Source organism: Astatotilapia calliptera, chromosome 2 (genome assembly GCF_900246225.1).
Source record: "Astatotilapia calliptera chromosome 2, fAstCal1.2, whole genome shotgun sequence".
NCBI classification, from domain to species: Eukaryota; Metazoa; Chordata; class Actinopteri; order Cichliformes; family Cichlidae; genus Astatotilapia; species Astatotilapia calliptera.
This window is the reverse complement of record NC_039303.1, coordinates 26419534-26691242: the sequence shown is the minus strand read 5'-3', so window position 1 is coordinate 26691242 and position 271709 is coordinate 26419534. Positions and strand designations below refer to the sequence as shown.

Below are 271709 nucleotides of genomic sequence, written 5' to 3'. Positions count from 1 at the left end.
CTACCACTGTTGCTAGTCCATCCTTATGCTTACTTGAACAGAGGATTAGTTATGGACTAACTGTGATTAGCACCGAAGCCCACGATTAAACAAATCCACGCATACCGAGGTTTTGCACCTGTTACCTACACGAGTCCCCCAGCACTACAACAATGTTGCCAGATGAGGAGCCTTCCAGCACCCCTCCCAAGGACTCCAAGAAGGCCACATATATTTACTGCTTTTATTTACAACCTAATCACAAACTACAATTAGAGCTGGCACCTGACCTGAAGCTGCAGGGAACGGTTCAGGGAGGAGGATATTATTATTACTTGTAATTAAATGCTTGTGTGATATATTAGTTAAAAAAAAATATTACCCGGACCTTCCCATGTGAATATAATACCCCATATCTCTCTAACAGTAGCTACTCCTCTACTATGGCCAAATTTTATTCAATCAGAAAAAATTATTATGGCTTCACATCGAGGCTTATGTTTAGGAATAATCCCCAACACATAAATAATATTGTTTATGGCCATATTTGAAATGTTTTGTCTCACTACTTACTCATTTTCAATGCAATCGATATCCATTTCTCGTGTAAAATGCTAGTTAGAACTCATTGCTAAAGTCTGTCTAAGCCCTATATGTATTTATATGGGGAAGCATAGAGTTTTGAGGTCCTGGGTTCCTGTGAAACACAGACCCTCTCCTGAAAGCCTTGTGAGTGGGGAGGCAGAATGAAGGTGGTAACAACCTCCTGCTCCTGCTGCCTGGCAACGCCTCTTCACTGGAGGACGAAAAGTGCTTCATTGTTTTTCTGCCATTCACAGCAGCTGTCTCAAGGTCCCTGTGTCTACAGGAGAAGAGGACTCCTTACTTTTTTCTGTTTTTCTATTTGTGCATCTGTGTTTGTGTCAATCTGTGTCTGAGGACGAGTCCAAGAAGCCATGTGCTGAATAAAACAAAGACAGCGGACCCCAGTGGGTAAAGGGTGATGTAAGGTCTCAATTAAAGCGTGCCACAGTTCCTCTGCTCACTTTGGTCTTCTGCCTCTCTGGGAATTTTTTTTTTTTTAGAGTTTGAGACATATGTTTCAATCATTAAGACAGAGAAAGGCAGGGAAAAGTAGAAAAAATATAGAAAGGCACAATGGAGGAGGGGATGAAGACCCAGCCCAGTGAGGACAGAAAAAGCCCGTCGCTGTCACAATTTCAATATCCAGTCACGTAATGCTACCTCGCTCACGCTGCTGCTTAGCTCCAACTTGGCTGCAGATCAATAAAATGTCACCTATCACCAGAAGCGTGGTTTCTCATACTAACCTCGAGGACAACATGCCGCATCTTTAGCTCAACCACCCGCCATATTTACACACACATTCTGTCAAACCTCCTTTCCCTCCCAAAGGCATTAAAGGTTTTAAACCAATGTTCTCCTACTCTTCTCCTTTTCTCACACAGCAAGGCCTTCGCTGAGGAAAGCTTCCCTTTCCTCACAATAATGAATGTTCTATGAAATCAGAGGGAGGGTTATTCTGTTTGATAATAAATACCAAGCATACACACCAAGGAATAAAGATGCATAGTGGCGAGTTTGCACACAATCCGACAGAGGCAAAGCAGTGAAGTGAGGGCAGACTCTTCTGTACTTTAAACCAATTGCACCAACAGCTTCAGAGCAGATAAAATGAGGTCTGGGGAAAAGAAATAAAAACACAACTCCATTTTTAAACCTTTAATATAAGTGCCCGAGTCTTCCTTTGACTCTCAAGGCCTGTAAATTGGGGAGCCTTATCTTCTTTCAGCGCCCTGTCACTCTTTTGTGCTCGTTTTGGTTGGCCTCAGAAAAACTCTTGTCTCTGATAATGGCACTCAGTGTCAGAGTCTTTCACCTCCATTTAAAAGGAGCATTATTACTCATTCATGGTGGCTGGAAGAACTGGGAGCTGTACAGCATATGCCATAGGTACCGTTCTGTGCAAGTGTAGTTAGCAGCAAACAATAAAGCTTGATGTATGCTCAAAATATTGCAAGACAACAAACTTGGGTTAGCGTGTTTATGATGAATTTTGGCTCAATAAAGCAAGGGTGCAATAGCCAAATGAATTTTTTTTTTTACTTGCTAGTTAAATAGCCACTTATAGCTCATGCTGTAAACACCGTTAGGCTGATTTATGTGGAGCTGCTTTATCAGAGCACAACAGGCCAACCAAGCACAATGGCAAAGATGGTGGGAATTAATATTTCCACGCCCCGTGCAAGTTGCTCTGAACTGGACTACTTGTAACACCGTAAAGATATGTCTACTTTTATTGCACTTCTCCTCAGATTTGATTTTTTTTTTTTTTTTAATGAAAAGTAGTTAATTGCAATACATTGTTACACCCCGGCCTAGGCAACCGGCGTGCAACGTATGAAAATAAAAATAAGGCAAAAACACACGACAAAAAAAAACCCACTAAGGCTCTCCACCAAATTCCCAAAACGGAAGTGTCTCAAAACGAAAGTATTGACCAACCCATTCACCACTATTTACAACAGACTATTTATTTACAACAAGACGTCAAACTATTTACAACGGGGGGAAGATCGCGACCATGACACACTGAAACACAAGGCTTAAATACATAGAAGGGGCAATCAGGAAAATGGACAACAAGAGGGAAACACAGCTGGGGCAAATTAGAACTGACGAGACAGGGAAAATGTAAACTAAACACACTAAGATAACAACAGACCTTCAAAGTAAAACAGGAAACACATGACAGTCACGCAAAAACAAAACACTGACAACACCGAAACGTAACATTTCCCCCCACCCAAAAATCAAACATGTAACCCCAAGTGAAATGTTTGATCAAAACCGGATGAAGGCTGGTGGAGGCTGGAGCGGTCCCACTGACCCTCCAGCAGAAGACGGATGAAGTCTGGAGCGGTCCCACGGACCCTCCAGCGAAGGCAGACGAAGGCTGGAGCGGTGCCCGGACCCTCCAGCGAAGACAAACGAAGCTGATGAAGGCTGGAGCGGTCCCACTGACCCTCCAGCGAAGGCAGATGAAGACTGGAGCGGTCCCTCGGACCCTCCAGCGAAGGCGAATGAAGGCTGGAGCGGTCCCTCGGACCCTCCAGCGAAGGCAGACGAAGGCTGGAGCGGTGCCTCGGACCCTCCAGCGAAGACAAACGAAGGCTGAAGCGGTCCCTCCAACGGACCCTCCAGCGAAGACGGACGAAGCTGATGAAGGCTGGAGCGGTCCCACCGACCCTCCAGCAGACGACGAAGGCTGGAGCGGTCCCACGGACCCTCCAGCGAAGGCGGATGAAGGCTGGAGCGGTCCCACGGACCCTCCAGCGAAGGCGGATGAAGGCTGGAGCGGTCCCACGGACCCTCCAGCGACGACAAAGGCTGGGGCGGTCCCACGGACCCTCCCCTCAGCGAAGGCAGACGAAGCTGATGAAGGCTGGAGCGGTCCCACTGACCCTCCAGCAGACGACGAAGGCTGGAGCGGTCCCTTGGACCCTCCAGCGAAGGCGGATGAAGGCTGGAGCGGTCCCACGGACCCTCCAGCGACGACAGACGGCTGAAGCGGTCCCTCCCTCGGACCCTCCAGCGACGGCGGACGGAGGCTGAAGCGGCCCTCGGACCCTCCAGCGATCCCGGACGAGCCCCCATATGTTACACCCCGGCCTAGGCAACCGGCGTGCAACGTATGAAAATAAAAATAAGGCAAAAACACACGACAAAAAAACCCCACTAAGGCTCTCCACCAAATTCCCAAAACAGAAGTGTCTCAAAACGAAAGTATTGACCAACCCATTCACCACTATTTACAACAGACTATTTATTTACAACAAGACGTCAAACTATTTACAACGGGGGGAAGATCGCGACCATGACACACTGAAACACAAGGCTTAAATACATAGAAGGGGCAATCAGGAAAATGGACAACAAGAGGGAAACACAGCTGGGGCAAATTAGAACTGACGAGACAGGGAAAATGTAAACTAAACACACTAAGATAACAACAGACCTTCAAAGTAAAACAGGAAACACATGACAGTCACGCAAAAACAAAACACTGACAACACCGAAACGTAACAACATCTAAGCTAATTTTTCAAACAAACATAAACTCAGATCTAGAAATAAGGCTCTCGTCTGTAATCCAAACAAAACTGCAGGATCTGTAAATAGTTTCGGCACATTGTGTAATGATTAAAGGTCACTGTTTTCGCTCTTGCAATCTCAGTTAATTGACTGCAGCTTTCCACCAGAATGGTTTAATTTGTGCTAATTACAATATGGAGGGAAAAAATAGAAGAAAGAAAAACAAATACCCTAAAAGTGGTTGATAAAATGTATAGCCTTTCTTCCCTTATACTGATAGTATTTTTTTTTTTAAAAATAATGCCTTGTAGTGATCATTTGCCTTGGTTGACTAAAGTGTATCACATAATTAAATCATGGCAAGGGCTTGTTAAATCTATAATATCAGTGAAATTGAGGGGTGATGTTAGCCTTAATCGACTTGCAGACTCGGACGATAAACAGTTTTAACAAATGACTGATGGCATGTCCTCGCTGCATTGGATATCTTAAATAAGAGGCACTTCTGCAGGAATCTCTTTATGGAGGAGAATCTATCCCACACACACTCTTTTGTACCTGGGGAGATGAAGATTAAACCCAAATGAATCTCTTGGCAAAGAGTCAGAGGACCATTAAAACCTCCAGCAAAGTTCAAGTTCTTATAATGAACTAAACACTTTTTTTTGACCTGCTTTATAATCACAGTTTATAAATGTGCCACAGGAAGCAATTACTCTGTGCAGCTAAAGCCTGATTTAGATGAGGAGATCACAGTGGGAAGTCTACTTTAGTTTGAAGCACTACAGCAACGATCTACTGGCATACTGTACACACCGAGGGAATATCTGGTCTTCTGTTTCGACTAAGTAACATGCTGCTGTTTGTATGTCGTCAGGCAATTCAATTAAACGAACCACAGAAAAATGTTGTAAATATTTGAAGGGGAAAAATGTAGTGAGCTCAAAGAATTGTTTAAAAAAGTTAAAATGTTTCATTATTCCTACTTATTACCTCTGAAGAGAGAAAGCACTTTAAAGCCTTCATAGTTTTGACAAAACCGCCATCTAACCTTTTTAAATATTCCCTTTTTAGTCTGCAGACCAGACAGCAAACCTGAAAACAGACAAATGATGGATAATGCCTCCATCCCATAATGAAACATAAAAGCTTTTCACTGATTTATGGGTGCAGTTAAAGGGAAAGCAACTTTTTAGGCTGCCATCAGAAAGTAATGTTCTGAATAATGATATATGCTGCTGGCTTTAAGCACACGTTCTGCTACATCTGAATCAGATAAATTGAGAATGAAATTACAAAAGACCATCACGGAGTTGGTGCCTCGGGCATGCAAGTTAATCATCACAAACTGCTCATCAAACAATGTGTTGTTGCTGTGTGGGTCATCGCTGCAGCTGGGATCATAGAAAAAGAAGCCGGAGCAGAAATGTTGTTGGTTTTAGCTGACCAAAAGAAATTATGAATCAAATGCTTGCATCATGAATTCTTTGTAAAAGAAGGGGCTACATGCAACTACTCTATATAGACACAAGTATTGGGCCACACCTCTTTATCTTTGAGGTCACAGGTGTATAAAATCAAGCAGCTACCATGCAGTTCACAAACATTTGTGAAAGAATGTGTCAATCTAAAGAGCTACTGTAATAGGACGCAACTTCCTGTGACACGTCTTCACTCCTACACTACATTGCCAAAAGTATTCACGCACCCTTCCAAATCATCGGATACAGGCGTTCCAATCACTCCCACGGCCACAGGTGTATAAAATCAAGCACCTAAGCATTCAGACTGCTTCCACAAACATTTGTGAAAGAATGGGTCGCTCTCAGGAGCTCAGTGAACTTCAGTGTGGTACCATGACAAGATGTCACCTGTGCAACAAGTTCAGTCATGATATCACTACTAAATATTCAAAAGTCAGTTGTTAGTGGAATTATGACAAAGTGCAAGTGAATGGGAATGACAGCAACTCAGCCACAAAGTGGTAGGCCATGTGAAATCATAGAGCTGGGTTAGTGGCGTCATGGTCCAGGTTGACTGCCCGTTTCCACCTCTGGGCGGAGCCATTCCATTCAGCGTTCTGTCCACACCTGTCAGCAATTAGGCTGCCTGTATTTAAGACCAGTGATCTCATCACCAGATCTATAGCTAACCTGTTTTAGTGTTGGCCGCCAAAGCTCTCACAGTTACTAGTCCCACTTACCTTGTTTGTTTTTTTCTTTTTCCAGTAATCTTGTTCACCTACTAACAATACTCATCTTTATTTGGACGCTGGTCTTCTCAGGAGCTTCACTGTAACAGTCCATGCTCTACTCCTCTCTTCATTCCATCTGCCTGCCTCCCTGCCATGGCTACTGGGATTCATGCAATCACGACATCTGACAGGAAACTCACCCGGACCTCTCTGACTGCTTTCCCCACCACGTTGTTCTCCACCTGCGAACGAGTAAGAGACTGAAAGTCACCTGACTTACTTACCTGACACCTCTTTGGAACTCTCCTGACATTTCTCTCCTCTCGTTGCAGTGACTCTGAGCACCTTCTCCAAACCACGACCCATTTCACCTTTAGCCCCCGTTCGTGGACTCTTTAATCTGTATAGTTTCATCGCTCTACGTCTGGCTCACAGTTCATGTTTGAATTATAGTGCCTCCGTCCGTGTCCGCGTTTGGGTTCATTCTCCTGGCCCTGACAAGCAGATGCTGAAGCACATAGTGTGCAGAGGTTACCAACTTTCTACAGAGTTAATCGCTGCAGCCCTCCAAACTTCATGTGGTCTTCAGCTCAAGAACAGTGCATAGAGAGCTTCATTAAATGGGTTTCCAAGGGGTAGTAGCTGTTGTAGGTTTTAGCAATATTGGCTTATCTCAACTGGCACCCTGTTACAGCCATAATCTAATAATCAGGCCCCATCTTATCTTAAAAACCTTCTAATAACATATCACCCCAATAGAGTACTTTATTCTATTCAGACTTACAAAGTCAAGAATTGTAAGATGAGGTTGACTGACATATTGTTTGTATATCAAACAATGCCTAGCTTTAAAGCAGCTGGCTTGACTTGGGTGTGGATACAAAAATAAAAGTAACAGTAAGTTAAAAAAAAATAAATAAAAAAAATAAAAAAATAAAAAATTAGATCAAGGTTCACAAACACAGCACAAAACAGCTGAACAAAAGACCACGGAAGTTGAATAAAACATAAGACAACGCAATAGCGGTGGAAAAAAAAATTGTCACAAAACACAAATGAAATATGCTTAAAAGAAGCAGAGGTTTCATTAGTGTTGTGAGGGAGAAAAATATGCAGTAATGTGTGTTCTTATTGCATGATTCATATAATACTGTAGATACAGCTAATAGCTGCGGTTACTTCCGCAGCTGTTCCTACATTACTGTCTGCCCAAAAACACTTTCATTTTATTTTGTTCAACCTTTGTGTTGTGTTGTATTATGATTTGTGTACTTTTGCAGCATTTTTCTATCTGCTGGAAGCTTAAGTTGCAGTGCAGTTGACTGCAAAGAGCCACCACAGTATGTCCTGGTTAAATAAATAAACGTGAAGGAAAAAAAAAAAAAAAAATCATGACAGCCAGATAATTGAGCGTGCGCACATATATATATTTTATCCTTACTGTAAACATGCAAATGTTTAGTAACAAGATTTGCTGGTCTTTGAGGGATCTGTGGAATAAGTTTTTCAAAAAAACAAATACAAAAAAAAAAACAGACGCAACATTACAATAAGCTACCAGAAAAAACAGTAATACTGAAATCTGTGGAGAACACGCGCGCGCACTTGCACAAACACCGATTACACAAGGACGACAAGGACAAGCAATAAAAACCAGCTCCTAAAAGCCTAGGAAAAGCCCATACACACATACAGTACAGGGATATGCATGCACCTGGCAATAGCAACATTTATCCTTCCATTTTTATACCTGTTTATCCATTCAGGGTCACAGAAGTAGCATCATAAAGTCTGATCGCACCCATTAAGTCTCCATTAAAAATATGCCCAATAAATCATGTTGCTGATTTTCTTTCCTTTTTGCTTTTATTTGACTGCATCAAAATTGATTTGATTAATATTTTATTATGATCTAATAAAATTAGTCGATTTTCCTTCAGTTAACCTGAACTGTTTATCACCAGTGCCCCCACTGATGTCCTGATGCCAGTTTATATCAGACTGACAGCAAAGAAGAGTCTTTTCACAGCACAGCTTGTCACAGGTGAGGTGATGAGTGCCTTAGGTGACCATTCATCTTGGAAACTCTCTCATTGGGGCAGGTGTCAAGTGGTTCAACAAGTGATGGAAAGCTTCTCTTTGCAACCTCTCTTTTAAACTGCTGTACAAACAATGTCCTCCACGGTGGTGCTTGCTGACTGTATTAGGTCTGAATTAGCAGCTAGAGGGAAAATAGTTCAAGGGCTGGCATTTTTAAAACTGTTGGCTAAACTTGAACTTTCTTTATCCTAGTGTGCCTGGTGTTTTGTTTTTTTTTTCTTTTTTCTTCTCACATTACATAACCAGTTGCATGTGAGGTAGGTGGTTTCTCATACTATTCTTACTTAAAATCAAAATTCCAGGGTCACAGACATATAATTTAAAACGTTTGGTCATTAAAAACAATGCAAACAGTAGTGGTAAAAATAAGCAGCAAGTGTCAAATATTTTTGTGTCTTTCACAATGTAGTGCAGCCCAAGAATTCATTGATGGGGTGCAAGTGAAAACACAAGGACATTAAACTATCTTTAGCCTGCCAGCTCCTGAGTACAGGACTTTACAAGTCTCTGTAAAGTGCATCTGTGCCCACACAGATAATGGTTTGAGCAATTCAATGCACCTTAATGTCACGTTTGCTGCCTCGGCAACCTCATCCCAGACAGCTACCCTGCTTAAAAACAAATAGTACTACCAATAGTGACAGCTGGTTTTAAAAAATATTAACCACTGTTGTGTGGTACATGTAAAAACGAGCAACAAACCAACAATATCTAGACCTGATTACAGGTTTTACAAGTCATACAGTCCAAAACAAATTTAAAAATTGCACATTACAGCTTACAGTCATATGAAGAAGAAAGTTTTTATAGTACAAGTAGTATCTTTACTGCTTCCATAGGATTTAAGAGGGTCCTTTCAGGCAATGCCAATCATATCCCAGGAGTCTCTCTCTCTCTCAGTCAACTTCCTGAAGGCCTGAGTCATGGAGTGCACACATGATTATGGCCTAATGATGTTCACCTGAAAGGAGTTCTCCAATCACCCACTGATAGTGGGTTGAACCATCTGATGAGAGCTGAGGGGTGTAGTGGGCTGAATTTTCAGTTTGATTTGTGAGGTGTGTCAAAATAACCACAGTATTTCACTGTATAGGTTTTTGTAGCTGGGCTGTGTCGGAGGGGGGGACTTTTTACATTTTATTGGTGATGGTATGACCAGCATCTATTTAAGGAGGAGTTTGTGAGGCTCGAGCGGGTATTTCTAGATGTGTTGCTGGTGAGCATGACAAAACCTCTGTACCAGAAAAAAGAGAGAATATATTCAAATCTTTGAAAAACTGTTGAAGGCTCGTGTGGTGTCCCCCCCCCCCCCCATTTGATCCCCTTCACATTGCCTTGCTACCGCTACACAGTCCAATTAGAAAAAGGTTAAACAAGTATGACTTGTATGGAACTGTTGCCAGATTTGCATCAAAACAAAATCACAAGACTTTAGGAACAATGGACAGATGAGTTCAAAGCAGTAAAAACCAAATCAGCACAAACATCTCATACATCTGTCAAGCACTTGTTTTGCAGCCACAGGACACGGGCACTGACTTAAGAGAACTGTGCATGAACTAATTCCCCCAAATCTCAATGAACAGAAGAAACATTTGTTGCGAAATCAGTTTTACCCCGGTTCTTTTCATTCCTCGAGCGTCCAGAGATGGCACCGGACTCCGTAGTCATTTTCACAAAATCTTTATTCATCTTTACTCATCTTCATTTATCTTCATTTAAGCACTTCTAGAAGGGAAGACGAGGCCGGTGTCCCTCTGCAAAAAGTCTTCACCCCTTTGTTAGTTACAGCCAGCTTTATAGAAGTGACCCCATCATAAAACCCCCTACGGTGTGCTGCAAACTCTGTCTGTGTCTATGTGCACGAGCACATGAATGCCTACATGTGCGCGTTCCCTTGTGTCTATGTGAGTGCTTGTGTGTGCCTGTGTATGCATACCTGCGTGTAGGCGTGAGTGCACATGAGTGAGTGTGCGTGTGGATGTGTGTGCGTGACAGTTAAAACACTGTGGATGTAGGTAACTCCCAAGTCATAAAACCCCTCTCCCTTCCAAACCACAGTTATCCAGTTATCCATCAGGCCATCAGACTGCTGAACACTTCATAGACACCTCAGCTTCACTACTGGAACTTTAACATTATGCACTACACACTGTATATAAATGCCACTTGTTTTGCACATATTCAACTCTGTATATTTTATATATTTTATTATTACTATTATTATTATTATTATTTTTTTTTTACTATTTAATTTGTAAAAATGTGTATACACACACACACACACACACACACACACACACACACACACACACACACACACACACACACACACACGTAGGAAAATATTTAGTATACACATCCAGAAATGCATACACTATTATATATTGTACATATATTTATTAGTTTCAGGTTGGCCATTCTTGTATTTTGCTCGTTTGTGTTGTTGTGTTTGCACATCTCTGTTGCTTGTGGGGCTCGCACACAAGAATTTCACTCGCATGTGCTGTGCCAGTGTGCCTGCACATGTGATGTGACAATAAAAAGTGATTTGATTTGATTTGATTTGACATTACTTTTTGTGAGTAATGAGCCAACACTGATCAAAACAAGGAGGGAAAACACCTCCAATATCCAAAAACATTTGACGTCACAGCATGAAATTCATGCACAAATGTAATGTCTTTGATATGCTGCTTAGTGATGGTGATTACTCTCAAAGCAGAGCTAGCAAGGACCCAATGAGAATCAATAAGAGAACTGATAACAAATCAAACCTATAAGTGACATTGATAATGGAATCAGAATCACTAGATACTTATCAATTCTCACCAGTTCCTATAAACATAACTCACTCAGTGTGCATGAGGTTCCAGATAAACTCATATCTCATCTCTTCTTGATATCTACGTGTAATAAAATTAAACTCACAGTTTGCTCATTTCACTCTAAAAGTGATTTTATGCCCACTGAGGAACAGTTTCAGGACTGAGTTGGGCTTGAACACCATAATGCTTTAAAATATCTGCGTGTTTGCTATGTTTTTTTTTTTTCCACTGTCCAATCCAGTGAACACTGTGCGTTATATACACAGACATTTCAGCTTTTCTTTTTTGTATTTCTTGCTAAGAAGGTACATTTAAGAATCGATTTGTACAACATAATTCAATCGAATGAAATCTATTGGCCACAAAAACAATGTCCCTTCATAGAGCACATGTTTTTTTCATTTAATTTGATACTGTTTCAGAGAGCTGTTAACAACTTACTATAGTTCCTAAACTGATTTTGTGTCATGCAGAGATTTCTTGCTCCACTGACAATTGTACTATTGCAAAACAGTCATTGGTATGCTACTCACCACTGATTTTTAAACTCCCGATGCTTGTATCCTCATGAAGTCACCCACCAACTGCCATCATTTTGATATATAAGCTACAGTCACTGAGCCGCACTTACACTGAAGAAACGAGAAAACACCAAAATAGCTGCAGGGTTCGCCATCTACGTTATTGTGTATATAAAAAGAGACATTTTTATTGTGCATCAATGCAGTACTGTATTTTGTTTCCACATTACCGAACAGATATTCTGTAGGGATTATAGATTGAATGTAGATTCATTATGTAAGTTCAAAAGAGTGAATCCGAGTTAAAATGTATGTGTTGTGTTGCTGTGTCTGCATACGGAATGTTGTATGCTGTGTTCCAGAAATTGCTTGGGGCTTCTGGTAAAGAGATGACAGATGCTGAGAGTCCAGGAGTGAAGATAGACTGAGTCTCTCAAATGCTAAGTAATAAGACATGAGTTTGAATGTCTTTTTTATATATATTTTTTTTCCTGTCACTGAGTCACTCTACATGTGGGAGATATAGTCTCTGTGTTGGAGCTGTCCTCTACATTACCAAACACACCAGACTGAAGTTTGACTAAAATGCAAGAAGAAGTGGTGGTGTCGTGCATGGGGTTTTAGACAGTACTCCTGTTACATAGCAATTTGAGTGAATATCTCAGGCAGCAGAAACCCAAGAAAGAGGAGGGAGACGAGGAACCATCATGGAAGGACAGGCCCCTGCACGGTATGTACCACCGGCAGATAGAGGAGGTGGCTGATATCCAGAAATCCTACCAGTGGCTGGACAAAGCTGGACTGAAAGACAGCACAGAGGCACTAATCATGGCAGCACAAGAACAAGCTCTGAGCACAAGATCCATAGAGGCTGGGGTCTATCACACCAGGCAAGACCCCAGGTGCAGGCTGTGTAAAGATGCCCCAGAGACAATCCAGCACATAACAGCAGGGTGCAAGATGCTAGCAGGCAAGGCATACATGGAACGCCATAACCAAGTGGCCGGCATAGTGTACAGGAACATCTGTGCCGAGTATAACCTGGAAGTCCCGAGGTCAAAATGGGAGATGCCCCCAAGGGTGGTGGAGAATGACAGAGCTAAGATCCTGTGGGACTTCCAGATACAGACGGACAAAATGGTGGTGGCTAACCAACCGGACATAGTGGTGGTAGACAAACAGAAGAAGACGGCCGTAGTGATCGATGTAGCGGTTCCGAATGACAGCAATATCAGGAAGAAGGAACAAGAGAAGCTGGAGAAATACCAAGGGCTCAGAGAAGAGCTCGAGAGGATGTGGAGGGTGAAGGTAACGGTGGTCCCCGTGGTAATCGGAGCACTAGGTGCGGTGACTCCCAAGCTAGGCGAGTGGCTCCAGCAGATCCCGGGAACAACATCGGAGATCTCTGTCCAGAAGAGCGCAGTCCTGGGAACAGCTAAGATACTGCGCAGGACCCTCAAGCTCCCAGGCCTCTGGTAGAGGACCCGAGCTTGAAGGATAAACCGCCCGCAGGGGCGTGCTGGGTGTTTTTTTTGTTGTTTTTTTTTATGTGTGTGTGTGTGTGTGTGTGTGTGTGTGTGTGTGTGTGTGTGTGTACACACACACACACATATATAAAATACAATAAGTTATTTGATAACAATCTGTTATTTGATCTGATAATCAACAACCTCCACAGTTTCCCAGACTCCCCCAGTCAGGAGAACAGTTTGAAGAGTTGTGAAAAGTCTGCCCCATTAGGTTTAGTTGATTTAAAAAATATATCGGAGGTTTGCGAGTTTGTAGATGGGCATGAGTTCAGTAAAGAAGATCTATAATCACTAATCTGCCTAGTTTCCTGGGTATTTTTTTTACATCACTTACCCTTTCCCAAGCTGTCAACCTGAGCGGTGACATTACTGCCCTAATCCAATCATCTTCTTTCCAGCGTTCTTCAAGCTAATCAGCCTCCACTCAGCATGCTTTCAATCTCACTGCTCTTCTGCCTTTTAGACCCTCATTGGTGCAAAACAGCTCCTCTTTGCCTCACCCTGGTTACTCAGAGCTCCATCTAATCCTCCATCTTCATCTTCACCAGCGTCGAAATTCCACGGGGTCCTGTCCTAATCCCCATCACTGGCACCTGTAAAATCCCACAAACCCCAATGAAGCTCCTCATAATTACATTTTTGAAAACGGTCCAAAAGTTGGGATTGAAGATGAACTGAAGTTGAGACAAGCCAACACTTTGGGGTCCCAGTATTAGCATTAGTGAAATTACTTGATATTTTCCTGCTACTGTATATCTTCACAGGCTTCACAATGAAAAGTCAGGCTCCAGTCCCCGTGACCAAAGATGAATAGTGAACTAATGGTCTTACTTTTTCACTGTCAATCAAGCTAACTGGATCAATTTCCTATCCCTCCCATACCTCACACAATACGGTTAAATTTCAGCTAAATGTGTATTTTGCTCAAATTTAATCAAATACTGTGACCATATGTCTCAGCTGCAGGCATGTCAATTATGCTGATCTACAGATGCAAAAACAAAAATATCAAGGTACATTTCGACTGACACCGTTTAAAATCTGCGATGTCCCCTGCAGTTTTGTCACATCAGCCTCTGTACTGCTCCTTTATACTCTGTGTTCATGTACTGTATTTCCTCTATCACTGGAGAAGACTGATGAAATACAGTTCACTTTAATAGACAATGTGGAGACCTTGCTCTGATATAATGGAATCTAACTAAACAGATCTTGGTGATGGACACAGAAGCTGTCTCCTTTTATACACACAAATAGAGCTGCCATTTCTTGCTGAGAACCACATTTTAGTTTATCCACCCACAAGACTTCTTTTAAGGCAACCTGACATACAACAAGTGGTATGTGGCATTTTCTTCCTGACTGTCAGAGAGAGGTGGCAGGTTGAAGTGCACAATTAAAGCAGATCTGTTAGAAGAAAGGTACAACATTTGGAATCAAAGTGAATTGTATTAAAATGTCAGAGAGAGAGAACGAGAGAGAGAGGTAGCCCACTCACTGGCAGAGCTGGGAGAGGAGACCATCAATTTTCTGCATTCCATTAAGCAGGGCTTTAAATCCATCAGCACACTTGAATAAGCCGAGGTGCCTCTGAACACTTAATTGCTCCTTTTAGGCACTAAAGGAAATCCAATCATAAAAATTACACATACAGGTACAGTATATGTGCAGAAATGTACTGTACAGCTGTCATATATTCAGCTGTTCTCCCCGAAATCCTGTGCACTGCGATCTGTAACGCCATCTCGCTAAGTGAATTCTATAAGAGATTCACATTTAGACTGTTTATCTATGCATATGAAACACCAGGAGTCAGCATATTAGCATAATGAACCACTTTGCATTTCAAATTCTATTTGAAATCTAAACATTTCATTTAAGCAAGACAGCCTAAGGCTATTGATCATAAGAATATAAAGAAAGCAATTTGTGCCTTTGACAATGTTTCTGTGTTCTGTTTTCAAGGTCGTTTAGCACTATTCATAATGTTGTAAAACAATTAAAAGAAAAGCCTTACAATTTTATCACTGTGAATTCATGCAGCGCCACAGTGCTTGTGTGTTGTTTTTTATTCTTGTTTTTCTTTTTTCATGCACACTTACAGTTAGGCCTGAGCTAAGCAGAGCTTTCAGACCTTTCCAAGAGCATCCCATAGCCGCTGCCACCGGCTACCACCTGTAATCTCCTCTATCCTCCATTATATGTGTAGAGACAGCATAGAATGCACACGAAATACATGTATATATGTTGGACAGTCAAACAGCACACAATTTGCCACCGATATTTAGTTCTGACCAATGAATAATATTCTATTATTAGGACCTTGCAGTATCCCCAACAGGAACAGAGCCTTTGACACAGTGCACGCGGTGGTTTAAAGCAACAAGCTACAATCCTTTTAGCAGCTGTAAAAACAGCTGCCAACAAGCACTGATCAATTACAGGGAGCTTCAAAGAGAAGGTATTGAGTTATAGCAAACGCTTAGACAATAACGTCAGGGCTAAAACAATTTAGTCCTTGCAAGAGCTGCAAGGACTAAAACATGTTGGTTAATTCATCTTCAATTCATTCAATATAATTCCATGTAATTATCGAAAATATTTGGATCCATACATATATGCATAATGCAATAGATGCATTCATATCTATACGAATCTGGATGGCTATTTCATATCCTTGTGGAAAGCCTTGTATGGTTCAAAAGGCCTATCTGGGCATATGGTCTGTTTACTCTAAGAAGAGAAAAAGGTGTAAATTGCCTGTGCATAGTGATGTAATGCAATTACTCTGCTGGAGTACTTGATTCCTCTTGGGACAGATAAAACAAGACAAGTTTTTTTTGTCCACCAGCCTGCTTGGTTAAATATTGATGCCTTCAGGGCCATCTCAGTCTATAGTCAGGTTACACAGTTGCATCTCGAGGTTTGTAAACAGGCTACCCCTGTTGTGCCAGCTAACGTGTCAGCGGTGTCAGTCAGACTAATCACCAGCTGCAGCCTTTTTGTTCCCCATAATGCAGTGCCAACAGCTGATGAAGCCTGTTGTTTGATTGCTAAGCGTTTAATGTACTTGTCAATCACAAAAACTGTAGGTGTGGAAAAGTGAAAGCGAGGCTTTCTACTTTGTCCAATTTAATCAGCCTTTAACCTACAGTCATAGTCAAAAGAAAGTACACCCTCTTTCAAGTCTAAGGTTTCATGTATCAGGACATGAAAATAATCTGATCCTTAACAGCCCCCAAAGGTTGCTGGTCTGGAGCATTCAGGTGTCCGTTGGCACAATGTTAAAGAGAAAAAGCGCCAACAGTGATCTTACAGAAGCAATTGTTGCTGGCCATCAGTGAGAAGGATTATTCACAAGTGATAAAGATTCAAGACAATCTTCTAGCAAATTTGCACTTAGGTCAGACCATTTCTACCAAGCCAAATTTCAAATGGGCTCTGGGTCTACTCCTCCCACTTAGGGATGACCGGAAAACCCCCAAAAGGAGGTGCCCAGGAGGCATCCTGACCAGATGCCCAAAACCACCTCAGCTAACTCCTTTTGACATGCAGGAGCAGCAGTTCTGCTCCATGAGAACGCCATGGCAGCATGGATTAGGTTCACAAAACTACATTTGGAAAAACCATGAGACTTCTGCTACAATATCCTTTGGACCAAAGAGATCACTGTAGCACTATACTTGGTTATAATGCACAGCAACATATCTGGTGAGAACCAAACACATCATATCTGCAAAACATCTTATACCAACTATTAAGCACCAATGGACCGGCGATGATTTGGGTTTGTTTTGATGCAACAGGACCTGAACTCCTTGCTCTCATTGACTTGTGCATAAACGCCTCTATACACCAAAATATTCTTCAGTCAAATGTGAGACCATCTGTCTGACAACCTTGACTGTAATTGGGTCTAATCCCAAGCTCAGCAGAAAATCAATAACTTAGTGTAAGAAAATGAAAAGAACAAAGGTGCTGCAATGGTCCAAAGTCACGGCCTCAACCCCATTTGAATAGTGCTCTCAAGGTCTTCTCACAGTATGCATAAACAAATCTAAAATACCGCCAAACCTCAACATACCGAAGCAACTTATTAAAAAGGGAGTGTGCCAAAATTCCACCACAGCTATGTGAGACACAGATAAAGCTGTACAAAAAGAGTATTTCAAGTTACTGCTCCTTAAGTTGAAACCGAAACATGCGATGTACTTTGTTTCTGACACTTTATATTTTGGCTACACTCCAGTTTGGTGTTGGTCTCAGCCTGTATTTCAAGACAAGATGATTTTTTATTTTATACCAATATGTAAAATCTTACAACTGAAAGGTGGCATACTTAAGATTGGCTATACAGTCATTCTGAAATTTATTTATTTATATATTTTTTCATATTTCTTAGCTCTGCACCGTTTCCCGGATACAAAGAATCATTTTTTTGTGATTCAAGCCTCAGCTTAAAGGAAACCAGCTGCTCCAACACCAATACCCATCTGATAAACTATCCAGGGAATTGGCTTCATTCAGACAGGATGTCCTTGCTCACAGCACCAGAAATGAAGGCCTCCACACTGATTGGCATTTTTACATCTTACTTCCTCAGTTTGATGTTTCCCCAGAGGATATGTTGATCTGGAGGCAGATTTCCTAAAATGTCTATTTTCTTAAGTTTCACTTGACAAAACATGTTTTCAAATCCATCATCCAGCTGAGGGAAGCTGAAAAGGGGCTGATTTTACAACTGTGTGGTGAACTTCAACTTCAACCTTCCACTCTGTAGCACTCAAGATGTAGCAGTGAGCAGTGATTTCATGTGAGCTTGCCGAACAAAAAAAAAATAAAAAAAAAGATACACAAAAAGTCTGCTCTCTTATACTGAAAATCACAAGGGGAGTGAATAAAGCTTGTTCACTTTGAATGATGAGGTCATTAGCAGAGATAATAGGACTTTGCTGTAACGATCTTAAAACTGGGATAACACATCACATTTTAAAAAGCTGAACCGCGCAACCATAAGTCACAAGTCTCATTTTCCCGGTCAGATCTCCGCCAAATCTCCCCACTGTCATTTTCATACAGGGCCTAAATTTAACACCATTCCCTCAACGCCCATCTGAATTTCAGAATCTTTGACAGGGTGAATAATCACCACCCCCTGACGAAACATCTGACACTCAAATTATTTCTAAGTTGAGATAATGGCAAGGTAGGTCATGCATACTGGAAGCTGTAATGTGTCAGTGGAAATGGTGTTCTACTCTTTCATACTCTTTTTGTGTGTGTGTGTGTGTGTGTGTGTGTGTGTGTGTGTGTGTGTGTGTGTGTGTGTGTGTGTGTGTTAGGGGTTAGAAAGGGCCCAGAGTGAACAGCGCAATTGTTCATCTGTGTGCATATGTGAAAGGTGTGATGGCAGATATCATCATGAAAACAGACAGATATGAAAGCCAGAGAGTCGCTCTCTGAGAGAAACAGAGCTTAAATGAATAAATAAACAGCCAAGAGAGCTGTTCAGTCATATGTAAAGGTGTGTGTAGACAGGCTTCCACATGTTTGGAATATAAGACATAGTTGTGCACACAGCTGAGATCAGAAATGTATGACTCACAAGTCCTAAATGATTTGATCCACAAATATCCAAATACACATTTTTGTTGGTTTTCTCCACATATCTAATGGCTTGCCAGGAGTATTGTTGAAACTCTTATTAAAATGGACCCTACAGGGTTTCATGTTTGCTTGGCAACCGCACAGTGAGAACATGACTACAGGAAAAAAAACGAGACCTTTTTAATACTTTGTTCTTCATGTTCAGACTAAGAGCCTTGGAAGCATAAAACTGACAAGCTCAATTCGAGATTTCAAATTCCAGAGGACAGGAGAACACAATCAGTTTGTAATTGGAACAACATTTTTGCCAGCCACCGTAGCTGGACTGATTGCAACACATGTATACCTGTTGTGACAAATGATCTGAAGTGAAAGGTCCGCTGATGGGCTCTTTTAGAGGGAAAATGGCTTTTTGTTTCTTTCAGCTGCCGACTGTGAGAACACAGCTCCCTTTACTTTAATGTTGTAAGGCTTTCAGTGAATATTCTAAATTTTAAATTGTTTTCCGAGCTGCACAGAATGCAAAGCTAGATTTCTTCTAGAAATGTTGTTAGACCCTGCTCTGCAGACGGGCGGGTTAATGAAACAGTATCCACCTGCTATAAGGCATACTGTGTGTTAAAGTCGGAACAGCAGTGCAATGCACCCTGGTGCAGTTTTCTCTGCTTCAGACTTCAGATGTAGCCTATGAGACATGTAGAGATTGGCCACTCCGAGCTAAGAGACATGGCAGGGAAACGTAACATTCATAGAAAATTGATCAATGGATTGAACTATGAAGCAAATTTTTTACTGCAAAACAAATCTACCTAAGGGTATCAATAAAGGAACCTGAACCTGACTACATATCTCAGACTGTTAGGGTTTGAGCAAGTTTGGGGTTTACTCAGTTTTCTTTCTCCTTGTTCTCTTAGAGCTGGGCTGGTTTGTGTTCTGCCCATGGGCCGAGCTGTGCTTCCCAAGCTTGCACCGTCACACCTGTTGTGCCTCTACTGACTGTAGCTGTGTAGGACCGGCTGTGCGCTTGGCTCTCTTAGTCTTGCGTTTGTGTTAATGTGCTTTGTCCTGTAACCCAGCATCTTTGTTTCCTTCCTGCTGGAAGATGGCGCCAGCAGTATGCACGGCGACACGTCTGTCAACTCTGCTAGCTTTGCTTTGGCTTTCGCTAGCCTTATCCTTTTCTATTTTATCCCAAAATGCCCTCGCGCTGCGTGTGTACAATCGCCAGTTACTCTTAGAAATCAAAGCATCGTATGACCCGGCTCTTAAATAGGGGTGCAACGATACACAAAATTCACGGTTCGGTTCGGTTCGATACTTTGGTGTCACAGTTCGATATTTTTTCGATACAAAAAAATGTTCATGCATTTTTAATTTGTCATTTATTAAAATTATAAATATATATTTTAACTCAAAAGTACAGTTTTTAAATTTAACCCTAACCCTTGTGCGTGTTTTTTATTTTGACAGCGAATGCGCACCTGCGGACCACTTATGTGCAGCCCTGGTTATTTAGCTCGTCATATTGCAGCCACAGAAATTCTTTTGTCCATGAAACCATAAAGCTGCACTTTCTTTTTGCCTTATAGTCTGATTTGTCATAACTTCTCCGTTTTGTGGTAAGCTTTTCTTTGGCTGTCACTTCTTCACCCTGACCTGTCTTATTTGGCTCAGCAGAACTGAAATGCTTTTACACGCTCACTCACATAAGCTCAGCGATTCTCTGCGCGATGAACCTCTCACATGTTTAAGCTTGCTGCGGGAGATTTCACTTGTCATGTTTGCATAGTAAGCTAACGATTAATAAGACGATGTCAGAGGAATTGGTGCACAAATTATCATCACTCACAGATCAGTGCTGTCGCTCTCTATACACACAGTTCGCACGATTGTAAAGTGAAAGCAAAAAAACAAGCGCAAATTCAAACGCGACTTCAATATGTCACATATTGACAGTGGCTCACCGATGCCAATGACATAATTACCCAGCTACATTTCTGAAAGAATGCAAAAGCATTGACATATATTTTTCCTACAATAGCCCGACGGGCAGGGAAGAGATAGATTTTGGTAGCCCGACTGAAAAAATCGCTAGCTCCGGGACGTCGGGCTAGCGATATTGCGAGCCCTGTATCTGATTGAGGAATCACTCATCTTTGGAAAAGAGAGTTTATTACAGAGAAATGGCTCTTTCCAAAATAAAAGCTATACTATCCGCTTCTTCTGGGCTATATTCTCAGCAGCATAAGGAGAATCATGTGCTAACAGCTGTCTAAATGACTCGGCTAAAGTTAGTAGCATGCTTGCTTTTTTTTGTCTGCTTCCACTTGTCTTTGCACTAGAATGATGTCGGCGTAAATGTGCAGTCATATTCGTTGTGTTCCCACTAGTGCTTTCAGGTTAATCTCGTTGAAATGACCTTAACGCCACAACACGGCAAATCTCCGTTAACGAGCTACCGCCGATCGCTCCGTGCATGGGGCTAGACGGCCAACACGTTAACGAGCTAACTGCGCTAGCACACTAGTTCACACCAATGTAATTGAGCATTGCATGGCACATCCAACATACTGTTTTACTTTAGTCCATGACTCGCTTACCTTCAGGGTCATACGTCACATGAAAACCAAAATAATTCCAAACGCCAGAACTGAATGAGGGTGGGGGAGGTGCCCTGCGCTCTTCCTTCTGACTATGCTGTCTGTGTTGAGCGATCAGTGGATCTGCGCTGGACAGTGCAGCCTAGGCGGAGTAGTCGAACACAGATTCACTGAGCGCTCAACACAGACAGCATCGTCAGAAGGAAAATTGATAAAATAAATTACAAATGTTGTATTGTTCGATACATATGCGTACCGAACCGAAAGCACTGTATCGAACGGTTCAATATCGATACGAATATCGTTGCACCCCTACTCTTAAACAAACGGAGACAGTAGATGATTATGGGCCTCCTCCACCACTTTTTGAGCCCTGTATTCCGGTTTATCTGTGCCAACACTCCTACACCACTTCCTGGAAGAAGCGCCCGAGGAAACGAGGAAAGCGGGCTGGTACACTCATCAAAGTCCGAGCTCTTCTCCGTGCTTCTAGTGGAACTACTGGACCAGCAGAGTGCATCTTTAGATGGATCCTGCCTGTTGTCCCTGGAGCTCCCACGACACTTGATCCCCCGCTCTCAGCATTTTATTTCCCTAAGCGGCCTCGGACCCGTGGATGCGGTGTGGACCACAGAAATCTTCGCACACTTAACCGAGCTGGAACGTCTGATGTTAGGATCTACACACTCCAAATGGCTTTACTAAATGTAAGATCATTAGCAAACAAGACGTTTGTATTAAACGACTTCCTAAAGTCACAACAGTTGGACTTTCTATTTCTGACAGAAACATGGCTTCAACCCAGTGAGTATGTAGCTTTTTCGGAACTGGTTCCTCCTAATTTCTCATTCTTCAGTCTCCCTCGGCCCTCTGGCGGGGGGGAGGCTTAGCCACCATGTTCAACACTCGATTTCATTGCCATCAAACATTACAGCACGACTCATTTTCTAGTTTTGAACTCAAGCTGTTTGAGTTACACCTAAACTCTGCTGCGCCTTTGCTGTGTGCCCTCATATATCGTCCTCCCAAGTTTAATAAAGATTTTATCAAAGAGTTTTCAGGTTTTGTGGCTGGAATTGTTCTTAAATTCGACAATTTTTTAATCCTTGGTGATTTTAACATCCATGTCTGCTGTGACTCTAAACTTTTGGTCAAGGACTTTTTGAATATTATTGACTCTTAACTTGACCCAGTGGGTTACCGGTCCCACGCATGAAAAAGGTCACACACTGGACTTGGTGCTCTCCCACGGGCTGGATGTCTGCATCACGGAAATATCCGAGTTGCGCATCTCCGATCATCTTCCTGTGTTGTTCACTCTAACGCTGCGCAGCTCGGTAGATAAGCCATACGTCCCAGCGCGCAAAAAGCGAGCGCTTAATGCTCTAACAGCGCCGCTTTTTCTGCTGCCTTTATGGATTCTGGAAAATGAATTCCAACTGTAAAATTGTGACATTCTTCATTCTACCTGCACTGATATCTTGGACTCTATTGCTCCGCTCAGGACTGTGTGCACTAAATATTTATCAGAGCCATTGCTGAATGAACATACGCGCTGCCTCAGACGTGACTACAGACGCACCGAAAGGAGATGGAAAAAGGACAGATTGTATGTTTCCCTACAGATTTTAAGGACTCGTCTTTCTGCTCACCAAGAAGCTGTAAAAACTGCAAAGACTAAGTTTGTCTCAAACTTAGTGTCAGTAAACAGTCACAGGCCTCAGGTACTTTTTAATGTCCTTAATCGCTTTCTTAGTTCATGTGATAATGCTGAAGTCATTTCTTCACCAAACATTTAGCATTTTTTAATTTAAAGATTCTCTCAATTAGGGCCCTTGTCTCGTCGTCTGCTGCTTCAGATCAGAGTCTTTCTCCTGTGTGCTCAGCTGTCTTAGAGCAGTTTGATCCCGTCTCCCTTAATGACTTGACCGCAGTAGCTAGTAACCTAAGATCATCACACTGCCCCTCTGATTGTCTTCAATACTGTCGGGCCTTTTATCCTGAGATTAATTAATACGTCCCTTGCAACAGGCTGCGTCCCATCATGCTTTAAACAAGCTATAGTTCAGCCTCTTCTTAAAAAACAAAACCTGGACCCAACTGCTCTGTCCAATTACAGGCCAATCTCAAAGCTTCCTTTTCTATCTAAAGTCTTGGAGAAAGTGGTCTACCTACAGTTGTAGGCCCACCTTGATTTTAATATGATCTCTGAAAAATTTCAATCTGGTTTTAAATCACTACATAGCACTGAGACGGCTCTTTTAACTCTGGACTCTGGCAGCCCTGCTGCCCTTTTATTGTTGGACCGGTCGGCCATGACATCCTGTTATCACGGCTAGAATTTCATGCTGGCCTAAAAGGATCTGGCCTACAGTGGTTTCGGTCCTATTTGTCAGAAAGGTCTTTTCATGTCAATATGGGCCCCCACAACTCCAAAATAGCCCCTCTTAAATACGGTGTACCTCAAGGCTCTATTTTGGGTCCTGCCCTGTTCGCACTCTATTTGTTGCCATTGTGCTCCATCTTCTCTTGGTTTCATTTCACTGTTTTGCTGATGATTTGCAGATTTATCTACCTTTAAAAGCAGGGTCAGACCATCCCCAGCTCTTATTGCGCTGCCTTGACGATGTCAAACAGTGGTTGTCATTAAATTTTTTAAAGCTAAATGAAAATAAAACTGAGGTTGTCATTTTTGGCAACTTTAATCATATCGACAGCACTCTGGGCGCCCTTTCCTCGTATTGTAAAACACATCTAAAAAACCTCGGTGTCTACATTGATGGTTCTTTTAAATTGAATAAGCAGGTGGGTGCAGTAGTTCAGTCCTGCTTTTTTCAGTTAAGATAGCTAGCCAAGGTAAAGCCATACCTCCCGGCTAATGTCTTTGAGCGTGTTATTCACCCTTTCCTTACTTGCAGATTAGACTACTGCAATTCATTGTATTATGGTCTAGATCAGGCCACCATTCATCGTCTTCAGATGGTTCAAAATTCAGCTGCTTGCCTGCTAACTGGTACCAAACGGAGAGAGCATATAACCCCAGTTTTAGCTTCCTTACACTGGCTTCCTGTCTCCTACAGGATCCAATTTAAACTTTTACTAATTGTTTTTAAGTGACTTAATGCCCGAGCCCCTCCTTACCTGTCTGAGCTCATCTCTGCCTATGCTCCAGGAAAAACCATGAGGTCTAGCTCAAAACTAATGCTGTCCATCCCACGGACTTATCTCAAATCCCGTGGTGATAGATCCTTCTCTGTGGCAGGTCCCAGACTTTGGAATAGTCTCCCCTTAAATATTAGATCTGCACAAACACTTGAGCAATTTAAAGCATTACTAAAGACACATTTCTATGCCCTGGCTTTTAACACACTATGACCCAAGCATTTTGGTCTTATTTGAATTAGTTTTAGTTATTGTTTTTGTCACGGTTTGCCGGGGCAAGCCGTGTGGAGTTGTAGAAAGGACCAAAAAGGCGGCAGCTCTGGTGCAGGCGAGTGTTTATTTACAGGGGTGGGTAAGTACAAACAGCAATGGTGGCAAAACATGAAACTGGAAACCTAAACTGGGTAAACTAACAAGACAAACCAGAAACGAGGATGCAGGGAGGTCCGGGGAAATACATACGGAGAGACGCAGGGAGACCGAGGGGAAACAACACAGACGAACCAGCAACTACCATGACAGAAGAGACAACTTAAATACACTCAGAGAACACAGGGAGATTACACACAGGTGGGGAACACAGCTGGGAGTGATTACGTGACGAGACTAGGGAGGCAAACTGAAACACTCGCATAAGACGCAGACCTTCACAATAAAACAGGAAACACATACACGCAATGACATAACACACCAACTTAACACAGACTGGGGGACACAGAACATAGGAACATGAACCATGAAACAGAAGAGTACAAACACCCAAGGCAACCAAAACCACAGAATACTAATAAACTAAACATAAACACGGAGTCGCAGACTCCAGACCATGACAGTTTTAATTCTTTTATTGTCCTATTATTGTTTTTTATTGTTATTATTGTATTACATTGTTGCTTTTTAATGCCATTTTTATATTGTTAAGCACTTTGTGCAGCATCAGCTGTTTGAAATGTGCTATATAAATAAATTTGACCTTGACCTTTGTCTGTTTCCTTGTTTCTTGCCTGAAGTCTGCCTCCTGTCCTTTGAAAAAACATCAGCCCGTGTTCCCTCAAGGAGTTGAGAGTGCAGGGCCTTCTTTGCTCTCACAGCCAAAAACACAGCTCAGATCTCCTACAGTAACAAGTAAGACCACAACCTGTCGACCCTCTCTTCGTTTTAGAAATTGTCTGGATCAGACTGGCCTTATCTAATAGTCTTTCTCCTTTTCTAAAGACGCTGTCCAAATACTCGAGCAGTAATTAAAATTTGTCCCGTCTCCCTACCGGCGGTCACTGAACTCTTCTCATTTCCAAATAAGCCTTTAAAAGTTTTAGTTGTGATTCATCCGTTGCTGTGACTGCAGAACCTTCTTTTGTGGAGTTTGGTCCAACATCCTTCCTCAGTCCAAACAAATGCACAATAGGTTAAGTGGTGATATATGTTAGCCCTGCAACGGGCTTTGTTTTTGTGTCCCAAGTGTTGCCCAGTGACAGCTGGGATAAGCTCCAGTCCCTTAAGACCTGAGTTTGATTAAAAAAGATTGATGAATGGATGATATCTTGAGTTTGAACAGTGTATGTGTATCATTTTCAATAATTGCACAATGTTAATTGTGATATGAAAACTTTACTTTTATAAAAGAATGCACCAGCAACAAACACTACAGCCATCATGTCAGATTCTAGTTTCTACATAATCATCAAATGTGTGTTTATAGCCACACTAGGGGCTAATGACTATAATGTCAGTTGGTTAGTGCTGGTCAGCACTAGTCCAAGTCACGAGATTCATGATATCTTGGTCATCTGAGGAGCAGCTGTACTCTAGGCTGTACATTTATATTAATGCATAAGCTATTATGCTATTATACTAATGTTCGAAATAGTAACAGAACTGTTATGAAAGAAAATGAGATGCTATCAAAGTACAGTGAATTCAAAACGAAAAAGCTGAGTTTCATTAGCTTTAATCACACGATTCTTCCTCAGAAAGAGAAAATGCAAGATGGAGACGAGACCTTCGTTCTGCCTCTCTCCTTTTCTCTCCGCATGAAGTCCAATGACACCATGTGCTGGTGTTCTGAAGAGTATATGGACAAGATGTTATTTTTATGCTGAGCACAGACCCATCCCTTTGTAGATGAGAGGTGAGATTTTAGACTGCCAATTACTTTAGGCTGCAGAGAGGTCAAGCATAGCGGCCAGAATCCACCAGCTCAACCGGCTTTGTGTGGACGGCTCCTGGGAACGTCAGCGCAGTTAGCTGAACTCCCAAAACAAGTGGAGGAAGTGAATTGTTGCAGAACGGCCTTGTTCACACCGGACGAATTACCTGGGACCTCTTGTGAATCTGAATTTAAGTCAAATATCCTGTCTTATTGAACATTTTAGTTGTTGTGTTTGATGTTTATGCTTTATGTTTAGGTGTGAAGATCATCAGTTATAGCAAACCAACAGCAATAACAGTGGAAGATCATCACTTCAGCTATCAGTGCAATTCAGGACATTACATTTTTCCATGCATTATGCAACAGAAAGGCCCTCCTATGCTGATTAACATTATGTGATTTATGAGGAATAAAAGCTAAGGCTGTACGGCATTTATGGTACATTGCTCATGAATCTTATCTTTTCTATGGGTATGCCTCAGAGAATGACCTTCTCAATGATATTCTGATTCAGTGCCTGTAAACCAACATCACAACCACCCAGTACAAATGAATGAAAGGGTAACTAGGCGCAGAATAAACAAGTGAAAGTTAATATTAAAGAATCAGTGTGTCTACCAATAGTTAGGAGTCATCTACTACTAATTAAATACATTATAAGAACACAAAAGGAACGCAAAATGAAAAAGGCTACCTGTTAGCTAGCAAAGGTGCTCACTGTGGTGCATTACCTTTGACTCTTCAGTGCGGAATCAAGGGAAGGGTGTGATTTCTCTTTCAATGAGTGAGAAGGTCAGCACACCACTGGGGACCAGGAAGGTCTCCTGGCCTGCGAAGGTGAGAGCCAACGGCCCCTTTGTGGCAAAAAAGCAACGGATAGCATTTCAGAAAGGGCAGGGTATGCCCTTGAGGTATGCAGATTCAGCTCCAGATGTAATATGTTGGCTCTCTGATTGCACTGTGCTTCCTTGTAGTGCCCTGTGGGCATGCTCACACTAGTTATGCAACAGTTTATTCACACACACAGGAGCATATATTTTACTAGTTTGGATTATTTTGAGAGGGCAATGCCACACCGAATCTGAACAGGGCTATACCAAGATTATATGCATTATAAATAGAAGAACTAATGTATTTTTTTAACTCCTGTGGAGTCTGGGCTGACAAGCTGAATCAATTATTTGTGTTTAAGATTCATGCTGACTTTTTTTTTTTAAGCTAAATTGTGTGGTAATCAGTGTCCAGGTGAAATGCTTTAAAAGTAATAAAAAATTAAACAGTGATGGCCAGCTTAGTAACAGGCCAGCAAACCCAGTTTATCAGATCCATTCATCTTGTCAGTGCTATTGGTGATCCTAGACTGTATGATAGATGATGTGACAAAGACACAACAGGACTTACATCCTACCATTAATCACCAGACTGGTATTTACACACTAGGAGAGCTGTTAACAAAGACAGACGAGGGGAAGGGTGGATTAGCTAACAAGAGCATTTCAGAATACTATTCTGTCACTAAACGCACTGTAAATTTCATGTGTATGTTGCGTAATTATTGAACGTTGCAGTGCACGGAGAGGCACACCTGTTTTTATTCTGTTTCAACACAGCACCATGCACATGTTCACGATGGCACGTACACACCATCTGGCTCTGGCACTTGTGAAATCCCACTAACAGACCGCTGGGCTGCAGGGAAATAAAGATCTAAAAAGTCTCGCTATCAGCACCAAAAAGTACGTCAATATGAACCGTAGAACTCTTTGTGGATGATTTGTCATTTACTGATACTGTTTATTATATTTGTAGCAAAAGCACATAGATCTTCTTTGTCTTTTCAGAGCTGTTTGACAGTTTTACGTCAGTGCTAACGACTGTAAGTAAATGACAGCTGTCATTTGATGTTTTCTTTATGGATTCAAATATTCTCTGTGACCCTGAGGCCAAATTTATTTAAATGTCAATGAATAAATGTCATTGTGTGTGTGTGCATCTGTCTATCTGTGTGAGGCCTGTCCAGATAAAGATTAGGGTGACAACACGCCCATATGAATGCCAACGCTCTTGGTCTCATTTCACAGATCTATCTGCTTTGTAGTCACCAGCCAACGCCTTTAATCTCTCGTTAGGTTAGATTCTATTACTAAAGAAGTGACAAAACCTTTTACAGACAAGTTGCTTTAAAAGTTACTGTATGTGAAATGCAGAAGCCCAGTGCATAAATGCAAAAGGCAGACACTCGTGGAGGAGTAGATTACATCCATGGGGAAGAAAAGGGGCGATTGCTAACCAGAGTTAGCCACGCAGACATGTTGGTGGTAAATATCTGATCAAAACATGTCCTGTCAAAACAGGATCCTTCACCTAAACAAACAACAATGAATGATTGATTTACATCATTCAGTATAATCAGGTAGGCATTTAATTCTCAGTTATTTAGACAGTATGACACTGACCCCACATAGCGCTATCTTAAAAGAATAAAGAATGGATAGTTTCTCTCCACTAAGAGTCACATATGCCATAAACAGAAAATGCAGGGAGCTTAAATCCAAAAAACTGTGTCCTTTTCTTAAAACCTACCCACCAATAGGGTTTTGGTATATAATATCTAATATGTATAATATATAATATATAATAATACTGGAACAGATTTCTACATGGAAAAAGTGTCATCATAGTGCCATATCATTACTATAGCAACTCCATGTATTTAGGTTTGCTAATGCGCACAACAAGGAGACAAACTCAGAAATGTCTGATAGATAGAGCAGTGTGTCTGCATTCGATGAAGATTTCATACATTTCATACGTTTTGCTACTTCAGACAAAAACATATCAGGGAATACAATTAGAGTGCAAAGGCACACAAATGGCTCAACCAAGCTTTTTTAGAGCACTTGCTAGTTAGACTCTGTATGACAGATAGAGAGACGGTGGATGGAAATTACTGATGCAGTTACATATTGTTGGGCCAAGTATGTGATGCCATTTCAAATGGTGGATAAACACAAACGCTTGAAAATTCGGCTCAAGTTACAACATCCCAGGTAGAAACTTTTTTATTTTAAATTTTGTAGTTTTATTTTATGACAATATTGTGTAGGGTCCAGAAGAACTGCAAAGTCAAGTTGCTTATTTTTAGATTAAAATGTTAAGCAGTTCCCTTTTACTTCTACTTAAAATCTCCAGGGAAAACAGTACCCAGGCTACTTTTGTCCTTACAGTTGACTTACGTTGTGCCCCTGTATATACTGCTGTCTCACTATTGCACTATAAAGCTGCTGCTGACACTTTGCGGCAATATATTCACACTTCAAATCAGGTAGTCTGTCATCAGTGACAGTAGCTCATTAAAAAAGAAGGATGAAAAATGTCCTTCATTTTATTCGCGCTAATAAATGCTTCTTTCTGCAAGCTGCAATCATCAATAAAACTTTCAGTTTATTTTCATCTATATCATGAGAAATATGAACACAAATTTAGTTAAAATACTGTGATATAATTTTGAGAAAATATCGCCCACCTTTTCCCTCCAAGTGCCTTATTAGAAATGTGCATAAAGCGATCGTGGCTCAAGAGCTGGGAGTTCGCCTTGTAATCGGAAGATTGCCGGTTCGAGCCCCGGCTTGGACAGTCTCAGTCGTTGTGCCCTTGGGCAAGACACTTCACCCGTTGCCTACTGGTGGTGGTCAGAGGGTGGTCACCAGTGGCGCCAGTGTCCGGCAGCCTCGCCTCTGTCAGTGCGCCCCAGGGTGGCTGTGGCTACAATGTAGCTTGCCATCACCATGAATGTGTGTGTGAATGGGTGGATGACTGGATGTGTAAAGCGCTTTGGGGTCCTTAGGGACTAGAAAAGCGCTATATAAATTAGAGATGGACCGATCCGATATCACGTATCGGTATCGGTCCGATACTGACCTAAATTACTGGATCGGATATCGGAGAAAAATAAAAAATGTAATCCGATCCATTAAATATCACGAAAGCACCTCACAAAACTTGCAACACGCCGTAACTCACCTCAGAACGTTAGCACGTCGGAGCAGTATGCATCACGTGATAGAGCGGCTGTGGCATGCGGGACCTGTCGGTGGTCTGGATAGCATGTGGAGCTTCGCTAGCAACCCGGCATTTCATCTCCGACAAAGTTATCCCGAGAGAAGTAAAGCAAGTGTGTAAGTCCATCTCTGAATGTTTGTAAAGCATTCCTGCGTTAAGCTTAACAAGCGACTGCCTCTCCTGCTGCTACTTCAATCATGAAACTGCTTAACGATCAGCTGATCGGCTTTTCTGTCGCGAGTCCGTCTCTTTTGTTTGTTTTTGGCCCACTTTGCACCAGAAAGAGGAAACCAGTGGCTGAACAACAGCAGCACGTTTAAGCTTGATCAGCTATTGTTAGAATGTATTTAATATTACTTTCTACTCGAGGATCTTTTTCTACGTAGCTGACGCTGGTAACTGTGCAGGGGCGGATCTAGCAAAGTTTAGCCAGGGGGGCCGATAGGGCATTAACAGGGAAAAGGGGGCACAAAGACATACTTTTCTTTCTTATTCTCATTTAAAATGTCTAGCTTTTAATAAATAATTATCTTACACCCAAAGTTTTAATTTGATGTAAAATGAATAGAAGTCAATTACTGTATATAGTGACTATTAAGTCTAATATATATACCCTAGTAAGCTATAGTACTTTTTCCTTTGGGAAGGTACCATCTGTGCAGTCTGCAATTTTGTTGAAGAAAGATGTTGAATCTATTTAATATTTCTTGAAAAATAATTGATTTCTGTGCATTTTTTTTCACACTGCATCAAATTAAGGTTGATTACGTCAATTAAGCATCATGAGGTGGAGCGTGAGGGGTGGTTCCCTATTTTTTATTTATTTATTTTTGTTGCTGGGAGTTGGAACCCTATTAGTTAGGTTGCTCAATATTTACGCTAAGTACTCTTTAAAATACCAGAATAGGGAGGATGGTGTAGGCTTAAGTTTATTAGATTGATCAGTATTGCTGAACTATGAAACATTTTTTTTTGCATACAGGTATAACAGAATAGCTTTAGTGTAGTTGTTGTTTTAAACTTGAGTATGAACTTATACAAAATGCAGCAAGATATTTAAAAAAACAGTTTTGTTGATTAAAAAACACTATATCGGATTCATATCGGTATCGGCAGATATCCAAATTTATGATATCGGTATCGGTATCGGACATAAAAAAGTGGTATCGTGCCATCTCTAATATAAATACAGGCCATTTACCATATATTAATGGAAATGATGTTTTGTAGTATCAATACCAGCTAAAATGAAGCAGAACACAGTCGGGTCCTTTCAGTGTTGACCACCTCTGCCAGCTACTGTTGCAGCGCAGAGCTCTGTAATGTGCAGAGGTGTGGACTCGAGTCACATGACTTGGACTCGAGTCAGACTCGAGTCATTAATTTAATGACTTTAGACTTGACTTGAAAAAATGTTCTAAGACTTGTGACTTGACTTGGACTTTTACACCAATGACTTGGGACTTGAATTGGACTTGAACCGGTTTACTTGAAAAGACTTGATATTTTACCCCAAATACAAAATTTAACATGCATATTATATAGAGATTGAAAATGTGACGTCATTCACGGGTAGAACCGCAAAGGATTCTGGGAACTCGTGGCAAGCGGTACTAGCGCACGCAGGCTTTCAATTAAAATCAGTTATACAGCGATAAAAAGAAACACAAGAAGCCGTTGTATTATTAACTGCAATAGCCGGTCGCATGACAGCCATGGGAAGCCGACGGGTAAAGAGATCGGTTGTTATCGGATTACCTCGTTGAAGAGAAATTGTTCGAGCCATGTTTCCGAAGTAACAAAGACGCGACTGGATTGCAGCCATTCAAAGGTCAAATATAACGTCCCAGAACACTCCAGCTCACAGGTTAGTCTGCTCCAAGCATTTACACAAAGGTCAGTCTGCTGCTGTAGTTAATGCGTCACTTTCATAACATAACTGGTGATATAGGTTACAAGCAAGTCTGGCGCTGAACAGAAATTGTCGCGCTATGCTCCTTTATTTATTGTGCATAAATAGTGAATTGTCCTGACACAATATTGCGTTTCGCTTCTGTTATTATGGTACATTGACAAAAACACATACTTTTATTCACAGGATAAAACAGTTGTTTTGTATCACTAATTGCCCAGTACGATTACAGCATACAGTATTATTGTCACTGCTACATTTCTGTGATGCTACCAGAAATTATTTCCACTACTAATTAATTACCGTTGAGCTCAAAGGTCCTATTAATAAACGGTTAAGGAATGTGTATTTATGATGACGATTTGTGAGACTGGTAAACTTATGATACGTACGATGGTCTTTCGTTCTACACGGTGCATTTCAAGGTCCTGCACCCATCCGTCGGTAAACTGTACCTGGGCTTGTTGCAGTGACCTGAAGTTACTAAACTTCATGAGTGTATGCACTCACTCCAAGAACCGTATGATTATAAATATGCATATAAATATGCTACGATGAGATAGCTGACTTCATCTAACTAGCAAATGTTGTCCAGGCTACGTTGGTGATGCAGTTTTTTTTAATATGTATGATATTTTTGTCATGCGATTTTAAAGCTGGTCCTATAACCGCATCCAAGAATAACATGCAGCTTATCTCAGAACTGTTGGTGAAAATTATTCTTGGAGCTAGGTTTAATTGAGCTGCATTTTAAAGAGGTGCAATTTCACAATTTGTGTATATTTTCTAAGTTCACTATTTTGTCATGTGTTGAGAAAAACACAGATTTTAAAATTACATGGTCTAATATTTACATTTAGCATAACTGCAACATTATTTTTTCGTTGTTTTTTTTTTTTTTAAAGACTCGAAAGGACTTGAAATTCAAAGTTTCAGACTTGTGACTTGACTCTGACTTTTACACCAGTGACTTGAGACTCGACTCTGACTTGCCTGACATTACTTGAGACTTGACTTGAGACTTGAGGATAAAGACTTGAGACTTACTTGAGACTTGCAAAACAATGACTTGGTCCCACCTCTGGTAATGTGAGCATCACTCAGTGAAAATTACATGTGCAAATGAGAAAACCGTTTGGTTGCTCTGCTGATTGTGTCTGTTCTGAGTCAGTCGCTCACAAAATATGCAAAGCTGTTATTCTTCGGTCTTATTGATAAATGCGTACAGTTGTGATCATAAGTTCAAACACAATCATTATGGGTATGAATGTTATGATAATTTTAGAGCTTTTACTGATTTCTTTGAATTGTTCTTTCTCCAGGGCGGATTGATTATACAGCAAACATCTTTAATGACTTCAAGAAAACAAGAATTCGGTGCAACAATTTGAAATTCTATTTGATGTTCTCCAATCCACACAGGGTCAAACGTAAACACGCCCCACAATAAAATTAAATGTCCCTCCTGTGGTCAAATATTCAGCCAGAATTGTTCCACAAGCTTAGTGAAGGTTACCAAAAGCATCTGGACAAGTAACTGTGTTTTATTGGGAGTGTATATATACTTTGAGCCTGTGTGGATTAGAGAAAATCAAACTTGTGCACCCAATTCTTATTTTTTTAAAGCCATTAAAGATTAAAGAACAGTTCAAAGAAATTATTAAAAGCTCCAATGAGCGGATATCAAACGTTTGACCACAACTGTATACAAAATGCTCCATCTACTCAGTAAGGAATTTTATATACTTAACAGGAAGTGACTGCCACTTTGAAAAAACTGACTCAAAATTAGTGCAGGCAGCAGGTTTATTAATCATAAGCGTACCACCTGCAGCAGATGCATAAGAAAGAAAATAACTCAGACAAACAGCAGGTGCTGAAGTTATGTGAGATATGCCTTAAGTGTATGGTGACACAGGCGCCTCGCCAAAGATCGTTTACGAGGTAAATCATCACACTCATCATCAGCTGAAATTAGTGTTTATGCAGTCTCGTTTTTGACGCCAAGAATCTTTCTTTCCTTCTTTCTCTCTGCTAAACTCTCATTCATAAAACATAAATAACCTTTTATTATCAACTTCAGTGTTTGGCTCCAGAGGCTTGTGAAAAATATGGTGGCAGGACTTATCAGCAGCATGAGCAGACATGATATATTAAAGGGATCTGAATCGAGATAAAAAAATAAAATAAAATAAAAATTGAGCATGACATCCCAACCTATTTTTAATGTATTTGCTTCAGAAGGTTTGCAGCGATTTTAAAAGAGCTGCTGATTCAGAGGCAGACCACACTAAACACTGGGATGTGTGTTATGTTGATATAACAGGCAAATGTGAGCATCCTTCAGTGCATAAGGATTACGTCTAATGAAATGATGACACTAAAATTTCCTAGCTTACTTAAACTCAGTGACAAAAAGTGAATTTGCAGCTGCTTTTCTAGACAAAAGATCAAGAGAGTATTAAGGAGAATCAATATAAGCAAGATTGCTGAGTCATTTGTACACAGAATGACCACCTTCTGTCCAAACGGGCCTTAAAATCAGTAAGCAGTGGGATCGGTGAATCAATGGTCAACCACCTTGTGAGTAGATGTCCCCAAATTACACTCTTGGTATAATTAAAGATTAAGTTCACATTACTCTTTTTGCTTCCAACTTAAATGTACTTGAGAGCATTAGCAGGGCAAGTGTGTGAACATCAGATCTTTGCAGGACTTTTACAAACAAGGGAAAAGTGTCTTTATCTCCTGTTAGAAAGCGCAGAGAAAAGAAAACAAAAACTCAAGGAGCATTGCATCTGCTCTTTCACAAAACCAGTCCAGTCTCATGAGTTAATCATGCTGTGAGAAGCATCTGGTCCCCCTTCCTGGACAGCAGGTTAGGAGGCAAGTCTGGTCACAAATCAGATAGCTGATTCCCAACCTGGAGGCTAATTAAAGAATGTGACATTTAACCAACAATTCAGAGGATGAATTATGGCAGTCGTGTTAATAACAATCTTTAAAAAAACAGCCACATCAAGGGCAAAATGAATCCAATAGAGTAAAGAAGAAACCAGTCCACACCATTATTTCTCCATTATCTGCTATCATGGTGAACGACAGAGTTAATAAGGACTCATCATCTGTGCAAAACTGTTTTGACAGATGGCTGTCTTATTCCGTTTCACGTTTCCATTGTTATCCAGAAGGCTTGGATAAACATGCCAGAAACTTACCGATGATAAATATTAAAATGCACCCTACACTGGTCACCCCACAATCTGAGCACTACTGCTCAGTCATACAAGCTGTGAATACATTAAATTAAATATAAAACAGGATCATTTACTATTTAGTTTGCCTTTAGGTTAATGTAGCAGCACTGTATTTAGTGACAATTTGACATGCTGGAGGCAGAGGAGGCGTTTGAAACCGTGGAAGATTTAATCACCATAGCACGGAGTGTAGGTCTATGAGGGGAACTTTTTGTGTCAGCCTTCTATGTGCGCCTCGCTCCCTTTGTGTGTGCCACAGGGCTCAGTTAGCCCCCTCCTTTCTCTTTATATTCTTCCTTTGGTTTGTACTGAGAAAGCACGGCATTGCTTTCCACTTTTATGCTGATGACTGTCAGATCTATGTCCCTCTAAAGAAAAAAGGCAGATACCTTACACAGCCATTACTTCAGTGTCTCGATGACATTAAGGCTTGGATGTCTGTTAACTTTTTAAAATTCAATGATAAAAAGACAGAGGTGATGGTTTTTGGTAGCCCCACTGAGACCCCCAATGTATATGTAGATTCCCTGGCACAGTATGTTAAGCCAACTGTCACAAACCTGGGGGTCAAAGTGGACTGTGATCTAAAGTTTGATAATCAAATTAAGGCCGTGGTAAAATCTAGCTTCTTTCACCTCAGGCAGCTGGCAAAAATAAAGCCAATTCTTTCACGGCAGCACTTTGAGACAGTGATCCACGCCTTTGTTAGCACTCGGCTGGATTACTGTAATGCACTTTATATAGGGGTCAGTGCATTATATATTAGTCATCTACAGAGGGTGCAAAATGCCGCAGCTCGTCTTTTAACTGGCACTCGAAAGTTTGAGCACATTTCCCCTGTTTTAGTTTCACTTCACTGGCTGCCCATTTCTTTTAGGATTCATTTTTAAATTCTTTTATTTACTTTTAAAGCTCTCCATGGCCTAGCTCCATCTTATCTCTCTGAGCTGCTACAGCCTTATACACCCACCCGCTCTCTCAGGTCAGCTGATCAGCTGCTCCTGAAGATACCCAGGACTGGGCGTAAACTTAGAGGAGATCGTGCTTTTGCTGTAGCAGCTCCCAAACGGTGGAACGAGCTTCCTTTAGAGATTAGACAGGCCACTTCTTTATCTGTTTTTAAGTCACTCTTGAAAACCCACCTCTTTACCTTGGCCTTTGACACCACGTGAGATGTTGGTTTTTTATTTTTATTTTAGTTGTTTTTAGGTGATTCGATGCTGTTTTATCTTGTTTTTGCTTTAACATAGGGCTGTTTTAATTTTATGTCTTATGTGTTTTATTTATTTAATTTGCTGTTTTTTGTTATTCTATTGTTTTAACTTATTTTCTGTACAGCGCTTTGTTCCTGTGCTGGGTATTTTAAAGTGCTTTATAAATAAAATTGGATTGGATTGGATTGGATTTAGGTTAATGTAGCAGCACAGTATCATAAGTGACAGCTTTGACATGAGAGGCCAGAGGAGAGCATGTTGAAGCCAGTGAAAGAGTTAATCACCAATAGCCCGGCAGTGATAAATGAAAGGTCAATGGGCCTCATCTCAGCGGCTTTCCAACCTTTTTTTTCTTTTCTTTTTTTAAATCCTGCTGGCCTCTTTCCCAATCCCCCCTTTGACTTTCTTTCCTGGCATTTTGTCTGCCTGTTACCAGCCTATGCCTTCCCGCTGATTTCCTCCCTTTTCTAAAAGACTGTACATAAAACTGAATATAAAACACTGATGTAGACTTTAGGTGAGAAAAATGAAGTCAGTGCACTCAGTGCTTCTTCTACTTTCCAAAAGAAGTCAGATTATATAAAAGTCCATGGGAAAAATCACCTTATTCCTCACTTGATTTATAACTTTAATAAATACTTTCCAGACAGTTTTATGATCCCAATAGGCGATCTCAATTCTTCTTCAATACAGCATGATGTCCATTTTGTAAAGTGCGGACCCCTTTAGAGTAAAAAGAGACAATAAAGCAGGGTCACGTCCTGTTTAAAAAAGAGAACAGAAAGGGAAAATAAAAAAGAAAGCTCAGCTCGAGGCTTCAATAGAGCAGTATCCACTCCATTCATTTTCTCTTTTTTTTATACAAAACCTATAGTCTAATCTATTTCACTGCTCTTGAATTGATTTTGGAGATATGGGTCTGCAAAATCTGACCCATGCTGGACCGGTCAGGAAGTCCACATCCCATCTATAAAGGTCTGCATGTTCAATATCAATCTTTCCAGCTGGTGATATTTTTCAGTCTGGACCATCCACTGCCTGCTTCATGCTCATCATGACAGCTCATCCCATTCAATGCCATGGAGTGCCAGATCTCTTTACAGAAACCTTTTTGTGGATTACTTATTACCGAGGACTGACTAATGTATCTGCAGCTAACAGGTAAGATGGGGACAGATGGTGGCCAGTGAGAGAGCACGTCTGCTGTCATCAACTCACTGCATCAGGCTCAGACAGCCTCAGCTCACCATGAAATACCAGACCTGTCTTTAGGAATTAAAATCAAACATTCATCCTAAGACTCAATCTATAAACACACATAAAGACACACTTCTACCCACTTCACCTATGGTCAGTGTGTGTGTGCATGGGTGTCTGTGTGTATTTTTTTTAATATGTTAGATATTAAAATTCAAGAGAAGACCTGCCAGTCTCCGAGCACTCTGAATTCCTGCCCATTCTTCAATTGTTGGACTCAGTGAACAGCTTTGCATTGAAACTGCTTTCACCGCTTCGTTCTTGTCTCTCCACATCAGTCACTGCCAGAGCAGAGAGGACGTAGTCGACACCAAAGATAAAGGGTCACATCAGAGACGCCGTGCTCCTGAGGCCAGCGCTGTGTGTGAACTACACCGCACTCCTCAAACTTCTGCCAAACTTGTCAGCGCATTTAACAACTGTTATGAAAAAAGTTAGGCGTGCCCGCTCGGATGGCATTTTCCAATTACTGATGGGAGACGACAACTTTATTGCTGCACTCTTTGTCTCTCGTTGTTTGTCTTCATCTTGATGCCGTCTCCATGTCTCAACTTTTCTTTCTTTCCTTCTCTTTCTATGGCGCTCTCTCTGTCTTTCCTAGAAAATCAATAATTTCTAATAGATTCAAGACATGATTGAGTGGAGGCGTCAGTTCTCCCTAGGCTGGAGGAGAAGCATATTAATCACAGAAAATGTCTTTTTATTATTTTGCATCATAAAATCCTGTTGCGAGCCTCAGGCGAACTGTATGCGTGTGTGTGTGTGTGTGTGTGTGTGTGTGTGTGTGTTTGAATTTTGAAATAAAATCATGTCATAAGAAAGATGAGACACACAAAACACAAATTGAAGCTATTGTCACATTAAATACTTATTGTTATTTGGTATAGATGAATACTGTTTGTGTATGTATATATATGTATATCAATAAGCAGCCTTTAAATAATGGTTCAAGATAACTACAGAGAGCAAACCTTCTTCTGCTTTTTCATTTGCCACCTGTGTTTCTCTTTCTCAGTCTCTCTCTCTCTCACACACACACACACACACACACACACACACACACACACACACACACACACACACACACACACACACACACACACAAAAAAAAAACCTAAAGGAAACTCTCTATCATGAGCGTAAAAGCTTTTAGTCTAAAATATCCAGGAGGTGTCAGGGAGAGAAAGAATATCTGTGGCTCTCCAACCTTTCCACTGCATGAACCACATTTACCAGAACAGAACAGCCCAACTCTGTACAACATTGAAATCAAGATCAGAAGAAATATACGATCTACCTACACAGAGAGTAAAAAAAGAACTTGAATGGGTGAATAGAAAAAAACCCCAACAAATTCAGATGCTTTAAGCTAGTGGTGCAGACCACTAGCTCAAATAGGATCTAAATCTATGAAGGAAACTTAGTTTAGTTAGTTTTGTTTACAGCATCGCACATCAGCAGAAATGCAAAAGGAGAATTAGCATTGCATTCAATACACCAAAAAGTTAACTGTGATTGATGAGCAAACAAACACTGATCTGGAGAGTCGACAAACATGGAAAAACAGGGTTGTGGTTATATTTAATTTTGCTGAACTTGCTTTACCATTTATTAGTATTTTTGTTTTATATAGCAAAGTAACATAGCAAGTATAGTTTGGCTAGGTTTTTTTTCTTTATTTTTAATTTTTTGGTGCCAATGCAAATACATGGGACAATACGTTGCTTTTTATTCACAAATACCATGACATAATTTTGATCAAATGTGTTATCCTGAAATATTTGTTCATTTAGAGGCTTCAAGGTGTCCTTTGTCTGATTGCTTATTTACGTTTCCTTCTTCGGAAAATTTGTCTGGATTAAAAAAAGATGTTCTTGTTTGCTTTACCGGCTTCTGGACTGATGTTAATGTTTTCAGATTAACAGCACCTGTGCATGACAATGAGCTCACACTGTGAAGCGTGGATGAAGAGAAGAAAGAAACTAGTGCTGTAAAGTACCGTAAATTACACCAATATGCAGTACGGACTCTCATGCTGCGGTAGAATAAGCTAAAATAAATTAGCCAAATAAATACGCTCTTCCTTTGTTTTATTGCTCCCACATTAGGTTATGTTTACTTAAGTTATTTAGCAATTGCATCTAATCACAGTTTGGTGTTGGTGATGCTCAAAAGCCAGATATTTGGACAGAAACCCCACATATTACAGCCTAGGTAAGACAATATGCCATTTCACCACTATGCAATCCAGCTGAGAGCTGATAAATCCTTTAGTTATTGGCCAGCCCGGTTCCAGTGTTGTGTTATATTAATTCACCATTGCTTTACAATGCTTCTCAAGGCAGATGTTCCTGCCTCTTAAGAAACCCATGGGACGATAGAACAGAAATTGTAATTTTGAAGGCAGATTTTGTCAACAGTGGTAGCAGGAATCTCATTTTCAAACCAGTCAGACACAGAAACCAAGAAGCCAGCCAGAAGCTTTCCCTTCAGGATTAGCGACACAGCGTCTCACTCAAGGACCCGGCGACAGCTTGAGCTCAAGCCCTTTGATTAAACAACTGTGTATCGCTGCCCATGCTGCTGGCCTGCTGCAGCTCTGAAAGGTGCACGGGCTGTCAGGTGCAACACAACAACAACACAGCACATGCATGCCGACTTGCAGTGTGTGTTAAGAAACGATGCAGAAGTGAGAATTAAAATCAGTCAGAAGGTACAGCAGCCTTCCTCAACAGAAAATGGCCTCACACTTGGCCAGACCACATGGCAGATGCGAAATCAGTGGATACTAACTAGCTCCTGCCAACAGTGCCCATTATCTGCTGGGCACGCAAGCAGGGCACAAGGTTAAACTAACAGGCCTGCTTGTCCCAGATTGAGCCTTGCTGACTAAACACACACATGAAGGCATAAACAGCAAGTTCAGCACACTATTCTGAATATACAGGAAGAAATCTTGGTTTTGATTAATTTCAGTGTGTGCGTGTAGAGATTGGTGCAGTCTGTAGCAAAGGGAAAAACAGGAACGCATATAAATGGCATGCATGCATGCTCTATAGACCCGCATGCGTCAGAAAGAGAGAGGGGGTTGCTGTTTGCATGTAAACAGTTCTATTAGCAAGCTGTCCTTGAATGATTGAGAGCACCATGGCCTCCACAGGATGTCTTTCTCCGGTGTTCTGACTAACAACCCCTCTTTCTTCCCTCTTCATTCTGGCATCACAAGATGGCACATAATGGAATACTTAACAGACTGTGGGAGCCTTTATCGTTTTCCTTGTCATCTCTGATGCATCCACCTCTCACTGCATGGCGCAGGAACGACCGCTAGCTCTGACAAACTGTTGCTAGCCTTCTGTTCAGACGTCACTTTACATTTCCCCCTTCTTTAATATTCAACCACCGCCTCATAATTACATTACGGTCAAAAGCCTACTTTGTGTCCCATGTGTCTCATGATCTCGTTTTTCTCTCTGACAGTGAGCTGGCAGTAAAATGAGCCTCGTTCTGTTCTCAGGAGAAACGGCTGAAGATGAAGAAGAGCGAGGGACACAAAAGGCAAGGCAGGAAAATGGGGAGGGCAAAAAAGAAAAAGGAGACATGGACAGAGCAGGAAGGAGAGCCAAATGCAAAGGTTTAGGGATCCATTTTTATGCCAAGGCGTCAAAGTGCTCAAAGATAATTGTCAGATCGAGCTCCACCTTCAGGTACTCTGCAGTCTATTAGTTCACATAAGACCTCTTCTAATCTCTTACTCCCCTGCTGCTTGCACATGTTCGGCACCACTTCATCATCATCCAAAGGGCTCCACCGGAAAAAAAAGATAAGAGAGTGGGAAATCTTTTTTCATCAATGCAACTCTGATGGGGCAGAGCACACAGGAATGCAAACATTTAACCTTGGAGCTGTCTTTGGTTAACATATTGCACCATTACCTCCTCACACTGCAGTACAATAAAAGACAGACGATAAGACCTGATGTTTGTGCGTTCATGTCTGTTTTTGGCTTAAATTTCAAACTACCTGACAGCCCACTATTAGCCTGTTTGCAGGTGAAAACATATTTTACATGGGAAATCTGTCTTTCTTATACACACGCACACACACACACACACCAGTTGCTGATGTGGTATCTCAAGCACTGTCACCGAGACACCCCTTCTATAACATACATCCAAGCGGCGTAGGCCAAACACATCCATACAAGCACACACAGGTGTTCAGATGCACAGCCCAGGGGGAAGAGGCGGGAAAACAGACAGAAGCATGCTCTCATGAGAAACGAGCTATGTTATCTCTGTTATCTCTCTCCCCAGCTGGGCTGGCCGAGACACAATAACGTTGTCGCAGCGATCGATGCATTTCCACAATTCATAGAGCTGATGGAGTAGGTGTCAAACTCTGTAACTTACTTTTTACATCCCATTCCCCAATGCACGCGCACGCAAACACCTGCCTACGCACTCCCCAGAAGTACTCAATCAAAAGTCCTTATCTGAGTTATGTAGAAGGTTAAAAACATCAAAGGTCACGGAAGATTGTGGATGTGTTGGGAAGAAGCTTTATTATGTTATTATGTTGCTTGGCAGCTTTTATATGCCAGTGATGAAGGTTGTGTTGTGCCACAAAAACGTATTTCACCCGGGAAGAAGGAGTGATTGCTCAACTGCTTAAAGCATACCTTGCATACTGAATATCTCAAGCTGTATAGATGCAAAGTGCTGATTGATGAGTCATTTCACAGAAAAGCTATTTTAACAATCTGTTAACCACCAGTCATGTTTTAAAGCTTCAAGTTTTAGATGTTCAGTTGTGCAGGTTTGCCGTTTTTCTTTAACATATGTGAATGCCAGAGGTGGCAAAAGTAAAAAACATCATTCTTATTTTAAGTAGAAGTTAAAAATCCTTGCTTAAAGAAATACTACAGTAAAAGTTGTACAGGCTCTGAACACACTCAAAGTCGGAAAGTAAATAAAAAAGCTCCTTAAAGGACAATTCTACCAACTCTTTTTAAGAAAAGGTATCTGAACCTTATGCCATATTAATATAATATTAAAATATTACTAGAACACGAGAATACAAAACGTTACTCCCATTTAATTTCTAATTCTAATGAATGTACTTAGCTTGAATGTGTTATGTGTGACACAAGCAGTGAAGGAGAGTTAAAGAAAAATAGCAATTTTATTTTCTGATGCACTGTCTGGGGTTAATTTAAGGTTCGAAAAGTGGGGAAATGTTGACATCTGCATGTACAGAAATTCACATTAATTTTCAATGAAAGTCCAGTCAAAACCTCACAGATTCAAAACAGAAATTCGGAAATTTCAGAATGGCAACTTAACTGCATAATGACATAGAGACGTTGTTTTGAATATAACCCATCCCAGCTAATCAAGTCAGATCCCCAACTGCAGAAGAGTTGGACTCTGACTCAGCCAGACAGTTGCAGTCAGGATTTCTAAATTAGATGGCAATTTTTTCTGAACCTCCAATTTCAGCCCAAGTCAGACCAGAGTTAGTTGGACACGAGTGTCCTTCCACCAGGTAACCTGTCCAATTGCCTTGTGACCAAAAGTGGTTTCCATAACTACTTACAATTGGTTGCTGAATATGAAAAAACTCAATGTAATCACTGTGCAACCACTGAGTTTTTTCCTAGTTTGAATCCTTGCTGTCCTGTTTTTACTCTAGTGTGATATTATCAAATATCCTTCACAACAGTGGAGCAGTGAAAACTATTGTAATTTCAAGAATGATTTATTTATTTGCCTCAGTGTATTGAAACGGCCCAGGCCACATGGGAGTACATGACTTTCCTCCTGTGTGATTTTACATCTTAGAACCTCGGCAGAGACAAACAGGGTCTTGTAATGAAAAAGAGAAAAAACCTCAGGGACTCGCTGTGGCAGGTGGTGTCAGGTTTAGTTTGTAGGTTTCACCGTGCAAGAGGACACACACTTACACACATTTGATTTTTGTGTGTGTGGGTAGAGAGTGTTTTATGCTGTCAACATGTGTTTGAACATACATTGTCTGTGAGTGAGAGAAAAAGAGGAGGGGGGGGGTTCCTGGATTCTAACACACTGGTTACAGCATTCGGGCACGTGACATTTCTTGATCTTGATCTGGGCTTCAAAAATTAAAACACTTTAACTTGCTGTCTCCTTCTGTTTTGGCTCTTGAGGATTTTCCTATGCCTTCCTCTCTCCCTCATTCAACATCAACCTGAAAAAAAAATCCACTTTCAGCTACACAAATTTTGCATCCTGCTTCATCCCAAAAGGCCACATAATTTTAACTCCTATTTGCAAGAAAATATTATTTTTAGTGTTCATTAATTAATATTATAATATTAGGACTTAGAGGTTATTTATAGTAAATATTATACTAGGACTAAAAGGATGGAAGCACTGGGGAAAACGGAGAGCTCCCTCACTGCAGAGTAAAAGAGAAAATAAATTGAATCAGGGACCGTCGCATGTGTAGTCAAAGAACAGTATCTTCCACTTAGATAATTGAATTTCCCAGAAACTCTCTTTATTCCCAGTAGACAATAAAAAAGAAACCTGTGATTAAGTTGAAGGTGAGTGTGGAGGAATGGAAAATAAGTTCTGTAATTAGCTGGCACATTAGATTTAATTTGAATGGCGTTATACAGTATTCCCACGTTTCCTAAAGCGGAGCTGTGGGTTAACTGAGACAAATGCCGGCAATCATTTCGTGGAAGCATCTGTCTTGTAAAACGAGTACAAATCCTGTAGCGTTTAACAGATTCTAAAAAGGCATGAACATTTAAACTGCTAGAGACAGATAAAGAGCAATATTATAATATTAGGTTATACGAGTGCAAGAGTCATATTACCAGTATTGCAGTTGGCCTCTTATTTACTCCATTTAAAAAGTGTGGTTTAGCTGAGCAAAAAAAAATAAATGGCTAAAAGGAAAAATGAAGAACCTTGTGTGTTGAATAGGAAATGAATGGTGCTAGATTACGTTGGGCATGTGTAATGGCAGCATCTGGATGTTTGAAAAGTCAGCATTGTTGCAAAGATGTAGACATTTGGAAAGATGCATCCATGATTCAGACAAAGAATTATAATCCAGCAAACGCCTTATACATACTCATACTCAGGGTTTTACCAGTTGTTGAGATGAAATACAGTGTCATTAATTACAATAATCATCTTAACCTTAGGCTAAAGCCCCACACACTGGCACAAATCCTTGTCTTATTAAAGAGTACATGCAATAAAGTTTTCCTTTAGCGTTTAAATACAAACACAAATCCAACAGCAAAGTTGATGGAAACGAGCTTAAAGAGTGCTTCAGAGAAAGAAACTTTTGTGTGGTAAAAATTGAAGCCGTGTTTATATTTTCACTCTGCAAAAGATGTTGATTGTTCTATTAGTTTTTTCTCACTTTACAGGAAATTGCAAGTCCCCCCGAGTACATTTGATCTATCACTTAAGGATATATATTAAGGACTTATGTAACACAAGTAATGGTATAACTATTTGCCAAGTAAATGTCATGATTACTCATTTAAGTACAGTAATGCACTAAATTACAGCAATACTGAAAAATGCAATGAGATTATGAGAATGCAACTACCGTATTACCCACTAATTTGCACATGATTTGTTTTATGATCTCTTAAATAATAAGAATACAAAAAAATAAGAATAAGAAGAATAAGAATAAGAACTTTTAATTTAAAAAAAGCATTTAATAAAAAAAGACTTCAGATATGTGAGGGAGGTGCTAGTTTAGCTCATAAGGTTGAGCAGGCAGCCATGCATACGGTGAATGTAAAGGCACTACTACCTACTAAGACAACAAGCAGTAGTATAATCACCACCTGTATGTGTAACTTCATCTATATTAGGTTGAATTAAGATTATATTTTGGTTAAAGTTTGGCATTGACCAGCTAGAATATCAGGCCAATTACTGACTCAAAGCCATTTTCACACATGAACTGCAGCCCTGATCTTTTCTCGATCTGCTGGAGCTGCATGTCAGAACACAAACTCACTCACATCAGACATAAAAGTCTTTTTCTTGCCAATTCTAGTACAAAGTCTGTGTAATGAGCCCATAGATGTCATGTGTCTTGCCTCCTGTGTGCTCTGCTCAGGTGCCAAACCCAAAAGAAGTATTTATAGCAGAAGGCATCTGATATGTACGATCCCCTGCTGCGTAGTACATGTAAGAAGAGCCACCATGAAAAAATATCAGGACACGATTCTACAAAAAATTTCTGAAGTTCACATGTGAAAATGCCCGCGGATCCTTGGAAGGAGAAAGAATGCTAACAAACATTCTCAGAATTAAAATCTCATGCATTATTAATTCAGTCACACACTCACTCACCCCAACATCCTCAGACACGGGATTCTCAGCACGCTAACATACCCGCACAGGCTTAAGATGTTTCTTATGTGAAAATAGGTATTTTATTTTGAAAAATCGATAATGTCTTCATTGCTTCCCCTGCAGCAGCTGAGTAAACATTAAAATAGGTCTGTTTCTTTTGAGTTACAAATTTAAGGTTATTTTTATTGCTTAAGACAGAAAGAACAGGTAAGGAGAATCCTGTGCTGTCTGTTCCCGCCTGCACATTTCTAAACCCACTGTGGACTTTCTGTCTTTGATTAAGCTGCCAAGACGCTGAAAGCAAAGCTATTGGGTACTGCCTGCAGGGAGAGACGAGAGATAATGTGAAAGATAACGGGCTCTGAGGTGTTCAGACTTCTTAATGCTGCTTTTTTTTAGTGTCTCAGAAATGAGAGAATTTCTCTCTTCACCTTATTACACTATGATCAATGCTTTGAAATGCAGCCGCTTCCTCTGATTATAAACTAAACATTATGTGTATAGATATATAAAACACAGCAAACTAGACCAGCACAAAGACCTAAAGACTAATTTGGTTCAGACTTGCCAACTGAACCAGTTACAGGTGTAAGACATCCTCTGGCTGTATGGGCCAGTATGCACCAAAGAGCCGAAACTCAGTCCAAATCAAACTAAGAATGTGTGACAAGGATTTTGGATAGGTTACTTCCAAGAAGTGGCAGGCAGAACTCAAAGGAAAACATGAGCCACAGAAGCATGTGGTAAGAGGATATTAACTGTTTAATCTGAGGATAATCCAGTGATGGTATAAAAAGTAGTGATTGGAAGTCTAGCAGCAGCAGTATTAGTGGGAATCAGTAGAGAACTGATTCCCACTAGTTCAATTCCTTGGAATTCCTTGGGAGTCTGCTTGCCTATCGATTCAGCTTATCTGTGTTGCTTGCACTTTTTCTATAGTCAGCGGATTTCAGTTCATGTGCCAGAGTTGAAAGCATGGTTATGGACATTACTTTTATATTTATTACACAAAAAGGAGAATTGCAAATTGCATCCAGAACTGAAACAGCTGCTTTATGCTGCTAACACAACTTCAGCTCTTTGCAAGTATCTGCACAGACAGCATGCTAACACTAACTAGCCAAGAACTCAAGAGTGATGTTAGCGCAGAGTGAATGCCGATCCCAGCCCAGCAGTCTGGCTTTTTTTGGTCTCCGATTTCATCTGTTCATGTTTCTACGGTAGAATCACAATGGGGATTGCAGGGTATCCTCATCAGGATAGGGATTTGTGTTGGTGTTTGGGACTGCAACTCATAGGTTTAAATTGTTAAATTGTAATTATACGCCAATGCATTTAAGGTCATTTTACAGAAACACATAAGATGTAGTGTAACTAATTACTTTCTCCTGGAAGGGATTAAGTAAAATACTGCATTATTTTTACTAAAATGTGTTCTGTTTGCAACATGCACAAACATGTGACTGCACAGCATGTAATTAATTTTTACAAATGTAATATCTTTCATATGCTGCTAGTGATTATGGAGTCTCTCAAAGCGGAGTGAATGAGAACCCAATGAAAATCAATGAGAGAATCAATAAAGGATCTAATCAATAAGCAATATCAATAATGGAATCAGAGCTGTTAAATTCTTATCAATTCCTATCCCTAATAAAACCTAAATGAAAAAAAAAATATATATATTTCTACTGTGGGTGGTATGAGAAAGAGAGGGCACTGCACTGTGAACTAATAAGCCGAAGCAATCATGCGAGAATCTCAGTGGGATCAGATGCATTACTGGTAATAGTTCAATGTAGTAAACCTTTGCAATGATCAGGATGGATTAGATTGCATTCACTGTGAAAAGTTTTGAGTTTGATTACCTGTGTGAATATGTCACTGACCTTTTAAGACACTATTTATTTTAGGCCTGCAACTGTTTTTAATCAGCACTTAGTCTAACAGGTAAAAGAGAGCCTCACCAGACTCCCTGCAGTCAGTGAAAAAAACACACCTAGTGACTCGGTAGCTTGTAGAACCACCTTTAGCAGCAATGACTTGAAGTAATCGTTTTCTGTATGATTTTTTCAGCGTCTCACATTGTTGTGGAGGAATTTTGGCGTACTCTTCTTTACTACATTGCTTCAGTTTGTTGAGGGTTTGTGGGCAGGTCAGTTTGAGGTCTGGACTTTGATACTGGGGCATTGCGATGCCTTGATTGTTTTCTTTTTCAGACATTCTGGTATAGATTTGCTGTTATGTTTGGGATCACTGTCCTACTGTATGATCCAATTTCTGTGAAAACGTATTTTTTCACATGACTGTATAGTCACTAATCATATACACGTCTAATATACAGTAATGAACGTGACAAAAGAGCACATGATGACTTATTCAGTGTTTATTTTGTTTAACCAGCATTGTAAACTTCCCTCTTAGCTATAATATGACAACCGAGCAATTAGCCTCATTTAAGAGGCGGTAGCCAATAAAGGCTTAACATTTGCTTAGTAATTGCTAAAACAGTTGACTCCTCATAAAAATAATTTAAATTAGCTATTCAAATTACTGAATATTCAATGCTGTTTGTTTTAAAATAACCTTCAGACAGCATTACATATCCGATAAATATTATAATAAAGTAGGTAATATAATAATTTTTGCACTGACAGTGATTTCAAATAAGTCTTTTGGTTTAAGAATTTTTATGTTCATAAACTAGTGTGACTTTGTTATAACATATGAATTTTAAAGACCGTGTCTCTACAGCTGGAGGGTTGGCAAAGCTTGCCGAGTCATTCTAGGGCTTTTCCTTTCTTCTCTTTTCATCTTTCTCTAATGTCATTAAGGTTCAGGCATACCTAAGGCGCTTACAAGTTCTCACTAAGGGGTCTAGAGTGTCTGAAAACACAGCATAAAAGCTGTTACAGGCTCCTTGGACAATAGGCACCAACATCATCTCTGTAAGATAAAGGAAAGTGGCGCTAAAGGGGAGATGGTCTAAATCCTTATTAGAGCAGGCCATTTGTGAGCTGGGAATGAGTAGCTTTGCCTTTCCTGAATAACGAATAAACTCCAAAAGGGACATCTTTTGGAGAGTTCTCATAAAATTCTTCTTAGTAAGCAAAAAATGTTTGCCTCGCTTTGCAGAGGACAGGGAAAGGCAGCTGACTATGTTAACAGATGAGCCTTAGCTTAACTGTTATTTTGTCTTTTTTGCTATGCTTCATTCAAATAAATGAGCTTGCAGCTGGCACCTCTGCCGGCTGCCAAGGATGAGTATGTATAAGGTGTTTGCTGGATTATAATTCTTTGTCTGAATCATGGATGCATCTTTCCAAATGTCTACAGCTTTGCAACAATGCTGACTTTCCAAACATCTAGATGCTGCCATTAGACATGCCCAACATAATCTAGCACCATTCATTTCCCATTCAACACACAAGGTTCTTCATTTTTCTTATAGCCATTTTTTTTGGGGTCAGCTAAAATGCTTGGGTGGATGAACCACTCCAGAATTGCCAAAAAGCAACTATGACTTATTCAGACTGTTTAACGAGCATTAGTTCGAGTCATTTCATGCTATACCAGCGAGTAATTAGCAACTGCATGTCTAACCTAGACTAATAATAGACAAAAGGAAAGGCTGCTAAAGTGGAATGAAAAACATATGTTCAGAAAAACAATCACACTGGGTTCATAATTTGCATGCACTTAGACAAAAGCATATGTTGAGGTGCCGTTGAGGATAACTACTGAGGAGCATCAGTGAGGAGCGATTCATAAATGAATGAATAAACATTTTGACACTGTTGACTTATTCATGCTGAGCTTTCAGGCGCAGACATATATTTTCACATTTGGCTTTCAACGATTCTCAGCTGGTATGAGAAAACTCAAATGGCTCCATGAAAAATGAATCCCCTTCTCTTCCTTTCACTCCAAGAATAACACGAAGTGCAACAAACAGACTAACCTTGAGTTTATAAAGATGGCTGACCAAGGAGTGGTGCTCCTCTGAACTCTAATGTCATTTTACAGTCACGCAGACATCAGCAAAGAAACATTTGTAGGGGGTGGAGGCACAATTCTGTGCTTTACTTTTAGCATGTCGCCGTAACCAGCAGTTATCTACAGCAGTGATATCACTGATCATTGATTGAATCGCAATGCCAGTGTCAGGAAGAGACAACCTTGGTACAAGGTGGTCCCTCTTGTTTTCATTTAGTGGAGCAGACTGAAGAAGAACACCATGATGATTTAAATATTGGTCGAAAGTGATTTACACTTCAACTTCCAAGCATGGAAACAGCATCGCTCTCCACACACAGCAACTCTCTTTTGTTCTTGGGATGTGCAGCTCTAAAAAATAAACAAACTAAACTCACACTCACACACTAAAGGCAACTGAACACTTGAAGGTGATCACCAAGTTAGGCTAGTACCAGGGTCTAAGACAGACTATAGAGCCTTCTGGAAATTGCTATGAGAAACAAAACAAAAAAGCACCAGCTGCCAATCAGAAACTAACAAACTCCTGAAAACTTTTTTTTTTTTAAATCCTGCAATCATCAAGTAGAAGATGTCGAACCTGTTTTAAACTCTCAGTCAGAATACTCTTTCTTGAGAAAAGCCCAAGGGATTACTTCAAAGGCACATTAACATTTGCAGTGTCACTATAAGATGGAAACAAATTTAATGTCTTAGCACTGATTCGAATTTGGATTTGACCTGGCTACATAAAACTCTCCAAATGCAGTATTAAGCATCTCCGGCTAAAACATTTATAGAGGGACAGACCTGAAGGAAGAGATTAGAGGTTAAAGTTTTATGTCACAGATAATATCAATTGCTTTCAAATTCAGTGGTGAAGTGATAATGGACTTGTGTAATGGACCTGAAATTACATTGTCCACAACTGCTGTTCAACCCTGTTGGTTTCTAGGCTATCCTCTTGCAAAATTGATTTTGAACAATAAAACATATATTTAGGTCATTTTGAAGAAGAATATCATAAATAAGGAAGATAACAGAAAAACATAATTATAGCATTACCTGATTATTACTTTCACTGTATCCAGAAAACTGTCCAAGAAGCACTCCAGTCCATGTAACTTCTAAAGTCCATGCAGGTCAGATTTCCAAAGGGAACCATAATGCTTAAAAAAAAAAAAAAATGAAAGTAGTAGTCTGCGTTATTTTGATGTTAACCTTGATGGCTTGGTTTTCTTGCTTAATGCAAACCAAACTAGCCTGCAGACAGAAGATAGATTCACTAGTTAAATGCCAAGTGTTTCTCTTTTAGCTGTGTGGCCTGTGACTGATGCAGATCCAGAGTTGGGAATAATGAGAAACTCTTCTGTGTATAAAGCAGTGGTGTCTTTTACGGACCAACAAGTGGATAAAATGAGACAATATCTACAGGGGATGAAAAATATTAATAAAAACTTTGTTAGGTAAACAACTATGCTGCAGGTCTCTCAGCTTTCCCTGCTCCAGAATTTGATAACTGGACACCAAGATGAGAACAAGAAATGCTATAGATTACACTTCAAACACAGCCAATCGAAATGTAGCCACAGAATAGCAATAATTTAGTGGATGGATATTAACTGGCAGTGGGAGATCTTATATGGGACAGGATGCTGTTTGAGATTTAAGCAGAGATTGATTTTGCATTGGTAGGTTTCAATTGATGTCTGTTATAAATTTTATAGATTTCAAAGGACAAGCACTGTTTACCTTTCTTGTCCTGACAGAATACCACGATGTCAACTTTACTGGTTACTTAAAACAATATTTAGTGATTCTCACTATATAAAATGAGAGCATCACTCTTATTTTGACAGTTCAGCCATTCCTAACCAACAAGCCTCAGCCTTACCCATCATGCTCACAAGAAGAGTTTGCAGTCTTGCAACCAGAAGGCCTCCAACTCTACCAACATGGACTTCAGCACTACAAGTCCACTGTGACTATTTTAGCAGGCGGAGTGCTGCTTCACAGGCCATGATGCCAAATTCACTGAGACTCCAGAGCAGCTGATTATTGTGCTACTGTCACAAAATATATAAGTATTATTTAAGAACTTGATTAAGGAAGCCTGCAAGTCCTTTGTATGCCCTCCACTTGTGATTAACACAATGAATTAAATTTGTTTCCTAATTGCAGGAAACAGGGATATCGATATTATGATTATTTAACTCACTGGCATCAAAGTATAACAAAAAATGTCTAACAGTATGCATCTTAAAAACAAGTCCAAAAAAAATAAAAATAAAAATAAAACAAAATCTTTCTGTTGAGTTAAGGCTTTCCTCTTTCCATGTTCTGGCACTAAAGGGAAAGCTGTGAGGTTAAATCATGTTAGAACAAGGCTCAAGAGACTTTCGGTCTTCTTGTACAGCACGGGAAAATGAAGTACAGCAATACAGGCTGACACATGTAAAATTCACCCCAGACTGTAAAGGTCATTCCAAAACGTGATGTATTTATCCTCATTTGTACAGATCTAGAAACCCCTATAGAATTTAAGACTTTCTTCAATTCGGGGGAAGGAATGCTAACCTGCAAAATATTTTTTTCTCTAAACTTCAACTTGAATTAAGAGAAGTTGAGTGTGAGCGATGATTGTGTTGGTATCGCTCTACTGGCAGACAATGAATGTACGCTCAGAATCCAATCCAGGTGAAAGAATTCAGGGTGCACGGTGCATATCCCACAGATGTTGGAAATAAACAACAACCATTTACCAGCTCGGATTACCTTGACATCAAGGCTGGATCAGTTTGATACAGATGTTAACCTTGGGCTTGAAAGCAAAACTTATTAGGTAAGCAACAAACATCATCATTAGCATCATTGTTCTAAACACCATGAGTGTTTAGAACAATATAATCTATTTTATAGTAATTAAAATGCTGTGGTTTGTTTTTTAAGGATCACAAAAGTGAGTAAAAGCAACAGTCTTGTTTTTTGGCGATATTCTGTATTGCATTTGCAACACATGTAATGTCAATATATCGCATAAGTTTAGCCCTAAAGGTCTGAAATATGACAGCTTTGGATATGAGGATGCAGAATTGTTGCTGAGATTTCCTTGATAATGACAAAGATATGGCCTATAAAACTCAAGGCTCCAAAAAACATTTTGAGTGTGATGTTTGAGCTCATTTAGCTGAGGCTTTGCTTTAACCACAAGCTAAACAAGCAGTTTTTCAGAAACAAGAAAAAGTTACGTTTGAAATGAATTATTTTATATGATTTAAGGCTCTACAGTTATTATAGAGCTTTTTTTCAGCTGGGTGAAAATTTAATCAAAACCAGGTGGAAGGCAATTTATTTTTTCCATCTGACAAATAAACATGTATTTTTTTGCTCAAGTTACAGTTTTTGCTTTTTTTTTCAGTGCAACACCTACGAGAACTGGCTAAAAACAAAGAGCTTTCACCAGGTATAATCCAGCCTTCATAACTTATTAAGATAATTAATTAATTATTAATAACACTAATTATTATTCATTTTTTCATGTTAAATACAGGTAAAATCACTCTGCCAGAGGGACTAGTTAGAATTTAGCCAATTAGCTTTACTGGCACATTTTAAATGTACGATATGAATAACAAGTCTGTTATGTGATTAAACAACATATACATACACCACAACCGACTTTCAAATGGGTCATCATCTTTTCGTTTTTCTCTCAAGTGAGAGCAGGTCATTAAAACTAGTTTTCAGCTTCCTCCAAAGTATTCCATAATTATGGTTTAAGTGTGCCCAGACGGCCCAATCGTATCTGTTTACTGCAGGCAAGGCCCAGCTAATTCAATGTTCCCATAATGAACTAGACTTTTCAGAATTAATATGCTCTTGCAACAAATAGCATAAACCGACATTGTTTATAATGTCATGCATTCCACTTCAGTGACTAATGAAAAATAAAAACAGGCAAATCATCATTAGCTTTGGGAGGCACTCTCAATTTACTCATGTTTAAAGGAGGGTTTAATCACAGCCAAGTTCTCAAAACACCTTTCAGTAAGCCCAAGGAGAAATTCCTTCAGGAACTTTTTGGAGAAAAAAAATACCATCAGGGTAAGCTTGCAGCTTAGTTTCTCCTAGTGAGAGAAAAGGTGTGCCTGTTTTATAAATATAGATCTGTTTGTTGAACAGTATAGGTACAGTTGTGCTACAGGCCCCCTGAGCCCAAGTATAACTTAACCTCATGTAGGACATTTATATTGTTTTCTTACTCCAATTGTAACAGTTGCTGCACTTTATGGACCCATAAAAACTGGAAGAAGACACTGAGGTTCATCACAGAAAAGGTCAAATGTGCAATTCCATGGGAAGGTAGGTAAAGAATGAGCTCTTATAACAGAATGACAAAAAACAACAACAACATAATAAAGTAAATAAACTGAAGTCAAGAATGCAAACACTGTAAACATAAATTTGTGAGAGCAGCTGCTGTATCAGCTGAGACAAGGACCGCCACATAGGATGGTACCAAAGGTACTTTTACCTTTATAGGTAGAAGCACCTTTAGGTCATCTGTGACAGGAACTGGGAGACCAAGCACGACATAAAGCAGGGGTGTCAAACTCAAATACACAGTGGGTCGAAATTCAAAACTGGAACAAAGTCGTGGGCTAACATTAATATTTATTGAAATATATTTATTCCTCCAGATATAAGAATGAATCTTTTCTTATGGACTCAAACACGTTTTGCTGAAAAACTGAATATGGAACAAGCAAAGCTTAATACTAAACAATATATATATTAGCTGTATAATACCAGTAGGCCAGCTCTGATAGTATTTTTGGTATGGCTTCGTGGGCCAAATGTAATTAGGCTGCGGGCCAAATTTGGCCCGCGGGCCAGAGTTTGACACCTATGACATAAAGAAACGGAACTTTTTATTAGCAGCATATTGTGAAGGCTGGGTGACGTAGCTAAAAATCATGTGCCTCAATAAGTTCAGGGGATACATTGAGATAAAATCTATTTTAGGATTTTCATTGCAAAGTTAAAAATATCAGAGTTTATTTGTAACACAAATTTGACAGTTCTGTATTTAAAAGTAGTTCCTGTAAATAAAATTGTGAAATATAAGTCAATAGAACTAATGTGTTATTATATGAAGCAAATGTTAAGAGTCACACTTGTGGGAAAGGAACAACTCTCAGTGTGTCATTGTGTGAGAAGTAATGCTGCCCCAGAAAGCCCCAGCCTCTGTAAAGTGCATGTCGACAAGGGAGAATTACTACAATCAGCCATGAAAAGTGCAGAAAGGCTGCAGTTCCCGTATAAAAGTTGTCCAAATGTTGTGCACCATGTGCAGCAGCAGAAAAGGAAATAAAGGCCCAGTTCATGCAAATTTATCACAGCGTCTCTCTGAATCTGCCTTATCACTGCAGAGTGGAAAAGCTAGTTACCATCTGCATACTAGAGGAAAGACAGTTAAGCCATCTAGCATGGCTGTGCAGTCTGGAACTTGAAAAGTCAGTGTACAATGTCAGCGTCTGCATTTCACCTGTGTGAGCCTATAGTGCAGGTAACTGAAGCGCAAATATGCAGAAGGTGGTCATTTTGTGACCAACCTCATGCTCCATCTATCAATTTCTGGTACTGAGACTGTATATATGCAGATTTCTTTCTCCTGTTGTGTATTAGACATAAAGTTGTTTTTTTTTTTTTTTTGTGATTCTACCAACCCTTAAGTTCATGTACGAAAATGATATCAGCCTAAAATTAAAGGTTTTCCTTCTATACTCAGGAGTTACGGATCTGGGTATTGTGTGTGCATGCCAAGATAAACTTAACTTAATTGATAAATCAATAATTTTCTTTAAAAAATGTTTTCACCTATTTTGAATCGGTTCATAATGTATTCTTATCTTTGATATTTTACCTAGCCTTCATTTAAGCTTGGGATTTTTGACGACAACATTACACTGTTGCAACAGTTCATATGCAAAAACTCTTTAGAGCATGCGTTTCACAAATCCTCTGAAAGTAATTTGCGCTGCAGTTTATCTCCTGTAGGAATTTAAAATCAAGTAGAAACCTGTCGTATACAGTGGTCAGTGGTCATTTCATACAATGTGTGGACCGTCACAGTGTCAACCCGAGGAAATCACAGCATCTTACTAACCCAGAGCACTAGTTAAAAAGTACATCGTAAAGTCCAGCAATCAGCATATCCTGATTATCAGAAGAGTGTGTTGCCACTAATGTAAATGCTAAAGAAAGACTTACAGAGCTGCTACTGCAAGAATATAACACTGTGCTTTAAGTTGGTTGGAAAATGATAATTAATAGGGGAGCAAACACAAGCAGCTCAGTGCTGCCCCTCTCGTTCTGCTCCATTAGAGGGAGAGAGCATCATTGCCCTAATGTGCCCAGAACCAGCTGTAAAAGAAGAAAGAGATGTCTGGAGTCCAAGTGGATGCACTAATGAGCTGCTTTTAAAGACACAGCTCTGCTACTGGCCAACAGACTGAGGCTCCAGAGGATAACAGACACACACATGCACACACATTCGAGCATGTACACATAGAAAATGGTCAACTGGATACCCAACACTAGGCCTGTCTCCTCAGCTAATGAGAGGAGAAGAGGGAACAGGATGTAAGGAGACAGCAGGGTAATTGTGTGAGTGGAGTGAAAATACTTTGGGAAAAAAAGGGCAGAAAAAGTAAAAGGAGTGTAATGGCTACCGGATTGGAACCTTCCTCCTCGCTGCCGCCGAACCCTCCCCCCCAAAAATTAAAAAAATTATATAGCACAGAGCGATGGCTCAGCAAACCACAGGACTATTTCATGCTGCACATTCGTCTTAACCTCCCTGAAGAATAACATTTTTTTATTCTGCTGAGAGCTGCTGCTGATGAGACTGTTCAAAAATCAAGGACACACACAGAACAGCACAAACAAACAAACATGCCCTCGAACATGCACTGAGATATACATCCACCCACACATCCAAGAGCAAAGTGATCCATAACAGTGACATTGCTGTGTAAGGCATGACCTCCACGGTCCCAGCAATCCCTTTAAGCTGCTCTCTTGGTGGAAAACCAGAATTTCCTGCAGTGTTACAGTAGGGGTCATTTCCCTTTTTTTTTTTTTTCTTTTTTTGCGCTCCTGCCCGACAAACTTTCTGTTCCCGGTATTATTCTGTATTTTGAAAAAGGCCACATTTATCCAAAGGTTTGCCAAATTTTGCAGCACCTCATAAGTAACAGCCATCTATAACACTGGTGTCGTCTTGCTTGTCTAACATTAGTATTTTAAAACATTTTAGGTAAACATCAGGTATATTATTCACAGGGTTACTGAAAGAATGTGGTTATTTTCTCAGCAAATTTTAACATTTTAGTCTGAATTTATTTTTTTCATGATATATGGTTACATAAGAACTGTGACTATTACTATGTTAAATATTTCCCTTGCTTTTAATTAAACAGTATGTTGTTTTTAGACAACTGCATCAGAACAGTAGCAATATTGAAATGTATTGACTTTTGTATAGTATTTTTTTCTCTCTTACTTTTTTTTCTAAATGTACTTGTATATTGTTTACATGTTTGAAATAAATTAACAAATAAATAAATAAATATGAAGTCAAGCTAATACTTAGCAAATGTGTCAACAGAGAATATAAGCGGTTAAAATTACATCAGATCAATACAGCAACAGTTACTCACCACACATCTGTAACAAACTCATTAACTTATGCTGGGCAAAGCAATGATAATGCAGCAATATGCAGCATTTTAGAGTGAACTGTCTTACCTTCATCCAAGCGTTTGTTCTTTTGCCTCTGTTGGTGCCAAAGCATTTTCCCCTAATTATAATGGGCACAAACTTAATTCATTCTTTAGACAACATATTACAACTCCAAAAACTTGACTGGTCAGCCTGTTCTCCTTAAGCTAGATGACTGAGTGCTGAATTTTTAATTAAGAGCAGCTGGCACCAGCAATGCTAAATAACACCAGCTAGTTTCACTGGCTCCAGCTTTTATCCCTCTAGCTTGTTCTGCTTAGTTTACTTCCACTTTTAATTCACTTCTTCTTTACAGTAAATGAGCAAATTAACAAATTAAGTATATTTCCACCAACTATAGTTGGGCCCATCTGTTGTTCCACTTCATGAAGCTAAGCTTCTTAAGAGAGCCATTCAAAAAAGCTTTTCTCATAACAGGATCATCGATCTTTAACTTGGGTGAGATCAACAGTGACACCCAGTGGCACAGTAGCGAACAATGAAATGTATTATGGCTAATTTATCAGCTATTAGCGCAATCGTTCCTCTTAACTGTTGTTGAGCTAAGCTTGATCATGTGCATCATACACTGAGAATGTAACTTCCCCCCAATTTTGTTTTTTGGTGAAAGCGCTGGCTTTAAAACAAATATTTTGTATGCTAATTTCACAAATATGAACAAAAGAACTGAGCCACGTACACATTACGCATAGACAAGCTGCTAATCAATGGAAACCCACACCATGCAGCTCCGAGTGCACATTTTTTGTGCTGATGTTAATGCCAGAGGATGATTGGAGCTCTAAAGTTGCAAGATTTGAAATGAATATATCAGAGGGCCAGCCCAGATCGAGTAGTTTTCAGACAGATGGTTTTGACACGTGTAGAGGAGGGATAGTGGATGGAAGTATATTGGAGAAAGGATGCTGAAGATGGAGATGCCTGGCAGGAGGAAAAGCGAAAGATCACATATTCAAAGATTAATGGATGTAGTGAAGAAGAATGTCCAGAGGTTTGTTGTGACAGAAGAGGATGAGATAGGGTGAGATGGAGACAGATGATTAGCTGTCTAAGGAGAGCAGCTGTAAGAAGAAGAAGAATTTAACAAGCGTGTATAGGCATTTGACTGATTTTAATTAGCTTGGTTTTGAGCTCATCTGGAAACATCAGACAGAAACAAACTCTGAATGTAAGGTATCAATATTACATCATGCATCCTTGTGTGAAAGAAATGTCCAACTTTTTATTCATGCCAAAACAAAAATCATTCTCTATAAATCACAATCTTATTATTTTTGAGAACCAAAAAAAAAAATCTGATATTTTTGCCAAATTTGTGTAAAAATTGATGTAAAATGAGCGAAATATATGATGATCTAAACACTTATCTTTCTATCTGCCAGCCTCACTTATGTACAGGAGATGAACCGCACAATACCACACATTCATTATATCTTAAACTTGAAAAATGTTTTATATTGGAAGCATCCTGCCTGAATTATAGAAAACCTCCGCACTTCTTTATCATCTCACAGCACCTCTGCACTACTTTCACTCATCCTAACTATGACAGACCGCCCCTTGTCTTGTCGGAGTGATTTATTCTTGGATGACTAGAGTCATACCTTAGGACAGTTCAGTGACCTCAGATTTATGTCGTTTTAGTTAGTGCAACATCAGCCTGAGGGTAAATTCCACCAGAGTACTAGCTATTCAAGGACTGAAATGCAATAATAATGGTCAAGTGACACCCCTGTTTTGATGTCAGAGGAACAAAGAGCCAAGCCCCGAGGTAAACAGTAACAGCCCCAATAGCGGTCCCAGACAAATGGCTGAAGTCAGAGGAGTTTAGAGAGACTGAAGGTCTGTGACAGACCACTGAGTCTGCCGGTTGGTATCGTAGCATAAGCATGTCATGTTAGCTGAAATACATGAACACTGGGAGTTTAGCTGCCAGTTTAAACTGAGGTGCAAAAGAAACATAAGTATACCAGTGTCAGGCATAATGGCTGAAATGACGCCAAAGACAATCTGGGCTGACTGCTGGGTGACTGACAAATGTTTCTTGCAATACTTAAACACTTTGCTCTATGTCTGTTTTTTTTTTTTTAATTAAGCCTGCTCTTGGCCTTTTGAATTATCCCTAATTGCAGAATAATTTAGCATCGATCAGATCATTAGCTTCGATGTCAGGCAGCAAATAAATGTCAGAAAATCGCTGCCTTTTCAGAAAAAGCAGCTCCTACAGTGAGAAAAGCATTAGTTGAAAACAAAACAATTATTAAACAATACAGACCTCACCACTTGTCATATATTATTTTAACATTAAGGTGAAACTAAATAAACTAAATGTAGTTATAGCTATATTAGTTTTACCCTTAATATCTTTATGTCACAACGTAGAGACAACCGCTGGAGTTTCATACAGTAACAAATTGAAATCCCACACTGTCATATGATTATCCTTGAGGCCAAACAAAAGTATATTTCCTAACACAGCAGCTCCCCCCCTTTTTTCACACATGGCTGACTTAGTAACTAATTGTGATCGCAATCTAGGTGTTTAAAGCTGACTGATGTAAAATTAAATGTGAAAAGCAGGTGTGATCTTTTTCTGTCTGGCTTGTCTGTCATTTCCATTTTAATCCATCTGCAGTGTTACGCCACTATCTGGTCTACTACACTTGCCTTTTATGAAGGTAAAAGCAATTACACTGTTAGAACAAGTGACCTTGAAAAAAAAAACATTTCACTTTTTTTTTTTTATCCCGAGATAACAAGATAATTAATTTAGGATCTTGAGATTAGAGGAGTTGAAAAGCATGTGAAACAATGAACTGCTGAGGTCCCAGATCTGTGGCAGAACAAAACGTGACTGCTAATGTAATGTGTTTAATGGTTAACTTTAAATGGCCGAGAAACATGGGGGGGGCTTTGTCTTCACTTTCTTATCTCATTTACACCTGATGTATGCAGCAGTCTTCAGAAAACGAATTAATGGGTTCTTTGTAATGAGACACCCTAATTATCACAGCTAAAACAAACAAACAGAGTCTTCCCATATACAATGAGATACATTTTTTTACGCAGTACAATAAAACAAATGGCAAGAAAGCAATCTGTCTTTGTTAGCACATTGTGGCTGACGGATCATTCTCTTTTAGGGTTCAGACTGTGCTGATAAACAGGCTTCTGAATCAGACTAGTGCAGAGTCATTCACAGGTAGTGCAGCCAGTATTTGCCCAGCTAACTCGGTCCCAGGGTGTGTGTGTGTGTGTGTGTGTTCCTCAATGCAAATTATCTTTGATAATCAGTAGTTGTGTTCAGAAGTTTACATACACTCCAGCAATTTCCAGTTCATGGCCGATTTGAGCCTTTGGAGGTTCCTAGGTTGTTTTTAGACATCAAGACCACTTTCCTCTGAGGGTGACAAGTGGGTCTTCTTCCAGACCTTGGCAAAGTTGTGACATATCCAACTCGCCACGGTTGGCCACGGTTTTAGTTTTAATGGTACCAGGTACTAAAATAGTACCTCCCCACCCGGGGTTCCAAGCAATCCAAGCAGGTACTAAAATGTGACTTTGTCAGACTGCATTTCACTGATTGGCTCGTCAGTAGCATAACTCAATGAGTCATGAGAGCGTCTTCTATATGAAAACCAAAATGACTAGTTTTGAAACCCAGCAACGGGGCAAAAGCTACAAAAACAACGTCCTGGTCCCTGAATCTGATGAAAAGCCACCGACCGAGCAGCAGTATAGTCTTGCCTCGACGTCCACTTTTTGTTGTAGCGTTCTTGTCGCATATTAGTTACCCTGTAGGAAACTCACATGCATTGCTATGACAGCAACAGCGCACATTAGGAAGTACTCAACTGTAATGGAAAACCAGTCAATCTGAGTCGAGTTGTGGCGCGTAGGTACTAATGGAAAATGGGCTTAGTACTTTGGTACAATTGTTTGAACTGATCATCTTTAGAGTTATTTAGGCTCCAAAGTACCTTCCCAAGTTGTACAAATCTAAAATTCTCTTTCTTAGATATGTCAAAGAATTTTAACTATCTGTGACCATAAACCATAAACATATTTTTCATGACTGTGTGACACGAAGTAGGCCCAAGAAATTCTTAAACCCCAGTTGTCACATACTACAGCTTGATTACAATCTTTTCGAATCACAGATGAATCCACCTAACAAGGTAGTATCCTGTCAGACAAGGTAGTGCAGTAGGATGCAGGTGTGGTGGCCTGGACCACAGAACTTTGAAAGGGTAAGAGTTTTGCATCCCTTTTGGACTTGTCATTTTCAGTGGTTAGATTTAGGCACCATGGGAAAAAATCATATTTCTGATTAAAATACACGCTAACATCTGCATCATCTCATGGATGATGAAAGGTGGTTCTGCAACAGGAAACAAAGAACATTTGTAGATATCACAGACAGACATCAAGGGACTTCTATTGGACACTATCAGACTCATCTGCATCCTGGATAATTATGCATTAGTGAGTTCAAATGCGATGGCTGCCTAACCAAGTGTCAGTGCGTGATGACTTGGGAGTTGGACCGCAGTATTTGGCAGGCTGCAGTGTGCAAGATTGAATTCAGCTCTGCAAGAGTGCCAGTTGTAATCAGTAATAAACAGACCTCCTGTTGTTCTCAGAAAAGGAAAGAGGTGTAAAATTGTTTTGTGTAGGTTAAAAAAGAACCACAAATTGATCTGGGACCCAGGATCCCAGGAGCCCAAGGTTATGTACTAACAAGCCTGTTTTGTGTCTCTCTGTCTAATATGCTGGCGGAAGTCCCTGAGGCTATTTTTAGACTCACTCCCATGACAGTAACAGTCAAGACCTTGATATGTCTGGGCAAAGACCTATTCAAAGAACTACCCTGTACAGTCTTTTAACTTGGACAACAAGGACTGACTTCTTCCTTTTAAAGGACAGAGGCCCTCGGTGGCATGCTTTTATCGCTTTAGTGCAGCACAATTGGCTTAACCTAAAACAAAAACACACAAGCGCACAAAACATAGCATCATTGTTCTTTTTGACAGTTGGGATTTGGTAGGGAAAGCTTTGGACAAAACTCAATGGGGACAACCAGGCTTTGAAACAACACAAATTATTTCTTCTTTTAAGGTTCTTTATATGCCTTTGCACAAATTATAGAGGATAAAGTTGGTAACAAATACCAAGTGAGATGACGGCCAAAATCTCATAGAGGCCTGTTGTGAGAAAGCCCAGTTTAGAGCTTTTGGTTATTGAACTAAACTGCCCAGTTGCCATGTGCAAATGAAAGCATTGTGTGTTCAGGTGGTAAATTCAAGGTAAAAACAACATAATGTAACTTGCAACACTTGCCACATAAGAACAAGATTATCATCAGTGGGAAGAAAATACAGAAATTAAATATGTGTCTTTTTTTTGCATTTGGGACATGAAATAAAAATGTACACGTTTTAACCTTCCATCCAAGATGAAAATAGACATGTTTTAAGACCTGAATTGAATTGAATTCAGTATGCAGCAATTACATTAACCGACTTTTGTCATAAAAAATAAAAATAGACTTTTAGATTAAATACTTAAAAAGTCCTGGAGAATGAAAGCACCAGCCTATTATTTATCATTAGTGGAAAATGTAAGAGTCTGAATATTATAGCTATAAATCATATAGCTCCAAGTCACAACAACAGTCCCCTCAATGTGGTTTGCATTTTATGGTAAAGACCCTACAATAATAGAGACAGCTGTATAGGAAGTGAGAAGAATTCTTCATGTTTAACATTTACTTTACAAATCCCTACTTAACAACTCTATTAGAAAATCTGAGTGTTTGCTTTTTCTTTGTCTTTTTCCCTCTCGAGTCTGTATGTTTTTTCATCAGGCCTCAAATTACACAGTAAACAGTCAATATGTCATTAGACTGTACAGCTGGCCATCATGTCAGGTCAACCTAAGGTCAATGTGGATATTAACAGTCTTACTTCTCATTCTGTTTTGATTGCTCAGCCACTCATAAATCCAATAGATGCAATGAACACCAGGCTGTGTAACACATGACCCCTGAAAATGATGGGGCAGATCGACATCTGTGTTCACAAACCTGAAGTGCAAATTTGACCGATGATCGAGATGATGGAGCCATTATCTTGCAGCGGGGCATGTGTGTGCAGCATCTACTGCATGTGTGGGCTATACAGCTTTGTAGATCACATGGATCAGATGAGATCAAAGGGTTAATGAACTGTTAAGCCTTCATTTTGTTGAGATCAAAGACTTGCAAGCGTTACGATCGCAATCAGCACCTTCGCCGATGCCGAAGTCTTTCCAGCAAGGTCACCGCTAACAGAACTTGGGATACGTTATTCTGGGTTTTTGTGAATCCGTGTTGATGTGTGCGTGTGTCATTCTGTATTCCTGCCATACCACAAGCAATGACTTTTTTTTTTCCAGCATCTGTTTACATGGTGAAATAGTGTGAAAATATTACACATTTCGTCTGTTGGGAGACAATCAAATCAAATCAAATGGTTCATTTCTTGTATGCTTGCTTCATTAAAAATAAAATTATGTAGCCAGGCAATCATAAAGTAAATAGATATGTATGGAAACAGACAGGCCCTGATTTAAATTACTATTATTATTATTTTTCATTACTATTATTTTTAAATGGCGTCATTACCTCAAGATTGGGAGTTAATTATTTTGTTATCTCAAGATAAAAAAAAAAAGGTTGTTTTCTCATCGGTTAAATTATGTCATTATCTCAAGAAAACAAAAGGCAGATGTCTTGAGATAATGGGATCATTTATCATGAGAAACTGACTTTTGTTTTTTTAAGATCACGCCATAATTACAGAGAACTTGGTAGCCCTGAAGACAGCTCGGTCCCCTTATCTTTTTACTGAGAGTTATCAAGCAGGATCACTAAAGTGGCTGTGAAGTTGTGGTGGGACTAGTGTTCTTTTTAAAGGATGAGGATTGAACTTTATGTTATCTCCAATAGAAAAACACAATCCAAATCCTCCCATTTAGACTTTGACTGATCTGCAGTTTGTCCATCCATCCATCCATCATTTGGTATTATATTTATTATAGATATTGATTAATTAAATCAGTTGCTTCAGTTGTCATCTGTCAAAGCAAGCAAGCGAGACTACACTTCACCTTTAGACAACCTGACTATGTGCCAAAATGGACAGATACATGATTTCTAAACCACTCTATTCACTCAGTTCAGTTCATATTTATCATTGCTCCCATTAATAGGAATAGAAGTAACACTGATAAGGAAAGAGATCAGATTAGCTCATGCTTCAGTTTCAAAATAAGTACCACTCTGTTTTCTCTGCTTTAGATGAGAAAGAAAAAACAATAGAGCTCATGTTGGTACCTTTATTTAAGTAAGATGAAAATCATTCTCATGCATGAATCACACACCAATAACAGCCTAATTATATGCATGACCGAGAGGAATTAAGGCATAAAGAAATGCATGTTGTCAGTCATTCGAAAGACCACAAAAGACCCCATAAGAAGGAGAGCTCATGTCTTATTAAGAGGACAGGAGCTTTCCTTTGGCTCCCCTGCAGTTCACACCCTGCTGTCTTGGCACTTCAGATCTCTTATAAATGAAGTGGAAACAACCTTTTGTCTCCTTGTGATAACTAAATAATGAACCCATTACCACAAGAAGCATGCCATGTTATCTCAGCATAATTAGATAACTTAAACAGTTTAAACTAAATTAAACAATTATACGTACACACGGTGAACAGATACATTTAAAAAAAAAGGTGTATATTTATTTATCTATTTGAAGTGACTGCAACATCTAATTATAGTTGAAAATAATAATATATTAATATAACTTTTTTGTGCAAAGTGGTAACTGTATAGCAGTGGTTGTTTAAAGGACCATACACCAATATTATTTGTTTGTTGTATTATGTGTGATAATCATTACCACTGCCAGAAATCACTGGCTCCTTATATACTGAAGGAAGCAGTGCAAACATTTGTTTTGATTAAGGCATGCACATGGGAAAGCAAAGCAGTAGTGCTACTTTGTGCCCTCGGTGTTGCAACAGTTTTTTAAAGTAGATAGAGTTGAACTGTCAAACTGATGTGCCAATCAGAAACATAAAAGAAAAAGCATCTAATTTATTTGGAGTGGTGCTGAAGGGTCATGGACATACTCTCTATTACAGCTAAACACTGCAAAAGTGTATAACCATAATATGATTGTTGTGCTGTTTTTCCAAAGCCAAGAGCAGTATAGAGCAAAATAAATATAAAAAAATAAAATTTTTAGAGGTAACATAAAAACTCTCAGAGAAATGTTTCATGGTAGTACTTCACTGTCACAGGAATTTAACCTCGGTTGCAATTATGCATAAATTTAAATCAAATTTAAAGTGATTATTTTTATACATGCCTTAAATCGCTTTTGATCTGATAATAATTCTCTCTCTAGAGAAATTATAATTAGCTATAATTTAGCAATACACAGGAAATATTTCTAGGTTTTTATACTAGCCTCTAATTATTACACTAAGATTGTAATTAACTTATTTTAACGTTGCACTTAAACACCATAATTCTGTATATATAACAGTGGGGTGGGGTAACAGAAAGGCAAGAAGAAACAAATCATCCTCAATTGTTAAACAAGACAAACTGGAACAGAGGAAAACAGGCCGTTTTATTATTTTCATTATTTATGTATTCATTGTCTCGTTTAAATGCCTTTTCTGCACTGATTCATGGATCGTGGAACTGTAAAATATAATTATTTCTGCATTTAATCAACTAAGAGATTGTTTGCAGACAGTAATCTGAAAATGTTGGTTGGACTTGCAACTGTTGAACTTACATTTTTTATTAAACAGGAAATGGCAGGTTGATCAAGGAACTCCTTACCAATGGAGGGGATAAACTACCAAGCTAAATAAGTTATTAAAAATTTCACACTATACTGTAACTTATCTGTATACATGTTAACCAAAATGGTTAGCAAGAGAAAACTTATCTGTTAAGATGATAAATCACAGGAGCTTTTTTTTTTTTTTTTTTTTAAATTATTGCTAATGCCAGCTCTTTATCCAGAAATGGATAGGTCGGCCTATCAAATCAACAGATGATTCCATTGGTTAGTAGTCATGTGTTTTTAAGCCTGCTTCCAAAGAGAATAGCCAACTGTGGCAACAGGGTAACAATAAATTAAAGAATGGATGCAAACATGAGAAACATTCTGACAGAATACTGTTGTAGATGCAAAGAAAAAAATATTTTTTTTCTTCTCTTTTAACTGATGTCTATGTATTTAGATTTTACTGGACATGCAGTACTTGCTTTGCTTGCCCTGACTGAATGCATCTGATGTGTGACATGAAAACAAACAACTAATTTGTAATCCGCAGCCTGGAACCTGTGAGAAATAATATGAAAGATTACTTCACATTTTCTCTACAAACAGCCCTTTTTTCTTTTCATATTTGAGCAAGTTACAAGAATTAAAAGGAAGACGTATGCAGAAGGGCTTTTGCCCTGCTGGAAACCATCAAACCAAAACAGAACAAATTCAACGCAAGAAGTGGAACGAGGAAATGTGAAAAAATGAGAAAATATTACTGCAATTGTCAAATATGTGTCATTCCTGAGCCACACTGTGGCAGACATTAGGAAAAATAACTGAAGAATGAAATGAAAGAAAAATCTGGACGTGTGTGTGCTTTCATGCAAACTGTAATTGGAAAGTCACACTGGACAGCAATTTACAAAAAAAAGAGAAAGAAAATCTAAATAGCCCCTGCTGATAACAGAATAAATAAATACAAAGTGGTTTCTGGGATTTTAGATGCAGAAGCTATGCTCCTCTCCATATGATTGATAACAGTAATCCTAAGAGACACTGTGAGAGAGGTAGAAAGTTGGTCAACATGGTCTTACAACCAAATATTAAGAATGACCATCTTACATTGTGATTAGTTTGTATACTAAACAAATAATCAGCCAAATTTGCAGAATTGCATTGATGCCCATATTTCACTTTCATCCTAGAGTGTGTATTAATTTATGTCAGTGCTGTAACTGAATTTTCCTACATCCATTTCTCACAGTATAGCTGGCAATTAACTAACGAAATTTCACTGCACACTCAGATGCTGACCTGCACTGTTTGGGTTCAGAATTGCTGGAATGGATAAGATATCTACAGCCCCGAGGTCTTCCTCTGATGCGCTGACTGTTAAAACAAACTTCCTTCTAACTTTGTGAAAAAAGCTCAAAATTATCCAAAAAAAGGTTTCTGGGAACTCTGGAGCTTCTCTCTTTGAACTTGTAGTCAATGTCTGTTTTTTTCTGTCTACTGCTGGTGCTCCAGACAGAAAGTTGGAGCTTCTAAAAGTCAGACTGCACTTCTATGATCTCTTTACTGTGGCAAGCCCTCGCCCAGAAGCTTCAATTCCTGCTTTAAAGGCGGCCTTTGCTTTGAAAAGCTTTTCTTAAAAGTAGACGTTCAGGTGTTCGTCTCCTACTCCATCAGCTCATCAGACAATCTTCGCAGACGCTGTGACTACATGACAGAAGAACAAGGCTGTCAGAGGTTTCACAGCAGTCAGGATAGTCGAGGTTCTCCCCTGTCAAGAAGGACGTTTTCTTACTTCGTTTAAGCTGGAAATTCAGCCGATGAAAGAGTGAGTGATGGCTCCATCCCCTCCTCCAGTCTTTTCACAGACATGTAATTTTACTTTGACTGTTTTTAAACTCAAATTGTTCTTTAGAGTTAGCTGCACTCAGAGTCTGTCCCAAATTATCATACCTTAGTGCACTGATGAACCTTCAGATAGTTACAGAGACCATCACTAGTCATAGAAAAGGAGAAGATAGATTTCACTTTCACATTTCATTTTATCAGGAAAACAAAAAGGTGATGGACAATTGTGTCTTCAACTCATTGAATTAATTGAGATTTTGCAAGAGCAGATGGCATGTATGTTGTTAACAATCCATTTTCATTTATAGATAATTGCTGCCTAATTTATTGCTCTTTGTGTTTAAACTATAATAAATATAAACTGCTCTGAATGATTACCAAAATACAGACACGTCTTTGTCAGACATTTATTCTCTGTGCAAAGAACCCAAAGAGTTTAATATCTAACTTCTCCAGAACATTGTAATGTGTGTGCTGTGCAAGAAGGCAGGTTTAACACCCCAATGTTCAGAAACAAGTAGGTAATCTCAAAAAATCTGCTTTATTGCTGGGACTCACAATACGTAGAACATAAACTGTGCAGGAAGCCGTGACCACAAAACCAGGAAACTATAAGAGATGACACAACAAAGAACAAGGGGAGACTCAAGATGTATACACAGCAGGATAACGAGAGGAGAGACATTAGCTGGGACACGCAGCTGGGAGTAAAACTAGACACGAAATCACAGAGGGACGATGACCACAAGAAATAACAGATGGCAGACCCATAAACGAACTAAACGGGGAAAACAAACGTGGACTACATACCAACGGGTAAACCAACACAAGACTGACTTTACACATGAGACTAAAGGACTAAACATAGAGAAAACGCGAGGCAAGGACAGACATGGGAACATAACAGAGGCAAGAATACAAAGTGACACAAGAAATAAACTGAAATCATGAACAGATTAAATAAGAAACTAGACCTGGGAAATATAATGAAACAAATGCACATAAAAGATACAAAACTCGAAGGACTCAGGAACCATGACAGTCATACCTTTTAGCTGCTTCATGTGTGTGGTGGTATGCAGCAAAGATACCACAAGATTTTGGCAAATTTTACTGCTGAGAAAAACAAAGCATTAAAAAAAAAAATTCTCCACGGTGTTTTCATAGCAAGGGTTTCAAAAATAAATCGGTTGCAAAGTGGGCTCAGGGGCTCTGTAAGGTTCATTAGACACGTTATAATTGCATCTGACATCAGCTGACTCCTCATGACTAGTTAGAAAGTGAGAAATCCGTCGGCCTTTATTAATGACTCTCCATAACCACAGTACAGATGCCTTATTAGAAAGTAAGGCCTATTACCCTATATTAATGACTGACTTTGCTAACTGCAGACTTCAGGGTTTATTAGAGACTTTAGAGACTTTTCACAGTGTAATGCTGAAGGATAACCAATGTATAAGAGTTTTCTTCACAACTTAGAATCAAGTTTGTAATCTTATATAATCCTACTCTGCACCACCGGATTATTCTGTTTCGCTTCCAACTGCTCCTTAAATGTAGCATTAATGCAAAATGGATATTTAAGCTAAACTCGTGGGACTGTCGTAGCACATCTGGATATGTGTCAGAGACACAGACACAGCGAGGAAATGTATAGATATAAGCTCAGCTGTAATCCAGAGGTCTGCCAGGAGTGCAGGTGTGACAGGGATTTAGCATCTGTTAGTCCTCTGCCAACATCCAAAGCAGTACTAACCGTTATCCTCATGCATAATTACCCCTGCACACACTCCATGTGGCTGATTCTTCTCCACAAGATTGCCCCAGTTGCTGTCTCAGCTCACTTTTAGAGCCTGATTTAGCAGCAGATTACAAAGTTAGATTAACACCAGCAAGCGTTGGGAATTACTTTCAAAAGCAGACCCCAGATCAGCGCAGAACTGTTTCTGCTGCAGGATCAGGTCTGGATTTTCTGAAGGCTACCTAAGCTTTGCTTTGAAATTAATGGGGAGATTGTAAAGGAATATTTAACTGTTGTTATTCAGTTTCTTCCCATTGTTATAAAATGAACCTTTAGGAATTGTTATTGGTCAGGTTTTCTAATTGGATTATATATCTATCTGGCACATGGGGTTAGACGGAGGTCAGGTAAAGAGAACTGATCGTATTACCTTTATTATCTGTATAATTTGTAAATAGACAAAGAAAAAAATTAATCTCTCTTTTCATGAGTGCCAGAGCATCAATTGCCTGGCCTCAATTTGTGTAGGAAATAGAACAAATGTGGAAGCGTGGTCTACAAATTCAACTGTTGGAGCCACATTACTATATCAAGCACAAAGTCAGTAACATGAACCTAAAGTGCAAAGACTTTTGTATTTCCTTCGTGATGGGAATTTCTACGGCTATCCAATTACTTTTTCTGGGAAATAAATAAATAAATAATGTAATACTTTTGTGAAAAGTAACAAGTAATGTACAATATAATGATTTTTTATATTGTAAAGTTTTTTGATGTATCCATAGGCTTTAAGGGGGGAAGGTAGCAGTGGGATGCTGATTATCAAAAGCACTTGATTAATTGATCATCAGTAAGTGTGAGCAAGCTCTGTAAAAGCGGAAGTTTTGGCCACTGTGTGTTATCAAAGAACTAAAGAGGAAAGATTTCAACTTTAAACATTAGAACTGAAAGACAGAGTACTTTGTTTTTATCATGACAAAATGCGAATCACCCAGATTTCCTTTCCTAATCTGGTTGATTCATGTATAATCCTCATCACTAAAGCATGTGTCATATTTAAAGTGTCTTGATTGTCTCATAATGTAGGAAGATATTCCTGCTGCGGAGTCGGGGCGGTCTGCCTCCCCCCACCGCAGGGAAAAGGGTAACACCACCTGGGTCTGGGTGCAGTTCCCCCCTCCAGGGGCAAGGGTACCTAGACCCGGTTCGTAGAGTACGCTTGGGGAGTGTGATCGTGTGTACAGCGTCTCTTTATGTCTGTCTCCACGTTGGTTGAGTGTGGAGTAAGTGCATATGAGAGCATGAGGGTGGGGATGGATGTTTGTGTCTGTGTGTGCCTGTATTTCTGTGTCTATATGTCAGGTTGGGTATCAGACGCCACCTCTCTGGGGACATCTCAGGCCCTCCAAGGTTTGGAGGCCTATCTCCACCCACCACCACTTCCCCTGCCAGTGGCGGACTCCCTCAGGTGTCGGTGCGTTGGTGGTTCTTTGTGTCTGGGGGTGGGCGTCCGGGTACACACCGCCTCACTCCTTGGCGGCCGCTTATCGGGGCCTGGAGCCTGGGGCTCGCTCGGGCCAATTCGGAGGTGGGGTGCCCCCGGCCTCTCGACCTGGGGCTCGGTCACTCAGGCACGGCTGGCTGCCGGCGGAGCTCACGGGCGCGTCACTGCAACTCCCCCTGGCTTCTGCTCCGCGGCTGCTGAATGAGCCCTCATCTGGGACTCTCCTCAGCTCTTACTGGGACAGTGGCGCGGCTGCCCCTCTGTTGGTCTTCCTTGGTCTCTTGTGTTCTGGGGACCTCTGGATGTCTGGAGTTTTGATCTCCTCCATACCTGCTTCATACCCTGGAGGACGGGGCTGTGGCTCCCCACACTCCCTAGCAGATCGTTACATGGAGAAACCTTTGGAATGCAAGCATGCTGATCCACACAGGTATGCACACAGGTGTACACACGGGTATTCACAGACGTGGACTACAGCTTTCTTGGCTGCTGCCTCAAAGCACATTGTGCGCTGTCTATCTTGCGTGCTGCACAATATCGTTTATTATTTAGTAATTATTGATATCTATTGCTAGCTAGTTTATTGTGATGGTGCCGCTTTTTTTATTATGTTGTTCTTTGTTGTTTGCTTTCTCTTCCGTTTTTTTTCTCCATACAGGTGACCCAGGTGTTTTGTTTTTTTTGTTTGTTTTTTTTTCTTTCTTCTCCCCCTTCTCACCGTCTCTTCTCCCCTTTGGTTTTCTTTCTCTCCCTCTCTTTCTTTCATTCTCTCTCCCTGTCCTATCCCCCAGTCATGTCTGTCCCGTTTGTAGCAACTGAAAATAAAATAAATTCATAATTATAATAAAGGTCAATCAAATGGACCAATATGGCAAGGCCATGATGATCCACTTGGTAAAATAAATCCGCTTGGCATCTTTCTTGGCCTTAAGACAACAATTCTGATGGCTAAAGATCCAAACGGGACACAAAAAAAAAAAAAAAAAAAGGAAGATATTCCTTAATTAAATGCCATTTGCTGTCTATCTATATTAACTAATAAATACTTCCTTTCTTACAAAAAGCTAGACAGATGTTAACATATTTACAACTTTGCAGGTCTTCTGTCTTATACAAATACAAAATACTGGACTCTAGAGCAGAGAGACATGTTCTCCAACGTGTTTCCTTCTGGCAATTCAATGGTGGTTTCCAGGAGAACGGTACTTGTGTGACTGCATTGTGCCAGGTGTTCTGTTCAGTTTGGGGCAGGGGGGATTATGGTGTGGAGGGGTTTTTTTTCTTAGGAGTTGGGCTCAGCACCTTAGTTCAAGTGAAAAGAACTCTTAAATCTTCAGTATGGACGTGCACAAAGCAAGGTCCATAAATCTATGGGTGAGTGAGTTTGGTGTGGAAAAGCTTGATGGTCCTGCCCAGAATGCTGACTTCAACCCAATAAAACACTTTTGGGATGAATTAAAGCACAGACTGTGAGCCAGGACTTCTCGTCCAACATCAGTGTCTGACCTCACAAATCTGCTTCTTGAAGAACGGTCAAAAATTCCCATAATCACACTCCTAAACTTTGTGAAAATCCCCCCCAGAAGAGTTGAATTATAGCTGCAAAGGGTGGGCTGACATCATTTTAAACCCTATTGATTAAGAATGTGATGTCAATCAGATTCATATATGTGTGTGTGTGTGTGTGTGTGTGTGTGTGTGTGTGTGTGTGTGTGTGTGTGTGTGTGTGTGTGTGTGTGTGTGCAGGCAGATGAGTGAATAATTCTCAGGTATTAATAATATTCTCAGTTATCATTAATTAAAATCTGATTAAGTGCACATGATTGGACTCAAGAAGGTGTAAGCTGTTTTATTTAATCTTTACTTTGCCACAGATGTGTGTGGAATTAACGTGCCACAGTCTTAAAGGTTTTCTAAGGCTTTCGGAGTACCGCTGTGGAAGCTTGAGGCAAATTGATTTAAACCAACCTCCAAATGATTTGAAATCAAACATTTCACTGTAAGGAAAACTCTTTTCAAGAATGTATTTGAAAATCTTCCCAGGACTGGCTTTTCTAGCAAATTCACCACAAGAGCAGATCATTTTACTCAAAAACAAACAAACAAACAAACAAACAAACAAACAAATAAATAAATAAATACATAAATCACCAATAAGCCTCACATTTATTCTCCAGGTAACTCTTGCCACTGTTAAAGCGTACGTGGCTGCAATCATTAACAGACTGCAAAAATTCGACCTGCAATGGAGAAATGCCAGCAAAAGGCTTTGCTGTCCAAAAAGAACATTAGTACAAAACTACAATTTGCCAATGAACATGTAGGCCAAGACCACATCTATTGGTATAATGTGGTCTGCAGAGATGAATCGATGTTAAGAGCTGCACGGCCACAGTAACAGCAGTCACTTTGGCCCAGATGTTAGGGAATAGTGAACAATTAGTCAAAAAGGCCTGGGAAGTTTTTTTCTTACAAAAAGGGGCTTTTGAAGCCTGTAAGTCACTTCCAAAGTTTACTTGTCTGCAAATATGTGGGGAACAAAATAAAGATTAAAGGAAAGAGCTCTATCTTTGTCCCCCTGCAGTAAGGGGATTTGGTGCCTCTGTTTAGTTGCCAGGGGATTTTTCTGGCATTGTTTGGGTAAACGTCTCCCTTTAGAGCAAAGAGTCCCTGCAAATCAATACAAAGTTAGACAGACTGATCACCCTTATCCTGTGATGAAACAGTTCTTTTATGATGGGAGTGATCTCCTCCTGCATCACAATGCTTTCATCCATAGGGCACAAAGAGTCACTGAATTGATGTGATAAGGTCTTTACAGTCAACAGATCTCATCACCAAAACAAGCGAAATGATGGCTTAGTTAATGAGGGCAGACAAAAAGAGAGGAAGTGTGGGAGTCTTCCACAGACAAAAGCATAACTACAGAGGAAATAAGCGCATGCATGACTTATATAAGACCATGCATGCGCCACTCACCAGTGGCGGTCCTAGCCTGTTTGGCGCCCCGGGCGAACACTCCCTCTGCCCCCCCCCCACACACACACACACACATTATACATTAACATAAAACTGTTGTCGAAACCATACTGAATTTCGCCAGAGACACACACACACATATGAAGAGAGAGACAGTATGCATTGTATGCAAATGGCTACCAAACAGCCATCATAATTTGTCATACACTGAACAGGACAAATCAAAAATTGACAATGACTAATTAATATTAAAATCTGTAACATAATGTATTGTTTGGAGTTTAGTCTGTTACTGTTACTATTTTTACCATTTCTTTTTGGAGCAACTGTAATCCACATTATTTCCTTAGGGATTAATAAAGTATTTTGATTCTGATTCTGATTGTTTCAGGATGACCTGCCATTATCCAATGACACATCTGCTTTCCTGTATCTTTTGCTCGTTTCTCTTCCTCTTCTTTTCTCTTTTTTCTAAACTGAGCACCTGATGGCTTTGAACTTTTCTTGTCCATCTTGGTTTTAATTTTACACTCCAGTATGAACACAAATCCCCCAACTCGAGGATCGCCACAACATGACCTAACAAACCTACACCTTAGTTCACAGATTCACTTTGTCTAAGGTTTATTTCTGGGATTTTGCACAACCCAGGATTCAAATCATGAATAGATAATGGGCTTGGATTTACACCATTATGAATGAAATGTGCTCTATTTGGAAGCAGCGGGTCTCCCTCCCCTTTTGATGGGTTGTGTGTGAGACTTTAAATCAGCAAACTGTAAATTATAAAATTTAAATTGTTATTGATCCCTTTACTCCTGGTCCTAAAGTGTATATTTATTTTCTTACTTATCTTATATTTATTGTTTGTTTACTTGCACTGCTATAACTGGAGCCTCGTCATCTCGTCTCTCTATATTAAACTGGACTGTATGTAGCGGAGATGACAATACAGACAATACAGTTTACTTTGACTTCAGCACCGAGCAGGCCGCCCGTGTCGCCCGTATCAAAAACCGCTACTGTCTCTCACTGTCAATTTCAAAGGCCCTTCATCCTATCGCCAGATCTTCATTCTTCTTCATTTTATCTCCTACTGCCTCACTCTTTAATTCTTTAGGCAGTCAAAGCATAGCAGACAGCATGCTCAGAGAACAAAACACTGTGGGTGAAATTGAGCCTCAACATTTCACCTCTTGTCTGTCTTATTTTCGTTCCACTTCCTTCCCTTTCCTCTCTCTAATCAAACGGCCCACCTGCCTTTTAGTTCTTTTCGGAGGGGTGTCTCACTGCAGGGGATTTTATTTTTATTCCTCCCCTCTCTTCACCTCTCCTCTTCTCTCCAGAGTGTTGAGCTGTGATATATCATTCCCCTGGGCATTGGGGAGGCAGGTAGCCTTTTAAGGCTGTAGGTTCTTAGGGCTTGTTGATATAGTGATAGCCTGAAGAGATACTGAGCTTCTATTTATGTGTACCCTTTTTTTATGTGCATTTATTTTAATATATATGTGCATTTACTCTGTACCTTTGTGTGTGTAGATGCCTGGTTGTAAACTTCTCAGGAAGCAATTTTATGCACACTAAAAACACACGAAAGCTACACAGAACACAAACAGGTAACCTCCTAATTTCATGTAAATATATTTGCAAGAGGACCTTTCAAATAGTCTCCTTTGCCATTGTCCCTCCCCTGTTCCCACATGCACCTCTTCCTTCTCTCTCTCTCTCTCTTCCTCTCTCACACTGCCTCAGCATCTCATCTCGGTGCCACCAGCAGCATTAACAGTGAGGCAGTAGGCAGACTCTTTTTTTCCCCCCACACACAGCACAGACAGGAGCCGGCACTGATGCGCAAATGCACAGAAACGCACACACTCACATGCACTGGAAGCAAACAGGAACCGGACAGAGACTCCAGCTGCAGCATATCCACTGGCTGCAGTCAGACATGTAGGAGGAGGAGGTGCTCTGCTCGCTGTTCCATGTCCGTTTCAGTCCTCTAAGCACCTCCCATCCCCCCGCGTTCGCTCCCTGGCTCTGCGGTTGCTGAGGGGCTGGCTGGAATGACCCGGGAGAGCGGGAGACACAAGGAGATGCGCTAGATGGGGCTGCCGGCTGGGAGGACTCTCTGATCCTTGCTCCCTCCTCCTCTCCATGCCGACAGAGACAGCAGAGCTCTGATCTGTCCCACAGATGTATGCCCATATAGGAGGGCATGGCTGTGTAACGCGAGGGTCTTCAACAAGCACAGCTTGAGAGGAGGACCACCACAGAGACACCAGGTAAGAGGTGCACAGCTGGGGCTACTCTGTTGGATTTCCATCTATATTGATCTACGCAGATGTGAAGGAATCGGCAATGTGTCTGAGATATAGAATATGTCATTGTTTTTTTTTTCATCCTCATCAGTGCTCAACTGTTGGTTTGGTTATTTACTAAAGGTTTGTATCTGTTTTGTTTGTGTGTGCCTGCTGTGCTGCATGGCCATTGATTAGAAGGGAGATGGGTCTGTGGATGAGCACTGTGGCAGCATAATAATGGAATATGTCTCCTGGAGGACATGGTCTGATATCCATCTGAGGAATGTCAGTGGGAATGAAGAGGAAACAACAGAGAGGTAGCAGGAACGGGGAAGAAAAAGCAAAACAGAACAAGTGATTGAAAGTCCATGACATTTCGTATAATTTATATGACTGTCATATACTGTGGGCTTGTGCTGCTTTGGGGCTGGGAGGGGGGACCATTTTGCTTTGTTTGTTTTTTTTCTCCTACTGCTTCATTTGTAATTCATATATTCATCCCACACTCCACATTTGGACAGTTTTTCAATTACAGTCTAAACTAAAGGCTGTAATTCACAGTGTGGCAGGGTAGCTGAAAGTGCTCATGTTGAAGAAATGACGCAAAAATGCCACATAGGACTTTGAAGAAATGATGCCGACTTGCAGAGCGGGACTGGCCCCTGGGTACGAGTATGGCACAGATGAGGGTAGAAGTTTGGGTATGAACACAGGAAGAGCGATGAAACTGCAACAAACACATGTTGAAGCCGTGTGAGGTTAACACAGAGGATGCAAGTGAAACTGAACAATCACAACTATTAATACGAAAGATGAAATGGTGGTGGCATCCCCTGCAGACCAGGGAAAAGGTCAGTTTACAACCTCTGCTAATGAAGGATCTTTCCCCTGAACTCACCTCTAACACTCATTACAGGACTTTAAAATGGTTACAATGCCTTTATTTTTGTGTGTATATCAAAGACCAGGGGGCAGCAACAGCCTCAAAGTGCATTTCAAAGATTGGCTCTGGGTGAATGTGCTTATGCAGAGGTGCCTGTGGCTGACAGAGATGAGCTGTCCGGTACCGTTGCATGGAGCATACATCACTGAACGCAGGGCCATGGACCCAGGAGGAATCAACAGAAAGAAATCCATTACTTAGATGACCAGGCATCTCTGATCTCATCATTTGACTAGGCAGGCTATAGAGACAGTGGGAAGGAGCAAATAGAGAGAATGAGAGCATTGAGGGAAGCCAGTCAGATGTGGAGAGAACACTTGCTTCAACGCCATGATTAATTCTAGAGGCAGTACATTCAACATATGCCAAGAAATATCAATATTTTCCATTATGCGGCGTGTTTAAGAATGGACGGTGGCTGATTTAAAGGTTGTTTTTAAAAGCCATACTGCAACATCCATCTAAATGCCACTCAGCTCACTCAGTCTGGTTAGACTGGGGTTTGATAGAGTGGATGTCTGAGGTTGATTAGGTGTGCTTTTGCGGAAAATATATGCGTAGGTTGATTGTACGGCAGTAAACAAGAAACACTGGTGTAGACCACAGTTTATCAGGTAAATTTTACTTCAGAAAAAACATGTTTTATGAATTTATAAAACATGATTTAAAGCCACATTAAAGCCCAGTAATATTTTATATGATCTTGTTGTACATTGCGCTTTCAGATGCAGCTGCTATGTCATCTTATCTGCCAAGTTCTGCTTAGTCATTAGAGGAAGCAATACAGCCCCAAGGTTATCGACTACAGCAAATTAACAAAACTTGCGATGCAGCCATTGCCCAAGTGCACAAACTTATCAACCTCTCATAATATGGCTCATTGAGAGATCCCCAGTAAGAGGCCCACCACTGACAAATACACAGCCTGGACATGCTTTCAAAATCCAATCAGCTTCATGTAAGGAGAACTAGCTGGCACAGGCTGGCAGTTCTGAAGAGGCACATAAAAGCACAGTTAACAGACTTGGCACTAGATAAAACCTACCGATTACACCAATTACAGTAGAGGGCATTTAAATGAGTGGAAACAACATGCATTATTTCAGTCTCATGAACATTTTACCCTGATAGTTGAGCACAAGTGGATAGCTCTGTTGCAAGACACGTGGGCACTCCAGAGATGCACATGAATAGGCACACTTGCACCAGCTGCTTTGATTTTAAATCTAAGCAGTGATGCCTATCTACAGTCTTGTCAGGCACAATGATTTCTGTCCAGTTTTCAAAGCTCTGCAGGACTTCAAAGCAACAATGTAGAGTGGAATTAAAGGATAAGGGTAGGGATGTTTTATATTTTTATTGCAATCAAATGTGGTTTAAAAAATGAATGACATGGTACAGCGGGTATTCCAGAGATCAAAAATATGGAGCTATTACAGTCTTGTTGAGATAAACTATCCCTGTCTTTCCTGTTATGTTGGGATGTGCCGATCACTACCACTGAATTGATTTTATTGACATCCAGCTGCAATATCAACCATCAGGGCAAGTTTAGGTCTCTAAACTCACCAAAATAGCTCTGACCAGTTGAGACATCATCGACCGAGATGCTGAGGGTATGCCATCTGTGGGTAACTTGTGGGGTCTCTGTGGACTGGACTTGTTCCAGCCTGTATCCTGCTGATGCTTCATCAGATTGGAAGTGGGGAGTCTGCAGACTAGGTGAAGGCCTTAGGCTGTTTATCATGTACAAGCCATTTCTGAGCAGTTTTTGTGCATTGCCCTGCTGGGGGTGGCTGATGCCATTGGGAATACTGTTGCCACGGGTGGTGTGCTTGATCCGCAACAATGTTGCAGGTGGGTGGTATCTATCTATCTATCTATCTATCTATCTATCTATCTATCTATCTATCTATCTATCTATCTATCTATCTATCTATCTATCTATCTATCTATCTATCTATCTATCTATCTATCTATCTATCTATCTATCTATCTATCTATCTATCTATCTATCTATCTATCTATCTATCTACAATGTTCTGTTACTGTCACCCCTGACAACCAGCTGTTCTGTTCTGGTGCTGTATCTCAGGGCCAGTTTGGCCAAGCTGGAGGCCTCAGATGCACACACGACAGAAAAACGTTAATAAACTGGCAATGTTACTGTGGTAATAAATATCTGAGTAACAACATGCATATTAATTGGTCTTTTGTGCCAGCAGATTTCTGAGAATCATGCTATTGCTTTGCAGAAGAGCAGTGCAGTGTGAAGTCATTGCTTAACTTGGCCAGGATCCCAAACTATCAATTGGGAAAAGGAAGCATGTGCAGCATACATAAAAATAAAGCAGACTTTGAACGCTGGATTATAATATGTCTGTGTCCTTACGGTCAGCCATCCACCTCAGAACCATGCTTCTCTTAACCTGTGGACTCACTATTAACCTGCTTTCAAACCACCACAGTTTTTTATTGGTTGGGATACATTACTTCGAGTACCCGTCTAATGAGATATGAAGATTATCCAGCAAGTCCAGTTTGAGAAAAACATCCCTGGGTGTGAAGGCCTATTAGATGCCAAAACACAGAATTTTTACACCTCTGGAAAGTTGTCACAGTGATGGTGATAAAAATGTCTTCCATCAAAACACTTGGTAACTAAAGCGTAAAGCAAAATGTTGCTTTAGAAAGTCAATCATAGCCCAACAGGCAATTTGCACAAAAGTGAAAACTCTTTTGGGAGGTCTATGCTGCACAAACACTGAAGCTCCATCCACACTGGCACTGGTGATCAGAGGACCTAGAAAGTCAGTGACACTGGGTGACTTCAAGTAACTACAGGTGAAATAACCAAGACAGATACAAAGTGGGCAGATCCTTAACCTTTCCCAACTTTAGAGTGAGGACTTGAAGTGCCTATAAACAAGAATGCAGGCTATTGTTGATTGACACATTACCTGGTAGTAAATATATTAGAGGGCTATCTACAGTAGGCGTACCAGAGCTTGCAATGCCTGGAAAAGTGACCAGCTGTCAGCTTCAAAGCCATATGTGTGGAAGCAGCTTAAGAAAAAACTTTCTGTGGTAGAAGACATACTGTATTCTGTAAATAAGCTTGAGTATATCTTTGTTAAATGCATATTCATCAATGTGGGAGGAAGAAGGGCAATTTTAACCATTTGTCAGTAAAAAAAAATACACAGATTCAATGTATGCAAGTTAGAATTTATGCATTTAAACAACGCCTCCTTGTGCAAGCTGTAGTTGCAACCTACAAAACCCACTCTTGTTTTTGTTTACAATTAAGCAACATAAGTGGGCATGCAAACTGATGAGTGCATGTTTGATATGTGAAAGGTTTGAGTGGAATTTAACTCTTAACCCTGTGGTTCAACTTAACTAAGGAGGGAGTGAAAATAAACGATAGCAAGTAAAAACATTTTTAAAAAGTCTCGTACTCCAAGCTCCGAGTCACCTCTCCCGCACCCTAATGTATCCTTTAATGGGGTCATTTCAGATAGCAGAAATAAATGACGCCATTTAGTCGGAGAACTTGTTGGGTCTATAACAATAAGAAGCTTTTAGATCCCTTTTGCTGACTGTGTGAAACAGGAAATGAGCAGTTGTATATCTTGTTAAAATTGTGTTTTTTGCTGAGTCACCCATCCACCTCAACCCTCCATCCCCATACTCTGGCTTTGCAGCTGTACAACAATGGCACCTTATTTCCTCCTTTGCTCCCGTCATAATTACCACAACCATCTCTGGGCTCAGTCACTTGAACATGACCATATGTCATTTTGTGGCACTTCTGAAATGACTAATTTCATTTTGTCGTTGTAATTCACTCTGACCTCGCCCTTCATTTTGTACATTTTGAAGCCAAACATACCGCATCACTTTTACCGTTAGCATACGGTGTGGAAAATAACATATAAAAAAATTAACATATAAACTGAAGGAATTAACTCTAACTCTGAATGCAAGAGCTTTCAAGCCAGAAATGGAGGATTCAAATCTGTAGCACTGTACCAGCAGTATGCTGAATATGCTCAGGGTCATGAATCATCATTGGAGATATGTGCAGCCTTTGAGAACATTTGCATTCTCTCAAACATAATATAATTTTGCATCCTTTACACACACATATACACATTCGCACAAGTCAAAATATAATCATCATTGGTAGGATCGTGTTGAAGATTTTTTCTTGTTGTTGCAGTTGTTGTTTTGCAGGGTACAAACATAGCCAGGGGCCATAAAGTTAATTACTTTTTTAACTGTGGCGTCACGTTCCTTTTTCTGTCACCATAGCGTGCCAAAGGCAGCATTAAAGTATCCATAGCATTTCATGGTTGGGCGTCACAAATTTCCCATCTAGTCCACTCTCTGTGTCTCTGTGTCTTCCTGCAGGTTTTACAAAGAAAACAGATGACTGCAGTGTTTCTTGCAGGTTTGCTTTTTCAGAGGTTTTCATTTTTTAGCGGGCAGAAAAACAAGGATTTTAAGTTTGCTACATTTGTTTACTATAAAAAACTCGATTCTGCAAGTGAGGTCACTTTTAGAAAATTAGCCATGTTGTGAGCAGAGGGAAGGTGGCGATATGGCCACTGAGGAACAGAGATGGGCAGTTACTGAAATCCGATTACTTTTTTCAAGTAAGGGATTACTATTGCAAAAACGGTAATTAGATTACTGTTACTTTCCTGTAGGAACGCTGTGTTACTGCGATTTTTTTGCGAGAATGTCTCATGACAGTGACGTAAGCGAGTGCGACGTTCGTGACAACAGCTGTGTGCAGATCAACAATGGATAATATATCGAGTGCAGGAGAGAGTATGAGCGTGCAGCGTTTAAAGCGTGGAAGTACTGACCTTACTTTGAGTTTGATTCCATAAAAAGTGACAAAAACATTAGTGTCTGTTGTGCGTGGGAAGAAAACTTCTTTTTACAGCGAAAAAAACCCCCTAAACTTCCAAGCTACAACGTAATGGGAAATTCACAGAGAAACTCGTGGATTCTTCAACTGACCGCTGCGGCACACCTGCACCAGGGCAAACCCCCGCCTACCCTACTCCTGCTTTAAAGGTGAAAATAGACAAACAGGACCGCTAGTCTTTGATGTTATTTATTTTCTGCTGTGTTTTACTTGCATCTATTTGAAAGACTGAGTGTAAACACAAAAAAATATTTTATTTTATGTGCTGGAATGTGCAGAAAATTTAAATGTTAAACAAATTTCTTCCAGTCAGAAAATGTTGCATATAATTACATTTTTGCTTGATGCATAAAGTTAAAAGATTAAAACTAATAAAACAAGTTTTAAAAAGAGACTTTTCCATTTGATTACATTTTGTATGATGGATTATGTAGAAAAAGTAGAATTGGGCTGAAAGATCTATCGCTTTATCACCTATTCAGGTTGTAAATCGTGTTTTTAAAAAGTAACTAAGTAACTAAGTAATTAATTACTTTTGAAAATAAGTAATCAGTAAAGTAATGGGATTACTTTTTGGCGAAGTAATCAGTAATTAGTTGCTGATTACTTTTTTCAATTAACTTGACCAACACTGCTGAGGAATGAGCGGATCATTGAGGGAGCCTAAACTGAAGAGCCATCAGGGCCTTTTTTTATCATCATCTACAGTCCATGCCACATGTGTAGAAAACAGAAGTATTTACTCAATATTTCAAAAGGATTTAATGGATTTTACTGATGCTGTCCCTGCGTCTCTCTTTCAACCCCATCTCCCACCTCTCCCACTTCTCAGGTCCTGTTGTGTTGTTCCTTTCTATTCATGAAATCTTGTTTATACTTGCGTCTACACTGTCGAAATACTAGAAAACACGTGGAACAACAATGTTGATTATGCAAGCTTCAAATGGCTGCAGTTTTACATTTTTTAATTTGTAAAAGAGCTGATCTGCACAAGCAAAGGTTGAAACATTTTCATGAATATTCTTAAGTAAGTAAAACAAAAAATCTAACTATTATCTAAACCTTTACTGTAAGCACTAAAACTGTCATAATGCATGTTTTCACAGTCACTGAAATGTGTATTATACACAGTGCTGTGCAAAAAGTCTTCAACCACCCCTCATTTCTTTACATCTTGCTCAGTAGGAGCCATGCTTTTTTCTCATTTTTATACTAGTCTTGCATAATACCTTCCTGGCATTTGGACGTTTTTTTTTCCTTTTTTAAAAATGTTTTTCTTTAGTCTTTGTTTTTTCAATTTATTTCATGTTTTCTTTTGTTCGTATATGACGCAGTGTCATATCTGCCCATACAGTAACAGACAACTTGGCAAATCATCAACTATAAATTGTATCTTTAGACACTAGCAGCATGACACTAAAGCACATCTTTTGTTCCCATTTCATGAGTGGAATCTAAAATGATATTCTTAAGAAACAGGAAAGAATTCAGCAAAAGACCTGACAGAGTTACATCTGGCCATTGTACTCCTTACTAACAATGAGAAAAGGGCTCAGTGGCTGTCAAGAAGTCCTTCTTAAAGAAGGGAAACACCGAGCAGGTGAACAGGTGTTAGTGGCAACAGGTCTTACGGACTGATAAATCCAGCTTTGAACTTTCTGGTTTAAATCATTGTCACAGCAGAGGTCAGGAGAGCAGTACAACAGCAGCTGTTGTAAAACACGGTGGAGGCTCTGTCATGGTTTGGGACCATATTTCAGCCAGTGGTGTTGGAGATCTTGTCAAAATTAGTGGAATTAGAAAGCAGAAAAGTACCTTTAGATTTTGACCCACCATGCAATACCATCTGAAAGCATCTGATTGGAAACAAAGCCATTTTTCAGCATGGCAATGAACCCATACACACCACCAATGATGTAAAACAACAGAAAAGCACACAGAGGAATGCCTCTCCTCTTCTCTCCTCCCAAAGTGTGCGATCATCATCTTGTCAGAGGACAAAACAAAAGCAAACATCTAACATACAAAAAAAGAGGTTTGAATGTCCTTGAAGAAGCCCAGAGAACTTTGTTTGAACACTACTTACAGAAATTATAAGTTTTCCTAAGAGTGTTGCTATGTTGAAGAGTAAAGGTGGTCATACCAAATATTGACGTTGAAGCTTGGAATTGTATAAACTCTGCTTTTCCCTTCTATACTGTATTTCCACGTAGGAGTGCACGTGTTTGAATAAATTGGAAATGACCATTTTCCCAACAAAATATCAAGAAATGAGTGAAGTTTTTTTGTATTATTTGAATAGAGGAATTACTCTTTTTTTCATATAATTTGAGTAAGTGACAGAAGTTGGATCAATATATTTTATTTAAATGAAAAAAAGTATGTGGCGTCACAGATGATGGATGGTGCTCGTTTTTCACTGCTGAGATCTAAAACTGCTAGAAAGTACATTTTGACAGCACATTTCCAGCATTCTTAGATGAGGTTTTAAATAAATACTACAAATGCATGAACAGCTTTTCACTTCCACAGACAGCAACTTGAGCCCTGCCCCACTTTATGCATAGTTCAAGCCTCGAGAAGCCTCTTCTGGTATTTTAATTGTCCCACAGGTAGAAACACTGGGTTGCTAATCATGATCGTCTCCAAATGTGGGGCATTTCCTAACAAGCTGCCTGAAAAGAACTGCGTCACTCTTAAACCAGATATAGCTCTGTGAAGTGGAACCTTCACATCAGCAGAGAGTGCAGCTCTCCAAGATTTTTCTAAATCACAGCCTGCAGTGGACCTGCTGCCTCTTTCACAAAGCACCACTTTTAATAAATCTCTAGAAGTCTTGAGAAAAGCGCAAGATTTCCACGTCTGCTGCCATTGCTGCAAATTGGAAGCCTTACAGTTGCTCGTAAGATGGAGATTTGAGATCAGGAGATCGCACAGACACAGGATCCGTTATATAAACAACAAAAAGATGATCAGGGGGGTCTCACAGCTCATAGTTGTTTTATTTTTAACACTGCAACCACTTGTTTATTGACAAAATTGAACCATTTATGTAAAAGAGTACAACAGATCATCAAATCACTGATTTAGTGCAGAACTAGAAATTGCATGTTGCTGTTCTCTGGCTGGACTGCACGCCAATAAAAAAAAAATCCACCTCATAACAGTCACAAAATGGAGGCCAGTATGCTAGCGTGTGAGCAAAGGATTTTTTATAATTCTCCCCAACCATCCAGAAATGATTTGTTTCTCATTCTACACAGTGATGCAGGATTTCCCACCGTGATTACAGACAAGCTTGAAGTAATCAGTCAAGTCAAGAAGCAGAAAGAAAAGAAAGAAAGGAGAACCAAACATAACACCGGAGTATTCAGCTGCATACAAAACTGCATTTTGTTAGAGGAAGCCTGTGCTAACTGTACTGCTGCTCCATTTGAGATCACAGAAGATTACTTTTCACATTTGCTTTTTTTTTTTCTTGCATCTGCTGTTTCACAGTCGTTTGTAGCGAAAACTGTGTTTGACCCCAACCTCACCACTGTGTTCTGACAATATTGTGCCGCTGAGCTAGCTTCTTCTTCTTTTGGCAGTGCAGTAATGCTTACAAACCACACAGAGTAAGCCTGGCGTTACCAACAGGTGTGTGATCTGTGGCGCAAAGTCAAACGTCATTTTTAACCCGTGTTGGACTATCGGGGTTGCCCATCGTCTCGCTGTCTGTTTAGGGAGCCTCAGAATTGTGCCTCTGCTTTTTTGTAGTTGACATGGTTCCATTGGTTTCATCATAACATGACCTTCAGCACACGCTGGGGCACTTTGCAGCAGAGTGTGAAGCAGATGGTATGAAGCCTCCATTGCGGAATTGGGCACCGACAGCTGGAGACAGCGTGGCCGAGTACTCATTCCTGACTGCTCTTGATGTCTTGTTCTCTTGAAGTCCGCATGCAAAGTTGATGCGTTGTAATGTAACGTCTCTGCGGATGAATCTGTGGAAACACAAATAACACCCACTCTTGCTCACTGCTGGATTAATTGATTGATTCAATTTATGTCTCTCCGACTCGAGCGGACTCGGAGACTTGGAAACTTTGTTAATCAGCAGCATCTCGATCTGAGGTCATCGTATCTCAGGATTTTGTTCACAAGTAAAGATAAGATGAAGCGAGGCGGACCAGCAGGTGGTTTGTCAGTACAGCTGAGCAAATAAGGAAGTGGAGATGGAAGATGAAGCAGTTGGTTTAGATTTCTTATGAGCATGAGTAGTGAAAGAAACAGTGAGAGGTTAGAGGAGCCAGCTGCATTTGAGGTTATATAATCTCATCTGAGCTGTGAACACCTCTGGAGCCCACAGATGGAACTAGAAGGACACCTGAAATATTACTTAACCTGCTGCAACCACAACCTAACTTTGGTTAGATGTAAAATGGATGGATGGATGTTATCTGTTTTGATTGTAGTGGTACAGATAAAATGCTGAAAAGCTCCTCTTACTGTTCCAATCACATTACACCTACTGCAAACAAAACACTGTTCCCTATCAAGAAAATATCTAATGAGAGGTTAAAACTAAGAGAATCTCTCCTGATACTTGCGATTTGTTGGAGTAAACATTTCTGAGGATTCATCTCAATCTTCTGTTATTGTCTTTCTGTGGAGATTTGCGAGGTTCTTTGAAGTGTGTTCTGCTCCCTCCCTGAAGCGGTGCAAGCCAAAGATAAAACCTTTCCTCATAATACAGGGATTCACTTCAAAGGTCTGAAAATGAAACACTTTGACATACTATCAGTGCTCACAGGTGTGTGTGTGTGCATACATGTGTATGTGTGTGTGTGTGTGTGTGTGTAGGTAAGTTTGCATGTGTACATTACCAAGATTTCAAATTGTTCCTTAAAAGTTCACACTGGAAAAAAAATCAATTTTTTTATTTTACAGGAACTAATTTTATGGAAGCCTTATCTGAAATATTGCAAACTGCTAGAGTGTGCAGTGTAACAGATAAAGTATAGATAAAGTCAAGATAGAAAGGCTATTCTTAATGTGCCTATTATTTCCAATGCATGCATGCTAGGTTAATTGGCAATTCTTAATTGGTCATAGGTGTGGATGTTAGTGTAGCTTTTTGTCAGTCCCTGTGATAGACTAGCAACCTTTCCACGCACTTCACAGCTCGTTAAATACAATAATTAGCAACATTTCTTCAGATAAGTTAGCAGAAAATCTGATCCAGTTCCAAATTTTTGATAACCACAGTTTGACAGGATTGTAATTTAACTGCCTTTTTCCATGTTTATAATTCTTTAAATCAGTTGTAGAAAAAGATAACGTGCCTCTCCTTCTCAGATATTACATTGCACCTAATAATGCCATATTCGTTCTCTGCAAACATGTATGTATTCGTAGGTAATCCATTAACGTGCAGAGAAAGCAACAATGTGCATTTAATATTCTGCTAACGTAGTCACGGCAGGCAGGCGGTGTAATTCCCCTGTAGATCATGATGCTTTCTTGCATAAAGCCCTGCTAGATTCTGCTGTCAACACAGCATGTCTATGTACAAACATGAGCTACGGCTCCAACAAAAAGCTCAGATTTGTACTTGGACGCTACTATGTCAGATTCTGTTTGAATCAGACTGATTGCTTGTGTAACTGAATAGTTCTGAAAAGCACACAGACAGGGTTTATTTTCATCTGCAGACTGTTTCGGGGGTTGTAGCTTTCAGCCCACAGGGCTGTTAGCATGCACACTACATCCTGCGTGTGTGCATGATCGAATGTGTGCACTCATGCGTGAGTATGCACAGCTACAGCAGCCCACGAGGAGTTATTACTGTAAGAGAGTCTCTTCCAAACACCCCACACCGCTTCTGCACATACAGATGTGCAGACACGCACACACAAACATAAAGACTTCCACAAAAGCTGCAGTGACAACAAGGTTGTGCGAGGGTACATTCATTCTCTTCAGAAAAGACTAATTTAAAATTTTAATGGGTTCAGACTCTTTAAGGAAAATAGAGAAGTGGCTTTACTGAATAAGCAGCCATCCTTCCAACATCTAAATTTCTACAACCCTGAGGGAGAGATGCAGCCCAATATGAACTTTTAATGTAATTTGGCATACTAAATGTGTTATTATGCAGAACATGTTCTCACATAAATATCAGCCTGCCAAGAATTAATGACTCAGTAACGAACGTCAGCGTTGAATTTATTTGTCTTCACAGAACATATTTAAACAAGTCAGTCAATGGTATCACACAAAAGTCTTAAGACACCTCCACATTTCTTTATAGTTTGCTGGAAAATGGGAAATATGCGCAGAAACTGTTCCATCGTGTGTTTTTCTATCCAGATTTGCTTTTACTGCGCTGGCAGTGTGTTTCGGGGTCATTGTCATGCTGGAAAACAAAGTTGTTGCCAATCAAACACTTTGCAGATGGTATTGCATGAGGGATCCAAATCCGATGGTAGTTATTTATGTTCATAATTCCATCAATTTTGACAAAATCCCCAATGCCACCATCAAAGCACCTCCATAAACCATCACAGAACCTCCACCATGTCTTAAAAACGGCCTGTTTCTTAAGAACATGGCTTTCAGATACTGTTCATCTGCCCTATATATCTACTGTAGGCCTTCTTTGTCTTTCCTTTTTTGTCTTCCACGTGTCAAGGATAACGTTTTTGAGTATAGCTAATAGTTTTTGTTAACTTGCTACTATTTTATGCCTTTCAAACTGTGTTATCTTTGACATTTTTCATAGATTTGACTAAAGAACACATTTTGTGTTTTATAATAGCTTGTTAGTAACAAGGTGCCTAAAGATGCAATTTAAATTTGTTCTTGGTAAGTTGTCTCTTATGTGTAGATGCAACATTGATTGATCCCTTGAGTTAGATGTCTTTCTTATGTTTAAATATGCTTAAACTTTATAAGACCTGCTTCCACTGATTTTCAGTCCAGTTCTTTTGATTTTTTTTTTTTTTGCCATACCTCAGTCCTTTCTTCCTGTTTCCCTTCCTTGTGAACAGTTTCTTGACAGCCATCCTTCCACTGAGACCATTTCTATTGAGGCTTCACTGAACAGAAGAATCAACTGAAGGGCCAGATGTGCCTCTCAGGTCCTGTGTCAGGTCTTTGCTTTGTTTTCCCCCCCATTTCTTAAGGACATGACTTTCAGATACTGTTTGTCTGCTGTAGATTTTATTAGGCCTGCCATTTTTTCCTCAGTATAGTATTCAGAACATATTTTGAGCTAATAGCCCTTTGGGAATCATATTGTTGACTGCCAAGCTGTGTTCAACTGAGGAAATGTGAACAAATGATGTGTTTTTGTGACAAAAATACCATTTAAAATTGATTCTTTGCTAAATTTTCTGTTATGTGTAGATGAAATGCTAACTAATCCCTTGAGTTAGGTGCTCGTTTTAGCCTTGAATGAGTTAAGTGATTTAGCAGACACACACACAAACAAACAAACAAACAAACAAACAAACAAACAAACAAACAAACAAAAAATTATCTGAAGATGCTCAAATATAAGGGCTGGACTGAAAATAATTGAAAAAGCAGCCAATGTTCAAAGAAACCTTTGAAAGGCCTTGGCAGAGGAATTGATCGAGATCACGTACATTACAAAATTACAAGAATGTCTGTCTCCTTTGAAACAAAATAAAGATAAAGTAATTAGGGTGGTTCAAGAATTTTTCACTGGACAATATACAATATACATATGCAGTACAGTTGGATGATGGTGCAGATTGTGGTAAAGATAAAAATGCTAACATATATTCAAATGATTATAGTTTTAGTTGACAAGATTTACAGGATTTCTTTCCCCAATTAAAGTCCATATAATAATAATAAAGTAAGGATATCACTTAAATCTATCTAACTATCTATCTGTTAATAATTAAATAATATTAAGTAATATTTTAGATGATGTGATTATTAAGTCATGAAGCAGAGGAAACTGTAGAAATATAAAAATATGAACCATAAATCACAACACAGATATTTGAACACATTTGTGAGCAATGCGATATCAGAACAGAGTAATACCGTGGTCGGTGAAGCGTAAACCTAATTATTGATACTAGTAACAGCAGAAATGCTGACATTTACCTTTATATAATGAACTATTAATAATTCATCCTGGAAAAGTACATTCACTGTATGTATGAATCTCCTGGACAGTTCAAATGGGCCATAAAACAGGCTCCTGAAGCTTTTTATCAAGACCTTTATTGCTCTTATGTACTGAGATTTGTTTTTCTGTGAGGAGAGAAAAAAAGTCTACAGAATCCAGTATTTGTAATCCCAGAGAGCTTAAATATATCCCAAGTTATTTTATTGTATTCAAATAAGGTCATGAGGTCTTTACCAGAAATTCTATGTTTATCCTTAATGACTGTAAAATGGAGCAAAGCCTGGAAGTTAGCTAAGACACTTAGTTAGCATCAGATTTCCTATCTCCCCCACTGGCTTGTCAATACCACGGGAGCCTGGCATTGCTGCCTGCTGTTTCGACCTCTGCACCCCTCCCAGCATCCAAATGTAAGCCCCAGTAGGATATTGACTATGAGCTCGAGGTCTAGTTAAACGAACGCAGTTTTTGCTTGCTGTAATCATTTTTGTACTTTATACAGGCCAGTAAGAAATCCCTTCCTGATGTCCTTTCAACACAGTGATGATGGATAATAAATCTGGTGTGAATATAGAGATGAAAATATAAAGTCAATCTAATATAATGATTAATGAATGAAGAGGAAATCTTCCGAAGATACTATGAAATTCTCTTTAAGCATCTCCCCCTTGCAGCAAAAGAATAGGAACACAAAGAAGAAGTTTTGTTCTCAAAAGTTAAGAACACAACTGTGTGGATTTTGTCCTCAATTAGGAAGGAGTATCTTAACAGTGTTAAAAGGAAGTAAAATTATAGAAATGGGCCTATGGGAATCTGACGTCAAGAGAAAGCAGAAAATTGTGAATTCATTATTTTATCTACTCATTTAACCCTCTTTTACACATGCTAACAGTCCTTTGTTATTAGTGCATTGCTTCGTAGTGGCATCAGCTGTGAAAATGAATCTGTAATCCTATGACCACTTAAGACATAAAAAGAAATTCATTATTGTAACATGTAACATTAACATGGGCAGGGATAGCTCAGTAGGTAGAGTGGTTGCCCCATGATCCGTCCCCAGGTACCGTCCCTACACACTGCTCCCCGGGCGCCCAATGGCTGCCCACTGCTTCACTGAGTGAATGGGTTAAATGCAGAGAGCAATTTCCCCACGGGGCTCAATAAAGTACAATAATGTAATAATAATTAACATATTCAGTCTGATCCCCTCAAAAGTGACTCACTTGGGAAAAGTGTGAAAAAATATCTCAAATTTATATTCTTGTCCTTTCTTGAAGTGAACCTAATATTATAATTTCCAGATCCACATTTTAATAGCTTAACTTTACCGATTCACAGTTCAAAATGCATGGTTTTTTTTATGTACATGGATGGAGCTTCTGTGGTCATACAGAACAGGAAATAGAACATCGGGTCTGAAACACTGATGTTTATAGCACCGAGCCCAAGCTGCTCAAAGGTGCTTTGGCTCAGAATTACCTGAACTTTACCTTTTGATGACCTCTTTATTTATTCTGGCATGTCTAACATAAAACTCAGTTTAATTCATTTCGATGTTTCATCTGCCATTGTGACAATATACACTTACTTTATTAGGAACACCTGGCTTGTACTGGGCTGGAGCCTTTAGAACATGACAGCATCACACAGTTGCTGCAGATTTGTAAGTTGCACATCAATGATGCCACCACATCTCAAAGGTGCTCCACTGGACTGAGATCTAGAGACTGTGCAAGCTGTTTGAATACAGTGAACTCACATACAGTGTTCAAGAAACCAGTTTAAGTTGAGTTGAGCTTTGTGACATGGCATGATATCGTGCTCAGCTGGTACTAGAGGGCTGAGAGTGTAACATGAAACCACCACCATCATTACACCATCACTATCAGCCTGAACTTTTGATACAAGGAAGAATAGATCCATTATTTCATATAGTTTATGCCAAATTCTGACCCTACCATGTGAATGTTGCAGAAGACATCGACACTTATCAGACCAGGCAAGATTTTTCCAATCTTTTGTTGTCCAATTTTAGTGAGCCCGTGTGAACTGAAACCTTTGTTTTCTGTTCTTAGCTGATAGGAATGGCACCCGGTGTGGTCTTCTGCGTCTGTTGCCAATCTGCTTCGAGGCTGGACATGTTGTACATTCAGAGATGCTCTCCTGCATATCTTGGCTGTAACCAGTGGTTATTTCCTTCCTATTAGCTCAAAGCAGTCTAGCCATTCTCATCAGACCTTTGACATAAATAAGGCAGATTCAGCCAGAGTATTGCTGCTCACTGAATATTTCCTCTTTAGTCAGTCCACTCTGTAAACTCTGAAGATAGATGTGTGGGAAAATCCCAGTAGATCACCAGTTTCTGATCAAATACACAGCAAACAGAGAGCCTCTGGCACCAGCAACAATCTCACATTCAAAGTCACTGAAATCACCTTCAACTTCAACAGGGCGCCTTGACCATGTCTACATGTCTAAATGCACTGTGTTGCCACCATGCGATTGGCTGTTTAGATATCTGTGTTTAAGCGTAGTTGAACCTAGGTGTATCTAACAAAGTGGCCAGTGAGTGTACATTAACACACATACACAGGTCTGCTTTAGCTATTGTTTTGCCTCACATTAAACAGAGCTACAAATCACACACAACCCTTGATACAGAAATTAGGGTCATCCCCTTCCGATGTCTTCTCCCTTTCGACATTAGCTGATGGTTACAACCCGGCTGGGTGTCTTATCGTCTGATTTATGAAATCAGAGCCACCATTGATCTTGTCTAGAAATTTTACAGTCTCTAAGTGATCGTGGTTTGTTGAGCTGAGGGCCACTGCTGAGATGAAGCTCTCATCTTGTTAATTAATGGTCTGCAGGTAATGTGGGAGGCCCGGTCTTCAGCAGGCAGTGGAGTACATTCTCTGGAGAAGGATCGGCCTGTAATGAAGGGCACTTAGACCACCTGCCAGGAGACCACAGCCAAGATTAAAAGTCACCAAGAGCTTCTTCAGACTAAGACAGATTCATCGCAGATGTGTTAGTGAAATATTGTGCTGCAGTAAACCCAGTGTCAGGAGCATACGCTTCCTCTATCGCTACACAGCATTTCTGTGTATTCTTATTCAAAATACAAACAGAAGAAACCACAGAAATACAGTTAATGGCGTGTGTGCCTATTATCTCAGTGTTGATGAAAAAGTATATTTCTGTGAGGAGTGCAGCGGTGATAAATTGTGCACCAACACCGAGGTGAAAAGCCTTGATTCAGAAAACTCCTATCCTAATGGTCTGTCATTCCTCTGGGGAATTCAGTAAAAACTGGCTCTGAAATCATTTTTCAGAGTGCATGTGTTCTCAATAAATGTGCTGACAACACAGAGTGCGAGAAACATAGAAGATGAATAATAAATAAGACAATATTCATGCTAAAGCCTGTTGGGATATGTGCTTATCAAGCATTGGTTGGAATGACTAAACTGTAATCAGTTTTTAGAGTTTGCTGTGGGAATACACAGAAGGATGTTACATCTAATTTTGGCTAAAGAAGCAATGATGCACAATCACAGCTGCAGGTTTTTGTCCTTTTTCCAGGAAACACAATCAGATTAATTGTACATTTTAAAGGAAATTAAGTAAAAGAAAGAGCAGCAGCCGGCTGTCATATGAATATGCCTTCAATCCAGCATTTATCTCAAGGTGAAAATTGCGTTAACTGCAGGCTCCTCTTCGCTGCAGAGTGGCGATCACGGTTTAGTTCAATGTTTTTGTCACGCCCTTTGCTTCAGTTTGCATGATCCTATTTCACATATGTTTTCCCATAAGTTTCAATTCAGTTTTCCTCAGACTCTCTGTTGGCTCTTTTCCCATAAATCAGCCGATCAGATATTGATGAATCATTTTATTCGCTCCTTTCCAGATTGCGTTTTCCTCCCTTGAGAAACAGGGCTGCTTTCAGCCCTCTGTGTTCAGATGGGAAGCTAGAAATATTAGGTGGGCATCGAGGGCTAATAAAGCAGCCGACCAGTTTGTTGTTTGCGAAACCATCTGGATGCTGATATCTCTGAGATCACTGGGGTTGTATATGATCCATGAAAAAAAAATTATTATAATAAACAACTTGAACAAACTAATCTTTAGAACACTTATTTGTTCCACCCCATATGTAGCAGCTACAGGGGCTCAGGAAAAGCACTCACTGCAGTCAATCATTCCGCACATTCATTCTCTAAAACAGCGGTACAGTGAACACACACAGGGAGGCAGACTCTTTTCTTTTGTGTATGTGTGTCTGCCATAATACTTTCTTTTTTAAAACAAATACTGCTGTGATCAATGGCGTTATGGCAACTACAGTCAGTGCATGATGAAAATGATCAGGGAGTTAAGTAATACGAGTAATGTAATGTATTCATTAAGTAAATCAGCCCTCCAGTTCACATGTAAATATAAGCAGAGGAAAAAAATACAAGAGCTCATTAGATAAGGATTTCACATTGTTAAGCTGCTCTTTCGATGCAATCCTACCATTAAAAAGTGCATGAGAGTCTTATAAATAATAATTCATCATCATAATGCAGATTTAATTGAAAAGTTAATACAGATACAGAGTAGCAGGATCTCTCCCAGCTCAGCTAGAAAGGATGCAAATAAGGGAAAGTCTCTAATGGATTTATTACCATAACAATGCAGTATTGCTCTATCAATACATTAAAGATGTTAGAGAGGTAAACTGGAATTGCATAAAGTTAAAGGTACAGTGTGTAAAATCTCACCACTAGATGTCAGTAGATTGCAGATTGCACTCCACTGAATTGCACTGAAAGTGTATAATTTTAGAGTGTAAGCAGCAAGTCTGTTTACCTTAGCTGTCAATATGCTGGGTGTTCACATTTATTTATTCTGATATAGGCTGTAAAGCTTTGTGAAAGGAGTCCAGTACGAGTCAATGAGTGAGTGATGCTCACTCATGTTCAGTGACGGCAATACTGAGGTGAGGTGTGCAGTATATCGAGAACTTTTCTGTCACTAAGCGCTGCTGTGTTTGTCTCTGTTAGCCAAAACAATGTTGGTCAAACTTTCTCAGATGTAGATCTAACAATGTTGGACTCAAACATTTAGCCAATAAAGTCTCATATAATGTGAGAATCTAATCAAATTGTTTATCAGAGCGAAAGTGTGGACTGAAGGCTGATATAAGCTCGTATAATGTTAGCCTCTAACCAGCCATTGTTGTTCTTCAGTTTATTCTAAGCTGGAGATGGGAAGGTCGCATGTCTAATCTGCTGACAATAAGTAATTGTGAGGATATTAGGAATAAATGAATGCTTTTATGAACTTTTTCAAGTTTTAGAGCCCTGACTTTAGTTTAGGAGATGAGGCTTGAGATGAGGAGGAAGAAGATGATATTTCTTTCAGATGCCAAGTGTTCTGTCTCAGACAATAAAACACAGATATGATCTTTCATGTGTGAAGAGTGAAGGTGCAGACACAAATTAAAATTTTCATTATTCAAGATGGCGAGGCAACATGGCAACTTCCACAGACCGGCGCCGCTGCTGTGCACTGTTTTTCTAATGGAGCCATTCTGAAAATGCATCATTTTGGTAGAAGATGTGGTTACACACTCATCAATGTACAATATTTTTCACATTAAATGTGTTAGAGAGAATATTGTGACGTACCTGCTGGTAAAAAGTAAACTGTAATGACAGAATCATGTGCACAGGTCAAGTTTTTCATTTTTGTGTAATATTGTGATCTGCTTCCTCTGACCTCCTCTGTGAATGCAGAGTTTATGACACACCTGCCATACATCAGCAATAGTGATAATTAGCAAAAATCATTTTTTGTGTTTCTGTAATGGTTAATCGACAAGTATGCCCAAGCTCTTGAATTCCAATGGTATTTTTTCCCCACTAAATTATAATAATTGTTGTCATCCACAAATTTTCAAATTTACTCTTTTACTGTTGTTTTGTATTAAAATGCCAAACTTCAGATATTAACTTGCATTCTTGAACAGCACTTATCTTTTCTGTGATGCTTCTTCCATTTATCAGAAATATAAGAACTATGCAGATTTGCATCTTTGCTTTGTGTCGAAAATCACATCTTTGGTTTTGTTTTCACCCATTCCAAAAAATCCAAAAACCAGAAGAAAGAAGCAATGCAAGTGGGGGGGGGGAAATGAAAGGAAAAAAAGAGAAAATAACAGGAGTGCTGCTGGTGTCTTAAATCACCGGTGCTCACTGAAGGGAATAATGGTAAAAAAGAATAGTGGGGCAGAACAAAAGCCAAAAAAAATGGCATAAAGAAACCAAGTCCAGGCACTCAGAGTAGGTTTGAAATAGTAATGAAACTCCTTATTTTAATGGCCAAAGAGATTTAAATTACACTAATGCTTACAGATTGACACCAACTGAGCAATTAGTTTTCATCATTTTCTTTAGCCTCGAGGGGGCAATAGTGAGTATAACATTTCTCTAGATTTCAAGGACTTCTTCCAGGAAGTGCAGAGACGGACGTACAAAGATCTTCCAAAAGCTGTTAAAACATTACCAAACAAAAATAGAGCAGACACAAGACATTAAAGAATTAATTGTCATGTATACAGCACAGTCCGGTACAAAAGTCAACATTGTAACTCAACTGTAGTCAGTCACAAAAACAGTGATCCTAAATTAGGACCCAGCTGCTGATTATAAGAAACATCAAAGGTCTAACCCCTAAATTAGGCCAAGGTAGTCAGTGGCCGTTAGGCTACAAATCCAGTATGCCTTTTATCCCCGCCCTTGGCATCAAACTAAGATTTTCAGTACCTGACAGTCTTTATGACATTTTTATTTACAAAAACAATCTTTTGCACAGAGGCAGCATCGAGGTGCTCTAGAAAGATTCCGTTTATAGCCCTTTCCCACTCGTACCTACTCGGCTCGACTTTGGTCTTTTTCCATTACAATCAAGTACGTGGGGTCGTTATAGCAACACAGCTGAAAGTCCAGTGACATCATTTGTATGCAAAATGAACGCCACAACAATGGAGGACGTTGAGATGATGGCATACCTGCTGCTCGGTGTATTTTTTTTGTCAGAGTCGGGGACCACGGTGTTTATTATTGCGTAGCCACTTCGCTCGCTGAGGCAGGTTTCAAAAAAATGTCGGTTTCGATTTTCATGAACGAGATGCTGTCATGAGTCATTAGGTGGCATCACTGAGTAGTCAATCGGTGGCATGCAATCCACTGAGCTCGCATTTTTAGGTCTCCTCAGATCACTTGGAACCGCAGCCAAGTAAATACTGAAGGACCTGGTACCAGGTATTACTATCCAATGGAAAATCTAAAAACAGAGTCAAGTCAATTTGAGCCAACCTGAGTAGGTATTAGTGGAAAAGGGCTATTAGTGTCTGTCCTGGGTCTGGAGCACCAGATGCCTGCTGCTATGCCTATATTTGGTGTAGTTAATTTAAAAGCTGAATTTTACATCCAGTTTAAAAATTGGCTTAAAGCTGACTTCAGTTCAATAAGGAGAAATCATCTCGAAGAATTGAAGGTGATTTATTGACATTCATAATTTAATTAAGCTACTTAGCGATTAAGTCTCCAACAACCCATCACAGAAAAACAGAACCCAGCAGTGACAGAAATTAGAGTAGGACCTCCCAGAGACTACAGGCTGGTGAGGATGAAGGTGGAGGCTCGAAGCTTGAAGCAAGAAGATGATTGGACTAGAGCAAAGATGTCAGCATGGAGTTTGACCCTGTGGCAAAGAGGAAGTGATGTAAAGAATAGACTAGCAGCCAACAACCCAGGAACGCAGGCAGATGAGTCATTACAGATCTTCCTTATTGAACTTGTGTATAAGCTTCATTTAAGTTGCTATTGGAATAGAACATTTCTGTTTAAGATGTCATGATGGAGTCTGATAAATACACAATAGTAAAAGCAGGGTTTGTCATGACGGTATCTTCTCAAATAATCATGAACATAGCAGAAAGCAATCATTGTTTTTGAGATATGTTACCCACTGGTTTCGATTTCTATGACATTTACCAGGTTTCATGTTAAAGTCTATGTTTGTTTGGCACGGCAACAACACACAGTTGTCGCTTGGGAACAATAAACATCATGCTGAAGTTGAAAATAACACAATAAGACATCATATGATCTATGACATTACAGAAATCTGGGAGCTGAAAAGATGATTTGCAATTTCGAGAAACTTGACAGTCGATAGAGAACACTTTGCAATGCTGGGAGGGCAGCTCTAAATATAGGCTATCTCTGACTTCCCATCTGGTGTTGCGATATTTGCAAAAGACTGGATGGCTACAATTTTAACAGTCTCGGTTAGTGCAACAAGTAAATGAGTGAAACAAGCTGATAATGGAGCAGCAAAAGAATCAACTGATTTCTCATCCAACTGGCACATCCTATTAATTGCATAGCGCTGTCATTTTTTTGTCTCCCATCTCAAATACATCACATACTATGCTGTAAAAACACACCTCACAATCCCAATCCATAATGTCTGTAGGCAGTTGAGAGCTTCATACATCTCTGGTAATTCGAGGCTGCAAAAGAACACATGCCCAGTCTATCTTCTGCCAAAACTCTCACTGGGCAAAGGTGCTGCTCCCAGCTAAAAGCTGTAATTTCTCTTGCACCTGGCTAGTGTGGTCGGGGCCAATAACTGTGTGCCTCTCAGGCTCATCAGTCTGGCAGACACTAAATCAGTCTGGTCCCCTGCAGGAACCCCGAAGCTGTGCTACTTGTCACATGCAGCACTTTAATATGTTCCTGCAGGCTTACCGCTCTGACAGAAATTTGCTTGCTTTGTGAACATATGGCTGTGGATGAAAACTTTTATATATCTAGCTGCATATAAATTCCCCAGCACTTTGCAAAAAGTCCAGGACGTAATTTTGATCATTTACGATGCAAGTACAGATAACAGGGATACCTTCCATCCAGAGGGTAAGCTTCAGCTTCTTTGAAAAGGCTGTGCGATTACTTTGTGCTCGTCTTCTGTCAGAGCATCGGGGAGAAAACGGCACAGATTCCTTGTGTTTCTACTTGTGCTGGATTCTGATGTGTATTTGTTATCAGTTTGTGCCCATGCTTGTGCGTGTGTGCGCGTGTGTTAAGTGGATTTCTTACTGAGCCGGATGCTAGAGCCTGGTATGACAAAAGCTTATGGCTTCAGACAGACAGATGTTCCTCTTCAGATAACGATCTCAGCATAGAACATGGCTGTGAGAACAAAGCTGTCTCCTGTGATTATGTTCCCTCTGCAGCTCCAACCTGGGGAATACTTTGTGCCGGGTACAGTCGAGATCCAGCTGATTGGCGTCATACAGAGTTAAATGATTAATGCTTTTATGACAGTTTCTATTTTTACATCTGCCACAGTGGCTGTTTTGAAGCTGATGAAAAAGAAGATTCTGTGCAGACTCAACAACTTATTTGCCTTGTTTTCGCTGCGAGTTTCAAAGCCCACCGAGATAAGAGAGTGGGGGATCTGGCAGCTGGCGGAGTGGAGGGTGTTTTTGAAAGGGAAAAACTTCAGAGCTGCATTTAATCTCCACCTTCATACCTAAACCGTCCCCAGCAGCTGGGAGAGGAGGACCCGAGCAGGTGATTACCAAAGTCAGGGGCAAGGATGTGACTGAACCACACATAAGATACTGAAAAAGATGCGGCCCCAATACGTAACCACTGAACTTGCTTTAAAATGACGTAATCACATTCACAGACGTAGAAAACGCACACAGCGCGTTTAGCATTCATCACTGTTTGACTGTCAGCTTCAGGGCCTCTTTGAGTGACAGCTCCTTTTCTGATATCTCCAGGGCAAAAAAAGGTGAGAGTTTCAAAAATCTTTTCTGGCTTTACTTGACAACCCAGACACCACAGGATGGTGGATACAGCCCTAATGTGACTAACTGCCTTAGGTGTAGGCTCTCAGAGAAGGTTGCCAGGCTAAACAAATGCAGTGAGAAGAGAAAATCTCATTTTGGAGGGAAAATCTATTTATGTGAGAATGTACTGTATACACAGAAACTAAGCATTTTTTTTAACATATACAATACATATAGAGCAGTCACACAGTGGTATTTTGTACAGAACAAAATAATACCTCAAATTATTTGCCTTACAGTACTGTGCAAAAGTCTTGAGCCACCCATCATTCCTTTATGTTTTGCTTGCAAGGAGCCAGATGATCCTGTATTTTTAAAAAGTGGTCTAATCTATTATGAATGTCTGATTTTTCACTCATTTTCAGTCCAGAGGGTTGCCAGTTTTATTTGTTTGTTTGTTTGTTTACATGTAACTCTGACCTATGAATCATTCAAGCCTGAAAAAGGCAACTACCTCAAAGGACAAAGCAGTGTAGTGTCAACACATTACAGAAACTTAACAAAGGATCAGCTTTAAATACATTTTGCATCTTTTTTACTAGCAGCCTGTCACAAAAATGCATAATTTGTTCTTCAGTTGAATCTGCAAACATACCAAAGCTAACACAGTTTAACAGGCATAAAATAGCATTTCTTCACCAACAAGGTAATTCCAAACGAATCACCAAAAGCTATTAGCTGGAAAATTGGCATATCTGAGAGTGGTGTGTAGTGTGTCCTTAAAAATTTGTAGAAACTGGAGAAGTGGTGGACAAAAGAAGAAATAACAGCCCTGAAAAGTCTGGAGCGGATGAACAGTATCTGAAAATTATGTCCTTGAGAATTAGGAAAGAAATCCAGCAAAGGCCTGACACAGGAGCTGAGAGATTTATCTGACCTTTAAGCTGATCCATCTCGTGTTCACAGAAGCCTCATCAAAAATGGTCTCACTGGAAGAGTGGCTGTCAAGAAGCCATTCTTAAGGAAGGTAAGCAGGGAGAAAAGGCTGCGGGATAACAAGTTACACAACACTGAAAATCAGTGGAAATGGGTCTTATGGAGTGATGACACCAAATCTTTTTGCACAAAATGATCATGTATGAATTATAAATGCAGAAAAGTTCCATCACATTTTGAACCACTATCACTATCAGTCATGCATTGGCCTCCCCGGAGCTCAGACCTCAATGTTAATGAAGCAGACAGACAGAGAACAGAACAAAAGGCAGCCAACATCCAAAGTGTTGAAGAATAAAGGTGTTCATACTAAATATTGACTTTCAAGCTCATTAGAAATGGATTTCTTTGAAGGACTTCCACCCGTGTCCACAAAAAGACAAAAAAGACAAAAAGATGTGTTTTGGAAGTGTTCAGCAAATATTGTGCTTGAATATATTATCATAGCTCAATATGTGTGTGATACCTTTCTGTTTTGGGCAAAACTAAACGAAATACTCTGTTAAGGTACTTGAACTTGAGTAAAATCTAATTATAATTCACTTTATATAAAGTGTTCAAAATGTTTGAAAAAGAGCAAATAAACTGAAAACAGATCAACGTTGTTCTTTTCACTGATTCCAACCATCTGATGGCCTCACAGCTTTATCCCTGATACTTTTGAGAGAACCAAAACACAGTTTGGGCAGGTTAGAGTCAGCTGAACAGAATGTACTTTAAAATTTCTCCTCATGCTTATAAACAGCCACAAAAGTATTAATGATTTATCAGCCCCAGTACTTCTGTACTTTCATAGGTTCAAATAAAAAATTCTGTTGACTTCTTTCACTGCAGGTTTTATCTTAATTGTGGGGGTTTAGGCCATAAAACACAAGTTCTTCTGTTTATTTCAAATAGTCAAATAAGAACTGGTTGATCTGGTCACATGAAACTAAACATAATGTCATACAAAGGTGATCAAGGAGGCTGTTGGTTGTAGTCAATTACAGATGATGACACACTATGGAAAGCATTTTTATTTGTAATACTAATATTATTTCACATGTTGTGAAATTACAGTGTGACTCATATCACAGGTTTTTTTCTCTGCACTAGTGAGAGGAATGGCTTCATGATCTAATGGTCTACGGCATGGTCTCGTATTTTAAAGTCAAATATTTCAACCCAGAAATCATACACCGATTTGACAGCCAGAGATTTGCAGTCACATCTGGGACTCTGCAAAGGAAAGGGCAACCTTGACATATTGATGCAGAGAGGGGGCATGACCTGAACTGCCGCCACTAATCAATGTTCACCTCAACCTTCAACATTTCCAGCAAAGCAGTCCCATGGGTGCCAGTTCGGTCTGACTGCTTTTCCACTGCGTAGATGCCAAGATAGCAGAAAAATTTGTGTCTGCACTTTTTTTTGTTCAAAGCAGAAACTTCAGTGGTTCAGTGCAGGTGCTTTTAATAATCTTGGTTTTATGGCGCCTCATAAAGAATGATGTTAAAGATGCACGACAAGAATGCTGAGGAAGCAAAAGGATGTGTTGCACAGCTTTACCCCAATACGATCCCATTTCCTAATCACGGACCTACTGAGCTCCTCCCAGGTCTTCATTGCAAATTTATGTTTTCTGCTGAATGCAGACTGAGGTGTTTTGCATATTACCTATCAGCCCCTGGGAACAGCACAATAGATCATTGATTGGTTCAGTGGTTTGCTTCTGGATGAGCTATGCAGGTAAAAACAAGAGACGACAGAGCTGTCGCAACCTTTATTTTAAAGTTCCTCTGAGTGACTGAGGAACCAAAACAGTCCTTAGGTGCACTCGAGGGGCCAGATGTGTACCTTGTCTGCGCAACAATGCATATGTCTTTCCACACAGGTAGACTGGCATTTATAACATATATAATATAAGAAGAATTTGCAATAAAAAGTGTTTCTTAGTGCAAATCAAGCCTGATTTGATATATAATTTTCTCCACTAATTTAACTAAATAATTTAGGGCAGTGGTTCTCAAAGTGTGGACTGAGGCCCCATGGTGGATCACGAAGGTACTGCAAATGGGCTACAGTAAAAACAGTTTGAAATCTGTTTGAAATTACTAACAAGTATGTACACTTACATATTTGTATAAATTTATTTATTTATATAAAAACTGAATTAAAAGCTTTAGCATTAGCAATTTATAGCATCCTGTGTTGTTGATGATTTTACATCATTTTTTCTTGTGTTTTGATTAGAGTGAAAATTTAGGATTGGATGGGCCTCATGGGATTTTCTGGTTTTTAAGTGGGCTGCAGCGTTCTTGACTTTGGGAATGGCTGATTTAAAGCATGTTCACTAAATGTGCCAAATTGGTGTGAGGCCACTTTTGCAAAAGTAGGAGTGGGAATTCCTGCAGGGCGTTTGTTAACAGGGCACACGGATGGACCTGGTCATTTCACCTCAGTCCACCTCAGCCTACATCACCAATGCAAATTACAATTCAAAAACTAGCAGCCCTGGTGATGAAGCGAGTAATCTGTGAACTACAATAACAGTGTAATAGAAGGTTTTAGGTATGTGGTTTCTCCCGAAACAGCAATTTAGATCAATGGGAGGCAGCTGAAGGTGAACCAGACAAACCGAAGGAGACTGTATAAAGACCACACAGGGGCACATGTTAGCACCTTCTGTGTGGAGTTCGCATGTTCTCTCTGTGTTTGAACATGCACTTAGTGAGGTCGCTTAGGTTAATTGGTGATTCTAAGTTGGTTTAAATGGTTGTCTGTCTCTCTGTGTTAACCCTGCGACACACCTTCTTGTCCTATGGCAGCTGACACTGAAACGGAAGTAAATGGATGAATGGACTGTGAAATTGTGACCAAAAACCTGAAACACTACTCTTTCTAAAAAGTAACTTTACCGCCTGTGCTCATATGGAACTTTTCTCTCCCTTTGACCTGGTTCATCAAAGTAGTACTACGGCTTAACAACCAGAACCATGCAGGGCTCGGCTGTAAACATGCAGCGTAAGAACACAGAAAGGAGCCACAGGACAAAGCCAACACTTTGGCATGATGCTCAGATCACTGAGCCAAACACTCGTGCTCGTTCTGATAACATCTCCCTTCAGCCTTCGCATTACATTAACACTCTTAGGCTACGTTCACACTGCAGGTCTTGATGCTCAATTCCGATTTTTTGATCAAATCCGATTTTTTTGTCTGCTTGTTCACACTACAAATAAAATGCAACAGCAAACGCGCTCTAGTGTGAACGCTCAAAGCGGCCCCGCATGCGCAAAAGAAGACGTCACACAAAACGAGCTCTGTTTAGACCCAGAGCAAACAATATTGTTTGACTGATGGCCCTTAATATAAAGAGTTCGGACTTCACGTTTCCCAATTTTTTTTTTTTTTGCTTTAAGTTATTTTGTTATTTACATAATAATGTAGATAACCTAATAATTATCGTTATTGCTGTTTTAGAGGAGCGGTGCTTCAAAGGATAGTTGCAGATTTCTGTCAGAATCTGCAGATTATACAGTACAAATAAAATGTTCACGTTGTCTTCCCAACAGTTTGACTAACATCTACACTGGATGGCCAGGAAGTGTTCGCGATGTCTTCCCCGGCGCTGATAATTGGTCTTGTGTCAGTGACGTAAAAGACGGATTTAATGCGACATGACCATTCAAACAGCAGTCGCTTTCTAAAACATCAGATATGTATCGGATTCAGTACCACATTCGAAAGTGACCTAGATCAGATTTGAAAATATTGGATTTGTGCCGTTCACACTGTCATACCATGATCGGATATGCGTCGCATAGGGTCAGAAAAATTGGATTTGATGCGCTTTCGCCTGCAGCGTGAACGTAGCCTAAGAGCCAACTATGGCTACGTTATCTTGGTAAGTTAACCCAGGGTTTCCCCTCCATGTCCTCCACGTACTTTAACATGGGAAAAATATGAAGAGGTTAAACACGCAATACAGGCTGAAACTGCTACAGAGTGGGAGTGTATGTGAGAGGAAGACCTCTGTGCAGTGGTTTATTATTAAATGCATTGTATGGATTTGGTCAGTAAGACTGGACAAGACCTGCTGTATTGATAGTGTTTAGGCTATTTCAAGCCACTAGAGAAAGCCTGCTGAAAAATACTGTGTAAATTCATCACAACTCACTAAAACATGGGAGAATCTGACAGATTGTAATCAAGCATTTCATTAAATGAATGTTTAATAGATAGTTTTAGTTTTGATTCTTTCAGCTGTTGCCCCGATTAAGTTCGACAGTAAGAATAAAGAGAAAAACAGGATCATATATTATCACTTATAGAGCAATAAAAATGTAAAAATTGTTAGTAGCCAAAAAAGAAAATAAATTTGTGTCTAAGAATCTATATTTATTACTGATGCTCTTTCTCCTTTTGCCCCTGCCATTATCCACATATGTGGATGCGAGGGACCCTCTGGGAATGATGTTGATTTTTTTTCCCACAGAACTGACTGAGTAGGCGTTGATTTCATACCTGATGATCTCTGATCTGTAACATAACCTGCTCCAGAGTGGGTCAGGTTACCATGGCGATATAGTCCTGTAAGAAGTGATCTACCTTCATGGTAAAGAAAATCTGTATTTCCACATTTGCACAGTAGAGTGAAATTCTTTCAGTGGTGCAAACAGTGATCTTATACACAAGTGATCAGTAAAGGAGTGTCTACACGCGGGCATTATTATGGGATTGGAGTGTAAATCAGGCATGAGTATGTGCAAATATGCACACCTTTATAAATCTGATTAAAAGAATGATTATGCAAATGTCTCCCTTTGTGAATACGTACGGTTTTTGTCCCATATTTGAGCAGATATGGGACAGAGCTTTTCCTCCACGTCATTAGAACGACTTGTTTTTGTGTTCACAAACTTTATTCCAGCTTTCTGACTAAATATTTTTTCTGCCGCCATTGACACAGAGACACTGTGTATCACCAGCTAATGAGGAGAAACGTCTGCATGGTAACAGCCAGTCATTAAACACACACAAAAAACCCCAACAAACAACAGCAACCCGAGCCAATCTTGTAATTAAACTAGAGCTACGTGGCCTGGCTCTCTAACCTCGATGCCGTCGTCACAGAAGAAGACAGTCATAGCAAAGCGAGGATTACAAGTTGTCGTGTAGCTTTAAAGACAGACTTGTTCCTTCGCTAACGGTTATCCTCTCTCTTTGCACAGTTTCGTTTTAGACAGAGAGCAGCACTCTTTGAGTCATTAAGTCCTCTCACTGCGTCAGCATATGAAGATCTCTTCAGCGTTATCAAAGAGGATACATCATCTTGTTGAACTGAGAACAATTTCCTGACATGGAAAGCAAAAGCTTCTCATTACACTGATGTGACAGTTCGCACGTTAAACGTCATTCACGCACATCTCTTTAAATCGACCTATTGTGCTGTTTTCTGTCTTATTTGCTTCAAATGTATATATGAGGAAATATTATTTAGTGTTATAAAGATTCAGTGGAATCTTTATCTCCACACACACACACACACACACACGCACACATGCACCTCTCTGTGTAATGGCTTTTTGTGGATGAGTAGTAAACTGGATGGTCTTAACTTCTCCAGTGGGCCAGACCTGTTATGATGCAATGCTTTTAACACTTTCCCTTGAGACTTGACTTTTAAAGAGTTCATGGCGGTGGCCTTTGAAGTATTAAGCTCTAGTTTATGTCACAGAGTTATAATTGGCTGCTCAAGATCACACTGTAGTGCTGGACAGTATGTCAGTGGACTCGTGTTCCCCGTGGGAAGTGGGCCAACCAAAGGTTTCTAGTTTTCAAATACATAATTTAGTTTATTTAGAGGTGCATTCAGGTGCAATGGAGTCGAAAGGGCCGAATAACCGTAAAATGGAGCTTTGTACTTGTGCGTTTACAGCAAACACGCTTTAGCCGATCTGTGACAGACAAAAATCTAATCAGATGCAGAGAAAAACACCCGTTGTAAATAAATACACTCTGTACACACAGCGTGAAGTTTAGCCTTTGAATTCTCTCATGTTTGTCAGTGGCGTGCCATGCACTGACTTCTTTCTGCAGTTAAAGCTGCGAAATACCAGCGCTAGATGACATTATTGATCTGTGACTTACATGACTTGTACAACATAACTAACAATGGCACTGCATTAAATGTTAATGTTACTAAATATTTTATGATCAGCGGTCAACGGCAAGCGTATCGTTTTGGATGTTTTTATGAGTTTTTCAAACTAAATAAATTGCACAATACCTTTTTTTAAGCAATAAATTTAAAATAATGCCAAACTCATATATGCAAATTAATACTTATTTTCTTCTTTTACTTGTCAGAAGATTCAATAAATAAATTTTAAAAAATGTGAATTTTCTGAAAATTATTTCATGGTGAGGGCTTTAAAAAGTGAAGTTAGTCAAATTTTCAACTTTATAATCTTATTCAGAATCCATATTGTGCAGAAGACATTGTGCAAGACTTTTTTAGGCTCATATTCATGCTTTTTAAGCTCTTTAGCCCTTTGCTGTAAGATATGTAATGCATCAGCATTACAGCATCACAAAAGCTTGGAACTTGAATTATTTTTTAACGAACATGTGTGCTGATATTGGTATTGCGAACTTCATTAAAAGCCTACTTTAAGTGTGGTATCAAAATATGCTTAAATTACCTAAAGTTAAAAAGGTTAAAGCACCTCTCTGCCTGAGTTATATACTATTAAAAGAAGCAGCTACAGTCAGCTCTTCCCATGTCACAAGAGGTCGCCACAGCTGATAGCTCCACATGTTTGATTTGGCAGAGTTTTATGCCTTTCCCCGAAGGGAATTTGTGCCTCCGGCTGGAATTTAACCAGCAATCTTTCGCTTGCCAAGTGAAGGTGTTCATTTTGCAGGAGGAGATAATTTTTAATTACGTACATACTGCTGGGTATTTTTATCTGTAAAAACACAGCATATCTCAGTATATTGATATTTTAAAGTGCACAAAACAGTAAGTTACTATAACTTTTAGATAAATAGTATGGAGTAAAAAGCACAATATTTGTATCCCAAATATAGCAGAAGTAGAAAAAAAAGATAATAAAGAATGTTCCTGGGTCCTTATGCATTTTCACATTTCATTAATGTTTGCATTTTTCTTTATTTGGATGGGTTAGCTGTATAAAGATTGCTTGTTAATAACGGGTGAAACAAATAAGCTTTTGACTGTAATGTGGACTGTGTCCATAGTGCAGCTCAGTATCAATCAAATTAAACTGAACTTCATTGTTGGAAACACTGAATCCAGAAAATGAGTGAAAAACTGTTTTGAAAATGAGGCAAAAGTTAAGCTGGCTGTTTGCAATCAAAAGTGTTTTTTTTATCCTTTCAAATTATAATTGCAAATCGCCAGCAGCCGAATGTTCCTGCCTTCTGTATTGCGTTGCTTTGTTGTGCACAGTGGTAAAGTACAGCATGAATAATAGTCATTTTTCTCAGCACAGAGCATCTAAGTGGTGGTGCTGTGTGGGTGTATTTTGGGCACTGTTTAACATTAAAAGAGAAAAGGGGAGAGTGCAGTGAAAGACATGATTAGTCACAGGTGTTCTAGCTGCTGACGTAAAACTCCTTATGCTGGGCACAGGGCGCGTTCATGTGGAAAAAAGGACAGATTCCAGAGCTGTGATGAGTGGGCAGCGCAAGACACTATGATATATGTGTACACTTAGGTAACAGTGATTTTAAAAAAGACTATAGTACACAACACTTACACTATGTTTGCATTTGATTTATTACAGAGAGTGCTTATGTGTATTATTTCTGTTTAAATGATGACCATTACTGAGAAAGATAACTAAACTCTGCCAGCTGGATATAAACTCATTTTAACCCATATATATTTAAAATAAAATCAATAAAAGCAATGTATTTAATTGGACCATGATTGATAATGATGATGCAATTTTTACCCTAAAAGTACTCATAGTGATCAAACACAACAACAGTGCTGGGATTCCAGATATTAGCCCATTGTAATCAAAAATCCCAACTGATTAAAATTTGATGCTGATCTGACCGTAGCAGCCATTCTGGTTTGGAGATGCACGGGAAGTTGACCTTGAAGGGCAAATCTGGCTCTATTTGCACGACTGACTCCAGTATGAGAGCGAAGTGCCGAGGTGATACAATACTATGAGGTCTTTAAGATAGGATGGGCCTGATTATTCTGTGAGGAAGTGTGGCTTGTATTTAAAGCCACTGTGACCTCACATGAAGGGACTAGCAGCGATCAGAAACCATGGACCATCAAACTCTCCATTATGTGGCAAGGACAGATAAAATAACTACTCATGACTCAAAGTGGGTGGGTGCAGAGTTAAACTAACCTTATCTTTGAGGCCGCTGATTGAAGGGACTACCAGAGGAGCTGGAGGATGCTTACTGACATACAGGGTTTAAAATATCCAAGAGGGTTATACAGACAACCAGAGCACAGATAATGTCCACTACAGTTAAACTGTCAGCTACAAAGTGATGGGCGGAAAGAGAATTGCTTTATATGTGGGTAATGTCTTTGATGAGATTCAGTCAGACATTTATCCCAAGGATGGATAAAGGCTTTGTAAAAAATACATATATGAACCTTAGTGGGCTGAATGCCCCTTTGTAAAGATTGAAAGGTACTCTGTGTAATTTAATATGCCACTTTCCTTCAAGTAGAGGCCTCACAAGAGACCGATTTAAAAAGAATTGAAGAAGCAGAGGCCAGGCTATCGTGACTTTTAGACAAACTCCAAAAACCATTCAGCGTGCTTTTTATTAGCCTTATCCTGTCCTCTAAATTGGTGTCTTTCTTTATAACGCAAGCTTTGATTAAAAATTGATTTGAGCTTATCTTTTGTACCTAAATTCTCATTTTTTTAAAGCAGCACGGAACTATAGCAGTCAAATAAATGCGCTGTGAAACGATACAATATTTCCCAGTGAACTGCGGTGGAGATAAAGTGTGAAGTATAGTGCTCCCAAATGGTAAAGCACAAACATTAAAAGTAATGCTCTCTGAATCCAGTAACACAACAAACACAACAACATAAAGCCATCTCTCAGGACGCTAAAAGTGGATATGGGATCTGATATTTGTCTTCCAGCTCCTGCAGTTTGAACATCCACAGCTTCAACCTCAAGGTTTCTTGCTGCGTTCTGTTTAGACGGAAACAAACACAGCAGAAAACGCTGAATTCAGAGGGCCTTCTGGGGGTGTCGCTAAATAAATTATTAATTCACCCGACTCCAGCTGAGGCTTATTTTCACTTCTTAAAACCCTTATTTTGTGCTTGGCTAGAAACCATCGTCTTTTCCGTTCTAGGTGAAGATCCCACTGATCACAAAGTCAAACAACATGCTGATTTTTAAAAGGTCTTATTTAATTTTCGCTGGAAAATCAGTTACTCTGATGCACATTTTTTTCTAACTGGACAGAAACGACTCGTCTTTGGTTCCGCGGTACAGTTTCACAGATTCTCTGTGTGCCAGAAAAAAAAAGAGTCCAACTGAGCAAAAAGTAAAATGATGTTGACAAAGACTAATCACATAATATTATCATGAAGGCAGGTGTACCGTTGGCCCAACCTAGGGAGAAAATTATCTCAGTAATTTGGATAGTTCCAAATACAAGCAAGTATCAGGTGTCCAAAGACTGCAGCCAATTTTGCCTTATCTGTGAGGTGTGCAGGGAATTAGAAATCAGCAATCATCCAAGAGAGCAACCCATCAGTATCAGACACACACAGACACACAGACACACACAAAGATGAAAAAAAAACTGTGAAAAAACACTATTAATTAGTTGCACACCTTCCCATTCTTTGTTCTTCTCTAGGCCCTTATTTTCCTTCTGTATGTATTAGGTAATCGGGTCTAATTGTCCTGAGGTGTAAACATGAAAGTGCAAACTAAATCATTATAATAAGCCTTGTAAGGTTTATTAAGGGGAAAGCAGTAGAACAACGCATTCAAAAGGCTAATGAAGTACACAGTAAGAAGAAATAATATCCAAGTGGCTGAGATCATCAGAACGGATTATAAAAGGGGGGCTGCTCTTGGCAACGTCTGGTGGAATACGATGTATATAAAATGCTATCAAGTTAAATTGCTAGCTGAAGAAGTCTGACATTTCTTTTCTATCAGTATTTTAGATTACCTTCCAGAAGGGGTGGTGGTGGGTTATAATGAGTTTCTGATGTTGCTTTGAGATTGTTGGAAGCTTGTTTAAAGCACTAGTGGGGGCCACTAGAGTAGCTTTTTGCACAACAGCTGCAAAAGTGGGAGGGGATCTGGAAAACAATGGTAATGTCTGGAATCATGCACTGGTTAATGTTAAACAGTGCAAAAGTCTTAAGCTACCCCTCATTTCTTTCTTTTTGTTAGGAAAATGGGAAATAGTTATCGTTGTTCATAAAAACATATGTAATGGATATACAGTACATACGGCAGAGTTTGTGCAGTTCTAAAGCACAATATTTGGTATGACCACTTTTATTCTTCCACACAGTCTGAACTCTCTTAGGCAGTTTTCTTGTTATTTCTTTGAGTCATCTTCAGGAAAGGTTCTTCGGGCTTCTTGAAGGACGTTCAAAACTCTTCTTTGGATGTTTCTGCCTTTTGTTCTGCACTCTGTAAAGATGATCCTGCTTCAGTAATGCTGATGTCCGGGCTCTGGGGAGGCCAATCCATGACTGATGGTGTTCAGCTGTGTGTTTTTTCTATTCAGGCATGCTTTGAGTGTATTGGCAGTGTGTTCGGGATATTGCATGGTGGATCAAAAGCTGATGGTAACTGTTAAGTATTTATAATTCCATCAGTTTGACAAGATCTCTGACACCACTGGCTGAACTGCAACTGCAAACACTGACAGAGCCCCTGTGTGTTCTATAGATAGCTGTAGAAACTAACTGTTGCTCCATCTCGTGACCTCCTACGTACATATTTTAATGACAATTTGAACCAAAAACAGCACTGCATAAATGCTGTTGTCATAGATTTTCAGTCCAGTCCTTGTGTAATTTGGAATAGCTCAGACTTTTCTCCCCGTTTCCCTTCCTTAAAAATGGATTCTTGAAAGCCACCCTTCCACTGAGACCCGTACATTTTTTAATTGACATATATCGGAGAAAACGTTGCAGATAGATTTTTGTTGATGCTTGTGCCACTTTTGCACATGCTCTGTGACGCCTCTCCCCTGACCGCCCTCACCCCCTATATCTTTTATGCAGCATGAGCAGGTTTGGAGAATTTCTTTGATTATGGTGTGGGTAGGAAGTAAAAAAATACTTCAAAATAATAGCATGCAATATATATATATATAACCGTGTAAAAAACTATACTATAAAACCAAATGAATAAAATACAGAATATAGCATTAGGTCTACTTCTACCCCACAGCAGTACACCAGCTTGTGCCTGAATCTTAACTAAAATTACATTAGAGGAATCAGGGGGGTCAGGGGGTGAAGGAACTTCTGTTATTCTGCTAGTTTAGCCTCTGAGAGATTTCTTTTGGTGTAGCCATCAGATATCTAATATTTCTGTGCTGTTGATTGTTTACAAATGCAGATTTTTGCTCTTAAAAAAAAAAAAGAATGCATGAGGAAAATGCAGTCCTTTTTTTCTTATTTAAAAGAACTGTTTGCATGCATGCAACCAAAGCCTCCTCAAATATAATTAGAAAGGCAGGCAATAGTGTCTTGATGCTGCTTCTCTAGCCTTACAGATCACTCCTGGCTTCATAGTGAGTGGTCAGTGAAACAAAAATCTTATCCTTTGCCTACAGGCTTTACATTTCTTTCAATTTTAAACTCAGTTCAGCAGCATTCTCCTGACAAATATCACTATAGCAACGTGATACGTCTGAAATTGCAACACGGCTTGGGTTATAAGCCAGTGTCACAGCTCAGTAACACAGTAAGAATTCAAATCCACGTCTCGGAGACACATAAAAGCTTTGCAGGCAGAAACAAGAAGAAAATAAATGTCTGAAAGGCTGGAGCTGGCAATACATAAGCAGGAGCACAAACGACCAGATTAAAAGGGGAATCTAGACATTGTTTTGCTCGTTGCGACCTAAAATTTGTATATATGCTACATTGTCACATCACTTTAAGTGATACGAGCTGATTTTTATTCTATTATTTTTCGTAGGTACACTGTTTACACTGGCTGCCTTAACTGCATGCATATGCACAAACACAGTTCACTCTCACAGGCTGTAATTACAATGAACACTTGTTGTGTTTGCAGACCTGCCAGCGCTTCCCACTCCCACAGTGCAAAGAAGTTGGCCAAAGAGAACAACCCCTGGACTAAGCATCTTAATTAGCAAGTATTCTTTCTTTTTTCTTTTTTTTTTTTAAAATAAAGCGTGCAACGGCAGAGGACACAGTGAGTAAAGGGCAACCCACAGTTTTCTATTACAAGCTTAACTGGTTAGGAGCTAGCAAGAACATCTACCAGCAGAGCAGATGTTCTTGCACAAAGACACACAAATCAGTAAGTACTGTATGTCCGTGAGCACACATACTGACCAAATGCGTGCGCTGATCTACACGGTCGCACACACACACACAGCACAAACTCGCAGCCTTGCATTAAATTGAAACCATTTATGCTTGAAAAACAGCTGAACCACTGCGATATCAGCAAGTCTTGACACTTCAGCAGGTTTATTATGGATATTCCAAAAATTCCTACCCACATGCATCCAGTGGCTACATTGGCCACAGCCATGTGTTATCTCACAAAAAAAAAAAGGGAAAAAACCCCAAAGCACTTCCTCTTATAAGGAGAGGGCCTTTGAAGGTATTAGGATGCATATTGACATTACAGGACCTTGAGCAATTACAGGTCTTATCTTCCTGCCTGACAAACAGTCCGCTTCATTATGGGCTTTTAGCTGACACCTTACCTCAGCCTTTCCCACTGAGCCATCGCTGCTAATGCAGAAAACGAAATGCCTAAGAGGTTTGTTAAATATACAGTATCTGAATTGTTTAACTATAATTTTCTTCTTTAATGGTCCTTTTAAAGATTCCATTAGTGAGTGGATGCAGCGAATGGCAATTGAAGAAAGAGCACTGAGGGATGCAGAGGAGGAGGAATAAGTAATGCACTAACTTCTGAAGGAAAGCACTGTCCACAGAAGTTCTTTTAAGTACAGTATTTGGCAATTACTAGAAATAAAGGAGATTCTCTTTTTTTTTCTCAAGGCTAATTGTGTGGAGAAATCGTCGAAGGAGATTGCATTTCTGATCATCGATAGATTTGTGTGCTCGTTCTTTTGTGTTGGCAGAAGTTTTGCGTATTTAAAGTGCATTGCAGCAAATTACACACGGGTTCGCTTCATTCAGATCGAACTGAGAAGCAGTGAATGAACAGCAGTTCTTGGCTGAGTTATTTTTAAAGTTATGGCTACAAGTGTTGAGCCACAAACCAGAATTCATAAAACTAAAATAAAAAAGCCAAATAGTTGCTGGTTTAGGATGCTCTCATGAGCATATGTGGCCAGTATCACTCAGGACCAGAAAACTTTGATTGTTCGCTCATTCAGATCAGTGATGTTTGTCTTTATTTTTCCTTTTTTTCAGTGAAAAATGAACATTTAGACCCATGGACTAATCAGCTCTAATTGCTGATGATGACTAATTGTACCTGCCATGAGATAGCTCGTGATGTTACCATAGTAACACAGCAGGAACCATCCTAGTGGGTGTATTGTTTATAAAAGGATGCTGTGTACAATATGTTACCCATTAATTAAAATGTGAAAGCATCTCAAATTTTCAATGATAACTGCACAGAGTTTATTTATTTTTTCCACATCTTTACCAACTAATCAAACCTTAACGAACCTAAGCCTAAAATAGACAGCAATAGTATTTTTTTAGCCTTAGATCAGGTCAGGATGATGTGGTCAAGCTTTGAAAAGAGCACTGAGTCAAGGATGAGTTTGCCCTGGCTGCAGAAATAACCCCAGCAGGGAGTTGTGAAGGAAAAGGATAAGAAAAGAAGGTGTAGAAAGACACTGTTTGTACATGACAAATAAGAAGCGTTATAGTGTGTGCCCTGGGAGAAGAGAGGAGCAGAAAGGGTGAAGATGTGCGCTGAAAAAAGGGCTGGGCTCTGTTTATGGAATATACGAATCAGATGATGGATGTACGACGGAAGGAGAGAAGGTTAAAATGAGGAGGAGACGAGGGAGGAGAAAAGCAGTGGGAGTAATTATGGTGATGGGAGGATTAAATGAAGGAGCAGGAAGGTCTTTCTAAACATTATGGTATTGACTAATCCATGAATAGCAGGTGGTGAAAATGTCTGACCGCTCCTTCAGCATTCATCAAAGCAAAACACCAACTCACCTGGCAGTGCGTTCAACAATCAGCTGACTGAACCTGAAATAAATTACATTTCACTTGATTTACGGTAACCAAATGTCAGCTTCGAAGGCAAAATCCACACACAATCCAAGAAATCTGTCAGGCAGTGGAATAACGAAGCAGAAATATCGGTGGCTTTGGAGACAGTGGGGAGTATGAAAACAGTTACATCAAATCACTCAATTAAAGTGGACCCTCTGTAGAGGTCATTTACTTCACCATGCTGAGGCCTAACAGCAAAAAGTCTTTAAATCTTTGAGCATGTGGAGTAAGCAGACAAATACATACGGCAATGCTGACAAGACCATCTATGCAGTGTAATCTTCAATCTGCATTAAATATGAAACCAAATGAAGAAACAAATAGATTTTTGTGGTTATGGGTTTAAAACCATAATTAATGGAACAGCCAGTTCTTTCATAATGGACATTTGTGCCACTGTTTCCTCTGGCAAATTCAAATCCATGTCTTTTCACAGCTCAACACCATCCGTGATGCCGATGCCAAGACGTGACACATTAGTGTGAGGGAGGAGGCAAACTCATAGCTATGATTTCATAATGAAGAATGATGAACTAAAACAAAGACCTTTAAAAATGTGCATCCCATTTTTTTTAAACGGTGATCCTGATTCAAGGCTCGGTATGTAGTGAAAAAAATCAAACTAAATTAAAGCCGTTAAAAGGCAATAATCAAAATCTTCGACATAGCAGTGTGACTGTGTGAGAGGCGAACACTGGTGAACACTCTGGGCCATGTAGCAGCAGGAGATTTCCCCTGAGACTGGATAGACTCCAAAGCCAGAGCAAAAAGAGTATTAGTATTAGAATTAAATCTATTATTGTGCCCAGAAGTACAGTATCTGCTGAATGTGAAAATAAGCTACTGTTTATCACATTCACCTAAAAGGTGATAATGGCAGCTGTAACTGGATTTGCATATCCCTAAGCCTCACTCTGTTTGCTCCGCTCCACCATAATCAGTATCTGTAGATTACTTAATCTATTATAGTGAAAACACTTAATATGATGATTTTTTTTAATCAAAAAGACCCCTCTGGTCTCCAGTATTAAGAAAATCACAACTACTTTAGCATCCGTGGAGGTTTGAAGCTCTAATATAGTGCCACGGTTGGAGCCAGCCTTGTGAAACGTTTACCCTTACTAACACACGAACCACCAGTGGGGGCTTGCTGGTGCTAATTAAAATCTTCCTACTTTTATGTCAGATCTGATTCTTATTTTTGCATTCTGCACTGGGCATGTAAAGAATCCTCCTCGGTCGGTTGTAAGAAGTATTGCGAGAGAGTTTGTAGCGGTCTCTACGGCTCCGGCGAGTCTTCATTTCTTCTTTGCATCCTGCAATCAAAGCGACATGCAGCTTGTCTTTGAAACATATAATTTATGAAGTGAATTATGAAATACATGCAGATGTTCTCGAGTCCATTAAAAACCAGAACGCTGTGCTCAACAAGAGAAAAGCGTCTCAGTCCGTGTCTTTAGAAAAGTGTGATGAAATATTGAATCAGAGCATGTTTGAGTGATTATGATGTCAGTTCAATGGCATGTTCTGAAACCTATAAACCAATCTAATCTAAAGAGGGCTTTCTGAATCATGAAATTAGTGCAGAGTGTGGGTGAGAAAATACAGGGAAATCAGTAAACTAAAAACACGAGGCGAATGCTTAAAATACCTGGATGTGTTATAATGCCAGTCATCCATTAGTCTAAATCAATTTGTCAGCAGGATTTAGCACCAATGCTAGAGCATTATGTTTCAGTCGCCATGGAGTCCAGCTATCACCTGAGGCATTAGGAAACATAATGCTTCAACCTGTTAAGGATCAACAGCAGCCACAGCCTGAAAGGAAATAGGAAGAGGGCCCTTATACTGTTCAACATATTCCTAAATCAAAGAAGACACGCAAGAGTGCAATACTCTAAAAATGAAACTGTTCTAAAGAAACTCTGAATTCAGTTCTGGCACTATTTGGAGTGAAAGAAGTCCCCCTGGAACTAATCTGTACACATTGGTCTGTGTTATTACTAGCACAAAGACTTGTGTTGTTGATCTGGAAACAAGAGAAACCACCAACCCACCTAACCTTGCTGAAAGTTGTTAATGAAAACAGCGGAAAATGATCAATGATCACAATGAAAAAATGTGAATTAACTAATAATATGACAACTATGCTGTCCTCGCCCTGAGTCTCTTAGTTTCACCAGCTAGACAGCGAGATAACGATGCTCCAATAACCAGACTTATTTTCCTTTTTGCGCTGATTTATTGAAGAATGGCCTCTGACCATTGCCTTCTCTTTGACCATCGTAAAACTGAAAGTACAAAATACTGTATTAGCTAACTAACATTGTAAACTAGCTTGTTACCCTCTTACTGCAAGCTAACAAGATAAACTTTCAAATGTACAAATTATCGTACCATTTTTACACCAAAACAAAGAATAATTATTTTATCGACACTCCATACTTACGACAATCTTGGTCCAAGGCAACACATTTAAGGTCCGGTATCAGCCTTAGAACGATAACCAATTCGGTATCACTTTCCGCCATCTTTTATTCTTCTTCACGTTCCTATTTTTTCCTTTCCCAAAGTAACCGAACCCATATTACAAAGCAGCCACTAGAGGGAGCTCTAGGGCAGCTTACAACTATAATATCCGATTTAAGTTATAAAAGGCAGAACAACAACCCTTTTTTATTATTTTAACAAATCAAACTCATGAAAGACAATTTTTCAATAATATTGCCTGTGACATCTCTTTTTAAGGCTCTTCTGTGACGATTTCTGAAAGATAAAATATTGCACCAAAAAAAGAAAAAGAAAGTCTGGCTCCTTGGCCTGAAGATTTTTGCATGGTACTATAGACATACAGTGGGGCAAAAAAAGTATTTAGTCAGCCACCGATTGTGCAAGTTCCCCCACTTAAAATGATGACAGAGGTCAGTAATTTGCACCAGAGGTACACTTCAACTGTGAGAGACAGAATGTGAAAAAAAAATCCATGAATCCACATGGTAGGATTTGTAAAGAATTTATTCGTAAATTAGGGTGGAAAATAAGTATTTGGTCACCTCAAACAAGGAAAATCTCTGGCTCTCACAGACCTGTAACGTCTTCTGTAAGAAGCTTTTCTGTCCCCCACTCGTTACCTGTATGAATGGCACCTGTTTGAACTCATCATCTGTATAAAAGACACCTGTCCACAGCCTCAAACAGTCAGACTCCAAACTCCACCATGGCCAAGACCAAAGAGCTTTCGAAGGACACCAGGAAAAGTATTGTAGACCTGCACCAGACTGGGAAGAGTGAATCTACAATAGGCAAGCAGCTTGGTGTGAAAAAATCAACTGTGGGAGCAATCATCAGAAAATGGAAGACATACAAGACCACTGATAATCTCCCTCGATCTGGGGCTCCACGCAAGATCTCATCCCGTGGGGTCAAAATGATCATGAGAACGGTGAGCAAAGATCCCAGAACCACACGGGGGGACCTGGTGAATGACCTGCAGAGAGCTGGGACCAAAGTAACAAAGGTCACCATCAGTAACACACTGGTACTGATGGTGTGTTCTGCAATCTGGTAGAAGGTTCCGCATCTTCCGGGCAAGGACAGAGAGACTCAAGAGGAGCTTCTATCCCCAAGCCATCCGTGCCCTAAACACACACACCCGCCCGCTCACATCATCTATAATTGACTGAGACAGGACTCTCTTCCAAACACTCTAAACCAAGGCACAATGTACATTTCAAATTCCTTTAATTTTAAATATGTTTATATTGTCTATCCTGTAAAATAGTCAGATGTCTATTCATATTAATGTACAGAATTCACCTGCTTGCTGCTACTACTGCACATTCACCCAGTGTATATACTATATGTGTATATATATAATGTTCTTCCTCTACACCCCCCCCCAATTTTTGCACATGTCGAGGAGCATGTCAGGCTACATTTCACTGTGTGTTATACTTGTATAACTATGCATGTGACAAATAAAGAACCTTGAACCTTGAACCTTGAACTACAACGGCAGGGAATCAAATCCCGCAGTGCCAGACGTGTTCTGCTGCTGAAGCCAGTGCATGTCCAGGCCCGTCTGAAGTTTGCCAGAGAGCACATGGATGATACAGCAGAGGATTGGGAGAATGTCATGTGGTCAGATGAAACCAAAGTAGAACTTTTTGGTATAAACTCAACTCGTCGTGTTTGGAGGAAGAAGAATACTGAGTTGCATCCCAAGAACACCATACCTACTGTGAAGCATGGGGGTGGAAACATCATGGGGCTGTTTTTCTGCCAAGGGGACAGGACGACTGATCTGTGTTAAGCACAGAATGAATGGGGCCATGTATCGTGAGATTTTGAGCCAAAACCTCCTTCCATCAGTGAGAACTTTGAAGATGAAACGAGGCTGGGTCTTCCAACATGACAATGATCCAAAACACACCGCCCAGGCAACAAAGGAGTGGCTCCGTAAGAAGCATTTGAAAGTCCTGGAGTGGCCTAGCCAATCTCCAGACCTCAACCCCATAGAAAGTCCGTGTTGCTCGGCGACATCCCCAAAACATCACTGCTCTCGAGAAGATCTGCATGGAGGAATGGGCCAAAATACCAGCTACTGTGTGTGCAAACCTGGTAAAGACCTATAGTAAACGTTTGACCTCTGTTATTGCCAACAAAGGTTATGTTACAAAGTATTGAGTTGTATTTTTGTTATTGACCAAATATTTATTTTCCACCCTGATTTACGAATAAATTCTTTACAAATCCTACCATGTGGATTCATGGATTTTTTTTTTCACATTCTGTCTCTCACAGTTGAAGTGTACCTCTGGTGCAAATTACTGACCTCTGTCATCATTTTAGGTGGGGGAACTTGCACAATCGGTGGCTGACTAAATACTTTTTTGCCCCACTTTATGTGCATAACTTCTACTCAGTGTTAAACTGGATAAAATTAGTGAGTTTGTAATTAGAACTACCACAGGTAGAAACAAATAGTGGTATTTCATTGATGTCCTGTCCCTAAACTGTGCCTATAGTGTAAAAATCATGGGGTCAAGTAGAGCACAGGCTCAGGGCTGTATGTGAAGTCCTGAATGACTGCTACACATGCTGAAGGCTGTATGCTCATAAATTTTTATCATTCATCTGTTTTTGCTTTCAGTTTGACAGATAGTCCACCAGAAGGAGATGGTCTAAAGACTAGCCTAGTCTAGCCTGTGCAGACCATAGCTTTCATTCCATATGGCACCAAGTCTATTTTCATTTTTATTTAAAATCTGAAGAACCAGAACATCACACCAGCCATTATCACTGCCTTATAAAAAATCCAGCACACTTTCCTGCTCTGAGGTATATCATTATGCTTCTGCCGTTAACCGACTTCCATAAATGTGTTCTTTCCACTGTCATTTACTGGCTGCATCAGCCTGCCGTGCATTATTGCTGCAGGGACATGCAGAAATCTGCAATTATGCCTCTTAAAAACCAGTGTAGACATTATGTAAGCAAGAAAATGTGTAGTATTTTACTCACCCACATACGTAAACATGTTTGATTGTATTACTTACCATGTAATACTTTTTGTTTTTTTTATGTTAGAGCTTGTCTCAAAACTCTGCTTATTTAAGCGTCTGCACAATATGACAAGCATTAAGGCTTTCTTTGCTTTTGTGTCTCTCAACAGGTACAGTACACACACAAAACAGCCCCAGCATTCGTGTGTGCGTGTGTGTGTTTGTGGCAGATCCCTGCTTAAAAAAAGAAACTCCTACCCATCAGTAAGCATTCAGAGATCGTAAGTACACCTTCTACCCTACCTTCAATTTTCTCTGACTTAATGTGCCAAAGCTGTATATGTATATACGGCTCCCAAGTTAATATCACACTGTGCGACTGTTGATATAGTACAAAAAGATAAAAGTAATTCAAACTAAAAGGCCTATTAGACAGAGCATGAATCTTGTGGAAAAAAAGAAGATTTCTAACTCCTTCCCTTTGAGTTTGACCCAACAAAAGCGTATAAATCCTAGTCTTACAAAAATGAATCTCTAAATCCTTTATCAATGAGCCACAGGCAAAAGCTATTGAGTTAAATTTTGCTTAAATACATCTGCGTCTTCCTCACTGAATGATTGCGCTGTAACAAGCCATTTAAAACGAGTCATGCATAATCGTTCTCAATTCTTTAGCCTCTAACCTTCTCAGTCTCTGTGTCTTTCTTCAGAAACATAACCTATATATATTCTGTCAGGAGGTTGCGAACCCTGTCTTGGCGGGACTCCTGTGTTGCTATGATATTGCAGTAATGCTGTGCTCGCACGTACAGAGGCGTTTTGTGTGTGTGTCTGTGTGTCCTCTGCAGCTTTTGCTCACATCTGCAATTCTGCATTGATTCCATGCCAGTGAGCAGAGAGCTGATGCAGAGTGGGAAGGGGGGGTGTCTGTGTTATAGCCAGGTACATCAGCTAGCGGCTATTGCCATGGTCGAATGTGCTTGAGGGAGTTTAATAATGCTGCAGTGTGAAAAGTCTGCAGGCAATACAGTAATGAAATTTGCTGCAGTCATAAGACATTGTGTTGAAATGTACTGTATATGTTACATACACATGTCACAAAATTTATTTATTTTTCATCGTTTATCACTTTGAGACTGAAATATCTCAGACTAGGATTTTTAGGCATTACAGAATAGTGTAACAAACATGATTATTTTTCATAAAGGAAACACTCACCCCCAGTTGGACATTTTCCCTAATTAGCATATGAAATATTCAAAACATGTTGTTTATCCTCAGAGCGCTTTAGGATATAAAAAAACAACAACTCATAGGCCACTTATTGTCTTCGAAAGGTGGCCTTTTATGCTTGTCAGACCTCCTCTGTGCCGAAACCCTGCCGTGTATTTTATCACCTCTTTTTGTTACGGGTTGGTGGTCAGAGACAACTTAAACGAAAAAAGTTTGCAGAGTGTCTCACGAATCAGCTGATAGTGGTCCGCGTGAGTCTGTGAGAGATGTTAGGGATGTAAACTTGCAACCCCCCTCCAAATCGAGCATTTTCATTCCAAATGCAACGTGACGGATTTATGTGTAAAATGTCGTTTCGACCCCGCTACAGAATTTCATCTTTGTTCCTGTGTGTCCTGCCAGTTTTCATCCAGTCTCGGTGTACAATGCAGAGCTTTGCTAAGCCAATAACTGCGAGTCTGCAGCCATGTTTGCAGCTCAGTGAGGCTGCACTTACGCACAGTGGTGCTTTCACAATGCTAATGTCACCATGCTAACTTGCTCATAATGATGATGCTGAAATGGCGGGTATAAATCATGGTGTTCAGCAGCCCATTTAGCATGTCAGCCAGCTAACGTTGCAAGCAAAAGCACTTAACATAAGGGTCATGGCAATTTGGTTTATAAAACGTATTAGACAAATTTAAAATTTAAGCTAGTGATGCCGTTAGCTGATCATCCAATGTACTGTAATGACATCTATTAAATGGGAAGCACAAAAATTAAACCTATCTCATGGTTGTGGTCAGGTATTAGTCTGCACCAAACTACTAGACTGAACAGCACACAGACTGACCAATCGACATGCTGCTAGCGTGACCAAAAAGTTTCATTTCATCAAATCTGTAAACACATTTGACACTTTTGTTCAGTTTGACAGCTGCATGTAGTTGTACCCCACAAATAAAGTGGTGCTCCTGAATGGTGTTACTCCCAGCAAAGAGAGGCCAGTGTCCTTTTCCACTTCACAGAGATTTGAACAAACTGTGATGAGTGGAGAAGGCCACAGTGGACCTGACTTGCCGGGGACAGAAAACATAAAATCATCCTCTGTGAGGGTGGATACAAACTACAACTCAACCATATGGAAGGTATAACTATCAAAGGCAGGAGGGAAAGGAGTCTGTTTTTCTGCATCCGTGCATTATATACATGGTGATGTTTTTCCCTAGGAGACTCCAGTGTAAGCTTTTAAGATAGGGCAAGGGCATTCGAAACCATATAGTGGAAAAAAAAACTAGTTCAGACTGACAGATCAGATAGCGATTAAGTCTGAGATGCAGTTAAGCCACAGTCACATCACCAGAAATGCTTCATAGACACTTAATATAGCAGTGTAGCTTAGCTGGATTTTATTGGACTCTCTCCTCACACTTTCTGCATCAAATTTCTCCTTACATGATTTTTAGGCCGATACTGATTGTGGGATAAATGAAGGATTTATCTCCAAACCCTCCTGAAATATAGTGACAGTAGAAGGTAATAGGCACTAAATAGGACACCACAGAGACATCAAACCATTTGAACCATCCAGAGGCAGGTTAGAGACCTGTGCTTGTAGCCTGTATCAAATCTTTTCCAAAGGTTTTCATCAAAGACAGATGTACTTTAATACAGTGAAGCTGCCGTTTGAATCCTAGTTTCAAACACCAGTCCGCTTCGGTTAAGAGGTCTCTTTTACTCTTTTGGTACATTGCTACTGACACGGGAGCTGGCCCAATTCAATGGCTGTATTGATAAAATTGATTAAATGACAGTCTGCCATGTGAGCTTACTGCAGGGTTCTCTCTATCTGACAACCCATGCACTGCTCAAGGACCCCGCTCAAATTTCTCTCCAGTGTCTTTGTTCACATGTCATCAGGGGGCAACATTAGCAGGTAAACTCATCAAAGGCCAGACTGGATTTCCTAGGGGTGCAGCACTTACCGGTTGAAAACCAGCACACAGATCTTCGGCCAATTCGGTTTTTGATGCTGTGACCCTAAAGTCACTCCATCTCTGCCCTCTCTCCTGCGTCTCCCACACTCGACTTCTCCATCATTTCTGGCTACAACTCTCTCTTTCTTCTTTCGTTTGTGTATACTCTGGATTCAACTTGTTTTCGCAGTTGAATGCTCTAAGATGTTGAGCTCAGAGCAGCCATCAAACACTGCAAATTTCCTTATGTCTGGTCCCTCGAGCTGGGAGGCTCTGAGAGTCCTCAGATGTCTCTTCTCCTTCTGTTTAGACAAACAGATGCCAACATCTTTGGGAAGCTAACAAGGCTAGGCTTGTGCTAACATGTTGATAGAAAAAGAAAAGAACTGCGGTAAAGCAGAGACTGCTGCTTCTAATTGAAGCTCAAATTCAAATTCAAATTTTATTTGTCACGTACACAGTCATACGCAGTACGATATGTAGTGAAATGCTTGGACAACTGCTCGTGACCTAAAGAAAACAAAAAAAGGAAAGGCTATGAATAAGATAGGAAATAAATATGAAAAATTAAAAAGGGTAAATTTAACTAGGAAGGAATAAAATATAAATTAAGGTTAAAAATGAAATAACTGTACAACACAAATTAGAAGCTAAACTATTGTAATCGGCCAATCACAGGCAGACTGTCTTTTCTTTTTGCAAAGTTCACTATTTAAACCAAGTTTTATCTCTTCTAAATAATAGCGGAACTTTTAGAAGCAGGGTGTACTTCTTAGTGTGTGTGTGTGTGTGTGTGTGTGTGTGTGTGTGTGTGTGTGTGTGTGTGTGTGTGTGTGTGTGTGTGTGTGTGTGTCCTACACGTGTACACGGCTAGGCGTGATCATCTCTATGCTCGTCTACATGGTCCTCATGTTCTGTCACAACACTATCTGACAATGAGCAGCTCTGTCACACTGTGTGACACAGCGCTCCAATTAATCACGGAGAAGGACCACTAATGAAGTCATTATGTATTCTGAGAGTTTCATCTTGACATCTACTTTTCCCAGTGAAGAAACGACTGCTGCAGAATTACACATTAAAAAGCTTAAAGGCACGGCGATAATGGATTAGGAAAAATGGAGTTTGACAAGTGAAATGTAACTGAACAGAACAAAACAGGGTATGATTTAGTCCGTCTCTGAAAGTGTTTATGTGGGCTATCTCCTTTTTTTCTACCGGTGCTGTTATTTTGTTTTCTTGTCTCCAGATTTTTCTAATGCCTTTATAAATATTTTAATGAGTCCAGGAACACAGACCCGATGCCCCTCTGATCTCAGAAAGGGACATCACATTCATCGTAAAAAATCTATTCATCAGTACAGTTACAATCAAAGAATACAGTCTGCCCAGGGTGTGAGTAAGACTTGTTTTAGCGCTGTATGTGTTGTAAAATAATAACATCCTTAAAAACAGAGAATAACAAGAGCATTCAGAGAGCGCAACTCCCCCTGAAGGGCGAGGACTAAATTGAAACTTTGATGTTTTATGACATTTTTATTACAACATGCTGACGTCAGACTGTTTTTTTTGGAACTCCCCAATAGTGACGTCTGCATTGTTATCATAGATCATTTATGCTGATGTTAGCATTGTTAATAAGGAAATCTAGTGTGGTATATTGTTCTTTTTGTGTCATTGTTAAATTACATCTTGATGTATCTGTAGCTCAAACAATAAAAATGTCCCCCAATAACTAATATATTGCTATAACGTTTAGAGATGATCCAATGGAAACTAATTTTTCGAATTCGTGTGACCCTGATCTTTGACCTTTGACCTTGAAGAATTACAGTATACACTGATGTTTTTTATTATCTTAAATGTATGATTGGAGCAGTATGAGGATTTTATAAGCTGTAAACACTTGAAATCTTAAGAAATATTCATTGAGTGAGAAAACTTGATGACATCACTATGGCTACGTTCACACTGCAGGTCTTGATGCTCAATTCCGATTTTTTTGATCAAATCCGATTTTTTTTGTCTGCTCATTCACACTACAAATAAAATGCGACAGCAAACGCGCTCTAGTGTGAACGCTCAAAGCGGCCCGCATGCGCAAAAGAAGACTTCACACACAACGCGCTCTGTTTAGACCCAGAGCAAACAGTATTGTTTGACTGATGACCCTTAATATAAAGAGTTCGGACTTTACATTTCCCAATTTTTTCTTTAAGTTATTTTGTTATTTACATAATAATGTAAATAACCTAATAATGATCCTTATTGCTGTTTTAGAGAGGAGCGGTGCTTCAAAGGATAGTTGCAGATTTCTGTCAGAATCTGCAGATTATACAGTACAAATAAAATGTTCACGTTTCTCCAACATTGTCTTCCCAACAGTTTCACTGATATCTACACGGGATGGCCAGAGAAGCGTTCGCGATGTCTTCTCTGGCGCTGATAATTGGCGTCTGTCTTGTGTCGGTGACGTAAAAGACGGATTTAATGCGACCTGACCGTTCACACAGCAGTCGCTTTCTGAAACATCGGATATGTATCGGATTCAGTACCACATACGAAAGTGACCCAGATCGGATTTGAAAATATCGGATTTGTGCCGTTCACACTGTCACACCATGATCGGATATGGGTCGCATAGGGTCAAAAAAATCGGATTTGATGCGCTTTCGCCTGCAGTGTGAACGTAGCCTTTGACATTGCAGGGCTTTGTATCAAAAAAAGAAAAACAGTGCTGTATAAAGCTCTCTCTGTGGCCTTTCACATGACATATTACTTGAGATGGTTTCTTGATTTTTTTTTTCAGAATCAGAATACTTTATTAATCCCGAAGGAAATTAGGGTTACAGCGGGCAGCACGCTAATGGCGCATGCGCACTTACAAAGGAACCTTCTGACCAACTTTACACAAACATCACATTGGGGAGACATGTCAGAAAGGTAGGCTGATAGGAAAAAAAATCAACGAAAATACATAGCATGAGGTAAGAGGAGGAGAAAAAAAACTCCACTCAGACTGAGCTCCTAGTGGGAGAACAGTTTGATAACAGAAAAAAAACCCACCTCAGCACAAAAAGCACATGACTATCAATACACCATAGAAACACAAGACAAGCAACAGGGGCGGGTAAAGGGTAAGAGAGAGCCGGTGTTGACAGCGCATCCGGGCCTGCAGCATGTCTGCGCTGGTCCAGTCGACTGCACAAGCGTTGAAGGCGTTTCGAAAGGGAGGGGGGATCAGTGTGTGCATATCAGTGTGTATGTGTGTGTCCAGAGTTCAGCTGAGACAGTATCCTTTGCCCTGCCAGGCTAAGTAAACAGTCTTCCAGCCAACCCAGGTGGCCTTGCATGGAATGGGGGGAACAGTCTAAACACAGTCGTTATCAGGGTGTTTTGTTCAGCTCCAGCCTTGAGGCTGCAGCTGACGCCGAAGGGGACTCCGCATGAAGTGATGATGGTTTTTACTTTAGTGCGAACAACTCATATGAATTTCAAAACTGTACTAACAGTCCAACATTGGTCTCTCAATCTCCCGTTGGAGAGCCGTGAGCTTTCTATGATGTTATCCAAACTTACTTTCCGTGATGTTGTCGTTCTTTTTGCTCAAAGAGCAGGTTCTGAGAACTCACGACCGCAGTGCACTTCCCCAAGATGTGATCGAATTTGCGCTCAAAGATGTTATTCGAGCGAGCCCCTCCAGATGTAATCCAGTTTTTCACTCAGAGGTCTTGTTCTGAGTATTCACGGCAGTCGTGCGTTCTCCAAGATCTTCTCCGTGCTGCACTCAATGAGCCCATTTTGAGAAACTCACGCCTCGTCCCATCATTTCAATCCCAGCGGGCAGCCTTGTGGGGGTTTGAACAGAAGTAAAAAGTAAGTAAAAACACAAGACAAGGACATAAGAAGCTAAGCAGGGAAGATAAGGGCAGGAGAGGAGAAAAGTGCGACCGCCTTCGCTGAGAGCCAAAAGGGTTTCAAGGTCAGCTTTGACTTTGGGTGCTAACAATAAAGGTCAAGGTCAAATGCTTAGTCAACCAAGGTACTCTTGTCACTCAAGGCCTACTATATTGTTGTGAAATTGAAGAGGATCCGCAAAAAATTGTGGGTGATATAAAGGTTGTACTGATTTTCCCATTTGCTGTGAGTTTGACCCGATTGTCATCAAAATGTCCAGGAATCTAGCCCCATTGCTCAATATTTTTTGACACTAAGCAGAATAATCTCTATCAGATGAATCACTTTGTTTACAGTGGTGTCCCAACACACATCACAATGACACTCAAGCAGTTTTGATACAAGACCTGACCTGTGTACTAGCATGACAAAGGCTCCAGTGTCAGCAAAGTCTGGCGAACAGCTCATAGTTGCTTGTCGCTCTGTGATCGTTTTTTTCTTTGTGTGCAGATGTGTGTGTTTTTTAGTGACAGTAATATATTTTCATTTGTGTAAATGTCTAAAGTCTGAAAGCAATTATCAAAAAAAAAGGAGAGTTCAGTTCCTCAATGTGTCTTTTAAATTACATTAATGTACAACTAGTTTATATGATAAAAGGATGTGGAAGTGAAATGTAACTCTAAAAAAGAACAAAACAGGATGTGATTTAGTTCATCTCTGAAAGCGCTGCTGTTATTTTGTGTTTTCTTGTCTCCAGATTTTTCTAATGCCTTATAAATATTTTAATGAGTCCAGGAACAAAGACCCGATGCCCCTTAGATCTCAGAAAGAGACATCACAGTCATCCTAAAAATCTATTCATCAGTACAGTTACAATCAAAAAATTCAGACTGCCCAGGGTGTAGCTGAAACTAGTCTGCTTGCACCAGCAATGGAACGCTTCAAGAGACCTATTTGTAAAAATGCGGCGTCCTCAACAGAAGCCACATGAAAATCTTCTTTATGAGATCATCCGTAAATGGCAGCGATCAGCAAACTCATTCTCAACAGGTCCTGAATGCAGCCGTGCATTTCAAATCACCATAAAATGTGACACTTCAATGGCATGCCCCTGACTAAATTGAAATATAAATAAATATTATATGTATATGAACAGTGAGGGAGAAAAATGATTGTTAAAAAAGAATCCCAGCAAGATCTGAATCTGAAAACAAAGAAGCGAAACATGAGCAACAGAGATGCATTTACACAGACACGCGTGCACCCGGCCAATCAAAAACAGCGAGTGACAAAATGTGAAAGGTAATTCTAAAGAGATGAGTAACAGCCTTCACATTGTACCATCGGCTTGTTAATGGATGCAGTGAAAACAGTAAATAAATCTGATTTTTTTTTCAGCTTTGTACAAATCCTAAATCAGTGCAATAAATGGTACTCTGCTTTTGTTGATGTCCTGCGTGCGAACAGTGTGTGTGTGTGTGTGTGTGTGTGTGTGTGTGTGTGTGTGTGTGTGTGTGTGAGAGAGAGAGAGGCGCTGTTAAAGACCAGCATTTGTAAGAGGATGATGAGGTAGTCTCAGCGGGTTGTACAGTGTATCATCTTACTTATAACATCTCTTTATACCTCATCCTTGAGGCTTACAGCTGCTGCACTGTGAGGATGATACTATGGGTCCCTGATCCTCAGCTTCCACAGTGATCCCTGTCCTATGGAGTATTTAATTACAACCTACTGAGTTACAGTCAGACTGCTGAATACACGCATTCATTTTTGCACTTCAGGGTTACTGTTTTTGGACAATTATTTGAACTAACTTTTTTTTAAAAGTGCTAAAACTACCGTATGTTGGCTTGTTATATACTACCATATACTGGTCAGATTTACTACTGAAATAGCAGTAGTGTGCTATCTCCGTGAGCTTTTTAGGGCCCTTGCAGGGAGGAAATTCTCACTTTCTGACACACCTTCAAAGGGCTATTTGTCAGCTAAGGCCCGGTTTCAGGTCAGTGATGGAGGCTGGGGACTGCAATATGCCACGGAGTATCCTCACACAGACAGAAGTACAAATGTGTGTCTATCTAATAACAGAAATGAGAGTAAAAGAAATGAAGCAATTTCCAGTTTGAGTGCAATATCCTGAGAATAGCAGCGCAATATCCGCAAATACCCAACAGCATAAAGGTGTTTAAAGCTGTACACACTACTTTTCATGCAAGGCAGAGAATGTGAGTTTGTGCTTGCATATATCGTATCTCCATGCTTAAAGACTTTTTGTCGGGGACTCATTATTTGACTACCCTGCGCACCTCCTCCTTACAGACACAAAGACACACACAAATGGTGCACATGTGCACTGTGAAGGCTTTCTGAAGCATGAAATAAGCTTTCCTACGGGAACAATGAAGAAGAGAGTGGTTTGTGTCCCTTGCTATTTCTTAATTAAGTACGCACAGCTCTTATCTTAAAATCGTAAATGTCACCTTCGGGCTCCTGGCTACCTCTCTGGTCCTCTCTTTTTCTCACGGCTTTTTAGTAAAAATGCTCAAATGTAGTCAGTGTAATGAAGCGGGTGGCCATGCTCCTAATAAAAAGGGGTACAGCGAATAAAGGGTTGTGTTGCCACAGCAGCGGGTCATTCATTATTTTGAAATCCCAAAGATAAACATTACCACTGCAAATTTTAATGAAGCATAATCCTCTCATCAGCAAATAAGTTGTAAAGTGAACGCAAAACACAATGAATGCATTTGCGAGGTTCAAAATAAGGACCTTTACCGGATATAATAATTTTGTCATTCAAACCTCATCCAGCAATCAGGTTCGGTGGCATCTGAGCGCTCATTTTGTTGATGTTCACAGAAAAATTCATCCCATGCTTCCTGAAGTGCCTCCTACAAGTTAGATTGCATTGTGTGCACTCATTATGTCCTGTACAATCAAGGTGTTCTCACAAAAGCTCACAAGGGTTGAAATCCTATTACTGTGCTGGTCACTCCATTCAGACAAAATACCTGCTGATGGTTTCTTCTCTAAAAATTTCTGCATAGTTTGGAGCTTCGTTTTGGGTCATTTATTTGTTAAGGGAGAAAATTGCCTCCAATCAAGCAGCATCCACAGGGTGCGGCATGATGTGGCAAACACAGTGAAGATCCTTTCTATTCTGTTTGAGGAAGTCATCTCATTCCCCTTCACTGTGTTTGACAGATGATGTCCAGCCCTCCTCGCGTTCACTTTTTCTTCTTCTCCAGCATCGCACAAGTTTCCTACTTTCTAACGCAAACCCCTTGAACTTGGCTCCATCTGTTCATAACAGGTGTTTCATACCTTCTCCTGTCCTGTGTCTGTGTTCTTTTGCCCATCTTAATCTTTTCCCTTTAGTGCCAGATGTGGCTTTTTCTTTCCACTTCTGCCGTGAAGCCAGGATAGTTGAGTTTCCACTTTACTGTCGATGTTGAGACTGGGGTTTTGTAGATACTGTTTAATGAAGCTGCCAGCTTAGAACCTGTGAGGTGTCTGTTTCTCACACTATAGGCTCTGTTGGACTCATCTTCTTGGCCTCTCTCTTCTCTTTCTATTCTGGGCAGCGCCGCTCTGTGAACGGAGTAGTACACACTGTTGTTTCCCACATGGAATAGCTTTCATTTCTTGAAACAAGAATACCATTTTGAGACTACAAGCGAACCCACAGAGGCTCGTGCTCCAGACACTCAACTAGTCATATTTCTTGCATCTTTAATCAGCAATACAGCTTTCAGCTGCGCTAACATAATTGGAAAAAAGACTTTTCTAATGATCAGTCTGCCTTTTAATATAATAAACTTGCACTTTGGTATGGTTATGTCGATTCCTCTGGAACCATGAAGGATTTCTGATTAATGATTCCATTAAGCAGAAATCGTCATCTGCAACATTCCTGACCAATTAAATGTTATTTCAATTAAAAACAAACGTGTTTTGTTTTTCAAAAGGCAAGCGTGCTGCAAGGCAAAAAGAATCCTCTGCACTGAATCAAGCGTCAAAACACAGAAGAGTTTATTTTCCAAGATAGGTAAATAGACTCTCAAATCTCCCCTCCCTTCCCTCTCCTTCTCCTGTCTTCATATCACACTCAAGGATGTGTGTGTGTGCGTGTGTGTGTGCATGTGCGTGATGCGCTCTGGACTGTGATGAGCCAAGAGGAGGTAGTTTGACGATAAGAAACATATCGGTGCTCGGCACCTGTCTGCCTGCCTACCAACTGACTGACTGACTGACTGACTGACTGACTGACTACACAAGCCAATTGCACGTGAAGTCTCTCTCTCTCTGTCACTAACAAAAGTAATGAGGGAAAAAAAATGTTGTGCAGGCTCGGTTTTGACTCTTAGAACGTTTTCTTGTGTCGTCACATAAAAATCTAACCAAACAAACCTTAAGATGAAACAGAATTTTCATTATTGTGTCAATCCGATTTCAACTTTCAGTATGATCAGAAAAGTCACAGCTTTGAAGACGAAGCAGCTTCGAGGCTCAAACACAGACTATTTTGTCTCACCCGTAAAAAAGCCTCAGTGCATTTGTCACTGTGTAACAAAAAGCTGCACTAATGCTTCTGACAGATTAGCTACTGCCAGTGCAGCTATGCACATTTCAGCTTGTTTTACTTGTTTTAATAGGCGTTCCGGCTCTGATCATATATCCCCAATACAAACAGTTTACTTTACGCACTGTAAAAGAGAAAAAAATGATACACTCTGTATATCTTTTGTCTTTCCAGCTCTGGTTTGTGCTTGGCTCGGCTTATGACTGCAACAGGGCAGCGGAAAGAGTCATAAAGCACAACCGTTAATTATTTTAATGCCATCAGACGTTCATTTGTCGGGGGCTTATAGTAAACCTAAGCATACACACGCACAAAAATATGCCTGTCTCCAGTGCATCAACCATCGTATCTAATTAACGTCTGACTGCGTTCTATTCATTACTTCCTACGTTTCTGTCCTCCCCAACCCCTCGCGCGCTCGTAAACAAACACTGCATTGCACAAACCTCTCAGCGCCCCTGTCATAACACCACCACTTTGCAATCAACTTTGCTTTCTCAAACTTCACACACATGGCTGAGCACAGGCTATCACACTGGCGTGGAGGAGAGAGGAGGAAACGAGCTGTGACAATTAGCTGAGACAGTGCCGGGGCCTCAAGGAGAGAGGCAGCGTGCACCTCTTAGACACTTCAGGGAAAGTCCACCACTGACGGGAGGTGTGAAATTTACCATAAAATGTTGGAGGAGTCTTTAGTGCTATCTCTTCCCATTCTTGGCGCTGGATTAGAAATAAAGTTATGTGCTTTAGTGACAAAGGCATGAAAAATTAAGGACACTTCCAAAGAACAGCTAGAATTATTACAATGTGACAAGCTTTCACAAAAAAATGACTTCTTCTGTTTATCTATGGTATAAATCCTCTCATCTTTCTCCTATTCTTGCCTTTACCACAAAGACACAAATGTTCCCAAATGTACTGTAGGAGCAGTCATTATGCAATAGAGATTGATCCTTTCAAACGCTCCTGCAAAAGACCACCCGGAGTATTACCTGCGATCTTGTTGATTATCTCCACATTCCCATCGACTGGCATGTGTCTCCTCCCCCCAACCCAATACTCATGCTGCACTTATCACTCTGTGGTTCCTGATACAGAGCTACGGTATTGATCGCACCCCATTAACAAGGATGAAAGTGCACAGTTGCAGTCTGATTCATCACAAATCACGGTGCAGCCATCACTCAGTGGGCCACCTACACTCACAACTGAAATAAACATCCCTCCGCAGGTAGCCTTCCAACGTGCTACCTTCTATAAAACGATTCCACCAAGTCCACCTCATAAAAGACCAGAAGAGCTGAAGTGCGTGTGTGGCTATACACAATTTATATGAGTCAAAAGGCAACAATGGGAGACGCTATCCCCCCAAAACTATCTGATACACTCTCTCCATTTAATTGTTCTGGCTGAATGCCTCCAGAATCGATATCAATGTGAAACTGGACTTGCTACTTTGTCATCTTTGCAGACAATAAATGGACAAAAGTTGGCAAAATGGTCAATATATCATGAGTCTGTCAGAATAACGTCATAAAGATTGAAAGCAGCATTTGGGCAGTGAGAAAAATAGTTTGAGCACACTTATTTATTCTTGAAAGATATCAAGGAACCATTTTTTTTTCTTCAAATATTGAACACCCTGACTGATGCGAGCGAGCGAATTACACACGACAATGACAGCCGCAACAAGAACTGCATGCAGTCAGCGGTTCTGCTTCAATGCAATAGTCAAGCTCTTTTAGACGCACGCACCACAGCAGGCTGCGTATTCCTCTCTCCTCTCCTTTGCCCAGGGTGCATTAAATGGATTAAAGCACTAAGAGCAGCCAAGCATATATTCATTTCCTCCACACTGAGGATGAGAGCAGCAGACAGCATATTATAGAGTGTCACAAAGTCCCGGGATCATCTCTCCAAATCAAAAAAAGCAGAAGATTAAAATCTTTGAGAGCAGATGCAATCTTCTTCATTTAACAGTGCTGATTCCAAAGTGTTTGTTTGCTTTTTACGCAAGATGAGTGGGAGTTATCCTGCTCGGATGTGAAAGCTACACAAGTAAAAATTAATCACAACATAATTACTAAGAAACAGAGCTGAAGTCAGAAGAGCTTCTGATATTTCTCCAGACAGGTTATGATATTGGTTCTGTGTCATCAGTTTGGATGAAGAATACTTGAGAGGTAAAAGAGATTAAAAAAAAAAATGCTATGTATCGAGAGTCAAGGGGTTTCATCCTCGTGGCTATTTTTTGGTAATAATACTCACCCTAAGCAGGATAAACTCTTTCAGATGAATTACCTTGTTTTCAAGGGTGCACCAACACATATTACAATGACACAAAAGCAGTTCTGATATCTGATCTGACCTGTGTATACAGAGGCTACAATGTTAGCGGAATAGCTCAAAGTCTGGCAAATAGCTCGTTGCTTGTCACTCTCTAATCTTTTTGTTGTGTGTGTGTTTTAGTGACAGTAATATATTTTCATTTGTCTAAATGTCTAAAGTCCAAATGCAAATATTAACAAAAACTAATTTAGCTTCCTAGCTGCTGACAGACTTCACTTCATCCCCGTCCTCTAAACTGCATTCATTTACAGCTAATTTACATCAGTAAAAATGATGTGGATGGAGTTTTGTCTGGATTTTTCTCTCTAATAATGTGTCAAAAATAAAGTGTGCTTTATTGTGGCTGTTTTAGTTACTTGGTCATAAAAAAGTCCAATGTTTGTGCATAAGTTAAAATAGCTCAAATATGAATGCATGAAAAACTGATGGAGTATATTTGGTAACCTTATCACCTTTAATATACTCTGCTCGCAACCTTTTACCAGAGTCCTAGCATGATCGTAAAGCAGCGTTACATAACTCAAGGGTGGATGGATTTTTCTCATCTAAAGTAAAATTGTACACTTCATAACCTCTGCCTCCCATTAATGGCAGAACCCCACTGTAACCGTCATCAGCTACATCCTTCACATAATGGTGTCACTCTGTGTGCTTTACATTGTAATGCTGTACACAGAATGAAATTCATATCGGGTCCTTTTATCAGGTTATGCTGAGGTCATAAACACTACAAGAAAAAAAAAGACTGCATGCTTCAAGTCAGTGTGGACTTTCTAAAAAAATACCCTTCACTGCTTTGGCTTCCACAGACTTTTTATAGTTAACTCTAAGAGTCCATCACAGTTTAATTTGATAAAATTAACACAGAAACACTGAATCAACCAATTTTTACAGTTTTCCAAATTGCACATCCTTAAATAAAATGATTAAAACAGGTAAATATTTTGCTTTATGGTAAATAAATAATTGCAAAATGTTAGGGAACTATACTCACTGGTCACTTTATTAAGGTTGTTACCTTCAGGTCTAAAAGTCTTCCGTTCCATCACATCCCATAGGTGATCTATTGGACTGAGATCTGGTGACTGTGGAGGATTTTAGCATAATGAACTGTCTTTAACTGTTCAAGGAGCCGATGTGAGATGATTTCTGCTTTGTGACACGGCGTTTCACTGAATGCTGGAAGCTGCCATCAAAGGATGGGTGACTTATTAATGGATAGATATAGTCAACAATAACACTCGGTTAAGATGTCGTGTTTAAACAACACTCAGTTTGGGGTTAAAGAGGCCAAAGTGTGTCAGAACAAGAGACCATTACACCGGAATCAGGGCGGAGCCATGCTTTTGTGTTTAGGCATAATTCTGACGTTACCATCTGAATTTTGAAGCAGAAATCGAGACTCCTCACAACAGATAATGTTTTCCAATCTTCTGTTGACAGATTTTGGTGAGTCCATTTGAAATGTAGCCTCGGTTTTCTAGTCTTATTTGACAGGAGTGGTTCCCAGCATGGTCTCCTAATGCTGTAGTGCATCTGCTTTAAGGATCACTGTGTTGTGCATTCAGTGCTGCTCGTCTGCATACTCTGGTAGTAACCAGTGGTTATTTGAGTTACTTTTGTCTTCCTGTCACGTCAAAGCAGTCTAGCCATTCTTCTTTGACCTCTGGCATTACCAAGGCATTTTCTGCCAGTGAACCGCCACTCAATGGATATTTTCTTTTTCAGACCATCCTCTGCAAACACTAGAGATGGTTGACTGAGAAAATCCCAGTAGATGAGCAGATTCTAAAATACTCAGACCATCTTATCCTCATTCTGATGCTTGGTTTGAACTTCAGCTGGTTGTCTTGCCTAAATGCATCAAATTTTTGGGTTATTATTTATTTGTGTTAATAAGCAAACTGATGTACCTAATAAAATGGGAGGTGAGTGTAAAATATTTCGCTGAGTGTCTATTTGAGTAAAAAGTAATGATACCTTTGGCTCTGTGAAAGGACAGGAAATACAATTCATGTAATTCTCAGCTGTTTTAATGTGTACATGTCAGCATTTTGAGTAGGTATTAGATCATCATCATCATCTTTATTTATAAAGCATTTTTAAAACAACCACAGCTGACACAAAGTTCTGTACATTACAAATAAATAACACAAGATCCACAGAAACAACAAACTGTTAGCTAAAATAAAAAAAGCTTTGACATCATTTAACTGGGAGGTTTCAGGGAAAAAAAGATGGCATAACTGGTGAGAAGCTAACTGGTAATACAAAAATGTTTTATATCTAACACTTAAAAATTTCAGGCTCAAGAATCAACACAGCTCATTTCACTCAGAAGAATTCAGAAATACCTTAAAATGAGAAACACTTTAAGTGTTTGACTGACTTGTTTAAGTTGCGCATTTAGTTAGATACAACACCAAAAAGCTATGCTGACACATTACAAAACCTCAAACAGATTGAATGCACAGCAGTGGATGTTGGTCAGCGATGAGGCAAAAGAAGAGTCAGGCCTAGCTGGACCCAAGTGTGCACGCAGCGGGAGCACAGCAACTCAGCAGGCCTGATAATTACACACCCTGATGGTAGAGCCACTTTGAATTCTCTGCACACTGCCAAAACATACCAGCACTAGATAAGTCACTGGTGAGAGACGGACACGGAGGGAAAGAAAGGGAGGGAGAACTGTTACAGAAGCTCCCAGATCAGCCAGACCCAGACAGCAGGGAAGCTCGCTTGCAAATCAACCGCTTGCTGCGTTCTGAACCTAAGGTGTGGAGTTTTCTGACAGACAAAGCCAATGCACTATGCTAATGGAGCAAATCTTACATTTTAACAGATCTTGCATAATCTTTGGCATACGTGGAATCATCTCATCGTGCCAATAAGCACGAGTAAAAACACTTTCCCAGTAAAAAACAGCGGTGTTAAAGAAGCAAAGAAGCCAGACACAGTAGAAGCTCAGTGAGTTATGTGCAGTATAGCACAGAGGTCAAACCAGGTATTGTGATTACTGGTGCGCTGCACTGTTACGCCCCCTTGTCATTAATACATGTAAATGCAAAACATGCACAGAACTGCTGTACACCAACCGACACAAGCTCATTAATATTCTCTGTTGGGCTTCTCGTGTTATCTCGAAATGAACAAAAAGCATTTGTAGCATCGGTTTTTGCACAGTTAAGCAAATGCATGCATTAATATAGGGTTTGCTGAAGTGTGCCTGAGTGAGAAAATGTGCTTTGACTATTAAGATGCTGCCCAAATATAGAAAGTGTTGAGAGTGTACATGAAATCAACTGCATGTTGCAGACTGCAGAAGGCCACTTTAATGGCAGTCACGGAAGGGTGGAGCTGGGAGGGGCGTGTGGGTGATATCTCATGGGTGGCAGCGATAGGAGAGGGAGGAGGAGGAGGAGGGGGAAACAGCCATGCTGTATTTCTTAGAGAATGAGTGTGACTCTGTGTCGTTCCGCTGTCAGGCGAGCTGCTGAGAACTGCGTGCTTCACTGAAGGGTGACAGCGAAGAGACAGAGCCGCTCTGCTGCTGTCACTGCCACTCTGCCTCGCAGTTTTCAACTGTGGACAACTGGATGTTGTAACTAGTTGCTGGACCTAAAGGGCTAATCATATCATTTCCCCCATGAATGTAAAAGCTGTAGCCAAAGCCAGATGTTAGCTAATGGTGTCATTTATAGCAACTTTGAAAAAATAAAAACTAAAACACGAAGGAGTCTGGAATTGATTTTGTGAAGGTTGGGAGTCTCACCTCCTACACTCGTGTCTTATTATTTACAGTATTTATACATCCTGAAAGGTTAGGTTGGGTAAATAAAAAAAACTAGATCAGGAATGAAAACTGAAGCAGTCACACAGGAAAGATTCAGAGTCTTGTCAAAGCAGAGGCTGCTGAGTAAACTTCGGGGAGAGAATAATGCAATGCAGACCTGGCTTTCTCCTTTCAGCTCCTGACTGATGAATCAAATGTTGTCAAGTGGAACCTCCGCAGCCTGAGAGCATAGATTCACAATAACCAGCCAGGGAAACTGCATCGCCTCCCTATCTTATTGGTAGGAAGCTTATTGGAATATGACGGCTGGTCTCTTTTCCTGAATTGCTTTTTCCACTTAGGAAATATTCTTCATTGCTTACATCCCTGCCTCTATATTTCATCTGATATTTTTTTCCTCTCCTCAGTTTCGCTGCCGTGTGGCTTCATTTAGTTTTTAAACTAATTCCCCATAGCTGCTCTTTTGCACCACCACACTATAATTTAAAAGAAGGCAAACACATTCAATCATATGCGTAAACAGTAGCGCTGCCATGGCGATATATAACAGACTGGATGTTAATTTTTTACTGGTGTTTCCCCCCCCCATTTATTTCATTTTAATTTATGGTTATTGGACTATCAAGCAAGCGTACTGTATGACTCAGGATAAATTTTTTGAGACTGCCATCAAACAAGTGAGTGTACTTTTGCATGAATATTAAAATGAACTTAAAAAAAGAAATTCTCTGCATTCACTCAACCTCAAACGAAACTGAGAGAGGTGGCCGCTTCCATCTTCCTCGGTTTTAAAGAGCTTATCCACGCTGTTATGAATTAGAAGCAGCTTATACTGTATCACAGGTATATAAAACTTCGTATTTTAAGGCTGGGATGGTGACTCTCGGTCTCACATAGTATACTATGTCAATGCAGATGAATAAAAACAAAAAAAAAAAGGACAGAAATATTACATTTATTTATGACCTCTACAGGTGTGCCGCAGTGTGTGGACGTTTAAACCTACCACTTTCCTTCTATAAACATTTGCTTTATGACCAAGAAAGTGAGGGGAAATTCTTCACAAGCTATTACATGGATGAGCTGGCTCTCTTCACCTCCTGCACCTTTTATCAAAGAGGATCACGCTCAGGAACAGTCTGAGCTTCTGTTTTATGGCACGTTTTAATGGACTGTCGCTATGGGAGAAACCGGCTGTCAGACACGGTTTTGCCATCGTGAGACATGGCGTGTACTGCTGAGTGTGACCCAACTGTCAAAAAAGTCCACATGCTGGGACTGAGCCTGTGAATGACAGCAGCTGATCTAAGGTGTGTGTTACCAGGGCTTCAAATAATGGTTCGGGATTGGCAGCAGACTATGTGAACTGGACGAGCAACCGGCTCAAGTCACTATGCTATTCCATAAAAAAAATGGAAAATAAAACGCAGTTGGACTCAAACGCACTGTGCATAATTACAACCATATACCTATAAAAGAGCAGAAACATCTGTCTTCGATTACTGACAAAACAGGAGAGATATTTTCTCAAGATAAAGAAGTGGATCTATCAAATGACCAAATAAAAACCAGGGTGTCAGTCTTTAAGATGCTTCACCAGGTTTGTGTGCTGCTGTTCACGTGTTCTGCTGCTAGTGATGGGAGGGGCTGGGCCATTGTGTGTGTTTTTTTTCTTAACAACCCTATTCTGTACATATGTTGCCTATTATATATACAATACTGTAAAAAAAAAAAAAGTCATAATTTTCATCACACTTTCAGAATCGTCAGCATAGTTTCTGGTGACATCCCTGGTTACAGTAAAGGTTTAAGCTGAAAGTAAGCATTTTACAAAAAAAAATATGAATATAGATTAATGAGAAGACTCCACATTGGTGACATATCATTAGAAATTATGGCTGCCATTAACCTTATTAGCAAATTATTTGCAGAACTACAGCAGGGCGATATGACCAAAAAACATTTGAAAATTTGCGATAACGATATAATTGACACGAGACAAAATACTTTACAACTCCTCAACTTTATTAGTGCAAAAAAAAAAAAACATCAATGTATTTCCACTTAAACAAGCAGCTTTTTTAAGTGCATTAAAGTTATATAAAAAATTAACAGTGCAAATGCAATTCCTTGCTGACAGTTTAACCAAAAGGCATTTCCAGTGGAAATTGGCTGACATATCCTCAGCATAACCATGTATAATATCCACAAAACTTAAAAGAGGTTCTACACACACAATACGGTAATATTATGGTGAAGCACAGTTCGCATCACTCCGCCAGGCTCCTGCCTACGATAACCGTAATGCTCCAACAATCCATCAAGCGGTGCGGCTTCGTAGCTCAGCAAAGTCGTACTGAAACATTTGACAGATTTTCGAGCGCCATGTACCACATAAAATCGTTTTGAGGTCAGTAAACACAACCAGAATTCATACATAAGACACACGGGATTATAAGGGGCACTGTCGATTTTCAGAAAAATTAAAGGATTGATTTTAAGTGTGCCGTATTTCCCAAAAAACACGATAATAACGATGGCCCGCTAGCACGCTCTACCAAAAATAGTGCTTTGTTGTGTATCTGACGGATGAAAGCTAAACCAGTTCCACACCACTGAAGTTGCAGCATTTTTACAAACCAGTTCCGGTTCATCCGTTTCATTTAATGATCCACTTTCGCTCTTCTCATTCTGCGTCGCTGCCATGTGCGTATGTAAACAAAGGCACTGCGCATGCGCATTTTACCCATATTACCCATATTCTATCGCGATATTTCATTTTCCTATCGTTGCCCAACATTACACCGGTATTACTGTGAACGGTAGGATATAGCCCAGCCCTATGCAGAACTGTTTGCAATTAACTGTCATATAGGAATTGCCTTTCTATTCAACTAAACTATTCCCAGTTGCGTTTAGGTGCAATTATTGCATGTGCCTTCGGAATTTATTGATTTTTTTCTTTATTCTGAATAAATGAATGAAGCACCGCATTTATAGACTCCCTTTTAGTTGACTTTGGTGTACACTCAACTCTCAGGTTCAGACGTCTGCCTGCATTTAAGGAAGCAAAAGCACTCATGTTAGAAAAACTGACTTTTCCCTGAGTAGAGCTCAAACTTAACGCACAAATAAGAAAAAATTCAATCTGATATTTTCTTGAAAAGAAACAAAGTAAGAGGGAGATCATCAAACCCTCACATTAAATAAAATCAAACTGTTGCTTTTTAAATGGCAAATATTAAAGCTTTATTTGTACTTGTTTCAGGTCTATGGATTCTTTTTTGTTATCATAACACTTTATGAGAACATAAATCCACCAGTTTTGGTTAAGCTGTCTTGTAGACTGCGTCCTTTGGAAGGTGGGACATTATGATTTCCATATTGTGGTGAAGGCTATGTGGTTATATGATCACATTAATGATGTAGGAGTGAGTCAGAGGAGCAGCTTAGCCCAAGACTAACAGGTCAGCACACTACACTCAAGTGGAACAAAGAGAGCTTCAAACATATGGCAGATGTGGCTTTTTTTTTATTATACTTGTGCATCAGGATGTACGAAATGGCGATTCAACCCCTCGGGGATTATTACTGAGAATTACATTAAGTGAACTTAATGCGTCACTCCTGTTTTTGTCTTTTTTTAGTGTCTGCAGGTCAAACTGACACAAAAATATATTTAATATATGTGTGCCATGACTCATTTGCTTAAGATTGGAGTTATATATTAAATATTAGAGTTATAGTACATGCAAATACACCTGTTTATATCGCCCAGATAACCCTATAGGACGTAATATGATAATACCTGTCCACTATTATTTATTTTCATTTGTCATGTTTGAGGTGCTAACAAAAACAGAGTGATTTCTTGAAGACGTCCCGAGCTGTAGCGTGAGTGCAATCTGTGCAAGAATGACAAGATGTCAGTGATTTAACAAGGCTGCAGCTTCTGCTGAAACCGAAAAATAGGTTTCAGCGTCTTCTTGCTTAATGGGATTTGGAGAAGAAAGCAAAGTTTTGTGTCATATCTTTCTCAAGGTTGTGAACTCCGTCGTGAAGAAGTCACATCCTCTCCAAACCAGACTCGAATTTTCAGATCCTTTTCAATAGTTCCCATCTCCATCTCAAAGACAACTCCTCGTTGAGACACGGCAAGCAAAAACACATTTAGGCAAAGCATGCACCACTCTATTTTCACAAACTGTTTCACACTTTTTGGATTGCTTGCACTCAGTGTGCCATTGATACGGGTTCCCTATGAACTGATCCTTTTTCCTCCTTTTTTAAACTATGAATTGCATGAAAGCAGAAATTTTCATTATTTTTGGAACAGTCATTTATAGTGGTGAAACAATTTGGAAAAGAGGACATTTGTAACACGTGCATTGCATCCAGCTGTTTCAACTTCAAGGCTTAATAACTAGTTTTCATTTATGACTACTCCAGTCAGTAGGGCGCATCACACTGATGTGTTTCCACTCAAATAATTTCACCCCAAAGAGCAAAGAAGGGACCAGCAATTCAGGAAGTAAAAGTAATAAACTGGCACATCTTGTAAAATGAGTATTTGGTCTTTTACTACATTTTACATTCATATGAAAAAGGAAGTTTTAATCACAGACTCTACAGGCCTCGGTTAGTTTGTCAAAGATTAAAGCTCATAACAGTTGGAGTGGGAAAAGGAGGACTTTTTTGGAAGGGTTTCAAGAACAAAGCCTCTTCTTTCTATAAAGAACATGGCAGCACAGCTTAGGTCTGAACAAACCTCAAGACTTCTGGAACAACATCTTTTAGACAGATGATACCAAAGTGGAGATGTTTGCCCATAAAGTCCTGACACAAACGCAGAACACCTCACATTACAAACACCTCATATAAGCTGTCAAAAATGGCAGTGGAGGGGTGATGGTTTGGACCCAGGCACCATCACAGTTAGTGAGTCAACCATCAACTTCTCTGTATACCAAAGTATTCTCCAGTCAAATGTAAGGATATCTGTCAAGCTACAGCTAAAACTTGACCAAAAATATGTAATGAAAAAGGGGAATGATCCCAATTGCAGCAGCAAATCTACAACACGAGCGCTGAAAATGAAAAGCCTCAAAGCATTGCTATGACCAGTTAATGTTCAGATCTCAACCTGACAAAAATCCCACAATGGGACCTTAAGAAAGGATAAGCCATGCGCAAAAGAATGCCCGAAAACCCCAATAAACGTAAGCACTCTTCACATTTTAATGAAGAGTGCAATCACAATGTTGAGAGAGATGAGTAAGTAATTCAGAAAACTATTATGTTAAGGTATTCCTGCCACAACCTACTGAATCGTGGGGTGTACTTCGTTTTTCATATGACTGTGTAGAGTCCTGTGAAAACTTCCATTTCCACATGATTGCAGTGGGTAGAGGCCATGTATGTAAAGAGAGGACAGTGTTCATTGGTATTAGTCAAGTAGGCACACAGACACGAGTGTGAAAGCATAGGTAAGCAGGTCAGATATGGTAGAGCTAACTTACACTGAGGAAGGACTTACGGTAAGTCACTGTTATTTACGGTGGCCCTGAGAGGCCAAACGGTCTGCAACTTAAGAAAACATCAACAATAAGAAAAACGCTGCAAAAGCACACAAAACACAACGGAAATAGAAAAAACGACAACAGAAATAGGAAAAAACAGATTTCCAAAAGCACAAAGGAAGTGTTTCTGGGGAGACAATAACCCGACGGACTAGTTGCAGGAACCCAAAACATGCTAGGTGTGTTTTATCGTGGTTCATATAATACTGATGACGGATTTTTAGGCTAATAGTTAGGCTAACACACTTACCTCTCATCTTTTCTTTCCTCACAAAACCGATAGATCCTCCACTTCTTTTAAGTGTCTCCCAGCGCAATTCTTAGCATATTTTGGTTCCTGCAACTGGTCCGACGGGTTATTGCCTCCCCAGAAACACTTCCCTTGTGCTTTTGGAAATCTTTATTTCCCTATTTCTGTTTTTTTTTTTCCTATTTCCGGTGTCGCTTTTCCTATTTGTGTTTTGTTTCTTCCTATTTCCATCGTTTTTTGTGTGCTTTTGCGGCGTTTTTCTTATTGCTGGTGTTTTCTTAAGTTGCAGTCCGTTTGGCCTCTCAGGGCCACTGTAGTTATTGCTATTTAAAATGAATGAATATATATATATATATATATATATATATATATACACACACACACACACACACACACACACACACACACACACACACACACACACGTGTGTGTGTGTCACAGAAGTGTTTGGATATGTTTCTTTTGACAGACTGGATGAAACTGCACAGTTTTACTGAAGGACAGGAAGGAAGGAACTTGCAAGATTAAGGAAGAAAAGCAGTGTGCAATCTACTTCCAATTTTAGCCAGGGGACTAAAAGAGGTTTTAAATGATTCAATCCTACAGATAAAATACACAATGAAAAGTTTATCGCAAAGAATGTCCAGGACAGAATTTCATATCAGCCTTCACTTTCCCTGCAGAATGGATTGGGTCGTATTCCCCAGTTGGATTTCTGCACGTCTGGCTCAGGCGGACTGCATTGACAGAAGGGATTAGGCCCAGTGCCGATGGCTTCATTTGATTGGCTCTCTTGGTGCAAAGGTCTGTCTGTGTATCGCAAATGAGAAATTCTAAAATCTTTTGTAAAAACAAAAAACAAAACAACATAAATATTTAGTGAACGTTTTATCGCAGCCTGCAACTGAAAACAGATTAAAGACAATGGCTGCTGATATGTCAAAATGACTTTCCTGTTTGACATTTCCTAGAGGCCAAACATGTGACAGAAAAAGTATCTTTGTCTGGGAAGGCTCATTTCACAGTACACTGAGGAGATTATTGTGTCACCTCTTTCATAATCCTAACAGGATTTCTCCAGAATCAAGGATTTGCTACATATGATACAAAATGTTGGCAAGACTGTTGGCTGAACTTTGGTTGACAGAGGATGTCTGCGATTGAACTAGTAGTATCACTATGCACTTTAAATCCACTGCTCAAAAAAAAAAAAAAAAAATGTGGGCACTTAAGTTAAAATAGAGGGATATCATCCTGTCCAGTTAGGAGACATAAACCATTTTAGCAGTTTTGGTCCACCGGAGAGGCAACAGCATAACAATCCTTCAAAAAGGAAATGGTTTTGCAGGTGGTGGCTGCAGACCATAGCTGTCTCCTCATCTCTTCTGAATGATTTCTCTCTAGTTTCACTTTTTGCTAGTGCCATGTCACTATATCTGCTGCCTATTCGGGCTGCTCATCCAGAAGGGCACAGCCATACTTGGTGTCATGAGAAGGTTTGCCTTGTCTCCCAGCACATTCTCAAGAGTGTGGAGGAGATAACAGAAGAGGGGCTCTTACACAAGGAGAGCTGGACAGAAGTAGCTGCTCATTTCTGTGAGGAGGAACAGGAAGAGCACTGCCGGAGGCCTAAAGAAACGACCTCCAGAGGGCATGTTTCTGTCTAAACTGACACAGACAGACTTTATGATGGCATCAGGGACCACTGTCTTTAAGTGGGACTTGTGCTTGACTGGCATTCAACCAAGAACACCAGAAGAGGCAGGTCCACCCCTAGTGCCCCCTTCTCTTCACAGATGATGTTGCAGTCATCATAACATTCACCACACTGACTCCAGACTCTTTCACACCTGTGACAGGTGCACACTGTTAACCTCCTCTCAACTGTGAATAGAAAAGGGCTCCATTGGCAGACCTGACTTTGTGTTATACCGGAATCACATCTCAATTTCTTTGACCAAAGCAAACATATAACAAGAAGCACTCAGCGAGAGCAAACCTCCACTATGGCAGCTCACTCTCTCTGAGCATATTTACTTTTAAGAGAACAGTATTGTACATTGTGTTTTTTCTTTTTTTATTCTATTTTTATTTTTGTGGTTATAGTGCATTTGTAACATTCATTTCATTGTTTACTCAATTCATTTAAATATTTAATAATAGATATATCAATTGAAAAAATGCTTTGATGGCATATTTATTTTGTTTTCTAAACCAAATTATACTTGTGAACATGCATTAAAACTGACATGTATTCAAATAGTTACATAGCAAAGTCATAATAATATAATATGATATTTACAATCCCCATAAACAATACAAAACAATGGAAGTAAGAAACATAATTTTAAATAGCTCTGTATATGATTATTATATGACCTTGAGACCAATCCAGTGGCCCTGACATGATCATTTACATTTTTATATAGTATTTTTTATATGTTGACAGTACACACGATGCTGGTAAGAGTCAGTTTCTACACCGTTTGTCCATTTTTGACCAGTATTAGATAATAATAATCTTTAAGTTGACCTTGAAGGCCTTGGTGGATGTGAGGCAAATTGTAATGGATTATTAACATGATCCCACTCTACAGCCCTACAGTGCTTTATTAACATTCTGTTAATGTACTACTGCTTGCTAGCAAGGACCCTATTAATAAACCAAACCAGTGTAACCAACTCTAATTTCTCTAAATGCCATTGCTGATGCCTTACAGTCTAATATGTATTCTTTAGCTACAAAACATAAGCTTGGCCTGTCCATCAGTCACAAATAATCACTGTGATACTACACACGTATTGTCTGACTTCTCAAGGCAGTGATCCAATAACACTCAGCTCCTTACAACAGTCCTCACTTTCCAATTAGTGCTGCACAACTCCCAAGTTTCTGATTGTGATTCCATCTCTCATTCATATTATAAGTTATATTCCAAATGTTTAGCAGACTCAGTTAATCAGAGTGATTAACAATTAGTGTAACAGTAAAATAAGTGAAAATTCCTCAAGCATTGATGGTAAGTAGCCAGATAAATCAAAGTGCCATGGGTAAGTGTCATGCCAATTGTTGCTGAAATTGACTCTTTGATTCTGTAATTAATATAATAATTAAATTGTAATTAAGAATCAACATTTGAGATGCCGCATCCAAAAGGATAAGCCGCAACTACCGCATGTGGGAATAGCCTAAACTAACACTCAGTTTAAATAACGTTGCACAAGCAGAAAAAACGTTGCATTCATTGATTCATGCATGAAAAAAGCTCCATGGCCTGTTTTGCTATTTGACTATTGTTCTGCAATATTCACAACAAACAGTCAAATTGATAACGTTGCCATGCAAGACATTTCTTTCATTATCAAAGTTGTATAGTTTATATATGTCCTTTGTGTCTGCGTGTTCTGACATGTGATGTAAAATGATATTTCAGCTAAATTTGCTCTTTTCCACCACTTATCTTTCAGGCTCCCAGAATATGCTATTGGCCGATCTGGATATGTCCTTAGACAGACATACAGGCACAATGAATTTAGTTATTGAGTATCTGCATTATCCTTTCCTAGCCCTAGATAATGCTGAGTGCGTTTAACAAGGACAGACAACGTCCGCTGGACGGTTTGGGAGCAATCCAGACAATAAATTGAGCTGAAAGTTAAAAACCAGAAACATCTGAGCAAACTAAGCAAATGCAAGTTGGCAGCAGGGACTTTAAGTGGACAGAAAAGTGGACAGCTACAGGAGAGACAACATATTTAAACTCTCCTCGATAGTTCTCAGTGCTATGTCTAATTTCGCTGAACAGGAGCATTTCTCTTTATAATGTCTACAATGCCCTTCATATATTCTTTGATGGTAATTTGGGTTATCATAATGTAAATGTTCCCGTGGTAGCTATTGCTGCATCATTCCCATTGTAAAAATGCTATTCAAAACCCATAACATTTAAAGTGCTTTTGAACGTGCTTCATTTATGTAATTATATGTGGCAAATTATATATATATATATATATATATATATATATATATATATATATATATATATATATATATATATATTTATGTCATGTATCTCAGCTATAATTCCCAGTCTCAAACTTGCAATCTTCCCAGACTACTGTAATGTTCCCCTCTCTCATCTTACTAAGAAACAGCCACAGGTCAACTACAGTGCATAAAACTCTGCTGCTTTGTTTTAATGAGGACCAAAAAGAGTGTGCATGTAGAGTGTTCTATTGAAATCGATTTTAAGACCTTTTTATTGGTTCATACTAAAAGGGCAAAAGTTTGATATAAGCCAGGCAAGACCTGGTAGCTGGACAGACACATTATGGATAAAACAACAACAAATACAAATTGAAATATTGAATTGAAAGAAAGAGAAAGAGGAACACGGCACAACAAACTTAATTTAGATTTTATCCTAATGTAGATGGACTGCACTGAATGTTGAGAGACTGCCTGACTGGTTGGTGTAGTGTTGCCAGTTTTGACATTACTTCGGAACTACTAAGCATTATGAAATACAGCGTCTCTCTAAACTACTGATAGGTCTGTTAGGGTGCAGACCTGGAAAGATGATAAGTAAAAAGATCCTTTTTCCTACACCCTGAGGCCTAGGAGACAGCTGCAGACTGCGGCACTGAGGAGGGTCAGGTATATGATGCCTTGACCTCAAGGGGCCTGAGGAAGTGTTGGCATCTAGCCACAGTGACTGCAGGGTGATGAGAGAGCGTCTAGCTAGCCCTTTCTATATCTTGTAGTGGCCAGATCGCTATTCTTATCCACCCACTATCCCTCCATCCGGTCGAGCTTCAACAAGCTACTGAGAGCTGTAGTCATAGCAACGTACAGGCTTGGCGATGCCCTTGGGGATCATTTCTTGACAGAATTCCTCGGTGTCTTCTCTAAAAGGTTGGCCCCTCTGCTGAATAGCTGTTTATCTTTGCAGATGTGCAAGCTTCAGTGTCCGCTGGCTACCTTCATCTCTCCGCTTCTGCTCTGTCCTGTTTTTTTCCTCAATACTTTTGAATACCAAAACTAATCTCTGAATTAAATGAGGAATCTAAAGCTGTAAAATCTGTGTGGTATTCTCAAAGCCATCGGCTGAAAACCAGATAGAAGAGAATGTATTCCTTTGTCCCTGAGTTCATAGCGGTTACCTGCAGTTGTATAATAAAGTTATCGCTGGAAATGAGCAATTTTAGCTACAGCATAGACTCTTCTACAACAAATGTACAAGTGCAGGCCATTGTTTCCCTGCTTAGTTCACAGATCTTGCCTTTCACTGCACTGGAGGTGTTTGCAGTGACACACATACCTGAGAAACAGCCTGTCAGGATTCATAAGAATGGGTATCCTTCTGGTAAGTGAAGAAAGAAGCTGTGAAATGTTAGAGGGACAGAGAAAAGAAGAATAACTGGGGGAAGAAGTGCACCATCAGAATCCACTGCCAAAGTCAAATGAGAAAATAACCGATCTCAATCAAAAATGGGTAATCTTCTGTTGGAGGCAGAACCAGCTGGTGCAGCGTCATTTGTCACCGCCGTGCACCTTTGATACAGACGGATGATCCCTCATAAGTTAGCTGAATGTCGAAGACAGAAATTTTTTTATATGAATCTAATCTTTTTAAATTATTAGCATAATTGAAATTCAAAGCACATGCAGCGTAATGGATTGTTAGTCATGGACCGAGCACAATATGAAGCCTATCTATGATACATCTACTCTCATCTGATACCATGACACAAGGTAGAGATCAGCAATGCATCAATGGAACTGCAAATGAGCCGTGCTCCCTCATAAGCCACTGTTATCAGAAACAACAAGTGACAGGAATATGAATCTGGACTATTGACTAATGTGACTACTGACAGTTTGTTCTCTGCCTGTGGCACTCAGAAAGGTATTTGCTCTCAACAGTACCCCTGCATAATAATCCTGAGCAGTGCTGTCATGCTCTTTCTGTTTTGGGCCATCTGCAGCATTAACATTACAATCAGCGTCTCTCTCTCTCTCTCTCTCTTTAGCCAGCAGTCATCAGAGTCCTAGATCACAGATATGAGCATAAATATCTGGCTCTCTGTCCCTCGCACAATAATTTCCATTTTTTCTGCTACAAACACAGAAACCCACATGCTACATTCACACTCAGTCTTTCAGTAATCTTGCTTTCGCTGCCTCCCACACAGGCATCTGCAAAAGAGCATGTGTGGTTCACGGGAGTAGTTTGGTCCACACTTGCAGAAACTGGCAGAATCAGAGACCTTAATGTGTTTCATCCTGTGTGTGCATTATGTTACTGTTCCTTGATAAGTGCAGCTTTCCTGAAGGTGTGCTTCAAAGGGCAGGTACTTTTAACAAATATATTTTACCGCCTACATTTTTACCTGCATCCCGCACACTCACTCGGTACAACAAACAACCTTAACCAAAGCCAAATGCAACTTGTCAGCTGTTGAAGATGTCTGGGATTGTAATCTTGAGTGTTACATTTTTCAGCTTCACATTTATGATTTTATTTTTCCCTGTAGCAGTGTTCCAAGATGTGCTTAGATAAACTCAGCACATTAAAACATCAACAACAACAAAATAGTATTTTTGCTGCTGTCAAACCAGGAAAATTTTTATTTCAGTTTCTCACATCCCCCCCCCCCCACCCCCCTTGTTCCCCTTCTTTTGAGCAGGTGAATGATTGCCAAACAGAAAGCAGCCTTTGCAGTGCAAACCTGTCCCATGCTGCCCCGTCCTCTCAGGGGATGGCCAAGGTCCAGGATGGACACACGAACGCACGCAGGTACATGGTGCTTTTTTCGCACTAGTTTTTCTCAAAACAAAATGCACATTCATCACTGTCTCTGTGTGCACTTGCCCCTTTTTATATCTGAATATCTGTGTTCTATATAGCACTGCAATGTTAGAGGAGAGCCAGGATGGTATGGACAGTGGTACCCTAAGTCCTGCCTCCGCTCGACAGGTCACCATCCAGCGCCACCCGACTCAAGGCTTCGGCTTCATTGCAGGCAGCCAGAGACCTGTCATTGTACGCTCCGTCTCTGCTGGTTAGTGTTCATGTATGTGAGAAAGCCAGCATTCAGATTTCAGGTTTCTCTATGCTGCATGCATATGGTATCCCGTTTCATTTGCAGACGGCCCCTCCTTTGGCAAGCTTCTTCCCGGAGACCAGATCTTGGCTATTAACGAGGAGACGGTGAGCGACGCGCCCCGAGAGAGAGTCATAGACCTTGTAAGGTAACATCCTTTACTGTCCCAGGAGGGAGGGGGGGTGGAGGGAGGAGGGAGGAGGGGGTGGCATCGGGGGCAGGTGATCAGCAGCGCAGGTGAAGGGGAGTAAAAGTGGTGAGTGTGAAAAGGAACAAAGTGTTTCTTATTGCTGGCGATGCGTTACATCAACCCAAACCTGCGGATGAGTCAGTCACTTTTGCAGCTGAAGAACGGCAAAGGAGACGGCAGCTATAAACTGGGGGCCTCCAAATACCGTGCAGTCCTTGGCATTTTCTAACCCACTCCATTCTCTGTTGTTCCATAGACGCTGCAAAGACACGATAGTTCTCACTGTGCTGCAGCCCCATCAGGTAGTAAGCTGGGAAAATCGCTTTCTTTCCTGTTCCTGTCCTTCAGGATTTCTCTTACTTCTAATCAGTCAATAATAAACACTTCCACTTTCAGCCTGAATCTATACAGTTCTCCCTCATAATAGTACACACCAATGCAGTGCAGGCACACATTAGTATTCGCTGCCATGCTTTACACGCTAGAGTGATTTCTTTTTCTGGTCACCCCTCAGAAGAACTCTAAGTGAGCATATTAGCACCTACATGAGACCTTATTAAATAAAGACTCTTCTGTGTATGCACAGATAAATACAGAGAAAAAGGAAAAGCACCACTAACCATCTGACTAAACTGGACATTGTTAGATGGTGAAACCCTGACATTATGAAAGCGCATGAAAGCTCATTATCCATGTACTGATAATACTAAGTGTTAAAAAATTTTATTTAGTTAAAAAAACAACCAGTTTTAAATACTGAAAATGGGGTAAGGCTAATGTTAAAAGTTTGCACTTATCCAGTTGTCGCATTGCAGTAGCATTAGCCTGCTCTCCAATATGTCTCTTTAGCACCAGCAGTCGGGGGGGCTTTTCTTTCATTTATGTCTCATCCTCTAAGCTGAGTTCCTCTCCCACTCTCTTCTCATCCTCAGTCACCTAAATCTGCCTTCATAAGTGCAGCCAAAAAGGCCCGCCTGCGAACAAACCCGCCCAAAGTGCGCTTCTCAGAGCAAGTGTCCATCAGCGACCCGGACTCAGTAAGTTCAACTTGTCGCGTCTCTACGTCATGCACACGCGCGCAAACACAGACCTCCTGTGCATTTCTCTTGATTTGATCAGCAGCCACAAATGCTTTCAGAAATCCTTAAGCATCCTCTCACCATCCTTTTAGGATGTTCAATCATCCTGTTTGTGTGTGTAGTGAGAAAGAGGCTGAGGCATTGAAAAAAAAACAACCTGTAGCCTCCCTCTTTTCAAAGCCATGTAAACAATCACAATATGACTTCATTTGTTTTTTTGACCATTATAGTCCAACCTTTCAACTCAGCTGCATATGGTAAACCTCCCAAAATCTCACTCTACTAATCAACATCCACACGCTACAGATAACACCTCCATTTCCAACAAAATGCTCCAGTAATAAAAGCATTTCTGTACAGTCCCCAGCAACATGTCAATCAAGAACACATTTAGGGAACATTAGCCCACGCAATAAATAAGGTGAAAGCAAAAACATAGCGGGAAACAGATAATCAATAAATTAAAAAAATCGGACAAAATTTTATTTTCCTTTTGTGTTAAGTTAATCAAAGAAGACAGAGAATACAATTGTTTGGTGCACGGACCACCAAATCACTGATCTTTGAATAAAGGCTTTTTTCAGTATCGATTTTACTATCTGCTATAGACTTACAGTGTCAGCAAAAAAGAGGGACAGTGACATAATAGTGTTGAGTTGTAATTTGCCTCTCTGGGCAGACTTTGCATATGTCAAACTGGTTCCAAATCACTGTAAACCAGCAAGGACAAAGGTGGTTGGCTTGTAATGGGAAGCGATAGACCTGTTTATCTGAGTCGCTTAACCAGTGCACCCTGGCTTTAGTGCTGCAGTATGGAGGAAGATCTGTTTACTCGTAACTCAGACTTCAGTTTCTTCCAATCTGCACGGAGGAACAGCTTGTTGAGTCTTTTGAATACTTAAGTTCTCCGAAAACAGACTGCTTGGGCATCTGCTGCGGACACAGCTCTCCGCTTAAACTAATTGCTTTTTGTGAGACAGATACTGTTGCAGTAAAATCCACATTTCTCTGCCGCGACTAGCAATGCCTGACTAATTTTCTTACCAACCTTGTCATATATATATATATATATATATATATATATATACACATTTATCTTTTGAATATATAGAATGAAGCTTGAATATATAGAATGAAACTTGAATATATAGAATGATCTTCTGAATATATAGAATGAAACTTGAATATATAGAATGAAACTTGAATATATAGAATGATCTTTTGAATATATAGAATGAAACTTGAATATATAGAATGATCTTCTGAATATATAGAATGAAACTTGAATATACAGAATGAAGCTTGAATATATAGAATGATCTTTTGAATATATAGAATGAAACTTGAATATATAGAATGACACTTGAATATATAGAATGATCTTTTGAATATATAGAATGAAACTTGAATATATAGAATGATCTTTTGAATATATAGAATGAAACTTGAATATATAGAATGATCTTCTGAATATATAGAATGAAACTTGAATATATAGAATGAAACTTGAATATATAGAATGATCTTCTGAATATATAGAATGAAACTTGAATATATAGAATGAAACTTGAATATATAGAATGATCTTTTGAATATATAGAATGAAGCTTGAATATATAGAATGAAACTTGAATATATAGAATGAAACTTGAATATATAGAATGATCTTCTGAATATATAGAATGAAGCTTGAATATATAGAATGAAACTTGAATATATAGAATGAAACTTGAATATATAGAATGATCTTTTGAATATATAGAATGAAACTTGAATATATAGAATGAAACTTGAATATATAGAATGAAACTTGAATATATAGAATGATCTTCTGAATATATAGAATGAAGCTTGAATATATAGAATGAAACTTGAATATATAGAATGAAACTTGAATATATAGAATGATCTTTTGAATATATAGAATGAAGCTTGAATATATAGAATGAAACTTGAATATATAGAATGAAACTTGAATATATAGAATGATCTTTTGAATATATAGAATGAAGCTTGAATATATAGAATGAAACTTGAATATATAGAATGATCTTTTGAATATATAGAATGAAGCTTGAATATATAGAATGAAACTTGAATATATAGAATGTATGAACCTCTTTTTTAGAGATGATGTGTTTCTGAATTCTCTGCCTTTACAAAATGGCATCAGCTGAACTATTTCAGTACTTTTTAGAGCTTGACAACTGTTTTGCGACAGCTGTTCAAATTGCAAATTTCCATAGTCCACTAGTTGTATCCTGTGGTTGTACAGTGTTCCAACATTTACTGACAACATTTGAGATATGGCCATCCAACTAAACCCCAAGTCTCGCATGTCAGTCAGCTGAGTAGCTGGTATGTTGTACCTAAAAGAGTTAGAAACAAAAGAAGAAATATGTTAACTTCTTTCTTATTTCTTGCATTCATTATCTTGTTTGCCATCTCTTGACTCTTTCAAGTGCCATACACATTATGAATGAATTTGTTTCCATTTTTATCACTTACCTTGACCTTCCTCTTTGAGATGTAGAATGATATAATGAGCCCATAACATGTGCTTCAGCTTCTGCTCGAAGTGTTAGCTCAGTTGACATCTCCATCAGTGATTGATAAATTCCCTCAAGAAGTGTGCATAATCTTCTCCCAGAAACATTTTGTTGAACATTATTCATGAGCACTAGAAATGTTGCAATAATGAAAACGTGTTCTTCAAGGTGACGTAGTATAAATTCAAATTATTTCTACCATTTGCAGTTTGAACAGCTGTCGCAAAACAGTTGTCAAGCTCTAAAAAGTACTGAAATAGTTCAGCTGATGCCATTTTGTAAAGGCAGAGAATTCAGAAACACATCATCTCTAAAAAAGAGGTTCATACATTCTATATATTCAAGTTTCATTCTATATATTCAAGCTTCATTCTATATATTCAAAAGATCATTCTATATATTCAAGTTTCATTCTATATATTCAAGTTTCATTCTATATATTCAGAAGATCATTCTATATATTCAAGTTTCATTCTATATATTCAAGTTTCATTCTATATATTCAGAAGATCATTCTATATATTCAAGTTTCATTCTATATATTCAAGTTTCATTCTATATATTCAAAAGATCATTCTATATATTCAAGTTTCATTCTATATATTCAAGTTTCATTCTATATATTCAGAAGATCATTCTATATATTCAAGTTTCATTCTATATATTCAAGTTTCATTCTATATATTCAGAAGATCATTCTATATATTCAAGTTTCATTCTATATATTCAAAAGATCATTCTATATATTCAAGTTTCATTCTATATATTCAAAAGATCATTCTATATATTCAAGTTTCATTCTATATATTCAAGTTTCATTCTATATATTCAGAAGATCATTCTATATATTCAAGTTTCATTCTATATATTCAAGTTTCATTCTATATATTCAAGCTTCATTCTATATATTCAAGTTTCATTCTATATATTCAAGTTTCATTCTATATATTCAAAAGATCATTCTATATATTCAAGTTTCATTCTATATATTCAAGTTTCATTCTATATATTCAGAAGATCATTCTATATATTCAAGTTTCATTCTATATATTCAAGTTTCATTCTATATATTCAAAAGATCATTCTATATATTCAAGCTTCATTCTATATATTCAAAAGATCATTCTATATATTCAAGTTTCATTCTATATATTCAAAAGATCATTCTATATATTCAAGCTTCATTCTATATATTCAAAAGATCATTCTATATATTCAAGTTTCATTCTATATATTCAAAAGATCATTCTATATATTCAAGCTTCATTCTATATATTCAAAAGATCATTCTATATATTCAAGTTTCATTCTATATATTCAAAAGATCATTCTATATATTCAAGTTTCATTCTATATATTCAAAAGATCATTCTATATATTCAAGTTTCATTCTATATATTCAAGCTTCATTCTATATATTCAAAAGATCATTCTATATATTCAAGTTTCATTCTATATATTCAAGCTTCATTCTATATATTCAAAAGATCATTCTATATATTCAAGCTTCATTCTATATATTCAAAAGATCATTCTATATATTCAATATATATACATATATACACATATATATATATATATATATATATACACATATATATATATATATATATATATATATATATATATATATATATATATATATATAAAAAAACACCCAGCACGCCCCTGCGGGCGGTTTATCCTTCAAGCTCGGGTCCTCTACCAGAGGCCTGGGAGCTTGAGGGTCCTGCGCAGTATCTTAGCTGTTCCCAGGACTGCGCTCTTCTGGACAGAGATCTCCGATGTTGTTCCAGGGATCTGCTGGAGCCACTCGCCTAGCTTGGGAGTCACCGCACCTAGTGCTCCGATTACCACGGGGACCACCGTTACCTTCACCCTCCACATCCTCTCGAGCTCTTCTCTGAGCCCTTGGTATTTCTCCAGCTTCTCGTGTTCCTTCTTCCTGATATTGCTGTCATTCGGAACCGCTACATCGATCACTACGGCCGTCTTCTTCTGTTTGTCTACCACCACTATGTCCGGTTGGTTAGCCACCACCATTTTGTCCGTCTGTATCTGGAAGTCCCACAGGATGTTAGCTCGGTCATTCTCCACCACCCTTGGGGGCATCTCCCATTTTGACCTCGGGACTTCCAGGTTATACTCGGCACAGATGTTCCTGTACACTATGCCGGCCACTTGGTTATGGCGTTCCATGTATGCCTTGCCTGCTAGCATCTTGCACCCTGCTGTTATGTGCTGGATTGTCTCTGGGGCATCTTTACACAGCCTGCACCTGGGGTCTTGCCTGGTGTGATAGACCCCAGCCTCTATGGATCTTGTGCTCAGAGCTTGTTCTTGTGCTGCCATGATTAGTGCCTCTGTGCTGTCTTTCAGTCCAGCTTTGTCCAGCCACTGGTAGGATTTCTGGATATCAGCCACCTCCTCTATCTGCCGGTGGTACATACCGTGCAGGGGCCTGTCCTTCCATGATGGTTCCTCGTCTCCCTCCTCTTTCTTGGGTTTCTGCTGCCTGAGGTATTCACTGAGCACTCGGTCAGTTGGGGCCATCTTCCTAATGTATTCTTGGATGTTCGTTGTCTCATCCTGGACTGTGGTGCTGACACTCACCAGTCCCCGGCCCCCTTCCTTCCGCTTAGCGTACAGCCTCAGGGTGCTGGATTTGGGGTGAAACCCTCCATGCATGGTAAGGAGCTTTCTTGTCTTTATGTCAGTGGCTTCTATCTCCTCCTTTGGCCAGCCTATTACCCCAGCAGGGTACCTGATCACGGGCAGGGCGTACGTGTTGATGGCCCGGATCTTGTTCTTACCATTCAGCTGACTCCTCAGGACTTGCCTGACCCTCTGCAGGTACTTGGTGGTTGCAGCTTTTCTAGCGGCCTCTTCATGGTTCCCATTCGCCTGTGGGATCCCCAAGTACTTGTAACTGTCCTCTATGTCTGCAATGTTGCCTTCTGGTAGTTCAATCCCCTCAGTTCTGACTACCTTCCCTCTCTTTGTTACCATCCGACTACACTTCTCCAGTCCGAACGACATTCCAATGTCATTGCTGTATAGCCTGGTAGTGTGGATCAGTGAATCGATGTCTCGTTCACTCTTGGCATACAGCTTGATGTCATCCATGTACAGGAGGTGGCTGACAACTGCTCCGTTCCGTAGTCGGTATCCGTAGCCAGTCTTGTTAATGATCTCACTGAGGGGGTTCAGGCCTATGCAGAACAGCAGTGGGGACAGAGCATCTCCTTGGTAGATCCCGCACTTGATGGTGACTTGTGCTATGGGCTTGGAGTTGGCCTCTAGTGTTGTACGCCACATCCCCATTGAGTTCCTGATGAAGGCTCTTAGGGTCCCATTGATCTTGTACAATTCTAGGCATTCCAGTATCCAGCTGTGGGGCATTGAGTCATAGGCCTTCTTGTAATCAATCCAGGCAGTGCACAGGTTGGTCAGTCTGGTCTTGCAGTCTCGGCTGATTGTTCTGTCTACCAGTAGCTGGTGTTTTGCGCCTCTGGTATTCTTGCCAATTCCTTTCTGTGTCCCGCTCATGTATTGACCCATGTGCCTGTTCATCTTAGCCGATATGATGCCTGACAGGAGCTTCCATGTAGTACTGAGGCAGGTTATTGGTCGGTAGTTGGAGGGGACCGGTCCCTTCTTGGGGTCCTTGGGGATCAGGACCGTCCGGCCTTCAGTTAGCCATTCCGGGTGTCTCTCGTTAACTAGCAGCTGGTTCATTTGTGCTGCCAGACGCTCGTGGAGTGCAGTCAGCTTCTTCAGCCAGTAGGCGTGAACCATGTCGGGCCCTGGTGCTGTCCAACTCTTCATACTGGAGACCCTTTCTTGGATATCTGCCACTGTGATGGTTACTGGACCCTGTTCAGGGAGGTCGCTGTGGTCAGCCCTCAGATCCTCTAGCCACTGAGCATTGCCATTATGGGTTGCATCCTTCTCCCATATGCTCTTCCAGTATTGCTCTGTCCCCAGCCTTGGTGGTGCTGTTATCAAATGAAAAGAATTCATTTGATAATAGTAAAACGATTCTGTGGACAAGGCAGCAGCTTCCTAACACCACCTTCAGTCAGTGTATTTACACACACACACATATATATATATATATATATATATATATATAGAGAGAGAGAGAGAGAGAGAGAGAGAGAGAGAGAGAGAGAGAGAGAAACAAGACAAGAAAAACAGAGCTGGATTTTGGGAGGGAGGTTTATGGAGGATTTTATTTGGGCTGTGAGGCCGTTTCCTGCAGAATCATTATGGCTTATCACAGTAAAACCAACTCAAACTTCATCTCATTACACTACCTTTTTTTTCTTGATCACAAGTGCAGCTCTTTGAAATTACACAATGACAACTTGAACATTTTTTTCTGAGCAAGACTTTTTTTTGAAAAAGATGATATTGAGGGAAGAGTGGTATCACATCACATTTTAGCAAAAAAAGGGGGGAAACGGGAGAAGACGCGAACTGCATATCGCAACTTTTCTATTAATGTGTGCTTTAAGTCCAAAGCAGTAACCTTGAATAGTGCTTGTCCTCTTATGCTTTCCCTCACCCTACTCTGCAGTGAGTGCTTCCACTCCCACCATCCAATTTTCTTTGCATGGCATACATATTGAATGGGTAGATCAGAAAAAGTGAATAGGCCTTTCTTTGATCATGATACAACGCATGGGTTCGGCATCGTAAGGCAGGCTCTGGAGGTTCCTTTTGAGGCTGTCCGGAGTTCAGTTAAGAATCACTCTATTGTTCTCGTAAGGCCCCTTTGTTTCTTAGATCCTCCCTTTGCAGTGCTTTTTATTATTGCCTTTCGCCAACGAGTAAAGCTGATTGTGTTGATTTTTTTTACAGCAAAACTAGCTCACACATGCCTTTCCTGGGCTAAACACAGGACTTTTTTCTCTTTCAGACAATGCTCAAGGACGACTCTTTGCTACTCATACCAAATGTGTTGAAGGTGTTCTTGGAGAATGGACAGATCAAGTCATTTACGTTCGATAGCCGTACCACTGTTCGGGTACGTACAGCCTACAGCTGAGCACAGGGGAAAGGGCAACAGGAATTACCACATGATTACAGCAATGACTTAGTGCCCCTATAATCATTAATTTTATTTGACTATGGTTGAAATGGCTCCTCGTGAAGTAGATGAAGATGTGAAGTGATAATTCGTGGTGATAAACTGCAGTTCCCTCATCCCTCTTTATTGTTTTGCTATAAAAAAGCTGGAGAATATAGTTGAAGTCAGACTAAAAGGGAAATGTATGATGGATGTACATTCATCATACATACCCATCTTGTGTTTTGGTTTTTGCGTCTTTTCTTTTTTTTTGGTGTCGACATAAATCCATTTTGTAGCAAATAAATCGTTAAAGTACATTTTGGATCAGAATACAGAAAGACTATCAACACAATCAAATTGCCATAAGTAAATAAACAGTTTAACCACAAATCTGTCAAGCTAAGAGCCCTCAAAGTTTATCTAATTAATCACAGGTTTCAGAAAACACAGAGAAAAAAAAATAGCTTTAATTCTATGAAACTTTTTTCCTGGCAGTTTCTGGAATGTAAAATCTCATTAAAGTGATTAAGGTCATAAAGCAACAAATGAATTCAGTCAGACAGAGGTCATTTCTGTCTCTATGTCAGCCTCTAAGATGAGTGTGACATCTCCGAGCAGACTCATTAAATGGACTCTATTAGATTTTACAAATCTCTCTTCTGCTCATGGAGGGTGAGGGAGAAAAGAAAAAAGAAAACTCAGAAGCACTTTAAAGGAGAGATAGCGGAAGCTCTCTCCTGTCAGCCTAATTAAATGGAATTTCAGCATAATAAGAAAGCTCAGATCAATAATACAATACCGCAGATTTAATCAATGGTACAAGAGGATGCCTACTTGTATGGCTATTAGAGTATCTGTCAACTAAAGAAGCTTCCCTGCGGTGTTTTCGGCTGCATTCTGTGGCTCCTTCACTTGATAGTGTGGCTTCCCCCAAGCGTCATTTAATGCAAAGCACACAGATCAATAGCATTAAAACTGCTTATCTTTTAGGGACAGCTATTGGAATACATCAGCACAAGTCAACTAACTTCTTGATGGGCAGCAAAGCATTTAGTGTACTTGCTTTCTTTTGCAGTTGTTAATAAGAGTCCATATAAAAATTCATTACCAAAATGCAGTAACATCACTACATTAGACTCCTTTTTTCATGTCCGTGCAACTTAGAGTCCGAAGAAATTATGAAACCTTATCCTGAGGCATTGCCAGCAGTGAGGAATGATAAGTCATAAATGTCCCCTTAGATGGTACTCTCTGCATTTTAGAAAGATGATACAAGAAGCTCTACATCATTCATAGATACTGATCTGCACTGAGGTAAAATGTTTTCCCTGCACACTCCAACGTGCTGGAATTATTTTCCTAAATCGGTTGCAATCACTGTGCAGAATATAGAATATCTATAAAAGCTCTCTACTGCACAAAATGGCAAAACATAATATCAAAGCACAGAGATTTGAGTGAAAATACTCACTACAATGATATCAATGATAAAATGCACCACATAAACGTGGAGGGAGGGGGGTTCAAGGGTTCAAGGTGAAAAGTAGCTTCAGTACAATGAATGTTCATATTTCTTGTAGCTTAATGTATTCTTACTGAGGCAGTGTATCCCAGTCACTCATCTGCTTCCATCTCATTTCCTCCAGGATGTGATCTCTTCCCTGCAGGACCGCCTTTCACTGCGCTACATCGAGCACTTTGCGTTGGTGTTGGAGGCAGGTGGTCTGGACCAGAATCAGAAGTTGCATCTGTTGCAGGAGAACCAGCCACTGACACATGTAAGAAACCTAGAATGAAAAAAAGAAGAAGACTTGTCTAAAAACACTTCAAATTTTATACATGCTATGTTAAAAGTGATTTTCTGTGTTAAAAAATAATAACAGAACAAAAGCCTACCCACCAAAAGTTGTTGTCACTGAAAAGTTTTTTTATAACTACATTTACATGAAACTGATAGGACATGTTCCCCTACCAATAAATCCAATATCTTCAGATAACCAGCAGATTAAAACACAGCCCTTGTTATTGAGAAGCAGTATTGCCTACTGCTGTACCAGAGGTTCCCACGATTGTTTGAGCAAAAATTGAAATTCATCAGACCTGGTAGCCTTTTTCCAGTTGTCTTCTCATCAATTCTGGTTGCAGTTCCCTGTTCTTGACCACACAAGTTTGACATGTTGTTCATTCAGAGATGCTCTTCTGCACACCTTGGTTAAGTGATGTTGCCTTCCTATTAGCTGGAAGCAGTCTGGCCATTCTCTCCTGACCACTGGCATCAACAACCAACAATCAAAAACCACTTTTTCTCACAGACCTCCTGAATATTTTCTCTTTTTTTGGATTATTCTCTGTGTTGCAAAAGGGACACATAAAAAAGTTTCAGGGAACCGGCCCTCAAGGACTGGAGTTTGAGACCCCTGCGGTAGATCATCAGTTTCTGAAATACTCAAATCACCCATCTGGCACCAACAACCATTCCACATTTAAGGTCACTTAAATAACTATTTTTCCATTTTGATCCCCATATTGAACTTCAGCAGGTGATTTTGATCATTAAACATTTTTGCCGTACTACACCTTGACTAAAATGACACATAAACAGAACTCACCGTGAAATGCCAAGATAGTGCAGATTGATTCATGATGCATCAGTCTTCTCTCTTCACTTAAATGATACTGAAATGACTAAATGAAATATGAAATAAATGAAAATGATACTGCAATATGTGAATAAAATCAAAGTTATTTGGTATGTGGTTGATATAATTGTATTCCCACAGGTGGTGCATAGAACCTATTTCCAAGGGATGAAGTGTCTGTTCCGCATTTGCTTCTTTCCCAAGGACCCTGCAGATCTGCTAAGAAGGGACCCCGCTGCATTTGAGTACCTTTATATACAGGTAAAGCATTGGATTAAAGGAAGATTAAAACAGATGTCAACAGTCATGATACTTTTGAAGTTGCCATCTCCTCAAAGTGCTGTTTGAGCCAGAGCAAACAGTTTTCTTGCAGTTGTTCTTTGGGAATATGAGGAAATCGAAACAAATCAATAATACATTTTAAAAACAATTTGGAAAGAGCACTATACAGAGAATGTGTCATCATGTCCTCACAGAGTCGCAACGATGTCATCAAGGAGCGTTTTGGCATGGACTGGAAATCAGACGTCACGTTACGATTGGCCGCACTTCATATTTACATCACTGTGTCCTCTGCAAGGCCCAATCAGAAGATCTCCCTCAAGCATGTCGAGTAAGTCCACAAAAAAGTGACGTTTTCAGAAATTATAGAGGGGGAAAAAAAAACCCTGATCTATTGCATTCTTAACCTCATTAACCATTCTGAGTCCCTTAGTGACGTTTGTTCATTCAACAATATCTAAATGATTAATAATTAATCCCAGCAGTATTAAAAACTCAAATACTTAAGGATCATTTTCTGCAGGTCATTATGAAAAAAAGAAAGCCATTGCTTTGTGAAATTACATCTCTCCCTCAACTTGCCCACTTACTCTTCGAAACCTCGACCTAGCAAGTAATTAGCTTCGACTATCACAACCACAGAAGCAGAACAGGTTCAATGTGCTTGTAATAGACTTAGGATAGCCATGTCAAACCAGGGCTGGTAGAAGATGTCAGCCAGGCTCACTACATCTTCCGATAGGATGAAAGAAAACTTCTTTGGTCCTGCAGTTATGACATCCTCCTTGTACTCTTGCACGCCACTCTGTTTGTCTTTTGCGTACACTTCTGCTATCCTTCTCTGTGTTTTCACAGAAAAGAGTGGGGTCTAGAGCCTTTCCTTCCACTTACTCTACTTCCAACAGTAAAGGAGAAAAACGTGTGCAAATCCCTGTCTCAGTTGCTGAAGACATACCAGCATCCACCACCATCGGGGAACAAGGTTTCTTCATATAAAACATTTTATCAGTAAAAATCTAAACCATTTTAATGACTGCAATAGCTTGTATCTTGCTGGATGATTTTATATGTATATGCATGCAAATGCTCCATATTCTTGATTACTATTAATGCAAACCCAAAACCTCTGCTGGATCTTAGTTTATTGTATAGAATCTTTATGTCTGCTTGATAATCATTCCTTTCGACAAGCTCTTCATCCTTACAGATGTAACTGTTGCATAAGAGTTTATTAGAAAGAACTGTGGCTCAAGAGTGCCCCTAAGAGGCTGTATGGAGCACTAAAGGTGGACTGGTCTTTATTAAAAGATTCTTCTTTATCATTCTGTTGACAGGTCCCTCCACTGCAAGGAAAGCTGCAGTACATGCGTGTGCTCAATGACCTTCCACCTTTTGGTGGAATACTGTTCCATACTGTTGGACTGGTAATATATTTTTGGATCATTCGTCTGTAAAATGTCCATCCATCCATCATGGTAAAGTTGCTGTGTTCTTCTGTAGGAGGAGAAACAATCAGCTACAACCCTGTTGGTGGGTCCTCGACATGGCATCAGTCACGTTATTGATCTGAAAAATAACCTCACAACGGTTTTGGCCGAGTTCAGTCGGGTGTCTAAGATCCAGCTCTACCGTGAGAGCCAGGGAGTGGCTCGTGTGGAGGTGACAATCCATGAGGCCAAGGTATCATTACAAAGTGCCAAAAGTTTCATATTACAATAGTTTAAAACTTAACTTTGGAAATACTACAATTGTTTAGTATACACTGGTCAACAGTTAAATTTGATAAGGTCTATGCTTGTCCCCTATTAAGTCTCCTAATTCTCTTTCGTGACATTCCCTTACAGCCACTGGTTCTCCTCATGGAATGGCCTGATGCCAGTAACTTTGCGTGCCTCATCTCTGGTTACTTCAAGCTTTTTGTAGATCCTAAACGTACAATCTACTTTAGAACCCCGGGTCAGTCGCAGCTGACCAAGGCAGGTATGTCACTTTTAACCTCTGTTGTTCATTTGCAAAATGCCATGTTGATGCTGAACTACATGCCCACGCCCAAGTAAAGATTTAATTTAAAACTACAGAATACAACATTGTTTCCTTAATAGTTTAAGTTGAACAACATCACACATTCAGAGTCGTATAAGTGTCTTTCTTCCGGTTTCGTATTAGACACTGCATGTCAGGAAATTGGCAGTCTTCATTATGTTCAGTCTTCATGGACATTGATGGACACTGCTTGAAATCATTACCTGATTATCCAGAGTATCCTGGAAATCCCATCCCATGGCGCCCTCTGCTGTCTCTCTTCCCATCTCCATCTTGACTCATTTGGAAAAAAAGTAGTCCATATTTCACTTTTACACAAAATATCAACTGAAACTGATTAACTGAAATGTATTTTTGCTGTAATCATAAACATTTGCTGTCCAGACATGAACAGATCTGCTTCCATCTGCTGTATCAACCTTTAGTCTACATCAAAGAAGAACAGTACCATTCTATCATCACATCCCACTGAATCTAACCTTCTAACTTCAAACAAACTTCAACGTTCAATTTTCATTTTTGAAATAAATAATCCCCATGTGACCACCAGCTGCCGCCTGCTTTTCCATCTGGATCTTCTCTGTCCCCATTAGTTTTTAACTCCTCAAACTCTCCACTCCTCTGACAATTCTATCCTCAGATTACAGAAGTTCCTACCATGCACACCCACGCTCTGGGGCAGCCAGCTTGCCAAGTGGAGGGCGACGAGGAGACGAGAGGGAAAGCTCGCACAGGGAGTCAGGGTCTTCAAGGGCCGTGGTTCCCGCAGAACCTCAGCATCTAGGCCTGTGTCATGTCCACCTTCGAGAACAACAACAATTTCAGGATCTCCAAACGCATGCCGAAGCAGAACTCGACATCAATGAGAACTTTATTTCACAGGAGCCACCCGGACGGCCCCGCACAAAGTCAGATCCCACCCAGCAAAGTACAGAGGAAATAGCCGGAGTTTTAGAAAAGCCAGCAGTGGAGAATGCTGGATTTAGAATCCGAGCACAAACAATGGGTCAATCCCAGAAAACGTCACGATACTTCTGTGACTCCTGCAAAGCCAGGCTTAGGGCAGAGGGTCTCTCACCTGCAATGAACAGCAGTGGAAGCTCTGGGAAACACTGCTCCAGTACTTGTGCCTCCCGAGATGGAGGAGCTGTTGACCTGACAGCTCTACCACCACCACCTGGGAATGAAGAAGAGGACGAGGAAGAGGCAGTTGGCGGTGGAGAGAAGCTGCAACCACCACCACCTGCCATTGCTGCCCCACCACCTGGCTTCAGGGACAACAGTTCTGATGAGGATGACCCAAAGAGAGGGAGGAAGGCTCGTACCAGTGCCAGCACCGCGGTCGCCTCTGGAAAGCTGTCCCAGGCAAAGGAAGATGTGCCTGTGACACTTATTGATAATGTGGCCACAAGAACGGTCCGAGATCATGCCCAGGAGCTTGATGACGCTCTGGTGTCCACCTTACAGGCACTTGAAGCTTTGGCTGCCTCTGAGGATTACCCCCATCACCCTCAACAGCCAACACAGACTGCAGGTCAACAACCTCAGTCATGCCACTGTTCTCAAAATACACATGTACAAAACAGGCCATGGATTATGTACTGCCAGTAAACAGTATTACCATACATTTGCAATACATCATTTTAGTTCATTAATATCCAACTAGAAAGATATTTTAATTAAGCTTAAAATAATGTTGTCAGTCATCTAAAAAATAGCAGATTTTGCATGAATAAGGAATCAGTAGCTGCCTATTTAAGTCGTGTGCTTAAAAAAACAAGCCAACCAAATTTTTATATCTGCCTAAAATAGAGGCACTTACACTCATAGAGCTGTGCACACGCAACCCACAGTACTCTTGTGTCTTGTGTGGAAAACCCATTGATGCATAAAATTATCTGAAGAGATTTGATCCCGACTGATTTTCAGTTTCATTATCACAATTTTATCAGTCAGCTGGAAATATCAGTTTCCACAGAACACTATGAAAATGTTCTCTTTTTTTTATTTCGTGTGTTATTCTAACATTATACTGTGTTGCTCTCCTCTTCAGGCCTGATTGTCTTAGCTGCTATTACACCTGAGTCATCACTGGACTCAGGCCATGAGACCAACTCTTCTGAATTGACAGACGTTTCTGAGATGGTGTCAGCTATGAAACAGAACCAGAACCAGGCCTACCTGCTGGCTCACCATATCAACAAGGATCGGATCCTCTGCCGCCGTGACTTTCCCCTGGCAATCCCTGGCTGCACTGCAAAGACCATAGGGACTGGGGCCTTCTCCGTGGGTCAGATCCGTGCTGGCTGTCCACCCAAGCAAGTAATCCTGAGCAAGACTGTTCCCTTTAAAGTCAGCCCAAGCCAGGACTCTGCGGTTCTCAGTGTTGTGACAGAACAGGCGGGCAATCATGAAACTACTCAGATTGAATCGAAAGGGGAATTAAAAGCACCCACCAAAGCAAACACCCCAGAGCCCCCGTCTAAACCACCTGTGGAACTTAAGGCTTCTGGTGCTTCACACACAGAGCAAGTCAGCAAAGATCAAAAGTTAGTAAATTCTTCTGGGGAGACAGTGAGAGAAAATATCTCTGATGGTATAAAGGGGAAGACAGCAGTACCTCTCAATACAGACCCTGCAAACAAAGCCTTACCTAGTCTCTTGTCTGTGGATAGAACTGCCACTGCCAAGATTTCCCCCTCTAACATGTGCCAAGATGCCGAGACTGCCTCTAGTGAGACCATGAAGCCTTCAGCCTCTACAGAACTTCTGCCAGTTGATGACCTTTTCTGTACTTGTCCAGTACAACAGGAGTCTACATCTCAACTGAGACTAAAAGACCCACAGGTTCAGAAAATAGTCGTGTTTCAATCCTCATCTCCCACAGATGATGAGCGCCTTCGAGCCAAAGGTCTCCAGCTGGCTAACAACAAAGAAAATGCGGCGAAAATAGGACCAGAACCTAATTTGGCAAAACCCAGCCCACAAATACAAACCAAGTACTCCCCTCGTTTGCCTCCAAAAGCGGAGAGAAAAGAAACAGCTGAAAGCAAAACTGAGGGTGCCCTGGACAAATCACAACCTGAGTCGCAGAAATGCCCAGTGAAATCCTTACCTATTTTAGATGATCCAACAACCCCTAGTCACTCTGTAGATAAAGTCTCCACTCTCCCTGCCAGAGATTTGAAGAAACAGAGCAGTGGTAAGGGGAAGTCCCAGCGCAGTGCTCCCTTCCTGAGCTTTAGAAATCTTCTTTCAGCCACATTTCCAGCGAGAATGCGAAGAGAAACAGATGAGCGCAGGGCTCAGCTGCAGAAAGTTCGCCAGTATGAGCTAGAGTTTTTAGAGGAGCTGCTGAAACCAAAGTCATCGCAGGGAGAATTTATGCCCCAAGGTTCCTCACCCGTACCTTCAGGAACTCCTTGTTCCTGCCAGCTCCGTTCCAGTCCAGTCCTTAAGGCACCAGGGATCTCCAGGGAGCAGCGACGCAGTTGTGACTGCAAGCGAATGTGTAGGGGGATGCGACTACCTGACACACCAGTTGGCTCTACAACGGAGACTCAAAACAGAGGTAGAGAGAGAACTGTCTCGAAGACCCCTCCTGCAGTCTCCAAAGCCCCTCAAACCCAAGGTGCTACGAGGAGACCTCAGACTTTGGAGATCAAAACCACACGAATACGATCTACAAGTCTTGAGTCAAGAGAGCCAAGAGGAGAACATGGCTCCTGCTTGCCCACCTGTACTTCTCAAACAGATTGCATGGGAGCGCCACAATATAAGAAGCTTCAGAGGCGATACAGCATTGGAGAACTGGACAACAGCACTAGCACACCTGTGTATGCTGAGGTAAAACCCAAAGCCAAAAGTCTCGAGAAGGAGATGGAGAGAGTGAGAGCCACAGGGCTGAGGCTCCCCACCCCAGTAGAGCCAGTCCACACTCAGTCCCACCAGGAGGGGAAAGGGAAAAAGGGTGTGTTTTTCATTCAGGGAGAGGAACTACTGCGTGAAAACAAAGAAGGGACTGGAGAGGTGTTGCTGACCATACCTAGCGAAGACAGTGATGACAAAGACAAATGCTGCTCATTCTGTTTTTGCTACCGGAAGTGTGAGGCTGCAGACGAAAGCAGCGAGAAAGATGAACTTTCATACTCAATACCCCTTCAGGTCCTTCCAGGCATGGAGCTGGACTCACATACCTTTCCTGTCGTAAGCAAAACCCTCCAGGTTCTTAATGCCGAGGACTGCAGCGGGGACGAAGAGGAGGTGGAAGAGGAGGAACCTCAGATGCAGGAGATTGACCTGAGAGCCTGCGGTACACTGGAGGGGAGCCTAGCTCGGGTGCAGGCTTTACAAGGGAAAACGTTTAGCTTGCCCGATGGTTTTCTAAATGCTCAATTGGATGCTAATGAGTTGTTGGCTATCCTGCGTCACTGTGCTAACACCCCACAAGCTGAGGGTGAGGCTCGCCTTCAACCTTCACGGATTACAGAGTACAAACAGGAGCTGGCTGTGCGCTTCAAAGAATTCAGAGCATCTTGTCGGAGAGTGGCGAGTGTTGAAAAAAGTCCAACACGCATGCTTGCTGTTGTCACGGCTAGCTTTCAAGTGTTGTGTGAACTAACTCAGACTTTCATCAAACTGGTCAGAGGGGTTCGTTCAGAAGCCCAAAGGCTGCAGCTGTTGAGAAAAGTTGAGGAAGTTGCCATCAATTACACTTTGCTGTTGCGTGCAGCAGAAGAGTCAATGGGGCACTCAAGCAGCTTACCGACAAAAACAGTGAGCCCCCAAGTTTCCTCCAACGCCAATAACATGAGCTCCCTCACTCGACCCATCAAAACTTTGCCTTTGCAGTAAGATGAAATCAGAACAGTCCCGAATGTGGGTGGCAACTCTATCCAAATTCATTGTTTATTTATTTATTATTTACATTTTTTACGAGATGTGCAATGAATCATCTTCAGTAAAAATTGCAATGCAACTGTTCCATCACATGTTTACAGGCCCTGAGGTAGCCTCGTGGATCTTATTATGAAGTAGAAAGATACACCAAACTAATGCACAATGGGATATGAACCCTACACAGACTGGATGATACAGGGCTAATCACCTCATATCAATATTCACAATATACATAAATGATTATAGTATAATATTTTATATGTAATGTATATTTGAGTTGTGTCTACCTAGCAAATAATATAAAGTTTTGTGAAGAAAAAAGGTGAAGAATATATTTGAAATGTATTGAAACAAGAGAACTATTAAAATTATAACACATCAGAAATAAATGTATGCTTTGGACAAAAATATTTCAGAAGTCTCGTCAAGTATAGCAACTTCTGTAAAGTACGTAGTCCAAAGGGTTGGCTGGTTGGTTAGATGGTGTTAGATGGTGTTTGTGTTTATTGAATTTTCTGTTGTAATGCAAACTGGTCTCTGCTAGCTATGTTGACAGTGTGAAATACTGATACAAGAGTCAAAATGTAAGTGACAGTGTTGGAAAATGAAAAGCACTCAAAGACAAGTATAAATATTTAACTATACTGATAAACACATGCCCTTTCTCTCACTATAAAGGTGCAGGTATGAAACAGACCTGCTCAGGGCAGAAAATGTAGCATAGATTCAAGTCACAATCTTATTCACGGTACAGTAATGAGTGTTGTTACCTCATTCTGCTGCAGAGAAGGCATACCCACAATGTACTTAGTAACACAGACTGTATTTTATGCCACCACTAATCCATAGCTCACTTGCACCTCACCAATTGTTAACAATAGTTTATACACACCCACCTGCAAGTGAGTAGGCTTATCCTTAGGACTTTGCACAACCTCTGAAACTAGTTCTGAAGTTGAACTGTATCTTTTAATGTTTGATTCGCTGTTTCCAAGAGAGTTAATGCCGCTATTTTTTTTTTCACAATTCATCTCCTAAAAGTGAATGCTGATCAATTTTAAAAGATTCCCCTGTTTTTATTTAAGTTTTCAGAAACAATATAAACAAATTTGCTTTCTATGTGCTGTTACACATTGTGCAATCTAGCAAATATTTAAGAACACATAAAGTAGTTTTCTATGTATTTTAATAAAACTAACACATCATTTCCTGTCTGAAATCTTCTTTGTGTCTCATCCTCTTGTTATTCCTGGAAATTACAGCAAGAGCCTTTAGAATTTATGCCAGCCTAACGTGTGTAGTGGATGTGCTATTAAAAGAAAGTGCTGTGAAACCGTTTACCAATTATCAGAGGCAATTGGGCTAAATAACAAAAATACACAGGAAATGCAACTTACTGTTTTGAATAAAAATAAGATTGATCAGTCAGTTTTAAATCTAATGGTTTGCATGATTTAAGAAATCATCTGGTCCACAAAAGGTCTTAAAATAAACTGCAAACAACCTCAGATGAATAACAACACATGATCCGGTGCACCATGTCATTATTTTATTTTTTTAAATTTCTTTTTACAAAAACTAAGCCAAACTGTAGAAGCAGTGTCTGAAAAAAACCCAGTGACACCCTGTGAATCAGTAGCTTGCAGAACCACTTTTAACAGGAATAACTTGAAGTGATTTTTTTCTGTTTTGACTTATTCATCAATCCCATTGTTGTGGAGAAATTTTGGCCCACACTTCTTTGCAAAGTTGCTTATTTAAAGTGGAGTTTACATTTGTTTATGCACAGCACTGCATTTGAATCCAATTGAGGTTTGGACTTTGACTGGGCCATTGCAACACCTTGATTCTTTTCATTTTCAAACATTCTGTAGATTTGCTGCTGTATTTGAGATCAGTGTCATGTTGCACAGCTCAATTTAGCCATCAGACAGATGGCCTTACATGTGACTCTAGAATATTTTGATAAATGAGTTCATGGTTGACTCAATGACTCCCAGTTCCTGTGGCTTCAAAACCTGTCCTGTTTATGCTGATATGTTGTTTTGGGCTTTCACCACTGTGAATTATGGAGAGACAGACTTCTGAGGTCTTGTGGTCTGTTCAAATGCTGTCATGTTTTTTTAGGGAGAAGAGTCTCCTGGTAACCTTTCAAACAAGACTTACTTGTTTAGTTTTTTTATAATTGAACTGTCATAAAGTTTAAAATTTAACATGCTAACTGAGCCCAGTAAAAACTGAGATGTAGCTCTTGGGTTTTTTTGCAGTTTCTCTGAGCATTGCACAGTGTGACCTGGGAATTTGTTGGGATGTCCAGTACTTGGCAGATTGGCAACTTTCTTGAATGATTTCCACTTTTGAATAGTTGAATGATAGCCTTCAAATTCTTTGGAAATGGCCGTTTAACCTTTCCCAGAGTGATGGGTAGCACTAATTGCTTCTGTAAAATTGATGCTGATTCCTTTGATCACAAACCTGAATCTTGCAGATGAGCACTGTCAGAACATCTGCTTTTACAGAGGTGCTCACACTTGCTTAAGAGATGATCAGTTTACCAAGTACATCTAATTAGCAGCCCATAGCTGCTGCTTACATTTGTGGTTTCTATAGAAGCAGGAAGGGTGTACATAATTTTTCACATGATGCTTCTGCATTTGGCTTAATTTTTTTTAATTTTTTGAATAAATAAAGAAACTTTAATATTTCATGTGTCAAGTACCCTTATGAAGAGGCCAAAACATTAACATGTTTGTTGGCAAGGCAAAATACATTGCGAAATTAAGAGTTGTTAACTATTTACCTTAAGTTTTGTGCTAGTGCTAACTTATTCCCCCAGGAACTCGACACTGAACTTAAAATTTTTTGGTTTAGTAACACCGAGTTTTATTTACTTAATTTTATCACCTGGTAAGGACCCGATGATTGTTTTTATCATGTACTAATAAGTAAATCTTAGAACTGAAAGAGGGTGTGCTCTTTTTTTACATAAATGTAAATTATGAAAACATCTGTGACAACACTGCTTGTAAGGATGCTGAATGTCAAGCGGTAAACATGCTGCATAAAGCTAACTTGCAAATGTTCAATATTTTAGCATTTACATTTAATTTAAGCACACCTAAAAAAAACAAACTTAAATTATATCAAAGTGTTTCTTTAAACATAATCTCTTTTATTCAATTCTTTTTTAAAATAGATTAAATCTTTGATTACAGAAATATACCTCTGAGTGGTTCTACATTATCCTCATAACATAAATAATCATCAGTAACAGCAAATGTGGCACTTATTACACCTATACTGTGATATGCATTTTGTATGAGAGTTTCACCTTCAGTATGAAGGCCATTGGCACTGGTGTCTTGGTTTTATTGAGCACTTTCTTCTAAAAGTTTTTTTCCTGTTGATGTGTCATTTCCATAACCATAAGCAGTGTTTTCTTCTTCACTGTACTGCATGTTTCCCTTTACGTATTACACTTTCAGGGGCAGACACTTTGACCATTGAAGGTAAAGATACTATTTGTATAGATCATTTTCCACTTCTAAAGTAGAAAAAAGAGGCAAAACTGAAATGGTATGATGGCAACATATTAATGTTTTGAAAATGATATTCAGTATGGAGATGTATAATTTTACAGTGAAAATGTACATAATAAGATGATTCATTAAAAAAAGAAGAAAGAAACACTTTTAAAGCATCACTTGTATTCAGATTTATCCAACACTATGCTATTTTGTAAATAGGACAAAGTAATACATATCTGTATGGTAATTATTTATAGTAGTAATGTAACATAGTGACTAATAGCAAAACATATATTTTAAAGACTATATTATGATTATAAAGCATGGGACATGTTTATTTTTATAATCAAAAATAGCAGACAATGTTCCCTCATCAGCATATTTCCACATTATAATAAACATTCTTTGTGGTTGTCATTGTTCCAGTTGCTTTGCTTAAACTGTGTGGAGTAGTCTGTGCTTCATTCATACGAAGAGCTCACCCTGATTGATCCATTGTTTCTTTATGTGCACCTATTCATTCCTGTCTTTATTTACTGTCAATGATCTTGTCGTCAGTGTGGTCTTCTGTCTGTGTACAAGTTAACCCATGTTTTAAGAGCAATAAAGCATATTATATAAACTTCTTCAGAGAATTTGACAATGACATTGCACGCACTAAAGTCGAGCTAATGCCAGGCTGTCCATTAAAATGACTTTGAACGAGTAAGTCATGTGAAAGACTACCAGGAAAGGTTCTTGCTGCTGTCTTACTGCCTTTTGCTAAAAACTGATGTTGACTTAGCAGTGCAAACGGCACTGACTTGGCACAATACCAACTACTGACATGGCTATGATATTGCATATATTTTCGTGTGCTGTGCTTAATGTTAAATATTCCAAATCACATCAGGCCACAACCAGATTAGCCAAAACAATGCAGTAAGATTGTGGAAGTTACAAAAGTGTCAATAGTTAAAGATAAAAACAACAGCAACAATAACTTTCAGTGGAAGTAACAGAGCAGAGTTCCAGGAAAGAGGTGTAGTTTGTTACCCCTGAGATGAATTGTACCAAAAAGCTAATGCAATATTAAATCAAGAGACACTACTTCCACCTTTACATTGTGCTACGTTCCTGTTAAAAGATATTTGCAGCCAAATTAGGTGTTTAATCCTCTCCATTACTGAGATCGCTCCACTCTTCCCCTCCAACATTTTTTGTGCAGCACAAGTATTGCCCCTTTGGAAAAATAAATGCATGAGTAGATAACATATCATTTATCCAGAATGTCAGCCATTTTCCTGAAGCTTCTGTTACCCAGCATGTTTAGTGGACACATACCTTTGGCCAGATGAAATGTGATTGTGTGGGTGATTGTAGTATGTTTGCAAGCTGGAACGATAAGTTCACGTGGTGTACAGTTTCACTTTCATGGACATCAGGGTAATGTTGGACAATTTTCATTAGCGACCATTGCCTTGTTGTTCTTGGTCTTCATGCATTCAGCATACTGCAGTTTGTGGTGTGTTTTGAGGCACTCTTCTTGGTTATCGTCACTTGCATTAAATCAGAGTTGATGATGATCCACTTTGAAGAACAAGCCTTTTACTTTCTGCCAGACTTGTCCAGGAAACTTCAGCACACATGCAGGCACGTGGGCGAACACTGATTTGGGGAGTGCTTGATTTACTTTGCATGCTATTCACAGAGTACGCATTTATTCATCTGGTTCCATGAAAACACAGCTTTACAAAATCCAGAGTTTCATTTCCTTATTTATACGGTCAGTGTAAAGCACATAACAGAACATATGTACAGACTCATGTGTCTGAAAACATGAAATAGCAGTTTGTTATTGTGTCTTATTATGTTTGAGATGAGCATTTTTATAATCAGGCATTGATGAAAGGACATGGATGGTCATCAGTGGACACCGTGGGTTTATTTTCAGCTCAGAATAACATATATATTCTACATCTTTCTAATACTGTGTCTCTGTGGACAATAAGGCAGCTGTTAGACAGTTTCTCTGATAGGTTTGCCTTCTGTTACTCTGTTTAAATAAAATTACAGTATGGTATTAGACTCCAGTGATCTAATCAAGCCATGGGTAAAATTTATTTAGTGTGTTGAAAATCTGTTTTTTCTAAGTCATCTTAAGCCACATATATAGCAATTACATTTATATGGCTGTTAAATCTAAACACATAAATATACCGATCGTTGATAGAATTATTTGTTTTGTTCTAAGCGGTCACACTGATGGAGAAATGTGTGTCAAACTATTTTGCAAAGAAAAGTGTCTGGACTTCTTTAAGTTGCTTGAAGACGTTTCACCTCTCATCCGAGAAGCTTCTTCAGTTCTAAGGTCAAATGGTAGAGAGTCCCAGATATAAACCTAGTGGGAGTATCCCCCTTCAGAGGGACAAAGGAACCCCCTGATGATCCTCTAATCGCCTGAGCCAAGGTGTGAAACTGGGTGTGGGTCCCAATCAGCCAGAGTTTCGGGTGTGTTCATTGTGAAACCTGGCCCCACCTTATCATGCGAATTCCTGAGATCAGATGGCCCAGGATGTGAGTGGGCGTTAAGGCGTCTGGGAAGGGATCTCAAAACTGGATTGGTGTCGTAAACCCCCGCCTCTGTTCAAAGATGGTCGCTCACAGTGGACATAGATGGCTTCTTTCACTCCTCTTTCAAACCATCTGTCCTCTATGTCCAAAATGTGAACATTGGCATCCTCGAAAGAGTGTCCTTTATCCTTAAGATGCAGATGGACTGCTGAGTCTTGTCCTGTGGAGGTGGCTCTTCTGTGTTGTGCCATGCGCTTGTGAAGTGGCTGTTTGGTCTCTCCAAGTCAGCAAAGTCAGCAAAGAGGCACAGAAAAGAAGACCAGACACCAGCGAGGGAGGATAAGAAGGACAGACGCAACAACATTGTCATCCCCTATGTAGCCGGTGTATCAGAGAAACTCAGGAGAGTTTTCTCCAAGCATGACATCCCGGTGCATTTCAGACCCAGCAACACGCTCAGACAAAAACTGGTTCACCCGAAAGACAAAACGCCAAAACACAAACTTAACAATGTGGTGTATGCTGTACAGTGCAGCGAGGAATGCCCAGACCTCTACATTGGAGAGACCAAACAGCCACTTCACAAGCGCATGGCACAACACAGAAGAGCCACCTCCACAGGACAAGACTCAGCAGTCCATCTGCATCTTAAGGATAAAGGACACTCTTTCAAGGATGCCAATGTTCACATTTTGGACAGAGAGGACAGATGGTTTGAAAGAGGAGTGAAAGAAGCCATCTATGTCCACTGTGAGCGACCATCTTTGAACAGAGGCGGGGGTTTACGACACCAACTCTCTGCCATCAATAATCCGGTTTTGAGATCCCTTCCCAGACGCCTTAACGCCCACTCACATCCTGGGCCATCTGATCTCAGGAATTCGCATGATAAGGTGGGACCAGGTTTCACAATGAACACACCCGAAACTCTGGCTGATTGGGACCCACACCCAGTTTCACACCTTGGCTCAGGCGATTAGAGGATCATCAGGGGGTCCTTTTGTCCCTCTGTGGGGGGTCACTCCCACTAGGTTTATATCTGGGACTCTCCACCATTTGACCTTAGAACTGAAGAAGCTTCTCGGATGAGAGGTGAAACGTCTTCAAGCAACTTAAAGAAGTCCAGACGCTTTTCTTTGCAAGCTCCTTTGACTACGATGACCTGGATGACTGAGAACCTTCACAGACATATGTGTCAAACTATCTTTAATATTATTTAAGTGAACATGAGGCTGAAATAACTTTAAGATTTTAAAACAAAAATTCATCTAGTTTAAAGTGAGTAAAGCAACAGTAAACTCAAGGCACTTTACATTGTAAGATAAACACCCCACAATGATACAGAGAAGAACCCAACAATAAGTTGACCCTAATAAAAGCACTTGGTGATAGTGTGAATGAGAAACTCCCATTTAACAGGAAGAAACCTACGACAGAACCAGGCTCACAGGGGACAGCCATCTGCCGCGACCTGCTAGACTAAATTAGACTGAAACTAAGAGTTTGATGAGCCTCCTTTCTGAAACAACAATGACTTCACACACCAGTCAAGCCCGACATAAAAACACAGTTTTGTACTCACAATAAAACTGTTCACAGCAGATAAAGCGCATGACTACAGTCCCCTTTGTGTGAGGTTCTGATTTTCTCAAACGCTATTTACTTGGACGCTTAATGGACTGAGCCATTGTTAATTCCACCTGTGCAGACTTTCAATCAGTCAGAAAAAATATTACTACAGTACCGAAACTGGATTCAAAGTCACACAAAAATCTCACAAGGCTGCTTTTTTAACCAGCAAGAATCTGAATTAACATTTTTTTATTAATTTTTTTTTACATATCCTGCCACATATTGTGTGATGATATTCTCTCATAAAGGATTGGTCCAGGGTAGCCTAAAGTAAATAAGGTAGTAGACAAAATTAAGCAGTGAAGCCTTTGCTTGGCATTTAAAGTTTGACCATTGATTATCAAGACACTTTTGAACATTCCTAAGAAAAGAATTACTTCTGCGATCACTCTCACTGTCAAATTATTTTACTATTAATATCTGCTTATTCCTCTATGACAACACATCTTTGAAAATGAATATAGTGGAAAATTAATACCTTTTCCTGTTTGTATTTTTCTTCAGGTCAGCAGTTTTGTCAAACAGAAAGAAGGAACAACCAGTCATGTGCTAAGACCTCTGCCAACAGAACAAAAAGTTATTAGTTTTGATGACAGTGCAAAATTGTGCAATTTTGTTCCACATCCAGCTTGAGGATTAACAAACCATGTATTAGTCACAGACTACTCTGCAATACAATACAATCGATATCTTTTGACTATCTTCCACATGGAATGAGGAACATAGAAATAGCCATTTTCACAGCCTGGAAGCATAATTAAAAATTCAACATCCATTAAGTCTTATCTACTCCTTTTTACATACTACGTTTTGATGCTGTTTAGTTTACAATAAGGAGTGTGGATAAGAGTATCCATGACATCCATTTATAATAGCAATCCCTAAATGGATCCCAGTTGTTCTACTGTATGCTAACCTTATGGCACAGTAGTCAGCATGCCCAATGCTAACAATTAAGTTTTTTATTTTCCTCTTCAAAAACAGGATTTACTGGTCAGTGTTTTTCTGTCGCTGTTTGATTTGTGCTACATGTAGCTGCCGTTGGTTAGCAACATGGCTAATGCTAACAGCATACACACGATTAGCTTAGAGTGAGGATTATAGAACCGTTCATTTACAAAAAGCAAAAATACGCAATGAAAACACCTCACTACACATCAGGGTTGGGACCAGATCATATCAGTTGGACAGAGGGGCATTCGGTGAATAATTAAAATCATAAACACACATAGTACACACATAGAGAAATGTAGTCACAGTTAGAAATGCGCACAAATGTCTATCTTGGATTGCAGAGACAAACAGGAGACAGCAGAAACATTCTCACTGGATGTAGAAAGTGGATCAGTGAACTCACCATTGAGCAGTTTACCGTGAGCACCGCATTTCCATTTGTTTTGCATTTTTCCAGTAGGACCATGCTTTAAAACTAGCTGCACAAGCTGATGAATGACCTCATTTTAGCTTCAAAGACACATGAAGTACTTCCCACTAAAGCACTAAACTACAGTGAACCAAATAATTAAAGTAAGCTCACACTACATTACACTTTTTGGAGATATGGGTGTTTATGTTTTTCATTACAAAATTGTATAAATTAGTGTAACTTATAGTTCAAGTGTATAAGCAGAATTCAGCTGAGTGGGCATAATTACTATATTGAGTGGGCCTGAACCCCCAAAGCCCTAACACTAGTACACAGTTTGTAACAGAACTAAAAGTAATGATTCAGCAGAAAATGTTCCCCATCAGCGCTGCTGCACATGTTCAAGCTTGAGTTCACTTTATTTTATTTTCTGTTTAATCTCCAGTAACACAACATATTCTATGAATTAACATGTTTTTAGCAGCTGTCCTGTTTGGACTACAGCTTTTAATGTGCTAGGAAAAATCAGGACAAAACTTGGATTTAAACAATATATTAATACAAAGAAAATGATTTTTTTTTTTTTATCGCAGCTAACTTAAAGGGTTTGAGCACTCTGTGACACGGTTGACTGTCAAAATCTATAGGTGGATGAAAAATATTAAAAATTACAGTGTAGTGTCGGCAAAACAGCTCCTTAAACTACATTTGGTCAGCCAAGTTATTTCTCAGAGATGCTAATCTGAAAATGCTGCAAAATGTGCATCTCTTCTAAATAAAAAAACAAACAGCTGCAGCTTAATAAAGCTTCACCACATCTAACCCTACCTAACTCTACCTATCATACTCTACCTAATCAAAGCTTATATTAACCCTTACCAAATATATATCTAATCCAGCCAGGATAGCAAGCACAATGAAATGCAATCAATTTTTATACATATTTGATGCTTACTTTACTATTTCCAGGGCTGAATGTAAAAGAGTGATTTGATGATTAAGGGTGAGACAACCAACAGTTTAGAGTCATGGCTTTTAAAAGTATATTCAAGTATGGATGGCTGGTTTGCCGGGTAACATTCCCAGACCCTCAGGGCCATGTAAGGCTGGAATGGCCTCAAATACCTGGCCTGGTTACACAATGCTCCGTGTTCTTGTATAAGATCACAAGACTTTCATGTTACAGCAGATGAAAACAGTGTGAGAGTAATGCAAATTTAAGGAGGTTGTGGTATGCTTTGAACTAGATTGGAGAATTTCTATTGACACTTAGGAATCAGAGAGACACTCTAGCATTGTCCTTTAATAGGCTTTCTTCAAGTGGTGCCTTTCTATTCTGGGGGAAGGCACCACCAATTGGTGGATGTGAAACCTGGATAAAAAGGAACATAATGAAAGAAAGAAAAATGGTGGAAACTTGCTGAAGAATAAGAAATGTTAAATCAAACCTAGGCTTTATTATAGATCTGACACAAAATTAATTACTCCTTGTTTGTGCTTATTGCCCACCCCAATCATTCACTTTAAAGTTGCCTTAAAATGAAACAATCCCTGACCAGTATGAACAGGAAGAATGATTATGAGCAAACCTGCTTCAGTTTTCCTATTAGTACCAGGCTATTATTCTTTTTTTAGTATTTGCTTTGTGGTTGGGTTTAGTTTAAGGCAGAAATGAAGCAATAAAATGTACGACTGGAGAGACAAATAGGTCTACAAAATGTCTTAACATCTAAGCAATAACACTGTCATTGCCGCCCTCTATTTACTCAACCTGTATGTTCTATCAGTTGTGTGCATGTGCATAGGCACTGATCTCTTTTCCACGAGTTGGCATGGCCGAGGGAGAACTTCTAACCTCTAGTTATCAACAGTTTATCAACCCTTTATTCATTGTCAGATTGTTTTTCTCCTCCATGTGGTGGTACTGCTGACAGAGAGCATGGATAGCAGTAAAACTTTCTTGTTTACCAGTACATGCATGTTTGTTGTCTTCCTCCTTGCAGATACTGGAAGCCAAACTCTATGGAAATGTAGTAGAAATACTTGCTTGAGTCAATGTTTTGGAAATACTTTCATAAAGCTTATTCTTATTCTGTTTTTGCATATTACTGAACTCACTCACAGTTGTGTCCTGACTCCTGACATTGAGTTTCTTGGGTAAAACTGTAATGCAGTAACTCTGTCTAGGAGAGACACTCTAATAATAAAGTTAGTCTCGTCCATCATGGTCTAAAGGATTACTAAGTTTAGTCACATCAGAGTAGGCAATGTTGTTATATCTCACAAGGTTAAAGTTTTGTCATAATGTGAGATTGGCTGGATCCACAAAGCAGACTTCGTGAGTAAGTAGGGAAGGGACTGTGGTGGTGGAATGAGTATAGGAACACAGGAGGTTTACAAGGTGAGAGAGAGTGACACTGTGAATATTGCAGGTTCTAAACTGAAGCAGATCAAATCTAACTTGAGGCTGCGAAGTGGCAGAATATGGAGGAAGTACTAGATCAGCAGGTGGGTTTCCTTGGAGAGCAGGTGGAGAGCGGGCAGGCAGGTTGAGTCTGGGTCACAGACATCCAGAGGTCCAGGTAGCAGTGAGAAAGAGATGCAAAACAGCTTGAGTTGTTACCAGATTGCGGGAAAGTTGATTCTCAAGCCAGCATGCTCCAAATGGGGCTCTCAAATGAGCAGCTAAGAAGGGCAGAAGAATAAAAGGATGAGATCAAACAAGACTGATAGTGCCCTAGAGTCACCAGTTTAATGGGAACAGTCTGTTAGGGAACTATGGCCTGTCCTTCTTACACTTGAAGCCTGATGAATCAACTACCAACAGGTGAGGAGGTGTTGACCCACACTGCGAAAACATCTTAATCTGGTTTGGGAACAGCACCCTGCAGGGCAGACGAGCTCTACAGAGGGTTGTGCGATCAGCTGAGCGCACCATCCTCTCCGAGCTCCCTGACCTGCACTCAATCTACAGCAGGCGGTGCTGGACCAAGGCCAGGAAGATCGTGAAGGACCTCAGCCATCCCAACAACAGACTGTTCTCTCTGTTGAGGTCAGGAAAGTGATTCCGCTCCCTGAAGACCAACACAGAGAGACTGAGGAGGAGCTTCTTCCCGCAGGCGATACGGTCTCTCAATCACACCACCACACAGTACTGACCCACACATATAGTTCTTACACACACACTGGACATTCTGGACATTGTTTTCACTCATCACTTTAAGCATATTTGCACTGCACAAGACACTTACAATTGTGGATTGCACAACACTGGACATTATATTCTTCATTTCCAGTTAATACTTGTACAGCTGCTGTTATTGTGTATATATATATTTATATTTCTTCATACATTCTTATATATTTCTATACTGTGTATTGTGTATTTTGTTGTACAGTTATTTTATTTTCAACTTTAATTTATATATTTTATCTTATTCTTTCCCAGTTAAATTTACCCTTCTTTCTAATTTGTGTTGTACAGTTATTTCATTTTTAACTTTAATTTTTATATTTTATTTTATTCCTTCCTAGTTAAATTTACCCTTTTTAATTTTCATATTTATTTCCTATCTTATTCATAGCCTTTTCTTTTTTTTCTTCAGGTCACGAGCAGTTGTCTAAGCATTTCACTGCATATCGTACCGTGTATGACTGTGTATGTGACAAATAAAATTTGAATTTGATTTGAATTTGAAACTCCGCCTTAAGGTGGAAACCTGAGACAAAACTAGCATGACAACTCCATGTTGTAAAATTGAAAGAAAAAGAGAAACACAAACAAAACCTCAAGAAAAAAAGCCCTCAACAAAACTGCCCAGTTCTGCAGAATCAACAAGTTTGGCCAAGGTTAAGGGGCTCTCTACTTATTTTAAAAGCTGTGTCTAATATCCAGTGATGTTCCTTTATTAGACGTGCACTTTAAAATGTCAAAGTCAGGAGTCTGCTGTCTGATTTAGGTGAGGAGTTTTGAGTTGTTGGTAATGTAGTAAAGGGGGTTGCAAATGTTACTGCATGTTTGCATGCACCCCCCCCCCCCCACATAAGTTGTTTTTTTCCTGCCCTTAGGGAGGAAAATCGGAAACAAAACAAAAAAAAAAACAGATGCACATCTGCTACGTTACAAATTGTTAATTATTTGCTTCATCTTGGAGTTGCACAGTGTATTTGTAGATCTACAGAAACTATGAAGATGCTAAGTTTTTTTTATTGGCAGTGAGTAGGATGGACAAGATTAAAAATGAGAAAGCGACGGCGGAGGTTGAGCAGTTTGTAGACAAAGTTAGAGAGGTAAAAATGAGATGGTTTGGACACATGCAGAGGAGGTATAATGGATATGGACCTGCAAGGCAGGAGGAAAAGAGAAAGACCACAGAGGAGCTTCATAGATGTAATACAGAAGGACGTGCAGAGGCGGTGGATAGTAGGGATGGGGTGCAGATGGTCTGCTGTGGTAAAATCTAAAAAGAGGAGATTTACTAATGTCAATTTCAGGCATGTTTTTAATATCATACAATAAAATGTACAACTCGCAAAAAAAGTTGAAAAAACCAAACACATCTATTTATATAGTTGCGTGTGGACTCATTATTACATTTTTACCCGTCTAAACTTCCGAGCTTTCTAGACTCTGCTCGCTCACGTGACTGTGTCAAGGCCGGAAGACGTAATTACGGTGTCGACGTCAGCAAAAGCGTGCGCGCCACCTTCAGAGGAAGCTGCACGCGGGATGTGTGGGACATAATGGTGGATAGGTAGGGAACACACTTAAGCTCGCTAAGAGTAGCTCTTCAACTGTTGATCAATTCCCAGTTGTTGTCTTGGACTCTTCCATCGCTCTGACCCGACAACCGCTCGCTGCTGCAGCCCGCTTGGACTGGACGACGCCCTGGACCACAGAAAAATGCCGAATATCAAAATATTTAGCGGTAGCTCACACCCGGACCTGTCTCAGAAAATAGCGGACCGCCTCGGTCTCGAGCTGGGAAAGGTTGTAACAAAGAAATTTAGCAACCAGGAAACATGGTGAGTTGTTTTCTTTGTTTTGTAGCTACTTTAAAAAAGGCTTAGATTTTAGAGGTGTGTCTGGTAGGCAAATATCGTAGCCTAGCGACATGTATTAATGGGAAACGTGGTGTCACGGTGAAAGTGCCGCGCACTGTTGTCAGGAACTTGTAGTCCATGCGTTCCACAGAACTAATGCTAACCAGCTAATTCTCAGCACCAAAGCCGCCTCAAAATAGGTTTAAAGTGCCATCATGTACCGTCTAGAGACTGTCATTTCCGGACTGCATGCTTCTTTTTTTACCCTCAGTTTAACGCTTGTGCAGATCAGATCACAAAGGCAAACACGAGCCACTGTTTACTCTCCCTCATCCATCTCCTACCTGCCATGATGTGTTAGCTCCTTATCCCTAATTGTTTATTTTTGTCACCTTCTCTCCTCTGGCAGCGTGGAGATAGGGGAGAGCGTGCGTGGGGAGGATGTCTACATCGTACAGAGTGGCTGTGGAGAGATCAATGACAATTTGATGGAGCTGCTGATCATGATAAACGCCTGCAAGATTGCCTCCGCCTCCAGGGTCACTGCTGTCATCCCCTGCTTTCCGTACGCCCGGCAGGACAAGAAGGACAAGGTGGGGGTGAGGGATATCTGTCTACTTACTTCTGTCATGCCATTTGCCATCCAGCACCATGACAAGAAGCCTGCAGCCATGCCCATCAGCCAACAGGGCATATTTGCTTTTCTTTGTTTTTGTTCCCTCCTTTGTATTGTTTGCTAAGTTAACTTGAATTGCACTTCCATACCTCCCCATGCAGCTGTTTGGATTTTTATTTATTCCCTTTTTGGCATTTTAATCATACAGCACAAATCAAATGTTTTTACATGTTAATCTACTAAATAAAAAATGTTAATATAATATTGCAATGTGAGTTTGCTTTGTAGCAGGGCCAAAGCCATCATTCTCAACTGTTTTGGCTATTCTAATGAATGCCTTTTGTAGCTAAATCAACCCATCTACCTCTTATATTGTCAGTACTAATGTATAGTTTCACTATGACAGGGTAACCTGCAGCATTTGTCTGCTATAATTTTACTGAACTGCTAAGCTCTCTTAAGTGTTATTTTTAGAACTGAGCACTGCTTGCCAGTTTACTTATTCCATGTGACTAACAAGAGCTATTTTCATTACAGAGCCGTGCCCCTATCTCTGCCAAGCTGGTGGCCAACATGTTGTCAGTATCAGGCGCTGACCATATAATCACAATGGACTTGCATGCTTCACAGATCCAGGTGAGCAACACAACAGTACATGCAAACAGACTTGTTTCTCATACACCGCCCTCCAATTGGTCAACCCTGCAAAATCACCATTTTGGTTTGCATTTTAAACTCCCATGTGGCTGACATGTGAAAATTTGCATTGTGAATCTTGTTGTTTACTTGGATACTATAAAAGAAAATGAAAGCCCATATGTTTAACCAGTGTGTGTGTGTGTATATCTCTTATTTGCAGGGATTCTTTGATATACCCGTTGATAACTTGTATGCAGAGCCAGCTGTTCTGAAATGGATTAAAGAGAACATCCCAGAGTGGAAAAACTGCATCATTGTCTCACCTGATGCAGGAGGAGCCAAGAGGTATGCTCCCACAGGAGTTCTACCTTTAACCATAGCTTAACCTTTCCATATCTTCTCTAGAGTTTAATTTAGATTAACATTCTGTTGGCTTTACCTATCTCAACAGGAGTTTAATTTGATATGTAAAAGTAGTTTAAACACAGAGCTTTAACTGGTGCAATGCTTGCTTTTTCTTTTGCAGGGTCACATCAATAGCAGACAGGTTGAACGTGGACTTTGCTCTTATTCACAAGGAAAGGAAAAAGGCGAACGAGGTGGACCGCATGGTTCTCGTCGGAGACGTGACCGATCGGGTCGCCATTCTTGTGGATGATATGGCCGACACATGTGGCACAGTCTGCCATGCTGCTGACAAGTAAAGCACTTTCTTAATCTTTTAAATCAAGTAAATTTTGAGCTTTGCTCCAGTGCAAGACGCAGAGCTATTTGGGCTACTATGGAAACTAAGTGATCATTACTGAATCCCATTTAGACATGTGTTTTGCAGACTGTGTCCAGTGATATGGAGGCTCGTAATGCATCTTGCTCTTTCTCTCTTTTAGACTCATTTCTGCTGGAGCAACTAAGGTGTATGCCATCTTAACTCATGGCATCTTTTCTGGCCCAGCGATCTCCCGCATCAACAATGCTTGTTTTGAAGCTGTGGTTGTCACCAATACGATCCCTCAAGAGGAGAAGATGAAGCATTGTTCCAAAATACAGGTCAGGAAATTGAAAACAGTTTCCAGAACAGAAATTGACATAAGAGCTGAAAAACGTCAGGTTGCTGTATGCATTTTTGGAAAGCTGGTGTTTGAAGCTGCACAGTGTCTTACAGTTTGTGTGACATCTTGTTCTTTCTTGCCTTCAGGTTATTGACATCTCCATGATCCTTGCTGAGGCCATTCGCAGAACTCACAACGGCGAGTCCGTGTCGTACCTGTTTAGCCACGTTCCCTTGTAACAAAAGCTGTCTACCATCAACCTTGTGCTGTTAACACCAAATAAGAGAAGAGGGATTTTCCCCAACTCAAACACAACCATTAACAAAGATGTTCAGCTAATTGTTTGGAGGGAAAAGAAATGTCATGTCTGTTACTAACGCTGGCCCCACCTCACTTTAAGTCCTTTCCCTTTCAATGGTGTACCATCACACCTCGGGCACCAAAGCAATCACAAGCTACCAATTCAGGCTGGCATATTTATTTTATATGGATAAATGGTGTTTTATCCACTGTGAACTTTGTTCTTCATTCATAACTTTTCGATCCAGAGTTTCTCCTGACCATCTCACCTCTGCAGGAGTAATTTCAGTCTGTTGTCAAAGAGCTAATATGAATAACCCTGGACGGCTCCAGTGGTCAGGAGAAGCTTCTGCTATATGAAGCTGTTACAGTGCTTTTTGTTACATTGAATGAGAGTAGTTCTTTTTTGTTCCTTGTTTTATCCACTGCTGTTTAAAAGATTATAATTACTGAAGTGAATGTGTTTTGAGAGAGTTTACAGTGCCACTGAAGCTCCACTCAACCAAGTGTGCCTCAACAGTCTGAAATGAAAATATTTTTCTTGCTTTATTTTATTTCCCTCCCTCCCATGTTTCTGTTTGGATTCCCATTGGACAAAGCACTTCGGTTTGTCTTAGCAGGCTGAAAACAATAATTTTGGATATTTCTTTCGGCTCTTGAGGTGCCCTCATTGAGTGGGGTTTGCCCAGTGTCCTCGAGGGTCTGTGAGGAGCCTTCCATAGTTGGGTTGTTTGGTTTTTAGCTTGGGGTCTCTGCAGGCTGGAGCTTCCTTCAGAAATGTTCACCTGCCTTTTATTTCTTTGTCTGGAGGAAGGAGTTGTCAGTTATGTGCATAATCCAAATCTTTGTGTTTTTATTTTTTTCAGTAGACTGAATGTGCCAGTTATTTGATGAATGCATTCTTAATACAATTAAATATGCATCAGATCTTAAACATGGCTCTTCTATGTCTTTTTTCTGCTTAGACACATGAAAGTTGAACCTAGTTGAGGTTGTCCGCAGTCATCTTAGACCACATAAAAGTATATAGTCCATTTGAGTTACATTCTCAGTACTAGGAAAAAATGTCTTTTATTAAAATGCTGTTTAGATGGAGCTCTCAAAAACCAGGAGTGAAGGCTGCTTGAAATTTCACCTACAAATTAACCCAAGCTGCTACATGGGATCAATGAGATGTCACAGAAGGTTGTACTAGACAGTTGGCGGATTAAACACTGTAATGTGCAATCCCACGGTAAGACATTCACAAATCACTCCACAAGCTCAACTAAAAAAAGTTCAGCACCGCAGTGCATGTGTGTGTGTGTGTGGGGTGGGGGGGGGTGCTGAAAGGGATATATATTTGTTATTCTGGAAAGTAAAAATCACAACCTGTTCATTAAAATGTGTTCAGCATTTACACATTGATTATTCATCTGATCAATCATGACACGTACTGTTCTCCCCTGTATAAGCCATCGATGTAGGGTAAAAGTATCAGTATTGGTATGTTGTAAATGCCAATACTGATCCTGCATTTACTTGGTATCAGATCAAAACCAAAATCTGCAGTATGGCATAGCACTAATGCACAATACTTTAATTAGACTGGATGTAGCTTATAGCTAATTTCCACAATGTCCTTTTTCCTGTAACCTGGCTTATTTTATTCTTTTTAGTAACCAAGGATACTTTGTATTATTTTATATTACTCCTGCATTTTACCGTAATATTTTGTGATGCCATTTTTTAATGTAATCCAAATATAGAGGGCTGTCTGTTTGTTTGCCCACCAGATATTCTTGCAATCTGTAGAGTCTGCTGATAAATTTATATTTTGAAAGGGAAGATGAGGTTCTTTATACATCCGTTATCAGTTATTGGATTAGTAACTTAAATATTTTCTTAAAATTGCTAAAATATTTTAGCTTGGCATTGATAAAACTCCGTGGAACATGAGCCTGCCGGAAACAATTTCTTCATGGGACGCACCCTTCTCCCGAAGCTCGGTGTGGGGGGAAAAGGCGGTCTTGACTGACAGATGATACAACCAATCCATTGTGTCGTGACGTAGCTCGTCTTGTCCAATGATTATTCTAAAGGGGGCGGGGTCAGTCACAGACACCAGCAGATCAACGCTCAGTGCGCCTTGCTCTCTAATCCCATTGCAGACCCAGGTTAGGGGAGAAACAAGTAATGGAAATGGTTCAAAGGAAAATAGAGGAAGATGGTGACATTCACTGCAGAGGTAATAAATGCAAAATCAGATGTGAAGTCCAAGATGGAAAGGATTCAGATTATTGTTAAGGCAGCATGCCATAGTTTAGATAAGAAGAATATCAGGTGAGTGGATGTAAGGGGGGACTAAGTAGTCACGGAAGTCAAGAGGGATAATGTGGTGGTTAATTTTTTATAACCACATTAATCCTAAAGTGGAATACAAGGAGTCTTTTGTCAAATGGTCAAGATTTTTAAAAAGTTTATATACAATCATACAGAAAAATCTGACATTTGTATTCAGGAAACATGGTTGAAGCCTTTTTGGGGGTTTTAGAGTGTATGGGTATATTGCGGTTAGATATGATATGAAAGAAGATGAATTAAAGATATTTCATTTTTTGTTTAATGCTGGACTCATCAAGAGGATCTAAGGATATAGAAGTGATGTGGGAGTAAAACCCAGAAGATGGCAGTAGTGCAACATCGTTGGATGCAGGCTGCCTTTAATAATGGAAGAAGAAGAAGAAGGAATTCTATTGTGGACCACTTATCGGAGGAGCATCTGTGGTAACTACGGGCACAAGCAGAAATACCCTCTCCTCATGCAGCACTGGAAAATACAATAACGACACACCTATTCTGCCTCCACATTCCTACAATGATCTGTGGAAAATAACGAATTGTTTTTCTGGTGGAGACAGCTGACAGAGTAAGTAAATGATTATGATCACACACTGTAAATTGAGTTTTTTTAACCTAAGTGTTGTAAATGGCTTTTTTCATTCATTTTTCTCTTATAACTGACTGTGCATGCCTGACTGGATCTGCTTAATTTCTCTAAGGAGAATAATGGCCGGCGGTTCTGAGAGTAAACAAGAAGAAGAGGCACTTGGCAACCTAATTGTTCATTTCCAGAGCTACTTGCATGGAGGAACCTCCAGCTTGTTGTCCACCCTTCCCACCCTTATCGTCTTTCCTGTCTATAAGACTGTTTTTCGTCAACAAATCCACAACACCTCAGTTCACAAGGCAGTGGCACAGCTCTATAGAGAGGGCCCTGTGAAGCTCTATAGGGGTGTGGCTCCACCGTTAGTGATGAGGACGCTGAACGGCACACTGCTCTTTGGCCTCCAGGATACCCTCCTCCGACAGCTCCCTCTGTCATCCCAGAATGTCATCTCTGCCAAGGCCCTTCCTGCTCTGGCAGGGTTTGGGGCAGGTGTTGTAGAAGCCGTGGTTTTTACGCCCTTTGAGCGTGTTCAGAATGTGCTGCAGAACAGCCAGAATGACAGTCGTCTACCCTCGTTCAAGAGCGTCCTTCTAAGGCTAAAGGCAGAGGGGATTGTTTTGGGCTACTACAGAGCCTTCCTGCCCATTGCAGCCCGCAACGCCTTCGGCAGCTCCCTCTACTTTGGACTGAAGGGGCCTGTGTGTGTTGCTGTGGCGGAGCAGGGGGTCTCACCAATGGCCTCCTCTTTCATCTCAGGAACAGTGATATCAGTGGCAGTCAGCTTGACTCTGTATCCACTCTCTGTGCTTGTGGCAAACATGCAGTCACAAGTAGGTGGGGACGTTAAAGGGGTCATAGCATGCTGGGCTCTGCTCTGGAAATCTCGTAATAGGAGTTTGGCGTTACTGTATCGAGGAGGTTCCATGGTTATCCTGAGGTCGTGCATCACTTGGGGACTCACCACTGCCATTTATGACAGGCAGGAGAAACGATCAGGCTGAAGATACGTGCTCCAGACATTTTTATCCACAAAAGTGTATTCAATTTTGATATTGTTCACAGGAGACATTTTGACTTATAACTGCAAGAAAAAAAACGTATTGATAAGCCTTTATAGTGTGGGAGTGAACTACCACAAGCAATTCCGGTACTCTGAAACCATAACTTTAACAATTATTCAATATATTACTTCCACCTGCGCTTCTCTGATGTTTACTGCAGTGAGTGAAGAAAATGCAGTCATACTAACAAGCTAATTTTCTGTGTCAAAATGTGCTATCAAGCTGACAGCACCACTGCTAAGACTTCTGGTCTCAGAGATGGGTTTGAATAGTTCTCCTTTGATGAAGTTGTCAGTCACATATGCTTTGAATTTTTATTGTTTTGTAAGGAAAGAAATTTTGCTTAGGACTCAAAAAACAAGAATTGCTGTAAGCCAGCCAGGCTTAAAGAACGGATGCCATAATATAGTCAGAAACACAGATTAGTTTTCTACAACCTGAGAATTAGGATTATTGTGCACTGCTGGTAATGTCATCACACAGCCACAATGTAGTTCTGCAGGGGCAGTCCAAGATTTTTTGGGGCCTAAAGCAGAATTTGATTTGGGGCCCATCAACCACCCACTTTAGCGCAGCCACAATTATCCATGAATTGTCCATGTTCGATCATTTGTCATGTCATACATGATCATGCCTTTCTAGTGTAGTGGAAAGAAATAAACCAAGTTAACTTTTGTAAATTCAAAACATCTGACTGTTCATACTGTTTTTAAAATGTGCAGAATGGCAGAAAAGTATATTAATTCATAAACATACCTTTATCCCAATGCTTCCCCCTCATTTTTTTTCTTTTTAGCAAAATAAGTCTTTTTTTTTTTTTTACATATTTGCTGCGGTCTACTTTAAAACACTTATAGTGGGCATGAATGTGGCCGCAGCTATGACAGTGAAAGTGATCAAACCAGTAGCATTAACCTGTCATTTTATTAAAATATGTATCAAAAATATTTAGCTTTCTCTTTCATGAATACAACTTATATATCACAAAAATTTAACATTTATTAACCTGCATTGTGTGACATTTCAAATGCTCTCGGGGGGCCCCCTGCTGGTGAGGGAGCCCACAACCAGCTGCTTAGTCTGCTTATAGCTGACACATTGACTTATGCTTGTCCTACTTTAAAAAGGTCACTCCCTCTTTCTATGCTTCTATGAGGTCATTTACAACAAGCGAGTTGTTAATATCAGCCAGGTACAGCTTGACCACGCACACCCATTGACGAGAGTGCAAACTGCAAGTCGTAAGGTACTATTATTATGTGTTATGAAACAGGTTTTCTGTGCACAGAGGGAGTTATGTTGTAGTTCAGTGTAAAACACTGGCACTATACTGAATTATATTCAGTCTTACACTTTTTAATGTAATCTGTTATTTCCTCAGGACTGTCAGTCTTTCTGTAGCCAATGATTGAAGGTAATAATCATTGTTGTTTTACTTTTTAAAAAGTTAATTTGAATGTCTTTTGTTTGTGTGAAATGTCATTTTTATTCTGGGCATTTTATGTGCTAAAGAGGACAACCTACTGTGACCCATTAACTCACCTGTTGTTTTATTATTATTATTTTTAAATGATCCTTTTATACTGATCCTTAGCATAAGACCCCATAAATCTATGTGCCGTTTACATCTGTGGATTGCCGTCTTTTTGCAAGATAAACAATTTCCTTCTGAAAAAAAAAACCCAAGGTATTAAGCCATGTATGGTCTCAATATATATGGTGACCATGAATCATCATATACATATTATGAATTAAAGACTGTAAGAAAATAAAGCTAAGTTTCGGTCACTACTGCACTGTTTCCTGACAGCAAGAAGGTTTTGGGGCAGGGCTAAGTGGGGCCTTCCTTTGAGGAATTTTCCTGCTCTTGCTTGTGGAAATGTCCAAACACATCCCGACTGGATGAATCAGGAAAATAATTCTTTGCTGCCTCTTGTTTAGCTAGGTTCCCCACACACACACACCCCAAGAGCATGCAGCTGCTTCCCCTGGAGGTATATAATTTGCTTACAGCGTATAACAGTAAAAGAACATGTATTTGACTGTCAAAACAGCATATTTTCCCCTATTTACTGCCAAACAAAATAACAGTTACTGGAAAGTATCGGTGTTTTCCCACCAAGTGCATTAACAAATTACAGTCATTCGACTTTAACTGGTTTCTTTCCCTTTCTTGTTATGATTATTTTTAAGTTGGCTTGTCATAACCCTGTAGCCCACTAGATGGTACTGTGCTAAAAGAGAAAAACGTGAAATCCATCACATCACCTACAATAGGTGTCCGTTTTTCCAAACGTGCGGATACGTGAAGGAATTCATCATGCGATTGCAACACTGCATAGGAAGAACTTTGACCCAACATATCATTTTTAAGGAGGTTTGAGAGGGCGGTGAGACATCAAGAGTGTCCAATTAAAATTCGCCTTCTGAGCTTTGAAAGCCAATGAGAGCCAGAGGACCGGTGTCCATGTTGGCGTGCACAAGGGCGTGTTGTCTCTATTTAAACCGTTGGCTTTGCACGGATTACACACACACACAGTTACCTGTTAAAGATTGTCTTGCAACGCGGTCCTACACCAGGTAAAACTCTTTAAATTGTTTTGTTTTTCCAGCTGTCTTAGCCTGCTGATAAATTATTTTTTTCTTAATTGCTAAGAAAAAAATGCGAACGAATTGTTTATTTTAAGTGATTATTTATGTGCTGTGTATTAAAATATGAAATACGTTATGCAACGTTTTGGTATGTATCTCTTTTAGTACACTCACTGGTGTGTTAGTCACTTCAGTTATGGCGCAGGGTGTGTACAGATGCCTGACAGTGCCTCATTTCTCTGCCCGCAGATTAGGGCTGTCTATAAGTCTTTATCAGGCTACCTAAGGTTAATTTTCCTAGACAGCCTGGTCTTTAAGGGGTATTTTCCCTAGGGTGGTGTTAAAAATAAAAATGCACCCATTATTCTGTGCGGTCTATTGCTGTGGACAGCAAAGAAGACAGACGCTCCCCTAATGGGATAGGTCACTGAATTTCCTAATACTGCAGTATTTATGCCCTGACTTCAGTCCTCCTGGAAATATTAAATTCCTATAAAACTTGTTCCAATGCACATGCGCTTCTAATCTTATTTGCTTAGTTGGCACAGGTGTAAAATTCTCCGTATCTCTTTAATAACTGTACATAAATGCAAATCAGTGCACAGACGCACCATTTTTCTCTGTTAACAAGAGCCATTTGTGGATTTGAATGCCACCCAGTTAAACACTACATCACGTTAGTTCACCGTGGTGAGATAGAGGTACAGATACTTGTTGTTTCAGGTGACTGCATGGTTCACAACCTTTTTTTTTTTTTTCTCACGTCAGGTGGAACTTGGTTTGTGTACATGTATGGGCATGCACTGCAGACAAGATCTTAGCATGTCAGTGAGATCTTGAAAGCACACACATTCTTCTCTTAAATCTCCCCTTTTCTGTTTTATAGAACTCCTCCAAAATGAGCGACAGCAACCCAGTCAACCAGGAAGTGGAGCAGTTCAACAAGCAAAAGCTAAAGAAGACTAACACGCAAGAAAAGAACCACCTTCCAACAAAGGAGGGTAGGTCTTTAAGACAAAAGAAGTGTGCTCCAAACAAGCCTCTCATTTACTTCTTTCACCTTTCCCCTTTACTCTGGCTCACTGGTTGGCTCAACTCCTCCCTGCCTTTTTTTTTTCTTTTTTAAATAAAGGTAACTGCAAATATTGCAAAACAAGAACCACACCCAACTACCTGAGACCTTGTACTTAGCACCAACCTGTAAGGAAGAAACGCACGCATATTCCCACTCTTGAAACTCTAACCTGCCATCTACCACTAAGAGTGGAAGAATACAAATTTTAGAGCAAATAAACAGAAACCCCAATCATAAACTGCACAATGGTGGTTTTTTTTTTTTTTTTTTTAATTTTTTTTTAAATTTTTTTTTTTTTTTTTTTTTTTTTTTTTTTTTTAAAAAAAAAAAAAAAAAAAAAGTGTTCATCTCTGGCGTGACATGCAGCAGCAGAAAGAGGAGAATGAAAGTGTGTCAAAATGCCCATCCTTCCCCTCTGAGGCTGTGAAGCTCCCTGCTGTCTAACTCAATCTTTCTTAATCTGAACACAGCTGTGGCTACTATAAGAGAGAAGAGGCTCAGAAGCAGGTGGCACTGTCAGTGCATGCTGTCCTCTTTATGAGTTCTAAAGCCTTTTTTAGATATGTGATATGCGGTGCTGCCATCCAGACAGCAACGTTTCTCATTGCTTCATTAGGACAAAAATTGGACTTTAGGCACAGACGATCATCTTCATCCAGAGAAGTGGTTTGCACTTCTGGCTGTAAAGTAGAGCTACAAGGCCCCATTTTTAGCTCTGTCTGTGGCTCAGAGGTATGTGAGCACTCGTGTCATAATGTTGTGCTCATTTATCTGTTAATGTGACGCGATGCATTCACAGTTGAAAGTGGAAAATGTGGAAGTGATATGAAAATGTTATTCATTCATTTCTGTCACGCCTATTGCAACAAAAAGAAAGTGGCTATGAAGATAATCTATTCAGATACCACGCCATCTATAGAAATGAGTGGATGACTCAAAGGGTGTTAACTGGACAGCAGCAGGATAACTGCCGTAATGCAGTACAGACAGAATGTCTCTTTGTGCATGAAGAATTGCAGTGAATTGACTAGTAAACAAACATTCCTTGAGTTGGGTTAATATACTCAGTGGGAGCTTCACTAGCCCTCTGTGCTTAATACAGCAAGTGGGTTATGGTTGGTAATATTTAAAATTTTTGTTTTTTCTTCCTCACAGAAATTGAAGCGGAGAAGAAAGCCATGCAGCAAGGAAACTGAAGAGAGTCATGAGTCTCCTTCAATCGACCCCCCCCCCCCCGCTACCTGCTCGTCTTCCAAGCCCAACCATCCCCACCTCTGCCTCAGTTTTCCGTGCCACGCTGTCTTTGCTTTGAAATGGTGTTTGGGTTGACGCTATGGGAAAGATCTCTGTGACTAAATTAAGGCAATGGATGCATTTTATTGTTTTGCAATGCAGTGTAGAAAAGGGTTGAACAGGGCATGATAAACATTATACAGGGTGTAGACTTGAGCAAAAAAGGGAGGGGGGGGGGAATCATAATTTCAACATTGGAAATTCATCAATCATGTTATATTACTATACCATATGTATGCCTGTAAATGGTGCCATTCAGGATGTTTTATGAAAAAGGACATAAAAGATGATATTGTTTTTAATAAAAAAATGTTCAAAAACTTTGAGTTACTTTGTTAAAAATGAAACCAATGAAACTTATTTGAGCAACTTGGCATCTTCATTTAAAAAAAACTTTATAGACTGATTTTCACATTCACCAGTTAAAGTATTTGAGGAAAGCAAATGCATATGATGGGCTCGTTTAAATAAAAACTTTGGAAAGAAAGTGGAATTTAAAAGCATCAGAGAAAAGATACAAACAAGCATGAAGCATTAGTTGAAAATTAAAAATTTATAATGCATAAAAGCAAACCTACATATCATTTAAATGGCTGTGTAAACAGATATCGACACCTGATGCTTAAAAGCTCACTCGGACACGAGTGCTCAGTTATTATCTACTCTTTCCTTTCTCGTCAGCACTTACAGTTACACGCAATGTTGCTGTTAATTTTTCAATATGCAATAAAGCCTGAGGTTCATTTTAGGATTTTTTTTTTTTTTTTCAGCATGCATAATAAAGAAAATGAGGGTTTAAGGCAGTGAAAGACACAGATAAATTTCACTGCCAATACTGGTACCAAAATATTCTTGGACAACCTCTTGCTATTGGAGTGACTAGGACTAAGAAAATTAATTATTAACATTCATATTAAGCTTTCATATTCTTTGGGGTTGCAAACATTTCATTCCAGATACCTCATCTAGATATACAACAGGTTTAAGCCTGCAGAAAAAACGGGAGTGAACGAGCTGTAGGCGTGGGCACACTGCAGATTGCCAACAAGGATTTTTAGTTGACTTTAGAGTTTAGTTTACTTTCGATACTGGAATTTAGCATACATGTGCAGGGCATCATTTACACTGTCTCTATGCATGTAAAGTCAGGATACTAAAATTAGATTATTTGCATTCTGCCTTTAAAATGTTTTGGAAAGCACAAATTTATCTCGCAGCTCATCGACTGGGCATGTTTTCCATCAGGCTCCTGTGTGTGTGGATTGCTTAAGATAGTGCAGTCTGTGTTTTTCCGCAGCAAGCCTGCTGGGACATGTTCATATAGTGGTGCACAAATGCTTGAGAGCAAAGACACACTTTACACTGTCTAACTTTGTTCAAAATGCTTTTACCATACTTGTTAAAGGTCGTGCAGATTTACATGTTCCATTGTGTTGTAATGAAACCTGTTCAATATCATGAATAATAAATTAGGCTTCTTTTGAGAGGGATGATGGTATGCACGTTTTCTCTTTCCGAGATCTGTCAGGATCTGTCTTTGATAAGAAACTTAGGACTACAACAAAACAGTCTAGAACATGTGCAGAATTATCATAGGACTTGTATAAGCAGATAAGGAAAAGTCAGTCTAAGATATATAAATGTAAAAAGTTCTCATCGGCAGATGAGATCCAGAACACAGGATTTCTGATATCTTTTAAAAGACATTTGATCATTCTGGTGCTATAAGAGTGTACTTTTTAACAGCTAAAAAGGCTCATACCAAAATCTGAATCTTTATGGTCCAAATATGTGCACACATACAAGAAATTGACCTCTGATTTTTCATTGCCCTGAATTTAACAGACTTCTATGTGTAATAGTGACGAAATGGCTCTTAGAGCCGGATCTTTGACGTGAACGACGCGAGACGTGGGGTTTTTTTTTTCCTTCTCTTTCCTTGTATTATATGATTTATTTATTACATTTTATGTGGAGTGAATAAATAAAAGTATATTTACGGTGGCCCCTACAGACAAAGCAGCACGTAAAAACTCCAAAACACATAAAAACTCCAAAACACGTACAAAAGACAACAGAAGTGCTCCAAAATGCTGGGCGCAGTGTTGAGCTTTTGTTACCTGGTGGCTACACAAGCCAGCAAGTACCAACGACCGGATTTGGTGTGTGGTAATAACAGGTAAATGAACTTTTTTTTAAAAATTATTTGAATATATATGAGTGCTTGTGTATAAATACACAAACAATACACATATGCTTTCAATTGTTTAATTTAAGTGATCTAGGTAGCTCTGTTTTGGAAGTTAAGTTAACGCTAGAAATGTGTTTTGGAGTTTGTAAGTGTTTTGTCTCTAGAATAGAATAGAATAGAATAGAATAGAATAGAATAGAATAGAATAGAATAGAATGCCTTTATTGTCACTATACAGTTGTACAATGAGATACAGAGCATCTCCTACTCAGTGTAAACATGCTGGGGTGGGGGGGTGGGGGGTAAAGTTCTGCAGCGCTATGTACATATGGACAGTATTAACATAGGGAAAAACATATATATATAAAATGTACAATATACAAGTCGTAAGTAATATGTAATAAATAGTGTTATGTATATACAGTTGAGTTATTGCACATGGAATTGGTATAAATAGTGTTATGTATATACAGTTGAGTTGTTGCACATAGAATTGGTATTGCACAGTGGTGGTCCATAGAGGAAGTGGGAAGTGGGAAGTGGGGGGCTGTGTTATCTGTGCATGTGTGAGTTCAGGGTGGTTATCGCTTTGGGGAAGAAACTGTTTTTGAGTCTGTGGGTTTTTGTGTTGATGCACCTGTAGCGCTTCCCTGAGGGAAGCAGGCTGAACATGTTGAAGCCAGGGTGGGAGCTGTCCTTGATAATGTTTGCTGCTCTGGTGAGGCAGCGGGAGGAATAGATGTCCATCGGGGAGGGGAGAGGGCAGCCGATGATCTTCTGTGCTGTCTTGATCACACTCTGAAGCCTCACTCTATCCGCCTTGGTGCAGCTGCCGTACCATACCGTGATGCAGTAGGTTAGCAGGCTCTCAATGGACGAGCGGTAGAAGGTCAGCAGCAAGTTGGAGTTCAGCTTGTACTTCCTGAGGACTCTCAGGAAGTGCAGCCGCTGTTGGGCCCTTGATGACCGCTGAGATGTTGTCTGTCCAGGAGATGTCAGCAGAGATGAGGACACCAAGGAACCGGAAAGTGTGGACCCTCTCCACACACTCCCCGTTGATGTAGAGGGGGGCCAAATCGGTGCTGTGTCTCCTGAAGTCAACAATGAGCTCTTTGGTTTTCTTAGTGTTCAGTGCCAGGTTGTTTTCTGAACACCATGCTGCCAGCTTCAGGACTTCCTCTCTGTACTCTGCCTCGTCTCCCTTCGAGATGAGTCCGACTACCGTGGTGTCATCAGCAAACTTGATGATGAGAGTGTTGTTGTGGGTCGAACTGCAGTCGTGGGTGTAGAGAGAATACAAGAGGGGGCTCAGCACACAGCCCTGTGGGGAGCCGGTGCTCAGTGTGCGAGTGGAGGAGAGATGAGGGCAGAGTCTTACAGTCTGGGGCCGGTTTGTGAGGAAATCCTTTATCCAGGCACATGTGAGAGGAGGGAGGCCAAGAGCGACCAGTTTGGTGATGAGGATGTCCGGGATGATTGTATTAAAGGCTGAGCTGTAGTCCACAAAGAGCATTCGGACGTAGCTTTGCCGCTGCTCTAGGTGACTCAGCACAGCGTGAAGGGCTGTGGCGATGGCGTCTTCTGTGGATCTGTTTGCACGGTATGCAAACTGGTGAGGGTCGAATTCTGGGGGGAGGTAATCCTTGATGTGCTGAAGGACTAGTCTCTCAAAGCATTTCATGATTACCGGTGTGAGGGCCACAGGGAGGTAATCATTCAGGCTGGAGATGGGAGACTTCTTCGGCACTGGGATGATTGTGGCTGATTTTAGACAGGATGGGATGGCTGCCTGATCCAGTGAGAGGTTGAAGAGTCTGGTGAAGATGAGGGTGAGCTGGTGTGCGCATGCTCTTAGTACCTTGCCAGGTACTCCATCTGGACCGGCCGCCTTCCTGGGGTTCACTGCTAGGAGCCAGAGGCCACTGTATATATTTATATATAAACATATATAAATAAAACCACTTTTTTTTACATTAATAATTCCTTTTGTGCATAATTTTATATTATTGTTAATAATAAATTAATTAAAGCAACAAAACAACCTGAAGAGCCGGTTCGGAGCCGAAAGAGCCGACTCTTTTTAGTGAGTCGAGCCGAAAGAGCCGGTTCTCTAAAAAGAGCCAGAAATCCCATCACTATGGCGCGAAATGCAAAGATACTGGAATAATTCAGCCGAAAATAAGGGACTGATAAGAGGTGTATACTACATAGATCATATAGTTTAAGTAGAACTTAAAAAAATTAAAGGTTTAAATTTTTTGTGAGTACATTATACTTGTGCATGCTTTTCTTAATTAAAACATGTATTGCTCCATTTTCTGTTTCTATCCTTAAACTGTATTTTTGTCTACGTAGATAAAATATTCGATAACAACAGCAGTGGGAGTCGACAGTTATTCACTTTATGCTTTTTTTCTTGGTATAACGTGCTGTAAGGCACCCATAGACTGCATAACAGACGTTTAAGTACGGTTATTGAATGCAGCATTGTGTAAACAGTGACACCCAGTGGTTACAATATATAATAATATGAGGTTGTTGCAGTACCATGTCCTCCCTCGGGGAGGCGCTTAAAACAACAGGAAAACCAGTAGAGGGAGGAGCGACCGCTGCTGCAGGTCTCCTCACTGAGCTAACTAAAGTCCACAATCAAGCTAGTTAGCGGGAGCGATGTGGTAAACGCTAGCGGTGATGCACTAGCAGTAAGAGACCATGGACTAGCTCGCCCCCGTAAGATAACTCCAGAGGGTTATTGCACCGTCTCGACAATCACTATAATCACGCAGTAGAGCGTTTCACCTGGATGTAATTAGCTTCTTCATTCATGCGCTCGTGCTGGTCCACGGGGGATTTTGAGCTGTGAGTGGCGGGCAAGCTCAGTCATCTGCTCGCAGGGGACAACACGGCTCAGTCACCGGTACGTTTGTTTTGTTGATAGCGTGCTAGCTGGCTAACAGTAACCAAAGGAGTTCAAATGTTAACGTTTGAAGAGATATAAGAGGTGCGACGGAGCCGCAGTTGCAAGGATGCACTCGTAGTGTATACATACATGTACACATAAATAAAGTGAGAAGCGACAGGGAACTAGCGTGCTTCCGAGTACTGAAAGCTTTGTGAAGTAGTCAGAGAACGCTAACATATGTGTTTGGGTCACTTTTACGCTATTGAACTGCTGTTGTGTTGCTCAGGAGCCACCAGGTCCTAGTTTAATGGCTGTAGTCATTTAGAGTTTTTATTGGCACAATGTTAACTGAATGTTTCTCCTATCAGAGCAGCAGTATGGTGGTCCCGGACAGTGCCAGCGTGGTGCCTCAGCCTGACAATGGTAGTCCGACTGGCCTCACGGAAAACTCCGAGCCGGGGTGCGAGGTGGCAGGAGAGGGAGGTCAAGACCTGGCAGGGGTGGAGCTGGAGGAGGTCCGAAAGCTGCAGGAGCTTGTGCGCAGGTTGGAGGTTCAGAATGAGACCCTGCGCAACAGGGGAAGCAAGACCGTCATCCACAGAGGAGCAAACAGTAACCTCACAGCTGCTGTCAACATCAACAAGAGGCTGGCTTGTGAAGAGGTGACAAACTCCCACCTCAGATTGGAGCACAGCAGCAGCCACCTGGACAGCAGGGACTTGATGCTGTCACCTCCTCAGGACAGCAGCAGTGGAGAGGAGATGTCCCCCTTGCCTGTGGCTAGCAGGCTGGAGGAAGAGGATGATGAGGAAGAGGAGGATCGGGGTCTGTGTGGCGGCTTCCTAAAGTTGACCAGCAGCAACGGAGCAGCACAGTCTCAGGGCCAGAGCCAGACGCCGGAGAGCCCGTCTCAGGAAAGTTATGAGTCAGAGACACTTGCAGAGAGCGACTCAGGGGTGGACCAAACTGCACTGGATGAAGTGGATGTCCTAGATTTGGATGATGAGTGTGCAGACATAGAGGACGAGGAGAGCTGGTACGTCTCATTATCGGCAATGCTTTCTCTGGGTGTGCTTTGATCCCACTTGTTTGGGTACAGCCGGCATCTATTTGTGGCTTTAACTGTGTGGCTAAACATGTGCAGCAGAGATGGGGATAAAAAGTGATGTTCGTACAGCAGCAGCTGCGAAGAGTTACCTCCAGGGGAAGCTGAGCTCTGAAGTCACATTTAAAGTTTCAGTCTATAGGTAGAGGAGCCCCTTTAGCCACATGAGTCATTTGTGCCTTTTCATTTTAACCTCTGAATTCTTCAGTGTGATACTCCCCCACAGGGCAGTGACTGTGTAGCATGAGGCTGTTTGGGTTTAAAATTAGACTCTATTCTGAGTTGATGCAGAAACTGTGGTTATTTCTTATCCCACACAAACAAAGTGGGATAAGAAGTCGACACCTACTCTGATTATCTTTTTGTAAGCAGGAGAGAAAGTATACAGATTCTTAGCATTTCGACAAGGCATAAAATATTCAAGCGCAATTAGGAGAAAGTAAAAGAAAGCAGAGTCAGTGGGGAGTTGTTTCTTCTGTCTCAGATTTAACCTTGAGTCCTCAGACTCGAGTGACATGTCTGCTACCTGTTTGACAGCTTAGTCAAACACAAAGGATGTTCTTTTTTTAGTTCTAGCTGTCTGACTCAAGCATAAATAAAAAGGGTCTTGTATCAGGTGAAAGACTATCCTGTTTATTAAAAAAGAGACCACTAATTTGACTTAACCCAGTCAGAATAAAAAGGATATATCTGGATGTAATTAATATTCAGCCTTTTTAAAGCCTGATCTGTTTTGAACCAGTGTGACCTTTACTTGTTTTGTTTAATTGGCTGATAGCAATTACCTAAAAATAACATTAATATGGGGCTATGCAGGAGATCAGTCTAGACATGAGTGTTCATTCTGTCTCACAGTATTGTCCTAAACAGGTAGCATATTGTGTTCACTTTAGCAACTGAGGATCTGGGGATTTAACAGCCAGACCACTCATGACTTATTTTCAGTTTTACATAATTAGCCATACCATATGTGCTTTGTGGGGTTATCATAGCCAAAACATTAAGTAATCCTAAACAGCAGCATAATCTGATCTGCTCCGGGCTGAGTGGGTCCGCGTGGCTGAACTACTTTGGTTGGGATTGCACAGCATGTGATTTGAGCCCCCCCCCCCTTCCACCCTGTGTAATCACACCAGAACAGGGGGCCAAAACAGAAGGCAGCTACTGCAGTACTTTTATATTTATTGTTTTGAACCATTACTTTGTGAAAAGATTAGTAAAAGAAAACCATATTCTTGGGACAACATTTGAACTCACCAAGTTGGGTAATTTCTTTCTGGCATGTTTGTTTACTTGTTTTAAAAAAAACTAGTTCAGACTCATAAAACTCAGGGGCCTTGGCTTCAGTGCTCCTAACTTGCACTTGTCACGCTAACACAGTGGAGCAGTGACAAAGGCTGTTGCTGCTCTCGACTGTGAAAGCATAAATATGACACAGCTGAATATGTTTTGTTATAATATCACTTTGGGGTTTATTTACAGTTATTACAGGATTGGTTTAAAAGTGTAAGAGACTCCTCAGTGCCAACATTGTGTTACGGCAGCTGTTGGCAGTGTCCTGCATAAATGGCAATAGCAACACTGTGAGCAAAACCGCACTGTGAATGGATCAAAAGCAAACAACATTGTTCTGCATCAAACAGCGGGTTTGTGCTTCTACTAAGAACCACCCTCCCCTCCTCTCCCTGCGCAGAGAAGCCGTGCTCTCTGTGCAGGACGTGTGACCTGAATATTGCTTCCTGCATTGTCGCTCATTCCAGTGGGGAAATGGGGTCCTTTTGTGTTTGCCCAAATGGGAAGATGATTTGTAGCTGATTGGTCCAGAACCAGTCAGTTTGGGCCCTTTTGTGTATCCGACTCAAAGCATCAGCCCATGTGATCAGCCACTTCAAAGCTTGTGGTGACTAAATGGCTGTTTGCTCTCACTAAGGCAACGTTGGACACATTGCGGAGGAAGCGTCTGACACTGCAGCTGCATAAAACTCATTTTTGGCTGACACTTTTGTCCTCAGTGGATATTTCTCATGTGTTTTTCATGCTGTAGAATGTAGCTCAAAATGATAGCGGGACTAAAAGCCACAAAACCGTTCCATCCACATCTGTGCTCAGCTGCTAATCTGAGTTTGACTCCGTGTTTTAGGCGTCTTTGGATGTGAATTTTGCATTTAACCAAAAGGAAATGAGGCAAATGTAAATTCAAGGTTGGTTCCGGCTTAAGCTGTGATAAAGATGTTCACAAGTACCTGCTTAAGATGATTTCCCACTCACTGTTTGCTTTGATTACATCATTGAAGTCAAACACAGTAACAGCCTGGTTGTTTGATGTGGGATCTTTGCTGCAGGATACTGTCCTTCTGTTGGGGAAAACACTGGGTGGCTGGGCGTTAGCATATCATGTGCAATCTGAGGAGAAAAAAACCATTCTGTTTTACATGGCTTTCACATCCACTCTTACCTTGCATAGCTCACACAGCAGCAGTTCACACTAATCTCCAGCTTGCTCCTATTTAAATGTTCTGCTTCTCAAATCCTGGCAAATACTGCAGCATGAAAGCATGATCAATATGAGAAGGATTAGACTGACTTCTTTATTCTCACTACTCTTCATTTCCCACATTTAGTGATATGTTTTTCTCTTGTGTGCTGCTTCTCTACAGGTTATATGTGTCTCCTAAAAAGCAGGTAGCAGATCCAGGGCCAGACTCTCCACTGAAGTGGTGTCGGCAGGTCCTTGACCATCGCAGCCCCGAGACCGAGATGGCTTGCCGGACTCTGATCAGTCGCTTGGACCAGAGTATGCAATTAGGATAGTTTACTATAACTGAAGAAAGTCTACTTTGTTTTTTGTTTTGTTTTTTCTTAAGAGTGCTGCATGGATGATGCATTTTTGTAGGGCCGATCCGGAAGTTAGCTTCTCCCTTTTTCCATGGCTTAAAGTGTTGTGCAGAAAATAGAGCCTGTGGGAACGCAGTCACCAAAAGTAAAACACTAATGTTAGGCTATAAAAAACAACAACAACAACCACTTTACCATCACCAGTGCTGAACTGTGTTCAGTGGGATTACTTTTAATGTCTTCCACAATTTCTGTAGTCTTAGTTAGCCATTTGTGAGCAGGCATCTTGTTCTGGACAAATTAAGGCTTGAAAATTTAGGAGTGGGATATTTATTCACATATTTATGTTTAGAACAAAATGTGAAAATGTCTAAAGCCTCTGCTAACCACAGAAGGTCTTTCCTTATTCTGCAGCGCTCTATTCACCCTCAGGTGCCAATGCTTAGATTACCAATCTTTCACGCTGTTGAACACTTTAAGCAAAAGAGCTTTGCCTATTCAATAAAATTAGTATCTGATGGTCTTTGATTTGTATCCCTGCCGTATGGTTAGATTATGGTTCAGCAGCACGTAGGCAGCTTCGGCCTGCCAATCTACCTGCAGTTTGGTAGATGGGTGCTGTGTCAATAATATGTGGTACAACCGGTCCGTGGGCAATACTTGCTTATGCTGTTGTTAGTTCACCAGCCATCTATGGAGAAGAGCAAAGTTTTAACATGCAGACAGCTGAAGTGAAAGAGTTTCACTGCAGTCACTGTCTGTACTTTTCTTACTCTTTTCTCCACACTTCTCCCATTCCTGGTGAACTTCACTATCATGTTCTGGCTCACTTGTTAACCAATTGACGTTTGACCGTCATCCACGTCGAGCAATGTGCATTTGGGGTTTTGGTAGACTACACGAGAACAGTGTGTAGGCAAATACCAAAGCAGACGGACACAACTGTGAACGGTGGTAGAATAAATTAAGCATTAGAAATTCTAGGCCTAAACCAAGGTTCAGCCACGTCATTCAGCACATTTAGCACCCCAGCTTTACTTACTGCTTACCCCTGCTGTGCACAGGGCTGTATAACAAAGCCTAAACACTTGCCGTGAATCTTACTACGCCTTTCAGTGTGGATAGAAGTTTGCATCTGATCCGAAACACCCCATTCATTATTAAACCTGCGAGCAGCTCCCTCATCTTACATGCTGCAAAACCTGAACAGCAAAGCTATTCACACCAAGGCTGAATGACTACGTGAAGTCATGGGTGGGATTGGATTACCTTCCTCCCGGAACAGCTCGTGTTTTTAAATGCCAGCACCAGGCCACGTATCCACCTGGATCATTCAAGCTTCAGAACAAGTCATTTAGCATGCGAGGTGCATGAATCAAGTTTTTAAGAAAAAACAAACAAACAAACAAAACAAGAATTTAATTGAGAAATTTTAACTATTGTGAGAGCTTTTTCTGAGGACATTTTACAAGTAACTTGATAGTGTCACATTGTGTATACAATAAGTACTGGTGTATTTTCCTTCCTGAGAACATGTGATATCTCCTGTCCTGTCACCCGCAGCATCTCGATGGAGGAACATGTACAGCAGTCCATCAGAGGCGGGCTCGGCGGGCTCAGGCCTGATCTCTCCTGGGTACCACAAATCAACTAACAAATCCCTACTAACCTGTGGCAGTTCAGGTATGGCATGACATTAACACACAGCGCTTCTCATTTTCCCTACAACACAACAGTGAGAATAACATCAGTTACTGTAAGGATGTGGGTCTCACAGTGGTCTGACTGGTTAATTTTAAGGACTGCTTTAGCATTTTTGCATGTTTGAGCTATTTTACATATACTTTACATTGCTGCAAACCATTCTTCAAAGGTTTCTGTAAATGTTTATTTCATTTAATAACTGTTATGGATAAAATTTGCAAATACGGTCAGAAACAGTCGATGGGCATTTGTCCACACATTTGTGTGCAGCAGTCACTTTGGTTATTTAATGGTATTAATTCCTTATCTTAAGTATATTAACTTCTCTTATTAAATTAAATCAAGTTGATCTGAGCCTCAAATAAGCTAAAACTAAGGTGTGCCCTGCAGATAACACTGGTGTCCTTTGGAATATGGTTAGTAATTATGTAAAGTGTATGTTGTTTGTGCTCCCGGATGGGGCACACACACACACACAGACACACAATGACAGTGTTAACATATGTAATATGTATGGTATGCATAATTTTGTTCCTTGAACATGTGATTGCAGTTGTAATAGTTGCTTTGCACAGCATTTCTCACAGTTTTTTCAGCCCAGCAATGTCAGTGTTGCTGTGGAAACTCCTTTAATAACAAATCTTTGCGTGAACTTGAAAGTGCTTGGAGTATGTGTGGTGATTCTATCTAATGCCAGACTTTTTACATAACCAAATGCTGCTGGGTGATGTCGCCTCGCATTCATCAGGCATGTGTCAGGCTGAACTTTGGCTACAGCTTCCCAGGGCATCATCAGCAGACTGGGCTTTATAGACCAGTGCTGTAGAACAGGCTGTGGGGAGACAAACTAATGTCAGACTGTTAATTCTAAAATTGTGGGCCCACTTAGATAAATTGCATATTTACTTTGTGATCTTGATGAAAGGTAGTACTGCATGCATTAGCCTGGGTCTGTTGAGTTATACCTCACAAAGCTCCATTTTTATCAGCCTGATTTTATGCTGATCAGCTAATGTCATGTTTAAAGTTGCCACTATCAGTATGCATAAGAATTTAAATATTGTGCTGTATTAATGAGTCATAAGGAAGTAGTAGGTTTTGGCTGTGGTCAGTATTCTGTCTATATTCTGTCTATATCGGTGTAATTCAGCTTACTCTAACAGGTATTCTGCTTTGTTTAAAGGCGCCACAAGCATGCCCTCAGCCCTGAGTTCCCAGTCCTCCATAGACAGCGAGCTCAGCACATCAGATGACTCCATCTCAATGGGATACAAGCTGCAGGATCTCACAGACGTCCAGATCATGGCTCGTTTACAGGAAGAGAGTGAGTGTAGAAAGGTTATAGCATTTTGAGTGGCATCAGCTGATTATTTGCATTTATAGACGTCAGAGTCTCATCTGCAAAACTGAGTTTTGCTTGACTTTTAAGTTGTTTCATTTTGACCTGGTATTTCCGGCTCCAGGTCTGAGGCAGGATTGTGCTTCTAGCTCAGCATCTGCATCGCGCCGCAGCTCCACAGCGTCTCTGCAGTCCTTGCGCCGGGGCGGTACGTACAGCGACCAGGAGTTTGACACTTACAGCCTGGAAGATGAAGAGGATGACTTCTCCATGCCCCAGCGACAGCATCGTTTCACCCCTTCGCCATTAGGCTCACCACGGTGCCTCTCTCCCTCGACTTCTAACCACGGTCAGGAATACAGCAGCCATCTCAGGGCCCCACGCACAAAAGGACCCAGGCGGTCTCTCCAGGGCCCCAGTGCAGAGCTGCTTAAATTTGCAAAGAGTGAGGGTAGGCTATAACCAGTGATACTTAAGCAGTTTTACTCTAGATAAGGGACAGCCATGGAGTGGCAATATACATTTGTTGTGTGTGTGTGTGTGTGTGTGTGTGTGTGTGTGTGTGTGTGTGTGTGTGTGTGTGTGTGTGTGTGTGTGTGTGTGTGTGTGTGTGTGTGTGTGTGTGTGTGTGTGTGTGTGTGTGTGTGTGTTTCCAGAGGAGTTGAGGCACAGCATGCCTAATCTGGCTCCCCGCACCAGCCTACGTTCCCTGGAGGCAGTCAGAACCAGCCGCAGCATGGAGGCTAACCTCCAGAGCTCTGGCAACCGCATGTCTCCCCTGACTCACTCCCCCTCCACAGGTAACCCCTCCTCACCTGGTCCCCACCACTCCTTAACATACTTTGTCCTACATTTCCCTAGAGATAACTCTTTGTGGTGTCACTTTAATCCTACAATTTAACCTGATCTTCACCTCTGCATGATCACAGGAAGAGTTTGACCAATATATATGTCTTTGAAGATCATGAGCAATGTTGCAGCACAGGGCCTGTTTTTATTTAGGAATTCATATATTCTATTATTTATCAGTCTAACTCTGACAGTACCATGCAAGCCATCATCTATAGGTTTTCACTGGATGCTTGGTACTTTTTTAGTACCTACTTGGCTGGGGTTCCAAGCGATCTACGAGGTCACATCCAAATGTGACCTCAGCAGATTGCACGTCACTGATTGGCTAATCAGCGGCATCACTTAATGAGTCATGGGAGGGTCTACATCATAAAAAGGAAACTTTTCATGAAGTTTCCTTTTCAAAACCCGTCAATGAGGAAAATCGCTACAAAGAAACGACACTGCGGTCCATGAGTCTGACGAAAAGCCACAGACTAAGCAGCAGGTATAGCATCGCCTCGAGGTGCTACTTTGTTGTAGAGCTCGTGTCGCATACAAGTGATGTCACGGGATGTTTGCCCGTGTTGCTATAACGACCCCATGCACATTAGGTGGTACTCAATTGTAATGGAATACGGTTTGCGTCAAGCCGATCCGAGCAGGTACTAATGGAAAAAGGGTATACACTATTGGTCACAGCTACTTGCAGTTCCACAATTCTTTCCTCACCCTCTTCCCTGACATCCCCAGGTAACTTCCTTTCCATTCACCTGCTACATGACTGCACCACTACTCTGATAATTCAGTACTGTTTCCCTAAGCTTGTCTACAACTCCCGTGTACAACAAATGGCCTTACAGTAGCTTTTATTTACTGAAATTGTCTTAACGAAGTCATCTGGATTGAGATTTTGTTCTGTCACTCAAGGTATGGTTTGCAGTCGGCTGCGAAGCAGTGGCCAGTCTCCTCTCTCCCTGCGGACTCCAGTTAAAGCCGTCACTCCCGTGGGCTCTTTGGCAGGTGGTCGTCAGACTTCCAGAGGCCTACCTGTAGTCCAAGGACAACAGGCAGGAGGGAGCCGCAGGGTCCAGTCGCCAGGTTCTGCTAATGGAGGAAGCTACGTACCCGGCAGGGCTTCGGTTGGAACCGGGAGGCCCGGGGTAGGACGAGGTCAGGCTGCGTCTTCAGCCTCCACTAGAAGTAAACTTTCACAGCCTCAGAGGAGGTGAGTGCTCCAAAAAACACTCTTAAAAGAGCTCTGTGTAATTTCAGGAAATCCCTCAGCTGCAAAGTGAACTGCAGTTAGTGTTCTACTACTCGTGGTTGCACACAGCTCATGCTTTCAGTCTGTGTGCAAACTAAGCACTAAAAACAGTGCGGTGTAGTAGTGCACATTTAAGGAATGGTGAGATGATGATGAGTATTTCCCATTATGCTATAGATACTTGGTTTCTTCTGTGAATTGAGACTAAGCTCCTCTTTTATTGACAGGTCTTTGGGCATGGCCAAAATCTCAGATGAGTCCTGGAAAGATGGCTGCTACTGAGGTCTCTTGGCAATGAAGGATGTTCACTGCTGCAAACATCACCCCGACTTCTCCCCGTTACCTCTAAATACAAAGAAAAACAGTCACTGTGTTCACAAATGTGTCATACAACCTCTGCCCCCCCCCCCCCCCCCACCTTATTTCAGACTGGAGCGCTGGGCTGCACTGGATTTGTAGTTAATCTCTTTCCCTCGCATGAAACACTGTCAACCCACACAAAGAGAGGATGTGTAGGCAGACAAGAAGACATGTGCACACTCGACTTGTTAATACGGACCAAATCTGAGCTTCCAGAAGATATGCTTGTGTCAACTTTACTTATTTTTCTATGGTATTTGTGAGAAACTGCTGGAATATTAAGGGGTGTATTACTGTTCTGTTGATGTAATTGATATGAAGACAGTTTAAATGAAGATTTTTGCCAGTCTGTTCATTATCTGTGACTTACTCTAGATGAAGGTGCTGAGTATTGCATGCTTGGTTTTGTTTTTTTCCCTGAGCCCAAATGCCTTCTCTTCATTCTATACCTGCAATATGAGAAAACTTTCATGTCTCCCTACAATTATCTTTGGATTTCTGAATGTTTGAGTGGTTCATAGTGAAAATTACTTTAGATTTGTGTTGTATTTGTGTTTTGCTGTTTGCTTACACGGCAACACAACTTCTACAAACCACACTGCCCTTACGAATTATCATAAAGAAGGAAAAAAAACATGGGTTGTGCCAAGGTGCATTAGAGCTGTAATTCCTTAATTCCAAAAGTAATTTTAGGTTGGTAAAGGTACTGTTAAAGAGTTTTCAAAGCATTTTTACTGCATATCTACATTTCAATTTTAGTGTCTGTTGTTGGGAAACCCACTAATAACAAATGTTTATGCACAAAAGGCCTCCTGCCTTAGTCAGCTATGCACCCTCATGAAGAGTGCCTCTGAATAATTAGGAGCTGTTATGAAAACGATTAATAAAGTCTACCCTGAAACTCTAAATGCACTTCTGGTCATATTTAATCCATGTATGTTAAATCATGGTCTGTTCTGTATGAAAGGCTAATTAGTCGCACTATGCAGCACAAGCAATAGCAGCGGCAGTACCGTTACCATGTCCCGGATATTTCCTGGGTGCGTGACCAACCACTTCTCAAATGAGTGCTCAACTACTACCCACCCCTTGTGACAAAATGGCCTACAGGCCTCATCTTCGCAGGCAAAGTCTGAGCGCGCACACAGTACAAGCACATAAATGTTTATTTTATTTGTTACTGTGGTAATGTTTGAATTTCGCTCCTCTGAGCCCGCTTTAAACATGTCCCGATTAAGAGAATGACTGCGTTAATGTAACTCTGCTCTCTTATGCATGACGCAAATAGTAAGGGATCAGCGGTAAACGAGGCCACGCATTGTCTGCCCCCCGCCCTCCCTCTGCTTGTCAGGAAGCAAGCTGATTGGCCGAGGCCTAGCAAAGAGTGCCCGGGGATCCAAAACTGCAGGCCGCACTTAGCTTACCGTCAAAAATAAACCAAAAAAATAACAGACAAATCCGAGAAGGGGGAGAAACGCCGATAGAGTCAGAAGACAACGTTATCAGGTAAAATTATTCTGAGTCGATCAAAAACGAGTGTGGAATAAGACGCATGGGCCCAGTTGGACGTAGCGGGCCTCTTTCAGCCTTTTCGAAAAACAACATGGAAGATAATGCGGCACAAGCTGCACCACCTAGCTTAGCAGGCTAGCTAGCTGACCGGACGGCAGTCGTCGCACAAAACAGAGCGAATTGCAAAACTAGTGATCTCATTGGTCATCGTGGTTTGTTGTATGCGTTTGGGACTACATATGCATTATAACGTTATGTGTAACCGTTGCTTACATCGACGTATTGGACTGGTTATCGCGCTCCTTGAATTAGCCTTTATGCTAAAACAAAATGGCGCTTTGAGACTCAGCCCTAGCTTCCTTGCTAGTTAGCTCCGGTGGGTGGAGGGCGGTAGCCATTGCATAACTGTGGTAGTTTCAGTGGCGGCCATAAACTCGGGAGCATATGTGATTTTTGTGTAGATACTTAACACTTCAGAAACGATTAGTGCAACGGAACTGCATTTGTTTTGTTTTTTTTTACCCCAAAAGGATAAATATGTGAAAACTAGCAGCCACAACACCGCTACAGACAGCTGTAAATACATTTGCTTCATTTTAAATCGTCATGTGACGACAGTGCATTTCCTCCCACGAAATTAAGCAGGAGTCCTTATCCAAAAGCTATCAGAACCGCTGCATGCGAGCTCGCCCGCCCTGCACACTGAGTCTTTTGTCTCTGCTGCGCTCCGGCCATCAAGCTCAACCAGCTCCAGGTGTATATAGCGATCTGTCCTCAGGTTGAAGCTGCATGTAGTACCCCTAATTGGCAGCAGAGGGAGGCAGTGGTCAACAACAACAACGACTGTCCACGGTTTAAAAATAAGTTTGTGTTCTGTATTTAAGGCTTACGGAGGTAGATTTTGCAATAGAGACTAGTGCTTTTCTTATGAACCCAACGCCAAATATTTGTGCATTTCTGCAAAAAATGAACAGCTGGTGTTCAGTTATAATCCCAAGCTCATGTGATAATTGTATTTTCTTTTACTTTGTCAGAATAATTCAGTATCTTGATGGAAGGAAGCACATCAGATATCCTGTTGGTTTTATTGTAAAGATTTTCTGTCGTCAAATGTGAAGGTATGTAATACTAACTGCATTTTTTTCCTTTCGGTTTTATTTTTAGCAGTGTATATGAAGTAAAGGTTAATGTAATCTGTGCTGCAATTTTCAGTCTGTTTTTACGGAGTGAAGACATGGATCAAGGAGGAGGGGTGTTAGAGCTGCACACTCAAGAGCTGAAGATGCCCCATGCTATGATCATGCAAGATTTTGGTAGGCAAATTAGCAAGAGAAATTAATACACGTGTTGTATTTGGCATTTAGCTGGAGCAGGGCGATATGACCAAAAATATTTTATCACAATATACATTTGGAAATTTGCGATAACGATATAATTGACACGAGACAAAATACTTTACAACTCCACAACTTTATTAGTGCAAAAAAAAAAAATCCCCATCAATGTATTTTCACTTAAACAAGCAGCTGTTTTTTATGTGCAAGTTATATAAAAATTTAACAGTGCAAATGCTAATTCCTCGCTGACAGTTTAACCCTTTAAGACCTACCATAGAACCAAGTCCGCCAGAGCTTATATTATATTTTTACATGCTGTGGAGCCATTTTTGGGAGCATTTCAAGTTGCTATACATCAATACAACCATTACAGCCCAGATTTTAATAATATGTATTGGTCAGAAGGTTCCTTTGTGAGTGCGCATGCGCCATTAGCGTGCTGCCTGCTGTAACCCCTAATTTCCCTCGGGATGAATAAAGTATTCTGATTCTGATTCTGATTAAGTGCATAGTAATTACATAAATTGCAAAAAAGTGCAATAAACTACAAAAAAATTGAAAATCGTTTTTGCTTTTTTAACATATATTTGTAGTTAGAGAAATTTAAGAGGCTTATCCCTCAAAACTGTAAATACAAAAAAGTTGCACAAAATAGTTTCCCACCACAGGAAATTTATTTTGAGTGTCTTCATAGTTTTATTTTTGAAATACACCAATTTTTATACACTGCAGGAAAAAAGAAAATAAACATTATACTGCAAATTTGCAAAAAAGCAGCATATGCATCAAAATAAACTATTTCCAGCAGTGCAATATGAGTCCTCAGCATCCCAGAAACGACACAGAAAGTCATAAAGTCAAAGATAACTTTTAAAAAGACCAGTACAGGCCCTGAGGCCCTCATGGTAAAAAAGACTACAGTTCCGCAAAAATGACGTCACTTCTGGTTTCGGGCAGGTAATGGCGGAAATGCAAAAGTTCGCGCTGACGTCTATTCCAACGTAGGAAGTGTTATGAACAGCTGATCGGATCGGCAAAGCGTGTTTCTGGAATATTATGTTTTTGTTCCTGCAAGCGCTTTTTATGCAGTTTTTGTGGAAGGAAACCGTGACCTAGGACAAGCTGATGGCATAAGATGTAAGTACAACTCCTCCGGTTTCATATGCAAAAAAATTTTTTGCGCTAGCTTACGTGGTTGCAGTGCTACTGGGATTTAAAAATAGTTATGCAAAACAGAGCGTGTCCGCTCCGATCGGCTCTAAAGGGTTAACCAAAAGGCATTTCCAGTGGAAATTGGCCGACATATCCTCAGCATAACCATGTATAATATCCACAAAACCTAAAAAGAGGTTATACGCACACAATATGGTAATATTATGTTGAAGCACTACATATCACTCCGCGAGGCTCCTGCCTACGATAGCCGTAATGCTCCAACAATCCATCAAGCGGTGCGGCTTCGTAGCTTAGCAAAGTCGTACTGAAACATTTGACAGATTTTCGAGCGCCGTGTACCACATAAAATCGTTTCGAGGTCAGTAAACACAACCAGAATTCATACATAAGGCACACGGGATTATAAGGGGCACTGTCGATTTTCAGAAAAATCAAAGGATTGATTTTAAGTGTGCGGTATTTTCCAAAAAACACGGTAATAACGACGGCCCGCTAGGATGCTCTACCAAAAATAGTGCTTTGTTGTGTATCTGACAGACGAAAGCTAAACCAGTTCCACACCACTGAAATTGCAGCATTTTTGCAAACCAATTCTGGTTCATCCGTTTCATTCAACGCTCCGGTTTCGCTCTTCTTATTCTCCGTCGCCGCCATGCTTTTTCCGCCATGTGCTTATGAAAACAAAGGCACTGCGCATTAGGGCTGGGCCATATCATACCGTTCACGGTAATACCGGTATAATTTTGGGCAACGATAGAAAAATGAAATATCGCGATAGAATATGAGTAAAACGCGCATGCGCAGTGCCTTTGTTTTTATACGCACACGTCGGAAAAAGCATGGCGGCGAAAGCAAATCGTTGAATGAAACGGATGAACCAGAATTTAGCTTTCATCCGTCAGGTACACAACAAAGCACTATTTTTGGTAGAGCATGCTAGCGGGCCGTCGTTATTACCGTGTTGTTTGGAAAATACCGCACACTTAAAATCAATCCTTTGATTTTTCTGAAAATCAACAGTGCCCCTTATAATCCCGTGTGTCTTATGTATGAATTCTGGTTGTGTTTGCTGACCTCGAAACGATTTTATGTGGTACACGGCGCTCAAAAATCTGTCAAATGTTTTAGTGCGACTTTGCTAAGCTACGAAGCCGCACCGCTTGATGGATTGTTGGAGCATTACAGCTACCGTAGTCAGAAGCCTGGCGGAGTGATATGTACTGTGCTTCAACATAATATTACCGTATTGTGTGTGTGTGTGTGTATAACCTCTTTTTAAGTTTTGTGGATATTATACGTGGTTATGCTGAGGATATGTCGGCCAATTTCCACTGGAAATGCCTTTTGGTTAAACTGTCAGCAAGGAATTTGCATTTGCACTGTTAAAATTTTATATAACTTTAATGCACATAAAACAGCTGCTTGTTTAAATGAAAATATATTGATGGGTTTTTTGCACTAATAAAGTTGTGGAGTTGTAAAGTATTTTGTCTAGTGTCAATTGTATCGTCAGTTATATCGTTATCGCAAATTTCCAAATGTATATCGTGATAAATATTTTTGGTCATATCGCCCTGCTCTACTGCGCATGCATGTTTTACCCATATTGTATCGCGATATTTCATTTTCTTATCGTTGCCCAACATTATACCGGTATTACCGTGAACATATGATGGCCCAGCCCTACATTTCGCTAATATTTAGAGACCAATTTCCCAAAAGGCGCAAGAAACCTGAGTGTCAAGCTAAATAAGGAAGTCAAAGTGACATCACATTGTCATTAGCAAATTTTAATCGTATACTAACAAAAAATGACACTCTTTCACAATTATTTGACTAATATCAAGCTTTAATTGTGATTTTTAAAAACTCTTTATATCATCAGTTGCAGGCATGGGGGGTCTGGCTCACATTGATGGGGAGCACATTGTGGTGTCGGTGCCAGAGGGTATGCTGCTTTCTGATGTCATGACAGACGAGGGCATCCTCCTGGAGCACGGACTTGAGGTGGAAGGTCTGGAGACTCAAGTTGTTCAAGGCCTGGAGACGGAGGTAGTGGAGAGCTTACATGCAGATGTAGAAGGCTTGGAGGCAGAAGTTGTTGAAGGGCTACAGACACAGGTGGTAGAGTTAGAGGCTCAGGTTGTTGAGGGCCTAGAGGGAGAAGTGGAAGTGGAGGGCCTAGAGGGAGAAGTGGAAGTGGAGGGCCTCGAGGCGCAAGTGGTGGAGAGCCTGGAAACTGAGGTTGATGTGGAGGGTCTGGAAGCTCATGTTGTTGAGGGCCTTGAAGAGGAAGTGGAGGTGGAGGGCCTAGAAGCTGAGGTTGTCGAAGGGCTGGAGGTGGATGTGGAAAGTCTGCAGTCTCAAGGTGTGGAGGCCCATGAAATCAGCACTGAAGACATGGTGCCTTCAGAACACAGTGTAATCATGCCTGAAAATATCCTGGGGACTGAAGTTGCAATAGAGGAAGCCCTGGACGCCCATCACCACCATGTTCTGACCTCAGACCTCATACAGGACGCAAACCACCATCATGACGACATGCCAGACCAGGTGTTTGTGGCAGAGCTGCTGTCTGAACACCAGGACAACACACTGGACCACCAGCTTGTGTCTGAAGGGTTGATGGTGACCGAGGCCAATGCCGAGACCATAATCCACGAACAGCTGCCAACTGAGGCTGTTCCCCTACAGACAGATGAGGATGATGATGCAAGGAGTAGCTCCGAGGATTACCTGATGATCTCCTGTAAGATATCTTGGCACATAACACGGCAAAGATTTTTTTATAAAGTTAAATTTTTTGCATAACCATTGGTATTTGTTTTTTTTTGTTTTTTAAAGTGGATGAAGTGGGAGAAAAGTTGGACATAGGGGACACTCCCCTTGAGATCAGCACTGAAGTAATGGAAGACAAGGACTCCAAAGAGGAGGATGGCTCTGAGGTCATAAAAGTCTACATCTTTAAAGCTGAAGCAGATGATGATTTGGGTAAATGATCTTCAGTACGGTACATCCAGCCATGTTTGTGTTAAAAGTCATATGGGTCATTGAGTTTTTGGTGTTTGTTTTTTTTTGTTTTGTTTTTTTTCAAGGTGGGACAGAGGTAATAACAGAGGATGATTACCAGAACGGCCATCCTGATTTGGAAGCAGCTTCATCGGGCAGACTGGGAGTTGGCCGTGACAAAATGGTCTACATGGCAGTCAAGAACCATCCAAAGGAAGAAGAGGATGATGAGGATGACAGCGATGATGATGAAGATGAAGACATTGGTATGCCCTTTATATGAAAGGGTTAGATGGGTAATTTTTCCTAAATTAGTAGTTTGAGATAAAACCATGTTCTATGACTGCTGAAATAGATTATTAAGAGGAAGATGCTATGCTGCAGCATTACTGTTTAAATGAGATGCTCAGCAAGATGATTTGGGGTCAGTATGTGTGGCAAATGTGTTTAAAAGACGACTTAGCAGTCAGAGTTTGTTTTGAAAAGTATCAAAGTAGAAATAAGGCAAGGTCATCCATTCTGTTGTTATTGGGGTGTTATGTGCTGCAATGCCTGTGCAGGTAATACAATTGATCAAGTGAAGAATGGAGCAGCTACACCATTTTTGCAAATCCGTGAGGGACTGGGTGCAAACCGTGCTCTCAAAACCAAATCGAAGAAGAAGAAGAAAGGCGAAACACGGCAGTGTCAGACTGGTAGGATCAGCATGTCATATTGATACTGATACATACCTTAAATTGATAATTTTTATCTGTGTTGTCACCAAGTCTGAATGTATATAATTTTATCATTCACATTCGAGGAAAACTTAGAATAATAATGGTTGATTGCAATGTTGCATACTCTCTCTTTTTTCAAACTTCTCTGTCCAGCTGTTATCATTGGACCAGATGGGATGCCTTTGACCGTCTACCCTTGCCACATCTGTGGAAAGAAGTTTCGCTCGCGGGGCTTCCTCAAATGCCATATGAAGAACCACCCGGACCATCTGCTCAAGAAGAAGTATCAGTGTACAGACTGCGACTTTACCACCAACAAGAAAATCAGCTTTCACAACCACTTAGAGAGTCATAAGCTCCTGAGCCACAACAATGAGCGATCTCCAGAGTATACAGAGTACGCGCGGCGCTACCATGAGTCTAGCCCACTGGGCTCAGACAAGCTCATTGTCAAGGATCGGGAGCCCAAACTGCATCACTGCAAGTACTGCGATTATGAAACAGCTGAACAGGGCCTGCTCAACCGTCACCTGCTGGCTGTGCACAGTAAGAACTTTGCACATGTGTGTGTTGAGTGCGCCAAAGGCTTCCGTCACCCATCGGAGCTGAAGAAACACATGCGCACCCACACAGGCGAGAAGCCCTACCACTGCCCGCACTGCGAGTTCCGCTGTGCAGACCAGTCCAACTTAAAGACTCATATCAAGAGCAAGCATGGCGCAGATCTGCCTTTCAAGTGCAGCCACTGTCCCCAGGCTTACGCTGATGCACGGGAACTGCAGCGCCACATAGAGATGGTGCAGGGCCACAAGACCCACCAGTGCCCGCACTGTGAGCACAAGAGCACCAACTCCAGTGACCTGAAGAGGCACATTATTTCAGTTCACACCAAGGACTTCCCCCATCAGTGTGACGTGTGCGAGAAAGGCTTTCACAGGCCCTCAGAGTTGAAGAAACACGCGGAAACACACAAAGGCAACAAAGTGCACCAGTGCCGGCATTGTAACTTCAATGCACCCGACACTTTCACCCTGAGTCGCCATATCCTATCCCTGCATACGAAGGACCTACCCTTTAAGTGCAAGCGCTGCCGGCGAGGCTTCCGGCAGCCCGCCGAGCTGAAGAAGCACATGAAAACGCACAGTGGTAGAAAGGTATATCAGTGCCAGTATTGTGAGTATAACAGTACGGACGCTTCTGGCTTCAAACGCCACGTCATCTCTATCCACACCAAGGACTACCCCCACCGCTGCGACTACTGCACCAAGGGCTTTAGGAGGCCTTCAGAGAAGAGCCAGCACATAGCCAGGCATCACAAAGACATGTTGATGTAATGTCATTGCACACAAACACACTCCTCTTTACCGAGTAAATCTGTGTCACACACACCCAGAGGTAATTTTAGTGTATTAACAAAGAAATAATGGATGCAGGCAGTTGATGAAGAAAACAACATTATAATTGCTGTTCTGTGTTCTGTGTCGTTTTGGGTCTAAACCTCCTGCCCCCAGGAGTAAATGCAAGAACACGTTTTAGGATGGGGGTTAAATCTGGAAAAAAAACAAAAAAAAAGACAGTGTGTACACTGAGCGGGACAGTTGTAAATTGTCTTCGGTGGCAGAAAAAAAATCACATATGAACATATATTCAGGGTTTCAAATGTCTATATTTTTATACCCACTCAGCTGAAATGCTGCAAGATGATGACTGTGTCTAGTAAAACAGAAAAGCGGTGTTTTGGGGACGTCATGCTAGTTCTCCAGACGATGTGGAACGACTACATGAGAAGTTTGCCTCCATAGTACCAACTAGTATCTTGACCTCATGAACCAGCTTTTACCCTGACATTTTTTTTGTTTTTTCTTTTCTAATGCTATCTGGTCTTTAATGAACAGAGCCATTCACAAGTTCAAAATGGGTTCGTCACTGATGTTGAGACATAATGCATCTTGAAAAATATGTTTCATTAAATTTAACCGTTAAACTCACATCATTTTGGATTTTCCTCTCAACCCTGAACTCTTGGAGCCCCATTAAACGAATCGTGTATAAAACAGTATAGACTATTTTCAGTTAAATACGTCTTACAAGTTGAATCAGAAATGCTACTCTCTGGTCAGCAGAGTCTAGCATGGAGCAGAAGGGTGGAGTTGGTATGTTAGAATATCCCTTTAGTGTACACATCTCTGACTGGTGTATTATTATTATAATTATATATGACATTGACAGATGGTTGGCTTCACATATAATAACCAGTGACTTGGTTACGTGTGAATGCCACTGTAAGTACGTGTGATGTTACCTATGACACAGATAACCATTTGATAGCAATCATGCCTTACATCCGTTAGTCTTTATCCTTTAAGCACTGATGCACACCGCTAATCAGAAAATAAGTGATTTTTAACTCTCAAACATGCTGTATCAATGCCATTCTCTCAGAGATTATGTGTTTGAGTCAGTAGAAAGCACTTTAATAATTTTGTTTTTGTATTTTAATGACATGTATGAGAGTTTATTATCTGGGGATATGTATAGATAAATAGATAGAAATATCCCAAGATATTAAACACGTACAGAGCTTTGTGAGTGGGTAAAGGTAAAGATTGTTTTTGAGTGTTATCTCTAATGAGCAGCGATCATTACTGCATCACAACTGAATTGTCATTGAAAGTGGTGGGTGAAATCGCTTATTGTTTTGTTCTATGGATAAGTGATTGGGTTTTGTGTTTTTGTTTGTGCTCACTAACAAGTTTCCCAGACACTAGCCCTACAATCCCAAATAGCCCGACCCAGTCCCAAGCACGGGATTATTTCCTTCAAGTCATTGCTCATCATATTGGCATTAGTCTTTAAAGTATGCACATATGCTGTCTCCATGAAATTAATTGTGGTATATATTAAAAAAAATCCCTGCATTTCGTGTACCTTAGTCTATATTTTCTTTCAGTCTGATTGTGGATAAACTACTGGTGGGGAAGAACCAAAATAAACAATTATCTTTTTACCCTTTTTGTCCTTTCTGTCTAAAAAGAAGGAAATGTTAAAAGCTAACAGGGAAATTTACACATAGCTACTGTATTACCAGTAAATCAGTTTGGCTTTTCCTTATTTTCCACGTCAGTGCTTCACCTAGTCTGCGTCTTGCATCCTCGTTTCTCATTAAGATTTTAATACTCAACTTACTGCCAGGAGTACATGAAGGATTGGCGTTATAACTCGCTATTTATCCAGTTTGCATCAGTCTATGTCTTTATAGGACCTAATGATTATCTGAGTTGTAGCTGTCTCTTTATCAGTTTCATGTACATAGTGCATTTTCAGTGATTGTACAACCATCAGGCATTAATAGATGATGAAATATGGAGTAAGCTTCAGCAGCTCAGGTCTAGAGATTGATTGCTAAAGAGAATTCAAACTTTCTCTGCTTCACGAGCTCGTCATCCCACATAATTGTGCTTAAATGTAGGATTTACTGTGAGAAGGCAGAGCAGCACCGCACTCTCCCAGAATGTATATTTTTCCACTTGTGTCAGCACAGAGAAGCTGAAGAGAAACCTGAGCTCCCTTTGGCCAGGCTGCTTTATTTAGTTGTTGTTTTTTTTAACTACTACGTCGGGATCCTGCAACTTCAAGAGCCTCTTTAACTTGGCAAGTAGATCTGATACATACTGTACAAGCTGAGATGCTTCAAAGAGCGATCATAGCCTTGTTGGCTTTGTGCAAGGCTGAGACAACAGTGTGGGGAAAACTACCCGGCGCAGTTGCACAATCCTCAAACATGAGGTGAATCTGAAATAGTCTTCCCCAGCAGGATAGAACCACAGAAGTGAATTTTAGCTTGTTTTATGAACTCGTCGCCTAACAGTCTGCTTATATCTACATCATGTGTGGGTCACAAAACAGGTTTTGTGCGCTGAAATAAAAAAACAAAACTAATGGTCCTAGTGCAGTTTTATTATTACAGCAATTTACTGTTAATATAAGTGCCTGAAAGTTAGACAGACTGTAATAGTCAAATTTTTCAAAGAAGCTTTCTTGTCATAATAGAAATAAAAGGTTTAAGAGTGAGCCTATGTGCACAACAGCGAAGCCTTGAACCTAAAACAGCTACATTGAATTCACCCACCATTAATGTCATTATATTGTTGCTTTTCCCATTGTGGTGCTCCCAAAAGGGTATATTGTTTGCAAGTTGCTTGCAGATCTACCTGAAAGCAGGACTGACGAAAAGAAAAACCCCTTCACTTTGGATCAAACACCACATGCAGTCACTGGCCACTTTATTAGGTACACATTGCTTGCACTGGGTTAAATCCCCATTTACATTTAGAGTTGCCTTAATTCTTTTTGGCATGGATTCCCTAATATTTTGGTCCATACTGACACGTGTCAATGTGAATCTCCTGTTCCACCACATGCCATATGAGCTCTGTTGGATTGATTTAGTGACTGGAGGCCGTTCGACTACATTGAACTCGTTGTGTTCAAGAAACCAGTTTGAGATGATTTGAGTTTTGTGACATGGTTAACCTGCTAAAAGCAGCCATCAGATGATGGGTGCACTGTGGTCACAAAGGGATAGACCTGGTCAGCAACAGTACTCAGGCAGGCTGTGGGATATAAATGATGTTCAGCTAGGACTGAGAGCCCAAAGTGTGCGAAAAATATCCATCACACCATTACACCACAACCTTTGATGGCAGTATGGATTCATGCTTTCATGTTGTGATGCTGCCAAATTCTGACCCTACTATCAGACCAGGGAGCGTTTTTCAAATCTTCTGTTGTCCAGTTTTGGGGAGCACATTTGATCTGTAGGTTCAGTTTCCTGTTTTTAGCTGTCAGGAGTGACACAAGCTGTGGTCTTCTACTGCTGCAACTCATCTGGTTTTATGTGTTATAGATTCATAGATGCTCTTTTGCATAACTTAGTTGTTAAGAGTGGTTATTGGAGTTACTCTTGCTCGAAGCAGTTTCGGCAGCAAGCAGCAGGATAGATGCACTTATTCTTCTGCAGGTACCCCTTATTCTCCTGGTTGCTGAATGTAGTTCTTTATACATCCAACTATATCAAAGGATTATGTCTCTTTTTCTTTTTTTTCTTTTCTTTTTTTTTTTACATTTTTGAGGTCAGAATTAGGAGGATTTGGGAAGGGAAAGATCTGTAATGAATAGTGGTGAATGTTGAACCACATTCATCAAAGACATTAATATTTAAGTGAGAAGATTTCATTTGTTTTGGGAGAGAAAGGGGAAACCGCCTCATTTGAATTTTTTTTTTACTAAACTATCCACTAAAAGAGGGAAAAGGAGCGACTCAGGAACAAACTGATTCAATAAAAAAGTTTGGGAAGGTTGTGCGAGGGTGGCTGAAGGGAGTTGACTTTCCTGATTAAATATCCACTTTGATTTAATTATAGTGTTGTGTAGCTATCAGAGTGATTGCTGTCAGCCCTGAGTCATTATTCAGTGGTCTCATTATTAAGCAAACAAAAGCATCTTCAGGCTTTATGGAGTACCACAGACGATTTACTTGCTTAGCTGAACGATAACGTTTATTAATACATAAAAAATCTCTGTGACGTGTGTTGAACACATATCCCCTGTCGTGAAGGATCGATGATGCTTCTTAGTGAGGGAAATGAGGGTACGCCGCCACAACAAACACCTAAGCGAAATGGAGGCAACAGCTTGACCATTTTGGTGAAATCCACAAAATATCTCATAAATCACTCACAGGTGCGGCTGTCAGCAGAAACTGCTGAGGATGCAGAGATCAATATGCAGACAAATCCTCCCTGAGTTAACTGTTCTTTTGTCATGGCATCACATCGTCTGCCAATTCAGCACAAGGAGCCTGTTGAGTTGGGGGTTTTTTTTTTTTAAATTCTGAATTCGTACTTTTTGAGCAACAGTAAGCACATTTTTCCCTTTCCCACCTAAGTACGCTTATCCTCTGCCTCACTCTCCCATGGGTGTGTGAGCCACTGCTCTGCCCATTTTAAATCAGCGGAGCATCAAACACACGCAGAGTACACCTAACAGCCTCAGACGGCCATCAGTGTTATGAGAATTGACAGACGTACACAGATAATCCAACCGTCGCAGAAGGTCAAACTAATTTATTTGATGTAGTCATTTTTGTTCCTAGTTTTCAGGATCAGTGTAGATGTCTGTTGCATAGATGTGATTGGAATGATGAAATGGGCAGTACAAGGAAGGGGGGGAAAGGTTCTGATTCATGCACAAATACTGTATTTATATTAACAGAGTCATTTTCAGTCACTGGCATGTTTCAGTAGGAGTTAGTAACTCCAAATATTTAGATGTGGTTCTGCACTGGAGCGTTTTATGTTGGATATAATTTAGTCTGGACTCCACAGGACTCTGGTGTTAGGCAGCATATTGCTGTTGCATATTTCAGTGAAGATGAACAGCAAATGGAGCCGGGACCGCTCCATCAACTCATTTCATTGGCAGACAGCACTGCCACATTACCTCCATATCCTGTGGTGGCCCACATAACAGGAGTTGTCCAATCCAGACTGTTGCGTGAGGCTGCTGCGCAGAAAGCCAGCTGGAGACCAAAGGCCCTCGGGGAAATTACTGCCAGATTGCTTGGAAAGAGGCAAAATTGGACTGCTTATTTGTCAGTGAAGGGTCTGTGTGGTGGACACAGCCGAAATTGAAAAGACAGGGAGAGAGATTAGGTAGCCTGTTGACTACACGAGTCTGTGCTACCTACTGGCGTCTTTAAACTTTGGTGATTACTCAGTAAGAAATATGTTTAAAAGCTGGGAAGTGCAATTATAATTTCAGATGACATTTTTTTTCTACGTGACTTTAATGATGATGAAGCCCCATAACAGTCTAGTCTGTGCAGTGGGATAATTTCAACATACCAGAAAGCTAAGGGTCAATTCTTTGAATGGAACATTTTCTCACTGGTTCAATAAAAGGAAAGGTTGATCTGGGCTTTTTAATATGGTGTGTTATTCTGCTAGAAGCAGCCATCAGAAGAGCGGTACACTCTGGCCACAAAGGGATGGACATCAGCAGCAATGCTCAGGCAGATTTTGGTTTTTAATTCAATTCAATTCAATTTTATTTATATAGCGCCAAATCACAACAAAAGTTGACTCAAGGCGCTTCAAAATGATGATAAATGATGCTCGGCTGGAACCAAGTGCACACAGTGGACCAGTGTGCAGGGAAACATCCCTCACACCATTACCCCACCACCACCACCAGCAGCAGCCTTAAACATTGATGCATGTCAGTATGGATTTGTATTTTCATGTTGTTTAAACCTAATTCTGACCCTTCCATCTGAGTTTGCAAAATTTGAGATTCATCAGAGCAAGCAAGTCTTCTGTTGTCCAATTCTGGTGAGCAACCTATAGCTTCAAGTTTCCTGTTCTTAACTGACAGAAGTGGCACTCAGTGTGGTGCACATGTTCTGTGTTCAGAGATGCTCTTCTGCATACGTTGGTTGCAACACTGTATGCGGAGGAGCTACTTATGGCTTTCTATCAGCTCAAAACAGTCTAGATATTCTCTCTGACATCTGGCCTCAACAAGGCATTCTCACCCAGGGAACAGCTGGATACTATCTCAGAGTTTTGAAACCTGCAAAATGCACTTGTGATATTGTATAGATGCATGCCTTTACACTATAAAATAGATGATTCAGTAAATACCACATCTATTTGTGACCATGCACTCTGTGTCTTACTTTAGTAAAACCCTGTGTGATATGGGCTGCTGGTGGGTTCTAGTTTCAGTTTCATAGCCGTGCAAGCCGCATGGTCACATCACAGTAACTCAGATCTTAGCTGAGCACAGAGAAGCTTTCCACCTTGCAGAAGAGCAACAGTGAGCCAAACTGTGCTTGTAAATCATTGTGCACAGCGAGGTTCAAATGTGCAGATTTCTGAGTGAAAAGGTATTTAGACTACAGCGCACTATCTCCAATAACAACCCTTTATATCTTTATAATCAGAATTTAAGTTGTTATCAGTGTTTAGGGAAACTGTTTCTTTTAGAGTGCTCACTAGATGTCGCTGTTATCCCACCCCTCTCGCGCAAAGTGACCACACTGATCACTGCGAGCGGTGCCAAAAATTATGGCATCAAACAATATAAGAATTTTCTAAGAAAGCGCGAGGGTTTGAATGTGACCCTGGCAAATATAAGGTTCGGGCAGTGGTGCAGTTTGGTGTTTAGATGGCTTTTAGTCAGGTCTAGCTCACTGATAAAAACCGACCCATTAATAGACCATTATAGGACAACTTGGAGTCAAATCGCACAATCATAACCGCGACTCCACTGGGAGAATCACGGAAAGGTGCTGTCGGCTTGTTCTTGGAAGACTGGGTGTTTTTGAGCTGAATCACGGCAGAGGCGCGTCACCGTAGGGCGTGGTTAAGCGTAAGAGATAAACGCCGTGTCCACCGTTACGATGCAGTTAAGTTACAGTTTGGCACGAGACGATACACCGGAGCGGAGAGTCTGAGCAGCTAACCAGCGCGCGTAAAGGGATGGAGACGAATGAGATCTTTTTAATAACTGTCATAGCCTCTCACTACATTTGGAACTTCGTCTTCTTCGCGTGGATTTTAACAACAATAGAACCTTTAGAGCCGGACTGCTATAAAACGCATTGTTGAAGTTCTGATCCTGTTTGCGCCAGGACACCCAAACGAGATTAGACGAAGAGAAGTCGTAATGAGTAGTTGTGCAAATGGTGCATTTTATGACCAGAGAGCTGGTACGGAAAGCAGAATTTCATGCTCAAGCTACACGTCTACCTGCGCGTAAAGGACATGGACACAACGGCTCCAGTCACCGCTTCCTGAATCCCTGCGCCATGTTTTAGTAAGTAAATGAAAAAGCTGTAGTTAGATTAGAAGCAGCGTGGCAGCTTAAAGCATTTATGCGAGCTTTTTTTCCATTATTTTTACGCGCTGACAAATAGTGCAGCGCTCCAATAGCACAGGACCTGAAATTTGGCAGCCAAGCAGCCCACACCATCGACCGTGAAAGGCTTGGAAACAGTTCCAGTGCTGATCCCGATTTGAACTATAACTAAAACAAGTTAAAACAAGTAAAACAAAGTTGCATCTAAGTGGACGAGCGTGGCAGGAGGCGAACATGGCTTTGCCAGATAGTGGCATATCTGCAGAGGAGATACCCTTTCCAGAGATCATAGAGCTCAATGTCGGTGGGCAGGTGTACATAACCCGCTACTCTACACTCACAAGCGTGCCAGACTCTCTGCTGTGGGAGATGTTTACTCAAAAGTCAGCCAAAGGACTGGCCAGGGACACAAAGGGGCGCTTCTTTGTAGACCGTGATGGTTTCCTGTTTCGTTACATCCTGGACTACATGCGTGACCAGCAGCTGGTCCTTCCAGACCACTTCCCAGAGCGCGGTCGTTTGCAGAGAGAGGCTGAGTTCTTCAACCTGCCAGAGCTCGTCAGGCTTCTGGCACCCAAAATCAGCAAACAGAACTCCCTTGGTGATGAGGGATGTCCTAGTGACACAGAGGACTCCTCACCTGGGACTGACACCTCCCGTAACCTCGGCTCTCTGGGTGCTGCTGCTGCTGCCTGTGCCAGCCTGGTGCCCGGCGCCATGGATGGCAAACGTTCTGGGTTCATCACTATTGGCTACCGAGGCTCCTACACCTTGGGGCGCGACAGCCACACGGATGCCAAATTTCGCCGAGTGGCACGGATCATGGTGTGTGGGAAGACCTCCCTGGCTAAAGAGGTGTTTGGGGAAACGCTGAACGAGAGCCGGGACCCGGATCGCCCCCCTGAGCGCTATACATCCCGCTACTATCTCAAGTTCACCTTCCTGGAGCAGGCTTTTGACAAGCTGGCAGATGCAGGCTTTCACATGGTGGCCTGCAATTCCACAGGAACCTGTGCCTTTGCCCACGAGCAGACGGACGACAAGATCTGGACCAGCTACACTGAATATGTGTTCTACCGTGAGTGAGACTATCGGCTTTGTTTCCCGGTCCCCTCACCCTGTATCCAAGAACCCCCCTCCCCCTCCAGCCTCCAGCCATCCTGTCTTTCTCTCTCTGATGGCTTCTGAACCAGTAGATGTACTGTAGATGTTGTGCCCTTCCATCTCTCTTTACAGCCTCCAGCTTTTATCCTGTGAACAGTACCTGGCCGCTGCTCTGACTCTTCATACCTTCTCTGCAGATCGAACCTGCAGCCTTCCCCTTCAACCCCGAATTCACCCTCCCCCCCCCCCCCCCCATCATCAGGCCAAGCTTTTGCCCTTGCTTAAGCCGCCGCCTCTCCATCTAGTTGTAGTCCCCAGCCCTGAACCACAGCAACCCCACAGCCTTTCCTGCAGAGACTGATACCTTCTATTCCCTTTTTGTACTCTCTATATAGTGCATATGCCTTGGTTAAAGCACAATACTGTATCCAAGAGCTAATTTTGTTGAATAAAAAACACCAGTGTGTCTATATGACTACTGAACCAGTCATAAGGGCATAAGGGAAAGGGCTTCAAAGAGTTGCCGTGATGTACAGTGCTATATTTTGCCTGCTTACTCAAGCAGATCGGACTGTCTCCTGCTCCTTTGAACTAAATTACCAAATAATTGGACATCTTATCAGCCTTGAGGGACGTGAGAAACCCCAACACATGCACACACATACACACACACACACACGCACACAAAGGAAGTGTAATCTAATTTCCTTTAGTTTTTATTAAATGTGTCCAGTACCATGTCCGTGTGGTTTGGGAACGTGCCATAGTTAATCTGTTCTGCTTTGGAGTGAATAGAAAAGAAAAGACTGCAGTGAAGTTATTTTTTCAGAAAAAGCAGATTGAAGTTGTGCGGAGGTCTCCCCCCCCCAAAAAAGAAAGAAAGAAAGAAAGAAAACGGGTTGTGTGGCAAATGTTGAAAAACTATTAAAGCTCAAATATCAAGAGATCTTAGAGACAGACAATGAGAGAGGGGGAAAAAGGTGTGTGTATTGACTGTGCAGTGGAGCTTTCAGTATTTTAATCACCCACACTGATAGGGCAGAGAAGATGGAAGGTGTTGCATCAATTACATCTTAAAGATAATTATTTTCCACAGCCGGTCACATGTCAGAATGGGCTTACACATTGCTTCCTGTTATTTGCGTAAGAAGAAATCAGCAGTCATCACAGCAGATCTTTGGATGTCCCGTAATCAACAATGTTATTCTTAATAACATGAAAAAGAGGTTTTTAATCTCAATGGGATCTTCCTGGTTAAATAAAGGTTAATAAATAATACTCAGTATTAGCTGAAGCGGCTGCGTATTTGACTATAGCTCACTCCTTCTGTACCAGTGAGAAAGGGTAGGATTTGCTGTAGCCAGCCAAAGCCCAGTGTTTTCTCACCACTGTAGCAATGGCAGCTTATAGCGAGCGCGCGTAACTTTCAGTAACTCACAGCCGGCTCAAAAAGGAGCACAAGATCCAGATACAGCCTCAGGACGGGTCTGCACATCATATACCTCAGACTAACATAAACGTGGGACACTTAAATCCAACAAAGGATTCATCAGATTACAGGAAAATGCAGAAATGGCTCAAAATGAGGACAAATAAGAGGTTTCATTTAAAACTGTTCGGGGAACAGGCAGCGCAAGGCAAAGTTCACCCGTGCGGCAAGGTGTCGACTTTTTAGTGTGTCTGACAGTTGTAATAAATGTATTCTGAAATGTCTAGAAATTGCAATATTGTGTTTCAGTGTGATGAAGTGTTGTTGACATCCGAGTCAGTCTGTTAGACCCTGCTGCAGTGTGTCGCTGCAGGCATAGACAACACTGATATTAAAAGTGTTCCACCAAACGCAAATTGATTTGTCAAATAAAATATGCTTTCTTTCTATCCTGCTTGTATTTCCATTCCTAACCCCCAAAAAGGGGGGTTATTTCTTTTTTTCTTTTTTTCTTTTTGAATACCAGGGAGCACAAAGTATGATGAAAATAGCACATTCCCATTACCGCAGTTTCACATTTTAATTTTCGGTGACAATGCAAGTCAATCACAAGTAAAGCCGTTCAAATTTTCATCTCAGCGTTTCCCATCAGAGGAAATGTCCTTGGACACAAACTCTCCTCCGTATGAAATTTTCAGCCCTCAGGCACCATGTCCTCCATCCTTCCATCTGCTTTTCCACTTTTTTTTTTTACCCTCTTTTTTTCTCTTCAGCCTGGACTTGCGTGAAGCATTTGACCAAAAAATCTGAGCCAGGATAGAAACGAGGACATGCACAGATAACAGGCCTTGTCCAAGCAGATTAGAAAACCCTTATTTTGTTGCCAATAATTGACCAAATTTCTGTGTGCAGTCAAAATCTTAAAGATTGAATCTAAATTTCAGGACTCCGTAGTATTTACAACCTCCCGCAGAGCAACAGTTTATCCATTTCTGAGAGACTAGAAATCATTTTTGTGTGTCATCAATAAAAAACAACAGCAAAATACAATATAAGTACAAAGTATTTTCATTGAGGGCAAAGGTGTCATAATTTACACTCGAACAACAACCAGACTTAAGGATTATGTATGTGAGGCAGTCACGTGTCTTTTTATAAACTCTGTCTCAGAAGTTCTCTACCGAGCGATTATCTCATGCTAATTATCTTAGTATAAGACCTCTAAACCTGATCTCACTCTGGCCTTGATAAAAGCATAGCTAATGAGCTTCACAAAACTTTGTGAAAAATTTATGTTGCTCTCTAATTCAGGGAGAAAAAAAATGATCCCCCCCGCCCGCTCTGGAATGCATGACAAATCCTCAGAGACCAGGACAATACTGTGCCTGCAGTGTCTCTCCAGCCCAAATAAACACAGTCACAGGCAGCATTCCTCTGTCGCTGTCCTCCGGCGGACTACAGCAACACGGGAGTGCCAAGGTCAGTCATTAGCGCAAACATGGAGAAACATGCCTTCGTGTGAAATTTCAGGCACTGGCCTCCTTAACCTCTCCTCCTCTCGTCAGCGCAAATTCCTTGAGATTCAACAGCAGCAGCGAGATGCGTGGAAACGTTGACATTCAGACGCTGACATTCAGAGCATCCACAGACCAGACGAAATGTGCGCGCTGAAATTCAGTGGTGTTTTTTTTCTTTTTTTTTAAATGTGTCTTGTGAAACACGTGGTTGAAAAGTGTAGCATTGTCTGCTCGTGTGCTTGCAAAGGCAGCAGGTTCTCACTGTGTCGCCACAGTATGCCTATTCATATTCAGTGTCACAATAAAGATATTTTACCATGACCTTTTGCTTCTTCATGTTTTGGGGGGGGGAACGCAGCAGATTGCCAAATTTCAGCTTGTCACACAACAAATTATCAAATGAAATCAATCATTTGTTGTTGTTTCAAGCGCAGATTTTCACATTTATGAGGACTCATTTGTCACTAAAGTCGAAGGATTCGAGAATGAGTGCGAGACTGGCTTCTCTGCGTGCCTTCAGGCAGTGATTTGACCCAAGCTTTTGCTACTGTAGGCTGCTCTACATGACAACATGCTTTGGCCCTGTCTCTTTTCCCTCTCTGAGGATGATCCTTGTCTCGGAGCCAGCTGGGTCATTGCATTCTCTATTTGGAAAAAGAGGGGAAGAAGGCAGAAGAGAACAGGAACAGATGCACGTCAAAGGAAATGGGGATTGGAAAATGGGGCACAGAGAGATAGATATTTGGGAGACTGCGGGGGTATTTATTTGACAAGGATTCGGTGTTCCCATCTGATCTCTCTTCCTGTTATTTGGAGAAGGGGAGGACTGTGCTGTAAGATGCTCCTCTGCGGCCTGTCAGCTCCATCAGCACCCCCAAAGAGATTCAGTCACACTGCACCCAAGGGATACACTGCAGAATCAAGAGCACACTCAGTATAGTTGCTATCACTATCAATCTGTAGCATGAAACCAGCACAAATGGGGGGTTGTTGATCTTTACCATAAGGAAGAAACAGTATTTTTTATCATCTGTTTGTGATTCATGAACTTCACCATTAAGCTGACTAAACTTAGCCAAGATTCCTAGACTACATCTTTCTTTTTCGGGGAGAGACATATTGCATGTGTGAGAGTGACAAGACAAGGGTGAGTCAATTTCTCAGCACCTCAGATGTCTGAAAGCTGCTGTTCCTGTTCATTCTGAGCCTTCAGCTGCAGCCATGTGGCTGTACTTGTTTATGTCTCACTGCCTCGTCTGCTTTTGGATCTGTCTGCCAGGATAATTTGGCTCTTGTTGTTTTGTTCTGTTGCCTTTACGCTTGTGTGTTTTTATTTTTTTTTTTTTGTTTTTTTTTTGGATGACAGGTTGGACAGGCCTCCGTTTCGGGTGCGTCAGTGCGACTGAGGTCCACTCCCTCTCACACAAACATGCTGAGCGTGCAGTTGGCATCTCTAAACGCACGCTCACACGGACACGCGCGCTCGCGGGGAGAGGGAAGTTGCAACGAGAAGATGTGCAACACAATTCCCGTGCTGGGATTTTGATTCTGGGCCGTGAGGTTTTAGATCTAATCGACTGCCTTGTTTTCACTCTTCTTTGAGAACAGTTTAAAATGCATTAGCAGGCAAATAAGGCATTTACCTCCCTCCTCCTCTCTTGATGGCAATTAAAACAAAGAGAAGAACATGCTCATATAGAACAACATCATTGCTGATAATTACCTTGGAGTAGCACTGACCAACCTGGGCGGGGGGTAGCAGCGGCCTGAGGTGCACCGCTGTGTTCTCCATCAAAATGTCTGTGTGTGTGTGTTCACCCCTTGTTTGCTATTGCTGCCATGCAAGCCAACATTTAGGGAGTACAGTAACACTGGCTTGGGACTTCTTGGTCTCATTGTGTGTGTGTTGGGCTATTTATAGTGAGTCAGGCACCGAGCCAGATGTGTACCTTATTCACTTGTATCGCTCTGTCCTCCAGCTTTTCCACATGCCTGGCTTCCCCTCATTCTCAGCTCCTACAGAGAGCAGCTGTCACAAAACATTTTCACCCCGAATGACAAGGGAAGGGGGGGGGGGGGGGGGGGGGGACAGGAGGGACTTCATTGTGCTAGGACAGGAGATGGTCACGTCAGGGGGGAAGCCAGAGGGGGGAGTGACAACCTGGAATCACTACTGATTTACAGTGCTGTTATCTCATTACTCTCCCTGCATTGCCAGTTTGTTTTTCCCTTTGTCGGCGCAATTCTCCAACACGGAAATGATGGCTCTGTGCAGGCACTGAGCAAGAGCATGAGTGGAATGAAGAAGCACGATATAAGTTGTATAGTAAGTGAAAGTGTCAACGGGGAAATTGTAGGATAAGTGTAAGCAACAAAAAGGAAGAACTGAAGTGGCAAAGCTTGGCATATACAGTCCCACGGAGACTATAAATATGTGACGAGGCAGGAGCAATTTTAAAAGAAAAGAGGCACAATTAGGCCAAAATGGAGATGTAATAGATTGGATTGGGAAAGGCAGGGTGGAAGCTGCCTCAATCGGCATGTTAAAAGAAATGCAATGATTCTATTTTACGTAAAACTTGACAAATTAAAGGGAAGTACTTCTTGGCATTCATTCTCCAAGGGTCTGTAACTTCCCTGGAAAAAATCAACACAGTTAAATCAAAAGATATTCCCTCATTTTGTGTTTTGATGGCGCTGGTGGACAGTGCTAACACTTGGTACAAAATCTCCCGTAGGTGTTTAATTATTTTGAGCTCTGCTGACTGTGAAGCATATAATTCATATCATTTTCATTCTCATCAAAACAGTGAACCCGCATGCCCTATAGACGGGGGGAGTTGTCATTCTGGGAAAGAAGACTGCCATCATGATAGAAACTTTTAATGATAGGATAATAATGATCGCGCAGAAAAACTTTGTACAGATTTGTAATGACACGTTCCTCTCGGGGGGCAAACCACACCAGTAAAATGTCTAGTTCAGCACAATAGAGCCACCAAATGCTTTCACTCCAGAGGCCATTGCGTCAGCTGTTTCCTTGATGTGTCACCAAGAGCCACGTTGGGTAACAACTGCCATTATCGTGTCCTGTGGTTTTTTAATCAGGTACTAACAAAATGCTGATTTAACTCTAATTATTAGAGTTATTAATAATACTTATTAATGGCCCATTAATACTTATTAATGGGCCATTTTAACTCTAGTAGCCACCGCAGGTACTCCTGTACAGTTACACCTTGCTAGAAACCGCTTTAAGCTGATGTGAGCTTTGGGAACCAGCCTGAACCATTGATATACAAGGCAGGACAGATCCATGCTTTCATGCCAATTACACCAAATTCCGAGACTCATCAAACCAGGCAATGTTTTTCCATGGTCCAATTTTGTTGAGCCTGTGCTTTAAGGCTGTGTTGTGCATTCAGCCATGCTCTTCTGCATACCTTAGTTATGACAAGTGGTTATGCTGTTGCTGCGCTTAACCTCAAAGCAGTCTGGCCAATCTTCTCTGGCATTTTCGCCCAGTGAAGTGCTGCTCGCTGGATATATCTCTTTAAAAGTCAACAGAGAGTAAAGAGCAATATAGAGCTGTATTATGTTTCTCTACTGATATCTCTAGAATTTGTTCTTATTCTGTAATAAATTCAGGTGTATTAACCCCACCCTTTATAAATACATTTATTATAAAGGCTATACGACAGTGTTTTTAAAGTTTTATATTGCATGTTGGTAATCGGGCTTAGTTTATCCATTTTGAGGAATAAAATGATCTATTCCAATGTTCCTATGCAAACAAATATCTCTCAACAATGAATTATTCAAATTTGTTGAATTTGATTTTCATGCCATCCATTAATGACAGAACTGGAAAAAACATGCGACTGAGCGTTTCTGTGTCTGTGCTGGTCTAAAGGAGCTCACAGTGTCTGTGAGTGCTGTCATTAGAATAGGATTCACCTTGGCCATCTGGAGACTTGGGCTCTAATCTGTCCCTCTAATTATCAGTAATCTGAACAGTCAGGATTGGTCTTAGTGCTGCAGCCCAGGATAGGGTTGGACTTTGCTGAAAGCAGGCAGGAGGAAAGAGGAAGCAGGTGGCACAGTAGCTGCAGGAGCCGAGGGGTGCCAGGATGGACTTTAGGGTGCTTAGGCAGGCTGGTTATGCCCTGTGGGAGCCAGGTAGCAGCTCAGGGTTTTGAAAGGAAAGCGAAGATAAAGAGGAGGTACTTGAGGCAGGTGAATCAGCAGACACTCAGACTGAATACGTGCAAGCATGCAGAAATAAGAAAAATGTTCTGGTCTTTTCTAAATGCAGTGAAACACCGTATCTGTTAGAAATTTAGCGCTTGTAAATTTGTTCCAAACTTTTCCCACTATTTCACCCTCTCTTTCCTCTGACCTTTACTCCCCTTTTTAAGTTTTCTTACATAGCAGCAACTCTCTGGTCTCCAGCTGTTTACATCAGGCATTTCCTCCACATTATGCAGATTGACAGATTTGTAATTGCTCTGAGACTTGTGAGCGCACTCCAGTGATTTTGACATAGGCAGCTCTGTTTATGCCCCAGCATGTAAAGTTGATGTGAAGAATAGAATATTACTATGTCTGATTACACCCCCGTATGTATTTGCTTGTCGTCAATCAGAGATAAAAAGGACAATGAAAGAGGCGACTGTAGGAGGCGACGCTCGCACTGTCATTAGGCACCATGCAGATCGTTTGACAAAACAGAGATGGAAATCTGAGCTGAATACGAGGTAATTAGATATGGAACATGCTGCAATTGGCAAAACTATGTAGCGTGCAGTTTCCTTTGAAACAGCAGGATACAGCCATATGTACATCTCCACAAAGGATAAAATGCTCCTCTCAGTCTGAGAGACATTACTATGCATTTGTGCAGCTCTGGCTCCTGCACATCATTGTGCCGTTTCCATGGAGATGATGATGTCCTCTTGTTTGCCAGTCTCTCCATCCTCAGGCCACGACACCTGTCAGCGGTCGCAGTGAATTTTAAAAAGTACCGGCAAGCTGATTGACCCGGTCGTGGCTGCTGATACGCAGCTTTGTTCTACACTCATCTACTGTTTTTAGGATTTCAATTAAATTTTTATTAATTGACCTTGTGTGAGTAGCAGATATATTTTGACGAAACATCCAAGCACAACAAAGCATTTAGGGACTTTAAAGCCAGTGCAATATGAAAGTTTTTCCTCTTTTTTTCAACAAACCAACATATCATAAACATTTGTAGGCTACTAACAGACGGTGTAAAAGATGGCTGCAGCCACTATGATGTCACCTGCTGTTAAAAAGCCTCATATTGAACATTGTCTCCATCACCATTTTGTTGTTATGAAACTAAACTTGATGAGGGTAAAACACTTCTCACTGTGAAACCAACGAAACTGCACATGTTCCAGGTTCAATATTGCAACTTGCTAATGACGTTGTTTGAGCATTCAGTTAGTGTTAGCCAAGAAGTTAGCTAATGCTTTTATAAATTATCACTAGCAAACCAACATTAGTAACCTAAATTTGGCCAGACTTGATAAAATATTTATCATATTGTATAAATTAATAAAGAAAACACTTGAAATGCTTACTATATCTTCTAGAAGATAGTTTCATATAAACATCGCAACGCTATGACATCACAACTATATTGACATGGACAGACATTATGATGATGCAGGAACAACATCAGCACAGGGATATCAGCTCTTATATAGAGTGTATATACATCTTTTTTAATTTGTAAAACAGACATAACGCTTTATTCAGCATGATCTCAATTTTTTTTCTATAAAAAGAGTAGTAGCCCCCTCCTGGCCATTAAAAAGAAAACACATTTGAGGCACACCAGCATTGGCTTAGTTTTTAGAAATGGAAACAAAGTCCATCTATCATGCTGTCTATGTACAGCATTAGCAGTCCCTTGAATATTTAACTTATAAAATTATTCAGTTCAGTGAACTTTTAGTAGCATGGAAATTTGAGGTTTAGCTTGCTAATGATTCCCTCTAGCCATTACTTCCCAGCTTTGTTATGGCAACATCTGTGCGCTTCAGCTTCAGGGCACAATTCTAGCAAAGACCTGACACGGGACCTGAGAGATCATCAGTTGATCCATCAACTGTTCATCAAAGCCTCATCAGAAATGGTCTCAGTGGCAGGGTGGCTGTCAAGAAGCCATTCTTAAAGAAGGAAAGCAGGGAGAAAAGGCTGAGCTATGCACACAGAACTATTGGCCTCCCCAGATCCCAGATTTCAGCCGCAAACATGAAGTCACACAGCAGTCTGTGAACATACTAAAGCCTTGACTTTAGTTTGATGGCGACCTTGGTGTGTTTGGAGTAAAAAGTGAACATTTCAACAAGGAAAGAATTAGCAATCATCAGCTATCGGAGAGCGTTATCAGCTAACATTAGCATGTTTGGTTAGCAAAATGTCAACAGAGCCTATATGGCACCGATACCAGTTAATCAGTTCTTACTAACATACTGATAAAAATCCCAGTATTTACCTCACCAAAGATGGAACATGGACTTCTTAGAACTGTTAACCACACAGTGAGCAATGCTATTTGTCTGATATTATTGCATTAAAATAGGCCAAAAGGCATTAACATAAACAGTAGCGGTGAAGCTAGCTAGCAACACAGCCACCTGTATCATCAGCTACCTGTCACTCAAAGTGGCCACTAATATTAAAAATTACTACTAATTAAAAAGAATCACGTCTTCTCCTGTTGTTATAAAGTGGGTAAATTAGCCATACAGACTAAAAGCATTTTTTGCACCACGATGTAAACATATTTATTTCTGCTCAAAAGCTGGGCATTTTATTATGAGAATGATTTGTTCAAGTGGCCATTTGACATTTATCATTGCCTTTTTTAACCTCTTTATAATTACACAAGTCAAAGAAAATCCTTTATTTTTATTTCAATTGACTGTTAATATCAACCCAGCTTTATTTAAGGCCCTACAAGCTGTTTCATGGCTTTATTTAGTCTCCGTGTGGGAATAAATGGTGCGCTTTGATTTGACCAAAATGAAAGATCCAGGTGACAGCATTACAAACAGCAGAGGAGACGTTTTATAAGAGAGAGGTGATAAACCTCGGCAACAGTGACACATTAGAGTTGCTAATAGCAGTAATGATGGCAACGCAGGGATGTGACACACTGAACAGATGGGAAAGGCAAAAAAGGAGGTGGGGCGGGTGATGTGTGCGAAAAAGCTCTAGCTTTTGCATATATCCCTGGAGAAGTGGCCCGGGGAAAGGGTTGAGTGCACTCTCTTGCTGTTCTTCTCCATAAGGCTTAGTGGTGGAGGAGGAAAGCACGGAGCCCTTCCCCCAGTGGATTACTCCTCTGACACTACTAAGCCCCCATACTCCCACGTTCAGGAAGCCCACAAACACATGTATTCATCATGAAGACACTGAATGCACCAAATGCACAAGCACACACAGCGGAGAACATCTTTCTACCCCGTTCCCTCCTCCCCCTACATCCTTTCTTTCCCTCCGTCTTTAGCCGTCCTCCTTTTCATGCCCAGAATAACAACACACACAAACAAACAAACGCATCTGCCCATACGCAAGCACACCTACACATGCACACACACATACGCTTATATATGCATGCCCAGGCACACACAGCTGACACTGACTTGCTCTTGCACACTAGCTTGAGCACTTTCTGTCACACACTCGCATTCAGGTATTCAGAAAGCCAAGGAGCTGGGAGAATATGCCGTGCCGCCTCCGTTTGACACAAGCAGCTTTTGCCGTTATGTAAGGCTGGTTAGCGTAATGATAAGCTCTGCTAAAGGAAACAGTGCAGGCCGTTGTGTGTCATGGTATGTCTGTGAGCATGTCTGTGTGTGTATATGTGTGTGTGTGTGTGAGCATGTGTGTGCTTGTTGCACTGAACATGTTTGAGAGTGCTTAACTGTTCATTTGCATTTTCATGCACTGTACCTGCATGCTTCACAGCCAGTGGAAACGTGAGTGATCACAGGAGTAGGTTTCATTGGTAAATGGAAGGAGACACATTAGTTGTGGGATCTCAGGGTCTTCCCCCAGGAAATTTTGAGCTCCACACACTTCGTTTCTTGCATTCTGATGGATTTTTTCACCCCTTTGCATTTTTTCTGCATCAGTTACTGGTAGACTTTTCTTGAATGGGAAATAGCAAAAGTCAGACCCCCAAGGTAACAGTCCAAGTATGCTTTTTTTTCTTATTTAATATGATCCATGTTGCATCAACACACACACTGAGATCTTGAAGTCATGTGATGGCTAACCATGTGACGTTAACTTGTATGTCATTTTGGACATGTGACAATTATGGTATGCACTGGAGCGAGGTACACACAAGAGAGAAGAGGAATGAAAGTCGATGAAAGCAAGAGAAAATACACGTGTGTGAATGAGAGGGAGACACGTGGAAATATGAGTATGCAAGGAGCAGAGCTAGTGAAGGTGGAAGAATTTAAATGCCTTGGGTCAATGACCCAAAGCCACAGACAGTGTGCTAGAGAGGTGAAGAAGAAGAAAAAGAAGAAGAAGGGCATCTTTGAGACTAGTGTTGGGGTGATGTGTGACACAAGGATAGCAACAAGAGTGAAAGAGAAGGTTTACAAGGTGGTAGTGAGACCTGCTGTGATGTATGATTTGGAGATGGTGGGACAGACAAAAAAAACAGGAGGTGGAGCTGGAGGTGGCAGAATTGAAGATGCTAAGATATTCATTGGGAGTGATCAGGATGAACTAAATTAGCAATGAGTACATCAGAGGGACTGCTTGAAGCAGTTTGGAGACAAAGTTTGAGAGGCAAGGCTGAGATGGTTTGGACATGTGCAGAGAAGTGATAGAGAATGTATTGGACAAAGTTGTTGAGTGTTGATGGTGGTGCTTCCAGGGAGGAGGAAAAGAAAAAGACCTCAGTGGAAGTTCATGGATGTTGTGAAGGTGGACATGCAGAGGATTGGTATGACAGAGGAGGATGATAAACATAGGGTCAGATGGAGGCAGATAATTGGCTTTGACAGATTATCTCATCCATCTAAAGAGAGCATCAAATAGATGAAGAAGGCAGTCAAGGTGACAAGTGGGTTTAGTGACTAAGGTCCTAATCACAAAGCCCTAGAGACCATCTGTCCATGACCACCCAGCACTGTTTATGAGAAGAAAATGTGTATTCCTCGACAGGTTGGCAAGTGGTTGCTGGAGGTTCATGGGAGTCACTAAAACCCCAGTCAAACAGACATGGAGGCTGGTAGTTGACCTCCTGGCAACCACCATCAAAACAGAAAGATGTGCATTTCTAAGCAGTTGGTAAAAACTACTTTGTAGATGCTTTAATCACTAATGATTGCTATGGTTGACCATAGTTTCCATGCAAACTTTCCTACAAACACTCACCAGCTACTCTGCGAGTGGTAATTAAACTGTGCAAAGTGAGGCAGAAACCAGAAAAGGACACGTTTGCCTTTTTTCCTTCAAAATAAAATGGTTGCAGTGCTGAGGCAACCAATTTGAGACTTGCAAATGAATCGTCTCCATTTCCAAGCAACCAAAAGGAAGGTTTTGGTGCAACATCCTCCTTGGGACCATTTTCACCCTGTGAGAGCCAGCAACCTCCAGCTACCCTTCATGGAAAAGACATTTTTCCTCTTGTGACTGGTGGTTGTATCATATCCAATCTGGTTGAAAACTCTTGAGCTGTGTGCACATTACGGCATGTCAGAACCCTATATCGACATTTGTGTTTGTGTTTGCCTGGATCATCGTGTTCTGAACTCCTAATACCTGTTCAAAAATTTTAAAGACCTCTTGCTGCAGAAGAAAAACATTTCCTGCTGAGTAGTATTGTAGCACAGTGTTTAGCTTGCTCCCATGTAATGTGAATGACGGGATAAATGTTTTGCTCATTCAAATGCTTCATACTGTTTAACGTCCAGCCTAAGAAAGAACATAATATTCAACAAAGTGGATCACATGACAAAACAGTTTGAGAATACATAACAAATATACAATATAGTGAGATTTAACATTACCTGTGGTCAAAATGTGAGATTAGTATAAAAGTGAAGACACATTTTTAAGCGCATTCACTTTAAGGTAGATGCAGGTGCTTTCTGCAATTTCACAAGCAAATCAGAGCGTGTGTGCCATCATGCATGCAGCAGAAATAAAAGGACAGGAAGAGGCTGATTGCTTGCTCAGTGGTTTCATTAAAAATAAATAAATAAAGAGAGGGAGAGAAATAGAAGCTGCATTTGAAAATGGTACATTGGTTTTCAAAGACCGTGAGGTACACAATGTACACACACTCTAGTTTTTCCAAGAAGTGCCATAGCAGCAGCATCCTCAGTTCTCACACAGAGATGAGATGAAAAATCATCACGCTGTGAAAAAAAAAGCTTCTTAAGCTTTTGGTCAGGAGGTTTCACGCCATCCGTTCAGCGCCAGTATTTATCTTCACAGATAAACAGTCATGCAACCAAAGGTAATTTAAAACTGAAAAAAGCAGTGAAACCGCCCTCCACTCTCCTCATCTCTCACGCTGAGCTCCATTCTCTGCTAATTACTGCCTCCATAATGCTCCTACATGCTCTTGTGCCAGCGTGTGTTTACTTTTGTACTCTTGGAGACAAAAAACTGTAACGCTGAAGACTCAGGTGTTTGTTTCTGTGCCAGCCGCACACTACTGACACACTCTGATAAAGAAGAGGGAGTAAAAAAAAGAAAGAAAGAAAGACAGGTGAAATGTAATCAAATTTTTGTGGAAAGCTTCCCAGGTGGCTGAGACCTATATGCAAACAGAGCAGACATCTGAATGTAAATGCTTGTTATTCGTATACGTTTCATTTTTATGGGAACACTTGTCGGTGAATGGTAAATGAGAAAAGCAGTACAACTCTGAAGCCTGTAAATCGAATGCATTGCTGGATGCAGAGAGTGATTAGCTTAGCTTATTTTAGCATACAGACTAGAAAGAGGAAAACAGAAAAGCCTGACTGAGTCCAAAGATTGTTACGCCTACAGGCACCTTTAAAGCTCCCTAGTTAATCTGTGTTCAAGTCAAATCCAGTACTTATATATAGTGTACATTACTTTCCTGGCAAACTCACCATGACTACAGGACTGTGGGCGGTCGTTATGCCCTCCTGTCTTTCAGGCAAGAACTAGTATTCTGGAATGCCCTCCCTATTGATTTTAAGCTAAGCTAATCAGCTGGATTTGTCTGTGTATTTACTGAACATATGTAGCCTATTGTATAGACACAGTAGCAATATTTTTATTTCACTATAAGCACGAAAAGATTTGAAATCAGCATAAATTTAGCTCATAAATATATATATTTTTTATTTTTTCTGCAGGGAGTTCATCAGATATTTCCAAGGCAATGACCTCTGACCCCCCAGCAGCGACTACCACTGAAGCAGTGACCTCTAAACCCACTGCCGCACCTACACTGTCAGCCACAGCAGAAACCAGCAGCAGTGGCCGAACCCAAAGCCTTCCTGAAACCAGCACCATCCCAACACTGGACCTCCGAAACCCGCTTCCTCCTCCCCTAACACCTCCCCCTCCTCCTCCTGCGCCAGACATCCCTGACCTTCCACTGCCATCACCCCCGGTCTTCCCCCTTCCTCTGCCTTCATCCAAACCTTCTTCATCATCCAGTCCTCCTTCTCCTCCATCGCCACCTCCCGCTGACAGCCCCCAGCGTCCTACCACGCTCAAACTAAAGACGCTTCCACGTCCCAGCGTCAGGGAGAACGGCTGCCCCCCGCCTGGGCTGGATGAGGATGAGGATGAGAGGAAAATGCTGGAGGAGGATCTGAAGAAATGCATCGAGGACTTTAAAAAGATCCGCATGCCCAAAGTTTTTCCAGATCGCAAGAGGCACTGGCAAAGGGACTTGCTAAAGAAGTACAATGCATAGAGAGCTTTGCTGTGGCATCATAAGGAGCAAACCTGACAAGGACTTTAAAACAATGGCGAGGACATGCTGCTAGCGCTTTATATTTACATCGCTTTGATTCTGACTTTGTGAAGAGTGTCAGCAAAAAACCTCTAATGTAGCTTTTGCATGTCAACAGAAGTGAACTGCTAAAGTATAGTTCTCCAGCTGAGCTTGTCTAGCAGACATGCACTACATTTGATGTGTTTACCCAGCATAGAAAACATTCACGTCCAGATTGTGAGTCATACGTATGTTTTTCCCACACAAGGTTTTTTTTTTCTTTTGGAATAGAAAAAATATTTGGACTCATTTTCTTTTCACTCAGTCAAACAATATTAATTGGAGCTTTCTGCCCTTCTCCCTGTACCATGTCTGCTGATCAAGCAACTGGAAAATGTAAGCAAAGTTTGAAATTTTAGGCGTTTGACCTTAATGATGCAAAAATAAAAGACAGAAGTGAAATCTCTGGTGCTAATCATCTAAAACGCCTCACCTCATCAATATTAACTGTCTGACTTCAAAGCCCTTCTACAGTACTCCTTTCTGCCTCTGATTCAGAAGCGTTGCAATTTCGTTCTTTTTGTGATTACATTATCTTCCAGCCCGCACTTTTGGAACAAGGGGGGATCAGAAAGAGAAAGCGGTGTACCAGGAAGGAAAGTGGGTAATTACAGGCAGCCAGAATGTGGAATAATAATGACAATAATGACTACATGAAGCAATGCACAGTACCATTTGTTCCTCTATCTGCTCCACATAAAATGCTCATCCAGCTGCACTAATGAATTACCAGGTGTGTGTGAGTGTAGTCCCATTATGGGCTAAATGATTTCCATAAAAATAAGGGGAAAGAATTTATTTTACATTTACTTTGTGTATTAATTCTGAACATCATAGTATTCAACCATTTAACAAGCAGTAATATCGTTCTGGAAAATGTGCGTACTTGCTTTCACTCTGACATGAGAAGGAGACTCTCCCGCAGTATGGAGCTTGGTGGTTAGCTTAGCTTAGCCTAGCAATTGGGAAACGGCTTGCTTTGAAAACCAGCCTGCCACCACCTCTGCAGCTCTTTTGTAACATGCTGCATTTAACATTTATACAAAAAAACAACTTAAATCTTAAACTTGGCTTTAAAGTGTACATTTGAACTCTAAAGAGTGCCTGCTTCTACTTTGTATGCCATAGTATGCTACTTTGTCAGTTTCTAGCTCCTGATTATTCACAGGCACTAAAAAAACGCAAGTACACACTGTGCAGTTCTAGGGTTTAATGTATGAGGATATGATAAAATATAATCTGGTCCTTGGGAGGTCTTAAAGTGATGTACATGCAGCTCAGATGAACAATAAAACATAACATATCACACTGCGTCATTATGTATTTAATAAAAATTAGGCCAAACTACAGAAGCAGTGTGTAAAAGAATAAGTACACCCTTAAAGCACCAGTATACCCTCAAATTGGTTGCTTTTGAACGCCACTGCATTATCACACAGCTACTTCTATTTATGCATTAAGGCGCAGGAATCATAGGTGCTGATATTGGAGGACATGAAGTCAAAAATATGTGTACATTTCTCAGCTTCTGTACTGGAATATCATTAAGATGGTGGCAAAAACTGGCACGATGGTACACCCGTGTCTTCAATTCAGCTGTGGCAGCGGCGGGGTTACGAAGAAGTGAACAGTTGGCCAAAGCGTTACAAATACATTGGTATGCGCCACAGGATGTGGCGTCAAACTAGGCGTGCGTCACACATTACAGGGGGGGAGCACGGCGAGCATGAAAACACCATTAGTGCTTCTATTGGAGTGTGAGTAGATCAGACTGTGCAACACTCAGAGAAACTGCAATAAAACATTTCACACTCTGAAATCCATCGCTTCTGCTGATCTAAAGTTGTGTGACAGTGGCAGCAGGATAAGTAGGGTATTCCTGATCACCTTCTCCCCAGTCAACTACCCGAGGAACTGTTCCCAGTTGGGCATACTTTGAAAACCTCCAAAAGCGAAACACCCAGGAGGAATCCAAACCAAACCTGTTTCCTGACCCCCAACGGAATAAATCTGATGTTAAATTAAATTAAGAACATTAAATACACCGACCCTTAAAACTGCTGGTGTGAAAGAGGCTTTCTGGAACTCATAATTATATGATGTCTGAGTTTCAAATTGTCGACACTTACACTATTTGTTACCGAAATACACACTAATAAGTTAATAAGTAATGTGTCTCGTGCCCAGCACAGTTTTACAGCTGTGGGGTGTTGAGCCACATAAAAAACCAAAAAACAAACCCTCCTTCTTCGTCTTAAAAGTTACTCACCATAATGACTCTTGCCTAATTACTTTTCTCCAACTGCAACTTAACACACAAAATGCTTTTGAATTTTTAAAACCTTTTTGATAAACTTTCCTCCATGTCTACGCCAGCATCCTGTTTCCAGTGATGCAAGAGAACATCAGACCTCTGTTTTGTTTTGCTTTGACAAAAACACCCATGTTTCATTTGCTTTCATATTAAGCTTCTACCGAGCAATAAATATTACACAGAGCCTCGAGTATATATATATGTACACACAGTAGAGTTTTGACTTAATGAATGCAGCTTTGAGGATGTTTTTATGAGTAATTCTTTCCTTTTTGATCATTTTATTTCTCTGCCTGCCTCATTTGACCTGATGTAACCTGTTGCTTTTCCATTAGGCCCATAATGAGACCCGGTGGCTGTCTCTGGTTAGAAGTCCTAATGATGTTGCCTTATCCTAGCACTTTCCATCAGCACTTTGCCTCCAGCCTGATGCATTTTAGCTTGGGTTAATATTGCGGTTAAGGATTTAATCCTTGAGTGTTGGTTGAGGGTGAAGTTAAACATGGTTAAGCAAACAGAATAGTTTTATCAGGCACTGGTACCTGCTAAGCAGCACTAGAGATATCCTCTGGCTCTTAGCAGAGGATTAGCAACAGATTAAGGTTTTCACAGTCCAAAAGAGTCGCCAAAGAGATAGCTCCTTTTAACAGCTACATAATGACAACAATTTATGCCATCCAGTCAGTCCTACCATATTTCACACCGGCATCAACACTCAGGACAGCTCCGACTGGCTGCTGATTGCTGAGAAATCCATAGTAAAGATTCCACATTGAAGCTCATTAGAGAGTATTGCCTCATCAGCTCCTTTTCTCCACTTTTCTAATCTTTCAACATAGGCTTGGATGGCGACAGTGTGTTGGCCAGTCTCCCGGGCTCAATGGAGTGTCACCATGAGCTTTGTGAGTCAGATCACATGCAGAGGACTGAAAAGATGAGCCTCTCTAATTTAAAATTCCATATTTACTGTCGCAGAAGTTGCACAGGCTGCTGTGTTTGAGTCATGTTAGACAAAATAGGCATCTTGCATCCAAAAACAAAGCTCTTGATTTGGATTTGGGTCTCTCCATAAGAAACTGATCACTTCCCAATTCTCTTTCACCCTTTGTCTTTTTCTTTTTTTTGGTATAACCTCCTGAAGCTGGCCCCTTGATTTATTACAGATGCACCAAGAGGATTTGATCTCTGAAGTCGAGAGGCTTAGCCCTCCAACAAAGGGAATACTTATCCTTTGAAATAAAGAGGTAAAGCAGTCTAGTGGGACCGGGACTGACAGAAAACATTCTTAGACAGAATATTTAACCATGTGAGATCAATCTCAGCAATTGTAGCTATACGGTGATGATTAGCGGACTGGGAAATACCATCAAGTCTTTCTTTAAAGTCACTTCCTAAAGTTTTTACTGGATTGCAACTAGTGCGCACTGGATTCAGGATTTCTCTGGATTTCTCTAAGTGATATGCCATAATGAGTAATCAGAAAAAATGAGAGATCCATGAGGCGTTCTCAAAGGAACCAGTCATCTGCTTTCAGGTAATGTCCTGTAGACCACAGCAGCCTCGAGCAACAACAGTGAGTGTCAGAGTGGGGAAAGCTGCCACTAACTTATCTGTTTCTCCCCTTTTTTTGCTGACACGCGGGGCGCCTTGCATTTGCATAAAAAGAGCACCTTGCAGATTTATTTCAAATGGCCAGCAATACATTAGCATCTCATTTCTTCTGGGCATGAGTTATCTTCAGTACAGTCAGCTCTCCTGACAATTAAAGCACAGCTGAAAGTGATCCTCGTGAAATACAATGTTGCAGTGAGAGCGGAGATACTTCAGCATCTCAGCAGTCAAGAAGAGCTTCACATTTTAAGATAGAAATATTTTGTGCAAGTAGTATGTGCTAATAAAATTAGGCTTTAGAGGAGATAAGAGAAGTGAGGCCTAATTATTATGCCTAAAACGGAAGCTGGCAGTCAAGCTGTCTAACACACTTGAAGGATAATTTCTGAAACATTCTGCAGTTTTTTTTTCTTTATCGGGGTTTTGGAGTGACCCAAATCAGACTGCTTTGATGCAGTTATTCTAAGAGGCAATCGCTACTTTGGCATGAGTTGAAATCATTGAGTGCAAAGATCCTGAATGATTAAAAAAAAAGTCTTATCATTATACGATACTCCGAGTGCAAAACTCGATGTACTGCAGCTTAGTAAGGCACTTAATCAGGGTTGAATCAGAGTAGCTGACTCACGCCCTTGAATAACAGATCGGACTTTTTAGTCCGTCTGTTGATGCATGTGTGCTTGGGCAAGTTTGGGTGGGGGGGTTAATTTTATGGTTGCAAGTGGCTATAGCAGCTTTTACTTTACACCAAGGAAAGCTGCAAAGATAACATTAATCACACGAATGTGCCCTACAAGACCAGATAAATATAAACAATGACCTCAATTTTCTTCCCTTTATTTTGTGGCATTAAGTGATTATGCAACGTCCAGACCTGATTATACAGGTTCAGGTTATTTTGGAAGTCTGATTACTGTGAATCATGCATTGTAAAGTGTTTCAACCAGACTATTACCTTAATCTTGTTATTTACAGTCCACAAGTTAGCATGTGAGTGCAAACGTGAATGTGTGTGTTTGTGTGGACAAAAATGGAAGTGCAGTCCTGTCCATATAGTAATTGTTAACCAGCTCGGCTGGGAAAACATGTGCTTGCACATAAGTGTCCTTTAAACAAATATATGTTCTTTAATGGAAAGAAGCTGGCCATCCCTGGAGGTGTTCTACACAATCAGCAGGAGACACATGGAGAGAGGCAGCGGAGAGGAGAAGAGGGCCAGAGAGAATGTGTCAGACGCTGTTCACAGATTTTCCATTTCCATCATTAAAACCTGGAGCCTAATCCTGCAGCTACTTTAATCTCTTAATTCTGTACCCTTTTTTTCTCCTCTGCATACAGTGCACTCCTATTCCATTCTCTGTCTCCTCCTCGCTGATATAAAATATTTTCATAGATTCAGTGAGAAAGCTTTTCCCTCCTCCACCACACACACACATACATACAGAGAAATACTTGTAGTCTTTAAGTAGGGTCACTTTGCTTGCTTTCAAATCCTTTGCGTGAACATGCCTCCACACGTTGAGTGCACATGGAGGGGTTTTGATGCCGTCTCAGTGATTGCCGTCAACCTCTGGATAACCCAACATCATATGGGCAGTGGCGTGAAGTAAATGGGGACACTAGATGACTTGAATATCAAGCATCACATAAAATAGTGAATATGTGGGATGGCGTGGCAGATGGCCTGATAGTCCTATGTGTGGGCCAAGTGCCTGGCCCGCTACTTTTCTCAGTGGAAAATATGACATGGACCGTCTGAATGCGAGGCAGCATTGGAAAGGCCTCCCTTGCTCTGCATGCAAATTATAGCTCACCAAATATAGAAGCAAATATCAAACAGGCTAAGCCTCCTGCAGGAGTGTTATATATTTACAAGAACTTCTAATAATGGCAAAAGCCGGCATTAGCAATGTAAGTCTGCATCTACATCACATCATTTGAATTGATTAAGATTCACCAACGTCACTCCGACAGTCGTCCCAAGATGCTCTGCTGCTCATTAATGCTTTCCTTGGCACAAACCACTGCACCGTGTTCCGTATCATTTCCTCCCTTTTTCATACGGTTGACAGTAGTTTTTCCGCATAACAATAAGTGCCCTGCTGACATGTTACCCTGCAGGCCATCTGCTGTCGTCGTGTAGAGGAGCAAGCCGGAAAATGCAGCCTGACATGAGTTTAATCTACAGCAGCGGTGCCGTCTGCTTTGTCCTGTCCTGTGACTGGTCCCATTTCTCTACTTTGTGAACTCCATGGTGGGAATTCAGTGCAAATCTGAAAAGCAGGCACACGAGAACTGCTTGTATCTGCACAAATCTGGAGAGGCATCCTGCTGCTACAGCTTGTTTTGATGGGTTTTTGTGTGTGTGTGTGTTTTTAAGATAACTCTGAAACAGCATTAAAAATATACAGTACATCTGACAGTAGGAGACGGAAGCACGTCTCATTGATGTTGCTGTGAACAGCAAGCATTCTGCTGATGCTCATGATGCAGAAAGAAATATGCCTGCAAAAACAATACACTTAATACAGTATTGAGATATCGGTCCCTGTCTGTCTATAAAAAAATTTGCTATAAAAATAGAATCTGACACTTAACTGTTCTTATAACCCTCCTATAGCGCATGGTATCGGCGGGGGAATAAAAAGCTCTTGAATGCTGGCTTTTAAACACCAATTAGCCCTTAATCCTTATTTGACACGAGTTCACCTTAAATGATATTTTTAAGAGCGTTAAACCTCACCTGTATGTAACCTGTAAGCTGCGGTCTTATCTGTTATTCAGCACAACACAAATAATTTAGCTTCATGAGCGCATAATGACTACATCCTCCATCGCACGGTTTATCCTTCCTGTATAATACGATTGGAGGGAAAAAAAGGAATACTTATGCAAAATACATAAGGTTGACTTGGAAGAAGAAATTCTAGTGAGTTTGTTAAAGACTAAAATCGCACACATCAAACCACTTTCAGATGACAAGTGTTTCCTTGTGATCTTCACCACTAAGCTCCATACCGAGCTTCAAACGCTGTGCTGTCACCTAGTAAGTGCAACAAAACTGAATGCACTTATTACCAATGCTTTGCTTTCTGTTTTGTTTATAATTTACACAGCAGGCAAACTATTTTTGATTTTTTTGGAACGTTGGACATGCCCCATGAATTCATAACAATGTTTTCCTTCATTAAATAGGCATTTTTGATACAAACAAAAAAGAAACTATGGAAATATTCTGCAGTTCTGGTGTTATTGTTAAACAGGGAATATGAAGTCTACCCGATAGCAGAAATCATACATTTTTCATGTGGACAGTCTGGCCCGAATATTGTCGAGCTGCACTAAGACACTAAAAGAGAAAGTATGGCTGCAGTAGTAGGATCCTGATTTTTATTGTCAAAAGGAAATCTCCAGTGTGCGACTGTGACATTGTTAAAATTTATATTAATTCCCATCAAAATGCTGGAGACTTTCAAGCTCTGTGAGTTGCACTGCAGGGACTGTTGTTGCTGTATTCTTGTTATTTGTCACCCCCACACCCCGAGGTGATGATTTCAAATGCTGCGTCTCTTTTGTTTTTAACATTAATTGAATCATTATTTTTACCAAGAAGGTCTGCGGGAACCAAATATGCTTTCTGAGTTATTTGGCAGCGCATAAAAGAAGGGATTATTAGGCTGATGGGGGGATGAGGAAAAGATGAATAAAAACTCAGATTTGCAGTTGTTTAACATTCGGGGACACGTGCAGCAGCAGATAGGCTGCATTAAACGACAATGCCATTAATAACAAAGTAAGGGAGTCTTTGCGAACTTGCTTCTGGAGCTGCAATGCTGCACTGTTTCTGGCACGGGAGGACTTGCGGTGCTTTGGGAACAGATAGTAGGTTCCTTGGCCCTGCACCCCCGCTGTGTGTCAGCCTGAGTCACTGCACTCTCCTGGCATTGTGTACTGCTGAGGAGGCTCCTCAACAGATCGAGGCTGTACATCATCATCAGTCCCGATGTGCTGCGTGTGTGTGTATGTGTATGTGTGTGTATGCCTTCTCCGCAAGTCTCCCACGAGACACACACAACTCTTGAGCAGCAAACAAACACTGCGGCAACAACAAAGCCCGCTCGAGTTCCCCGCTGGTTCCAAATATACCGAGAACATTGTTGGCTTCCTTTCTTTTTGCATTCAAATGCATTAATGTTGCTACATCACAAATTCACACTCTCAAACGTCCCACTCACAGAAACTGACTTTAGCTTTGTGGAAATTTTTATGGTGGCTACTGATAACATTGTTATACCAGCAAGCGTAAATTGCTAATTGTATGTTAATAGAGATCGTCCAAAGTGATCCACAGAGATTTCTACCCCCTCAGTTTCACAGAGCTTTATGGTTTTTCAGATCATATTTTTAATTGATTTCTCACCAGCAGCTCTAATGTTTTGGTTTCTCTGTCAATACTGCCTTTAAAACCATCAAGCAAACCTTACTGTGACAGCAATGTCGTCCTTGGCCAAAAAATTATGTGTGACAGCAACCTTACGGATTTATAATATTTACATTCAACAATCACATAAAGCCCTCTGAGCAAGCACTTGGTGAGAGTGGGGAGGAAAAACTCCCTTTTAACAGGAAAAAATCTCCAGCAGAACCAGGCTCGGGGAGGGAGGGGATAACCAGAGGGGGCGCTTTAGCACTGCTCCATTATACAGCTTGTGAAATATTTCATATGTTCCGATGATTATGGCTTATAACTCATGAAAATCAGAATTTCACAAACTACAGAAACTTCGCACTGGACTTCAAATTACTGGAATATTTCCCAAGATTATTTATTTGTTATATTTTTAATTATTATATTTATATATTTCCAAAGGCTTTAAAACAGAGATATACCCAGCTAATGGAAAGCATGTACATTTATGCAACCCCATTTCTATAAAAGGAGGAATGTTGAAATGTAAATAAAAACAGTATACAATGATATTTAGATCATAAACATGTTATTCACAATAGAACAGAAGCAACAATACAAATCATATCAGATCTTTAAATTGAGATATTTTGGGACAGAGACAACAAAAGCCTGGAAAAGTAGGTGATGCTAAAGAGGAACAGGTGGAGGAGCAATTTAATGTCAGACGACTGTCTGTCCCTGAGCCTGGTTTCTTCCTGTTAAAGGGGAGTTTTTCCTTTCAACTCTCGCCAAGTGCTTGGTATTGGGGGATTGCCTAGTTGTTGTTGTTTTCTCTGTATTAATGTAGGATCTTTACTTTACAATATAAAGAACCTTGAAGCAACTGAGGCTGTACAAATAAAACTGAATTAAATTAAATTAAATTCTCTGCTTGTCTGACGGTGGTGTTTGCAGTGGGTAGTATTTGCCATCATGACTGAGACTGCTGTGCCAGTTAATGAGGTCTGGCCACTGTTCCTGTTCATTCATGTAGATAATAATGCTTATAAAGCTGGATACAGACTGCGATTTCACCACAACATAACAAAGAAGACCCAGGACTGTTGAGCAGTATACTATAATGACAAAAATGAGATTACATTCCTCACCTAAAGGTCGAGCCACTGGTCTCCTCACTTCCATGCTGTTTACAGACTGGTGTTAAAAGAAGACTGGATTTAAACCATTTGTAGTACTGCTCAGGTGTTACAGATGCCCAAGTTGCTTGATAGTAGCCTCGTTTTTATGTTGGGTTTGGCATTTCTCAGTTTCTTCTTGAAAACAACCTACAGTTTCACTAGGAGGTTCAGGTCAGGGCAGTCAGTTAGCTAATCAAGCTCAGGAATAACAATTAGTAGTACTTTTGGCACTGTGTGCAGGTGGTAAGTCCTGCCGGACAAGGAATTCAGCATTTCCAGAAAGATTTTCAGCAGATAGAAGCATGGAGCACTGTAAATCCCCTGGCAGAAAGCCATGATAACTTTGGACTTCATAAAGAAATCGAGGACCAACCACGACCACAAGCACCAGCAGATGGAATTATCACAGACAAATTATCACAGAATACAAAAGCTTCACACTGGACTTTAAAAATCTTGAATTCTGTGCTTTTCAACTCTTCCTCTGGGCTCTAGGACCTTGATTTCCAAATGAAATGCAAAAATTGAACCACAAACCTTCCCATTAATAGATATCCTGCTTTACCTCCTGAGCTCCAACCGCCCCATGTTTTATGAATGCAACAGTTGTAGCTCCTTTCCCGAATGATGTACCGACATCAGTCTTTTGAAGCACTCCCGAGCACTCCTCTTGACAATCCTCTCAAGGCTGTGGTCAGCCCTGTTGCTCACGTATCTTTTCCTATCACGCTTTTCCCTTCCAGTTAACTTTCCATTAATATGCTTTGTTACAACACTCTGTGAACAGCCAGCCTTTTTAGCAATGACCTGACAAGTTAGCAATTGTCCCAATGATTGTGTTTGCATGTAATGAGATTTACCCTGTTTGAACAGCAAAATACTCAAAATTAAAATTAAATATTCTAATAAATTCTCATCTATATCTTGTATCTTGGTGTACTCCGTCTCTCGCCCTATGACAGCTGGGATAGGCGCCAGTGCCCCCTGCGACTCTAAAAAGGATAAGCGGAAGCGAATGGATGGATGGATGGATGGATCTTGTATTTATTCTTACTAACACACTGGAAATTTTTAAAAAGTATGTTTTTCCTATGTCGAAATATTTCCTTGAATGTGCCACAAAAACCAAAACGGACAACAAACCAAAGTCGAGTGACTGGCATGTGATCAAGGCTTTGCTGGGTTTTCTAATTCCAGCAGCAGTAGCTGCATCCTCTCTCAGGTGGCCTCTCATCTTATTAAGGTGCCCAAGGAATAATTACCTCTAAATTAATTGGGAGGGAAGAACAATGCACTTCAGAGCGGACTGCTCTTGTGTCATCCATTATGTATAGGTCCTCTGATGGCTTTGAAGTGATCATCACATTGGTGTATTTTTCTAACACAGTCTTGTGAAGTCTCTATTATGGCCTGTGGCTGTATCTCTGTCTCGGCACATCAAGGTGAGCGGAGAGAGTGCACTCCCTTGTGGCCCTGGCTATTACAATGTACAGAAAGAACTCAATTCAAAAACACCACCAATAGAACATGGCAGAAATACTGAGATTTAATCAGAGTCCATCACACTCAAAGCACTGAATGCAACCAATTAATGGAAGGCTGAATTAATGGTTTTAATGGAGGGCTGAAAGAGCAAAATGCTAATTTCTACCCATCAGCCTCCACATATTGTTAGAAATGCATTTAGAGCTTTTGTTTTGTTGTAAACCTCTAAGCGAGAATGCATTCCAGATTTTGCTTTTAGCTTTTGCAGCCTATAATTAAGCGCGCACTGTAACAGACCAACTCATTTGTTTCTCATGGTAATAACCACAGCAGCAATCTACATTTCGGGGGTCATACCACATTTTAGTCAGGGGGCAAATTACAGCGGTCATCAAAACTGGATGCAAATTCTTTCCTTACACAGTTTTCATAATTTGCTAAATTTTATTGGAGTCAAACAACACAAACCACTCAAAGTTTGTAAGTTCATTTGTGCTGCAGACATTAAAAGGACTAAAAAGCTTGCTTGTTTTGTCATTGTTTGATTTCGCAAACATTTAAGGAACTTTTCACTACTGATAAGGCGAGCCCTGTGCCTTGTACCATCTGTAAAATGCATGGTTTAAACTGTTATATGAGTGCCCTGACCAGACAGATGCCAAGTGCATCTTCCATCAAGTGTTTACTGTGCTTGATGGAAACTTGGAGGCTGTAGACTTCTTGTATCTTTTACACATTTACAAACTGATGATGTACAGTCAGCTTGCAATACAGTTTCACTGCTCTCCACACGATTTGGCAAAACATTTTTCTCCATTTATATTTCCTCATCTTTGCACCATTCACAGGAGATGTGAGTATGTTGGGTTTTTAACAAGTGTCAACATTGTGTTATTGTGTTCAACATGTCTATAGACCTTAGAGAGTGTGATATATAGATATATATCTATATGTAGCTTCTATATATTTCATATATACCATGTGACCGTTTACAACCATATATATTTATTTCCAATTAGTGCACTACACTCTCTGACTGCAGGCTTCCTTGTGGAGTATTTAAAAGTAGAATGGGAGACAGAGCCTTCAGCTTTCATGCCCCTCTTCCCAGGAACCATCTCCCTGGTTGGGTTTGGGAGTCAGACACCGTCTCTGCTTTAAGATTAGGTTTAAAAGTTTCCTTTTTAGTAGAGCTTTTTGTTAGAGGTGGATCAGGTGACACAGAATCCTCCGTAGGTTACACTGCCATAGGCCTAGGCTGCCTGGGTCTTTCCCTGATGTGTTTCTTCTTCACTCAGCTCTTTTCACTCTCTATGCATTTATACACCACTTTACATTTAATCATTATTAATAATCTCTGGCTCTCTTCCACAGTGTATATTTGCTCCTGTCTCCCTCCCTTCACCCCCAGCTGGTCACAGCAGATGGCTGCTCCGCCCTGAGCCTGGTTCTTCCACAGGTTTCTTCCTGTTAAAAAGGGATTTTTTCCTCCCCACTGTGGCCAAGTGCTTGCTTGTTTATTGTTGGGGTTATCTCTGTATTTTTTTAGCTGGATCTTTACCTTACAATATAAATGCCGTGAACATTGTTGTGATTTAAGGCTATATAAATAGCACTGAATTGTACTGAACTATGATTTTAACATTGCTGACAGAATATACAAAGGCACTGAGTTAAATTTTGGAAACCTAGACAGTGTTATTTATTTAATGAGTCCTTTATAGGTTTTTCACCTGCCCATTTTCATATTGCTTTAATATAATAATGCAATATTTATGCTTGTACTTTGGTTGAAAAACATGACTTCAGACTTCAATTAAACTTTGATGCTGGAACATAAAATACAAACTTAAAACCATTAAATTTTAAAATGTCTTTTATCCAGTAGTTCCTATGCAGATGGTTTGCAGCTCTGTGAAATATAATTTTACTTTCTTCACCCCGAAAACAAAAAGAGGAGCTCCTGCCCACTGTGTTGCTTACTGGTGAAATATTCATGTGATTAAGGAGCTTGCAAAGAAAAGCGTCTGTACTTCTTTAAGTTGCTTGAAGACGTTTCACCTCTCATCCGAGAAGCTTCTTCAGTTCTAAGGTCAAATGGTGGAGAGTCCCAGATATAAACCTAGTGGGAGTAACCCCCCACAGAGGGACAAGGGGGTCCTTTTGTCCCTCTGTGGGGGGTTACTATGCATTAGCATGTTTTATGCTTAATTTTCCACATTTTCTCCATCCAGTATCAACATTGTAGCCATTGTCATCACCCACTGACTTTAGAATCGTAGTTTCGAAGCCTTGATTTGACATCTTCCTTTTGTTTTGTTTTTTTAAACAAGTAGTGGTCATTTCTGTCTCAAATGCAGAGTCCCAAGTTGTCAGCTTATCCTAGCTAGCTTGTATAGCAAGGAGCATTTGGGTGTACTGCAGAAAAACAGCTACCCTGCTAGAAAGTGTTAAACAACATACATCTAAATTATTAAAATGTCAGTCACCAAAGCTGAAGCATAGACACCTTGGACAGTTAGTTAGTCCAGTTAAACACACAGTCATCAATGCTACTTGTCAGATAATAACTTACCCCATCAGATACACTGTCAAGCGGTACATCGGTGACTCAGATTAGCTGATGTGATGCCTTGTGGACACACAGCAGACTAGCTGAGACCCACTTATCAATAAAAGCAGCCCCTAATTTGGAATAACTGCAAGACTTAACATGGGTTGGATTGGGGCATGCAGTGTTGCATGTACTGACACAGAATTGTGTTTCAAGCTTTTCACGCCGCATATTTCCCAGGAAAAAGTCCTTCCACAGAGTACAGTGGACGCATGCTTTCCTAAACCTGTTTATTATCTCAGCGAATGTGACATTGTATAATCTATTGATCTGTATCTTGACTCATTCAAAATTTCAAAAGGCCCATTGAATTGTGTCAGTCATTTCTATGTCACACTTCTCCTGCGGTTTTAGTGTAGTTTTGGTGCAAGCCCCGATAATTGGATTCTCTAACATCAGTGTGTCCGCGCTGCCAGAGAGGTGTGGGGAAATTAAAGTCTTCCTTGTGCAGTGAATCAATACAAAAACAATCCCCCATCACTGTTAAAATGTGTGACATGCACAGAAAAGCAATTAACCCACTGTGGGAATTGATTTGGTCCACTTCAGCTTATCTCTTTTTTGGCATAACCAAGTTTTTACATACCCGCTGGGAAGATCAAAAGTTTTTCTTGTTTCAAAACCTGACAACATCGCCGGATTAGCACTGATTTTATCTTCACCAAGCAATTACCTGCTATGGTAATCAATGCAGGGCTGCTGGCTTTAATAATCTGTGATATCGCCGCCTCTGCAGGCTTGCGCAAATTGCAGTGATTCATCACAGTGCCGCACTGCACTGCTAGCAATGCTGAATCAATTCACTTCACACATACTGTACACGCACACACATACGCCCGCACTGTGTCGTTGCTACTACACTGGCTGCTAACTAGCTCTCTATTCTGGCGGAAAGGTTGCATAGAGAAGCTTATTTTTAAAGGAAGTCTTTCATCAAGATGATTTCCGCCAGGAAACGAATTAAAAGCAAGAATGCCGGCATTCACAAGCATTCTGCTTCACACCAGAGGAGCCACAGACACGTAAACACAAGCTGCCAGCAGTTGTAAACTGTCTTGGCGAGTAGGCTGTTTATAATTATTATCATAGAGACTGTGTTGACAGATTTGGCACCATGTTCCTTGGCACAGCCTCAGAAGTTGCAGTCAAACATAAAGGTGGATGTACTTAAGTCTTTGTTGAATAGAGTAAAATTAGAGACTTTATATACAGTTGAGGACTAGCAGCCTTATGGCTCAGTAACACTAGAGTAAAAATAGGATACAACCTACATGTGAATAAGAATCTCTGAGTGACCACTTTTGATTGCAAGGTGACTGCATAGGTCGCCTGATGGGAGGCAGCCTATCACCAAAGAATCACGGTGCTATGGTCCAGTCAGTTTGGAGGTTTTGTATTGTTTTTTCCCCTTGTGCCCGTCCGAAGAATCCGTTTCTGAGTCTCAGGTGGTGATGTAGGCAGGTGCTCCCTGGATCTGCCTGTGGGTGGAGTCTTCCTGTTTGGCTTGTGCTTCTCACATATATGGTTGTAAACAGTCACATGGTTATCTGCTAGTGTTCACTAACCCCAAGTCTCTGACAGCTTCCTAGTGATCTGCTCAAGCTCAGGTTGAGAAACCTGTTCCTTTGAGGAATTTAATCTGAATCCATGTCTGGAATCCTGAACCAACAAAGAGAAGGACATCGTTTTAACTCACCTGCCTTCTCACTCTTGGACACCTGCAATTAAAACTGCACAAACTGACCTGCAAAATTCAAAGACCTGCTTATACTTACCTTAGCCTCAAATTCTGCCTCTCCTACAGTGCTTCTCTTTGCATTTCTGCAGTGAGTCCCAACTCTCAAGTTCCATCTTGGTGTGTCAAAAAGTCGAGACTGAAGAAGTCACTTCGATGAGTGATGAAACATTGCTTACACATGAACAGAATCAACATTTTGGGATTTCCTTACCTGGATGATTGAGCATGCATCAAGACATTCCTGGTGTGCTGAGTCTGAATCCAGAGTCCTACATTTGTTAAATATGAAACAGCATCTGATTTGGCCCGACTGCAGTCACTCTCAGACAGAATGACAAAGGTCTGCAAAATGTTTTGTCTAAATTTTTTGAATGCAGACAGATTGCCAAGACATTGTAATCAATCTGAGTCAGTCTGAGCTATTGGGCACAATTTATCAGTAGCAGATTTCTCTTTGCAGCAGGAGACTCAGATCAGATGGTTGCCAACTGGTTGTATTCTGATTATATTCCTACGTTAAAGCAAGGCTGCAGAGCGCTTATGTCATTCTGCAATTACTACGTCACTACTCTGAATCTAAGTAGTTCATATGAATGTGCTCTGAAGATGGCAACTGACTGTGAATAATCACAGGCCAGGTCCTCATCTTTGAAGCTACAAAGGCAACAGTATTGCACATTCATTGCACACAGTTGCAATAATTCTGGTCATGCCACAATCTGCAACCGCTATTTGCCCTAGTATCACTGTAGCATTACAAAGCCTGATAAACCCCAAGAGGAACATACTGATTGTTCTTTTTTACTTTCCCTTCATACAGATACATGAGCTTAGGAGAAAGAACAACGGCAGCCTGTTTCTATCTGGCCAGTTCCTACAAATGTTGCATCTCAAAACAAACTGCAGTTCAGCAGTTTTCAACAGGAAAGTGTGGAGACAGGAAAAGTCAAAACAGGAAAACAGACAAGCTGGATGCATAGTGGGGGAAATAAGAGGGAGGAACAGAGAGCAGTGCTGTACTTCCCCTTTTAATGTCAAAACTTAAAAAGAGTTATTCTTGAACCAGTGATGGTTTTAGCATGAAACTGAAAACAGGAGATAGCAATATGACAAAAGGCTAGTAGATTATTAATGAATTGAAATGAAGGAATGCAAGCCATAGTCGGTATGGAAATGGATAAAGCCAAAGCTTTATCTTTTGAACGATTGCTTTATTTTTTTATTTTTTTATGGTGTTTTATGTCATATTCGTTCTCAAATAGAGGAATGCTTTCCTAACATGCATCCATTTATGAGATTATCCGAAGCATTTTTTGCACAAAAATCAAATTTTACACTGACACACACACGCACGCAAAGAAGCACAACTAGGTCTTCCTGCTGAAAAAAACTGTGGCAACTGTAATGTTAAAATCACACCATACAAATCACTTTTTTTGTTCTTCTTTTGATCAACTAAAAAGGACGTGGCTGGTGTCCTTCAAACTGCCAGTGCTTGTGTAAGGGAGCAATGGTAAAATAAATAAATAAATAAATAAAATATGACTGAAAAACAGCATAAAACAAGGTCAATCTTAAAACATGATAAAAGGCCTTTATATTGCATGGATAACAAGATTAAAAATACACTAGTGCATACTGGCTTGTGCCTTCTTCACAATTCAGAGATACAATGACACAAACATAGGATGGTGTGCAACACTAGTTACATGCAAAATTCCTTTAATCTACAGAGCAAGAATGCTGAATTCATTTCATATCAATGGCCACGTACAGCCCAGTTTGATCTTAAGGGAAAGACCAGTGAGCTCCCCTTTTTGTCACTATAAAGACGTTTAATTACACATTGAAACCCTGAGATATCCTAAAATACTGTAAGACAAAGAAGTGCAGTGTCAGCTTCTCCATTTTTTCAAATGATAAAGAAATGCTGCTGCATTAAAGAAAGAAATCTGCCAGCACGACTCTTTGGGCTTAAACGGTAAAAATGTGTAAAAATACAAAGAAAGTCCTGGTAGCTCATTGCCTGGTACCTTTTCTTTTTTATAACGTATTGTAAAAGCATACGTTTTTTAGTAAATAGTGAAAAGAACAGGAACTTTTCTGTCACTTAATTGTTTACCTATCAGTGAGTTATTTTGGTGTAGTATGAGTGACATGTATCAATAGGAAAATGCAGTTAAAAGCCCAAAATGTATGTCCCATTTTTTCAAAGCCATCCTGAGGCTGGGCTGGGGTTTCTGAAAGGCCGATTCTGGGCCCCTGTCCTTATGTTTGACACCCCTGGTCTAGAGGCAATAGTGAGCATGAAATACATACCCCCCCGATGGACAGTTAAAATCACTTTTCTAACACAAGTTCCAACACAAGAAGTTTAAATGTATAAACAATAACAAAGAACAAATATCACAACAGAGCAGGTCCTCTGAAGCAACAGCACATTAAATATACAGGAATTATGTTCCCCCTCCCAAACCTGAAAGCTGGATACACCGGCCTAAAGGTAGCTTTGCTGTGGTAATGTCACTTAGTAGTAGGAAAAAGGTAAACAGACACAGATGTAGCTTAGCAACAAAAAATCATATCCCCAGTTTCATAAACTGTTATTGCAACTCATGACATATACCATCTCAGTGCATTCATAGCTGTTCTTATGTAGGTCTGACTATGCATTAGTAACCTGAATTCTTCTGTGGCTAAAACACTGCATGAAACCACATCGTGGGAGTGATTCAACCCTAAAAGTACCAGATATAAATATATTTGTTATGTTTTATTGTGTATAGATTTGAACTTCTTGTGTTTCTGCTCTTTGGTTAAAGTGTTTTTGACTTGTTATCACAGGGCTATTTACTTCCTGCGTTTTGCACCTAAAGACTGGAGAAATGCTGTACTTACCATTGCCCCCAGAGACCAAAGAAAATGATGCAGGGTAATTAGTGTTGTACACATGTGGTGAGTGAAGCTATAATTGCTCTGTTTGCCTCTCCTTATCTCTAAACCCCAAAGAAGGCACAAGCCAATACGAGTCAGTATATTTTTAATATCTCTAGCTCTGTAAAATAAAGGCCTTTTATTACTTTTTCAAACCTTTCCTGGAGTCCCTAGACTTGGATGTTTTATGCTGGGGGGGTTTGGTCATATTTTTTTCCATTTTTCTTTTTGTTTTTCATAACATTATGTTCATCTTGTTTCCTGTTTGTGAAGAAGGGATGATAAAGGAGAGTGCCCTTTAGGGCAGGCCTTGCGATTGATGAATAGCTACCATACGAGTGTGCATAGTCTCTGGATTACTAAGTGTGAAGCACTGTTTGCTCATTAACTCCAGTCTCAAAACACCAAGATGGTGACAATGAAAAACCTCAGCTCACATGACTCTGCACTGACCTGTGAATGTCCGTCTGTTTCTCCGTGTTAGCCTTGTGATGGACTGGGGAACTATCCTTTCGCCCTGTGTCTGCAGGGATTTGCTCTAGCCCCACTGCAGCCCTGGTTGGATAAAAGGCCAAGAAAATGAATAGACGGACACCCCATGTAGGCTTACATGTTTTCTTCACAGTTGTTAGCCTCAGATAGAAACATCGCCGGTATGAAGCACTTTTATCTCAGCAGCCATCCGCCCATCTTGTGTGGGTGGATTACATCTGGTTCCCGTCTTTCTCTGTATGGCGGTCACGAGATGAGCATCTTATTCTCCGCTCTGTTCTACACAACAGGGAGCCGTATCGGAACAATACCCTCTGTGGTTTATTGTAAGCCAAACAGATTGATGGATAAACACTACCTAAGCCAAATCCATTGCTCGCAATTTCGCTTGGGTTGTGTTTACCCAACATTTTCTTCGATTCAAGCCCCAAGGGTGAGGGATCAGCTGTGTCTCCATCAGCAGCCCGATTTGATTCCTCGTGAAACAGATGCTGCCGTTCAGAGGCGTTTAAAATAGCAGGTTGTACGTCTTTGCCTCACAGCCTAAGACAAAGACAATAAGTACAAGAAGAGGTTTGTCATAATCAAGGTAGGTTTGGTGCCAAAACTATTATGTTTGGACATAAAACGAGTCCCTGGGCTGCTGTTAGAATGAAAATATCGTCATTATGATTAAGTGCATCTGCATGAGTGGAATGTACCTTCATTTCCTGAAAGGACAAGATTCAAGATCAGATTATTCCCATTAACGGTGCAGCAGCATCAACTCACAGGCGAATTTGATGACAATAGATGTGAAAGTTCTTGGATTTTTTTCTTAAGTAAATCAGCAATGTCACAATGACCTGCACTCGGATTTTCAGCAACAAGTACTTATTGTAAGTATAATTTGGGAAAGCAATCTCCCAGTTTGAGGAGTTTATTTGTCAGTTAAATGAGGATGCTGTCTTTCCTCAATTCTGCCTCCACTGCTGGGACTATTCTGAGAGAATTGGACTACTCTTTTTGTCACTTTCCCATGTGTCAGACTTACCTCATTCTCACTATTCTGGTCCAGTGACCTTCTCAGTGCTTCCTCAGAGGCAATCAGTGTCTGCTTCCTCTTTATTGTTATTCTGTCACTCTGTCTGTCAGACTACTTTTTTGCCAGTGCTCTTTCTCCACCACCACTAGTGGAGTCTAGACTTCATGGTCCTGTCTCTACCTTACACACAAATTACAAGTCAACAATCATGCACCATCATACCAATAATTTTAACATACAGTCATGTCCAAAAGTATTTAGACAGTTATTTTTTAGGGGGTAGTTTCCCCTGGATTTCGCTGTAAATCAGACCTTCACTGGTTACTGGTTTAGAAATCAAAGCCATCTCAATATATAGTGCCTCATGCTGAGAGGGCCAAGTGTAAATGTTGCTGTACAAACGCAAAATTAAAAAGAATACATCACTGCTGAAATACTTATGGACCTAAAAGTAAATTTGTGATAGCTTGCTAGCATTAAGCATATCAAAAGTGAATATGTGCATAGTGAAAAAGAAAAAGAAGATCAGCAGAGTCTATAGTCTGGTAATAGATTATTATTAAGTGAGTTACTATAGATGATTACTAAGTGAGGTAGATGTATCAAAGTCTAGAAGCAAGAGATCATAAATGAAAATACAGCAACAAGGTGCAAACCAGTGGTTACACTCATTAGCACGAACACCAGATGAGATTTTGCCAGAAAAAAAGAAGAAGAGAAAACAGGCTGCACAGTTCTGGGGGAAAAAATCTTTGGATAGATGAAACCAAGAACTTGTACCAGAATGTTGGGAAGAGAAAAGTCTGGGGAAGGAGAGAACATATCACTGCAAGGTATAAATAAAAGTGAATCGAATTGAACTAACTAGAAAAATGTGTGACTGTGATCACATTATATTTTTCAGTAACGCATTAATATAGCATGTTATTGGACTAAATTCACTAATTGCATTAATGCAAATTACTTCATCCAACGAGTAATTAACTAACATTTTGCATTACTTTAATTAAAAGTAATGAGTATTACTTTTTTCGAGTAATGACCCCAACTCTGCAGACTACAGCAGATTTTAATCAAAGCATTAAAAAAGTAACCCTAATATTTAAAATTGTGTTAGTTTACAAGCGAGCCTCTGAAAATGAGAAACTGACTGTAAACATTCCTGTAATACCTGCTGAACCCTTTAAAGCTTAATCGCTGAAAGTCTGCACTTTAATCACCTATTGATTGATTTAAAATCCACTAGAGTGGTGTACACAGGCAAAATTAAGGAAGGAAATTATGGACTGAAGTGTATTTTTTCACCCACATTCAGATAGGGGAGTTATATAAAGACCAGTGATTTATATTTGCTGCTCAGTGTAGGTAGCACTGTAATATAGGAGGCTACGAGGGGGACTGCCAATTATTGTAAAATTAAAAGTACAACATTTCCCTTTGAAGCACTTCGAACGTTTCTCGATCACAAGCAAAAGTAAATATGCCTTCTCCTTACCGCTAAGAGATATTAATTACATTAATGCGAGCTGACAAAATGAATGTGCAGATATGAACATTATGATACATACATAAATACTAGGGGTGCAACGATACTCGTATCGATATTGAACCGTTCGATACAGTGCTTTCGGTTCGGTACGCATATGTATCGAACAATACAACATTTGTAATTTATTTGATCAACTTTCCTTCTGACGATGCTGTCTGTGTTGAACGCTCAGTGGATCTGCGCTCGACTACTCCGCCTAGGCTGCACTGTCGAGCGCAGATCCACTGAGCGTTCAACACAAACAGCAGAAGGAAGAGCGCAGGGCAAGCTAGCGAGACAGAAGTTAAGCTCTCCTTGCAACATGGCAAATTGAACCTCCCCCACCCTCATTCAGATCTGGCGTTTGTAATTATTTTGGTTTTCATGTGACGTATGACCCTGAAGGTAAGCGCGTCATGGACTAAAGTAAAACAGTATGTTGGATGTGCCAGCAATGCTCAATTACATGGGTGGGAACTAGTGTGTTAGCGCAGTTAGCTCGTTAACGTGTTGGCCGTCTAGCCCCATGCAGGGGTAGCTCGTTAACGGAGATTTGCCGTGTTGTGGCGTTAACGTCATTTCAACGAGATTAACGCTGACAGCACTAGAGGGAACACAACGAATATGACTGCACATTTACGCCGACATCATCCTAGTGCAAAGACAAGTGGAAGCAGACAAAAACAACAAGCATGCATGCTACAAACTTTACCCGAGTCATTTAGACAGCCGTTAGCACATGATTCTCCTTATGGGGACCTGATATGTTTAATATTGTGGCGAGCTCAGACAAGGAGGAGACGGAGGTATCGTTTGGTCTCGCTTCCCGTGAGCTAGCCAGGGAGCACAGCCGTTTATTGACATCTGCAGAAGAACACTGCCGCTAGCTAACTGCTCAGCGCGGCAACCGCACAGCAACAACAACAACACACAGAGCGCCCTCTGACCCCGGAAGGACACACCGTCGCAGCGAGAAGGCGTCACCCGTCACTATGGCAACATAAACAAAACATAACTGTACAAACAGAACCCCGAACAGCCCTGACCCGCTACATAGCCCCCACCTAAGGGGTCAGTCGTCCCCGACGACCCCATTACCCCACACAAAGTCCTGCAAATGTCCAGGTGCCTTCTTTTGGCGCACCGGCCGGTCACGACCGGCGGGGGAAAAGTCACTCAGGTCAGAACATGGGGTGCCACCATCATCCCACTTCTGACACCAATGTGGCGAGCTCAGACAACGAGGAGACGGAGGTGTCGTTTGGTCTTGCTTCCCGTGAGCTAGCCAGGGAGCACAGCCGTTTATTGACATCTGCAGAAGAACACTGCCGCTAGCTAACTGCTCATCGCGGCAACCGCACAGTAACAACAACAACAACACACAGGGCGCCCTCTGACCCCGGAAGGACACACCGTCGCAGCGAGAGGGCGTCACCCGTCACTATGGCAACATAAACAAAACATAACTGTACAAACAGAACCCCAAACAGCCCTGACCCGCTACAATATGCTGCTGAGAATATAGCCCAGAAGAAGCGTATAGTATCGCTTTTATTTTGGAAAGAGCCATTTCTCTGTAATAAACTCTCTTTTCCAAAGATGAGTGATTCCTCAATCAGATACAGGGCTCGCAAAATCGCTAGCCCGACGTCCCGGGGCTAGCGATTTTTCCAGTCGGGCTACCAAAATCTATCTCTTCCCTGCCCGTCCGGCTATTGTAGGAAGGAAAAATATATGTCAATGCTTTTGCATTCTTTCGGAAATGTAGCTGGGTAATTATGTCATTGGCATCGGTGAGCCACTGTCAATATGTGACATATTGAAATCACGTTTGAATTTGCGCTTGTTTTTTGCTTTCACTTTGCAATCGCGCGAACTGTGTATAGAGAGCGACAGTACTGATTGGTGAGTGATGATAATTTGCGCACCAATTCCTCTGACATCGTCTTATCAATCGTTAGCTTACTATGCAAACATGACAAGTGAAATCTCCCGCAGCAAGCTTAAACATATGAGAGGTTGATCGCGCAGAGAATCGCTGACCGTTATGTGTGTGTGTGTAAAGCAGGATATATATTTTAATTCTGCTGAGCCAAATAAGAGAGGTCAGGGTGAAGAAGTGACAGCCAAAGAAAAGCTTACCACAAACCGGAAAAGTTATGACAAATCAGACTATAAGGCAAAAAGAAAGTGCAGCTTTATGGTTTCATGGACAAAAGAATTTCTGTGGCTGCAATATGACGAGCAATATGACGAACTAAATAACCGGGGCTGCACATAAGTGGTCCGCAGGTGCGCATTCGCTGTCAAAAAAAAAAAAAACGCGCACAAGATATGAAGTTGCAACGCGTGTTTGCATACATAAGATTTTCTGGAGGAGGACAGACATTTGTTTAAAACTCTTAAAGATGTCGAAGAAGCTCCTTTAAGCAATTACTTTGGTGTTCCTCTACCTCCAAAGAAATGTCAGAAGGAGTCCGAACCACAAAAGAAGCGCGTATTCTCGGAAAAGTGGTTGCAGGAGGTGAGCTGGCTTCAAACAAATGATGAACGCACAGAGATGTGGTGCGGAATGTGCCGTGAAAATCCCACTCTAGCGGACAAAAACAGTGCTTTTATATGGACGCAAACGCGCGTTGCAACTTCTTATCTGGTGCGCGTCTTTTATTTTGACAGCGAATGCGCACTTATGTGCACCCGTGTAAATAACATAATGTTCTGCCGGGTGTGTTGTTGGTTTTCTCTCGATTTCTGAGTCGACAAGCGCCTTTGTTACTGGGACCAGTCATTTTAAGAAATGCCCCCATTAGAACCCATGAGAAATGCAAGAAATGCATTATTGCTCAGTCTGCAATATCTTTCCCAGAACAAACACCAATTGCAAATAACATACTAAAAATAAACCTGAAAAATCTGTTTAGAACAGCGTACTATGTTGCAAAGAGTGAACTACCACTGGCAAAATTTAGCAGTCTTTGCAAACTTCAAAAAGCAAATGGCCTAGATCTTGGTTCCACTTGCCTCTTACCCGTGACTTCAGCGGAAATTTCAAATTCAGGATCTGACACAGACTGATTCATGTCCTACACAGTTCTTACAAGTTCATAGAAATTTCTGTTCAATTAGAACCAAGTATTTGAGTTGATGATTGTAATTTTTATACAATGTTGTAATTTGTTTTTCAACAATTTTTTGATTAATGTTTTGTTTCCTTTACAATATTATACTTTAAAGTATAATATTGTAAAGGAAACAAAACATCAATCAAAAAATTGCTCTCTTTTTTATTCGGGCTACTTAAATTTATTTTGGGCTACCAAAAACTGAAGAGTCCCTGCCCGAAGGGCTACCAGGGATTTTGAAATTTTGAGAGCCCTGAGATATATTTATTTTTTTAATTACTTTTGTTTCAGCAACATTAAATTTAAAAACTGTAATTTTGAGTTAAAATATATATTTATAATTTTAATAAATGACAAATTAAAAAGGCATGAACATTTTTTTTGTATCGAAAAAATATCGAACCGTGACACCAAAGTATCGAACCGAACCGAACCGTGAATTTTGTGTATCGTTGCACCCCTAATAAATACATAATACACAGTGGGGTGTCTGAGGGTAAATCCCTCAGAGCTCATGTTCAACCCTTCTTAACTCTGTATCATGGACTAAGCATCAGAGACTCAGTCATGATTTCACAGTGTGTCAGTGGGAAGACGCTGCTGAAAAAGCAGCATGGTTCTTCTTTTACTTACAGGCTAGAAGAGTTTATACAGCCTGTCGACCAGGAGGCAAACAGAAGGTGAGAGCACATCTAAACACAGGGCGAAGCACCTATCCACTGTTTAGAGAGACTGGGAGGGTCTTTTCACTGTTTAACTGTGGATTTCCGCTCGGGAGCTCACAGCCATACGAACGTACATACCAGCTTATTTTCTGCAATAATAACATTTACTTTGCTGCAGGTGGGGTCTTAGCAAAACTCTATGTGATGTGAACACGCCACAATAAATTTCCCATACAGATAGGCAGAAGGTATTTTGCTTCATGTGGCTTTGCCGTGACTAGAAAAGTCTAGCCTCCTCTAGCTGAAAAAAAAAAAAGAAAGTTAATGGTACAATTTGTAATTACATCACATCCAGCTCTTGACAGGTGGCTTTGTAGCACTTTAGTTTCAGGCGCAGTTCTTTCTTTGCTTACGAATAGTTTCAGGGGCTTCTGCGTGCCACTGGGGATGTGTTGAGTCCTCAGATAGGAGGAGATGTGTCAGATCTTGTGCTGGATCAAAGCAGCCATCACTCTCCATCTGTCAGCAAAGACAAAATACAGACTGTCACAAATGGCTCGCTGGCTGTTGCTGCTGCTCCTGCAGAAGCTCAAACCTGCTCTGACGTCTTTGTTATCTCTGCCATCGCCTCGCTTCCTCCACGTGTCCCCCTCACCTCTCGGTTTCTTTCTCCATCAGCACAAACGTGAACCTTGAATCGGAGATCAGAGCGCATTAGTGCCAGAACTTCGTGCCTTTGTGAGTGTTTACATATTGAGGGATGCGAATATATATATGTACTGAAATTGCCTTGCTAAACAAAATAAGGCCACAAGTTCCTTGAGAAGGAAGACAATTGCCTTGGACAGAGTTGAAGCTTTTATATGTAAACATAATTGCTGTGTTTATTGAACTAAAAGAAAAAGCCATCATCCTGGCAGCGCTGCGTAATCCTAATTTGGAATTTGATCGCTCCGTGATCTCATCGGGGTGGCAGAGCTTCTCCCTCCATGCCAAGTTAATGTTTCGTTGTTCGGCAGATGCAGTACATGTGGATGAACACCTGACAACTGTCCTTCCCCTCTTTTTTGATGACTCAGAAGGTGCAGCGTTTCAGTGAAACACAGGACAGCACTCTGGCAGCTTGGTATTCCTCTCTGCTTCCACAACCTTTGTTTATGCATTATGTAGAAAGAGATAATAAAGAAATAAAGAAAATAAGACTAAAATGATTAAAATATGTCCAAAAATAGTCTTTAACTATGTTAGATAATAGGGTGGTGACATGGAGACTGACTGCATCTGTCTGCTGTCTGGACAGGGGAATAAAAAGTGTACACAAGTGATTAAAAATACATTAGAGAGAGCAGCCGTCTCCTGACTTCATCCTCTGGCAGTCCCAGGAGC

The 271709-nt window shown here is 40.6% G+C and overlaps 8 protein-coding genes and 1 long non-coding RNA gene across 19 annotated transcripts; 8 read left to right on the top strand and 1 right to left on the bottom strand.

The window, feature by feature from the left end:
* The first annotated feature begins 77711 nt into the window (after positions 1–77711).
* On the top strand, positions 77712–174437 carry frmpd3 (FERM and PDZ domain containing 3). Of its 4 annotated transcripts, none has more exons than XM_026190919.1 (16): positions 77712–77851; positions 153053–153162; positions 153273–153427; positions 153515–153617; positions 153916–153961; positions 154592–154696; positions 162212–162319; positions 164011–164142; positions 165145–165264; positions 165480–165616; positions 166141–166267; positions 166620–166709; positions 166786–166965; positions 167130–167265; positions 167969–168862; positions 169382–174437. In XM_026190919.1, the coding sequence occupies exons 2-16, from the start codon at positions 153125–153127 to the stop codon at positions 172180–172182; spliced, it is 5172 nt and encodes a 1723-aa protein (XP_026046704.1). In that variant the 5' UTR covers positions 77712–77851; positions 153053–153124; the 3' UTR covers positions 172183–174437. The 4 variants fall into 4 exon arrangements, with proteins under 4 accessions (XP_026046704.1, XP_026046697.1, XP_026046719.1 ...); XM_026190912.1 differs by lacking the exon at positions 77712–77851 and adding an exon at positions 122928–123002; XM_026190934.1 differs by lacking the exons at positions 77712–77851; positions 167969–168862 and adding an exon at positions 122928–123002.
* Positions 174438–179544: 5107 nt separating this feature from the next.
* LOC113035397 (uncharacterized) lies at positions 179545–181474 on the bottom strand. The gene is made up of 3 exons (XR_003274342.1): positions 181297–181474; positions 180418–180497; positions 179545–180204 (listed from the first exon to the last, which is right to left on the bottom strand). It is a non-coding gene; the product is annotated as an uncharacterized LOC113035397 (long non-coding RNA).
* Positions 181475–185987: 4513 nt separating this feature from the next.
* On the top strand, positions 185988–189886 carry prps1b (phosphoribosyl pyrophosphate synthetase 1B). Of its 2 annotated transcripts, none has more exons than XM_026190902.1 (7): positions 185988–186330; positions 186758–186941; positions 187502–187600; positions 187824–187948; positions 188130–188303; positions 188491–188650; positions 188799–189886. In XM_026190902.1, exons 1-7 carry the CDS (start codon positions 186209–186211, stop codon positions 188889–188891), a joined length of 957 nt encoding a protein of 318 aa, XP_026046687.1. In that variant the 5' UTR covers positions 185988–186208; the 3' UTR covers positions 188892–189886. The 2 variants fall into 2 exon arrangements, with proteins under 2 accessions (XP_026046687.1, XP_026046681.1); XM_026190896.1 differs by having other exon boundaries at positions 186758–186947.
* Positions 189887–191091: 1205 nt separating this feature from the next.
* LOC113035342 (solute carrier family 25 member 53) lies at positions 191092–194730 on the top strand. Of its 2 annotated transcripts, XR_003274339.1 has the most exons (4): positions 191092–191179; positions 191574–191860; positions 191994–194188; positions 194324–194730. XR_003274339.1 is itself a non-coding variant. In XM_026190868.1 (3 exons), the coding sequence occupies exon 3, from the start codon at positions 192001–192003 to the stop codon at positions 192880–192882; it is 882 nt and encodes a 293-aa protein (XP_026046653.1). In that variant the 5' UTR covers positions 191239–191274; positions 191574–191860; positions 191994–192000; the 3' UTR covers positions 192883–194002. The 2 variants fall into 2 exon arrangements, 1 of the variants encoding a protein (XP_026046653.1); XM_026190868.1 differs by lacking the exons at positions 191092–191179; positions 194324–194730 and adding an exon at positions 191239–191274 and having other exon boundaries at positions 191994–194002.
* A 708-nt stretch (positions 194731–195438) lies between these two features.
* Positions 195439–198079, top strand: tmsb1 (thymosin beta 1). Its single transcript, XM_026190886.1, has 3 exons — positions 195439–195522; positions 196421–196535; positions 197765–198079. Exons 2-3 carry the CDS (start codon positions 196433–196435, stop codon positions 197803–197805), a joined length of 144 nt encoding a protein of 47 aa, XP_026046671.1. The 5' UTR covers positions 195439–195522; positions 196421–196432; the 3' UTR covers positions 197806–198079.
* Positions 198080–202660: 4581 nt separating this feature from the next.
* On the top strand, positions 202661–213344 carry LOC113035330 (SLAIN motif-containing protein-like). 2 transcript variants are annotated; one of them, XM_026190854.1, is made up of 9 exons: positions 202661–203010; positions 203369–204031; positions 206758–206894; positions 208499–208618; positions 209823–209963; positions 210103–210429; positions 210635–210778; positions 211740–212037; positions 212304–213344. In XM_026190854.1, the coding sequence occupies exons 2-9, from the start codon at positions 203373–203375 to the stop codon at positions 212356–212358; spliced, it is 1881 nt and encodes a 626-aa protein (XP_026046639.1). In that variant the 5' UTR covers positions 202661–203010; positions 203369–203372; the 3' UTR covers positions 212359–213344. The 2 variants fall into 2 exon arrangements, with proteins under 2 accessions (XP_026046639.1, XP_026046632.1); XM_026190847.1 differs by having other exon boundaries at positions 203364–204031.
* Positions 213345–213666: 322 nt separating this feature from the next.
* Positions 213667–223196, top strand: znf711 (zinc finger protein 711). Its single transcript, XM_026190833.1, has 8 exons — positions 213667–213942; positions 214983–215066; positions 215161–215261; positions 218347–219210; positions 219306–219452; positions 219557–219736; positions 220031–220165; positions 220343–223196. Exons 3-8 carry the CDS (start codon positions 215183–215185, stop codon positions 221521–221523), a joined length of 2586 nt encoding a protein of 861 aa, XP_026046618.1. The 5' UTR covers positions 213667–213942; positions 214983–215066; positions 215161–215182; the 3' UTR covers positions 221524–223196.
* A 5332-nt stretch (positions 223197–228528) lies between these two features.
* Positions 228529–245632, top strand: LOC113035302 (proline-rich receptor-like protein kinase PERK2). Of its 5 annotated transcripts, XM_026190796.1 has the most exons (3): positions 237204–237397; positions 237807–237918; positions 244558–245632. In XM_026190796.1, the coding sequence occupies exon 3, from the start codon at positions 244584–244586 to the stop codon at positions 245124–245126; it is 543 nt and encodes a 180-aa protein (XP_026046581.1). In that variant the 5' UTR covers positions 237204–237397; positions 237807–237918; positions 244558–244583; the 3' UTR covers positions 245127–245632. The 5 variants fall into 5 exon arrangements, with proteins under 5 accessions (XP_026046586.1, XP_026046605.1, XP_026046595.1 ...); XM_026190801.1 differs by lacking the exons at positions 237204–237397; positions 237807–237918 and adding an exon at positions 228529–229069; XM_026190820.1 differs by lacking the exon at positions 237807–237918 and having other exon boundaries at positions 237203–237397.
* Positions 229064–232093, top strand: LOC113035294 (BTB/POZ domain-containing protein KCTD12-like). Its single transcript, XM_026190780.1, has one exon. The coding sequence runs from the start codon at positions 229346–229348 to the stop codon at positions 230195–230197; it is 852 nt and encodes a 283-aa protein (XP_026046565.1). The 5' UTR covers positions 229064–229345; the 3' UTR covers positions 230198–232093.
* Positions 245633–271709: the final 26077 nt, after the last annotated feature.

Bases quoted from the DNA above. Each gene is read 5' to 3' on its own strand.
- frmpd3 (XM_026190919.1), top strand. From the start codon at position 153,125: ATGGCCAAGGTCCAGGATGGACACACGAACGCACGCAG. The intron at 153,618-153,915 runs GTAACATCCTTT...GTTGTTCCATAG, and splicing joins AGAGTCATAGACCTTGTAAG to ACGCTGCAAAGACACGATAG. The intron at 166,710-166,785 runs GTAATATATTTT...GTTCTTCTGTAG, and splicing joins TGTTCCATACTGTTGGACTG to GAGGAGAAACAATCAGCTAC.
- prps1b (XM_026190896.1), top strand. From the start codon at position 186,209: ATGCCGAATATCAAAATATTTAGCGGTAGCTCACACCCGGACCTGTCT. The intron at 188,304-188,490 runs GTAAAGCACTTT...TCTCTCTTTTAG, and splicing joins GTCTGCCATGCTGCTGACAA to ACTCATTTCTGCTGGAGCAA. The intron at 188,651-188,798 runs GTCAGGAAATTG...TCTTGCCTTCAG, and splicing joins AGCATTGTTCCAAAATACAG to GTTATTGACATCTCCATGAT.
- LOC113035342 (XM_026190868.1), top strand. From the start codon at position 192,001: ATGGCCGGCGGTTCTGAGAGTAAACAAGAAGAAGAGGCACTTGGCAAC.
- tmsb1 (XM_026190886.1), top strand. From the start codon at position 196,433: ATGAGCGACAGCAACCCAGTCAACCAGGAAGTGGAGCAGTTCAACAAG. The intron at 196,536-197,764 runs GTAGGTCTTTAA...TCTTCCTCACAG, and splicing joins CCACCTTCCAACAAAGGAGG to AAATTGAAGCGGAGAAGAAA.
- LOC113035330 (XM_026190854.1), top strand. From the start codon at position 203,373: ATGGTGGTCCCGGACAGTGCCAGCGTGGTGCCTCAGCCTGACAATGGT. The intron at 210,430-210,634 runs GTAGGCTATAAC...GTGTGTTTCCAG, and splicing joins TAAATTTGCAAAGAGTGAGG to AGGAGTTGAGGCACAGCATG. The intron at 212,038-212,303 runs GTGAGTGCTCCA...TTTTATTGACAG, and splicing joins CTTTCACAGCCTCAGAGGAG to GTCTTTGGGCATGGCCAAAA.
- znf711 (XM_026190833.1), top strand. From the start codon at position 215,183: ATGGATCAAGGAGGAGGGGTGTTAGAGCTGCACACTCAAGAGCTGAAG. The intron at 219,211-219,305 runs GTAAGATATCTT...TGTTTTTTAAAG, and splicing joins GGATTACCTGATGATCTCCT to TGGATGAAGTGGGAGAAAAG. The intron at 219,453-219,556 runs GTAAATGATCTT...TTTTTTTTCAAG, and splicing joins TGAAGCAGATGATGATTTGG to GTGGGACAGAGGTAATAACA.
- LOC113035294 (XM_026190780.1), top strand. From the start codon at position 229,346: ATGGCTTTGCCAGATAGTGGCATATCTGCAGAGGAGATACCCTTTCCA.
- LOC113035302 (XM_026190790.1), top strand. From the start codon at position 244,310: ATGACTACAGGACTGTGGGCGGTCGTTATGCCCTCCTGTCTTTCAG. The intron at 244,356-244,557 runs GCAAGAACTAGT...TTTTTTCTGCAG, and splicing joins TATGCCCTCCTGTCTTTCAG to GGAGTTCATCAGATATTTCC.